This window comes from Amphiprion ocellaris, chromosome 21, assembly GCF_022539595.1.
Source record: "Amphiprion ocellaris isolate individual 3 ecotype Okinawa chromosome 21, ASM2253959v1, whole genome shotgun sequence".
Lineage (NCBI taxonomy): Eukaryota > Metazoa > Chordata > Actinopteri > Pomacentridae > Amphiprion > Amphiprion ocellaris.
In genome coordinates, this window is record NC_072786.1 from 14763867 (window position 1) to 15052224 (window position 288358).

Here is a 288358-nt window from a genome sequence, read left to right on the forward strand (position 1 = left end):
GTAAAATAACTGGTGGCTCCATTTGGCAAAGTAATCTAGTGGAATAAATTCGCTCAGAAATGTGGTGGAATGGAAGTAGGATATAAAGTTGCCTAGAATGAAAACTTAATTATGTCCAAATTGGACTTGTAAGCAGAGTTATTGAGTTAACGTTCTTTCCATCACCAGATATAATCATTGACAGAAGCTAGAAGTTGGACTGTTGGCTTTTTAAAAACATTATGATGAGCTGCTGACTTGCTCAGAGAGTTTTTTTGTTTTTGTTTTTTTGCAAAAGTAATGGCAAAAAAAATGTGCAATTATTGAAACTGATACGCATAACATGGAACAGCTAGTGGTGACCTGAGCCAAGAAAATCATTCCTGTTCCAACAGCAGCCTCTGCTGACACTTTCTATGAAGCACAGTTAAATTGAATTGAACGAAACCGTCTTCAAGAAAACAGGCCTCTGGTGAAACAAAGTCTTCTAGTTTGATGTGAGAGATTTGTTTATTCGTCTGAGGTTGCTGGGTGGCATAAATGGGGCTGAAACTCCAGCAGCCTTCATAATTACCACAACTCGTGATAACAGGTCAGGTGTGGTTTTTGCCTCAGGCCTGAATAAAGTCCACCTACTTTGACGTCATTAAAATGTGAAACTGTGCCGCTGTGGAGAGCAGCAGAGTTGTGGTTATTGACAGTTAAGTTTCGATCCCTGTTGGCAGAGCCAGCTAATGAATTAAAAGTATTGTATGTGATGTAAACAATAAAGCATTTACTGCACTGGCAAATGTTGGTAGGCTGAGCTGTATACAGTAAACAAGTAATATAAAAGGATTTCCACATTGCAGTTACATGAAATTATCCTCTAACAGTGGATAAATGTGTCATGATTTGAGGTTTGGCAGTTAAAATAAATACTGCAACAATACAAATATCAATTATTTCCATGAGGTTTTACTGTTTCCTCTTTTCCTCCTAAATCTTCTCTGAAATTAACATTACTTCTAAGCAGTGGAGGGATAAATTACAGCTGCAAAATTACCTCATTTTATTTTTTTTAAGGGAAAGAGCTCACACAGATCTGTTATCCCCAGCACTAGTCTAGATAATAAAAGATTGGAAAAAGAATAAATACACATAGACTTTGATTTGGTTCTGACAGAAAAATTTATTTGTAAAGCATTTTTGTTTCAGGATTCAACAGAAATCTGCATTAATTGTTCATAAATTTTATCGTATTGTAAAGAAATGTGACAAAAGTCAATTCTGATACATTTAACACCCAGGACTACCTGCTAAGCAAACTGTTTTGATATAATTTGTAGCACATTGTTGTTTCAAAGTCGTTAAAAAAATTTTTTTCTTGATAATGGTAATTATCAGTTCTCTTAAAGTGCACACAGATTTGCCCAAATATATATGTATATAAAGGCCAGATACAGGAAAAAGTAAAAATGTAGTTGCATTTAAAATGATGATCCTGCACATGCCGAGTTCATTTGTAGTGAATCAGATATTCAGGATAGATTTGATTTGGATCAAAAATAACAAAAATGTTAGGATTATTGATATCATTCACACAACTGTCATGAGTGTTTATAAGAGATTCATGATCAGGTTTTAGGAAATTCGCTTGTCCAACAGTTGATTTTCCAACTATCACCCGAGCCAAAAACATGATTTTAGTGGGTCTGTTGTGTTTGTTCCCACCATCCACTGGCAAAGGATCCATGCTGCACATACTGTACTTGTCCGCGAATGAAGCATATTTGGCAAAATATATCCCTACAGAAAGAGAAATATGTATAAATTTAGTTGCAGAAACTCTGGTTAGCAGTGAGATCTAGATTGCAATTATTTAAATCAGTAAACTTACCCTTGCCATACACGCCACGTTCAGCTAACCGTAAATCAAAGTTGTATTTGCAAATGCTGTCAACATTTGTTATTTTGGTCCCATGGAAGAGACGCTTTTCTTGTATATCTTTGACTCCATGAATCCTCATTAACTGCTGTTCTTTCCTTTGATACACACAAAAGAAGAAAACAAAACAAACAATTTGTAATAAAATATTGTAGTGTAATATTTTTAGATATGATATGCTAAAACTAAAAGAAAATATAGTCATGGCAAATGCTATTAGACTGAAGAGTAGAGTTAAAACGTGTACGAAATGCATAATTTTGAATATTCTAGTAATCACTGATGTTTTGATGATTGTGTGTGTGTGGGGGGGGGCACAGTTGGAAAATCATAAAGTAAAGCATCTATTTTTGGTGTGAAGACAAATTAGATGCTTTTTAGAAAAATTAAATATGGACTATTCAAAACATAATGATGTAAACTTGAGGCAATACAACTTTTTTAAAAAGGTGTATCAGAAATATAACAACACATAATTGTGTAAAATGCATGAAGACTGTCATAAAAAAGTAGGTCTCTGAAGTGAGACCAGGGCAAAGTCTGAAAATGTCTGTAAAATATGATCTAATGGTGAAATACCTGATGTCATGATCTGACCGATAGATTTAGAAAAGTGTAATGGTGTCAGAACCGTCTGTCTAAAATACGTGCTATAGGCATGGAAAAAAAATGGCCAACTCTCGCAGCATAAAAGACAATACACAACTGAGCTCAGTATTTTGTTACTAAGAACTGCTCCTGGGTTTTTGTTGACAATAAATCCTGCTGCCTCGGAATACTGACTTCTCCTGGTGATTTTTTCTTAAGAGCATTTTTGAACTTTTGCAGACGGTCAAGTCTTAGAAGGGGAATGATGACGGGAAAAGAGAGAGAGTGTAACTTCCAGGCATTTTTACCTGCAAAATAATTCCCAGAGGTCCAAATTCTGTATCCTGAAAATTGATAGAATGGATCTGCCCAACAATCCATCATTCTTGACATAACTTGTCACAGTCTGATACTCCGGGGTGCGTTCATTCAGAGTGATTAACTATAAAATAGATGAGATTTACACAAATGAAACAAATAAGAAAGCATATCAAAACATTAATTCAGTAAATTAAAATGTAAAAACTGACAATACTTCCTGAACATATTATGGTGTATATTGTTTTGAAAAAAAAAAATTACTTTTAAATATGAGAGATGAATAATAGCAGACCAAATCCCTCATCCAAAAGTCGCTCTACTTAATAGTTTTCTGTGCTAATCACCTGATATGGACGGTTGAGGTCAACTGCATTCCAGAAAACCGGAGCAACGATGAAACAGGAACAGCTGTGGGAGGAGAGAAACCAGAGTGGACACTTTTACTTTCATTTTCCCAGAAACCAAACTAAAGACTGAGGTGTGTGTGTGTGTGTGTGATTTCTTATTTCTATACGAATTTTACGTCTGATTTTTACCTTCTTTCAGTTTTGGTGCTCCGCTGGATTCTTCTCTGTCTTCCTGTGTTGAGATCAGTCTGCAGCATTGCTGCACAGAGACACAAGTCATTTAATTTCAAGACCTTTACAGGTATATTAGAACCGGGAACAAGAACATGTAGTCATACACTGTACCAAAGAAATCAGTGTTGATGCGGCAGTTGGATGAATGAGTCACTACACTTGCAGTGTTGTTCTTTTGGTAATACCTTTCCACATCCTCACTGGTGAAACTGTTATGAGGATCATCCTGCAGCAAAGGAACCATAAATTAACATTTACTTCACAGCTGATCAGCTCTGTATTACTTTATGTAATGACTGCAATTTTAAAAATAAAACAAACAAAAAAGCAAACACCTCACCTCAATGCGATGCCACCTTCCACAGTCTGCCAGGTAATACCAAAACCACTGGGTGCCCGGTGGGATGACCCATGGGACCTCTGAAGTGTCCATATATTCCACTTCCTCATGGTACATCATTAAACAATTTATATCGCAAAAAAAAATTTAAATAAAAAAATTATAGTGATCTTCCTCCCTCAGGTATACTCAGGTAGATTTTGAAGTTGACAGTGGTGTGTCTGACTTATTTAAATCATTCAAAGCCACACCTTCTGAAGTGGGCTGGATTTTATCACTGCGGAACACAAGCGGATGATTATGTCAGTTTCACCTGAAAGTAAAAACAACAAAAAAAAAGATTGAATGTGCTTCTGGTAAAAGGTTTATTAGTTGTAACGTGCAAATTACAGACACACATATAGATTCACGTACTACTCACACACTCACAGCTGCAGTTATTTGACTGAAGAGATCAGGTTTCTTGCATTGTAACTAGAGTAAATCCATTTCTGCACTTTTTCTATGCCATCTTGTGAACTTTCAATAAAAATCCTTTTTATGAGTTCAACAAATGCACACAGCAAAGCAGTTTCATTACAGTACTACACATGTGCTGGCTACATTCTTTTTTTTGTTTGTTAAATCTACACCAGGTGCAAAGAAAACCTGCTTATTCCTTAAGACAAAGAAACTAGCAGTTCAGTGAAAATTTGATTTGGTTCCAAATTCCATTAATGGACTTTAAGCTCAGTCGTCCAGACTTTAACAATCAGAAAAGATACACAGAAACGAATATTACTCGGGGACAAGTGAACACGACATCACAACTTTATGTCATTATGACACAGTTACAAAACCTTTCATGGAAAGGGGGAAAAGTGCACTGATGCATGGTTAAAAAAGAGGTAGAAGCGTTTTTATGACAATAATAAATTAAAAAAAAAACAAAAAACAGAAAGACATGGCGATATAATACATTGTACACAGTTTTTGACAGATCACGGTGTATAATGAGAGAGCTGGAACGTGTTTTTGGTTTGTAAATAAGCGTGGCACTGTGGATGTGAAGGAATGGATGTGGCCAATGGCAGGATATCACCTATAATCTACAGGCTGCATGTGCCACTCTTATTTTGTTCACACGTATTGAACAAGCAAGAACAGATTGCGAATTTAATACAAAAACTGCCACAACGACTGCTCTTCAGTCGTCCTTTTTCGTCACAACCACAAGGTCCCGTCTAAGAATACACTGTACACTGCATATAAACGGTACATAATGTCTTTATTGTCGTCCTGCTTTTCCAATTCCTCCAAAGGCACTTTAGCTGACCCAGTTAGGACTTAATTTGACTGAAAAAACAAAAGCCCAATTGTCTCCTAAGCTGCTTCTTTTTTCATCTCATCCCGCTATCTGATTCGTCCCAACTTTTCCATGCTGGAGATTCAACCTTTATGGGGAAAAAAAGTAAATATCTTCTTGTGAGGCATCAATAGAACTCGATCAAATACTCTGGGTAGATCTGATTGCTGTCGAAAATGACGTAGATCTTTGGGTTGGCCATATCATCCACGCAGCTGTCATAAAAGTTGGTGAAGCTGGCGTCCTTGGAGGGTGGTCTGCAGTACATGGGATGACCGACTGTGTATTCTCCGACAAGCACTCTGGCCATGAACATCGTCTTATATGGCGGCTCGGTAGCGAATATCGGCGGTGCGAGTCCATGTCTCTGTAAGGTCGTGTTGTGTTTCCCTGTGGTGTGACAGAATTTACTGGAGTATTTGGCATCCCGGGCAAAGTAGCTCCCTGCAGGAAGGACAAATGAACAACAGCGTTAAAAATCAGACGATAAAAAAAACCCCAAAGTGCAGTGAATTGTTTCATGATGCTACGTCACAACAGAAAGAGATCTACCTTTGCCGTAGACATCGCCATGGCTCCCTGTCAGCCGCCAGTCAAAGTTAAATGTACATATAGCTTGTATATTGCTGTGTCCTGTGCCATGAAACAGCATTCGCTCCTCAATATCCAATGTTCGCTTGACTTTTCGCAACTGTGTTTTCTTCCTTAGGGGAGAACCAAGGAGTGACAACACAACACAGAGCACTGATCACCACTTTGATACTGGATGATTGGATTTTACAAGTCGAGCCGAGCAATGCTTTGTTTAACTCTAACAGGATAAAGGCTGTGTCTATGGTAGGAGCTTGGAAAAAGTATCACTGTTTGCTTTTCTCCTACAGTGTCTACAGCCAAGTCAAGTAAGCTAATTTAGTCAGTACATACAGAGAAATAATCAAATTAGTGTCCATTGCTCACACAAAGCAACGCTGTGGACACTGAGCAGTCCACTTATGTAGTAAATAATCGTCTACCTGCAGAAGAACTCCCACAAATCCAGATTCTGAATCCTCTGGATGGATTTGATTGGATGATCCATTGTCCTTTCGTACAGTCTGGCAACTTCTTTAAACTCATATGTGTCTCGGCCGAGCTGGATGAGCTGCAAAAACACAACCACACATGTGTAAACAGTAAAATGGAGGTTAAAAACTGTGTATAAAGAAAAACAATGAAGGATCAGCAAATGACAGCAGAGTGAGAGAGCGTTTGTTATGAAATTCAGATGCTACTTTAGGTTGGCTGTCATTGTAATATTTGGTCACATGGCACAACACCACCTGACCAAACCAGTAGAAATTCTTATTTCCTCAATATAGGATTAAGAGTTTGGTTTCTAAGTCATAGTTAGCTGTATAAAAATAACACAACAGAGGATTTATTTTAAGTGTAAGGACGCTAGATGTCAGATATGAGATGGTTTTATTTGGTATTTTTTAAGCTGATACTAAGTCAACTTATGATTAAATATCCTGCAGTTTTTGTCTCACTAGTAACTGCAGAGTCTAATCTTTTAAATTCTTATTCTTCCCTGTAGATAAATTTCTATGAACAATTCTACTGAGAGTCATAGTAAACCTTAAACTCCTAAAACACAACATCTCAAAATACCATCAGGATTCCTCCAGCATCCTTTCTAGAGCATGTATAAATGTCCTGTTGTAACATCTTCAGGAACTTTGTGATGCATCACACACTTAGAAACACAGTAAGTAAAGACAAAGATCCACGCAGAACATTTCCAGCACCTGTTCAATAAACGTTTTAAAAGAAGAAGAACCCTCCTGGAGAAAATGCTACCAATTTCAATACCAAAAAATCTGATTAATTGGAATTTCATTGTATGCCACAATAATACACAATAGTTACTGTCCTCACCTGATAGGGCTCATCTGTATTGATCCTCTCCCAGTGGCAGGGCACAGGCAAGGCAAGATTATCACAAATAAACCTGGCAGAATAAATGAAGGAGAAAGTAGTTATTATTGTATCAGAGACTGAACTAGTAAGTTGCAAAAGCTTGCAAAAAAAAAGAGTCTAAAATATGAATATTTAGAGCAGAAATCCTCTTCTGTTCTCGCTCCTGCATTTTGAAGATACTAAAATTCAGGGTCGGCAGCAGGGTACCTCCCAGAGGAACTGGTTTGGAATTCAGGTTTGAACTCAAGGCTTCTTGAGACCAGAAGATACATGAACCCTGACCGTTTATTTAAAGTATGGTCTTCTTTACTAGGGCTGCACAATATATACATCGTCAACATTGCGATCTGTTCATGTGCAACAGCCACACTGCAGGAATCGCCATCTGAAGAAAAGCCAATTAAGTCAAATCCATCACTGCTACAATGTTTTTTTCTGCTTGATGCAAAAAGAAAACTTGCATGGTTCTCATTTTCTATGACTAACACACAACAGGAGTCTGTCTGACCAAACACAGTCTATTCAAATTTATGGGCTCTTTTTTTACTTCAGAGTTTGTTGACATGCGTGTTCCACGTGTCCACAGCAAAATGGGTGAGCAACAGCAGAGAAACACTAAAAAGGAGAATTTGGCTGCAAAAAAGAAATGCCGTGTCAGTTGGATGGAAATGTTGTGGCTACAGATGGGATGCTGCTCACCAAAAACCAGTACTCGGTTGGCAGTGTTCTACCGTTTTTGCCACTACGTGAGGAAGCACAACTAATTTGTTTGACAATTTACATCAGCATCACAGAGCTCTGTTTGAGTGCAAAGCCAGATCTGAGAGGCATCCAAAAAAAAAAAAAAAAAAAAAAAAAAAAAATATATATATATATATATATATATATATATATATATATATATATATATATATATATATATATATATATAAATAAAAATTTTGGATGCATGTGACAGTGTCCTTCTGAGAGCTGAGTCACATGAGAAAGGTTCCATACAGCTTTTTCAAAGTTATTTTAAATCTTTTTATTATTATTGTCTATGCAGTTGCACTCCCTACAACATCATCCCAATTATTCTTGAATGATTAATTCTTTGTCAAATAGTTATTCAAGTCACTGGTTAAAAGTCCAGTAGTTCCTCATATCATGACTGATAACAAAGAAACTAAAAGTATTGCAATGCTTGTTTTTTCCAATATCACGGAACAATACTTTCTTAACCACAACTTGACACTGTCCCCTCTAACTTTCTCAATAACATCTTTTCTCTGTTTTCTAATAAAAAGTAATGAAACACTCGCGATGTTTACTTGAACCAAATCTTACCTGAAGCCAGTTGCAGAATGGAGGGAGCGTTTGATTGGCCGCTGCTTCCCTGTTGTTACATTTATCTGACGCATAACTGGTGAGGAATTCAATAAAGATACGGTCAACAAAAACTCTGATTCCTGTACAATTTCTGATACTGGATTTACTCGAATAAATACTGATCGTCACTGGAATTCATGGAACTATTTTCCTAAATTGTCTGTCTGATTAAGCACCTTTAGCATTAACTCATCATCGTACCTGAGAAGTCCAGTCTGTACGTGTACTTGGCTGTGTAGAACTCCATGACACCACGCTGGTTCCTGTTGTAGCACTGCTCAATCTGAGCACTCGTCACAGAACAGGCTGCACTGGGATCAATCTAAAAGACATTAAGAAAGACAAATTAATCAAATGGAGAGCCGAGGGATAGATAATTAATCAGCAGCTACTTTGTTTACAGACTAATCCTTTAAATCAAAACAGGTCTGTGGTCAAAAGTTGGATGGCATCAAATTAGTTTTCAAGTATGTTTGTCAACCAAAAACATTGATTTTCTTTTCTCAAGTGTTCTAAAGAGAGAATTTGCTGCTTTTCTTTGTGTTCTATCTTTCTAAACAGTTGCCTGCACACACAAGGCATCTGAAGATGACACTCTGAGCTGACAACAATAATTTTCTAGTATTTATAGACCAAACTACAAACCGATTAATCAAGAAAGTAACTGCCACTTGGAGTTGACGATAATTTGTTGCTTTTTTAACTGTTTTATAAGACAGAAATTGAGCAACTAGTACTTGAAGATGCCACCTTAAGAAATACTGCAGAATGTCTGACTTGCCTATTAGTTGTAGTCTGTTTCACATATGGGTGTTAATCAATAAATGGAACTGATCATTGATCTGTTCTGATTTTTGGTTTGCACACAATGGCCATTCCTTTGTGCCAATCAGAATGCTTCCCGAAAATTAACTGATTGTGAACTTCATCCAAAGACGGAAAGCTAGTCTGTAACATTGCACTGATTAGTTTCATCTGCAGACTCTGGTCGCTAAATATCCCCAAAGTATTACCAGAGGAGGAGTAATATGCTGGGAAAGCAGCATAAAAACTGTTAGAAAGTCTGTGTAAAGTTGTGGTGTCATGTGAACTACCTCAAACATGTGCCACACTCCACACTCAGCCAAGTAGAACCAGCACCAGTTGGGCTCGGAGGTGTCCATCTCCTCCATCTCAGTGGACTCCTCCTCTGACGATCTGATGGCTAACATAGCTAAATCTGAAATTAATAAGTGAGAACACGCGAACACACTTAGGCAAATCGCAGCTACAACACAGTACAGGGGGGTCAAGATGGTGTTTTATTCGTCAGACAAACCTAACGTCAAGGAGTTGTTTTTAAGCCACGGTCTTGAAGGCATTTCAAAACTGCCATATCGACCTAGCTAACCATTAACGGCTGCCGCACCCGACTCCTCTCAGCTCTACGGGTGTCTTACCGGCTCTCAGCCTGGCTCTAACTGGCTGCCTGGCCTTATCGGCAGAGAAAACCTTCATACATTATTAATAAAGCACCATAATGGTCACAGACTCGATCTGAATGTAAATAACTAACGCTAAATATCATTTTCTTCTTCCCCTGCCTTGTTTACTTTTATTTCCTGGTTCGCCACGCACCCACCCAACGTCACACGTCACTGTCATGTGACTCCTCCCTCCAATGGAGGACTAATTCCCAGAGTTTGTCCTGTCAGGAGCTGTATACAACCTTTGCAGAAAAAATATTGGCGATAGTTTAGAGCAAAAGACAAAAGTAATATCACTGTGTCTGAGTGACAGAAAGTTCAAACGGTACTTTTAATTAAATCAAACAAGTAGCGCAATGATGAAGTTAGCTTTCAAGATTCAAGAGATAAGATAAAGGTTAAGGAAAAATAAAGACTAGAATATAGGAGAGATGCCAAGACTGTAAAACACAGTGTCTGATTTGTGAAGAGGTTTTAGTCTTTCTTCAGCAGTCTAGTCCAGATTTTCCTCAATTATACATAGTGGCTTTTGTTCTAGTCCTGGTACAGTGTGGTGTAGATATGAGGGGAAAGAAACTGTGAAATCCCTGTTTTTTTGCATTATCATTCTACAATCTAGTCCACATTAAACCTGTCTATAGCTAATTGTTTTTGCTGGTCTAATGTGGCCTAAATCCAAAATAAAAAAAATAAATAAATAAAACCCACAGAAATCCATAAAAAAAATCACAAGTAGAAGTTTCTCATATCAGTGACTTTGCTTTAGCCCTTTGATACACTGTGTGTGTGTGTGAGTACATATACATATATATATATATATATATATATATATATATATATATATATATATATATATATATATATATATATATATATTAGTTTTTGATCTGGATTGGGCCTAATTTGGTCTCGACGTGGAAATCTCAATTTAGTTTTCTGCTTCTTTTTTGTGGAAGAGGAATGCTGGTAGAAAGCTGTTCATCATTGGCTAGTACAATTATCTAACAGATCAAGTGCATTTAGGTGTGACACTGTCCCATAATGACGAATATAGGCTTAGTTTGTGGATCAGTTTGAACATTCTCTGGGATAAATGCCATCAGACCAATCAGTTTTCTAATCTGTGTTCTATTAGCTGTGTGTAAAAAGGCCTCAGTAGCAAATCAGGACCGAGCTTTAAAAATAAATGCGAAAATAATAAAATCCCTCAGCTGAGAATGTCACCAGGTAAAAGAATTTGTGAAAAGATGGCACTTCTTACTGCTGATTCAAACTGTAAGAACCTCTTCTGGATGGAGCAGGCTAGCAGTTACCATGGTGATAAAAACAGGTTAAAAGAGAGCCACTTTAGTGACATTAAAAACGCAACTCACCTAACTAGTTTATTAATCTCACTTCAAAGTCCGTCTCTTTGTGCCAGTCCGACTCACCTGATGGAGGATGCAGGTATAATCTTGCCATCGGCCGCTCCTCAACGCTTGCACCGTTAAAGCTCCGCCCACGTCGACTGTGATTGGTTCAAAAAATGCAAACAAGCCGATTGATACTGAGGTGAGGTCAGTGCTGGGTGACAAATCAAAAAAAGCACTGTTTCATGTGGCGTATTTATTTATTTATTTTACATTTTTACAACTAAAATTCAGGATTCACAAATTTGAAATTGGGTTCCAGACAGCTTTAAGACTCTACCCCCAAATGTCTAACATGGTTTTACATCATTAAAATGAAAAAAGTTAACTGTCGAAACACAAACCGACTTCAGTGATGTACAATTGATTGAATAAATCTAATAATTCCAATAATTGTAATGGGTCATATGTTTTTTCTAAAATTATTTTTCTTTTGCTTGTTTCGGTTTGGGACGTTTTGTGTCACTTTAGACGTGATAAACTACTTGTCATGCATAAATGTCGAATTTATTAAAATAAACTAAAAACATGACACTGCAGAAGTGGGGGGCTTATTCTGCATCATTTCTGATTTTGCTTGTAATGTTTTTCTCCACATATATTTCACGTTTGACCACTATAATGAGATTTTCTTTTGATTTTTTTAGCGTTTAAACATTTCAGTACATCTCCCATCCGCCTTTCAGTTCTTCGTGAAACTCCACGGATCAGCCGGACTGAGTGTATGGCATCCTTGAGGACACACCCCTCCTTAGGATTAGGCTTTTCTTCAAACTTCGCTCGGAGAAGCAGGATTTTTACAGTCTGCTCCCACTACAAGCTCACTGGTGAGTTTTACATGCATTCACATCTTCATTAGAATCCTGTTTTTTTTTGCATTTCAATGCGTAAATTAGCAATCAGTGGAGTTATTTCAAGTTAAATAGTATTTAGAAGATGCTTTTACTTTCCTGTGCAACGATTTAATACAGATCTCTGTGAGTGATTTAACTGTAAAAGCCTCAGTTTCATATATGCATATATGCAAGAGAGCTGCAGAGAATATAACAGACATTACATTTCACTACACAACAGCCCTGGAGATCATGACTGAGGAAACAGCCAGAGGGACCCCGGCTGGAGACTCTGCTCCAGATAAACAGCCTCCAGAGGAAGGGGCTCAGCCGAGGGAGAAATGGGCCAACAAGATGGAATTCGTTTTCGCAATGGCTGGAGAGATAATTGGCCTTGGAAATATTTGGCGTTTTCCTTATCTGTGCTACAAGAATGGAGGAGGTGAGGGGTTTGTGGGAGCTGAGGTTAGAGGACTGTGGATGATTTGAAAATGTTGCATTTGCATGTATGATCAGGAAAGTGAGAGGAAAGTTGGAATGCTGGAAGATCACAAGAAATCAGAGAGGTGGAGAGGAGAGCAAACAGGCATTTTTCATTTATGAGCCTCGAATGCTGCCTGGATGCATTTTAAGATGAGTGAGTTTTATTTTCAATGTCAAAAGTCAGTTCATAGCATCAAATTGTAGCTTGATTCTTCTCCCAGGGATCCAATACTTCAAATGAAGCACTTTTTTTAACATGATTTTTGAAGTTCCCTTATCAGTTTTGCTATAAATCTTGCAACATGTGGGAATATGTGACTTTATCATGGGCGTCTGCCTGTAGGTGTCTTCCTCATCCCCTACTGTGTGTTCCTCTTCTTCTGTGGCATCCCTGTGTTTTTCCTGGAGACGGCTTTGGGCCAGTACACCAGCGAGGGCGGGGTCACTGCCTGGAGGAAGATATGTCCCATGTTTGAGGGTAAAAAAGTCACATTTTTGTAGTATTGCATAAGTAGTCAGTTGACCGTCAACAGATGCATGTTCTTTGCTGTGTTTTCTTCATTGCTATTGCAAAAACAACAACTGTTGCCAGTTTATATGCTTTTAAAGGTTTTTGTTTATCCATATGCAGTATATATATATATGTGTGTGTTTTTTTGCTGATATCAAATACTGATGTTGCACCAATTTCACATTATAAGAACACATGTGCATCTGGAAAACCAATCCAGTGCTGCAGACATGTAGCTGTTGCATAATACAGCACAGGAAAGCCGCCACAACTGTCCATTAACTGTGGGAACACTAACTTCTCCTGCAGGAGTGGGGATTGCATCCCAAGTGATTGTGATCTATCTCAACATTTACTACATTGTTGTCCTGGCCTGGGGTATCTTCTACCTAATTAACTCCTTCAAAAGCCCGCTGCCCTGGTCTACATGCGACAACTACTGGAACACTTGTAAGTGTTTCTCTGTGCTTACAAAACTCTGCTCGTATACACATCTGGGTTCTATTAGCAGAGGAAACATGAGAAAAGTTCTCTCAAAACTTCTTGTGTAACTCGTCTCACTTTCATCCCTCAACCTCTCAGATCTGTGTCACAGTCAAATTAGCGCCTTTGCCAACCCTGACCTATATCGTCCCGACTCCAACTGGTCGTTCCTCAACAACGTCACCTCACCCGACTACTACGAGAACGTCACTTACATGTAAGTTGTTATTTCTGAGCTGGATTGCAATTGAGGAGTGTGTGACACGTTTCAAAAGCTGATGTTGACACATGAAAAGGATGAAAAGAATTATGGGATTCGTCTCGGCTCCGTACATAAAGCATCTTTGGGACTCGCCCTGCTTTAATGTGTTGGGAGAAGGAAGAGCCTACATCTGTTGATGGTATAATAACTAAGTATTAATCACTGCTTTGGGACAGTTTGGATGTGAAAGTGCACACAGTAAATCTAGAGGAGTTGTCAAGCCTTTGTTTAATGGTGGTGGGAGAATAAGTAGAGGCTAAAATGGTAGAAAAATTAGTTATTAAATCAGTAGTTTCTCATGATAATAAACTTTATTTGCAGTGCAATGTTAAAGGCAAAGTTCCTATATCTTTGTCTGTTCCATCTACAAAAAAGCCCTCAAAAATAAAGATAATTACTAATAATCAAGCTGATAAGACATGCTGGCACTGAACATGTGTGCCAGTTTAACACATTTTTTCTTTTTAACACGCTCTTTTTTTCTTTTTTTTTTACATTTCCAGCAATAGCACATTCATGATGGGCAACTCACCAGAAGTGGAGTTCTGGAGGTGAGAAACACACTTATCTTCCCCAACCATGACAAAACCTTTGACAGCAATGTCATCCTCCCCATCGAACCCTTCCATGAGTGTAACGTTCCTCAGCAATCGCTCTTAATGCCTCCCAGATACCAAGAGGTCGTCTTTACTCTGAGCTAACATGAGGTTTATGGGGACCCAACAAAAGGTGAACTCAGGTCGTCTGAACACAGCGATGACAATTAGTCTCAGAAACCACAAATAGTGGCTGCTCTCTCCGTGTTATTTAACTTGCAGCTGTGATCAACAGTTGCTGCCTCTCTGTTATTTTAAATGTTGGGAAATCACCTTGCAATGATGAGAACAATATGTGCTCTTTCCCCTGCAGGTTTTATAATACAAACCCAAGTCCTGCAAAAAAAACTTGTAGCAATTTTACCATCAGTTTGATCAGTTGCTTGATAATTTGCGACATATATAAAGTTCTTTCCACTGTCATGGATGCATTGAAAGGAAATATGTGTTCCTTTCATAACACATTTTTTATCAAGTTGTTAATTTGCTATGCGGGAAAGCTTTCACAAAAAGAAACAACAGATGTTTCTTGGCATTACACATCTGTACGCCACTCATTCTTCATGTTATTTGCAGATGTGTGTGCTTACATGCGTCTCTTCTCCTCAGGCATCGAGTTTTAAGAATGTCGGATGATATGTCCTTGTCTAAAGTGCACTGGGATCTGGCTCTGTGTCTCCTGCTTGCCTGGGTTATATGTTACTTCTGCATCTGGAAGGGAATCAAATGTACTGGAAAGGCGAGTACTTCCTTCGCTCAGAGGATATTAGGTTGGAATCCCTTAATGCATGTGTTAGACTGCATTAGATTAGATCAGATTCAACTTTACTGACAGTACAGTGAGTAAGACTATGAAATGCAGTTTAGCATCTAAGCAAAAGTGCACAAGATATAGTGAAAGTGCAATAAAATGTCTAAGTGGAATGGCTTTAAAGACCGTGTGGATGTGCTAAAATATATAGAGCATTAAAAGTATAAACTGCATGTAAACATGTAAGAATATTAATACCTAAGATGTTTAAGTAATGTGTGCAGTAAATGCAGATAAATGTAAATATAATAACTGTCAGCTGTCTTTAGCTCATCTCCTTTCTCTCTTTCTCTTTATTCATTTCTTTGTCACTGACATAGATTTAATGAAGAGGAATTATTAAGTGATAATTTCAGGCACTGAAAGTTATAATCATTTTTTAAAATATAGCTTATTTATTTGGGATTAGCCATTCATTGAATTTACTGGGGTTCAAATTGCACAGCAACAGCTCAGAAATGCAATGAAATGACTCTGCATACAATTGATGTGATGTTGAAGTAAAAAGCCAGCACATTTTCTTACTTAATGATGAGCCTCTTTCAGACATTTACTCTGATGTTGTTTCAATGTGTCAGCTTCATGTCTAAATGAGCACTCTGGTCACTTTACTGTAAAAATCACAAAAGCAATCTGATGAAGTCGGATCTGATAATAGTTCCATGTTGCTATCAACACAAGTCTGAACAGAATGCCGTCACATTAACATACAGGCACTCACAAATGATTTAAAGTTCTGTGAAGTGACTTAGGGAACTGATACTGTTCCCAAAACATCAGACAACAAGAGGCAGAGTTCATGTCCCAAAATCTAAGAACACCTTTCTCTTTTTCTGTCATACAATTTCACATCTTATCTAATCTAATCTAACTTTTCTGAGATAAAAGACAGACTGTAACAGTTCAGATTAATGAAACTCACCAATGATGTAATCTAAGTCTTGAGAAAACATCAACAGGAAGTGAAGTTTAGTTTGTTGCGTCGAGCTGTTTGTAGGAGTCTTTCCTCTGAGTTTATTAAATACCTGCTGTATCAAACACTAGCAGGCAGCAGAATCCCTTTGAGAGTCTCCAAAGCTAGCCAATTTGTGAAAGAGAGTTGTGACATTTAAACCTATGGACCAACAGGATACCGTCATTCATTACTTGTAACTATAAATTATTCCAACATGTAGCTAGGACTTTTTTCTTAAAATCAATTTTCCACAACAGATCTAGATTCAGTCTTTGGTCAGAATCAATTATTTCTGTAACAGTGTTTGGTTGTGAAATGCAAAACTCCAAACACAATGCACAGCAAATCTACTTCAGTCTAAATTCAGAATATGACTGATGTAGAAAGTCCATTCTCTATTGGAGTTTCATTGGAACTCATAATCAACCAGAACATCATCTGTCTCTTTATTTCTAAACACATCTCTCTCTGTTAGATGCGTCTGTTTAAACAGGATGACTACAGTGTCCTGTTACTCTCAACCCATCCGTCATTCCTGTAAAAGTGACTTATGTGAATGACAGACTTCCACTGTTTCATTTGCATTTGAATCTACGCTGTGTTTGCTGCCCCCAGTGGTCAGTACAGGTACTGTTGTAAAGGAACTAAACCCACTTGACTTTAGATGTCAAATCAACCAGCATCTTCTTGAGGACTTTAACCGTAAAGCTGTTCAAAACAATATTTAAAAACAACAACAACACATTATTTTTTAAGCACATTGTAAAAGAAATTCCTCATAAAGACAAAACCTCAGACAGTTAACATGCAACTCTGCAGCTGACTTCCAAACTGCAACTTCAAGGTTTTGGCCTACTGCTCTCACGAACGACAATTTAAGCAGCACGCATCTGTTTTCTGTAAAAACAACATGTATAAACCCAGTGTATACTTGAGGACAAAACAGTGGTAAAACAAAGCAAATAATTAGCTGATTAGTATATTGAAGCATTTAGCAGCTTAAGAGTCCAATATTTTCCTCTGATGGTGATTAAAATAACTCAGGAGCATGAATCCTACTACTACTATTGCTTCATATCGTTCTATAATGCAGAGGCAGCTCTTTGAGAGCACTTTGGAATGTGCTTACAGCTTGTTTCACTCAAACAAATCAGCTTATGCAACTTTAAACAAAAGAGCCGGTATGTTTATATGCAACAAACACATGACTAATGGTGTAGGTTGCATATAAAACCTGCCTGTATTCATTTTGTGTGTTCGTAGGTTGTGTATTTCACCGCTTCCTTCCCCTATCTGATGCTGCTCATCCTCTTTATCCGCGGAGTGACGCTGCCAGGAGCCTCAGAGGGCCTGAGCTTTTACCTCACACCTGACTTCAGCAGGCTCTCTGATCCATACGTAAGAACTCACTCTCATAATCTACTGTTTATGTGACAATGTTTGGCTTAAGGGTGCAAAACTCCAAACCACAATGCAAAACGCTTCTTCTGCGATGCAGAAAACTTGCAGAAAGAGTCTTTCTGCACTGGAACTCCAACCAGAACATCGTCTGCCTTCAACACGTGTCTCTGTGTTACATTCCTCTCTGTGCTAATAGGATGAATACAGTGTCCTGTTATCCTAGGCCCCACCGCCTCCTCCTCCTTTTTCGTCTTGATTCTTGTTTCCGTTCCCAAGACAGAGACTTAACAAGAAAAGCAAACCAAGATTCTCCTCAGCAAGAAGTTTGTCAAAAAAATCTTCCCCCTTGAGTATACAGTAACATCATCACACAGGCGTAAAAACAGCGCTCTCCATGGGGAATTTCTAACTCATATTTAGGGTAGCTATATTTACCTTGCAGAAAAGTCAGTGTAACTTGCTTTGAGCTAAGTCAGTGTAGCTAATTTTTATTTGCATACAAAAAAACTGCAAGTCATAATACACTGTGAGAGTGGATGGATTCAGGGTAAAATGTGGATTTTATGGCGTGCTGGTGCACAAAAAAGGGGTTCTTTCTTCAGAGCATCAACCCTCCCCACCCTCCTTGTTTGTGTCTGTCTCTCTTCCCACCGTGACTCTCAGCTTCAAGGGGTCAAATGTTATCATCGGAGGGTTAATCGTCAGGACAGAGTGGAAGGGAGGCTGCTTCCTCTTCCAATGTGAGCATGTACTCGTGCTTATTTGTACATGTATGTATGAGCATTCCTGTGTGCTCTAAAAACCAAAAAAATCAAGAAATTATCAAGGTTGGAGTCCCTAGATATCCAATCTTTGTCTTGTTTCCTGTATTACCGTCTCATTATGCAACTCAACTGAAATATCCACCAGCTGCCTGTTTAAGTTAGGAAACAAAATGCAGAGAGACAGATGCTTGGACAGTTCATATCCATCGTGGGGATGTCGCACGTTTTGGGAAAAACTGTAAGGCTATCATTTAAAGCGAGCAGGTGAAAGCAGTTATGGGAGTTTTTTTAAATGCCAGATGCTCTTAAAAACAGATCTAGGATTTTTCTGGAGTCTTGCTTTAGGGTGCAAGTGTCTGCTTTTTGCTGCGGAGGAAATCATGGCGAAGTTCTGGCCTACATCTGGGGTCTGTTTACTGTGTAGATCCTTTTGTCTGAGTGTCAGCAGGCAGCAGCCAAGAGAACTCCAAAATAAAAAGCGTGTTTCTAAGGGCCACAACAGTTTGCTCTTTGTCCAGTGTGAAGATGTGAAGATCCTTTGCCTCCGATTCAGATTCCCATTTCTAACCCGGGGTGGGACTAAGTCAGGCCCACCATGGGGCCAGAGCAGGGGCTTGTATATCACTCTGGAGCCTTGCCAGCTCCATGGTTTAGTGGGCAAGACAGAGCCGTGGTGCCTCTAATGCTAACCAGATGCTGTCAGGACCAAGACCTGCAAACAGACACATTTGAACACACACAGGCCTGAATGCCTCCTTGCATAATTGTGAATTATGTCACAGAAACAACAAAATGCATAAATGTGCAGTTCACATGTCAACACTCATTCACAGAGATTATAGTTAGAGTAGTTCTGTGCAGTTTGAGTGAGATGTCTGGCTGACATTGATTTTTTTTCTTTGCTCTGTAAGGAATGTAATGGAAAACATACACTCACCGGCCACTTTATTAGGTACACCTGTTCAATTGCTTGTTAACACAAACAGCTTATCAGCCAATCACATGGCTGCAACTCAGTGCATTTAGGCATGTAGGCGTGGTCAAGACAACTTGCTGAAGTTCAAACCGAACAACAGAATGGGGAGAAAAAGGGGGATTTAATTGACTTTGAACGTGACATGGTTGTTGGTACCAGACAGGCTGGTCTGAGTATTTCAGAAACTGATGATCTACTGGGATTTTCATGGCCAACCTCCTCTAGGGTTTACAGAGAATGGTCTGAAAAAAAGAAAATATCCAGTGAGCAGCAGTTGTGTGGACCAAAATGCCTTGTTAATGTGAGAGGTCAGAGAAGAATGGGCAGACTGGTTGGAGATGATAGAAAGGCAACAGTAACTCAAATAACCACTGGTTCCAACCAAGGAATGCAGAATAACATCTCTGAATGCACAACACATCAAACCTTGAAGAAGACATGCCACCTCTGTCAGCTAAGAACAGGAAACTGAGGCTACAGTTTGCACAGGCTCACCAAAATTGGTCAGTTGAAGATTGGAACAACGTTGCCTGGACTGATGAGTCTTGATTTCAGCTGCGACATTCAGATGGTAGGATCAGAATTTGGTGTAAACAACATAAAAGCATGGATCCATCCTGCCTTGTATCAACAATTCAGCCTGGTGGTGGTGGTGTAATGGTGTGGGGGATATTTTCTTGACACACTTTGGGCTCCTTAGTACCTACTGAGCATTGTTTAAACGCCACAGCCTACCTGAGTCTTGTTGCTAACCATGTCCATCCCTTTATGACCACAGTGGACCATCTTCTGATGGCTACATCCAGCAGGATAACGCACCATGTCACAAAGCTCAGATCATCTCAAACTGGTTTCTTGAACATGACAATGAGTTCACTGTACTCCACTGGCCTCCACAGTCACCAGATCTCAATCCAATAGAGCACCTTTGGGATGTGGTGGAACGGGAGATTGGAATCATGCTATCATGTCAATGTGGACCAAAATCTCTGAGGAATGTTTCCAACACCTTGTTGAAAGTATGTAATGAAGAATGAAAGCAGGTCTGAGGGCAAAAGGGGGTCCAACTTTTTACTAGCAAGGGTTACCTAATAAAGTGGCCAGTGGGTGTATGTTTAGGTTTATTTTAACTATCATAGTTCCTCTCAAATTTTGCAAAAGTCATACTCCTCTCGTCTCCAGGTGTGGCGTGATGCAGGAACTCAGGTGTTCTTCTCCTACGCTGTATGTCAGGGAGTACTGACGGCTCTGGGGAGCTACAATAAATACAACAACAACTGCTACAGGTCAGTGTCCTCAAATGCAACACCATTTTTTTGTTACATTACTTTACTCTTTAGCAGCTTGCTGTCTTGTGCTCTTGCAGGGATTGTTTGACACTGTGTTGTCTGAACAGCGCCACCAGTATCTTTGCTGGCTTTGTTGTGTTCTCAGTGTTGGGATTCATGGCTTCAAATCTCGGCGTTTCCATACATGAAGTTGCAACTGCTGGTGAGTTAATGAAACACTTTTCTACCCTCTGCAATGTTTTCTTCTGCATTTACTGCCACCTTCATGAGATAGATGTCAGCATAAATATCCTGAAACAGTTGGACTGTTCAGGTTATTCCATTGGCAACAACCACCAGCGTCCACAAGATGGCATCTTATGTTTAGATACAGCTGAAGGGTTTCTCTGTCAGTGGTAATTCTAAGATATCAAAAATGATGCTGACCTTCTGCAACTCTATTTTTTCATATGATTTATTGCTGTTGTCTTTAATTTTTTATCTTTATCTGTGCTCTAATTCACTTCTCAACCTGTTATTCCTGTGCTAAAAAGCACTTTTGTATGCTGAAAAGAAGTGTGCATGAGCTTAAGTTTGATATTAATGGTTTTATTAAGGCAATGTTTTCCAACCTGAGGATCAGGGTCATCAAGTTTTCCACAAAATTATGTTTAAATTTTTTGTTTCCACCATTTTTGGGGCTTTGCTTGTCTCAACTCACATGCATCCAAAGGCTATTCAGAAGCTGCTTTTTGGAATCACAGTGTTACAAGTTACTTTGAATCCCTAATCTTGTGGATTTTAATTAACAGATGTATTCACATGTTTCCTACAGGTCCTGGTTTAGCCTTCATAGCCTATCCTCAGGCTCTGTCGATGCTTCCTGCCCCATCGTTCTGGGCTGTGCTCTTCTTCCTCATGATCATCTTCCTGGGCCTAGACACTCAGGTATTATATGGAATGCAACACACACTATACAGCATCTCAGTATTGTAGCCTAAATAAGCTCATCTTCAGCTCTGTTCTCACAGTTTGTGTGTGTGGAGAGCCTGGCCACAGCCATCACAGACATGTTCCCACGTCAGCTGAGGAGGCCGAGAGCCAGAGAGATACTGGTCCTCATCATCGCTATCGTTTGCTTCCTGCTAGGGCTCCTGTTCGTTACCGAAGTAAGCTGGATGCTGAGTATATTGAAAAGATACTTTATTTATTTGAAAAGGAGTGAATTCAACTGTCAAAACTGTTGGCAAACTATTATGTTAAAGGTCCCATATGGTGAAAATCCATTTTTGTTTTGTTTTGTGGTTCTTGTAAACTTTAAGGTGCAGAGTAAAAGCTGTCAGGATATTAAGATAATTACTGCTGCCGTTCTTCAAGTTCTGCACAATTAGATAGTGACCCAGTTTTATAAGCCAGTAAAAATTTTACTGAGCTGCAACTGAGGAAACAATAGTTATCTTAAACTTTGTATAATCCTGCCCTCTTGCTGCTTCCAGGTGAGCCATTCAGAAAGAGCAGCAGCCTCACAGTTTACCAGGTTTATTTACTTTCCAGAGCTGCTTCTGCTAACTTTAAAATGTCTCAGCGATGAGCAAAACATAACAAGTGTTCTGCTGGTGATTGCAAGAGTGAACACGAATCATTCATGCACTCCCAGCATCTGCGCAACCGGAGATCGATCATGGCAATATTAAAAGAATCCTCAGTGTTAGCGCGCTGTGTGGCTAATGTAGCTGACTTCGCCATTGGCTTTAATCATATGCTCACAGTTTTCATGTTGTCTGTTGTGCTTAAACCGGGTCAGTGTTTACATCTGTTTACTTCTCTCCCGCTCTCTGTGCTCACATATAGTGCATTTTAATACAGTCGAATTCAGAGAGAATACTCTTCTTATTTATATATTTCTTTGTTTCTGTTGCCACACAACGGGACAGTTGTGAAGTGGGGGCTAATATGCAGGCCTTTAAGACTATATGATAACCAACAGTCACTTCAGACCCATTTCCAAAACTGCTACTCTGCACTGCTAAAATACTGATTTTATAACTACAACGTTGACTGACAAAAACTCAACCCAAGTTAAAAGTAACGACTGTGCTGAGAATTCGGCAATATTTCCATATAAAATGACCATCTGGCAGAGAACGTTAGAAGCAATAGAAAATCCCTGTCTCACATTCAGTCACTTTTATCAGGTGTCGCACGGTCAACTGTTTTGCAGTCAATCACAGGTGCAGAGAGAGTCTTCTTCCTGAAGGAGGCATGGACAGCAGCAGCTCAACTGTATCTAAAGTTACAGATGCTTAAACAGACCATTTAGAACAGGGCTGAAAAAGAAATTGTACAGCCATTGTATAATTAAGCATCTTTGCAGTATTTTAAGGTGAAAAATTGAAAGAAACATTCTGGAGCCTCATTAATTTGTTGAAAAGGAGCACAACATGGACCTTTAATATAATGTGTGCACTAGTAATTAAAGGGCGGTTGATGTCATGAATCACAGTAACCCGCAGAAATACTGTTATGTTCCAAACAATACAGCAGAAAAACAATTTTTTTTCTGACAGTGGACATCTCTGTTTTTTTTTAATGTCTGTGTTTTTTCTGTTTGTGTGTCAGGGAGGGATCGTCCTCTTCCAGGTGGTTGACACTTACGGTCCAAGTGGAACCAGTCTCCTCATCATTGCTTGTGCAGAGTGCATTGTTGTTGCCTGGGTATATGGTAAGTCATTGCACTGCTGCACTACTTGTCCACACAAAAGTGATTAATTCCAATTATTTCTAAAAAGTTTCTGACAAATAGCTTCTCTTAAACTTCAGAAGGCATTTACATTAAAGTGGATTAATTTAGCTCCAAATTGGCACGACAGTCTTCTATGATAACTTTAAATGCATGGGATATGTCATTTATCTCCATAGAAGCTACAAAAAGGAATTTCATTATATTTCCTTAGCTCATACACCTCAAACAGCAACATTTTGTTTCATCAGTGTAATGAATTTATCTGTATCTCTGTGAGCTTATCTCTTAGACACCAACTTCTGATGAATAAAAATGAGTAGATCTGCAGCTTTGTATTTTCTCCTAAGTAAAATTAAAACAGCTCTATCAACAGCATTAAAAGGGATGTTTTGATTAGATTTGGGGGATAATGATATTCTGTTCTTGCCTGTGTTTTAGAACATTTAGAGAGAATTACTTAACATTACATCCGTGTGAAACTGTTTTCCATGTGCGCCCATAGATTGTATATAGAAGTTGTATGTAGCCTCTGGTTCTAAGAAGAGAAGGCAATGCAGAAAGCATTTTCCTAATGGGTTTGTGGCCTCTATTGCTATTTTTTAAACTCAATTATAATGATGTCTATTTTGTGAATTATGCTCCCATTTACAGTAAAATAGACACATAAAGCAAGTTATGTTTTAGGGCGTGGATACCTTGCAGTGCATTGGGCTCATTGTCGTGTTCTTCAAGCCATTTCCCAGCAGTTTTTGTGACTTGGCAGAGTGCATTGTCCTGCTGGTTTCATGATGTTTAGATGGCTGTAGTGTGACTTCAAAGTTAAGGTATAAACCTTCCACTAGCTGATGTGCCTTCTGCTATCTATGCTTTATGGTTTTCAAAATCTCCTTCATTATGAGAGACAGCACCAACATCCTCAGGGCTAGCTACCTACCACACTGAAGTTTTGCCCAAGCATTAGATCTTGCAGCAGTGTAGGTCTGATAGTGTTTTATTTCAGCGAACTAGCTTTTTTCTTGAGAGTTAGCCTCCCTATATAAGTGTTCTATCAAAACAATTGTGACATTGTCTCTATGCCCTAGCCTTAGATTTTTTTTCAAGACAAACACAACAAAGCTTTTAACCCCTATAGCAGAATGGTAGTGAAGTGCAGTCAGACCATTCTACACAGCAGGGAATGGCTGTATGAGACTTAGGAGATGTTAGATGTCAAAGTAGCATCTGTGACTGCCAGTACTTAAAGTTTCTTGACAGATCATTGTGTTGTAAAATAATGATTATGTCAAACACTTTAACTGTCAGTGGTTCTAATGTTGTGACAGTTGGTTAGCTTAGCTTAGCATGAGGAGTGGAAACAAGGAAACAATTAGCCTAGCTCCGTTTATAGTTTAAAAAGTCAGCCACACAACAAATCTATAATCTTAATTATTAATAAAATCATTTGTTAACATGTTAACAAGCTAAGCTAGAAGGCTTTCGGCTGTAGCTTTACATTTGTTGTACAGACATGAGTGGTATCTTCTCAAAACTTGCAAGTGACGTGATTGTAGCCTGTTGCACAGTTAATACAAAACTGTAAATGTATGTTAGATAGTATCTCTTCTTTCTTTTTAGTTGATTTCTGTTTACCTTTCTCAGTTGTCATTGAGATTTGCACTGCTATAGTGCAAGAGTTATAGCATTTTTAGTTTAGCTACCAGAATACTTGCTATTCTTTAAGCACTTATAGGATTTGGTCATGAAAACTGGAGCAGAAATGAGATGCTGCACCGCCTGTTTCACTTCAGTTGGGGGATGACAATCTGTCAGTTTTTCTGGCAGTTGAGAAGAGTTGAGGTTTGCAGTCTGCTCGGAGGGATCAGTGCTCCACCTACTGGTGTGAAACCAGCAGCAGTAGGTCCAGCTTTAAAGAAATCTTTGTCTGCCAGACAGAGGACATGTGATTTCCTGTTTTGTCCCACTTTTCTACCATTTCAGTTACTGTCTCTTGCAACTATTTTGCTCTGCCTCTTTTTCAAATATTTGTCTTTCACTTCTCTTCCACCTCCCAGTCTTTTTGTCATTACTTTGAATCAAGCTGCAGAGCTCCTTCCACTTCCTACACCTTCATTATGATCAGTATTACTGGCTAAATGAGATCATGTGGGTGGTGAGTTCCGCATATATTCCTCATCTCTCAGTTCTCACGGCGTATTGATCAAGCCATTTTCTTTAGTGAAACTGAAACTGTGTATCACATACAGATTATTACATTTCCCTCAGGTAAACCTCCTGACCATGTATATTTACTCAGTTTCTGTGACTCCAAGGTTTTTATTTCTATTTCCTGAACTGTGTGCTCTCTGGAACCATCCGACGATGCAGCTTGAGATATGGATCAGTTTCTGCAGCAGCTTCCTCTTCCCGCTGAGTTGTTTAGTCGTTTGTTTAGCCTCTCTGCCTCTTCACATTGAGTCTCTGTTGAGATATTTCCTCACCCAAATTTAGACGAGGCCTCTCACCTTCCTCCTCCATAAAGATGCTGATTGTTTCCAGGTTGATTACTGTATCATTTACAGAGCCGTGCCTGCTTTCCTAAATAGGCTTGTCAACTTTCAAAAATCAATCTGTGGATGTTGCTTCATCAAACAGGTCTCGCACTTTTCCAGTGTCATATCAGTTTCTTCCTGTTTTTTTTTTTTAAAAATTTTATGTCCCTCATTCTTTCTGTGGCAGCTGAAGGTCAGTAGTTTACTCTTCATGTCCCATTTACTTCTGCTCCTCATTAGCCCACAACTGCTGCCTCATCATTTCAACTGCCTGATTATTATTTTCTTCATCAAAATCGTTTATTTCCCTATTTATCTGCTGTTTGTTTAATAGGTGGCTGACCCTGAAATATGCAATCCAAAATTATCTTACTTTGTGTCACTGATGTTGCATCACTAAAGTCATAGCTACATTCATTGCTTAGTTCTTAACATTTGTTTGTGAGGAGTATTCTTAATTTTCACTTTATTGCTTCATATTTGCACCGTCTGTAGTTAATAAGGACAAACTCTATGATTGTTAGTATTTGTAGGAAGAATGCAGGCCAGCAGCACAGTAGTGCTTTGTGAGTACCGAGTAGTGAGAAAAAGATGGGAAATCTTCAGTGATGTATCACATCCTCTCTGGTGAGGAGAGGATGTGTTACCCTCAGGACAGAGGTACAGGGAGAGCTAATGAAGAGCTATGATGAATAAAAAATGTACTTCAGTATAAAGTGCCATTATTACAAATAATGTAAGAGAGGAATGCTGCAAAAAGCATTTATTTATTTTACCATTCTTCATATTTCAGATTTCTGGACATTAGAGCTCTAGAACTTTAAACTCTAAACAATTAACTACATTTAATACTCAAGAAGTGCATTTAAGACTGACACTGTCATATAATGAATGATAAGTGAATTTCTGAAAGGACAAGAAACGTAATGTAAATGTGACTAATTTAGTCTTAGAAAACATGTCTGTATACTGTACAGTGCGCACAGTGGTGATAATATCATATATACTGTATTTATATGATATATTTTACAAAGTTTCATGTCAAATTCTTCACTTTGAGATAAATTTCACGCTTCGTTGTCTTTCATATAGCAGAGCAGAAGATAGTTAAGTCTTTACTGAACAAAGAATGCTGCATTTTAAATGTTAGAAATTGTACTTTAAGTGCCAAAAATTTAAAAAAGTAAAAATATTCATTCTGCAGAGCTACATCATTTTTATAGATCGATATATTATAAGCTTTAGTTGTGTATTTAAGGTGGTGTTTTTTAACGACTGTGCTGCATAGTTTATTCTATAATAATGTAACTGACTTGAATCTAATGCAGTGGAATCTAAGTGTTCTGCAGCATGAACAAGCAAAAACACTAAAGTAAGCTGTAAGTACGGTGCTTGAATAGACATATTTAGTTACTTCTCACCACTGTCTTCATTTAGGGCCAAACACAAATCCTATTATTATTGTAGAAATGAAAAGAACTACACAATAAAACCTAGATTTCAGCACCGTTGCATCACGACATTCAGGCCTCAGCTTCTCATTCTGTTTCTGGTAAGATGCCACATGTGTTTGAGAGTAGTCCCTGTAAAACCCAAGCAGTTTTCTTCCTTTTGATTGACTGAACATCTCCTCTCTTTTCCACTTTGCAGGCGCGGACCGTTTCTACCACAACATTGAGGACATGATCGGGTACCTTCCATTCCCGGTGCTGAAGTACTGCTGGATGTTCGTCACGCCGCTCATCTGCGGGGTGAGACTTCACACCTGGCTCGCATCTCTGTTACCTCCTTATTTCTTTCACACTCACTCTCTGCTTTAATGCCAATTTCCTCTCATGTTTTCATCTATTTTCTTCCTTAAATTATTTCTGAGCACAAATATTCTGCGGCCGCTACTTCTTGTTTCCTTCTCTCTCGGCCTTTGATCTTTGCTGCATATTTCACACTTGGTCTTTCATTTTGCCACATCAGTAATTATGCTGGAGCATACACATGGGAGAGAGGAGGAGAGACTTCTGCCCTTATCTGAAAATGTGGACTCATCTGTTTTAAAACACACTTCACTGCACACGTGATCGGTACAAGAGTGGCAAACACAGCAGGCGTAGTACTTCAGAAATGAAGTCAGTATTTTTGTATTAGAAAAGTATGAAATGAACATGTAAAAAACAAGCTGACTGTGCAAAATGTGCTGCTCATAGTGATGGATTAGCTGTGGGCGGCTTTATTATGAGTTTCGTGGCTAGCTCACATTTTGGTTCGCTGTCACCACTTTCAAAGTATTGATTTCTGTTGCATTAGGCAGCTCGTTTAATGAAAAACGTCCTGGTCACTACCTGCTCGGCACCAAACAGCATTCAGCATCCAGACAGACACATTTCGAAACCAACTGGTAAACAAAATAAAGGGTTTAGCGTGGTGGAGGCCAAAAACAGAGGAAAAAGAAAGTGAATTTTGGATTTACATTCATAAGGCCACCAGAAATATGACTCCAAATGAATTCTCCATAGCTGATGCACCACAAAGCACATCATCACACCTGTTTGTCTATCTAACTTGTCCATGTTCCTTCCCCTAGCTTACAGTACTGTTTAACCTGACAGAAGAGCGTCCATTCATGGTGGATGATTATATTCCCGGGGCCTGGGTCTCCATTTTGGGCTTCCTACTTGTTGCCACACCACTGATTTGCATCCCAGCGTATGTTCTGGTCTTACTGTACAGGGTGAGTAAACTCAAAGTCACGGTTTTCAAATGTTATTTAATATTGTTCATGACACAACATTTAATATGCGTTTCTCCTCTAACAATTAGGATGGCAACAACATGATGACGCCATCCAGAGACCTGCGGCAAGCTAAACCACACAAGCCGTTGCTCACGCTGTATCACTGTGTCGTCTTCGAGGCTCGGGTGCCGCCGAACCGGAATGTCGCGGACAGAAACGAGAAGATGATGATGGAGGAACCCAGTATGGCTTGATGTTTGCTGATAGCATCTTTAAATCTGTGAATATCTGTAAGAAAAATGCCTTTTTTCATATTCAACGTTTTATAAATGTTTACATGAGTCTTCAGGGAGATTCGTTCATTGCTAGCACATTAATCTTTACCTTACAGTTTTTTTTTTACTCATGAATAATAATGTAAAGGTCCTGTTATTCTACATTTACTTGTGTACCTTTAATCCTACATACAGTAACTGGCATAAAATAGCACTCCATTATTTTCAAGTAGGGGTGCAGAGTAGAAGGGGATCAATCAAGGTGGGCGTAGTGCAACAGTGGTTAAGGGTTCACAGTTGTGGAACGCCCACTGGTTGGGGAACACTTATTGTGTTCTGCAGAGACTCCTTACGCAATAATCCAGCACTGCACTCTCGAAACATTTATGAACACTGAATATATCTCAAATTTGATGTAGGAAAGATATTATCTTTTTTTACGTGTTCATTGTCCTGCATTAGCCACAGTCTAAGGTCACCATTATTGGCAGCTTTTCAGACTTACAGTAGGTCTAGTCCCAGTTATTCTCCATTGGTTCTACTACTATCACTTCCTCCCACCCCAGGGGCAACTGAAGAGCTGCCAGTCAGTTCCCATAAGAAACAATACACCAGAGTAGCCACAGAAAGCATTTTTTTAAATCACATGAGCAACAGTACTCTCAAACACCTGTAAGTAAAATCAGGGCTGTTTCCCTTTTAAGCAACATGAATCATGCGTTTTGCATTTGACATGTTTGTTTCGCCGTTCTTAAAGACCTCTACTGGTGAAAATCTATTTTTTAAAATGTTAACATGTCCATCTGGTGTTTTTTTTAAATGCTAGAGAACACATTATGTGTACTGATGACAGTCTCAGAAACATGGATTCAGACTTTTGAGGTTTCGTATGTAAGAAACCTAAAGAATCAATCATGTCAACTTGCAGATTCAGGCTTTCTGAGTTATTTTGCTCCAGACTCAATTTCTTTTTCTGTGTCGCTAAACTACTCCAATATTGCAACTTGCCTTTGTGTCAGATAGAGAAGTTTGAGCAGAATCATAGGTGAGCTGGTGTGCTCGAGCTGCATCAAGTCTGGAGAATGATTAGAGAGCGAGGCGGAGACTTCATAGACCTGCATATTTTAGAGGAAGCAATGATATCGCGTTACATCTCAGCCATTTTGTAAAGGCAGGAAGGTATTACTTTTATGGGGAAAAAAACTCTTAATATTCAACTTTAATAAACAGATTAGTTGTTAAAGGTTTTGTTTGGAGAAGCCACTTTTCATCAAATACAAACAAAGCTGTTACATCCAGTAATGGTAATGTCACTTAATGCCAAATTTGAATAAGAGCTGACAAATTTTGTTGTTTTACTGAGAGAATGCTAACATTAAAGGTTTGGAAAGTGCACAACTGACTTGTTTTGCCACAACATTCAAGTCAAGCAAGTTCGATGAATCTAATCAATTTAAACAGAACTGTATGTTCCCTTCATTTATTACGTATGCTTGTACCATGTGCAGACAAATGTGATATACATTTCAGTAAACGTATCGGTATGTTCAATATCCTGGTGCAGCATGTCTCTTTGATTTTGTCCACATTGATTTGTGATCAGAGACCAAAACATTCAGTGCAAGTGGTCAACTCATGAGTTTAACGAGTGGATCTCTGTCCTCTGTAGCCTGTTTTCTAGCAAGAAAACCAAAAAATGGCATCTCTGTATGTCTTCCGACCATTTTTCTATTAAAAGACAACAATGTCTGCATGGTTATTAAATGACTGAAAACCCATGTATGTGTGTGATGGCACTGGATGTGTGTGATTGTTGAACATGAACTTGCTCCAACGTAACGCCGAGCTCAGTCATCTGTGTGATCCAAACCGGCATTCAATTAACAGACAATTCCGCACAGCTGCCTCCCAGCTCTTCTCAACCCCTCTGCCCCCGATGGCACTCAGTGACCCTCAGTCCTGAACAGGTCTGGACCTAGAGGTGCTACAACCTGATGTTGGAACAGGTGGGTTAAAGGGTGACTTGAATTTGTCATCAGTGAGAGGATGAAAACCAACAAGAAGAAGCTGGAGAAGCGCCGACGGCCATTTAATGTTCCTCAAGTGTTGGAAAACAGCACTAGTAATGTGGAAGGTCACGCCCCCATTTTGTGTATTGATGGCTTTGTGCTCGTATTCGAAGCAGACAGTTGCCCGAGGCTTGATATAGAACCAGAGGTTTAAAAGTGTTGCAGTACTTCGAGTATTTATAATTAGCCTTTACATAACCAGCTGGTACCCCTCTGCAGCAGAGTCACAGTCACTGTAATGGAAAAGCCCAAACTTTGGCAATGGTACCAACAAGTGACCAAACCAAATACAAAACACAACAAGCTGAACAAAAAGGAGGCCAGTAGGACGCTAACAAATGTTACGGAAACTGCTATTAAATTTGATCAACTTAAGTAAAGCAAGCTCGAGTTTTATTTTGAAAATGTTGCAAATTTAGTCCAAATTCTACAAAATGATGTGCATACATTTAAAAAGAGCTCAAAGTTGATTCTGTAGCTTCATTGAATGTGTAATGCAGAAATGTAGTATTGCACTTCTGTACAATTTGCGCAAGGAGAAGATTTCTCCTAATGTGGGTTGATCAAAAAAAAAAAAAATCCTCTGGATCCTCTATTCCGTGTCTTTTGTTGTCCTGTTTCTGACTGGTAAACACCAATGATTCAAACTCCAGGTCTCCACACTTGGCAAAATATCCATCCATCCATTATCTATACACCGTTTAATCCTCATTCGGGTTGTGGGGTGCTGGAGTCTATCCCAGCTGACTTAGGTTGAAGGCAGGGGACACCTGGACAGGTCACCAGTCTATCACAGGACTACACAAAGACAATCACACTCACATTCACACCTACGGACAATTTAGAATCACCAATTAACCTCAGCATATTTTTGGACTGTGGGAGGAAGCTGGAGTACCCTGAGAAAACCCACACATGAAAAGGGAGAACATGCAAACTCCATGCAGGAAGATCCCAGCCCAGGCCGTGAATCGGGGATCGTCGCTGCAAGGTGAAAGTGCTAACCGCCAAGTCACTGTGCAGCCCTTGGTAAAATATGTTGGGCATAAATCCACAACTGACTGCTGTAGTAGTGGATTCTAAAAGGGTGTTCGTGTACATTTTCTAAAATATTCTCAGGAAACGTTGACAAAGACTTCTAGTTAACAATAGGAGACAGTTTTCTTGTATGATCATTGTGATCATTTGAGCATTTTCATGTATTGCAACAAAACTTAAGCTGCAACACACCTCCAGACAGGTGTCCTGAGTCTGTCCCTTCAGGAATCTGAACTCATTAGAGTGATTCATGTCACCTGGACTGATTGCTGCGTTTTCAATATAACCTGGTCCAGTTCACACTTCTCAGTTTGTTGGGTTTGGTAGCACTGAAACTACTCATATTTGAAGCTACAACTCATGTTTTGTCTCACATGCTTTGTCTAAGTCGTTTTTTTTGACAATACTTCAACAACCTTTACAACTAAAGAACACATGAAATTAAGTGAAACTGAAAGTTTTTTCTCTCTCTCTCCTTAATCTTCAAGAAATTTTATTTATAAAGCAGCCTGGTCTTGTTTGGTTTATTCAGCCTTTCACAATATCTTCCAGGTAACTGATTCTGTGTTATTTTTAGAGAAAATACAACAAAGCCCCTTTTGTCCTGGACTCCTTTGCAAAAAGCACCATAAGACAGAGATTGTGAATCTATTTTATGAAATATTACAGATTAACAGTTCTTGCCCTCTTACATCAGTTTACTTTTACATTCATTTACCTTTTTCCTGATGAGGTGCTTGAAATTTAACAGTTTAAGCTTTAAGCTATACACAAACCAACATCACATTTGCCTAATGTCAGTTAGATATCAACCAACAACTACATCAAAACAAATAAAAACGATCAATAAATGTTTCCCTCCAGTATCAAGTAAATCAAATGCCAAATGAAGAAATCAGCCAAATAAATTGACACATAAGATATCATTTTCCATATTTCGATGTTTTAAATCATGATTCAGCTTTGGCGTTTGCTATATTTGTTTTATAGGAGTCTTAGCAAAGCAGCCATCAGGGAAATGTAATCATACATTAATCTACAGAGTGTTTTCACAATTAATTTTATAGTTTTGGTTTATGCAAGATCAGTAACTACAAATAATCCAAGACCATAACCGATGGCTTAAGACTTTTTACAGAAAAGTTTGACTACTGAACTGATATTTAAGGTACATAAGGACCAATTTTTCACTTAGTTAACCTATCCATATTTACTTATTTTATATGCTGGATGACATATCATGAACAAAATAAGGAGTCAACCCCATGGCTGAATATTTTCGCCTTTAAACTACAACATACCGATGACTCAAACACAGATTCAGACTTCTTGGGTTTCATACTTGACAAACCGAAAGAACCAATCTATTTGTGCAGTGTGGGGTTTTCTGCATCATTATTTTTCTTCAGAAGTGAATGGTCATATGGCCATTGCATGTAATAGTTTTACACTGTTTGAACAGAGTCCTAGGTGAGCTGATGTGCTTGAGCTGCAGGGGTGAGTGAAGAAATGTGATAATAAAATAGATCAATTGTGTAGAGTTACATCTAAATCATTTTGAGGCAAGAAATTTTCATTTTTATGTAGGAAAGCATATAAATATGTTACTTTGATGCACAGAGGTGGGTTTTAGGGTTAAATCAAAGATAGCAGAGGGACATTAAACCACAAAAGGGCATCTTGAGAATCTGTTTCTTTGTCTGGAGCATTTCTTACTCTATACATATCTGCAAATGACATTTTTGCAGCTGGAATGCATCACTGTGCAGCACTTCGAGCTGCCACTACCTGCCTGTATGTCTTCATCAATGCTTAATGATGCTGGTGATTGTTTGCTGCGCTCAGCAACATTTCCCACTGGAAGGAGGAAAAAAAAAATGAAAAAAGTGCCTGACCTTGTTGTTTCTTAAGATGAAAGCAACACTGAATGCATCATAGTAACAGATTTCCAAAAAGTTCCCCATAAAAGATAGTATTTCTGCCTGATTGCTTCTTTAGGGCTTTTATGGCGACGGTGCCTTGATGTAATTTACTTTGGGGCACATAAAGGACAATGACTTTGCATTTAACAAGGTCACGAGGATTTGCGGTGATAAAACATGACTCGGGTAATGGAAGGAGAGCAGAGTGAAAGTTAGAATGAGGCTGCTGATAGATCTCCAGGGGAAACCACCCACTCTGAATCTGTACCAGATTCATGCATCAAGCGAACTGTAAACGGCGACATTTCAGTGCCCTGTCACTTCTTTTATCTGATGTTCTCTCTCTTCCTGATTTCTATTTCTAGCTCCAGCTATGGAGCAGCCTTCCTCTGTGTCTTACAGTCATTTTCCTGTTTCTATGTATCTTTCTATCTCATTCTGCTCTTATCTGTCCGGGCCCGGCTCCTACATATCAACTTTCCCCATTTTTATCTCACTATCTTTTCATTCTGCCTCATATCTCTACCTTTCCCCGCTCTTCATTCTTTTGCAGAGATATCTGTGGCCCCCAGCTCCCTCATCTTTCATCTTTTCACTCTTTTCCTCTCATTAACACAATCATGCTCCCTCTGATGTGCACCTCGCCCCGCGATTGTCCTTAACCTGTGGAAATTTATGCGCCGCGCATCGTCCTGCTGCATTACTGGATGAAAATGTTGAGAGTATTACCCTCCCATCCACGCATGCCAATCGCCTCTGGGTGTTCCTCGCTTTATAATAACCCCCGCATTGATTCACAGACCACAACACGTGCGGTGAATTAAAGGAGGCTGCAAGGAGGCCTCAAAGAAACCCCTCCTCTAAAAAAACACATTTTTGCTGCTGAGGTTATAGAGGGATGTTTTTACCTTTAATGAACTGAATTAAAACATGCAAATCTACTGCTTTCATGATACATTGACTCCGCATTGAAGTTTCTATGCACTTTGAAAACACAGAAAACATTGAAATGGGACCTTTTAGTGTGTATTGATTATCTACGCACTTTGCGTCTCGATCATTTCATGTAGAAGAGCCCATGCAAGTGTAGCAGAATAGGCCTTCCTGCCAGGTGTAAGTGTATTTTTCCATCATAACTATGCAGCCAATCACAGGGGGTTGGCATCCTGTACAGATGGGTAGTTGCACGCCGCACTTCCTATTCACCTTGATTCCTGTTGACCTGGTTTCTGCCTTGTCTATTCTTGTTGGATGTGTAGTGAATGCACACTTTGTTTCAGGTGGCTGCTAAAGCGCTCTTCTACTCGGGTGTGCAAAACGTGGCCAGACTGGTATGTAGTTTAAAGTTGTTATTGTTGCTATTAACTTAAATTTCTTCAACATTTGATAAACTGTAGATTGTATTAACTGATCTGTTCTGTTTAAACTGTATTGGGTTCAACTCTCTGTAGCCTAATTTAAGAATAAAGTTACTAATTACTATGCGTGAAGCGATTTTAGTTCATTTTCTTTTCCTTGACCTGATTATTTATTTCCCGTGTGATTAATTTAGTTTCAGTTGTATTTAACTGCATATTTTTTCAGCGACTAACATTTCTTTGTGTTGTTTTGATTGAAGTGGCAGTTACTTGTTTTTTCTTGGATAAAGAAAACCTTTTTAAGCTTAATAATAGGTGATGGCCAGCCACCTATAATTAAGGTATTTCTATCAGCTGTTTTGCTTTGAATGTAACCCCACTAACTGGGTGTGTTCCCTTCCTGTCCTTTCAGAAGCTCAGAACCTGAGGTGGTGGAATCTCCTTCCTGTGTGTTGTGCCCTTTACTAGTGTGTATGTGTGAGTGTGTGTTCATGTGTGATTTAGGATGATTTAAGGGTACAACTCCTTCCTGATTGATCCACCTTTCTGATCCACCTTTCAAACCTGGTCTCAGCCACCTTGTGGAGAAAATGCAAGAGTCAGCATGCTAACACGTTCAGAGTGATGATGGTAGAATGAGGTCCATTACCTTAGCTTAGCATGTTAGCATGCTTGCATTTGCTAATGGGCCCAAAACTCAAAGCACAGCTGAGACGTAAAGCTTTGTTTGCATTAAGTCTGGGTCCAGCTAATATGGTTTACAATTTTTTTTTGAAATTTTCTGCTTCAGACATAAAAAATATTAAATTTTATATACCTTAAGATGGAAACAAATGATAAAATTGATGGTTAGCTAATGTTTATGAGGTATTTAACCATAGTTTTATTACAATTATACTTATGCATTATGTACACTACCGTTCAAAAGTTTGGGGTCACCCTGGTAACATTAAATTAACCAGAAATACAGCGTAGACATTGTTAATGTGGTAAATGATTATTTTAGCTGGAAACGGCTGATTTTAATGGAATATCTACATAGGGGAACAGAGGAGCATTTCCAACAACCGTCACTCCTGTGTTCTAATGCTACATTGTGTTAGCTAATGGTGTTGAAAGGCTAATTGATGATTAGAAAACCCTTGTGCAGTTATGTTAGCACATGAATAAAAGTGTGAGTTTTCATGGAAAACATGAAATTGTCTGAGTGACCCCAAACTGGTAGTTTAGGGACAAATATTTTCTTTTGGTTATTACCTGTTCTCTCAACAATTTGCATAGAATTTCAAATTTTGACCTAGTACACTATATTGAAAACCACAGTCAATTAGCACTTTTGACTTTGTTTTTCCTTACTGATGACCCAAATCAGTTGAAGTTTTACTACTTTTATTCTGAAAGTATCTTGATTGTAGACTTACTAACAAAGGGGAAAGTCAGCCGACAGCATGGTCAATGCTTATGCTAAATGTCATGTTGATCCATCTGGTAGTTATAGACACATCTCACTCAAAATCAGAAATTTCCGTATGATGCTGATGTATTTCACTAAAAACCTGTAAATCTATTGGACAAAAAGTCACTGATCTCCAGTCATTATGATTCATTACATACGCCAAGGCAATCCAAAACCTTCAAAACTAAAATTTAAAAGGTTTACCGATGATATATTCCTCATGTAATGTGTGTGTCGTTACTCAGCTCTTTCTCGGATATGTTTGTTTCTTGCCAAAAAATAATGTTCCGCACCACCACAAGGACAAACATTAAAATAAGAATAACTCACCTCATCCATCAACCACAATAAACGTACAGCAACATGCTCTTCTTGGAGACATTGCTCCAAAGGAATATTTAGCATTTGCAGAATTTAACTTTAAAAAAAAAAAATAAAATAAGGGCACACATGATTTATTTTGAATCTGTGAGCCATTAGTCTGCTTTTGAGAAATAGTTTGTCGCTACAGGCGCTGATTACGCAGCGACAGGCCCGGTGCTCATGCATACAAATGACTGTTTGGTGGAAGTTTATTTCTGAGTGTGCAGACTCAGCAAATCACAAACATCCCTGTCAAGTGAAGCTGCAGTTATAAAGATTACAAAGGTTTCTATAGTCTAAATGACATGTCCAAATATGCAGAAATATACAATATGAATGACTTCACGGTGTGTCAGTGAGTTGTGTAATGAAACATCACAGGTTTGTTTCTGCCGCTGCATCTTTTCTATTTCACACCACGCTACATTTGTGTTTTGTCTGGAGCTCCTTCTGTACTGAGAAACTAAACTGACTTTTGGGCTACAATGCTGCAAAATGTTCACATCCAAGTCTCTCCTCTGTCTTCTAACCTTCTGTGACCTTTTCCCTATCAATTCATTCAATAAAAGTCAGCACGAAGAGCTTCTTCTACAGACGAAGTATAACCAGATTTGTCAGATTTTGACAAAGTCTTCATAACTCCAGCAAGACATCATTTGATTTTCTGACATTGTATCTCTGTCACCTACATAATTGCTCCCTATTTTTCTTTACGGTGGACACTCTGGAATCATAATCAGGCTGCATTGATTGAGGGACGCTGTAAACAGATTGATGAAAACCAGCTTTGACAACTCTAATTCAGCCAGTTATTATCATTTGGGCTCCATGTGGACAATAAACCTCACCAGAGATTACGCTGAATCTTCTCTGGGTCTAATTAGGCTTTTTAATATGATTTAATCTCTCACTTTTGAAAACCCCGTGTCTAGCAGCGACTCTCGTCCATCAGGAAACCAGTGGGCATTGTGGGAATGTTCATTAGTCTTTCTAATTGTCTGGTGATAGAATATCTGGAGCTGATATTAAAGCCTGGAGGTTACCTGCCAAGAGAACCAAAAAATTCACATCTCATATCTAAATCCATTAATATTAATGAAGACATTGTTTTTACAAGAGTAATTAAAATGACAACGAAGATAACATCATTGTATCGATATAATTTTATGGAAGTGAGCATATTGTATTGCCTATTTTATTCTAAATGGGAGCAAAATTGACTAAATAAGCACCGTGTTATATCGAAGAAAAATTAAACCTAGTGATTGATACCATAAACTTATGAGGGAAAAGTTTATCGAGACAAAGAATTATGTGAGAAATAGGGTCATTTTCTCATAGACCTCTATGCAATCTGACATCTTTTTGCCGTCAGAAGAGTCTCCCCCTGCTGGTCGTGAGAAGAATTGCAGGTTTATGCACTTCTGTATTGGTTTCACTTTTTCAGAGGCTGTGGGCATCTTTTATATACAGTCTGAGGTTGTAAAGAAGCAAACACATATAGTTTCTCCTAGCAGAGAAGATTGTTGTTTCCTTCTCATTGTACCAACCACATTGTCTCATCAGATTGCCTAACAAAGATTCCTGGACTTTATTTTCACTCCTATCTAAAATGAAAGCAGAATTTCTTTGGTTAGTTGTTTTACAAAAATGTAAATAATAATAATGATAATAGATAAATAAATAAATGGAATCAACATTTACATTATTATTATTATTATTATTGTTATAATTATTATAGTATTTTGTAGTATTATAGTATTTTACAAACATGTATGTTCATAAAAAAACTACTAGGGAAAAAAAAAGAGTAGACCAATAACCAAGAACTGTGCCCTTCCAACTAACAGATGGCAATTCTAGTCCTCCAGACATATTTTACATAAACTCTGCAGGGTACATACAAAGTCATTCCTCACTATGATCCAGGTCTCCCACATACCTCACAAAGGGTCCCTAATTTTCCCCTGTTTTTGTTTGTTTATTTTTCAATATATAACTTATTTTTCCTAGGGACAGATTTGTCATCTTCTATATAATTTTCGATTGCTCATCTATTACCTCTTCAGCATTTAGAATGCTGAGGTCCATCAATATTTGTTTGTTTTTGTGGTAATTATGTCCATTTGGACGAAAACCAAATAGAAGCAGTTTTGGATTCAGTGAGATTCTTTTTTAAATAATCTTTTTACACAAGGCTCTGACCTCAACTCATACTTAAGTTTTCAGTTGTTTTCAAATTCATCTTCTTTCTGCTCTGTGTAAACACACAGCCTGCAGTTCAGCCGAGAACTTTACCCTGTCGACCAAATATTCTGAAAACTAAAAGAAACAAAAAGGCATACTAGCTGAGCAGCCTCATACAACCTATACAGACATGAGAGTGCTATTAGACATAATGGAAATTTGTTTAAAGGTTTCACTGTGGTTTCGTAAGCTATGTTGTTCCTCTATATAAAAAAAAAGAATGGAAATGAAGGCAAATCTAACGTGCTGTGGTCCTGTTTATGGAACTTGTGGCCATAGTGGCAGCTGTTTAGTAAAAGGTACAAAGTCTTGAATTGATGTACTCCTGAGCAGCAACTGGGACTCATTACAAAACAGAGTTTATGGATCTTTTGAAAGTGTTTCAGAAGGAATAGCATTACTGATAATTTCCTAATTATAAGCCTGCCACTGTGCACTACTCACTATCTGAACTTTCTTCTGTCTGAGTCTGAGAATGTGTCTCTTGGTAAATATTAAATGCTGGGTGTAATGTACCAGCAGGCCAATATGGTGTGCTTGCTAACAGCGAGCATATGGTGTGGCTATATCTACTTCAGATCCCAAAAATAGTGCTAATTTTTAAAGGTTGACAGAGAATTGAAATGATTTTATATCCTCTGCATATATTTTCTTCCTGCCATTCCAGGGGGCCCGCTGCAGATGAATATTAGGTCACTTCATGTGTTGATTTTGTCAGAGTCGGAGGCTTTCGTGACCACATTTGTGGTCATACATTTCCAGTTTCTCTGCCAGCAGCCGTCGCTAGTTTCATTTTTCAAAACTCCACGAGCTCTTTCACTGATCCGGCCCTTCTCTGTTGGGAAATACCATGGTAACGGTGCTGGCAAGAGCTGACCCCGGCTATCACAACAAACACATAAGCACACAACGCACAAACAACACACACTGCTGCTGCTGCTTGCTAGAGTTCCCCACCAGTGCCGCTTGATTGACATACTGTATCCCCCATGGCTGCGGGGCCTCACCAGTCAGAACCGAGCAGTAATCAAAGCAGACGCGCAGGTCGAACCTTATTATCAACCACTCGATACCAGCTGCAGGAACAAGCCGCCAGCCCGCCAAAATACAGCGCACAGGACACAGCAAGTTGCAAAATCAAAAAACGGGGGGAACCAGATCCATCGCGGCTTCCCCTGGGCCTGGAGGACCGGACTGAAGCTTTTCAAGTTTTTCTTTTGGATGTTAAGTTGAAATTTCAGGACTTTTTTGTGCTGGAGAACTGAAGCTGATGACCTGATAGAGGACTTTTTCTGTCAGGTAGGATGGACCTCACTCCCCTTCTGTCATCTCTAATTGACATATAATTCTTTTGTTAATAGCTGCTGTTGTAATTGTTGGAAAAACTTAACTTTTCCGCTCACCAAAGCCAAAATAAAAACTGGCATCCCAAAAAAAAAAAAAGTGTCAAAAACTGCCTGATTTACTTTGAATCAAAATGCATGATATCCTCAAAGGGAATCTATGATGTGTTTCATATTATTGGTTCGCTTTTGAAGCACACTCACCTAGACAACAGTTTGAAAGTACATTTCTGATCATTTCATGGTATTATGCCCAACTAGGAGCTGATTACTTTTTACGCAGCTTCGAACATGACTCATTTCACAGCAGGAATTTGTGTGACAATTTGTTTGATCAGCCTTGATTACACAAAAAATATGCTGTTTTTAAACTTTTTGAAAAAACTTTTTCCATTACGCTGCACTGCTCTTTATGTAATTTCAATATAGATCGTGTGTGTTCATATATGGTGCGGTTGCCAATGCTTCTTTTCATGGACATCATCAAAGGCCAGTGGGCATAAATGAGGCGTCTATGAAATGGTACAAAGGCTTTTTCAGAGAGATACTGCAAGTGAACATGAATATTCCTTTGACGAAGCATAAAGAATCAGACACAAGACATGAATTCAGTGCAGCAGTTGATGTCGCATTGTTGATGATGTGGTACATTTAAAAAGCTGCTTTGTGTGTTAATGAATCTGAAAAAAAAAATCAGCCTTCAGCAGAGAATGTCTTGTTCTCTCCGGAAATATATCACCAAGCGGTCTGTAATTAACCCTGAGCAATGGCATGAAACAATTTGTACCAGTTCTGGGTCAATCAATATTTGCAAACATGTGCAACTTCCTCCCAGTGCACAGACTTCCTGATCATATGATGCTGTCCAGGCATTAGATTATTCCACAGGCGACGAATGGCTAAATCATTATTACCGCAAATTCCAAAACTAAAGGCCCAATCTTGCCCAGAAGCTGATTATCCTCCTCAGAGTGGCTGCGACGTGCGAGCAGGACAGGCAGTAGGAGGTTTTCTGAAAGCTGTGTGCCATTTTTTCGGTCTTTTGGTTTTTTTGGTGACTCACCATTTACTTGACTGTGGAGGACAGGAAAAAAAGATGCAGCAGGAGGTGTGTTAGTCTTGTGTTCTCAAGGATGACCTTGAATGCACCACCTGCCTTCTCGGATCAAGCCGGTGATGCATGTTCTGGGCTATTTTTGTGGCTGGAATTGTGACAGAGAGTATTCAAATCCAATGATACTCTTTGAACCTATGGGACAGAAGGAAAAAAGCACCAATTGCACCTACAATGACTAGTAAGTTAAAGCCACGCTGTCCACTTATGGATTTAACCCTAAAAAAACTCATCTCTTGGCATAAAAATTGCCATAAAAAATGATCACTTCATGGCTTAACATGGCTCAGATGTAACTCTAGACAGTTGATTCCTTTACACTGATTTTTAACTTTCTGCAACCATCCCACCACCAGACGCTGCAGCTTAAACACTGTAAACTACTCTGCACAATGGCAAGCTATAATGTAGGAGTCATTCAACCACACATGATCAAACCAGAAACCAATTCTGAAGAAACCTCCACCCAGCAAATTAACAGCATTGGTTGTTCTGGTTTGTTACAAATGAAACTCTGAGGGTCTGAATCTGTGTTTTAGAGAGTTTCCTAGCTACACTGCAGTGTTAATGTGGAAATGCTCAGTCATGGTGTTCATTGCTTATTTTACTCATTCTAGGGTACAAAAACTGTTTTATCTGCTTTGCAACTTTCGAAAACATGCAGATCACCAACATGCAAGAAGATAAAGGATAAAATAGTTAAGTCAAGACAACTATTTTCACACAGAACATCTAAAACAACTGCACCAAAGCGACTTCCAGAAAAATGGATCATGATCAGCACAAAAAAATAACCCAACAAGATAAAATATTGCATTTAAGACTCTGTATTGTCATTTAAAGAGTACATATTAGTGATTAAACCTCATAGAAATTACACAGCGGTGCTTTAAATTCTGGAAATTAACCCAACAAATATAAATATTGTGGCTAAAACCATGCAGTCTTATTAATTATGCAGATTAAACTGACTAATTTAGAGCTTTTTCTTCTAATATTTTACTGCTATATTGTGATACTTGCAGCAGTGGAGGGGACTGATTCCCTTGTAGCAGGAAGAGACCTCCAGCAGAGCCAGGTCCAGGGAGGGTGGCCAGATTTTCAACTGGTTACTTTCAGGTAGCTAATCAATTAGCTATCTTGAAATCTGTTTAGTGGTCTTAATATATTTTTTTTTTTTAGGTACAAATGGCTAAAATTTGCCAAATAATTTCTGGTTCCAGCTATTCAAAAGAAATAGAGAATTTATTGCTTTTTTTGCTGTATAACTGAATATAAACCCCAGATCAATGGGTTCTGGACTTGTGGTTGAATCAAAGACGACACTTGAAGGCATCGCTTTGGCTTTGAGAAGAGTGTGATAGACTTTATTCCATTTTTCTGAACACATCACAGCATAAACAACTAAGCAGCCAATCAATTTTTCCATTGATTTGATAACGAAAGTATGAGTTTCTTGCCTAAAACCCAACACTGCTTGGACAAGAACCAGTCAGGTTTGGACTCTTTTTAACCATTTTTCCAGTGCTGTATTTCACAGTAAACTCAATTTTTGAGTTCTAACACCCCTCCTAGTCATTAACCATCAGGTTTTATACCTGGACATCACATGATAATGTAAAATTGTTTTATCAAAGATTTGTTTTTCTGCATGTGTGAAACTAAAATTAGACATGCATTGGTTCTGCTGTGTAGTTACAGTTAATATTTAGAATTTTGTAAATTGAGTGATAAACTGCTTTAAAACCAGCACAAAAAGTTTCAAAGTTCTCCCTAATGGGTACTTGAGTTGGTAACCAATCAACAGTAGCTGGCTGGAAGGTGTTGCTGAGTTAAAGACAAAGAAAAGAACGCCTTTAGTCTCTCAATGTGAGACATGACCCTTCTGATATCACATTTAAACGTGTCCAATTTGCTCTTTTACCCTCCTTCCTTCTTTCTCTTACATTTTTTCCTGGGAAGGAGCTCCAGATTTTTATGTTTTCTCTGAGATTTATGGTAGCAATTAGCTCTAGTTTGGGGAGCCAGTTGCTCCAGTTCATAAAAGGGTTATAAAAGGCCGTAAAAATGCCTCAACATCAGTAAATCCTAATTTGAGTAGAATCTCCCTCTACTAAAACACACACCAAAGACCTTTAAATATTAACCATAGTTAACATCTTCATTTACAGCCTTTCTGCGCATCCAGTGTCACCACATCATCCTAAATCTGTCTAAACTCAGAGTGAGACTCTCAGCCGGACAGAACCAGAGAAGCTACAGGCTGTGAGGACGAGGTGGATTTCTGAGCCCACTGGTCTGTAGTGGTCCCACCATGGGGAAGACTGGGCAGAGCACAGTGGACTTGAACTCCCCGTCAGAGGTCAAACAAGCAATTCCTTTCGAAGAACAGGATCCTGTGGCGCCCCCTACAGATGAAAAGAAGAAGGAGGAGCCGCCTGACAGGGGAAGCTGGAAGGGCAAGTTTGATTTCCTGCTGTCCTGTGTGGGATACGCCATCGGGTTGGGAAACGTCTGGAGGTTTCCTTATTTGTGTGGCAAGAATGGTGGAGGTAAGCACTGAATGCTGAGGATTCACTGTACTGATGTCTGATGATGTTGTTTGTATTTATTAGTGCATCTCAGATGAATTGGATTTCAGTTTTGGTGATGATTTGCTTACTGGTCAAGCAGAGACATTTTATTTCTGCACACCTTTCTTCAAAGCCAAAGTGCTGCCAATTTTCACAGACTTTGTTTCATGGAATATTCGTTTGAAATTGTTCGGGACCAAAACGATGAAAGTTTGGCATTAAAAAAGAAAAAGAATTTGGCCCTGGTATTGAAATATTTGTATTTTAAAAGTTATGTTCGCAATTAAAAATATTTGGCATTGAAAAAAGCTCCACTGAAACAGAGCATGGATATTAAAAATTCATTTTAATTTGAAATGTTTTTTTTATGTGCTGTTCAATTATAATCTCTTTTTTTTTCTTCATTTGAGGAGAGGTACAAGTTATTCATATATCATTCGCGTAGGAATAAGTGTCCTTTTAATATACAAATCATCTAAAAAATAGAATTTAGTTCCAGTGTGTCATTATTCAGTGCAGGTTTTGTTTTTGATGTCTATAGCATCACTGTTCTGGTCCCATAGAACTGCCCTTTAAGAACACATTTCATAGATATATTGCAACTATTAAACACATTGACATTTTTTGATGGAAACTTTTGTCCATTAGTAGCAAAAGCATTCCACTGGGAATGTGAAAGATGTGTCTCCTGCATATGAAATGTTGAATATTTGAAACAAAAATGTCCTATAGTGTTTCATAAAAATGGTAATAACAACAGAACTTTAGGTAGAGGCAGAGGTTTGACAAACTGAAGAATTTAAGATAAGAGAAGACAACATTTTTTAATTTTCTTTGGTCAAAAATAGAGAAAAACTTTGCTTTCAGAGAGTCTTTGTCACAGAGTAATGAAGCAAAGCTGTCAAAGTCACATTAGTATGACTGCGACTCTGTCATTTTATGAAAAATAATTTCCTCACAGCAAATGTACTCAACTTTTAATTTATTACAACCCTAAAATCTTCCATCTCACCAAACATTTTCTGCTCATCTGCTTTGTGATGATGTTTTTAGGGGCCTTCCTGATCCCATATTTTCTGACTCTGGTGTTTGCTGGGATTCCTCTGTTCTTCCTGGAGACGGCGCTGGGACAGTTCACCTCAGTGGGAGGACTCGGGGTGTGGAAACTCATCCCTATGATGAAAGGTAACATGAAAAATAATCGATAATCGACATTCGGGTTACGTTATTTGTACCTGTAGGTAGGTCTGGCATGATTTAGGAGAGCTGACCATCCTGACAAACATTTTACAGCCCAACACAACATAGTACAAAGCAGTTAAAGCTACAACAATGCCCCAAAAACCCTAAAAATAAAAATAAAATCAACAAAAGACACATATATAAAAGCTGCCGCTACATAATTAAGACAATCTGAGTGATGGCTGCTGGATCAAAACTACTTCTTTTGTATAGAAGGAAGAGGATGAAACTCACCATGCAAATGCTATTAACTGTCCTATGAAGTCAAACCAGCAGCTGCTTTAATAATCACATCCCCTTTGAGAGCAAGATGGGGATCCTAAAACCTCTATTTTCACCACTTTTTAGAATTTAAACTCAGTGAATCAGCACTAATTTACTTCACGCCATGACATTCAGTGTTACTTCAAAATATTCCTTTATTCCTGCTTCAACCATCTCCAGTGTTCACACCATTTTATTTTCTGCTTAACATTCCTACTTGACATAAAGCTTCATGTCGTCACACTTGTTGCCGTCTCTTTAAACAAAAACGTCAAACACACACAAAAAAGTACAGTGGGTTTCTTCAACTTCTCCTTTTAAAAATCTTTTTTTCTGCTTGGCTTGCTCAGTGGTAGCAATTATACCACTGCCTCGGAGCACATAGAGCTCGAGTGAAGTACATTTTATCTGCAGCCAGCACAGACAGCAACAGCGATAGTGAGCGTGGTGCTGCGCCAACTCATACTCAAAGCCAAAGGCAAGTAAACATCAGAAATAGCAGAATAACAAAGATGAGACCAAAGATGATCCCGAGTGACACCGTGTTTCTTCTCTGTGTCGGACAAAATTGGAGCTTTTATTATCGCCAGTGTGGGGAGTCCACATTTATCCCTTAAATATTAGATTACAAGCAGCTTTGCGTGTCAGCTGACCTCTGAAAGATGGCACTGATGTTTTTACTTCTTCCTCCTCCAGGTGTTGGTCTGGCTGCAGTGGTTCTGTCATTCTGGCTCAACATCTACTACATCATCATCATTGCCTGGGCTCTCTACTACTTATTCAACTCCTTTGGTTCGGTATGTTAAACAATCAGCAATGATAAGGAACAAACTTGGGTATTTGGGAACAAGCTTTGCTGAACACAACATTGACATATCACATTTAAAGTTAACATTGTGGATATAGCAAACGGTATCTACTTCTGGACCTATATTTCTGGCAAATTCTGGTGCATGTCACTGTCTTTTTGCTCCGCTTTTGGTCTCCACCACCTCCAGAGGGAGTTATTTAGCTTTGTGCTCACCAGCTTAGAGATTTTTCCTTGAAAACTGAAGCCTTCTGCAGCTGAAAATAACATTAGGGTATGAAAATTACTATGGTGGCTGGATATCTACCAAAGTGGTCGTGTAACAGGAAGTTTAAGCACAAACTGGACAGTATTTATTAACTTTGTCATTTAAAATGGCCAGACAAGAGTTGTTCTTCACTTTAGATGACAAAAATAATTTCAGAAAAGTAATATTTATGGCTGTATAATGGTAACTGTACAAACAATGCTCACCTTATGTCTTAAATATCATGGAAAATGAAGAATAAAACCAACTATTGCCTCTAGTGTAAAATTTGCAGAGGCAACAACAGAAGATTAAAGCTAATTCACTGGAATCTCTTATGTCCTAACAACCTTCCCCTGGATTAGTTGGCGTGATGACTTACCAATAAACTGAACTGTATATAAAAGATGGACATAGCCACCATGATACCACTCACTGGTTTGTAAACTCATGTTTTAATGCTCACTTTTGCATTTGGTTGCCACCATCTTGGTCTTTTAAAACTGGAAATAACAAGAAGCCCCCCATACAGAAGCAGTTGGTTATTTACAAGGTAGCTCAGCTCAGAAGCACACCCTGCTTTATTGTCTATTTTACTCTCAGTGGGATCATAATTTATAAAATGAACATCATGCTTTATGAGAGGAGACCGGAAACATGTGAGTGAGACCATAAAACTAAAAGAAAAATGTTTCCTGAGATAGCAAATCAAAGGAGAAGCAAGGCCCTTTTCTCAGGAACTTCTATACCGTTGGACCAATTTTTGCAAATGGATGAGTGGCCCCCTACTGGCCATTAGAAAGAATGCTGATTTAAGTTGCTTTTGCATTGGCTTCACTTTTCAGACCCCGAGGTGACTTAGAATCCTTTTACCTGTCGTACCAACCACATAACTGTTTTTTGACACAGTAGGACTCGACCTGCTACTACGGCTTTAGTTTACCTTTAATGTTTTCACCAGCTTTGTTTCCTGCAACAGCAACACTAAACACCAAACACCATACATGGTTAGCAACCAGCTAGCAAATACACAGAGGATTATACCCACTGTAAAAATATTTTTTATTTGTGTAGAGTTATATGTAGGCATTTGATTGAAAGAATTCTGACAAAAAATGATAAGTTTTCTGTCCTCTTCTATTGAGGAGCATGTAGCTGCAGGCAAGAACCCTTTTCACCAGCAGCTGGTGGAGACCAAAACAGAGCTTTAAAGAGAATGAATATGACTGAAAATTGGCCTTACATTTGTCAGGCGGGTAGAAATGAAACTCCAAATGAATGATAGTGTTGCTAAGGGTTTGTTGGATATCCAGTAGGCTGTCTTTGGTAATGTCAACTTTTTAAGTCCATAATTTGTCCATGTTGTGTTCACAGCTTGTTCTATTATCCAGCATTGTTTGCAGCAGCACCTTGCAATTTTCACTGAGAATTTTATTGAAGATGAAGAGGTACATTTTTCCCTAATGAGCTAGTGAGAAAACAACAAAAAGCTGGATATAAACACAAATGAATGGTAGTCATATATAAATAATGAGATTTCATTCATTTTGCAGCTTGTTTTTGCTGTTCCCAAGTAGGTAAAAAAACCCGCTGCTGCCGGTTCAATGTCAATTAAGTTTCAGAATAATAGACTGGAGGCATATCTCATTTCTGTTTTATACGTGATCGCAACCAACTTCACCACATTATTGATAAATTAAAATATTCATGACATGTTTCCCACCTCTCTCAGTCTGCACGGCTCACCCTGCTTTGGTGTTCTCTTCGTGACCGACTGACTCATAGAAGGCAGATGAAAAGTTTTCTGTGGCTTTTTTATGGGAAGATGCAGAGCAGGAAAACACTTTTTTCATGTTTCGTTCAGTGGTTGAAAACACAGTGGGTTCATTAAATGTTATTTTCACTGCTGGATAGTTTGCCTCTCTGTCTCAGTTCCCTTTGTTCTGAATTGTGATTGAGGTTGCTGAGTCAAACTTAAGAGGCAACTGTGAAGAGTCAAGGAGATGCTTTTTTTTTTTTTTTTTTACTGTGACGACTTGTGTTCATCTTCTTTAGAAAAATGATACAGCTGATACATCCTACACTGATTTTGCCAAAATACATGATGCGAAACAGAGATGTTTTACCGTGCTGTAGCGTATTTTGTTGACGCATCTTGTATTGTGTGTGCAGGAGCTGCCGTGGCAAAGCTGTGATAACCCCTGGAACACAGAGAGATGTTTTTCCAACTACAGTCTGACAGACACCACCAACCTGACCAGCGCTGTCACTGAGTTCTGGGAGTAAGTCAGTGGAGTTTAGCCTTGTTCCTGCCACCTATGTGTGTACATAATGTTCTATACAAGGATGTGTAACAAAGTGTTGAAGCTATTTCTGGAAGCAATTTATGCCTTTCTTTATCTGAATGTGTTTCCGCAGGCGTAACATGCACCAGATGTCCGGTGGTCTGGAGGAACCAGGAGAGCTCCGTTGGCCCTTAGTGGGAACTCTGGCTCTGGCCTGGGTTCTCGTCTACTTCTCAATCTGGAAAGGAGTGGAGTGGACGGGGAAGGTCAGACTCTCTGCTAAAGTTTCTCCCTCCTTCTATGTTCTTTCGGCTTCTCTTCATCTGCTTGGGCTACATTATACAGTCTTCTTTATCTGAGCCGCTTTCTGCCAGTCTTGCATCCTGAAGCTTTAATCAGGCAAACATGACTCGACAGAGAGCTGAGCAGGAGGCAGACCTCCCACTGCTGTAGCCTGAGTCAGTGGATGGAGCCAATAAACTCATATATGGATTTAAACAAATCTAAATGCATATTATATTATCATAATATCTTATTAGATAAATCTGCCGTTTTTAGCCAAATGTCTCTGGGGACAGTGAGAGCCAATTCATGCTTTCCGTGTTCACAGACAGCTGCAGACTTTGAAAGCAGATGTGCACATGATTTTATTCATTCTGTGACAGATACATGGACAGTCATCGCTCAGGATTTCTGGAGTATTTCGAACTTCCCCCTGTGTTTGAGCACCGTTGGTAGAAAGCATGTACAAATCAAAGCACCTCCAAAGTCTGACAGCAGCTACTTCAACTCCAGCTCTTGTGATGATGAAGTATAAAGGTGCAGATGATGGAGAATCTCCTCCTACAGTGTCTCATCATAACAAACACGTGCTTTAAGTACCATTTGTTTTCCCGGCGACGGTGCAGTCAGCACATTTGGAGTATGGATAGTCTGTGTGGTTGCAAATATTTTTGCTGCAGGAGGATGTCTGAAGGGTGGATGATGAAATTTACGTCACGTATACACTCGCAGTTCCACACATGGAAAGTGTGAATTGGCCCTAAGGTCCATAATGGTCCAGAGTGAGATTCAAAAGTCTGCAAGAATGTAAATACAACTTCTGCAGCAAGCAGACATTAAAAAATAAATTATTCCTTTTTTAATGAGCTTTAAAATAAAAAAAGGATTAATTGTGATGTGTAGAAATTTGACGACAAGACTAAATCAGGTTGTGTTTAAAATTCTCCTCTGGTGTTTGATGTAACACATTTACACATTTTGTTACACATTTGAAAGGTTTTTCAGGAAAATAGTTCCTTTACGCCATTAAAATACCTATGATTCTACATCGTTGCTTCCTTTCCAATACACAGATGTATGAAGTCTTTGCCTAATGCAGCTCTTTCAGGCTTGTTTTGTCATTTAATTCTTCTTCTTGATGAGATATGTGCGACAACTTTATTGATCGTCTGAACGCTTTCTTCTTGCAATATATTTTTTAAATACAACTCAAAGGTGATTCAGCTTAGTTGGATAATTTTCATTTTTGTTTCTAAGACAATTGATTTGGTCCAAAATTTGAAAAAGGGTGCTTCGAAATAAGTGAATTTCATTGATCATTCATTGATCCCAAAGTGAAACTGACGATAAGGATGTACCTACTTTACTTCATATTGTAGGCTGACACAAGATCAGATTTTTACTGCATGACTATAATGGCCAAAAGGATTCACAATGATATTATTATCACAACATTCAGTCAAATTCACCTCTGACTTTACTTATTGTTTTTTTATAGGATATTTTCTGTCAAATGAATCAATAGTGTAGGGAAGTCGAAAAAGTCTTTCATTATTAACATGGTATCAATATTTCATTTTGTAAAATAAAATGATAATTGTCAATACTGGTATATCAAAACACCTCTAATAATAATGTATTGTAAATTTTACATTTTAAAATCAATGTATTTGCTATTTCATCTGTATTTATTGATGGGGAAGTCTTTTTACTCATGTATTTAACCCCTCTATGATTTCCTGATTGCATGATTTTCTTACACTGATGTTATTTAAACCTTCATGTCAGATTCACCGTGTTCAAAGTGTCACATTATGAATTCTCATTAGAACAGAGCAGGCTACGTGCTAATTGGCTCCACAGAATCAAACAACAACCCAAAGTTTGTTTTCTTTAATGTGATGGAGATACTACTTTTATTTATTCTCCTCAGATGTTCATATTGTTGCTGTTTACAGTCTCTCTTTCAACATTGCGCTCAGGTGGGAATAAACATGGCTTCAGAATGTATTATTATATCTCAAACAGCTGGAGGAGTTAGAGTTGATTGGAAAAAAGTTACAGAGTAAAAAAAACAAACATCCTTCTGCCTGCTGCCTGGGATTTTTAAATTATAGCAAGTCGAGGCAAAGTATATGAGAAGAAACACATTTACACATTCCCTGCCAGGGATAATTGGATTTTAATGTGTGGCATCTGAGAGCAGTGAGAAAAATGAATTCCCCCGAGGCCCTGGCCTTGACGGACATTACCAATTAAGCATAATCATTATGCTACAGAACTGCGGGACACATTATACAGATCGGCTGGCAAAGAGAGGCCATGGAAATATTTTAGTAGCTGTCTCTTTGTGTACACAGTGGTGACAGGGAATTTGCATCTCTTTTGGACTTAACTATTGAACCCTCTGAACTCAAAGCAGTTTATGGGCATTTGTTTTGCTCCTGTCACATTTTTATTCACTGTGGGCTCATTTTTCACTGGAATATTAAGTCCTGCTCCTCTATGGAAACAGAACAACCACAGCTGGAACTAGAGATAACTCAAAACTGTTATCAACAAGCACATTTTTCAAAATGCAGTGTTACCAATAGTGGAAAAAAATAACTCTACATGCTATAGATGTTTTACTTGTTTCCTATTTGCTCTGTGGAAACACAGCCTGCAGTTCAGCCAAATAGTCTTTTCAGGGTATCTCAGCAATTTAGACTCTCTATTTAGAAATTTGGGTTCTGGATTCACTCATTCAGGCTCTAGATTTCTTCATTCCTGTTCTTGAATTAGTAATTCAAGGCCTTAATTCAATGATTCCTGCTCTTGGTTTTGCCATTTGTGCTCTCAATTTATGGATTCCTACTCTCTATTTAGTAGTTTATGGTTGTAATTTAGCTGATAATTGATGTCATTTCGGCAATTTTTAAAATACATAATGCCTTTCAAAATTGCTGGCTGGTTTTGGGGTTTAAAAATGAAGGCAACTGTATTTAGCTTGAAAGGAAAAATTCCATCCCCATGTTAAAACTCATAGACAATATGTACAGATACAGACATATATCGGTGCCAACTTTGTAACTGAAATACAAGCTCCATTTTGAATAAAAATAAGCTGTTCTCTCTCTTTCTCTCTCAGGTGGTATATTTCTCAGCCACCTATCCCTACTTCATGCTTTTCATCCTGTTCTTTCGAGGGGTCACACTTCCTGGAGCCATCGATGGGATCCTCTTCTACATAACGCCCGACTTCAATAAGCTCATCCGATCAGAGGTACACAGTTTCCAACCATCTGCATCTAATCACACAAACCTGTTGTTGAAAAACCATGTGCACATGTAAGTATGTTTTGTCTCACAGGTGTGGCTGGATGCAGCTACTCAGATTTTCTTCTCCTATGGACTGGGTCTGGGCTCACTCATTGCACTGGGCAGCTACAATACATACAACAACGATGTCTACAAGTACAAATCAGAAATCAAAGCTTTATAAATAATTTTTCATCTTATTTTCTCCCAAGCGTTCATTCTGATCTTTTCTCTTCAGGGACTCCATCATAGTTTGCTGCATCAACTCCTGCACCAGCATGTTTGCTGGATTTGTCATCTTCTCCATTGTTGGCTTCATGTCTTACATCACTAAGAAACCTGTGCAGGAACTGGCAGCATCAGGTATATAGTCTAAAGACTGACAAAACGCAAAGAAATTGTTTGTAATTTTCACAGTAGACATTGTGATTTGTAAGTAAGTAAGCAACATCCCAGCATAAACAGCCTGCAGTTCAACCCAGTTCAGCTGAAACGTGAATTTGTGTCACTTAATGAACGTAGCTGAGACACTAATGGCTTCATTATTGCACTGATTGTTTTTATATCCTGATTAGAGAATTTTCAAATGACGTTTTCAGAAAAAAGTGATTTTGATTAGATATAATTTTGGATTTAATTTAAGCTCAGGTTTGGTTAAGTTTTCTTGATGGATGGTTTGTCAGATTAGTAGTTTAAGGACTGTGGAAAAATGGGAAATACAATGATTCTATCTGTTTTTACAGTTTTTATTGCACTAATAAATAGTGTAAATTTGGTAATTGTTTTTTAAAGATAACATGTTTTCAAAGATAAAATAAGCCATTCCAGTCCAGTGCAGATTTTGTCACATTTAGTGAATATTTCCCCACTAACTGTTTGTTTTGTGCGTTGAACAAAAGGACTGGTTGTTATCCACAGTCCTAACAACAGATCTCCAGAATCCCATCCCCCTTTGCTGTGTCAACGTTTCCATAAGCGACAGTACAATGTCATAAAATTAAGTGTTTGTAATTTGTTCTTGTTTCTGACTTTTAGGTCCAGGTCTGGCGTTTTTAGCTTATCCTCAGGCAGTCACTCAGCTCCCCATGTCCTCTCTATGGGCCATCCTCTTCTTCTCCATGCTCATGATGCTGGGCCTGGACAGTCAGGTACAAACAATGCTCACACACTGCTCAAGACTGAGAATAACATGCAGATGTGGCATTAATTGTGTGAAGAGAAAGTGTTCGTAGGCGTTGGGTGGTACATGCAATTGCGTGCAGGTATAAAGTTTTCTGTGGTTTGACAGTGAGCTGTGCATAAATTATATGAAGTTATGTCACTTCAGTCAGCAGCATGAGAGTACACATCTGAAAATGGTAAAAGATAGAAATTAGAAGGAAGTTTGTACCTGCATCTTTTACCTCAGACCTTGTTTGAGGCTACTAGCCCGATGCTACATTAGTCACCACACCTCCAAAATGTCCACCAAATCAACCCATTGTTATTTCATGGCTGTCAGATACTGCCACATATATATATATGACAGATACGCACAAGGTGTCCTTTTGCATCGAGGCAATTCTTGCCAATATTCAACAATGACAGACATGTAGGACTTTTTCCAGTATAAAAGAGCCTCATGATGAGGCTGAAATGCTATAAAAAATGTAGGTCATTGATGTTTCAATCAGGAGACAGAGGATCGTGATCCGTGTTGGACAAATATTTTGTCAGTTATTTCCTTTTATTTTGCCACTTAAGTTTCTTTTCACTCGATGTTTGGTTTATCTAATGGAAAACTACTTGATTAAGAGCAAGAATTGAATTGGACTGGAATACACCCTTTGACATTATTAGTCACATTATGAGCAAATTTCTTGTTACCTGAAAAGGAGTGACAGCAGAGAACATTTGACTATGGACTCAAGGTATCTATTTCTGATTGTTCTAGGTATATCAGAATAACAGCATAGTATTTACAGTTATTGCATTGAAAAATGGCACTAAATTACACCCAGTGTGTGATCCCAAGGAGTCCTGACAAAGCAGCACTATGTGACAAGTGAGAGTGAGACCAGGCTCACCAAAGTGTTGACGGGTCAAGGTTGGATTGTGGGTAATGCAGGCAGCAGGCGTGACAAAGAATGCATGGAATAAAAAAGGTAGTTTATCTTCTTTTAAACTGTCCACAATGTTAGGCTGAAGTGGTGGGCTTCTCTTTGAATGAAAACTTCCAGTATATTCTGACCCATGTCTCTTCATGTTGTGTATTAGTTCTGCACAGTAGAAGGCTTCATCACAGCTCTGATGGATGAATATCCGCTGACGTTGAGGAAGAGGAAGAAGGTCTTCATCCTCATCGTCTGCTTCATTTCCTTCCTCATCGGCTTCTCCAACATCACACAGGTATTGAAGGATTGTCGGTACATTAAATACTCTTTGATTAGTTTTTCTAGAAAATCAAAAATATATAGAGGGCATAAACTGTCTTAAGTATGTGTGAACCTGAACAGTCACTCCTGCAGTGCGATAATAACAAAATTCACCATGCATATTTTAATTTATAATGACTGGGATGTAAATATTCAGAGTTTAAAGTAGGTATTTGTGTGTGTGTGTGTGTGTGTGTTTTGTGGAAACCTCTCAGGGTGGTCTGTACGTGTTCAAGCTGTTTGATTACTACTCCGCCAGTGGGATGTGTCTCCTCTTCCTCGTCTTCTTTGAAACCATTTCAATATCCTGGTTTTACGGTAGGCAAATCTGTTTTTTACTGTCTACACTTATAAGCCAAGTATTGTGGAGTGAAATTAAACGTAGCCATGGCCGAAATAATTTGAGATGGAAAGGACTAATAAATCAGGCATGTAGATTTCCCACATAGCTGTCCAACAGGAAATTACATCTATCTGCACCCCATGCTGTGATAAGGCTCTCCCTTCTCTTTCAGCCTCTCAAGCTTTGTTCTTGCAGTTATCTCCACAGTAACTCTCCCTCTTTGTCCTCTTTTCTTTATGCCGCAGGAGCTGAAAATTTTTATAAGAACATTGAGGACATGATCGGCTATCGGCCGTGTCGCTGGTGGAAGCTTTGTTGGATGTTCTTTACACCTCTGATCTGCCTGGTAGGAGAAGAATGACTGTTGATTTGACCTCGGTGACCCTTCACCTGCTGTATTTTTTAAATGTGCTATTCTCAGTCAAGGTTCCCCTCTGCCCCAAGGAGATCTATGCACCCATCAAGCTGCAGGAGGTGCCAATAGGTAGAGGACTGATGTCTGCTGAAGTAGTTTCCTCTGCCTTGAGGTGATTTGTACTTTATCCCATGGGCTGTCAGGCCCTCAGGGAAATCTTGCTGAAGTCTTTATCTCTTCTTAAAAGAAAGCCTGCTGTGAAGGGGGTGTTTGGTGTATTCTGAGAAAAAGTCAAAGTGAGCAACGGAGATCTAAAGACGTCAAGGAGTAGCAGCTAAAAGTAAAGCTGAATTTGATTGAAAAGTTATTTTAGCAAGTCAGCTGGGCAGTTCATCGCTTTGAATCAGGCTGAAATATCTCAAGAGCTTTTGGATGTACAAATATTTGCTTCCCACATGTATTTTACTGACTTTGGTAAACCCCTAGACAGTGACTGAAAAGCTTGATGGGATCGACTGCCATGATTTGTCCAGACTGGTTTCAGAGCAAATATCTGAAGAGCTAAAGTCAGTTAACCTCAAATAATCAGCTAATAACACACTAAATTAAGCAGACAGGTTGTGTCTAAGATCCTAAGGCCGTATAAATTCATTTATCTATTGCTTTAACTGGATGTCATGCATCATATGTCATTGTCTCAATGGTACCTCCCTCAGTCCTCCACCAATGGAGTCACCTGCTTTATCTTAATGCAGCACTGTGTCCTAAAAATGATGCTCCTATACACCTAAACTGCTCCTCAATTACATTTTGAGGGAAATGGATTATGTTCCTTTGTGACATATCACTCCTACATTTCTAATTCACATCTTCTGTTGCGTTATAGGGATGCACAGTGGCTTGGTGGTTAGCACTTTCGCCTTGCAGCTAAAAGATCCCCGGTTCACGTAGTGGCCTTCCTGGGATCTTTCTGTATGGAGTTTGCATGTTCTCCCTGTGCATGCGTGGGTTTTCTCTAGGTACTCCAGCTTCCTCCCACAGTCCAAAAATATGCTGAGGTTAATTGGTAATTCTAAAATTGCCCGTAGGTGTGAATGCGAGTGTGATTGTTTGTCTGTATATGTAGACCTGCGACAGACTGGAAACCTGTCCAGGGTTTCTTTCAAAACATATTGGAGAATGCAGTTTAGTTGTAGAGGAACCCATTTTTTGTGGACAGTTTTCCATCTGAATCCCTACCTAGCACAGGCTTACTATTACCCATTAACTGCCAGACACTACTGGCATACTGACAACCAAAGATGTGAAATAACCATTTTTTAAAACAGTGTTTCAGTAACTGCATTTGATACACCACTCAGACCGGGACAGTGAGGTGCAGAAACAAAAGTTCACTTTTATGATTTCACCGGCAGAACTAGCAAAACAAACAAGTTCTCGGTACATTACCGAGAACACACCTCTTTTCACCCCATGCTCCGTCGAACTGCGCAACAATCCCCCCCAAAAAAACACACAAAGAAGAACAGGACTTCTACCTGATAGTAGACACACCTCTTTGCGCTGCCCCCTAGTGGAGGGTGTACATATTGTTTGTACCAAATAACTCGAAGTTTCAGCTTACTAACTGCATAAAGTGTGAATACATTTAAAAGGGTTGTACGAAATATTTATACACCAAAAGAATATCTTTTTTTCATTGGATTGTTAAGTAGGTCCTGAATACATGCCTGCCTTGCTAAAACAAAAAATTGGATGTCTAAGAATTTCCTGCAACTGAATTGCTCCAAATCTGAAGTGATCATTATTACACCCCCCTGGCCTAAGCATGAGCAGAATCTACAGACTGTTTTCCAGTCTGGGTCCTTCATGTAATGTTCGTAAAGACACACACAAGCTTGACATTATTGTTGACTCTGAGTTGTTTTTTGATGCTCAGGTAGCCAAAGTGGTGCAGTGTTGCTTTGTCCAATTGAGGCATCTAACCAAAATCAGGTCATTCCTTTCTACTGCAGACTTATACTACCATTCAAAAGTTTTGGGTCACTTAGAAATGTCCCTGTTCATGAAAGCAAATCATTTTTTCAATGAAGATAACATTAAATGAATCAGAAATACAGTCCAGACATTGTTAATGTGGTAAATGACTATTCTAGCTGGAAACAGCTGATTTTTAATGGAATATCCCCATAGAGGTACAGAGGAACATTTCCAGCAACCATCACTCCTGTGTTCTAATGCTACATTGTGTTAGCTAATGGTGTTGAAAGGCTAATTGATGACTAGAAAACCCTTGTGCAGTTATGTTAGCACATGAATAAAAGTGTGAGTTTTCATGAGAAATGTGATATTGTCTGGGTGACCCCAAACTGTTGAACTGTAGTGTAACTGCAGGTCATTCAGGCACATTTCTTCCTCCAGACTTGACTATTATAATGCACTTTATTCAGGTATTATCAAGGGAAAGACTACGATTTGTTCAAAGTGCTGCTACCAGGCTTTTACCACACACCAAGAAAAACAATTATACTGTATTACCCCAATGTTATGTGCCTTTCACTGGTTACTGGTGAGTTGTAAAATTGATTTTGAGATCCTGCTGTTTGTGTTTAAAGCCTTGAGTGATCAGACTCCTGCTTATGTCTGCGATCTGCTAACTCCTTGTGAGCCTCATCGCTGCCTGAGATCATCCAGCAGAGTCTTACTGATGGTTCCAAAGCCTTAACTTGTCACTAAAGGTGATTGGGCCTTTGTCTGCAGATCTCAGACAGGCAAACTCAGTATCCTCTTTGAATCTCCTTTTAAGGCTTGGACTTACCTTATGGCTTTTGTTGTACCGTTGGTATTTGTTGTAGCTATTGCCATTTGTTTATCTTGTGATATTTTATGTTTTTGATCTTATGTACTTGCAATGTCTGCTTTTACACGTTGTTTTTGAGAGGTGCCGTATAAATGAAGTTATTCTTAGTCAGGTAAAAGCTGTTCCAAACAATGGTTTTACGTTGTCTTTCAACCAGCCGTACACACTAATGAATCCATTATTTCTGGTCTCATTTTGTGGAATTTTTGGCTAACTGGCCACAGATTAAACAGGCTAAAACATCTATATCTATTTTGTAGGGGGTGTTCACCTTCAGCGCCATTGAGATGACCCCTCTGACCCTGGGAAAGTACGTCTACCCGCTGTGGGGCCAAGTGATCGGCTGGTTCATGGCTTTGTCTTCCATGATCCTCATCCCAGGCTACGTCATCTACATGTTCTGCTTCACCAAAGGCAGCGTCAAACAGGTACGGACTCATCTCTGATTTTAAAGCCTACTCATACTGCACTGCAGAACTGGAGACAGAAGGGTAAAAGAGAAAGTAAACAAAACAAACAGCACAGAGAGAGTGCACGGGGAGGCTGGATTCTCTCTCCTTGTTATTAAGACTGCAGCCATTCGGGAGTGAAACAGAAAAGATGGGTTTGGCTGAAGGCCAGCATCATTATCAGGTTTTGAAGGTGAGCACAGTTTATTAGAGTTAATATTTTGTCAATGCCCGAGCCTGAGAAAATCTGATTTTTCCCCCCAGCGAGGAACGTGTAAATTACAGCTAAAAAACACACTATTTGTGCTATTCATTTCATTGTTTTGGTCCATTTTGTATTCTACATGTGGACTCACTTGCATATAGAACTGTTGAGCTTTTATTCTGAGGCTGATGCAACTCTCTTTACATGACCAGCGTTGGCGGATGATGACAACTGCCCAGGAGGATAAAAAGCCATCGGGGCATGAAGAATTCACACACACAGGGAGCGTGGGCGAAGCTCCTGTCTAGCCAGGATAGTTCAGCTTGAAATGATCTGACGGCCAACACTCAATGAGTCTCTAGAGTACAATGTTTTACTACTGTTTACTGAAATTCAGCTAAAAAAAGTCAAATTATGAAGAAGATGACTGAGAAATTTAGAGGATCGAGTATTTCATTCTGCAGTAAAAGCTATAAATCAACAATAAACTTGTGTAAAAAACCCACATATGCAATAAACCACTATGACTGTAAATGCCCTCCTTGTAAATCTCGACTACTGGACACAGTCTTTGTTTATAAGCCTACCACAAATGTAATGAATGTACAGAGAAGTGAAACAATCTGGTAAAACTTGATTGTAAACATAAAACTGTAATGCATCAAAGATTATTAGTTTTTCTTGCAGCTTAAAGAACCAGGAAACCTTCTACAGTGGAATATTTGTTGATAGCAATAAAGTAAATGTCACTGTGGACCATAATGTGTTCATTGTTGGTGTCTTTGCTGATCCTGAAAATCAGTGTATAATGTTTTTGTGATAAAAGCTGCTTGTGCTATTTACCATACACGTTTCTCACTTAACACAGCTTTGGGATACTCGTTTATAGGCTTTAATTATGTATATTACGATAATAGAGAATTGTAAATAGAATTGTGTCACTATATTCAGCATGTTTTTAAAAAATTCTGTTTTTTTTCATACTATGGGTGATAAAAAGGTGTTAAAACTGCTGTGATAGTCCTGTGAAAACAATGCATCTCCTGAACATGCTTTTAATGAGCTTGTCATTTTTTATTAGATTTTTTTTAAAGGTTTTAGGTTTAGCTTAACAAGTAGAATTGCGTTTGATTTTTTTCTGTAAAATTCAACACAAAAAATTGGAGATGAATGGTTTTCTTAGGACTGCAAATTGATGTATTAAAAGATCTGGCTTGATGTTTTTTTCTTCATTTTTTCATGTCAATAAAAATATACTCAAATCTCCATCAACATCTTGCATTACCTGCTAGTAGATAATAGATAAATTCATGTTTCTACTGAAAAAACTTCTCAAAAAAGCCACATCCTCTTTATGTAGTGTAAACTCAAAACAATTAGCCATCAGCCCTATTCCTGACTTCTGCATGTATTCATGTTCTGAAAGCCTTTTTGAGGCAATGAGCCAAGATAGATCAACTCTTTTGGATAAACGTTGACAGGTTTAATGTGTAGGAGCATTAAAATAAGATAAAATAGTGCTTTACAGTGCAGCAATTATGGGAAAACTGATCTGATGCTGTAGTTTGGCCCACTGATTGTATATAAAAATGGATGTCACCTATAGATTTCCTGATGAGCAGTTTTGAAGCTCAGTGTAGCGACTACGGTCATCACTACCTTCGCAACACCTGATTCTTCCAAACTCTCAGAAAATCCAAAAGTGAGCAAACAGGTGTGAGGTAAGCTGAGGCCGACCACACTCTTAACTATGCATCACTTTAAGCCTTAATACACTTGAAATGGGTGAGTTACATAAAAGTTTACCCAGTTATCCTGAACTGAGAAAACAGCTGTAGAGACCAAAACCATTTCTCGTACCAGGCTGCAGACGCATTTAGTGAAACATCTATATATGTGTGAAGCTCTATATTTTAGTAAGCAATGAAATGCTATTAAAGCTAATAAAGCTATTTTTGGCTGCTTGGGGGCAACAAAATTTAAACAACTGTGTCAAATTCGAGCTCTTTTAAAGGATAGCACCTCCTGAAAATCTAGTTTTGCTGACCTCTAGTGGTTCAGCTTCTCACCTTGCTGCAGTGATCTACAGGTGAACTCCATTATTCATCGGCCATCACTGCCAGGTGTGTTTTCAGGTGCACTTCTGAGAAGACTTAAACCTTAATTAACTCTTGAATGTTGCCTATTTCCAGTAGACATAGTGTAACATGAGCACCAATTTAGAGGCCAAGTCCAACCTTTTGACTTTCTATTTGCTCCCCAACTGTTTCTGAGTGATATATTTTCTGTTACAGCTGTAACTACCTTTGCCATTTGGAGCTGGGCAGGCAGTGCACAGTGGGATTTTTGGAGCTTTTTTTAAAAACTGAAAACAACCCCCTGCCCAAAGAAATGAGCTCTTTGGTCCCCGAACTGAATGGAACTGCAGATTCAGGTGACAATTTTCTGAGCGTTTGTTATTACAAGCAACTCATCCACATGGAAGTACTCTTTTGATCCATTGTTACTTCTATTGTTGATCCATTTTGATGAAACCGTCTGGTGTAAAATGAAAATGTCAACTGATGGGAGCTCATAGAGTGGTGCAAATTTGCAATGTTGCTATTAGACCCAATAACTGAAGCAAACCACTGTGTTGAATAGACTTAAATCATCTTTAATTGCATGTTGATATACTGCAAAGACAGGTAGAGAGAGATTCAAAGCCAACTGAGGGAGAGGATGGTTCATATCTGTTTGCACTCAGTTTCCCGCCTGTCTGTTCATAAATATGTCCACTCTCTGAATTTCTTTTATACTAGTATGAGCAAACACAGTGTTGAAGAGCCACACGAGATCCACACGTCATTCATGAAGCAGTGCACTGGTATGGCAGAGCCCTTTTTGTGAGTTTCTTCATGAAAGGTAGCCTCCGTTGCGCTTCCACATCATCCGCTACACTCCTAAAAATGCTACATTGGTTTTCCTCGCAAAAGCCACGATTTTCCGGTGTGCCTCGTGTTTATTGCACACGCATCTGTCCCCAAATACGCAAAGTAAAAGACATAAAAACAAACAAAAAAATGGCCATGAAAGAGGCGTCTAATTTGCCGCGAGGCACAGAAACTCCCAAATATATATTTTGTGTTTGAACGAGTGTTTGCCATCATAAAGAATTCATTTCTAAGAGATATTTTTTACTTCCAACACAAACCTTCTTTTCCCACTAGTGTGCTCACAGCGAGGTCAGTCATGCACAATATATTCAAGACTTCTGGGTTCAAATAGGCCTTCAAACTGATGTCATGCATGAGAAAAATCAATCACATTATATCGGATTTTAAACAAATAAATGAGCAATCGTACAATCATCATCAATCACTGTAAAAATCCATAATAATAGATGCAATCTGCTAAAAGTTAACCTTCAAAAAGTTTGCTTGCAGCCAGTAAAAGTGTTAAAACTGATCATCATCGCAGCAGCTCGTCAATTTGAAAGCGCTAATTCTTCTCTTTTGTGTTGTGAAATAATAACAAAAGCCATTACGGAGGAAAAGTCTCGATGCTGCTGTGATCAGGTCACACATACAGCACTCATCATCTCTGCCACACAACAACAGACGGTTTTTCTTTTTATTTTATTATATCGGCAACCTCTGTCTTTTCTCGGGGTGAAATCCTAAGTGGAAAAAGGACAGAAAGACGAGATAGAGACCTCCAGAGCAGAGGCTCTGTGATTATAAATCAACAAATCAGACAGATGGAGGTCAGATGGGGAGCAGAGTTAACCTGAACATCCATTCCACAGTACCTGGTGGGGGCTTATGTTTAAAAGATGTACGCATTCTGGGGCCGGGGCAGTCGCTGACCTATTTCAGATTGAAGGACGGGGCGATAGCGATTTGAAGGGGGCTAAAGGTGGCTTGCTTGTCCTTTCTGACACTGCTCCAATGTGGTATTTACAATCTAGGCTGAGGTGAAATAGAAAGAGATCAGATAATGCATTCTTTTTGTTCCATTCTTATTTAAAAGCAGGATAGCCAACAGCACAAACAATACCATTAATGCCAGCATTTGCAATAGAAGCCGTGTAGTTTTAGCCTTTTTGAAAATGTCAGACTGAAAGGTTAACAGAGAGGAGAAAACAGTCGCAAGGATCTGAAACCAAACCTGGGACATAAAGGGACAGTATCTGGATGTTTCTGTGGGCGGATTCAGTCCTGCAGTTATCCACCGACGGAGACACACACACATACACACACACACACACACACACACACACACACACACACACACACACAATGGTGGCACAGTGGCAAATTAAAGTCTCGACATTTAACATTTTTTGTAGCAGAAGCGTCTTCATGGAAGTTCACGGTGCGATTTTTCCTGAAAAGCGAAGAAGCATTTTGAGAAACAACAGATGACTGCACAGTGTGTTGTTACATACATTACATGTGAACACTGGAGTTTTAGAAAAGTTCAAGAGATGCCCAAGATATAAGAAAAACTCTCCCTTCATCTTCAGATAAAAGTGGCCACGATTTCCTGGGAAGCCTTAGCGATATTAAACATGAAGGGTAAGAGACAAGCAACAATCATCTGAACCATCCTGGACTGACTTTTTTTGTTTTTGTTTTTGGTATGGCAGCAATCCGTGTGATTGGTTGCCTTTGGTTCCTGTCATTCTTCTCTGTGGTTTGATGTATGGAGAGTGACAATTGAGTGCGAGTGTTTTCTGATGATAGAGAGCCACAACGGAACAGAGGAGCAGATGACAAATACAGCTTATCGGAGGTTGTCATTTTGCTTTTCTTTTTTTTTAAATCCCGGGGAGCAGACAAGAAGAGAGAAGGCCCTCCATCACATAAATAAATCAGCAACAGCGCAAATGGGTAGATAGGTTTTTATGAAATATCCGTTTTTTTACTCATTTTTTTTTGTGCTCCTTGAGGGAGAAGCCTGAAAGGACTATTTTCTCAAAGCAAAGGAGGAGTTTTTTTTCTTTTTTCTTCTAGCCCTAGCATTTAGTCAAGTGCAAAGGAGTCATTGTTTAGTGGAGGCATATGTATTTTGGCACACGTTTTCAGTTAAGTGTCAACTATGCACGTATGTGCACGTACAGCACAGTAGGCATGAGGTTTGGGATGATAAAAGCGAACAGAAGCAGAAGGTCCTTGGAGTGCGTCCATCCATTACTGGGACAACAGTTTGAGGGATTCATGTATTTCTCTTGTTGTTGTTCTTGTTGGTGGTGAATACTGGAACTACAAGGAATCCAACCACAAACTGAATATCTGTGAGTTTTTCTCTAGCAAGAGTTAAAACTGACAAAAAGTTATAGAAATTTGTTAAAACTACATAATATTTCAAAATACATGTGGAATCAAGTAAAACTTTATATATGCACTTTATTTCTCCTTATCTCTTTTAAAACCTTGATTTTTTTTTTGTTTTATCTTTTTCCTTAAATATATGCATATAAGTGGGATTTTATTTTTTCATTATAGCTCTTTCATCTGTATGTATATATGTACATTATGTACTGACAAATAGGTAGAGAAGGGGTTAATGTGGAAGTGTGTCGGTGTTTCAGGGGAAGGATACTAATTATTTATTTACACCATGCTCCGAGAGCCACTTGGGGTCCGGTGTAGACCGAGACGAGGGTCTGGGGGTATGTACTGATGAGGGTGGTTGTAAGGGGGAGGCGGGGGAGGCAGCGGGGGCTGGTGGCCGTCGCTGCCGTGGGAGCCGTCCGGGGATCGGACGGGGGTGGACATGGCGGACTGGCTAAGCTGGTGGTGGCTGTGGTGGTGGTGCTGGTAGTGGTGGTGTTCGGGCGTTTGGCTGAGGAAGGCCTCCATGCGTCCATGGCTGCTGTTGTCCAGCATGATGACCTTGACGATCTGCTGACACTGGATGAGTGTCTCGGGCCGCAGGTCGGCCATGCTGACAGTGGGCTGGTGGTGCTGCTGGAGGGGGAGATGGTGGGCGGGGGTGCTCGCCGCCGACTGCAGCTGCGGGTGCTGAGGTGGAGGCGCCGGCCCCTGGGTCAACCCCGGGGGTCCCTGCCGGAAAAGCAGCTCTCCCCGGTGGTTAAGAAGGGCCACGCTCTCGGGACTCCGAGCCGTGCTGCTGCTGCTGCTGCTGAGCTGGTACGTCTGAAGCCTGTTGTGAATTGACACCTAGTTTAGAAAACAGCCAAGAGAACAGCATCAAATGTTATAAAACTGTTTCCTCCTCTACAATCCGTCAAGCCCTCTTTTTCTTTTTTTTGGGGGGGGGGGGGTGGTGGTGGTGGTGGTTGGTGAAAGCACAGCATACGCACACGCACACACACACACGCACACACACGGGGCATGCGTGGGGCTCGGGTGTTATCAGGGAGGTGTCAAATCATTGTGAGTACTGTACGCTCCCCTCCCTCCACCCCCACAGGTTGTGTAGATTGAGATGCTGGGAACACCAGTGTGTGACTGGGGTCAGGAGAACAGTGGTGGAGGAGGGATGTGGATCAGAACGATGCTACAAAAGGGGCCCGGTGGTTCCAAAGGGGACACTGAGGGCCCCTGTGTCTCCCTTCCAAACCACTGTGTGGCACTATGGGGACAGCGGACACGAGGAGACTTGGGGAGGGGGAGTCGAGGCAGCCAGAACATAGACGGAGGTTATACGAAGAAGAGGGAGAGGTGGAAGAAGAGGAGGAGAGGAAGTGAGCACACTGACAACCACAGACGTCCACAGGCAACAGTCATTTTAGGATGCAAAGCTCCAGATGTCACATTTGTTTCAACTCTCTGTTTCCTGCAGACAGCTTCCTTCCCTCAGTGTTCTTCCTGTTATCTCTGCTCCTTTACTGTATCTCTCCTCGGATTCTTTTTTCAAAAAATGTATTCTATTTCAGGAATCACGTCACATCCACTAAGTTACACTGCGCTTCTCAAAACAAAAGTATCGTCAAAATTCATCGAATGAGCACAAACTGAAATGCATATTGTGTTTGGTGGAAGAAGCTCATGTTAAAGTTGTGAAAAATCTGCAACAATATGCAATAAGTGTTTGTACCTTTAATCAAGATCAAGTTACAGTAATTTCAAAGTAGAAAAGTCTTTTTGGTTAATGTCTGACATTATCTGCATTCTACAACTTTGTGCTCAATTCTGAATTTTGTGAAAGCAATCTACATATTGCAATAAATTAACCGTATCAGTTGATTCAATCCTTGAAAACTCAAGTCTATATCAAGAATGTAATATTTTTTCCATTTGTTTTCTTACACACTGTCAGTCTGTACTATAATGTTGCTAACTTGCCAACTCTGCACCTTACAGTGGTCAAGGTTGTTCCTTAGACTGCTGCACCTAAAATCTTTGCTTTAAATCAATTTTATGTCTACTAAACAGTGGGTGTGTCAGTCAGAACATAATTTCCCACCAAAACTCTCCAGAATGGGGACTGCGTGAATAAGGTCAATGGTAATTCTATTGCAATATAGTAGACCTTCAATGTGAGGTATCTGAGGTAGGAAAGGGCTTACAGTAGTGTTCTCCCATTCACTTGCAGCAGCTCTGTGAAAGAACTCCATTAACATTTGGTCCTTTTCAATCCGCCAGCCGCTATTTCTCCTTGACGACTTTGCGCCTACATCTAAAGTACAGTATCGCTGCGCTCTGAAGCGCTCTACACACAAGGAGGAGGGTTTCACTGACTTTCTGGTGCCTTTCAAAAGTTAGACTTCTAAAGCGCTTTTTCAGATTTGCAATCCTTTCCACTAATCTGCAGCATCTGAACATGTCAGCTTCATGTCTCAATCAGTAGAGTGGACACTGCAACAGCAACAGCAATCTTATGAAATCAGACCTTGTATTATTCAAGTTTCCCTTTTAACATGTCTGAATTTTATGTAGTCGCACTAACAGATAGAAACGCAGATTCAGTAATAAGCAAGATGGTCCCAGAGGAACAAGAAGGAAGTCACCTTGGTGAGCTCTGTTGTTTTGGTTGTTGCCTTATTTCTATCACTATAATCAATGTTGTAGAGTTGTGGTTGAGTAGTAAAGTTGCTAATATTGATTTTGAGCTATTCTCCAGCGCCGTGGAGGCAAGTCTGTCCATGCAAGACTAATTTCAAGCTATCGACAGTTATCTGGACAGCTTGACAGGCTTACTGTTAGCTCAAGTGTACAGTTCTACTTATTAGTAACTCCTTGAATGTTGATGTACTGTCCAATGTTGGGCATGGGGCAAATATCACACACATACTGAGGCTCTGAAATAGGAATATCTAAATGAATCTGTGAGGAACATTAAAGATTCTATGGTGAAAATCCATTTTTATTGTGTTTTGAGGTTGTATAAAGTAAACGCTGTTAAGATATAAAGATTCTTACTTTGGCCGTTACTCGTGCTCCCCCACAACTAGCCAGCCTCCCAGCTTTACAAGCCAGTAAGACTTTTATTGAACTGCTATATTCCAACTGAAACACCAATAGCTGTCTAGCTGAAGATGTATAATCCTACCCCACCACTGCCCACTACTTCTAGATGAACCATTCAGAAAGAGCAGCTGCCTCTTGCAGTTGTACACTCAGCTTGGCCAGTGTTTACAACAGTTTGTTTTTCCCAAAATCCCAAAATAACTGTTCGGAATTGCACGGATGCAGTATAAAATAGTGACTGAAAAGAAGTCCATTAAGACTATATGCTAACCAGGAGTCGCATCAGAGTCATTTTCAAGCTGCAGCTCTGCATTGCTAAGCTACTCGTTTTATATCCGCAACATTGTCAGACAAACTCACCAAACTGACGAGTTAATAACAACGGCTGTTCTGTGAAGCTGGTGATATTTCCATGTAAGATTATCACTCAGAAAGTCAGAAGCAATAGAAAGTCCTGGTCTCACAAACTAGTTCACATCTATGTCAACTGCTGCGCTGTGCTATCAAGGGTTTTTGCTTCATGCAATCAGTCATATACACAGAGAGAGTCTTCTTCCTGAAGGGACATGAGGAGCTCAGCTGCATTTAAAGCTACAGACACTGAAACAGCCAGTTTGAAAAAGGAATGAAACCAGGTTTATTTAACAGATTGATGAGCCCAGTAATGTTATGTTTCTCAGGTCAAAAAAGGACTTATATTGAAAGAATAAGTTCATTTTACCAATTGCAGAAATTTGAATTTCATTAATAGATTTTTCTAGAGCCCAATGTGACATCACCAATTGTATTGTTGAAAATGACTATATAAAACTAACTAAATATCTTTGTGTTTTGCAAAACAAGCAAGGGTAACCAACACCATATTGGGAAATTGTCATCTTTTCATTATTTTTGACATTTCCAGAGAAAACAAATCATTAATTATTCAGAAGAAAATGGCAAATTAATTTAAAATCAAAACAGCTGTTAGTTGTGGTTGCATTTGTGATTTGAACTGAGATGATCCCAGCTGACATGACTCTGCTCTGACGATCTCATCCACTTGCCTTGTGAAGCTGGTGGACACAGTGGGTGGATCATTAGCCTGACTGGATGCACTTGGAAAGCAGCTGGCAGGCCTTTAAAAGCTGGTTAGTTGGAGCAACCACTGTTTGCCAGCCTTTCTTACCAGTGACAATGACCTGATTTATTTTTTGGCTTTCAAAACACAGAACCCATGTGCTGCTTTCTGTTCTCTAAACACGTGCTCGTACTTGCTTTTTTGCAAAGCACTCTCCTCTGTCTGTCATTATTTATTTGTTGAGGCTAAAAGATTTTTTTACTTCTGCCACAAAAACATGCAAACTTCACCAATCAGTGGGTAGCATGTTGACTCTTTGTAGCCTGAGAAGCCAAACCCAGGACAAATTCCCTTCTGTTAATGACTGTCTGTTCCCTACAAATATTAATTGCTGTCAGCTCACGGTAAATCAGACTGAAAATTTAAAACTGCTGGGGACAAATCCAGCATTTAAGAAAGGATGGGGATCATGTAGATTACCTCAACAGTCTTCAATTTCCGAAACCCCAGCACAGACAGACAGGCTTATTGTCACCGCTCTGAGGCAGACGGTAACATTAGAATCTCAACACCTTACTTATCAAATCTCTGAAGCTCGTCTCGAGATTTAGTACCCTTAGATTCTTGCCTCTGGTATGAGCAAATATTTCTCCCACCTGGTTTCTGAGATTAATGTGTTTCGACAGCTAGCAGCTCCCCACCAGCCCCTGACATTTACTGTAGGCTGCATGGCAGAGGGGAAGATGACTGGTGAAGGTAGCTCAGACAAGCATGAAGACTGGCCTGAGGTGCAAACACTGGCAGAAAAATCTGGAGAAGGAAGTGCCCTCGAGTCAACCCATAAGAAAATTATCAAAATTCCTCTTTGGATTTGAATTAAAAAGCAATATTGCATGCGAAAATCGAACTTTTTTAATTAGATTTTTAATCTGGAGAAGTGATTGCATGGTGTAAAAGGCTGTCAAGCTCTTGGAAATTGAAGACCCAAAGGCTGCTGAGGGAGTCCCTGAATGAAGCACATAAAAAAGTCCTTAGTGAAGCAATGAGTGCATGTCTGCTCTGCTCTAATTAATCATTCGACAGCCATTTACGGATATGAAAATGATGCCTTTCGGTGTGACATATATGTAATTACTTCTCCTCAAAGCAGCACCTGAGAGTAGATTTACAACCTCGCGTATCACCAATGGGCCGTGTGGAATTCAAACAGCCACCGAATGTCAAATTGACCCTGTGTGTTTGGCGTTTCGCTCCCGCCCTAAACTCCACAGCCACAAAAAAGCAACTGGAAAAGGTCATGGGAAGCCTCTGGGCTGGTAATTGCAAGGTCCCGAGGCCCCGACGGTACTGTAGTTCAGCTTGCTCTCTTGCTCGCACGAAATGTACGCACGAGAAGTTTCCCCCCGGAGGTCTGGCGAGGAGTGGGGAGGTGACGACTCCGGGTCAAATGAGCGTTAAATTCATCTGCCTGCATGTTGCAGTGTTAATTAAGGTCTTTGTGCTGAATGTGGGCACACACACACACACACACACACACATTCACTCACACACGCAGTAGATGTATTCCACACATGTCCCCAGCTACTTTTAGAAATGGCCGCCTTCTCTTTTTTCCTCTAAAGCCCCCAAAGGAGTCACAATTTCTGCCCGAGCTTGTGAAACTAATTACAACCTATTTCTTTTAAGGCTCGCAGATAATATTTAAGCCTCTGAGTCTGATGCATTTTCAGCGTGAGGAGAACCTGTTCTTGTGTTCAGTTCCCCAAACCTCCATCTTTAATTTTGGGATGACAAAGGAGTCCTTTTATCTAATATTTTAGTTTGATTGGGTTTCCTCACATGCCCACAGCTCTGTACCCAGAAGCACTCGTTCGCTCATGCACTCTTCACCCACGCTTGCTTGACGCCCCTCAGTCCTAAAGCAATGACTAATCCTGAGCCTCTGTCCTGTCTCATCCTACCTGACACACTGCGCTGACTCTTACTGCTCTGACTTACCTGCTGTTTGGTACACGGACGTATCGCTAAGCACTTACCTCTACCGTGTTGTGTCCACTTCTGTCATCTACCTCCTGGTTTCCTGAAGGTGGGACAAATAGAAGGAAAAAGGGGGAAAAGAAGGTGGCAGCAAAATGTCTGGGTTAAACACTAATGTTCTCTTAAGGCGTCTTTGAATCGTTCGGGGCATGAAGCAGCTTTTAAATCATGAAGAATGGAAGATTAAACTTTTTGTATCTGGAAGAAAATGCAACTTTAAATGCATTATGTCTAGTCTACAAAGCATCACGTGCTTCTACTGTCTGTGGGCCTTTCCGAAACCAACAGAAAAATGAAGGAATCACATAAACAGTGTATTTTTGTAACAAAAAGTCCAAATGTTAGCTAATGTGGATTTAGTTCCACATACATACCATTAACTTCACGTGATTTTGTGAGGTTGCAGACTCCAGTCCTCGATGCTGCTCATGTTAGTGGCCTCTTTTTTTTTTTTTCGGGATTTGGGGAAGTTACCCTCCAGCAAATGGTCAAACCCACACAGCTTTAGCCAGCGTGTGTGGTTAAGCTTTATTTTTTTGCTGCAACTTTAATTGAAGCAAATGTCTGCTGTTGCTCAGATCTACGTTGAACAAGATCACAGTGATGAAAATGAACTCTGAAAATCTTTTTTTTTTTTTTTTTTTAATCTTCTCAACAAATCTATATTGTATCTCTCAAAACAAGCAGTCAGCACCATGGCTGAGCTCTTATGACTTGTGATTGTGTTGCCCAAAATAGATTTGAGGCGACATTATGCATCTGCACATTCTAGGAAAAACACCTCTAAATATGTGCTGAATAAATACGTTTATACATATGGATGAGTTTTGAGAGGTTTAGTCACTTACTTCAATCAGATTTAATAGTCAGGTGCAGAGTACTGGAAACCAGTCTTCCCCAGTTCAGAGCTGGCATGAGGAACTTTCAGGCTAACCTCTCCTGTCCTCTGGTGTTGTAGTTATTAGCTCAGCTACCAACATTACATAGCCTGTATGCGTGCAAATGCCCTCTAGATGCCACATCTAGACCCTCCAACCTTTCATATATGAATCACAATGAGTTATAGCTGTCTATGTAATGGATCAAAATGTACAGTGGCAGGCAGCATGTAGTGGCTTTATGATAGTAACATGAGACCATGATCCATAATCCAGTATGATGGATTGTGTAAATTTTTTTTGTTGTTGTTTTCAAAGGAGAAATGAACTCAGAAAATCCCACTTGAATTTTTAACTTGGACCACGTAGTTATCAACTGCATATTTAAGACCCTTTACATGTTCCTCCTTTTAAAAACTGGGTCAGTCTGAGACAGTTCCTAGCAAAATAGTAGTTACCTAAAGTAAAAATAAAATCTGCTAGTTAAGCTGAAATGTGAAGCCGGCTTTTATTCACCTCTGTATGAAATCAGGAGCACATTGTTTAAAAAAAAACTGAGGATGCATTTCAAATCTGTCTTTACAAACTGAACATGTGCTGCAACAGAAAGCTTTGCAGGCCTATTAAGGGGGCGACGCTTAGCGAAAAGAGAACCGCACAAATCCTAAATAATCCAATGCTTTAGCTCATAAAATTCTGCAGGCAGCACCTTCTCCTTACAAATATGAATGTTGTCCTTTTTCAGTGGATCGATTCATAAAAACAGCAGCAGGATGGGGTCTCTGCACTGGGTTTTAAGAAGCAGCAGAGCTCACACACCTGATGGGGAGCCCTGTTTGCCGCGAAGCTCGAGCTGTGTGCCGTTGTTCTTCACCGAGTGCGTCTTGGCTCCCTGCTGCTTCTCCAGCTCCCCTGCGGAGAACAGAAAACAAAAATGATCATCCTCATAATCACCGTGACAGCGAGCAAAGGGAAGCAGATAAACCGGTGGATGGTGGCGGGTAAGAGCTTGTTTCTCTCCGTCAGAAGGGTGTGTATGAACCCACACATGCACTCGCTGCCTCCCACTCGCTCCTCGAAGCTCAAAACATGACGCTCCATCTCTCTAATTAAACTTCACACTTGATGGTAATTGCATGTCATTCCAATCATGATGACTAAATGTTGTTTTGTCTCCAACACCACACTGCATTCTAATTCTGATGCTGAAATACTGAACTGCCAGGTGAGACTTTCAGGGCGCAGAACAGCGTGTCCTTCAAATCTGCATCCTGCAAATCTGAGAGGAACTGAAAGGAAAACGTCCTGTTTTGTAGTTTGTTCCTCAGAAATGAAAGCTGAAACTGAAGGTGAAACCGTACTGTAAATGTTTCAGGATAACTTTATTTTGCAGGTCTTGATTTCCTTCATATTTTCATAATAAACTACTGCAAAGTTTCCTGGAAGTAAATCAATATTTCTTATTAAAAATGGCAACTGTTAGTCTTATAGAAGATCAGCAGCCTACAATTCAACATATATGAAAAATGAAGTAGCAATCAACTGATAACGATATTTGCTTGGGTTTGAAATGTAGCTGTTTTAGATAAGAAATTTCCATTGTTAATCTATGATTTAAGCCAAATTACATGGTTCTTTCAAGGAAGTTTTCTTGAATAGTAGTAGTTTTTTTTTTTTACTCCTATCACATTATTACTCACAGAAATGTATTTTGTGCACCAACAAGATTCTAATACAATCAAAAAAATTTCATTTGAATTTGTTTGTTTATATTACTAAGTTTGTGAAACAACAAACAACAGATATACACTCTTGTTCAAAAGTTTGGGCTCACTTAGAAATGTCCTTATTATTGAAAGAAAATCCTTTTTTTTTCAAAGAAGATAACATTAGATTAATCAGAAATACAGTCTAGACATTGTTAATGTGGTAAATGACTATTCTAGCTGGAAATGACTGATTTTTAATGGAATATCTCCATAGGGGTACAGAGGAACATTTCCAGCAACCATCACTCCTGTGTTCTAATGCTACATTGTGTTAGTTAATGGTGTTGAAAGGTTAATTGATGATTAGAAAACCCTTGTGCAGTTATGTTAGCACATGAATAAAAGTGTGAGTTTTCATGGAAAACATGAAATTGTCTGGGTGAACGGTAGTGTATGTAGAACATGTACTACATTTTAGTGCTCATACCTGTGGGGTTTAGTACATGTTGAGTTAGGGAAAAACTGACTATAAATTTGATATGTATTTTACTAATTCTATTTTGAATCCATTTTCATACTTGTTTCCTATCTGCTTTGTGCTTACACAACCTGCAGTTCAGCCCAGTTCCGACAAAAATGGATGGGAGATTTTATTTATTTTACAGAATCTTGGCAATGTAGATGCTTTATTTTTGTTGGCTTTATTTGATAGGCACAGTTAAGAGGCAGACAGGAAAGCAGGGAGAAGAATGGGGGGAACACATGCAGTAAAGGGACATAAGCTGGAATCGAACCCAGGCCGCTGTGCACATGGGTCACTTGCTCAACCAGCTGAGCTATCCGGGAACCCATGTTTGTTGAATTTCAAAATTTAATTTTTAAATTTTTTTATTAATCCCCAGAGGGAAATTCTGTTTTTTTGCATATCCCAATTCGAGTCAGGGCGCAGGGTCAGCCATGGTACCGTCGTACCCCTGGAGCAGGAACGATTAAGGGCCTTGCTCAAGGGCCTGACAGCGGCCACATCGGGGGTTTGAACTGCTGACCTTCAGATCAGTAGTTCAGACCTTACCTGTTGTGCCACCACTGCCCCAAATTTGACATTTGGTTACATTTTCCAACAAAACACCACTTCACTGATGAAGGACTGTCAGAGAGGTGAAAATTTGAGGATTCTCTTGTGACTCTTTGAAAGATTGCACGCCTTTCAAACATGCTGGGGGGTTTGTGATTGAGAGGCTTAATATATGCTATTATATGCTTAGCAGTAAAATTGTGCAATTAAAATTAGGCCCACAGACTACAGTAATCACTGACATATTGACTGTAGAGAGGAAAACAAACACTAAACTCTGAATTGTTACTTCCTGTGCCGGTAAAGAGAGAGTTGGGAAGTGAATGAGGATAATCAATTCTATCATAAATCTTTCTTATTAAATAAAGCCATGTGCTGGAAAAAAATCCATCTCCACATAAATGAACTCCTTCCTCTTTCAAAGAGGGGAAGCCCAAACATAAGTGAGTTTGCCGCAGGCCTGTTTACTAATGTTCAAAACGAAGCCCTCCGAGGAGGAAAGATGTGATGTTTGCCGGCGCAGGTGCCAGCTCTTTCTTGTTCCACATTTTAAAGATGCTCATCTAGCGAATCAGAAAATGCTTGCTGTCTCTGCAAATATAATAAATGAATCCTGACTTTCATTCGTATCTGTGCATTGGCTTGTGTGTTTTCATATGAGGTGAATGTCCATTCTTTGCACAGTTCTACAGAGAGAAATATCTTCCTTTAGTCAACTCCTGCCTGTCTCCACATGTTGTTGCCTCCCTCCCTGTGAAGGGTGAGACAGTTGCATCAAATCCCAGCAGGGATGCTCTCTTTGATGCCCACTGGCAGGAGTCAGGCTCCAGATACTGAGGTATTCCATGTGTGTCTAAGTACATGCGAGCGTAAGGTGAGAATCACCGACAGAATTTCACATGCACACGAGTCCAAACAAGCCAGACGCCTGGCCGCTTTGAGGAACGCTGGTCTATTTTCACCTCCAGTTTACTGCCCTCCTGCAGTCAGCTGGAGCTGCAGTGCACCAAAAGACACAAAAGAGGAAGTCAGTCTGCACCATACATGGATGGAACGCTGGCTGTATGTCTGCACATAATACACAACAGAAGATGATTTCTGACTTGTGTCTGTCAGCTGAGGGCTGATTCTCACTCAAAGTACCAAAGAATCCACAGAACTCTCCAAGATATGAGATTATTGATTTGGTTCCCAATGGAATAGGACGGTGACACTTCTTTTGTTGCATGGGAGGAAATGAATCAATTGGAAACTTCAGAACTTGGATTGCACTATCTAGCAATGTGTTTGTGTTTGTGGTGCAACTTGTCGTACCTGCTCAATCAGTTACAGAAGGGAAACAAAAATAACTTTTGTTGCTTTTATCACCAAGTGTTTCATGTTTCCTCAATATTTTCTGTCTTGTTTTGTCATATCATGATATACAACGACATATGGTTCAGAAAATATAGCTATTTGACTTCTGCATTGTTAATTCTCTTGGTAAAGTGTGCTCAAAGATGGGACTTTTCATGACTATTTCAACTTTTTTATATTTCAACCTACCCATAAATAGGGACTATTTGATCTGCTTGTCTAATATTTCAGATTCTAAATCAACTGCATGATGAGAAATAAGAAAATTAAGTTATTTTTTTCTTTAATAGTTCCTGAGAGATATTCATTGAAACGTAGTCTGAAATTTCAATGTGCAAAAAAATGTGCTGAGGTAACAAAAAATAAATAAATAAAAAATTGGAAAGTACTCAATATAAGAATCTAAAATATCATACAGATATCTTTCAAAATGTTCATATTTTACGCTCTTTGATTTCTCTGCATAAAAAAATGCAGGGAAATCAAAGATTGTTAAGCAGAAATTGTTCAAAAAATGTTATGGTTTGAGACGGAATTACCCACAATGAAGAGCCTGACATCATTTCAAGGAATAACAACAACTAAATCAGAAGTATATGCAGATTCTTTTGGCTTCCTTTAGGTCATAAATAGTCTGAGCACACCAGACTATATAATCTGACACCCCATAGTTTTCCCACTATAGTATTTAGCAGCACCCGGTTTACACTCCTTGTCTGCTTTATCAAAGAAGGCTACATGATCGGAGACGTCATAGAAGATATTGCTAATGAAGGGGAAATAAATAGGGACAAGTAACACATGTAGAAATTCTTTCAATGTTTTTAAAAAAGGGGTAAAAACACCACTTCCCCACAACACAGACACTCACACTCGATACGTATCTGCTCCATCTCCGACACCTCTGCGATTGACTCTTTCAGGTCTTCTACAAACTTGAGCAGCTCTTCAGCACTTTGGGCGCAGAAGTTGAGAACCTGCTTCTTGTCTGAGCCAAACGGGGAGAGGATGGTGATTCCATGAGGGTAGTCTGCGGAGCACAGAGGAGATTAAAGCCGATGAGCCGCATGTGAAAAGAAAATAGAAGCTGCATTAGCAATAACCGAGTGTTCAGGTATGACGAGTATAAAAAAAAAGATCCTAGAGGTCAATTTGAACTGTGAACTTGTATTTTGCAGATTTTCTTGTAAGATCTTGCGACTTAGAAAGGTTTGTGCAATTCATTTGAAAAATGTGACTGAAGGAAATGCTTTATCTACAGCATGGGTCTGTACTTTTTAACTTAAAATGTACTTCTGTACTTTTAAGTTGTACTTTTTAAGTTCATTTATGTTTTTTTGTACCAGTAGTTTACAGGGAATGCATTGTGACTTACATTCATTCTCAAAAAGGTGGAACTGCATGCCAAGTAGGCCCATAGCTTTGCAGAAAGTGTAGGCTGCAGTACTCTTCTTCTTTGGACAAAGCTTCAGGATCTGCAGAAATAAAACAGCAACGAAACCAGAGATACAGTGGCAAATGTGTTAAATTCTTTTGTTCTATGTTCTCGATGCTTTACAAATCCTGTTGATTGTCGTGAGATTTCCATATCACAGAAGAACCTCGAAGAAAGCTCAAAGGGTACAAACTATTTGACAAATTAAAATACATTCCAAGAGTGGATAGTCAATATTAATGTACACTACGACCTTCAAAGTTATTCGGATTGTGCGTCAGCATTCTAATATGTATGAAAAACAACACCTTGGCTAGCTTATATCAGGATGTATCAGAGATGTTATGGAGCTTTTTCACTGAATGACCTTCCAGATAGAGAAAGATGAGGCAAATCTGTTTGCAGAGCGACTGTGGGGGCATAATTTACCAGGCAAGGCGTATTAAACTAATACATCACATTGGGGCTTTAAATACTTCTTCATGCGTTCAAGCTGATAGAACAGAGGCCAAATTCAAAGAAAAGTCCCCATCGCTTTCATTCCATAGTGAAAAAATTTCAAAGACAATTTCTGCCCCACTTTCAAAGCTGTCATGAGAGCTGCGTCTCTCTGGAATATGTCGCACCGCTAACTTTTAGTGCCAAATGAACGGAATTTCACTGTGATGTTGGAAGATAACTTATCTCCAAATCGGCCCTTTAAACTCTTTTCCTGTAGCGACCAATTACTGTTAAAGCTTTGGTAAAAAAAAATTAAAAAGCAGCTGCTCTGTTTTTCTCTTTTGTTTGTTGCAAGACTGAGATCAACATTTGACATCTGACAAAAATCTGAAAGGAGTTAAATTTTTCCAGATAACCCCTGTGTGGCTCCGAATGAGCACTTTAAATATGTCTAACATTAAACTTTTCGTAATTCCCAAAACTACACAACTCTGTATCTTATCTTTACCGTGGCTTAAGGGAAACACAGCTTTAACACCGAACTTTAAAGCTCCCAGTTGGGAGCAGATCTATGTTTACAGATACGCTGCAATGCTGCATTCGCGACTATCTCCTATTCAAAAAAAAAAAAAAAAAAAAAGAAGTTGGCTGGAGAGGCCTGAGTTATGAAACAACATAAAAGAAGAGGAGCCTTGAGAAATGGCTCACAGTCGAAGTAGGTGATGGTGCATTGCAGCTGTCACAACAAAATAAGCAGCTTTAAAGCTTGACAGTGTGCAGCACAAACAACCATTTGAGGGTGGTTTAAAAGACACTGTAAACATGAAAACAACAAAGACGAGTATGAATTGTTATACAGAATGTCTCGATATGATAGTCAATTTAATGACAGTATAAAGCTTACCACAATGAGATCATTGAAGAGGAAGACTTCTCTCTGGTGTGCTGCCTGTTTTTGGGCCTTGTTGACATCTGTCACCTCAAACAGTCGACTACAGCACACTAGTCTTCTATGAGGGACGGAAAGAACCTGGAGACGAAGGAACGGGCATCCAGGAAAAATTAGGTGTTGAGTCAGTCAGATTAAATTACTCATGAGAGGCTCCAGAATGATGCTGAAGACCAGATGAAGAAATTCTAGAGAAAACATGCAAACTGGGTGACCTTTAAGTCCCCATAGTCTGCTTCTTCTCTGCAAATTAAAGAAAGTCTCACATGTTCCCAGAATATGACCTAATTTTTCAGCTCAAAACATAGTAAAAATGGTTCATGCTACTATGGCTTTCTAACCTCTAATTTTATCCCTGTTCTAAACGAGCTGTTTCAGTGTCTATAGCTTTAAATGCAGCTGAACTGCTGCTGTTCACACCTCCTTCAGGAAGAAAACTGTCTCTGTCTGTGATTGATACATCAGCTTACAACATAGTGGCCGACACGGGAAAATAAGGAATTAAGGATGTTCTGTTGCTTCTAACTTTCTCTCTGAGTGATGATTTTATATGGAAATATCACAAACTTCACAGCACAGCCGTTGTTTTTAACTCACATGTACGGTGAGTTTGTCAGATGATGTTGCAGTTATTAAATCAATATTTTAGCAGTGCAAAGCTGCAGCTTGGAAATGGCTCTGAAATGACTGCTGGTTTAATCTTAATAGGCTTCGCTGCAGCCACTATTTCATACCCATTCTGCTGGATGACAACAGAAACAGAAAAATGTGTAAATGAGAACAGCCTTATAGGAAATTGGGCTCTATTAAAAGACAGAACTGGTGAACACAGAGAGTAGGACAGAGGCAAACAAGGTTTGATTTGACATGAAAACACCCACCCAGTCCTTGTTTATTCGGTTCAATCCCTCTTAAAGTTTCTATCATCTCTGATTTTCCTCCAGTGTGACAGTCTCTAGGAACCTCTGACATGTGGGCATGTGGTCAGAGCTAATAGTAGCAAAAGACTTGTGTTCACTCTTGCAGCCAACAGCAGAACATTTGGTGTATTTTGCTGATTGCTGAGACATTTTACAGTTAACAGAAGCATCTTTAGAAAGCAAACAAACCCAGTACACTGTGAGGCAGCTGCTGATTCTGAATGGCTCATCTGGAAGCAGTGGACAGTGAGGGAACAGGACTATGCAAAGTTCAACGACTATTGGTTCCCCAGTTACAACCTTGCAGTTCAGTAAAAATTTTCACTGGCTTATAAAGCTGGGAGGCTGTCTAGTGGCTTGAGGAATGGCAATGCCTTTATATCTTAACAGCTTTTACTTTACACCACCTAGTTTACAACAACCACAAAATACAATAGACATGGATATTCATGATATGGGACCTTTTAAGAGATGAATTTCTTCCAACTGGGGTTAAAATGTAACAGATGAAGAATTGCAGCTTTAAAAAAGAAGTTATTCAACCCAGCAAGCAGAGACAAATTAGTGACAATAACAATAACTTAAGGAGTGTTTAAAATGTTAATTAGAGCAACAGCTGCTGCTTAGCTTGTCCGGGGTTTTGATAAACATTGAGGAGAATGTGGCCATAAATACAGGTTTTACATTTTCGAGAAGTGTCTGTGTAAGGATTGGGGTTCTCCTTTACAGTTCATTTCATAAAATGTCAACTTGACTTGATATGGCAAAGAAAATCTCAGTTTAATACCGGAATAAAGTCACATTTTGTGATTCCTGCCTACTGTAAGTTTGACTCAGTTACATGTTTTTGCATTGTACTGTATGTGTGAGGGCAAGTTGCCATCTCGGTACCAAAAGACCTTTCACTGTAGTTGCAGATAAAATAAATTGGGCTTTTTTAAAGAAGAGTGAGACAGAAGGAAGAATTTAGTATTGCACATTCCATGTTTTGAGCACATGATTTTGATTCTAAGCCTGACTGTGACTAGTGCAGCTCCAGCTTCTGGTAACGGTAGTAGTCCTCTAAAAGGGATGTTCTGGCACAGGTCACTCATACAAAACTTCTATGAGTTGTTGCCAAATCGTGTTATTTTTCACCACATACATCTTGTTGTTTAGTCACAGGCTTCTGCACAAGGCCAAACTGGATTAGCAAAGGTGATGGTGGCAGCAATGCACTGCGCTTGGAGGGCTAATGTAAAGATATATATACATATATATATAGTTTTTTTTAACAAAATGCTGCAGAGGCCTGGCTTCTCCTCTTGGACTTAAATGCTTTTCCGAGTTTAAGCAGATTACACTGCAAAAATGGCTCATGCCTTCGGAGAGTGATCTAATCGTGTTGTCAACCCTTCACACTCTTGTCTCGTCCAGCTTTCCGTGTTCGATCACTGCAGAAATCCTAACAGCAGTGGGATGGCAGTTGGTAGATGTGGAATTGATCTCTCTTTGGGGTAAAATACAAATGGACGTAGCCTCCTTTCAGTTCTCTGTGTGTGCATTATCCAGTTTTTCGTGCGAACGATTTGCAATGCACACAGCCGCTGTCTGTTTCTCTCCTGCTTGCTCTTCCCTCATCACTGCAGGCTATAGACACTCCAGCCCAGCCTGCTTCCTCATTACACTAATGTCAGAAACATGTAAAGGCATCATTAGCCTGAAATACGAAAATCAGAAACAAGCCAAAAACAGCACTGACAGGATTTTTTGACAGGAGTTTACCCAATACATAAAACATACTTCACAAATGTTATTAGCAAATATTTTTGGAAATTTAAACAGTGATGAAATAGGGAAACATTTGGATGACAGGCACAAAGAGTTTATGTCAGTTATATGGGAAATAAAATCTCATGTGTGCTACTTCTTCTTAGGTAATAAAATACGTTTATAATCCACAATAGAGGTACTCTGCTGGGATATCATTTCTAAGAAAGAAACTTTATCTAAGTCTCTTTCTTTTTATGGCAGACAGCTCCCATTGGCAGGAATAGTCACTTCCCGTCACAACAATCCATCATTGTTTTGGCGATGACAGCACTCCTTCTGTCATCCTGTGGCTACTCATCTATCACTGAGAGACACTTAAAGGCACAAGCCAAAGAAAATGATGGGAGAAGTCCTTCCAGTGTCACAGATTCAATGTCATTTGGAAAGTCAACAGGATGTAACTGATAATAAATTCAAAATTAATTAAAATGTGAATTCATCCATTTTTGTTGATATGTCTGGACAGGTAGAGTCAACGGTTACAGTTACATAAAGATAATGATTATGTTTAGCAGGCTGAATGTTGACAGTTTTCATCCTATGACAGGAACAGTAATACTCAATACCCTGTTTAGTTCTGTTCATATCTGTTGCCCCTTGGCCATGTTATCTGCCATTACCCCTGTGTCCTACCACTGTTACGCCGATGACTCTCAGCTGTTTGTCTCATTTATTCCTGAAAATCAAAACAATCTAGATTCTCTGCATTGCTGCCCTAGTGCAATTAAGGACTGGAGGTCTTCTCATTTCCTACAACTTAATGTAGGTCAGACTGAAGTCTTGGTTATTGGTTCTGATCATATGTTAGCAGTATCACTCCCCAGATTGGATCACTAACATTGAATACAAGGGTGGAAACATGATAGAGATAAAGGCCATTGTTAGTACTACTATAGCACAGCTGAAGCGAATGGTAATGTCAAGGTTTTTTTTAAGATATTTAGTCAAAAAGCACATTGTTACTTTACAACGTTTCCATTTGCTTTCTTTTTTTTCTAGTTTACGAGCATCTTGGAAGCAATCTACAGTGTTGTCCTTCGTCCCCATTTTTACTGATGGCTCCTTATCTAAGATTAACTTGCTAACATGCTTACATTTTATAAGAGGAACTAATACGAAGAGATTGCTCTGCGAGTTTTTTGTTACACTGCTAACAACTTTCAGTTGACAGTAGCTAAAGCCAAAGTGTTTGAAGCTGATTTGTATAAAACTTGTGGCCAATTTGCCCAAAAATGTTGTTGCAAGTTAGTCAGTGATGGTCAGCAGGGGCAAACAGTAGTGCAAAACCCCTAGTAACCTTCTGGTAAAGAGTCACTCCAATGGTTTCTGATTTGCAGTAATGGACTTACTAAACTGACCACCATTGCGGTCCATAGACCCACTAGCATGACTGGAAATCTCAAACAACTATTGACTGATTTCTACAATCCTGTATCAGTGGCTTAGTCTGGACCTGAATACAATTTTTGTTGGAATGTTTCAAATTGGCTCTTGTATTTGGATGCAATATGTTTTGCAACGTTGAATAGCTAAGAGTCTGTGAGGGGAAAAGTGCTGCATATTTTATCTATATTTCATAAATAAAGGATTGGGAAGCCTGTTGCACTGAAAAAATTCAAACTAAATTCCCTGAACTGTCGAATCATTTCAAAAAGCCTTTCAGTGTTTTGAGTGGGAACACGCAGTACATTCCCACATGAATCAGTCTAATCAGTCAATTATAAAGCTAAATATTTTTGCCTCTATGTCTGTCTCAGACTTGTCCACTGTGAAACACATCAAGCTTTGCACAGAAACGTTCCCACCATTGTAAGAAATCAGCATGTGAATGTTTTCATCTCTGAAGTTGAGTCTTAAAGGTCCCATATGGTGAAAATCCATTTTTATTGTGTTTTGTTTGACTTAAGAAGATAGAGGTGTAAAACAAACGTTGCAAGAATATGAAAAAGTCTACCAGACTTACAAACCAGCCAGAATTTAATTAATTTTCTAAGTAGAAATTGAGGAACCAATAGCTGAAAATTTGCATAATCCTTCCCACTCACTGTCTAAAAGTTAGAAACCACAGCTGTGATGTGAATTCAGTGGTATATCCATGTGAAATGATCACTCAGAGAGAACGTTAGAAGCAGTAAAACGTCCTGGGTCCTGGTCGCATACACTCATTCATGTCTGTGTTGGCTGCAGTACTGTCAGCTGGTTTGTTTTTAGTGTCAATCACATACGCAGGGAGAGTCTTCTTCCTGAAGGGGCCGTAGACAGCAGCAGCTCAGCTGTATGTAAAGCCTGTTAACTATGACATGACTACAACCAAGAATAATATAGTCATGGTGAAATGACCCATCTTCACAACACTTCGAGCTGATAAATTGAAAGACACATTCTAGTGGATGTGAGACTTACAAATTTGCTGAAAATTGCACAATATGGGACCTTTGGCTAGAGAAGTTCCACTGTTGAACCCAGCCACATTTTGCTCCTCATGTGAATCAATTCTGCATTGAAGTCTTTTAACCTTAAACTGCTGAAAAGAAAAAGTAGTCTAATGATGGCAGTAGTTAATGACGTATCTAGCTGGAGTAATGATCTGAGATAATGATTGAGCTGCTGATGAGACATTTAATGGCTAATAAATGTGCTCCGCTAACGCTACCAAGGCCAGGTGATACTGATAAGGGCTTGAATAATGAGTGGGTGACTTGGAATTGAGTGAACAAAAAGTGTACCTGTCTGTGTGAACACATTCATCTTTTGTGTGTGTGCTACAGTTGAAGCTAAGTATGTTACTTTTGGCTGACAAAAGAAAGAAAACAATCTGCAGTATCTTTGAGAGGATATTTTATCAGGTTTTCTTACTGTTTTCATGCCTACGATGGACTGCTCAACCTTGGAGACGTAGGTGACGTGGTCTTCGTTGGAGCGCAACTCTCTCTGTTGTATTCTTTCGTAGATTCCCACCACCATGTCTCTGGGGATGTCTGCTCCATCGTCCACACCTAAGACAGGAATAGGCTGATTACTCACACATCACAGGGTGGTTGCTTTAAATTTCACCAGACAGCTCTGTCCATCTGAACGAATATGGAGTGACAGCTGTTTTAACAGTGGTAGAGGGACCAAAGTGTGTCTGCTCTGGCCTAAATACAGCAGGAGGATGTGTCTGTGCAACAGGAGGAGACACACACAAACAGGCAAATACAAACAAAAATTCAAATGCACCTCTGCATGGACCTGTGTGTGTGTACAGTGCTAAATACATTTGTCTTGCTTTATTTCATATACAAATAGTAAAGAGTAGAAAAAAAATCCATATTCAGAGCAAAAGAGAGCTTCTTCTCTGTCTCCTCATGCGTCTTTCTTTGACTTTCTGTCTTTCACTGTCTCCATTAAATAATGACTGAAGGAAATGTGAGAGGAGGTTAATTGGCAAAAGAAAGGTTAAGATCCCGCCTCGCTCGTAGAAGATTTTCTGTCTGGAACGCAGTGCAGTTCAAGGCCGTGGCATTCTGACGCAGGTAAAGCCACATGTCATTAGGCTGAAAGCTTACCCTCGAGATGCACCCCATTATATCGGCACAGCTGTACGACGCTGTGTGCTACATTGAGTTTTCAATGGGGCAGGATGTGTTTGGAGAAAATGAAGCCACGTCAAGTGATGGCGGTGTCAGTGAGGCACCGTGGGACACCGCCGAGACATCACTGCACATTATGGAGTCAGAGGGAGAGCAGGAGATGACCAGAGGGAAATGTGTGTAAAGTGTCAGATTAATAAGTAACATTTTTGTTGCTGACTGTCTCTTTTTTTCTCTTTTCCTGCCAGCTCTTCCACTTTTCTTGGACTCCTCAGACTTCAGTGCCTTTTTTTTTTAGCCATGCTAGCAGCACGGCTCCATGCATAGCAATGTCAACTGGTCCACCAGTTTGGCCCAATGTGAAATATCTGAAGAACTATTATTATTCATGGTCCACAGAAGATAAATCTTATTGACTTTTGTTTTTAAGAAAACCAACCAGATAAAGATCAACCGGATAAAAACTAATGAATGGATTGCTATGGCATTTTGTTACAAACGTTCCTCACATAAGAAATCCTCGTTACTCTTCTTTTGGTGCCCTCACAAGGTTTATATTGGTCGTTTGGAATGAGTGGAGTCTTGGACATTATTTTTCCTTCACAAAGAATTGTCTTAAGTGTGGTGTTCAGTATTTATTTACATAGCACCACCATCAAGACGGCCTGTAAAATCTAATAACATTAGCATCAGTGGTAGCTGGGCTTTGCGTTTCGTACTAATTGTCTATCTGTAGTTCTACATCATGGTTCCACAAGGGGAAAAAATTTGGTAGAGGACCTGACAAATCTGATAGTGAGACTTCAAAAAAATGGAAGGCCACCAACTAAAAATCAGTCAAAACTCAGTAGCTGCAGTAATCAGGAAGTATAGAATGAACCATAGTACCAATAATCACAGATACAGTGGTGGTCCTCTCAAAATGGCACTACAAATTGTGCGATCGCTCTGAAAAATGCATGAACAAGCACTTCAGACTTGGCGTTATCAGTGGAAATCTGAGTTTTGGGGACAAGTCAGGCAGTGTGAAGAACATTGTGAACATCAACCTCTATGAATGACATCCAAGAACAAAACTCTTGCAAAACTGACAGATTGAATTTTGCTTAAGAACATGACATGAACCCTTATTAATATTGGGATGACCTTCTTTGGTCAGATGAGACCAAGATAAATGTCTTTGTGTCAAATATGGACCAGCATGTCTGGTGTAAACCTGATCAGAACTACCACAGTGAATGCATCGTCCTGACAGTGAAACACAAGGGTGGCAGAGTGATGACATCGGGCTGCAAGAGCGAGATGACCTATTTTATTAAATGCCTGTGGATAAACCAAAATACTGGCTGACAAGATGAGTCTGCAGAAGCTTGACAGAAGAGGAATAATCCAACATGATAATGATCCAAAGCACACGGCCAAATCGTAGTATTGATGTGTGATTTTGGCAAAGTATGTTATCTGACTTGAATCCAATAGAGCACCTTCGGGGTATTTTAAGGAGAAAGACAGAGCAACAAAAACCCCTTCAGCAAAGAGCATAGTGACAAAAATCTCGGAAGAATAGCAGGACATTTTTTCAGAAATGTGTGGTATTTTCTGTGTTGAAGTTGGACTGAGTTTATCAAGTAAAGATTTACACATAAAGCATTGAAAAAAGATTGGAATCTCAAGAGGAGTATCGACTTCTGCTGCATTTAGTTTCAAATGTGGGGGCCTGCATTCTAAACAGTTTTTAATTTTACATAGGAGCAAATACTCTACTATTCAAATTAGAAGGAATGAAATTACTGGAAAATGATAAACTTTTAAATCATTTCCCATTGAAGCAATATTGCACACTCCCTTCTGTTGTATACTGCATGTAAAGTACTTTCAACTGAATAGTGAAATGCACTATACGAATAAACTTGCCTTTTACCCATTTTTTCCCTTGTAGCTTGAACTATGCATCAATTCTGTCTCCTCTTGTTCTCATCATCTCCAAGTTTAAAGCTGGCTGCTCACAAGCTTTATTGATGAGCGCCGGCCCACTGTAAGAGTTTAAAAAGAGAAGTGAAATTGCTCTGCGTATCTGAAACCCTCCTCTCTAAATTACAAATAAAGGATCCAATAACTAAGACAGTACAGTTCTTCAGTGAGCTGGCATTCTGGATTAATTTATGGCAAGAAGTGGGTTTATATTATGTTGCTCCACTCGGGGATAGCTTTGACACTGACAGTCTGTTTTAATTGAGATAATGAATGTTCTTTGGTTCTTCATTACTATTGGTTTCTGGTGCATAATTGCATTTCACCTTAGCCAATTAGTAGAGTGAACCATTCTTCTGTCAGAGCGTGAGACGAGGGAGAAAAGAGGGGAGAGAAAACAGAATATAAAGCGGGCGAATAAACAGACAGCAAAACATTCTGACTGAAACAAAACAAGATAAGAGAATGGACAAAGGAGGAAAAAAACTGAGCAGAAGACAAATAGAGAGGCCAAGAGAGAGTGGCATATTTTAATTTGCATAAGATGCCGAAATTGATTTTCCAACTTAATTTAATTGTGAGGAGCAGTCTAGATGAATCTATTAAAGTTGTTCTGCATCGACCTCAGCGGTCCCAGATTGATTGCACAGAGGGAGAACGAAACTACGATGCTCTTGTCTCTTCCTGAACGCTCAGCGAGTGAGCATCTGTCTGCATATTGGAGACAAGATTTACAGGTGCTTTCTGTCTGTGTCGCTGTGAGTGAATGCATAAAGCAAGGCGGGCGAGGGGAGAGAAACAGAACCTTATCTTTATCTCCGAAATTTATGCAGCGAGGTTTGATTGATTGCGGATCCAAAAACGGTTGGATACTGACTTCCACTGATTCATCTAGGGAGCTGCTGCCTTGTTCCTCAACAGAAGGTATTAAAGAGGGAAAGGAATTTAGGGAGGATTTACAAGTACATCTGATCCCCTCAGTCACAAAACATTTCTTGCACTCAAATTCCACCTTTTGACAGTCAAACATAATATATTAGCAGCTGGTGAGTGTTTAGTGGCATCTTGTATCATGCAGTAAAATGAGATTGGAAGCTATAAACTAAAGTCCAATTAAGGGATGTTTCTTATGTCTTTCAATGTTCTTCCCCGCTGTAGCATTGTATTTTATTTCTTTCTGAAAGATTAATACATTCAGTTGGCAAAGTGTGGAACTTCTGCTGCAAAACATGGATTTTTTTTAATATGTGATTGGTATTGAAAATATTTTTACACAGCATTACCAATCCCAAACCCAAGGAGCTGATTTGGACATCAGTCATTGATTTGTCTAGACAGGGAGTATTTAGGGTAACATAGTACTGTACATTTTCTTGTTAACAAAACAAACCTTTGCACCTCCAGTTATTGATTTCTCTCATCCATCCTGATCTAAATTCTTTCTCATTGTCATTGAGGTAAACATCTCAGGTTCAGACACCTTTAGAGCTGAAAGGATTTTTGCTTTGAAGACACAGTGTGAACAATGATTCGACTCTGGAAACATCTTGACCTTTATTGGATGATGCTCGTATGCATCTGCAACACTCGTTTACACGCTTGAGTCGATCAATTATGTCATTTTACACCCTAAAAACCAGCAAGGATGGACTTAAAGGCATGTTGTCATCTAAAAACATCACCAAGATTACACCATTTATCAAAGCCAGAAACTGCGATGAAGGAATTGTCTGGATTTGTAGCTTTCCGATGGTCCTTGAGCTACTCATCTGTTGGCAAAATGATCTAAATCTAAGCTTAAAATGACTTTATTCTACTTGTCTTATTTGTAAACTCACCAAAAATAACCTCTACACTTACCAGATCCTGAAAAATACAAAATATGTCAGCAATCCTTGGTGCAATGTGACAAAAATTCAAGCACATTTTGACTGAACTGGGTTGAAATGCAGGTTGTGTTTACAGAGAGCAGATATGAGACAAGTATGCAAACAAATTAAAAATGTAGTAAAAATGTGGTAAAATATCTCTGGTATATGGAGCCACTATTTCCCCCAGTTTTAGTAGCACCTAGAAAAATGTACATGTTGTTTCTATGCTTTTTCAATTTTTGTAGCATATACACTCAAAGAAATTCCATTCTCATCTTTTCTTTTCTTTCATCCTTGAGCTCTCTCCACTTCTAGCCATGGTTGCGTTGTTTCTCAAGAGGTGCCAACCTCAAATTACAGTTACGTTAAGCCCACAATGAGTACAGGAGCAAAAAATACCCATAAACTGCCTGGGGTTCAGGGAGTTAATGTGCCATTTCGCATGCAAGCGACCATAAACCTGTTCTCTTTACCTCGTAGGTTCCGTATGAAGTCCTCCAACAACATCTTGCGGTCGGGCTTGATGTTGGGGCTGTACATGTCCGTGTTGAGCAGAATGATGGCAAAGGCCAGGATGAAGATGGTGTCCGGATTGTGAAACTGCTGCACCACATCAGGGTTACACATGCAGTAGCGCTGGCTGTGGGTTTAAATAAGAAGAGGCAGAGAACAGGAAAAATTAGAGGTGGCAGAAGGAAGAGAACAATATATTTTTTTATGTAAGAGCTGGTGTAGGAGGCAAGAGATTAAAGGTGGACAGGAAAGATGATGGAAAGGAGAGGGATGAATGCATGTGGTAGTAGATATGGGTTATGACAAAGCATACATACATGTAGGAATGACTGAGAGGGAGGAGAAGGAAATCAAATGTTTAAAAAAAGATGAAGGCGGCTATAGGGGATGAAAAGTAAACAAAGAGATGAATTTAAAATATATATGGGATAGGAAAGGATAACGTATGAAACGACAGAATGTGTTTTCCTCAGGAGCTGAACTCATCTTTCAGGGTGCTACATGCTCATAAACATTGTGGCACAAGCTGAGCATGAGACTGTCACACTGGAATAAGAGTTATGGCTTTAATTTTGCTCAGGGCTTCATCTGAAGCTGTTAGTTGCCCTTTAGCAGCTATGAACTACACAGCAGGTAAGGTTACTCTGCTGAAACACTGTGTCCCAGAGCATCACATGCTTACATGGATCATGTATTACACGGGAAACTGAGGGAACACATAAGAAAAATGATTGAAAGAAGGTCATCTCAGAAAATCCATCCTCTTTATTGTTTATTTGCACACCATGACCCAAATGCTGAAAAAGTCCACCCAGTCCTTAGCCATTTATGTGCTCGGCTGCTGGATTTATGCAGGTTGTCATTGTGCTGGCGAGAAGAAATATGAATTTTAAAATATGAAACCCCTTACCTAGGCACCTTTTCTGCAAACAAATGCCACAGAGGACTGTCTAAGTTTGATGTAGCTTCCAAAAAAATCCCAGAGATAAACGTACATAACGAAAATGCAGCAGCTTTGTGTGGTTATGGAAGCCATGAAAGTAGCAGATTTTTAGATGCCTACTTTATGTGTTGGCATGCATACATATATATCTTTATATGTATGTGTGTGTGTGTGTGTGTGTGTGTGTGTGTGTGTGTTTTAAGAAAGAAGAGTCTAGAATGCAGAGAAAAAGTTTTTCTGGTTGTGAGGTGCATGGATATTTGAAGGTTAAGGAATGAATAATAGAACATAACATCTCTTTATGAGCAACCAAAGAAGCCTCATACAGACTAAAAAAGGTGTGTGTGGACCTTATGGGCTTTGTGTTGGAGCGACTGTATACTGTAATCATTACTGTAATCAGTCATCATTACCACATTAAAGCTGTAGCAGTGTTTTGCTGACCCACTGAGCCGCATGATTAGAATCTAATGTCTGTGTGGAATTGAGCAAAGATATTGGTATGCATATGTGGGTGAGAACCTTCTCAAACTGTTTAAATGTGTTTTTAATGTTAAAAAGCACATACAAAGTTTGCATGAGTGAACATGTGTGTATACAGATCTGTACATGCATAAACACATACACCAATTAGCCACAATGTTAAAACCACTTGTCTAACATTTTGTAGATCCCACTTATGTAACCAAAATGTCTGGACATAAAACGTCTGGGGGAGCAATGGTAAGAAGATGTTGGCAGTGGATCCTTTGGGTCCTGCAGGTTACAGGGTGGGCTCTTCAGGGATTGGGTTTTGTTCGACTGTATCCAACAGATTGGGATCTGGGTTGGGTAAACACCTGGGGCTCTTGGTCATGTTTCTTGAGCCATCCTTGTAGAGTTTTTGCAGTGTCTTGGGGCACATTATGGCCCTTTAAGACAGATTACGACAACAGACAATGGTACCGCTGCGCTCTGAACCTCATTATTTCCAACTGTTTGCACGATGGAATGATGTCTTGGTGCTACATTGAACAAAGTGCAGCAAGATCGGAGTTTGTGCGGCATTTAACGCTCAAATTAGGTGAACTTTGATTGCTGTAAGCTTTAAAAAATGGGTTTGAATTCCCTGAATTATATGACACAAGTGCACAGTTGTAATGTGACAGGTTTTTTTAGGTGTGTTTTAACCTTTTTATGTACAGGCAACAGTTTTAATGTTGTAATATGTATAAACAGAACCTTGGTTTAAGTGTTTACTCCTCAATCGGTCCACAGACCTATGAAAGTTTAAGAGAGTTAGCATTTTGATCCAAACTATATTATCATTGTATTGTATTGTATGAAAGGTCCATTATCCTGCTGGAGGACTCGGCTGGCATTTGGGAGTGCTGCTGCCATAAGGGGCTGTGCTTGGTCTGGAATAATGTTTAGGTGGGCGTTAAATGTCAAAGTACCATCCACATGAATGTCCGGGCTTAAGGTTTCCCAGCAGCACAATGCATTGTAACTACTTATCAATATTACCCACTTAACCTCTTAGTGATTTTAAGGTCATGGCCGATTGATGTGTGTGTATGTATACATTTGCGTGTTCAATGAAATGTTTTTGTGTGGTTGTGGCATCCCTCACGCTGTATTTGTTTAACATGATAATCACAGAGCACACAGATGCTCATTCGCATCTCAGTGTCTGCAAACCGTGACTCGACAGCAACCAATAATTACATCCTTGTCTGTGAATCCTAATGTAGCACCATGTGGCGAAAAACCTCAATTTACGCCGCTTTCTGAGGATGCTCTTACTCGGCACACTGACAAACCGCAAACAAAAATGAAAGGGTAAAAATGACACATGATGCGTCACGGCGAATGATTTTATCAGGCATTTGATGCCGTTTCCAATGTTGCTTTTCTTACAGATTGTTAAAAAAATGGTGTAATCCATCAGTCATTATGCTGTCACATGCTGCTATCCCTAGAGGGATTTTAGTGCAAAATTATACAAGCTGCATGATCTTTATCTATAATATCTGTAATATATGGGGCAGAAAATGCAGTGATTGTAGAATGAGTAAATAGAGATACTACACTGGAATGCAGAATATAAACTGAATATATCTGCAGCACAGGGAGCTGGTTCATATTTGCTCATTCATTAGTACACTGACGCAGCAGATACCGAGGCTGCTGGCTGCTTTTCACTTTACCCCCTCGCTTCTTTCTTCTTTTTTTTTTTTTCCACTGCTGCTTCAAATCCCCTTCACTTACTTTGGAGATTTCTCTCTTTCTTTGTGTGTGTGTGTGTGTGTGCGTGTGTGTGTGTGTGTGTGTGTGTGTGTGTGTTTGGAGGCATTTCAAAGCCCAAGAGGAGGGGAGGCAGGCACAGAGAGGCAGTGACGGTTACGCAACGGTGGTTATTTATAAACCATCCTCCCTCTTTCCCCTCGTTTCCTTCCTTTCCTAGTTCGTGCCCCTTCCTCCCCCCTTCTTCTTCGCCTATCCTGCTTCTGATAACACACAGCGCCGGCCTGATGTCCAAACATTAGCTGTGCCAAGAGCTCCCTGCCCACCGACGATGACAATGTGGCCGTTTTTCCCCTCATTGGGCACCTTGACAACTGTGACAGGTGGTTGTTACTCGAGAGGGGCGACGGCAAACAGTTAGCATTAACACACAGTGCCACAGCTGCAGCGCAAATTGTCACCCTGATGCAAATTGTGGCGAGAAAAGTGGGGTATTCATACGGGGAATGGCTCGTCAACATTTGTAGTGCATCCATGCAGAAAGAAAAAAGCGTACTGGAAAGGGATTCATGTGTGCATACGTGAGTGCAAGAACGTTTTCATGTTCCCTCTGTGCTACACAGCAGTGCTCCTGGAAAAAAAAGCAACCCAGTAGCTTGAACTGACATCACAGAAAAGACAAATCACAAATTCACATCTGTGCTTTTCAGCATGATACTTGATGTTGGCATATTTCATGATCAAAAAACTTGTGAATTGAATCTTAAAGCGTTGCAAGAGAAGTCTGGCCCAGAGGTAGTCCGTAAATGACGTTTTTTCATTTTCTTTTCTATTTTTTTTTACACCCACTCCAATAACAACACACCTGGAGTTGCATGATGGTAGAAAACAGATGATACTAAATAAGGGATATTTTAAATATCCTTCAAGATATATGTATATATTAGTCGTACATGGTCAAATCTCTTTGGTTCTTACATGTCTGTTCACTTGGAGTTTCCCGTTCATTAAGCCCCAAGTGACTTCTGTTGCTACAGTTTTAAATTCTCAACTGGCAAATGCCCAATGTACAGTGGCAAATGTGGCAAATATTCTAAATTTATCTGCATTTAAACAGGATCATTTCTAGATGGCGACCCTTCATTTTGTCAACCGTTACTGTCCTCATTTGACACACTTACTGCCATGTATGGCAGGAATGTTGTGGCAGTAAATGGAGGATTAAGTTTAGACTACACTTAATAATTGTAGACGCTAGGTGGCAGCACAGTGATTTAATCCTGTTGATAATCCATGTTGATTGCCACGACAAAGAAATGATGTCCATTTTTCCGTTCACTGACTTCACAGAGAGCAAATCAACTGCATAAAGTTTAGCAGCTTTGCTGAAAACTTTAACAAAACTATAAATTATTCATGTTTACTTGTTTGTACTGAATGAAATGCAAGACTTTTCTTTTGAGCTGATACACATCTGCTGGCCTTCAGTTACTCCATTCAGCTGTTTCTCCACTTGTGGAACCAGATAAGCAATAAGAAGACAAGCTAACCCTGTTTGTAGGCTACCTAACATGTAGCTAATAATGTTTTTCCTTAGTTGTGAGCGTTATCTTAAAGGTTTCACAACTATTTACAAAATAGGTGATGGCTAATGAGCCCAGTAGTTATTTGGCAAGCTATTGTGCAAAACTCTGGTGGCAGCAACTTGACATAATATCTAGTAGCTAGCTATGAGCTACCATTAGCTTCATTGTTTTGTGAGAAAATGCCGTATCTGGCTAACTTTTTAATATTCCAAACAAGAATACTTTAAACAGGGTATTTCTTATCAAGTGTTGGCTACATACATGATTTTGTACTCAAAGACTAAGTTGAACATGTAGGTTCAACATTTTAGGCAACAAGTCATCACCAGCTAATTATCCATGTAGGGGGAAATTCATTCCAAGGATTACCCTGTGCCCTGTTTGGTTTATAGAGCAGAACAATGTTGTGATGTAATAAACCAGCATGGGCTTCCAGACTGGGGAAATACTGCACAAAACGTCAAGTTTTAGATAATCTACTTTATTTCGTGTGCTAATTTTTGCAGCTAGCCTTAGAGTAGATGAACAAAACTATTTTCTCATTGATCATATATCACTCACAGTTGGAGTGTTTCTACATCTTGGATCAGCATGAAATTGTAAATATAAAAACTGCAATAAAAATATCTTGGAGAATGGTGTAGCTAAAGTAAGAAGAGCTTTATAAGTACAGACCATTTATCGTTTACCATTTGATAAATTTTCAAGCATATGTGCTAAAAACTTTCTGGTTAGCTTCAACCACCTACATGCATTTCTGCATAAAACATCCACCCAAGCTTAAAATCGTGTGTTTCTGCTGATGGTGGATGGAAGCAAAAGCTGATACTGTTAAAAAATGCAATATGCAATTGACTTATATTCAGGTTCAGCTGCAGGTGAATCGTGCACTAAGTCATCCAGCTTTGTTCTCTAATTTGTGTCTCTTCTTGATGCCAGTGGCAGTGAAGAAATGTAGGTGCTACAATATTTAGTCCCATCTGTCACGCCAAAATGGCACACAATGTGAACCAAAGCTGTGGAATTCTGTGCAATCTGCAGCTGATCAATCCAGAAACTACTGCTTGCATGAGTACCTGAAGGCCTCGATAAGACGTTCCACCTTCTGGGCTTCTCCCTGGACGCGAATATGGGCCTGGAACTTCCTCAGTGCTTCGTCCAGCTCCATGCCTGAGAAGTCCATCTCATCCACTACACAGCTGTGGAGCACAGAAAGGGAGGGATTAGATAAGGAATGAGCAGTAGAGAGGAAGACACAAGACGGAGAAAAATATAATCCAATTCAGTGAAATTCATAGCAATAAGTCAATATGACGGTAGCGGTTGCCCCTTCACTGGTGGGCTGGATGAACCCAAGATAAAAGAAGCAGAAGGCTCCCTCATCTGCTTCCCAGTCACAGCAGCACTCTGCTTGCTGCAGGTATTAGCCACGCACGGACACCAGGGATAAGACCGGGCCCGGCTATCTTCGCTGTGCCACAGCTGCCAAAGCATGCACATACACACAATGCCTCGGAGCAGAAAATCCTCCAATTACCTGGCAACCCCGGCTTAATGACTTTAATTAAAAAAAGCAAAATATCCCGTCCATCGAGTTCAGGGGGGATGAATACGACGTGAGCAATTTGGAGGTGAGATGAGGTTTGAAGTGAAAGGTGACTTTGGAAAAGGGATGGGGAGGTTTTAAAGTTCCCCTTGCTTTGATGTGAGGTGTTCTGTCGAGGTACAAAGTGGAATGATAATCAAACTATGAAATTAAAGTCTCATTCCGATTGACTTTCATGTGGTTTACTTCAATACTACCCATACTGGTTCAAGACGAATTTTTTTATTTTTTATTTTTTTAGTTATGGGCATCATGTTCAAAGGAAAGATGATGGAGTTGATCTCCAAATCCTCAATAACTACAGCAGCGGTGTCAAGACATCGCCTTCTGCTTCTGATCTTGTCTGTTTGTTGTACTGCAGGAAACACTGGGATACACACACACACACACTCACTACATTAAGATGGATTACTGTGAACAAAGCAAGTTAATGAGGTGAGTACTTGACTGTGACACATGCTGCTCTAGCAGAAAAGAGTCAGATAGCTGAGTCTACAGTACTGCTTTACACACTGAATACTACGACATGAGAGCAAAATCTGTTCACAGTAGAATTACACTGAAATGTTACTTATTTTACAACTATACCTTTCATTACCATCACAAAGAGAACAGTAACTTTTACTGCTACGACTAGTCTTGTGTTTATTACTACTAAACTCACCGCTGTCCTAGGAGTAACAGTTTAATGTCCACAGCTATATTACTACAGACACTACTACTACCACAGTCAGTTCTGCAATTACTATTACTGCCACTACTACTAGGCCTACTACCTCTACTTCACTAGACATGCCAGTACTGCTATGCCTATTATGGCAACAACTAGCCCTATGTGTATTATGCTTGTCAGTGATACTACTACTTTTTAGAAGGGTAGTGTCTTCTATACTGCTACTATTACTAATTTCTGTATAATATCATTTATTCCAACCACTGTAACTAGTTCAGTTACTACTGCTACAATTTGTGAGTGTGTTGCTACTATTCCTACACTGTAAAATAATACTAATTTTTTGTAAGAATTTCTCATTTTACAGATTTTCTCAGTTTTGTTAAAGTACAGATAACGTAGTAAAATCTGACAAAAAATATAAAAAGGACAAAATTTTTTAAAATGTCCACAGCTAAAATCGGCATTTTCATAAATGGTAACTTGCTCCGTAAAATGCCATTATTTTTTACTGTATTTGATGTTTTACAGAGATTTGCTGTTATTTGAAAGAAAAATAAAGTATGATAATATCAGTAAAATTAAAAAAAATATTTTACACTGTTATTTTACAGATTTTCCTTGTTTTATTAAATTACAATTACTATGTGGCAAAATCACAAGAAACAAGAGTTAATTTTCATGTTGACTGTAAAAAAAAGGCCAAAACTGTACAAAATGTCCACATCAAAAATCTGTATGTTTACAAATGTATTCCTTTTACAATGTGTGACAGTAAAATTACACTATTTTAATGTATTCTTTTAGTTTTGCTATATTTTGGCCTTCACGATAATTAGCAGTGCTAACTGAAATATATCTCTATTACTAACAGCAGCAATACTGTTACTACATGAGCTACCCTTAATACAGCTGTTCCTATTATTATTTGTCCCATGTGTATCATGAATTCAGCTTCCCTATCACTATATAATCGCAGTATATTCAAACTATTTCATTACTACTACACAATTTCTACATCAAGTATTGCAGTTACTATTACCTGTCTTGTGTCTACTAATAATCCTCGTCATTTTGTTGTGTCTGCTGCTACTTTTAGTCGAGCCGTTGCTGGTACACTAGTAGGATGAAACCAATGTAGCAGTGGTAGTAGTAGCAGTATGAAACCAGTCTGTCTTGTCTGATGTCTACTACAATAGATACTTATATTGCAACTAAATAAGATCCAAAACATAAAACATCACAAGATAAACTAAGTTACAACAAATACCGAAAGTTAGGAACAAGCCGTATGATAAAAGTGAGTTGTAAGAAGAGATATAAAAGTTGATACTGAGTTTGTCTGCCTGAGATCTGCAGACAAGCAGTGCCACAGCTGGGGGGATCGAACAGCAAAGACTTAGCTTTAGTGACAAGTTGAGGCCTTGGAACCATCAGTAGGATCTCATGCAGCGATAAGGCTCATAGGGAGTTAACAGATCACAGATATAAGCAGGAGTCTGATCATTCAAGGCTTTAAACACAAGCAGTAAGATCTTAACGTCAGTTCTAAAACTCACTAGTAACCAGCAAAGGGCAAATAAGGTTGAAGTAATATGGTTGCTTCTTTTGTTGAGTGTCAAAAGCCTGGCAGCAGCATTTTGAATAGACTGCAGTCCTTGGATGTTTTGCCTTCTGATAGCAGAATAAAGTGCATTACAATAGTCAAATCTAGAGATGAAAGCATGAATGACCTTTTCTAAGTCTGCAGAGGAGAGGAATGACCTGATCTGAAGCAAGATTGCATTACCTTGGTCACCTGAGCATCCAAAAAACAACACAGAATAAAAAATAGCATCTATGTTGTGGGCGCCTATAGGAACATTCCTTGATGATGGACCCAGACTAGTGGAGAGGCTGTTAATGCTGCTCGACCTGCTCCTGGGGGGGTCAATTATGATCACTTCAGATTTAGGGTCATTTAGCTGCAGGAAATTCTTAGACATCCAGTTTTAAATTTCAGCAAGGCAGGACATAATAAGAGAGATCAGTAGTAGCAGGCTTTAATGGGAAATATAACTGGGTGTCATCAGTATAACAGCGGATATCAGCATCATGCCTATGCATAATATGCCCCAGGGCAGAATGTTTAGAATGAACACTAGTGGTCCCAAAATAGACTTCCGAAAGGCCAAGAGCCAACACTGATAGTTTCTCTCCACTAATACACTATTGCTATTTCTGCAAAGATTTTTACTTCTGTCGTTTTCTTAAAATAGGCACTGTAGTACATTTGATGTTTCTAAATATCTCTATATCCACTGAAGACATGGGCTTTTTTTCTACTAGCACCTTGATAATTTACTATATGGTAATTTTCTCCCATTTCTTTTTTACAGTATTTAAATCAGCAAACACTTTCTGTATATTAATAATTACAAAAACTGTATTTTTTAATAGATTTTTCCTGTTTTGTTCAATTACAGATAATATGTACCAAAATCACAGACACAAGTGTTCATTTTCAAGTTCACTAATATAAACAGGCCAAACCTGTCCATAATGTCAATCTCAAAAATCTGTATTTTTACAGATTTATATATTCAGATTTTTACAGTGTGTGACCATAAAAGGAGCTAATACTTCTGTGGTTCTACTGCACTATACTATTGCTACTATTGCAATGTTGTTGTTTTTTTTTTACTTATGATCCATCTTTTAAATAATGCAGGCACTGTAATACACTTGATGCTTGCTAAATATCTCTACATCCACTGAGGACATCGGTCTTCTTCTAGCACCCTGCATGTTTTTGGCCAGCTGGCAATACAAATAACCCCTGACCTTCTTGCTGTGATGTGACAGCACTGCTTAATACAGCTAATGCAATTAATAACCAGCATATTGTGGCACTTTGATAACATCTTAGAGGTTTAAACTGTGTGCTGCTGCATTTTTAAAAAGCATTTTAACACAGTGCTTATGAAGCTTATAAAGGTTAAGCGTGTAGTACAGTGAGCCTGGCTTGATCGTCTTCTTGATCAACTCCCCTGACTCTCTGATCGCCCTCCTCATGACTCACTTTCTCGCTCCACCACCTCCCTCAGCCTCCTTCCCCGGCTGTCACTCCTTGTTTATGTAATGTCAGACGAGATGCTCTCTAGCCTAAGTACATCAGCTCTCTCCTCCCCCCTTCCATCGCTTTCCCGTGCACACTCCAACGTGATAAAACATGGGAGACCACACACCAACGCTGTTGAATTTTACACAGTCCCTGGTAGGAAAATAGAAAACATCTGTCTGCATTGCACGGCTTCAATCGCAAAGCTACGATGGAGCCATATTTTGAGCAGCCAATATGCACATGACAGGTCAAACTGATCTCATTTTTCATGCTGAAGAGGAAAACTACATTATCAGTAAATGAGTCCTTGGGGTGCCACATTTCTCGGAACCCGAATCTATAAGCACAATTTGCCTTAATTGACCTAAGACATTTTAACTATTGTTGTTTATGCTTGACGAAATGCAAAGAGAATGAGGCCCCATTTGCTTTATAGGCAAGTAAGTAATACAAAGAACTCACTACTAGATATGAAAAATACAAATATGGACACACATGCATTCACAACCTCCCCCGTCACACATATTCACACTGAGTAAATCACCATGAGTGATTTTCACATTAGACTGCTATCCCTCACTCGCTCTCCTGTGACTACACTTTATCGAAAGTGCTCTCTCGCACACTTTGCACTCTCCTATGATGTTCCTCCTCAACATCACTTCCATTACAGGTGCTGCTGTTTGACTGCTGCCGGGAAAATAGGAAAAAATATACGTCTATATATCCCAATGTCACCTGCGCTGAGAGTATATCTGCACTGCGAATTGGAGTTTGAAGCCTTAAGAGCATAATCCTGTTATAAAACGTCTCTGGAACCATGACGGTGCCTGTTTAAGAAAATATAGATATTAGATAAGGGTGAAGAACAACTTAGTAGAGTGCTATGTCATGTCTGTGTGACCTTGCGAAGACTAAAAGTGTCTTCTTGGTTTGGCCACTTATACAAAAAGGTGGATGAAAGAAAGATCTGCAGAAGCTCCTTGAATTGATATGCAAATTTAGAGGTAATTGGTGAATGGGGGGACGTAATAGAATAAAAAAGGCAATTACTGACATCAAGGAAGGTGGATATCGAAAGATGGGAACAACTGTGGGGAAGAGAAGCTGCGGGGGGGGAGGATTTCAAAGCAAATAACAGCAATCAGGTTAATGACCTGGAATGAAACTCACAGAGTGAAGTGAGTCATGCGTGCATGCATGTGTGCTGCAATGTCTTCATATTTATTCAAGACATACATGCTTGCTCGCCAAGCCCTCCGGTTCATCTGTGTTTTATGGGATTTTTTTCAGAAAAGGTTAAGAAACACTCAATAATGCTTGTTTGAAAACAGCTTTGAATAGCTTTTAAATATGGGAACACTGATAATAAATGTGTTATTTAATGAACACGTACTGATTGCCCCCTGACCTGGCATCTCGCAGCAGCACAGAAACATTTAATACACACTTTATACTGTAGCCAGAAGCAGATCTTAACTATATATGAACATATTCTGTTTATCTATTTATCTCTTGTGAATTGCTGCTTGTAAATGCTTAAAATAAAGTAGGACTTTGCAGACAATTGTCATGACTGAAATGTTAAGTTGTGCAGGTTCTAATTTATAAAGATGTTGTGGAATATGGACCTTTAAAGCCCCTTAAAGTTCTGCATGGTGGCTTCATATAAAAGGGTTATATGATGTCTTCTGTGATTCAGGAGAAGTTTTGTCAAATCTCAGAGTAAACCTGATGTTATCAAAGTTATCTGGGCTTGTAGAAGGTGCTGGTGCCATATAGCAGTTGTATTATCCAGCAGTTCTGAAGCTTAGCCTATAGTCGGGGCTCAGATATCTAAAAGGCCACATCTGAGTCCAATGGTCTACTAAAGCGCATCAAAGGAAGCAAAGATTCAGCATCTTTGGAGCTTTTTCCATATGAGTGATTTAAAAGTCTTGTCCTCTGCTGCTTCTACTTCAACCATCCTTTTCTAGCAGAGTTCACATTAACAGTCTTTCATTTTAATAAAACACAATAAAAGAGGTCCTTGGGGAAATATGAGAGGAGCTTCTTTCTGCCTCCGCCGTGGGCTGTGTTGTGTCTGTGTTTGACTGACAGCAGCTGGCAGCCTGCCATAGCGCCGGTACACCGTAGGGAACAAGAGACAAAGTAAACAAACTTGTAGCGTACATGTCATGGGAAGACAGCATGCTGTTAGCAGTGATTTTGAAGAGTGGCGACTGCACCAGAATCTAAGTGGACCGAAGTGACACTTGCAAATACATTTACATGCTGTTTAATGTGCTGCAGCTGAACAGCTGATTAGCGATGGAGGCTGCACACTGATGTCGGCGCTGTCCCTTTTCTCGGCTAATGTTTTTTTTTTAGTGGCTCGTTCAAGAAGCTGAGGTGCAGGAAAAGACATATGTATGTTTGTGAGATGGATAAGAAGGGACAAAAGGTATGGTGCAGCAAGCTTAGTGTCACCATCTGCTCTGCCTATGATAGAATCCTGATGTTACTGCTTTATGTAAGATTTGATCGGCTCTTTTCTTTTATGGAGACAAAGCAAGTGAATGAACGCAAAACCTTCATGTAACCATAAATATTAAATAGAAACTTATCTCTTTTAGTTTTTGACTTTGTCAGGTGATTTACAGAGAAGATAGCACAAAAATGGGCAATTTATTTTTAGTTGTACCATCTAAACCCTAAAACATACCAGTGGGTTTAAAAGGCATGTTAATCTACCCCATTTATCAGAGCCAGAAACAATAACAACAGAAAGAATCATTGAATTGCTAACTTTCTAACAGTTCTTGAACTACTCATCCATGATATGCAGTTCTACATGGAAAATTAACTAAACTGAAATGTAAAAATATGACATTGCATCAAAATTACTTTATTCTACATGTCTCATTTACATTTAAAAAAAACAAAAATAAGCTGTTTACACAAAAATGATGATGTAAAAACAAATGATTCTCACTGCACTCACTGAACAGTCACGTGACAAAATTCGAGGGTGTTCGGTTGAACTGCAGGCTGTGCTTACATCGAGTAGATAGCAACAGTAGTAGAGAAGTATGGAGACAAATTAAAAATCTCATAGTCGTAAAGTATGTAGAGTCATTGTTTTTCCAGTATTGGGAAAAAAATATATTTAAAATGTAACAGATGAAGAAAACGCCCTGGATCTGCTTGGGGTTCAAAGCACTAAAGAGGCACAACACCAAATCAAGAAACAGTCCCTTCAAAGGCACATACCTTGATTCAGGTACAGAACCAAGGATGAATATTTGCATAAATCTGCATATATATGACATGGAATCAGCCAAGGTGTTACTGTCCACTGACAGTCTTGGGGTGGCATCCGAAAACCAGAAGCCATAACTGACTTACAGGATGTTGTTGTATAGTAAGTAACTGAAAACAAACCCAATGTGAGGGTTGAGGGATCACCCACTTTCTGAACTTTTTGAGAAAAATGGGTCCAAATGTTTGTGTTTTCAAGAACATTCAAAGTGCCACTGTAACGCTATATCTGGGTTGTGTGTGAGACCACTTTGCCACTAAAATCTAGACCATAAAACATTACAGAAATTAAATGAAACTCATGTGGGTTAGACCACTTCATTTCTAATTCCATCACAGATTGATACACCATGTTTTGGTAATACAGGTCCAGTTAAAATTCTGTTCATGTGTGATGATAATTGATCTAAATAGCCAATTAAGGGACAAAAAATGTGTTTTCATTGTTACTGAGCTACATGTTGCAATCTCTGGGTTAATGATAGGTGATGTTCTGTAACGTATCCATGCACGCAACAGTGTAAGTGATCAGGAATCAGTTCGAATGATTTATCTCCAGCTGATAAACTGTAACTCTATTTGTGACAGTTCACCTCTCTGAGGTGTAGGAAAGTACAGTGTCATATATCGCTAGATCCTGATCAATGCTGTCTCCTTGTCAGGGATAATTATATGTAATTAATGATGGTACTTCAACATCCTGGGAGCTAAACACACACAACACACAGTATGACTTTATTCAGTACATCTCTCTGTGCTCTAAGTGGTGATTGTAGGTTATGAAATCTCCGAGCCAATCTTTACATTATCAGATGACAGTTAAATTGCTCCCCGTGTCTCACTTCACGTCTGATATAATAATGCCCACATACCAGCAACTGTGGTTTCAATATTAATGTGACAAAACAAGAAGGAAGTATTCAAAGGACAGGGAATTCTTTTATTTTGTTTTTGTCTTATCAGCTCTTTCCTTTCTCTTCTACAATTCTCACACTCCAAGTCAACCTACATTTACAAGAATCAGATAAAAACTTATTTGTCAGATCATGACACTTCAGTTCCGGCTCGTTTCCAGTGTGTTTACCACAGTGAGAAATATAATGAGAGTCTCTGTCTGGAAAAATAACACCTTTGACGTAAGTGGATACTGAAGTTATAATTTAGGTTTCACATTTGGATTTCAGGGAATCATTAGACCCCAAGTGAGAGCAGAAAAATGTATAAACTATAAAACCTGTGCAAAGCTTGTAACTAATAGGTCTGAGGATTTTCCATGTGTTAAATCCCCTATCGAATCAGAAGCTGTAGCTGACCCCGACCCCGATCTCCAGGAAAAAAAGAGGGATTACTGAGGAGAATCACCTAAAACGATTTCAGGAAATAATGTACGAAATCCTACTCACTCCAGGACGTCTCTGTTGAAGGGCTTCTTGCTGTTGCCCAGGAACTCTCCGATCATCTGTCGGCTCAGGCCCTTCCTCTGTAACAGGAAGTGGGCTACACCGATGGGCGTGTCTGGGATGAAGCCTCGCGAGATCAGGAACTGAAGGCCCTTGTCGGGATTTCTAAGAAGAATAAATGGAAAAAAAGAATAAATGAATGAAAGAAAAGCAGTAGATTGAAACCATAGAGCTGTGATATTGGTGATAATAGACTTTGACAGATGAAGATTCCTCCGTAACATATTTAACCACAATTAGCAGCAGCAGTGCGTCAGTTTGTTGGCAGGTGAAAGTGTGACACAGATGCAAACCACATCAATGCAAAGTGGAGCTTCATCTTCTATGTGTTTATTTCTCATTTATTTATTGTAATATCTTCTGAGAGAACAAAAGATGTAAAAAATGATGCTTCCTGTGCCGACCTGCATGATGTGGGTGGAGACCGATAAGGTGCAAAGACAAACAGGGCAGAATCTCATCTGTATTCACTTCTTCGCTGAATTACAATGTTCATTAACAACCACTAAATGGCTCGACGCTCTAAATTTAGAGGGTATTTCCAAGATTATAATGGCTGATTTGGGATGCAGCTTTGAATCCCTGTTTGTGTGCACAGACTTGATGTTCTTCCCAAGTAGAATTCGACACACTGGGACTGGTTCAAGATTAGTCAAAGTTTGTTTTTTGTTTGCATCTGTTATTAATTCAGTGACATTTTGCTCACTGTGAGGGATTATCTATGTCAACTCTGATTAATAAAAACCACAGGCGGATTGGAAAGTTGTAAATCAGTCCAAGAAAATGTGCTACAGTTTTGAAGCTGGTAAATAGTAATATGTGCACTTTGAAGTCAAAGTGAAACTTCAGCCATGTTCAGAATTACTCCCATGCTCAATCAAACACTATGCCCTTATTAAGTACAACTCTGTTATTTACCCAATAGTGACCACCACCCAAAGGCAACAGAACTCAAGAGAATTTGCTGATATTGTGTAGCCTGATGTGATGAAGGCTAATGTTTGCTATTGCTGTAATTATTGTAACAATGGTATCAATGAGTCAGCCACTTACTGCATTCAAGTGGTGACAGAAGAATCAAAAAAATTCATTCCTGACTGGCAAAATTCACATGAATGCCACCTCAACTCAGAATACTAACTAGGAAAGTTGGCAAGTTAATCGTTTTAATACTGCAGATGTATTGTTATGTACTGCATATCATTTCCTTTACTAATTTTTAAATTGTAATATGATATTAAGTTGTAACCGTAGCATGATCGAGATTAGCTATAAAAGGTATTTATTAGAAGTAACTTCAATAACAAGGAAGTGAAGCAATACTTTATTGCTAAGCTATCAATGTATTAGTTTAATGCTCTGATCCCAAAAAGACGGTTAGCAGGTTTGAAAAGCATGTTTTGTTTCAAAATTGCCAAATTTTTATTATTTAGCAGAGCCAGAATCTGCTAAAACTAAGATTTGCAATTTGGCCTTTTATCTAATCTCGTGAGACATATGATTCCGTTGGGAAAATTGACAAAATCTAAGCATAAAATCACAATATTTAATCAAAATCATTTTATTCTACACATCTCCAATAAAAAATAAATAATATTTTTTTAAAAATCCAACAATCACGTGACTAAAATTCAAGGACTTTTTTTGCTGAACTGGGTTGAACTGCAGGCTGTGTTTATACAGAGCAGATAGGAGATTGATGTAGAAACACACTAAAAGTCTGAGTAGTACAATTTCTGAAGTATGTACGTCCACAAAAAACTTCAATTAAACAATTAAAAAATGTTCAGTTTAATACATTCAGAGGTTCTCCTGCGAACACAATGCAAATATTAGCTTTGCCACTGTAAGCTGCTATTCATAATAAACAAAGTTTGAGCCGACTATTAGTTTAGCTGAGTTAGTTTGCTGCCTTTAGACTCTAAATGCTACGATTCCAATACATTTTAGCATTAGCTTTATCTCTTCATTTTTGCTATAGGTTTATTGATTTTTTTTTCCCAACAACAGTTTGTTTCAGTTTAGCATTATGTTGCTAACATGTAGCATCCATCACTAACCAACCAAGCACTCAAGCACTTTTTTTTACTAACTCCTCAATGCTGTTGTTGAAACATTGTGCAACTTCTCAACATTACCTGCAACGTGATTGTCAATTTACATATAAATTCTATTTTCTGCTGCAAGAAAATTATTAGCAATGTTGCTCATACAACATCTTTAGGTACTGCTGGCTTTTGCTTTTACTCTTGTTACCTCAATGTGCATGTTTAATAGAAAACTCACTGCACTGTACTGCTTATGCAGCTCTAATGCTTTTCACAAGTGATACTTGTCTCTTTGTGGCATGTAAAACTAATCTGACAGCCTAACCTAGTCTGCATTTTGTGATTTTCCATGTTAATGTACAAACTCATTTTTACGAACTCATCCTTCACTTCAGCACTGGTCTCACTCTTTTATGGTTTTTAACGCGTCTCATCTTTTTTTGATTTGCAGTCACACCATTGAATTCGCTGTCAGTACAGTTTTCACCGTTTCACCGCTGCCTCAAGTGAAAACTTCAAAGGTCTGCACTGCTGTCCGCAACCTTCCCTGCAAGTGTGTTTATCTCACAGCATAGATGTTCACATTTAGTGCTATATGCATTGTAAGGGCAGAGTAATTCAGCAAACTAAAACATGCAAAACCCACTGACAGGATCCCTTAGATTCACAGTTACAATCTCCCCTGCGACTGTATGAGTTTCATGCGTGAGTAGTCGATGTGAACATCTATTTTGCTGAGCAATGAGGTGTAGTTTCATGCTTGTGCCTTCAGAAAATTGTCTAAACATCTCATTGGTTTCCATGAGTCATTGTTTTCAAACTATACCTCCCTTCCTGTGATCCTTTCAGATGATAGTTTTCAGCTCACTGCATAGCAGAAGTTACTTATGTATGAACAAGGGAGTAATATCTTAACCATTTATAACTCTATTAAATGCCCAGGACAGTTGCTGTAGAGAAGCTGCTGCATTATTGTCACTGTTCCCTCCACAGTGTTTAAACGACACTTTACATAAGAGTGTGTGTGGCCCACAGCTAATGGGTTTAGTAAGGCGAGGGCAGGACAGAGGGGAGAGGAGAGGAGAGGAGAGGGGAGGATAATGGGCAGAATAGAAGGAAGAGGCTGGAAAAGGACCAAACAGAGCAGATGTGAGGGAATGGGAGGTTGAGGACAACGAACGCAGGGTGGACTGCCTGGAAGCATCTGCTGCGACAGCCTCAGCTTCTAACTCAACCTCTCAGCTGAAGGTGATGTCTCGCCAAATGAATTTGGCAGATACCACTCATTTGATGTTTGCCCAACAACAGATGGATCCCACTTGGTGATTATTATTTGCAATCAGACACGGATAGCGAGGTGAAAAATGGGAAATTATGTGGGAGAGACGGACGGATTCAGTTGAGTGGTGCGGAATGAGGCTGTCCTTCTCGGATAATCACTTGCATTGAGTGCTTTTCTAAATGCTGAAAATAATCCCTTTGTCATGAGAGAAGGTGAGAAAAGCAGCAAAACTTTCAATGTCAGCAGTTTAGGAGAACATGATTTGCATCCCATCTCTAGTCTACCTCCCACAGCAAACCTGTCCTGTAGTGTAACCTTTGATTTTGAAGGAAAATGTCATTGTTGCCTGGATTATTTTCACAGGAAACATGCTTCTGGGTGAGGGATGTGGACAGATATCAAGGGCAATTTGTACGGATGAAGGGATGAATCACAGACATTGAAAGTGTGGGACTTTGGGCATTCAGAGTTAAAAACACTGAATGCCAAATCCGAGGGTTTGAAAGGCACATTGTCTTTTATCAAAACTGTCAAAATTACATCATTAATCAGAGTCAGAAACTTGAAAAACTCAAAAACAGACCAGCCTTGAACTATTCCTCTGTGGCGGGCTCTTTGGACGGGAAACTTAAACAAATCCAAGCTTAAAATCCTTATATTTAATCAAAATCATTTTATTCTACACATCTCCAATAAAAAAAATAATAATAATTTTTTAAAAATCCAACAATCACGTGACTAAACTTCAGGGACTTTTTTGCTGAACTGGGTTGAACTGCAGGCTGTGTTTATACAGAGCAGATACGAGATTGATGTAGAAACACACTAAAAGTCTGAGTAGTCCAGTTTCTGAAGTATGTACATCCACACACACACACACACACACACACACACACACACACACACACACACACACATATATATATATTCTGTGCTCCTCAGTGCAACCAGGAAGGCATGAGTGAGTCAGCTTAACCCAACAGTCACAAAAATTTGGGGTCTTTTCAGCTGAACTGTGGGAAGTGCTTACACAGAGCAGATATGAGACAACAGAAAAAATGTAAATAGTAAAATATCTAAAGAAAGTTGAGTGACTATTTTGTTTTACAGAATCGGTAACACATTCGGGCACTTAAAATGTTGCATATGTTGATTCCATAAGGAATAAGGAATCAAATAAATTAAACTTTTTTGCCTTTTTTGTGATTTATGGCATTGCGACTCTGTTATTCTGCACGAAATACATTTTAAGACTTCTATCCATGCTTGTGCTGTTCCCATAGAGGTGCAGGACTTTATATTTCATTAAAAAATGACTCCACAGTGACTGAAAATCTGTAAAAATGTGACAGGAGCAGCAAACCCAGAAACTGCTTGGGGCTAAGAGGGTAACAAAAGCACTGTGGTGTTTCGTGATTCATCATCCGTTAATCACCCTTTATTTGCCATGAGCTGCTACCGTGAGGAGCATTAAAAATCGGTATCATTTGTGCATTGCATTTCCAGATTGTTCCCTGACTAAGCAGTTAGTTTCCTCACCTTAACCACTGATGTGGTTAAGGTGGTGCTCAGAAAACACGAGTGAATGATTCTTATGAGATAAAATTTTGGAATCCAAAAACTTCTTTTTTTGAGGATTTGTGCAGGATTGAACTTGTGATTCACAGCAACAGACAGAAAACTGAGTTCTTACCGACAGATTTGAAGTGTGAAGGGGGAATAGGAGGAGACAGTGCCAGGCAGGACCCAGATGTCACGCTAAAATGGAAACTTCCAAATACCCAGGCAGATTTCTCCTTCACATGCTTCTCTTGCCTCCTTGTTGCATGCACACATTTCTTTTTCTCCATTTTGAATCATCTGGTTGAATTGTCATAAATACATCCCTCCCCCACCACCTTGATATCAACTTTTATTGGCTCTCTATTTTATTGCTAATGGACAGATGTGCAGCGGCCGCACCTTCGAACTGTGTTTTATGACCCTTGCAAGTGCTTTACTGTCGGTGCTGCATGTTGCCTATTTCTCCAGGTGCACACATTGCTGTTCCATTACTAACCAGTGATAGATTGATGGCCGGTTAGTGCCCCTGTGCACATCTATGAGTGGAAATCGTGATTGCGTGTTGTACCTGTAAATGCTTCAGCACCCAGAATCATTACGCTAATGTGGATTCGCTGTTGCACAGAACTGCTCGTGTCAATCAAGTGTGCTTTTGCTGAGAAGGCAATTGAGGGTAGAATAGAGGTGATATGGCAGCTTTTTGCCTCCTTAGGTTGACATTTTTTTCATTGTTGTTTTATAAAACTGTGGTTTACAACCCTTTAGTAGCAGATGCACTCCTGAAGCTCAATTTGATGACGCATAACATTACAAATGTGGTCATCTATGGCACAGAAGCTATATTAACTTAATGTTTGAAGTGTCAGTTCATTCTGTGCTCTTGTGGAACCGTTTCACACTTTGAAAATCTCAGTATGGTGTGCCTTATTCTTTAAATATCCAGAGCAAATACGGGTTAAAGGTGTTGGGTTCCATGAGAAATTAGAAATGCTTCCTGTGTTCGCCATCTGGATTTCAGCATTTGTAATTATGCGTTGGGTCATCAGCACTGAGGGCAGAATGTTAATACAGGAAAGGTTTGTGTCTGGCCAAACGAGCTCCCACGAATATTGAAATATACACACAAACACAGCTTTCTGTGGCGCAGGATCCTCTCCAGTAATTTGGCTTTGCTACATTAGTTAGCCTGCATTATCTGATATATGCATCACTCTCTCACATTTATATCACCCATACATCTCCTATGGCCAGGGTTTCAGTCTGCGAACAAATTGGCTGCATATGCGATCATTTTTTGAAGGTGTGTGTGTTAGAATTTCATAATTTGTATGAGTGAATGATGATCATCATGATTTGGAGACACTCCAACCACCACATGCAGCTACAGCATTAACTATTGTGACTAAAACTAGTTTTTTTCTTATTCTTGGCTCAGTCAGTCTCTCCTTGCCTGATACGTGAAGCTACACATATCTATCTATAGCAGATTAGTTTAAAAAACAAAATATATATAGAGAGAAGTCTGACTTTGACACACGTGATGATCTTGGCTGAGTCAGACAGAAAAGCAAAGTAGGTCATCAAAATCAATCATGATGACTGACATGGTGCTAAGTGTCACAATTTTGGCCTAGGGTTAGGGTTAGTACAATCACTCCATGTCAGACAAACCTGCAAGTACTTACTTCAGTCTTTTCCAACTAATTTTGGGCTTCACAGCTGTCTGAGTGAACTGCATCTGCCTGGCTAATGTTTACTTTAGCTTGCATGCGAGGCATTTGAATAAAACTGACGGTTTTTACCTCAGTGCAAAACTAGATTTTGCAAAGACAACTATTCAACCAGCATGCAAGTTGGATTATTAGTTGTAGGGGGTGGAGAAGGGAGATCAAATTGTTCAAATTGGTTAGTCTGGATCCCTGCGCATGCCACCATTTCTTTAATTCATAGAGGTGTGATTGTGCTCCGTTTTCGTGCACAGTAAGGAGTCGATCCGAGTCCACCGTGAGCCGCTCCGATGTATAATCAATGCTTTCACTAAGCTGGAACATGTGAAGGAGAAACGTGAAGTAAGGACATGTCTAACTGAGCTGAATTAAATGGAAAAGTCATGCATACCAAAAGCGAAAATCTGCTCAGGAGTCTGTCATTAATGTCACCCATCGTCCCCTCTCTGTTCGCCTGTTCGAGGTTTTGGTAGCATCTCTCTTGTGTGACGGCGGCGTCCTTGACACACACTCCTCTCACATAATGGAGTCGTTGTCATTCAGGCCACGCTCGAGGTGGAAACTTTATCAAGTGGTCTTTCTCTCAGCCTTTTCCCCAGTCTGCCTTTTTGCGTCTCTTTCTGTTGTTCTGTCTTGCTTTGGCACTCCATTTCCATCACTCGCTTGTCTGTCTTTTTTTGTGCAGGCTGGCGCACTAACACACACACATATACACACACACGCACACACATATATACATATACATGCATACACCTGGAAATTCTGCTCCCTCTAATTTACTTTCCACTGTAACCCCTTCTCCACCCTGCAAAGATGGTGCACCTACTGCCAGCTGCAAAACAAACACAGACTCGCAGTTAACACTACCTCATCTGTGTGCATATGCGTGAGGTTTATTTTCTCTTGTCTGCATGATCAAGCAATATCCAAGTTTTAGCCCAAAGCAAACAGCCCTGTTTAAGATGCAAAGGATACAACAGTGCAGGTATTAGAGGGAGGAGATGAACTGGTGGAACTAATAAGCCTCAAGCCCGATTGCCCTCTCTCTCTCTCTCTCTCTCTCTCTCTCTCTCTCTCTCTCACTCCCTCTCTTGACTTCTTTATTTATTTTTTGCTCTTATTTCCTCACTCTCTCTCTCTTCCCTCTTAGCCAATTTATTAAAAGTGGGCTTATCTTTCAAGGTGCTGATCAGAGGAATGAGAAGTGAGTTTGCAAACAGACAGAGAGGCTGTGAAACCTGTCATTTAAAAAGAAATGCCCCCGAAAAAGTCAGAGCTTTCATTTACCAGTCATTTACAAGTGTGTACAGTCGCAACATCCCCTTGATGATACAAGAGATCGTCTGATACATGCTTCATTTCCAATCATTTTCTGCCACTCAGACTGAAACTACCAACATGTTTGAGAAACTATTTAAATGTACACTTAATATCCTTTACAGAGTCTGACCAGGTTTGCTTTTTTAGTGTAACCAGTTCGGATTTTGCAGCTAATTTTCTGCATCTTAATGATATCCTGGTTTCCTAAAGTTTCATATTAGTTTCTCATGGAATTCCATCCATATTGGATGAATCTGCACTACATAATTCAGTTTCCACTGCAGTAAGTGTATATGTAGCAATATGGAGATGGAAATGTGTGGACATCTGGATAGCACATGGGCATATACCACATATTTCATACCGGAGACCAAATCTTGCATCCTCTCACCTTTTGTAAAATTGATCGAAGCCATAATCTGTACCAAACTGTACCCAAGTGTTTAAGTTAGCAAACTCAAAAGTGACATGTGCTGTTAGAAAGCTAGATTTTTTCAGCAAATGGCAGTGGATTTAAAAAAAAAATGTTTTGCATGCAAAATTCTGCATGACATAATAGATTTCAGCTTTCAGTAATTTTATTGTATTAATCCAATTAAACACTCAATATTGTTCCAAAAATAATGCTAATATATTAATGTGCCATAGGTAACATATATGATCCTTTAATAGTGAAGGTGCTGTGCATCTCGCCATGCTTCTAGTATCTTCTACCCTGTGTTCCTACTTGTCTCCCCTCTCTCTGTGTGGGTGTGTCTGTGTTTGGGTGGGGTTAGTCCTGCAGCTGCTACACCTGTTCACCATCACCCATCAACTCCTGCAGGATATCAACCCAGCTTCTGTGGCCTTCACCAGACTATTCCTTCACCTTCTGCGCTAGTACATGCTCTCTTTGTGTTCAGACTCTCCCTCGCATGCCAGTGAGATTGCTCTCCAAATGACTAATCAACCTGATCTTCAGCTTCTTCCACTCAAAGCAACCTGCCTGCTTGCTTTCCTCCACCACCTCAGCTGCCCATCTCCACCTGTTCAGCCAACCTCCAGCACTTCTGTCTACCTCCACTACTACCCGACTCTCCTGAAGGCTACATACTTAGCAATGAATCTTTCGGAGTCAGTGTCATGAATTTGGGGCTGCACTTTGCACCAAAAATTTACAGAATGAGCAGTTTTTCAACATACATTTGCAGGTCAGGGATTTTTCAGAAACATCTATGAATCTGTGTTAACTGGTCTGAGCTTGGCAAAGACTACATATGATAAAATGACTCTGAAATCCTGCCGCAATATACTAAAGTAAAATTTAACATAAAGTCATGGATAAAATTTTACTTTTCTTTTTTAAAATATATTTTTGTTGCAAATGAACAAGGTTCCTGACAAATATTACAATAGCTGGCAGTGTTAACACCCATTTTCTGTTCTAATTTCTGTATTTTATGCATAATCTACTCTTCACTAAGTACACAGCTCATTCCTTCTCTTGTTTTCCAGCACTAAGTCAAAGTAAATCGGCTTTATTGAGCATTTTTATGGTGAATCTGTGTTTAATAGGCTGAGCTTGACAAAGACTATATTCAGTAAAATGACTCTAAAATCCTGTCACAACATGAAGTAGCTGCATACTAAAGTAAAATTTAACCCAGAGTCGGGTATAAAGTTTTAGTTTTCTTTTCTAAAATTTACTTACGTTGCAAATGACCCAGATTCTTGACAAATATTACAATAGCTGACAGTGGTGACACCCATTTTCTCTTCTACTTTCTGTATTTTGTGCATTACCCAAAAAAACAGCTCATTCCTTCTCTTGTTTTGCAGAATTGAGTCAAACTTAATCAGCCTTATTGAGCCCTTTTACGGTGCTGCGGAGCTTGGCAGTATAAGCAAAAAGACAATGTGTGTTTATGAGCCCCAATCTTCTAAATCAGTGTGAGATGGCTTAACTGGGGCAATATCTTAACAAAATCTTGTAGCGTTTGTTTTGTACTTAAGGGAATAGCGTATTTCCCTTCACAGTGAGAGCCTCTATAGAAATGGCAGAGGTAGCAGGAGAGTAAAAAAAAAAAATCCAATCCTTCTCAGACTGAAATATTAAGAAATTTTTCATCCCAGTTCCCAAGGTGCTGGTTCACACAGCACTGAAAGAACTTTTAATTACATTCACGACTCATAGCAGAATGACTAATGAGAATTTTAGGCTTTGTGGATCGTTGCCATTATTTTTTAGATTCATCCGTCACGCATTGGAACTAATTGTTACCCAGCTACTTGATCAGCACTTGAGCTCAGCTTGTTATATATGCGAGGGAGTCCAGTTCAGTTATTAGCATATGGGGTGTTTGGGTGCTTTAGGGTGTGCTGTGGGTGAGAAGCCAGTAGAGCATATGGTAAATCTCCCTATTTAATAAGTGTGGCTGGTGGCTGCTGAGTACTTTTTCAAGAGTGGGACGATTACAAATGTTTTAAATGGGAAGTGCTGAACAAATAAATCAGAGCTGTCGTAAATGTACACATTAAATTTTCACTGCACTTGGTTGCTTGAAATTTTAGCATAAATTCATCATATGCATTATGTAATGTATGTGATGAAAAGAATTTGTTACTTCAGCGATTAACTAACTGGAATTTCTCCAAACTGCTCCAAAAGTGGGCACGCAGCTCTGGGATTCAGTGTTTTTCCTCAACACAACAGATTTAGTCAGTTCTGGCCTCGTGCACTGTTGTCACTGTGGCTATGTTTTTTTCATTTCCTATCTCTCGCTGCCATGTAACCAGCTTGCACCTGTCTGAAGCGCGTCTTGGGAAGTTCTTATCTGGTTTTGACTTTGTCACTCTTCGCCAGACAGCAAGGTGGGACGCTGCATTCAGAATGACTGAAAAGCTGCAATAAACAAGCTTCTCAAGACAGAGAGCAGCTTTTTCTTCTGCAGACTTTTTGTGAAGCCACAGAGGAAAATGACGGGAGTTAGGTAGTGGGAGGAAAAAAGAAGGAACATACACCAAAAAAAGCTGGAGATTTAAGTGTAAACATGCACTTGGAACAGTCACCTGACACAGATGTCAAAAAAACAGTATTATTTTATGAGTATCTGCTGCTCTCCCTCTCTTCTATTATCATAATGACCTGTATTGTGTACAGCTGTGTACCTCTGTGCCTGCACCCTGATTGGCTCATTCATCCTCCTGGCCTTTGTTGTCATGCCTACCCTCCCTGGATCTGAAACATGATTGGACCAGACCTGACTACAGCCTCCAACGAAGCAACACTCCAGACTTTAAAAGACCTTTCAACCTGGCATTCAGTGACAGCTTTTGTGATGAGTTGAACTTGTCCATGCACGTCTCGAATTTGTGTATCTTGTACAGGATCTTGACTGAGTCACTTGTTTTAATAAAGGGTTAAGGGTGTAGTCGTTTTTGTGGAAGAATCGATCCCTTAGCGAGGGTTTGGTTAGGGTAGTAAGATTATTTGGTTTTGTAGTTATTTTTGTTGTTAGATTGTTTAAAAGTAATTCAGCTTCAAGAAGAAGTCCTATTTTGGTTCCATTTATGTATTTTATTTAAGTAGCACCCTTTACCCTTAGTTCCTCATTTTTGCCTTGTGTTAAAATATCCACCTTTAATAAATCACCCTTGTTCACTCTGGTAACCCATGTCCATCTCCTATCTTGCCCTAGACAACTGGGTTGTAACATAAACTCATTCTCATTAGTTTACTCAGTAGTATCTTAAAAGCTGTAAATTGAGGTTTTGGACACTTGTGGTCATACTGTTAGCAGTGCAGTCGCATAAAATGGATTGGATTGCATTATGGGACTTAGATACAGCAGATACATTTACAAGCTCAGATTTCAGACCCTGAAACAAAATAGCAGACATATGATGAAGAAAAAATAGTAGGGAAAGGCCAAATGTTGAGGCTGATATCTCGTGTTTATCAGTTGTCAGTATCAGTACTTTCATGAATCAACTATCAATAAGTTTAACGCGCTTCTTTGTTTCTGATGTAGCCGCCTGTTGTCATGCTGTCTGAACAATGTCTCGCTAGCAGAGATATAACCTGAAAAAAATTAACAAGAAACACAAGCCGTTGCCACAAACCAGGAAACTAGCTACTTTCACAGTGGCTAAGGCTATGCTAATAGGTAGCTGCTAAACTAGAAGGCCCTGAAACACAGTCTGAAGAATAATAACAAACCATGCTTTGAGACTTGGATCTAAGTCAGCAATAAAAGTGATAGAACAGTAAAAAAAATATGAAACACAGAAAAAACAGCGGACTTAGCTGCAGGAAACAAACTAATCAATCTCAGTCGATCTCACAAATAGAGACGAGCATGCTAGCATCTTGTGATTCTCCGACATCGTCACTCCTTTAGCTTGCGTACATATTCAGCTATAGTAATTGCTGAAAAGCTATAATAGCTTATTAATGTAAAAGCCTGGTGATGAATGACAGAATCTCTGCTATCACATGCCAATAAAATACAGCATTTAATGTGTATTGGATCCAAATATCGGATACTGGTCTTGTTTGCCAATTACTACCGATATTCGGAGTCCATCCTGAAAACTCACATCGGTCAATCCCTAACAAGGAATCTACTTTCTATATTTCTTTGGTCAGCATGAGACATTCTGAAAACAAATTTCCAGAGTTGGCAATGCTGTGGTTGTGTTCTCCAGCAGGATGCAATTTTGACGTGCACCAAGTCCCAAATATCACTCAAGCATGCAGCTCTTTCAGTAATGTGCTGTCATGTCTGAATGAAGCCATAAGGAACATTAATGTAAAAGTTACCCATGCTTGAATGACACAAAGCCGTCACTTCATCAGCTTGGCAACATATCCCATGTCTGAAAGGGACTTCTGTCTGAACTCAGGGATCCACTGTCTGCCACTGGTATCCATGTAAATTGCACCCAGTATGTGCTGAGCGAGAATAAAAGGCTTGACAAGCATAGCAGCAGTAACTGAGGGGCATGGGGCTTAGCCAACTGTCATTACCGCCCTGTCTGGGTAAAGGCTATCTGCTCCCAAGTTAAGTTACCACTGACTATTTCATCCACATTTGTTTCATTTCCTCTTACAAATCAATCTTCTCACACTTCTCTGTCTCAATGAATCACCTTCTCTCTCTTAGTCCCCTGTGCTGATCTGTCTCACTGAGAAGAAAGAAGACGCCTCAAATCTAGCTTAGTACTTGGGTTTCGTCATGTTTGTTCTTTCAGCACAATGGGGATCTGTGAAGTGCTTTTCTTTGCTCTTTTGGGTCCAGAGGGTTCCATGAAACTTCATGTATACCTTGAGGAGGGGTGGAGGGTACAGACTGTTTGATAAATCTCACTGTACACACACTTTTCTATCCTTTACAATAAATCTACTGTCATCTTTTCCTTTGACCTTCTCCAGATTTGAAACCACCAAATTTCAATGAATTTATGACCTTTAACCAACAACTCCAGCACCTGAAGGTAATGCTAAAACTACCAAATAATCATCCCAATAACTCCAAAATGTCATGAAATTTCCTGATTGGATTTTATATAATCCTGTGTGTGCAAATCTTCAGTGTATTTTGGAATAAAGGAAGGAGGAAGAAACTCATTTTGTTTCATCACTGTTGTAAAACATAATTCAAAGACTCTTCTGTCATACCCACATCTCTTTGATATCAATAATTGCAGTACAGTTAATCGTGGTTAACGAGGTAGCAATGATTTGTAACTGATAGCACAAAAACTCAGCCTGATTTACATTTTAATTACAATCATCTCAACGTGAATGAATGAACAATGGCTACTCACACATTGAAGAGGTTGAGGCCGATGCGGTAGAGGCGCTTTCTCATGACGTCCGTGGACAGCGTGGGTGATTTACAGCTGGCGGGGTTCTCACAGTGGTAGCGTGGCAGGCTGAGGATCATGGCCTGCAGTGCCTCCTTGGACGAGGCTTCGGATGTTGAGCGCGCCTCCGTCGATGTGCTGCTGCTGCTCATCTGCTCGGAGCTGTTGTCCGCCGTCTCAGAGCCGCATCTCTTGACATCCAGAGGCTCCACCACAGGAGAACTCCCCAGCAGCACAGCCTCCTGTGGTGGAGGGATGTGAGGAGGTTCTCCTGGCGGAGGTGCCACCATGCCAACCTCCTCTAGGCTTTGAGGGGCCGCCATCTTATCCAGAGGGGTCAGGGGAGGTTGTTCATCCTCTCCCAGCTCTTCTTCACTAGGAGGCGGCGCAGGAAATTCAATATCCTGATCGCCTCCTTCTATGTCAGGCTCCGGGGGTGGTGGGGGTTCTTGGGGTGGTGGTGGCGGATCTACGTGTTGAGCTGGGATCTCTGCAGGTGGAGGAGGGGGTTCTTGTGAGGGGGCAGGGGGGACAACGGAGGCTGGTGTGGAGTTTGTTGTTGTGGTTGTGACAGTGGTGGAGGTTCCGTCCTGTTGGGCGCCGCTGCCGAGCGTGACGGAAGTGGATGATTCCATGACTGAGGACGAAACACGGAAGTTCTGGCTGTCGATCTGCACTGTCACATCTCGAAACGCCATCATCAGCTTACTCGCGCTTCTCGACAGATCACTGGGGTCCACAGGGCCTTGATGAATTGCTGACTCTCCCAAACTGCCTCCTTCCCCACCCCCTCCAACACCTGCAGCCGCCGCTGCTGCCGCCGCTGCACTGAAGGAGTCGGCGGTGAACTGATAGGTGCCGCCTTCTTGCAGGGAACACATGGTCTTCAAGCTCCAGTTGCTGAGTGCATCATCGATGGACTTTGCCAGTGACTGAACCTGTTCGGTGAATGAGTCTTCCAGGTCGGTCAGGGTGCCACCGACTGTGGCAGGCAGAGATGGTGAGCGCACCAGTGGGATCCCTGCCAAATTACAGCCTTCTGCCAGGGCCCGTTCAGCGGAGAAACCCTCCGTATTCTGGACACGGACCTTGCGCAGGGAGATGCGTCGAGGCAGACGACTCTCCAAGAGCGAATTGCGGATCTTCTCAAAGTTTTTGCTGAGCTGGTACTGGCGGAAGGCAGTCTGGATCTTGCAGGCAGCACGGCGGGAGATGAGGTGGCCACCGTATTTGTGCTCTAACATTTCGATCTAAAGAAATAGAAGAAAGAGGGATACAGAAAGAAAGTAATGAAGTGGTGTTTTTGATTTTACAAGAATTATACAAGAACTATATATAATAAATTTATTTTATTTATAAAGCGCTTTTCCAAAAACTCAAAGACGCTGAAATATATGGCAGTCACCGCTTCATATACAAATTGAGAACAAACACAAGATGCACGCAGATAGATAAGAGAAAAACATTGCTAAGATCACAAAGGGCTCTGAATCTGGAACTCCAATAATCTTTCCCTCAGGGATGGTTATATTTGTGAGAGGACAGCATGCATGTGCCAGTGTTGGAACATTTTTAATATTCTTTTGTTCGCCTATGGTGCATGAAAGATTAACATCACATAGGAGCTGAATAGCAGCATGAAAAACAGCTGAAGTGTGGGCGGAAAATGAATGAGCTGTACATGTAAAGTGAAAATGGTTAATTATGGTGGGAAAAGAAGAACAAAATGAGGTGAGAAGGGCTGTAAAATCCATTTTTGAAAGGCAAAATCCAGATATTAAATACTATGAATTCAAATAATAGTATTCTCAGATGACTCAGTAATTTTATTTTCCACGCTGGTGTTGTGATGTATATATACGGAAATTATTGCATTCTTTTTAAAGCCACGGTTTGAAAGTGAGAAACACAAAAACAGCTGACTTGTGGCATTTGGACAAACTGCTCATTTCCTCAATAAATAGAACTTATAATCTGTGCGAATTCCTTAGAGAAAGTAGTCCACATGACTTTGAATTGTCTGAAACTGAACAAGCCATTAATCTTGCCTGTGGAAAAAAAAATTGCTCAAATGCTGTGGGAAATAGACAGAGATGTAATATAGCCATCCTCATCTGGCAGCAGCTCAAACACTAGATGAAACCTCTTTGAGTTTCCCAGAACAATCAGGGTGTGGGTATCTTTGGAAGTGCCCAGAAAGAGCGCTTATCTTCCCAAGTCACTCTGAAATCCTTTTCATTCAAACTAAATCAATGAATATAATTCTGTTTCTGTTCTAACTTTATCAAGGGCACGAGTGTGGCGCTTTGAAAGATAACACAGTGTAAATTTACAAACATGAAACAATATACAAAACGTAAAATACCCTGCATAGATGTAGCATTTAACTCCACAAAATAGAAATCCTGAATCTTCCCTGCCTCAGTCCTCTTAAGGATTTGAGCTGGGTTGTCATATCAGTGCGATGTGTACATAGAGATTAATTTGGTCCAAGTAAAACACCCTTCCTGTCAATTCAAATGCAATTGAGTGAATGGTTACTGCGGCCTAGACGGATCAAAATGTGACTTTTAGCCGCTAATCTCCTTTCGCTTCAGTCCTGGACAAAGTCACCACGCCACCTCATCCGGACTTCTGCACTGAAAAGCACTGATAGGCTGTAATGGCTGGAGGGGGTTTGCAATTTCTGATAAGTGGTTAGTTCAACAAGATGCAGCCACTGTCATGTCATTGGAGGAACGAAATCACACACAAAGCTCTTTAGAAAAGTGGAATGACACTGAAAATCCATCTTATCTACTCCATTTACATTTCACTGCAGAGCCTCTGCAAGAAAAGTGAAACGTACGGAGAATATTAAGGTGCTTTCTGAATAGGACGCTGGTTTACAGCTCGACTCTGACTCTATCTGCCGATGGTGACTCCTCAGTAGCTGTCAGCTCCTGCAGACTATAGCCAAACTCAGCCTGAATATTCATCACTTTTTAATCTGGATTGTTCTCCGCTGTGTGCACTCCTGAAATGACAAGGCCTTATCATCAAGACTGTGCTCCAAAATAGAGCTTGCGTAGTCTTGTTTTTTTTAAAATTCTAAGACAAGCACCGAGGTAATATGATTGACCTCATTACTCAGAGAGGTGATCCTCAACAAAACAAATTCGCCAAAGAGTTCCACTGCAGAGGTGCCCTTGAATGGGGGGAAAGGCCCGTCAGCGGGCCTGCGTTTGATTAAATGTAGCAGTCGAGCTTGTTTGTTTTGCCTTCTGCGTAAGCCGGGGTCGGGGATGATGAATAAAGCATTTGGGTCACGTTGCTTTCTTTATTAGTGTGTGTATCTGATACACTTTGCCATTCGGACGGAATTAGAGGCACCAGGATGAGCAGGGACATGATGGATGGAGCAAGAAAGCAAGAGGAAAGTGAGGAAAGTGGACAGGATTTGATGCCAGGCGAAAAAGGACTGTGATAGTAATGCAGATGTGATTTTATATCACTTTGAATATACACTGTAGTGATGGTAACAGTACTGCTGGCAACTTCTATTTCTGTAATTACTGCTGCTTTCAGATGACACCATAAACAGCAGTGTCGTCTTTATTACCAGTTCTATTTCGCTACAAACAAAGACAACACTGCAACAGCAACACAACAGGCCCGGGTTCCCTGTCTTTCTATCTTTAGCCACTCTGTCCTTGAGTTGCGACGCAAACATTAGTCAACCTCCTGAAGTGCACAAAGTTGATCAGAATTCGAAGTTTTATTGTTATTGTACTGCAGTACAGGACAGTAGTACAACAAAATTTCAAATTTTATGGCTTCACATGTTCCACTCTTCCTTATAGGTTAGTTTCACTTTCCCCAGAATGGGCATTTGTTTGTAGTAATGTGGTGATTGATAGGTGGTGCTACTGTCTTGTCAAGGCCAATTTATGGCTCCATATTGGTGCGTTTGCATAGTTTTCCGCTTACGTAGAGTGAAGAAATATCGGAATTCAATATAGCGATGCACTTACAGTTGTTCAACAAGCCAAAATCCCTTGGCGATGACACTACATATAGGTTGAATGCTGGGGTCCTTTCAGTAAGATGAACAATACATGCGTTTATAAGCACAAGTCCTGATGCAACTGGCCTACCAGTAAATACTCCATTATTCATAATCCATTACTTTTATCACTCGCTTTCACTCTGCTACACTTTAGTATGATGTCTATCTTTCTACATCAGGGGAAAAAGCACCAAGAACAGCACACACAAGAACCAGAGTAGCCTACACTTTTGACTGTTCCACATATTTGCCAGCTAAGTGACAGCAAACAGCAACAACAAGAAGTTCTGCATAGCACCAGCACAATACCAAAGTAGTGGAGAGTTTAGGCCTTTAAAGTTCAGTACAAGTGTGCTATGGTCCATCACTATTATGTTGTAATGTTCTGCCTTTCAACTCTTAACACCAAACTAATTTAAAGTTCTGTTTTGGCCACAAAGTGAATGCAAGTTCAACAGTAAATCTGTTTTAGCTTTGTTTTTTGTCTCCACCAACTTTTTGGTTGTCTTTTTGTACCTAAAACCTCCATAACAGTCAACAGCTGCTACATAACTTTGCATTTGGTGCAGATTATAGTCTATGGTGGGTTTTAAGAGCTTTTTCACGGACCACAGCTTGCCTGCTGTGGCCATAAATGTTACTTTGAGACCCGTGAGACTGAAACAAAACAGAAAAGTTCTGGGCTGGACAAGTAAACAATGAGCAAAAGCTCCCTTTAAGGCTCTGTTTGAGTCCAACAAATCTCAGTTCCCTTTTTTAGTCACTAATAGCGCCACACTAATAACAGTTTTTCATGAAACCGATGATCAATAATGTGTTTATTTACCCTTCGCTGGCATTTATGGCTACAATGATCAGGTTTTATACCAACACATACTGTCGCCTGAAATGCATTTAAAAAAAGAAAGAAGCAACCAAAAGATGGATGAAAAGAACAAGGAAGAAACAAGAAAACAAGTGGCTCAGGGTGGTTAGGGGAAGGTGAGATATAGAAAGAGGTGGTGAGACTGATGACTGCGTCAAGAGCGACACTGCTGAAAATCTCCCCCATTAGCCCACTGTCAGTTCTACCTCTGATCACTTCACTAAGCGCTGATGGAGAGAGAGATTATTCCGGAGGCACAGTGGTTTGAGAGAATGGTGATGGCACTGCTCTGTTCCACCACCGTCTCGAAATCGATTTTGACGGGTAGATCAGCGCCATGCTGACCTGATGTTCCCCTTTTGAATAAGGGAGACAAAAGGTGGAAAACAATCCAGCGCAACGTGCTACTGCATCTGCTGAATGTGTAGAAAGAAACTAGGGTACGCAGCGACAGAGTTTGAGGGTTGAAAGTGAATATACACAGACGCTGCAAGGTATGATGAAGAGGGACAGGATAGATAAGGGAGGATAAAAGAGACATGTAAATATTTAAAGTCAAGGGCATTAGTCTCTAAGCCTCTTGAAGTCAAACAGGCTTCCCATGCCAAAAAGGGGGCTTAATGCGAGCATATCAATTTGAGATAATGATCTCATTTAAATAGAAACATGATCTCAAATGCAAATTTCAAATATTTTTGATCTGCAGGTAGATTTTGGGTTTCAGACACTGCAGGAAGGGTGGTGATCTTGGCTTGAAATACGAGACTGTCTCCGTCTATATATGAAATATTAATACCCGAGGGCTTTGAAACAGGAATGTGTTTTAGTCTGAAATTGTTTGCGCCTCAAATGGAAATTTACCTCAAAGGTAAAGGCCAACCAAAAGTGCAATGCACAGCATGGTTTCTTCTTTTTAATCTGATTTCGAGTGGCAGATTTTCTGTTTTGACTCATTTGCCATGATTACTCTCGCCCTCCTTCTATGGCATCATTATAACAAAATAGCTCCAGTCTAAATGTCTCCTTTATAACCTTCTGCTTTGCGATGTAAAAAGCTGCATAAAAGACAGAATATTTTACCTGTGATAAGGCCTGTGGTTTATTGAAACCCTATTAACTCTGAAAAAATTGTCTAAATTCACTTTTGTTTTGCTGTTTTTTAGTGTTTAAGTGTGTTCATGAGCTACAATAGAAGCACTGCATTGTAAACAACTTTTTGGATGGATACTTTTGATTCTTGTCACTAAGTCACTAAAACCACTTATTTACATTCTTGCTGAGGATAAGTTTGCCTGAGATGATCAAAAGCACCCTACCAGTATCTCTAAAGCTTAGTAATTTATACACAATACACATCATAGACATAATATCAGTGCCATAAGGAATTTAATGTGGCTATACAGGGACTCTCTATTCATTTTCGTGTTTACATTTCACCTTTAAATTTACAAGAGGAGCTTGATGTGTGGAAACAACACTGCAGATGATCTTATCTTGTGTGTTGCAGAAATAAGGGGCAAAATGCAAAGCCACGACTATTAGCTTTCATGCTCATGCACACTGTCTTACAGCACAGAAACATCTGCATGATTAATGAGACGATTATATAACTGCAAAACTGGGACACCACTAATGCTGACTGTATTACAAAATGAGGATGACAATGGAAAAGGCTTGATGTCGTCAGAGGGTGGAGACCGTTTAGCTGACGCATCCTTGACCAAAGTCATTTGTAGAAAAACCTCAGTGGTTTCTGGAAGACAAAATGTGATGCAGACAAAAAACTGGGATCATATTTACTGGTCTGTGTTAAAAAAACCCCCAAAAACTACAGTCTCATCAGAGTGGCCAAAAACCATGATACAATACATTTTCACAGTTCTCAGCAGTAATCTATTGAACAGTGTCATCACATTGGCTGTTACTGTTCTTTATGTTGTCACATCAGCAGTTTTAGACAGCTTACTAAACACTTCAAACGTTTTGATGTATCATGGAAAACACATTCTGAACCCTAACCTAAACAGTGTGTCCTTCAATGGAGGCAAATGTCTTTGGACTCAAGAGAACCTCAACCGCTCAAGAAGAGAACAGCAGCAATTATTGAGCAGGAGAAGACATTTAAAGTCAGGCTATCGCTTCATCATCCCAAACACACAGAAAAAAGCTTTGTATTTGGCAAGGATTACTTACTTCTAAAAGACCTCTAAGTTTGAGGAGCAGTTTTTTTGTAAATGTGTTGGTGTTATATAAACAGCAAAAACCATACAACTCTTCCGGTTTTGGCTGACAGAGATGCAGTGAGTAACTGAGAGAGGAACTTTGGTTGACATAACACAATTTACACACAAGCTCACTTCAGTAACATGGCTATTGTGATATTAAAGTGCTCATAGTCAAGTCTCACCACTCAACAGCCATTTTGATAACGCCATGTTATTTTGGGCGATAATCTGATATCAGAAATGGGGAGGAAACCAAAGTCATAATGCCATATACTATACAAAGGGAAAAACAAAAGTTGAATTTGAAAAGAAAAGAAATCTTGACTCAACATGCGTAACATTTTTGCCAAGTTCCCACAGATTTTACCAATATTGGCTCTATATATTATAGTATTTTATGACTTACATTTTCATTCGATTCTATATTTGTCTCCTCTCTGCTTGGTGTAAAACACAACCTGCAGTTCAACCCAGTTAATCCAAAACATTCCTGAATTTTTTTCATTAAGGACTTCATGGCTGTGCCAAAGAGCAATTTTTTCCCCCCCAAATCTAATTAGGATCTATTTTTGGCATATTTTACAATGAGACATGTACAATAAAGTAAATATAAATAAATTTCACATTTTTAGGCTTAGATTTAGCTAATCTTGGCATGTCACAGTTGAGTAGTTCAAGAACCATCAGAGAGATTATAATCCATTGATTTATTTTATTTCAAGAAAAAAGAATTGTGTTACTGCTTAAAATTATGCATAATTAAGGGCGTAGCTGCTTGGAAAGACATGTAAGTGCTGTGACATGACAGTCTGTGGCCCAGAAATGTTGCATGGCCCACCTCAGCTCCACTGACACACCACTTCCTCTTTGCTCACAATTTGGCACTGCTAAGATGGCAACGGCTCAAGTCAAAACACTGAGCTTTAAAACTGCCGTTTGGGAAACCTATTGGTGACATCACAGAGGGTTCATCTATCTTTATATACAGCCTACAGCACATTGCCACAACGGTATTGAAAAATGTAGTTAAACTAGTAACAGTACCACTACCCAACACAGGTGATAATACTGTAGTTGATGCAGCTTTCCTGTCATATATTACAGCTCACGAATTAGAGCAAAGCCATTTTTTCTCTAAACTGCAGCCTGACTACAGTGTGATTAATAGTTCATTTGTCTAAACTATGACACATTCCACTGTCCACCAATGTATTTCTTCCAATTACAAGGCAAGAAATCCTGGGGTGCAACTGATTTATCATAAGTTGGGAAATAATTCCTGCCTCATTACTTGAGAGCACTTTTACATGCTGTGATTGGACAGAAGAGTTAAGTTTCACATTCTATATGCAAATTTTATCTTTTTGGAGGGGGTACTGCTGATCACGATCAATCCAGATGTCTTTGATTTTACAGTTTAAATGAATTCAGTTCACCTCTGTCGCCACTCTAAGCTTTACAAGTAGAATATATTCGCCAGAACTCAAATTAAACACTTTACTTTAAATTTAATGACAATTTAGGTTTAAGAAGGAAAAACAGAGGTTTCCGGAGGTTGAATGCTTAAGTTGAAGTGAGTCAATGCTCAAATACTTCATCATGAGGTTCTTCCTCAGCAATCAAGGTATCGCCCAGCAGATCCAATTACCCTGACATTGATCTGGAGATCCATCAAGCCCCTGCACCCCCAGCTGTACAGACAGAAGATCAATCTAGCTGATCGCGTCTCTCCGGCCCCGTTGACAGTGAGATAGTGTGAAAGGCGGACTTTGAGATGCGAGATTAAAGGAAAGAAAATGGAGGTGAAAAGGAGACACAGGTCAGAAACCGAGGTTAAGAGAACCTTGGGAATTGATTAGGGAAGTGATAAGGGAGAAAATTAAGTCAAAATTGAGTGAAAATGGAGCTGACAGGGAGTACAATATATGTAACCATCCCAGTCAAATGCATTGGTTTCAGCAGCAAGTCACTTGGAAGATGGACTTTAGAGTCCTTTCAGAGCCTGTGGTTGGATCCCTGAGGCCGAGAAACACTTAACACCAGAGCGACTATGTTTACTGATTGTTCTGGGTTATTGATTCGGTGGGTCCAAGTTTGCCACAACACACTGACGGTGATGGAAGTCACAACTTAAGGGACGTAGGTCGACAACCTTTGTACCTTATAAGGAAAATAATTGATCAAAGAGCACTGAGATATTTGAGGAAAAGAATACCTGCATGGCATCTGTTGTCAACTAATCTGACAGAGTTTCCTTGATAGTTTGGTATAATGTCAGTGGCAGTCCAAACTTATGGAATAATCAATTACTAGTACTACAGATCCATACAATCAAGAAGTTGGAACCAACAAAACTTTGGTATTTCTGCTTGAAAAATGTCTTCAAGAGGTACTAAAGAGATTTAAAATTGAAGCTGCATAAAGCATAAGAGCTCAAATTTGGAAAACAAATGGTTAAAGCTCAAGCAGGTGGTGCCTCTATGATCTTTCCTACCAGAAACACGTGACCCCATTAGGCGCCTTAACCGTCTCCACATTGTAAATGGTTTCCACCTCAAGCCAAGACAAACCCAATGAAGTAACCATGGCATCACCAGGATTAACTTTTGGAAAGGGCCCTCCAGGGCCACAAAGATAATGTTTTATGGGCTGTATCCTACTCAGAAACCATACATACACAAAATAAAGTCATTACTAGCATCACACGTGGGACCCAAACGCTGCATCTTACCTGGTCGAAGATCCCTGGACTGGAGAATGTTTAGATGGATGATGATGGAAATGGATGATGAATGTTTGATAGTTCTTGAAATGGAGATGATTATGTAATGCAGATGATTTCTGAATCCCTGATGAAGAGCACGATAAGAACACAGACATGAGAAACATGGAAATGCATGAACAAATCCAGTCACTTTCCCACAAACACATCAGCTTAGACAAATAATCAGTTTAAGTTGCTATAATAAGATGAGAACAGATAACAGTCACATGCTTTTATTCTCACAGAAATGAGGGTTTTTCATCATCCAGTGAGTATTATAAAGCAGATAAAAGGCTGATTCATGCAGATACAAATGCACTTTTCGTCATACATTGATTTTATGTTACCCTGACGTGTGTGTGTGTGTGTGTGTGTGTGTGTGTGTGTGTGTGTGTGTGTGTGTGTAAGTAACTATGCATCCGTGCCAAAGTAATACAGTTCCCTGAACCAATAAAGTCATGTACATGAGTTGCTGTAGTGTAAATTACAACATCATGAAAATACCTGGGGATATAGTGCTTTCAGAAAACATCCTTTCACAATCCAGTTTTGGTGAAAGACACAACCAAGTGAGGATGAAGTGATGATATGAAAATGATAATGATGGTTAATGATAATGAAGAAAATGAATACAGTTTTCCACAAGCGCCAGTAGGGATCAATACGACAAAACGAACAATAAAAAAATAAAAATATCATCAGATGCCGGCTTTGCCCACAGAACCAAATGTGCCTCCTCCTTCCTCGTCCTCGGACAGAAAAAAAAACTAAACACCACAAACATGTCAGACCACAAGACGTACAATACACACAAGGCCGAGTTACAGTAAACCTGCCGCCCTCCCCCTCCCCTCCCCCCTGCCAAAAAATAAAACAACACACCAACCCCTCACCCCCCCAACGACCCCCAACAAAACCCTACCTGCTTATTTTTGAGGTCAAGCGAGAGCTCATAGTCGGAGGTGGCGGAGTGCGAGCCGGCCCCGTTGCGCTGCACCCTCAAGGGGGAGGCCGTGTGGTGCAGGCTGGCCCTCCTCCCTGCGCCACCTCCTTTAGCTCCCCCACCATCCTCGTCCTCCTCTTCCTCCTGTGCTGCCTCGCCCTCATGCCGCTTGGCCTCCTCCACCTCCTCCTTCTCCTCCTCTCCCTCCTGCTCTCTCTTAGCCTCCACAACTCCTTCTTCTGACTTGTCCTTCTCTTCCTCCTTCCTCCCAGCCTGTTGCTCCTCTCTGCAAGGCGAAGGGGCTTCTTTGGGGGCGTCCTGCAGCGCCGCCTCGCTCGGAGCCTCCGTTTGGGGCTCGGGCTCGGGCTCCGGTGCAGCCTGGGGTTTCGGTTCTGGTTCTGGCTGAGGTTTGACTTCGGGCTGGGGTTGAATCTGTGGTTGGGGCTCAGACTGGGGCTGTGGTGGCTGAGTCTGTGGCTGAGTCTCTTGCTGCTGTTGTTGGGGCTGTGGTTGTGGCTGTGGTTCTGGCTGTGACTGGGCCTCACTCTGCAGCTCCCCCTCTCCTCCCTTCCCTTCCTCCCCCATAGACGAGTCTGGAGAAAGGTCATCGCTGCAGAAAGGAGGAGAAAACGCAGAGTGAGGTAGCTGCAGCATCCGTGGTGAGCTCTGACCTCTTCTCCAGGCTGCCTGGGTTAGTGGTAAGAAGTTGACCCTTTCCTTTTCTTTTCTTTTCTTTTTTTTGTGTGTATGATCACTCACTCTGCTACCAATTGTGTCCAGTTCATCTGTCTACCTGCTCTGCTCTCTTTCTTGTCTGTCTAGACACTGACAGACAGTGAAAACCAGGGAAATATACAGCACAGAACAGCTAAACAAAACCAGTGTACAAATGTGGATGAAAAAAAAGATCAAGTGATTATTTATTGCAGCAAATATCTTCAGAAGGGAAAATGTGGAATAAAAACAAGATAGTTGACAGCCAATAGTGACACACGCCTACACACAGAGAGACATGGGGGACAGTCATGCAGCTAATACAAGTGTCTCTACGCCTTTAACACTATATGTGAGCTTGTATAGGTGTGAATACATATGTAAGTGTCAGTGTGGGAGGTGTAATAACAAGTGGTGCAACCTGAAACATAAGAGTGAAGGTGGAGAACCTGTGGAAATCCTTTCTCTCCAATTTTTCATTAAGATTTGAAGGGTATATGACATGATTTCAGCCTCATGGTGTGTTTACAGTACCAGAGAACTGGTGTAAGTCTGAGAAAATCAAATCTTTTTATTCAAAATCTTCAAAGACAGTAAATGTCAGCTGTCTCTGAAATGATCTGATCTCTTCAGGAGCATCTTGATCTAACTGACAGCATCTTTTGAGCATTTTTTTTTATTTTGGCAAGTTGATGGCTAGAAGAACATGACTAAGAGTCAGCAGTCATGTTGGCAGATCTGTGAGGCGTCACTTTAGCTGCCAGTATGCTACATGAGAAGTGTTTGTCAGATGGTTAAAAGGCATCCAAAACAGACACACACACACACACACACACACACACACACACACACACACACACCTAAAACTGGGACGTGAGGAAGTCCAACATTTTCTCTGACTTTCCATTAATGATGCACTCACACACAGCTTAGTATGGCAACTAATCAGCTGTGAGGAGGTTAAAAAGTAAACTGATGTCCCAGTCTGTTTATTTCATTCAGTTCAACTATTTCTGTCACTTTTGTATGTACGAATGTGATGAAATGCCTCCCAGGAAAAATTGTCTGAAAATGGCTGTCAATCTTCAAATCCCACCTTGAGTGCAGCTTTCAATATATTTACACAAATCTGCTATATGACACATTGCACCAACTACTTCTTGTTGAGTGTAACTCATGACTCCTTTGGGCTACGCAGCACTGCGTTTAATGCTAATGCTAGCTTGTAGATATGGTAATGCTAATAGGGTAAAACTGCGTTCTCTATCCTATTTTAGTGCGTTTACATGCTAACATTTGCTAATTGCAACGACAGAATTGCAAGAATGTGACTGAACACCAGTTTTGGTGTTCAAGTACTGAACAAAAACAGTTTGTCAGACTTCATCATTGCATGAAATGAAAAGTTAAGGGATCAACAGCATGACTGCGATTACTTCGAAGTGCAAAACAAACATCTGTCCAGTAACTGGGACATTTCAATCAGAACCACAATTATTAACCTCATGGGGATTTAGAGTAAAAGTCAGAAAGACACATGAGAAAATTTCAAAAAATTTAATGACAATGTACCTAATATTCCTTAAGATATTTCATTTAAGATTTTCAATCTGAATCAGAGTGGCGGACCCACTAAAAACAGACCACTATTGCCAAATTAAAAAGAGTTATGTAAACTAAACACACAAATCAATATGTTCCTACTAAGTCAATCCCTGTTTGTATACACTGTTTAAGTCCTGCTGATGTTTCGGCCTCAGAATCGTCACGGTTGTTCAGTTTTGCACTGTAAGGGCATCGTGTTAAGTATCTGCAGGTTCTTCCTCAAAGATCATTTTGAATTCATTCCAGGTTCACACACCAGTTGACAGTGGTTGTGATAACAGCTGGGCATGTTATTACCAAGATTAAGATGAGAGGGTTTTTTTTTTCCCACTTATTGGATATGGTGATAAGACCGAAGTCACGGAGCAGAAAATCAGGACATTCAAGCTCCCATATGCACGGAGCTTCAGAAGAAAATTGGTAAGATTTTCCCCAGAGGAAGAGGAGGTCTCACAGCAACAACAAACTTTTTAGTCTGAAAAGTGAAATTCTGTGTATTTGCAGAAGTTGCAGAAACAAATGAAAGCAGGGTAGGATGCAACCTCTACATACCTGGATAATGCATGTTTGCAATCTTGGCTAAAGGTTACCACTGAATATAGAGGCTTGTATTAATAAAGGTGTGTATATCTATATGTATACATCAGTGCTTAAAGGTTTAGGAACCTTTCTGTCCAATGTTACACATCTGCAAGTGGTGAACCTACATGAACTTGTAGGTTTAGCAGATAATCTGAAGGTTAAATAACAGTCGTGTGTTCTGCCAATGGGAAGAATATCTGGTGTAAGTGGACACAGTTTTATTTAAAGAACAGAGATCTATCAAAGTCTGATCTTCCCACCACACGCTTGTTAATGTATCATGGCATGATGAAAAGATATGTCCAAGAAGTTCAGAAAAAGACTGACAAGGTTACAAAACCATCTTCAAAAGCGTTTGGATTCCACTAATTCACAATCAGACAAATTTCGTACAAAAGGAGGAATTTCAGGAACATTATTATTCCTCCCAGGAGGCAGAGCCTTTGCGGAGTCATGTGACGATCGGCGTTAGTTTGTCTGTCTGTTAGCAACATTATTTAAAAACGGACAAATAGATTTGGATGAATTTTTCAGGGAAGGTCAGAAATGTCACAAGGACCAATTGATTAGATTTTGGCAGTGATACGACTTATAGTTTATAATTTTTTTTAAAGATTTCAGCTGTCGGAAATGATACAACGACTAAGTACTGCGCTCTCTGAGTGCTTTTCTAGTTATACTACGGAGGAGTGATCGACCAACAAATATCACTCCAAGTGCAAAGCATGTAATAGTTTGCAAGGTCACAAAGGAACTCCGGGCAGCTTCTAGCAACTAAATTCCACTGGATATCTTCATGAATCCATCAAGAGAACAACGCTATACGTGGCAGGGTTGCCAGGAGAATGCACTGCTCTCCAAAACAGACAAGACAGAAGTGAACGGATAGCACCAAAATAGAAATTTTGGTTTGAATTACAAGTCTCATGTTTAGAGAAAGGAAAGCAAAATAACACTAACCCATCTGTGAAACATGGTGGTGGCAGTATCATGGTTTGGGCCTGCTTAGCTGCATTAGGGCCCTGATGGATCACCATCATTGGTGGAGCAATGAATTCTGAATTATACCAGCAAAATTCTAAAGGAAATGCCAAGACATCTGTCTATTAACTGAACCACAACGGAAAGTGTGTCCTGCACCAAAACAATGATTGAAATCAACCAAGTCGTTCTAACAAAGAATGCTTAAAAACAAACAATATGATTGTTTTGGGGTGACCAAAGTCTTGCTCTTCATCATAATGTGAAAAAACCCACCAACGCCACGGAGTTGAAGCTGTTCCATACAATGACTAGAATAAAGCCTCTCCAAGCTGACATGCAGAACTGAGCGACAGTTACTGGAAACCATTAGTTACCGTTATTGCCGCACAGCAAGGTCGAACCACATATCGAAAGTAAAGATTCCTATGCTTTTACGCTCACAAATATATGATACTGGATTATTTTCCCTAATAAATAAATGACAAAGTTTAATATTTTTGTCTTATTTGTTTATTTACATTCTTTTTTGAGTGACTTTTAGGACATCTGTGAAAATCTGATGAAGCTTTCTGTCTTATTTACGTAGAAACTGACAAAATTTTACAGGGTTCACAAACTTTCAAGCACCATTCTATCTGTTTATTTTTTCCTCTAGTCCAGAGTGTATTTGTGTGTCCACAGCTTAAAATATGAAAAAAAAGAAGATTCAAACAGATTTGTGTGCAGAAAAATCCCGTCTTCCTCCTCTTCCTGCACAGGAGGCTCGCTTCTTATTTTCATCACATATGGCAGCACATAAGCTCGAGAAGAACGTCTCCTTAGCAGGGATAGAGCTGGGTCTGCTACTTCAAAAATGGAGCTTGTATGAGTAATGAATAATGAATAGAGAAATAAAGTCTGCTGCTTCCACACTCAGCTGCAGGTGAGCTTTTTCTTGTGCGAAAAATAGACCTGCCTGAAAAAACAGAAGACTTCTTTTAGGAAGAGTGGTTCTGTAGCCTGCGCTTACAATGTTTCCCCCTCACTGTTATGAATCTAAATGCAGTCTTTCCTATTTGCATTTTGCAGGAGCACCTGTTATGGTAAGAGACAATACGACAACCAAGTCAGATTCTTACAACAGTGCTAAAAAAATGGTCTTCAAAGGGGATTATTTGTGATGAGATGCAAGTAAAATGAACACAGTTGCTGATATAATATACTGTAGACGCAAGTGTGTATTACTGCGCAGCATATGTGTGCAGGAGTTATTCTAAACAGCTTTGACGACGGTTTCACTTTCCTTCAACTTCTAACTCTGTCACTCACATTCTCTCTGCATATCACCGTTCCTCATCCTCATCCTGTTCATCCATTTTGTCAAGCTTTCCGTCATCCTCTCTTTCCAACCAGCCTCCTCCTCCTTCTCTCTCTTTTTCTCTCTCTCTCACACACACACACACACACACACACACACACACACGTATATATATATGTACAGCCTTCCTGCCACTCTGTCCTCCACCAGGTAAGGAGATTGAGCGGTTCCAGGTGTCAACGTGACTGACGAGGCGGAGACGAGCCCTGGATGCTGCGTGCTCATTTTTCCATACGTCAGTACTGAAGACGGATGACAGTGGCCTCCATGGTTTCCATGCAGAATATAATTACCGTCTCCTGGTCTCTCTCTCTCTCTGTCATGACTGTTAACAGGCTGCTACGGTAGCATGATGCAAGGTCATGTCTGTCTGTTGACCCTACGAGGAGTCTCTGTTGTCTATCATCTGATCAACAACAGAACGGCGAAGCAAGTGTCCACTTGAGTGTACACAAACCGGACGACCCTTTTGTAACGTTCATCAACGTTTCTTGTCTAAAATAAAGCATAAATACCAAATTGAATGAGGATGTGCATGAGAGAATAGTCTTCATTTTTCTTACAGCTGCAGCCTTTGCATTTGTTACAATCATGAGTCACTTTGCAGTATTGCACGGTTCAGAAACATTTTTATATATGTATACAATATAGGTCATGATCTGATCTCTCACTATGTCTTTCTGTGCAGGAAGGATTCATACAAAAAAAAAAAACACTAACATTACGTGAAAATACAACAGTATCATCAGCAAATTGCACTTATATATGAAAATGTGCTCCGCTAAAAAACATGCATCTACCTGTGAATCTGAAAGGAATGTTATCGATAAAAATTGCAAAAATTACACAATTTTTCAGAGCCAGAAACTGTAATATCAGAAAGAATCATCAGATTCTCAAATTCCTGATGGTCATTGAAATACTCATCTGTCATGTGGTGTTCTTTTGTAAAAAATTGACCAAATGTAAGCTTAAAATCCCTTTATTCTACATGTTTTGACTAAAAAAAGACAATAACAATAGCATTTGTTTCCACCAGATTCTGTAAAAACAAAAAAGCTGCATTCCTCAGCAAAACCTGAAAGTCATCAGTGACTAAGCTGTGACAAAAATTCAGTGATTTTCCAGCTGTACTGGGCTGAACTGCAGGCTGCTGAAGCTAATGAACGATGTATGGCGTAAAATATCTATAGCATGTAGAGTTATTATTTTTTTCCAGTGCTGGTAACACCTGTTGTACACAATGATGTCAGGTTAATTTAAATTTTTGTAAAATAAGTAAATTCAACTTCTTTTTTGTGTGTGTGAGATTTATGGCATCATAACTTTGCCATACTGCACAAAACGATATGTTTGAGTTCTCTCTACTTCTAGCCATTGTTGTGCTGTTTCCACAAAGGTGCAAGACTTTAAATTGAAGCAAAAATTGTTTGGGATGCAGGCAGTTAACGGAAACCATCTGAGTTGTTTGAAAATTAAGTCTCCTTCTTTGCTTGAACTGCTAATAACCGCAAATAGGTCCCCACTACTTTCTTTTATGAGTCACAAGCTGAAAAAGGTTGGAATCTACTAGTTTAATGTTTAAAAAGGTGTCATATTTTATCAGCTTGTCATATATTTCTTAATGAAAAACTTCAGTCTGATAACTAGTAATTGAAGCTATCATATAAATGTCAAGGAATGAGAAATATCGTGCACTGTGAACAATGTCTGAAAATGGAAACAGCTCCTTCACTGATTACTTTCTCCTACTGGTGCTAATGTTAAGCTTTAAAATACTGTTCTGCTGCCAACCGGGAAATAATGAGACACAAAAGGTGATATCAGTAAGTCATCACCGGTATCTCTCTGTAAATCATGAAAGCTCTTTTGGCCTTGTGCCTATCTTAGTTTCTCTGTAAAAAGCCTCCTGAGTGGCTCCAAAGCAGCTCTCTTTTACAGCCCCAGCAGAGGAACATCAAGGTGATGCATTTTGGAGATGCCACCTTCTCTCCACTGATATCCATTACTTCTGCTGTTGAGTGAAAGGGAAAAAATAGCAGCAGCAAAGATATCCAACAAACGCATCTTTCAGTTCTTCTGGAAGAAGCACCATCAAATCCTGAAAGCATGGATGTATAGAAGCTCAGGTTTTTAGGTCTGGGATATTATTTAACCATATATATTGACTGTCAGAAGCAAAAAACTGAGAAGAAAAGAGAATACTGTGAAGCACAAAGCCACTAAATAAAGTTTTTTTTTTTTTTTTTTTAGCGAAAGTTGGTTAAATAAATGGAAATTACTATCAGAGAGTGTGATTCTTCTTTTAAGTAGCACAGTAGGTTTAGTGCTAATGGGCAGCGTGAGATGTAGAGGATTTTAGGAAGGTTTTCAGAAACATGTATGCAGTTGTGAACCGACCAGCAACAAGTTAGGTGTAGCAGCCGAGAAACAGTCCAGCACTTAACCCCCAATAACACTGAATTTTACTGTTTTTGGGGAACCAATTGCCAAATAGTTACACTATTGTCCTGAAAATCTAGTCTCTGGTTTGACTCTCAGCTTACTGGACTATATTTTCTTTCATTCTTTTTTTCTTTCAATAAAGGCACAAAAATGCCCCCACAACAGCAATTAATTAAAATAATATTATTGCTTTTACAAATTAGATGTATCAAATGAGGTGTTATTTTGAGCTTTAGACATGCTGGAATCTGGTGTATTTGGTTGTCTTGCTCTACTTACCAGCTTCTTGCTGTAGTTTAAGACAGAACTGATGGATATTAGTGAAGTATTAATCTCTCTTTCAACTCTTACTGGCAAGAAAGCAAATAGGCTCAAATCCAAAAAGGTCAAACTATTAGAAGGTTAGGAAAAGTGGAATTAATAATAACTTTAATTTAGAAGGACATATACCTCAGCAACCAATAGAGTAGCTGCCTTCAGCACCCCAGTATGAAGGTTGGCGGTTGGAGGGCATGAAGACCTAACAGATGTGAATGCTTTGGTTGTTTTACTTCACAAGATTTATTCAAGTAGAAAAGCGCACAACAAGCACATTTTCACGACAACAAGCCGGCGAGGACGAGGCTCACACAAAGAGCTCATCCAGCCACAGGTGATGACACCGAACAGGAAGTCCACCATCTTTATACAGGAGGCGCCCTGATTATGTTTCAGTCGCTGCGTTCTACTTCGACTTTCATTAACCTTCATCGCAGAGCTTTTTGCTGCGTCATCGCCTCCGTGGAGGTGTTCAGCAGCAAGCAGCAGAGATGAGATATCGGCCTGTGCGACCGTTGGGGTTCAAAGGGTCTATCCTCTGGTGGACCGCAGCCAAAGAGTTGCTGAAGAGGGCATTATGTGAGGAAAAGCACATCAGCAGAAGTCATCGCAAATGAGATCCCCAAAGAAGCTCCTCGCTGCTTTCAGTTCTTGCTCGAGAAAGTAGCTCTCCTTCAATCTGACAAGGATTTTATGTTTTTCCCATATATTTGAATGATTTATATGGAAAATACTTGTACCCAGCAAGCATTTATGTCAAGCTTTTTTCCCCAAATCATCCCTCTTTAAGCAGGAATCAGTTGCCTTGTCACTTGCACTGAATTCCTCTTCACTTCTCTGACTCCCCAATGTGTTCCTCACACTGTTCATAGAGAATTAATCAGTTCATCAGGCAGAACGCAAGGGCAGACTGAAGAGCAGAAGCCCCTGCATAAATAAGCATATTTCTTTCTTCTGATGCATTGAGAATGTAATGTATGGGGTAAATTTGTTGAGTGCATCACCCGGGTGTATTTGAAATTCATTCACTGTCGCTGCAAGCAGGAAAAAACATGACTTAGTGCCATGTGCACAACAGGGAATTCAGGCTGTGAGGGGGACCATAGAGGGAAAGATGTCGGAAAGTAAGTTAATTACGTTGCATAGTTAAAGCCAAAAGAAAGATTCTGCATTACAGCCGAGTCTCAAGAAAAACACCACAAAGATAACTCTGCCTTGACAATGGGACAAACTGTTCCTATACTCCCAAACTATCACCTCAGTTTTGCATTCCTCCCCTGCAGACTGCAAATCATTTTTATTCCGCTTCATTTAAGAAGCTCTCGCCCCCGATAAAGAAACACTGGCTATTAAAATGCACAATGTCAGCTTTGAGCAAATTAGCATCAAAAAGACCCCGGACCTCTCTAATCACCAGGTCATTTTTCTTCACTCTTACTGAAAGGCTACATAACATAATTCCCTCCCTCTCAGCATTAATCTATGACCTAACCCCTTCGCTAACCGCCCTGTGAGCGTGTTTTTACAGCGTTCAGGAGTCGACTCTTCACTGGGATTTTTGCTTATTTTATGTCACTTTTTAAGCACCGTATGCTTGTGCGACTGGTCAGGGCCGTGAGTAAGAGACCTTGAGTGTGAGTAAGGAGAATGATCTGTCTGTGTGGAGATGTGCTATGACAGTGTGACAGAGATGTGTGTCACACTGGAAGTAAGAGAATAAGGCATACTTTGAGGGTGACACAGCTCAAATTTATTTGAAATCCTAATAACAACAACCCACAGCAGATAATATGGATGTGCCAAAGTTAAAGAGAAACGCCACCTGTTTTCCAGATGAATGTCAGCACACTGTACATGGGTGTAGTCGTATAAGCCTTACAGCTCATGAGAAACTTAAGAAAATAATCTACGGTGATGTCATCAGGGCTACTTTGGTTTATAGATGGAGATTTCAATTTTGCAGAGCTTTCCCTTAGCAAAAACATGACAATTGTGTGCTTCACTCATGAAACCATGTCCTTTATAGACATTATTTACTTAATCTTTTGCTCACAAGCGCCCAAGAAGTACAATATTATATATCCGAGGTACCTCTAACTCAAAGAAAACCACACAAAATATGACAACAAATAAATATATGAAATCCTAATCCTCCGACAGCTTCAGAAAATGTGAAATCCACGTGTATATACAACTCTCATTGTTTCAAATAACATTGTTGGCTCTGTGATGCCTTGTTTCGACATAGTGTAGGGTTTGTATACAAATTAACCAGATATCTATTCACTACATTAGAAAATGAGACCTTTTATGGTGGATTTCGGAGACACTAGACTATGTCTCACAGTTGACTACGCTGACAGTCAAATATTGTAAATATCTAATAAAAAAGAAAGCAGTTTTGCTAATTTACTGCAAGCTACTAGCTGTGTAACGCACAGAGTACATTCATAGTTTTTCACACGACTTTTACACAAAATATTTCACAAAACTGGTTCCACACCTGGCAGGCCAACCTCCTCATTCATTTTTTTCCATGCATTATTGATCCTGTTTTTGTTGCGCTAATGCTCAATGTGCATATTCCACAAAACAGCACAAAATCAGCTTCTCCGTTTGCTGCACCGATGATTCCATCCATCTGAAGAAATGCAGGGGCGTCGGCCGTAAATTATACAGTTATAAGCATCAAGCAAAGCTGTGTGGAAACGTGGCATGAGGCTGCACACAGCAGTGCCATGGGGTAAATGCTAATACGAAGCTACCATATTTATAATCAAAACACTAGCATGCTCATGTTAAGCAGGTATAATGTTTATCAAGTGCATTGTTGGGAGTTGGCTTTATTAACCCAGTTTTACGTAACAATCTGATAAGAAATCTGAGCCTTGGACTGACCTGAAATTTGGCCCAGATTATTTGGTCATGCGAGGGGTTTACTGTTCATTTACTGAGGGGTTAAAAACTGGGTACGATAATCACAAAAGCGGCTTGTAATGCTACCAGAATGGATTGCACAGCTGTTTATATATACAATGAATAGAAAGTGTAAAAATAATGAATTTGGTGTGCGAATACCAGTAAGATTTTAATGAAGGGGACACCAATGTCTGTACAAAATTTCATAGCAATCAAACAGTTGAGATATTTCAGACTGGAGTGAAGTGGACCAATAAACCGGCCGCTACCATCCCTGGAGCCATGCTGCTAGCCGACTAAAATAGGACAGCTCAGTTCTGTGTATTCTATGAAACATTTTTTATGTAGAAGTCGCTGTCAAATGCTTGATCTCTTTTATTTCAATAATGGCAGCCCCATGGCAATTGTACTCTTAAAACCACACAATCTCTGTGTTTTATGTGGGCTAGTGTACAATGTGCAAGCACGGAGAGCTGTAATGATGCAAATAAATTACCCACAGATGAGAAATAAAAGGCCTGAAATATAAATTAAACAGTGTACTGTCTCTCTGGAATCAAACACATCCGTCAGACCTCCCTTCATCAGCAGATGAAAAGCCACATATCTTGTCTGCGAGTCTCTGTTTTCAATGATCAAGGTCAAACAGAGACATACATCAGCTACCCACATGCACTTCTGCAGCAGCATCGCTCCCATAAGAGCCGCCCTCTTGTTTCAAAGCAGACAATAAAGTCCAGAAAAGGGACTGAGGAACCATTTCACATGCTTGTGTAATCTCCGGAGAGCCGGCAGCACATTCTTGGCCACGCTGACAGAAGCTTTAGTGTAGGATGGGTAACAAATATAGCCATGACATGTTTAAATCATGAGATAGGCACCAGATGAGTCACATGGCTAACAGTATCTACGCTTTTTTTTCCTTCCCTGAGGAAAAGAAGCCCCCATTACACTTGAATCATGCGGTTTTGAAAAAATGTTCAATTACAATATTATTACAAAATGTTCTAAAATGTAGATTTCTTTTGTCCAAAAACTGGAGGAAAAATGAAGGGAGTCACTGTATGTTACTCAGCAAGGCCAGATCCACCCTATGAAATTCACCTTGAGAAGACATGCAGTGATGCATGGTAGGGGGCCTCCACTTTGTGCTTTCTGCTCGCCTCATGTGATCAATCATGAAGTGATAGATTGATTATGGAGATGCCAATCAATACAGTTCTCATTTGGGTGGGAGGCCATAGCTCATAAATAGCACTGTTTAACAAGAAAGAGGCAAAGAGAAGAGATGAAACCTGCAATAAAGGCGAAGCTGTCTGTAGTTCTGTATTTTTATATGTAATCCATACATTCTGAGCACTGGGAGTTGAGTGAAGAGGACCGAGATCAATGTCGACCAGTTTATTTCTCTGAAAAGCAGAGAAGCAGCCTTTGGCTCTTGTTAAAATCCCACGCAGGCGCTTGGTTCTTTTATGGAGGGCCAGCGATCGGTATCACAGGGTAAGCAGGTTGAGGTGAGAATGCAAAGCGAGGTGCAGCAGACACAGTTTGTTTCTTCCGCTGCAAAAACGGTCGGCTTTTATTTATCAAGTCCAATCTTAAAACCAGGATATTCCCCTCCAAAAGGGTTTAGGAACAAAATACCTGCACATACAGTTTGGAAGTATATACACACATGGAGACCAGCGTAACCACAGGCGTTCCCATGCAATGTCAATGAAACATCTTTCCAGCAACAACGCAGCACAAAACAGGTTGGGCTCGTGAAATATGCAAGACAGGATTTTCAAATTGAATCTCTTCAAAAGCCGTTGCCCCGGGTTGTGGGTAAAATGGAGAGAGACAGCAAGAGATGCAAAGAGAAAGACAGAGAGAGAGAGAGAGAGAGAGAGAGGCAGCAGCAGGGGAAATAGCATTGTAGATGTACAGCTGACACACTGCAGGAGTACACAGGAAGACTCTATACACAGCTCAGGACTCACAGGCAGAACTTCAAGGATGGAAAATGACAGACACACCTTCACTCAATGTCACAGAATGTCATCTTAAATCTGCTGCTGTTAGGTGTCAACCCTTCATTGCGAAAAATAAGAATATGCCCCTATAGTACCAGTGTGGTTTGACAATATGGGGCAAATGCTGCTTGAATTGTGATTTCTTTTTTCTTTTTAGATAAGGAAATGTGATGTTTGTAAGTCATCATGTACTTCCTTTTTGAAGATTTAAGAGACAAACAGTACATTAATATTATTATTATTAGTAGTAGTAGTAGTAGTATAGAATAGAAATAGAATAGAATAGAATTAGAAATATTTTATTGATCCCCAACTTTATTGTTACAGCACCAAGCAGAAAGAGAGTAAAATGATCTCCACCACAATAGAAAAATTTAAAACATAACAGAAATATAACAGACAAACACACTAAGATACAAAATGCACAGTAACGTGTAAATTATACCACGAATTAAAAAAAAATTACTAAATTAAAAAGTAGTGGTAACAGTATTGTGAAATTCCTACTTTAAGATAAACTGTGTAAGATTTAATCAACCCACTACACATTAGAGCTCTATAACACATCTTAGTTTAGCACATTAGCATGCTAACATTTGCTAAGTAGCACTGCATGTGAACTGCAAATGAGGATGTTGGGAATGTGAATTGTTTTGCATGTATTTGAACTAGAAAACACAGCAGTCAGCCACTGACAGATGACATGAATAACAAATGCAATGTCCTGCAGGGTCCTAGCATTGTGGATGCTACTTTGACATGTAGCACCAATTTAAATATTGTCGCAGACCAAGCACACCCACTCACGTACTCATCCTGCTGCAAAAACTGCTCCTGAATAACTCAAAGAACATGAGAAATAGCGCAAAGCATTGACCCGGCCTCTAAACTCCCCAGATCCTGATTCCAGCAAGCATCCCTGGGATGTGTTGAAACAAATCTGGTCCATAGAGACCCCACCCTGCAACCCAGAGGACCCAAAGGATCTGCTGCCAACATCCCTGTGCCAGACACGACAAGACAGAGGTCCTATGTTCATGGCCACAAGGGATACCTACACTATATTCAAGGGTCACCAGAGCTGTTACAATGGATCCTAATGGAAAATGTGGTTTTGTGTGTCAGATTTCATGGCTTTCTAGTAGTTGCAGGACAGTTGCAAGAATCAACTAGAAATAATGAACATCAAATTTGATTTATTCCATCCAGAAGTTGACAGACGGACAGATATTCCACCAGAGCCATGCTGCATGAATAGCTGAAAACAACATCAGCTTTGTATGTTGCAATTACAATCATTATTCCTAAGGTGTAGCTGCAATCATTCTAATGTGATAATCTGTTGTCTATCTGCCGCGGCCAAATGCACCTTTCACTACCAATGTTGGAATGACTCCTTTTCCCAACAACAGATCTGCAGCCAAACGTTTTCCAAGTCCAAGGACTGAAGTCACAACTCGCTGCTGTCAAAGTCCATCTTCAAGTCATGTTTGATGTTGTCATCTGACAATAAATCAAGTCTGATGCAAGACCAAGTCATATTGCCTTGAAGATTTTGAGTTCTGAATCCTAAATTAAGTATTGACTACTAACCCACTAACCTTGTCCAAGTACTTTAACCTGAACTGACACAACCTTAAACAGGTTGGTCCACCTTGAACATTTTTTTAAGCAGTTTTCTCACAATGACACAAAATGCAGCACATTTCCCACAAATGCATTTGCGCATGTAAACTACATAAAGTCCATTCCACACAAATCCTGGCACTGAAAATGTTGAAAAGCACATACAATGTTTCCAGTATTACATAAAGCTGGCTTTAGACTATCATTGTTTTCTCTGATGCTTATTTTACTGCTTCTTATTCGCATCTTGTCATACATAAGAATCGCATTGCTATTTTTATACTTTGTGGAAGAAGCAGCTTTTTATGGAAGCCTGACAGAGAGGCAGAAAGAAAAAGGGGAGTGTTCAAGAACAACAATGCCTAGAGAAAAGATTCAGCTGCTGCTTCGCCTTGTTCGGAGTGGAACAAACAACTGAGCCATCCCCCCACCCTGATGATTTCACAAACTAATTGCCTATTATGTGGCCCGTCAGGGGGAAATAACTGTGTTTCTTCCTTATTTGGCTCGCTTCCTTTTGCACAAATTTGAAAATATCCTAAGGCAGTTTCCCGAATGCACAAATTTGTGTTTGAATTTGGCTGCTTTGAGCAACACAGATCATTTTTCAAGTTCAATACTTCAAGGATCGCCTGACAACAGCTCTATAGGGGCTTGGAAAATGCTGGAGGTTTCTAAGAGACAGACTAACAAGTGGTCAAAAATATAAAAGATGTTAAACAAAACTCTACCGCTCGGCAAGACTTTGAAATCACAAAGGCCACTGATTCAACTCCTCAATTTTGAAATTATTCTCAAAGACAAGAAAGAAACCGTTATTACCAAAGAACTTTGGCATTGATATATCTGTGCTTAATAAGCCACAAGTTTTGAGGTGGATGGAATAATTGCCTGTTGTCTCATTGAGTGACAAATATATATTTTTTGTTGCAATATTTCATGTTATTTAATGTAAATGTTCAAGAAAAAACCTGCTAAAAAAAACCCAATTCTGTTTTATTTTCTAAATTGAACTGATTAGAAATGTTACGGTTCTATGACTGTGTGAATCTACTGCGACTAAAGAGGCAATACTATATTGTAAGTGTCAGATGATTCAGCTCGTGCAGTATTTCACTCATTGTAATTCACTGCACGGCGGTTATGATCAAAGTGCAGGTTGTCAGCCCCGTTTTGACAAACCCAGTTACATGTTGTCTGCATGCTGATGTGAAAGTGGAACAAAAAGGGCTGAAAAAAAGTTGCTGGCGTGAAATGATGAGAGACAAATTAACTGTAAATTTCAGCTCGAAGTTAGAAGTGTGATGAAGCAGTGCTGAGGCAGTTTAAAGATTGATGTATGGTGGCAAACACAAAACTGTGAGTAGAAAAGTGACTGCAAGTATGAGCGAGTAGAGCACTGGTTCTCAAACTTTTTCTGCCAGGCCCCCCTTTGGAGGACAAAAAGCCCCCCACACAATAACTTTGCATGTATATATATATATATATATATATATATATATATATATATATATATATATATATATATATATATATATATATATATAGATGGACCAGTACAATCAGATCAATAACAACCTATAAATAACCACAACTCCAACTTTTTCCCTTTGTTTTAGTTCAAAAAACTACATTCTGAAAATGTTCACCTTTAATGAACTATCTTTTTACAAAACCTTATGAACACCCTGAAATTTCTTTAGAAAAGCAAGTTCAGTTTCAACAATATTATGCCTCAGTTGATCATTTCACAGTTTATCTACAAAGGAACACAACATTTAGTCACAGGTATCTGGAACTGAACAATGTAGTATTTTACTTTATGATCAAAACAACTTGTCAAGGTCTAGAAATTATTTAAAATTTACAGTTTTACAATTTACAGTTATTGTCTTCTCTGTAATTTTTACCCTTTGTAAAGTCGTCTCGCGGGCCAAAATGGACCATCTGGTCGGCCAATTTTGGACCACGGGCCACATGTTTGCCACCCAAAGCACCCTCCGTGACCTTAAATCTCCTGAGAGCTACTTTATGTCATGTGGGTGAATCTGAACAGATATTACAGGCTGGTGGCACAACCGGAAGGCACAGCAACCCTATTAGACATTTCCTGGCCATAACTCTGTATATCCACATCCTCTTATTTGTATAATTTGTATCAATGAAAAAGCTCTTAACCAATTAACCATTAATCAATGATATCTATAGAACTGACTAAACTTCATGTATTTCTGCTCCAGCATAAGCTGCAAATGTGTGTCTGTCTGGTTATGTCAATGTAAGTTAAGTCATTTTGCTTATATACCACATTTAAACACATTGGAACTTTGACCAAAGTGCTGTACAGCATCAGACAAAATAAAACCACTGAAGCAACTTGGAATAAATTAAAAACACATACATCAATGAAAAACAGCAAAACCAATACAACAAAAATAATCCAAATCAATGTCTGTTGAATTGCAATGGTCTTCAGGTCTGTGCATTGACATAGAAATTGAAAATATGCCTAAACCCTAAACGCCAGAGAGAAAAGATATGTTTTAATGGAGACTTGAACACCAATGGTGAAGTTACTGACTTAATATGGGGAGGAGGCAATTCCAAAGTGGTGGAACTGCAACTGGGAAGCTTTAAGCACCAGTTAAGACCTAAGAACTACTAAAGACTTCTGGTCCGATGACCTAAGCGATGGACGTGGTTCCAATATAGAACAGATTACAACAGTCCAACGTCAAAGTATAAAAGCACAAGTGAGGAAAAAATGGAAGGGTTCAACTTTGGCAAAGTTGAAAGGCTGGATTTCACCACTAGTTCAAAAGAAAGATCAAATATAACACGAGGTTTCCAATATTGTGCTATAGAAGTAAGATCCAACGAAATGAACTTTTGGTTTTATTTGCGTTGAGGTAGACAATTTTTTGAGAGAGCCATGTTTCGGTATCTACAGAACAGGCAGTGTCAGATCACAGCAGTTGATATATATATATAGCTGAGTGTTGTCTACATAAAAATGAATGGCAATATTAAGTTTTTTTCAATATAGACAGCAATTGCAGCATATATACCAAAAACAGAATAGGACCTAATATAATATTTTTAGTAAAATCTTACATCACAAAAGAAAAATACCTCAAACATTCACCCTGAAGAACAAGAACAAACATTTTTGAAGAACAAAATCTCAGGAAACTGTACTTGATGACCCATAAATCTTGAAAAATTGGCACAGCCTCAGTCTTTAAGCAAAGTTGGGACCTTTTTACATGACCTTCAAGTTACCCAACTCTGCACTTTATATTGGCTTATGGTGTAGCCTTGGTTAATGTTGACGCTGCCATCAGCAAAAAGAGGAACAAGAATAAAACTGCTCATCTTGAGTCGGAAATGGTGGATGAAAAGATGCAAAGACAGTTGGACAAGGAGATGAACTGGGTACAACAAGCTGTGGTTGACAGAAAACAAATATCCAAAGACTGACTCAAATGGCAGCGGGGGTTGTCAGGCCATCCAGAAGAAACTGGCATGCTGATAAATCCAGACTTTCATTACTTCCAGGAGGAGAGATGGGATGAGTGGCCAAATTTATGGTGGGAGCTGAGACTTGCTTAAATCACAGCAAGGAGAAGAATCCTTCTCAGAAACAGAAAAGACAGATTCACAAATGGCACCGAACAGCTCGCAGACGTGTTGTGGAAAATAAAAATGAAAATGCTCAGTGTGGTGGAGGCGACAGCCGAAATATTACCATACGACAATATGCTGCGAGTTAGAAGTTTCCCAGCTGTTGGGGAATGACTTTGTTGTGTGGAGGATAAAGAGGAAATCTGAGAGGATTATCGATACAGAACTGAAACTGATTGTCTAAGAGATTATAACCAAACAATCACACAAATATGGGGAATGGAAATGCACCAATATCCACAATGGTTTAGACAAGAGGTGCTGCTGTACGACAAAGAACACAGTAAAACACACACAATTAAGAACTGAGTGCCTTTACTTAATTCAAACCTACATTCATCTCAATCGCTATGAGGACTTTGCCTGCAAAAACCTGAGTGTAACTCTTCAACCTGCACTGACTGATGCTTTTAAATACATTTTCTAATATTGCCAGTTCCATTCATTCACTGATTAACCCACCACTCCCACCTGCCCTCCTTTCTCACCTCTTCATTACCTGATCCTCCTCACACCACCTGCAGCCACTTCCCTCATTAGACCTTCAGTACATATGTAGGCAGCTCACTCTCATCACAGATGTCTTTGTGGGGCTGCCAGTCCAATTCACAGTTTCCCTGCCTGCTTTTCTGTCCTTTAACAATCAGCTGCTGATCTCATTATAAGCCTTTTGTTCTGTTTGCCTGCCCCATTTGTACTTTGCGTTGCCTCTTCACCAGTGCATGTGAAGTTTGTCTGTTGTTTCTGATCTGTGAAAACCAACCTTATGCAGTCATGTCTTTTAGTAATAAATCACACATCTAACAGACACAGAGCAGCACCATCATGTATTCTAGTCATGCTGTGTCCACATGGCTAATGTGAGATCACCATTCACTCTCATTTTAGCTCTGGTTTCGTCTCCTCCACCTCTTGCTGCTGAAAGTGCCAGTATATTCATAAGCTAGCCGCTAATTTTGCTGGTTTGTTGTTTAGTGCTGGACAGGTAGCAGCTGGAAACAAGGCTGATGAGAGAATTAGAACAGCATAAAAGCAAAACAACCATTTTTACTTTATATACCATTCTAACAATATGAATTGGTGCAAATTTTAAGCCATTTTTCTGCTCTTTTCTCTGCTATGTAAGCAGGTTTGTGTTAGTAGCATAACTAAATGTAATTTTCAAGTGAATATGAAGCAATTTACTGGAGGTTGCCAAAAAAAAGAGGAACAATAAAGTATATTTCCTCTATTAACTGGGTTGAAATGAATAAACGAGGGTTAATAATGGAGTCACAATATGGCAGAAAAGGGCAGAATAAACGGAGCAGATATAGAAGAGGTGTAAACCTGAAACTAAATCTCAAAGAAGAAACAAACCAAACCAATCGTCTTGGTCATCTACAGGGGGAATTTTAGAAATTTTGTTCAGTTGTGAAAGTTCTAATTATTCTTTGATGTCAGCTAGCATTGCTCATTTTTCATGCTGTACAGTGACAAAATAAAGAAATTCAATGAGTTTTTTTTTTTTTTAGTTACAGTATCTCACAAAAGTGAGTCCACCCCTTGCATTTCTCCAAATATTTAATGATATCTATTCATGGGACAACACTGACGAAATGAAACTTTCATACAATGTAAAGTAGTCACCGCACAGCTTGGATAACAGTGTACATTTTATCTTCCCATCAAAATAACTAAAACACAGCCATTAATGTCTAAACTGCTGGCAACAAAAGTGAGTACACCCCTAACAGAAAATGTCCAAATTGGGCCCAAGTGTCAATATTTTGTGTGGCCACCATTATTTTCCAGCACTGCCTTCACCCTCCTGGGCATGGAGTTCACCAGAGCTTCACAGGTTGCCACTGGAATCATCTCCCACTCCTCCATGATGACATCACGGAGCTGGTGGATGTTAGAGACCTTACGCTCCTCCACCTTCCGTTTAAGGATGCCCCACAGATGCTCAATTGGGTTTAGGTCTGGAGACATGCTTGGCCAGTCCATCACCTTTACTCTCAGCTTCTCTAGCAAGGCAGTGGTCATCTTGGAGGTGTGTTTGGGGTCATTATCATGTTGGAATAATGCCCTGCGCCCAGCTTCTTAAGGGAGGGGATCATGCTCTGCTTCAGTATGTCACAGTACATTTTGGCATTCATGCTTCCCTCAATAAACTGTAATTTTCCAGTGCCGGCAGCACTCATACAGCCCCAGACCATGACACTCCCACCACCATGCTTGACTGTAGGCAAGACACACTTGTCTTTGTACTCCTCACCTGGCTGCCGCCACACACGCTTGACACCATCTGAACCAAATAAGTTTATCTTGGTCTCATCAGACCACAGGACATGGTTCCAGTAATCCATGTCCTTAGTCTGCTTGTCTTCAGCAAACTGTTTGCGGGCTTCCTTGTGCATCATCTTTAGAAGAGGCTTTCTTCTGGGACGACAGCCATAGAGGCCAATTTGATGCAGTGTGTGGCGTATGGTCTGAGCACTGACAGGCTGACCCCCCACCCCTCCAACCTCTGCAGCAATGCTGGCAGCACTCCTACGCCTATTTCCCAAAGACAACCTGTGGATTCGACGCTGAGCACGTGCACTCAACTTCTTTGGTCGACCATGGCGAGGCCTGTTCTGAGTGGAACCGGTCCTCTTAAACCGCTGGATGCTCTTGGCCACCGTGCTGCAGCTCAATTTCAGGGTGATGGCAATCTTCTTATAGCCTAGGCCATCGTTATGTAGAGCAACAATCCTTTTTCTCAGATCCTCAGAGAGTTCTTTGCCATGAGGTGCCATGTTGAACTTCCAGTGACCAATGTGAGATGTGTGAGAGTGATATTACCAAATTAAACACACCTGCTCACCTTTCACACCTGAGACCTTTTAACGCTAACAAGTCACATGAAACTGGGGATGGAAAATGTGCACTTGGGCCCAATTTGGACATTTTCAGTTCAGGGTGTACTCACTTTTGTTGCCAGCAGTTTAGACATTAATGGCTGTGTCTTAGTTATTTTGATGGGAAGATAAAATGTACACTGTTATCCAAGCTGTACGGTGACTACTTTACATTGTATGAAAGTTTCATTTCGTCAGTGTTGTCCCATGAATAGATATCATTAAATATTTGGAGAAATGCAAGGGGTGGACTCACTTTTGTGAGATACTGTATATCATGTAAACGCTGTGTGCTGCATCAGAAGCTATTTAGAATATCTGTTTAAACTCCCATCTTAGGAAAGCCTTAAAACAGCTTCATGAAATTGAGCATATATTTTTTTTAGAATTTTTCCATCAACCTTTTCCGATATGATACTTTAAAATACGCATACGAGCACATGGATTAAAACACTGCTATTGTGTATTTTTTATCATTCTGCACAAAGTCAACTGACACAGGATCAAATCTGTTAGATGTAAGGCTTTTATTCTGGTAGTGGCTGGCAGTGACAATACATTTCTGATTCAGTAATTTGATTGAATCGTCTTGTTTTCTTGCTATGTATACAGATAAGGCAAATACAGAGTGATAAAATGTGTGTGTGATCTCTCTAAAAAATATTCATTTGTGAAACAATTGATATGCTGCGATATTCTGTTAAAATCAGATAGCGTTTAAGGCATTTATACTGCATACTGCAGGGCTTGGACATGATGTTACAATAGTGTCAGCGTAGCATCAAATATAAAGATTAATCCACCACCTTACACTGATAGTCACCTTCAGTAACCTCAAAAACCTGCTGATGATCACTCAAACACACGCACACACTCTGTTGTAACACTGCCGGGTGGAATCTATCTCGTTCATGCGGGATGATCGTGTTTGGAAAAGGGATAAAGGAACAAGACAGCACATTTGGCATCTGATAAAACACACTGTAAGTGTGTTACACCAGAGTGGGCTTGCTGCTTGTAAACACACACACACACACACACACACACACACACACACACACACACACACACACACACACACACACACACACACACACACACACACACACACACACACACACACACGCAGACTCAATACAGCACAGCCGGATACTTAATGCGGCCACTCACAGTTGGGGCTCAGGACTTGTCAAACCATAATACAGGGGGACCATGAGACAAACACATGCACATTAAAAGGCTTGTTCACTGTATTAAAACAAACACACACAGACTTTATGTAGATTCCATAGAGTCAAACACAGGAATATAACAGCAGTCTGGAGTTTATACACATTGGGATAACCAAAAAAAAAAAAAAAACCCTCTCCAAGAGTCTGTTTAATTATTTTTTTTTCTCCATCAAAGTTAAAAGATACCAATTAATCTCCTCTTAAATATCTGTTGCTCATTTTTTGTACCTAAAACTTGTGGCTACATCAGTGTCTGCTTTCAATTCAACTCCCTCCTCCTCTTTAGACCCACTATGTACAAATTGTGCATCGTTGGCTTTGTCAAGGGTCTTTCAGCTCGGAGGTTTATTTGATGAAGATTTGATACAGAGCATAACAGAAGCAGAGCCACACTGACAAACTAAAGTGCATGTTAATATTTTAGTAAAGGTAGACGTAGTAATCGTGTTTAACTTATGTGTCAGATGACATTGAGGCTGTAAAATCAGGATTCCAGCATTGCAGAGCAGCAGGTTGGTTAACCTATAGTCCTAATGAGCTGTGTTTTAATCACTATTTCATATTTGTTCTAATGTCTAGCAAAGAAAACAGAAAAATGTGTAAATGTGAATAGCTTTATTGGGAATTCAGCTGTATTAAAGCACATTATATGTGAGCACAGAGAGCGGGAGAGAAGTAAAAAGATGGAAAGTGCCTCGGCACACGATAGAGGTGAAGGTTTCCATGTGTTACTACTGCTGTGATGTGTAATTGAAATTCTACACCTTTTTGTTCTGTGATAATTGGAAAAACTCCCACCATCACTGTCTAAAACTGTAACGCTTTTATAGCAGCTAATTAATGTTTGGTGCCAAATCAACTAGTATGATGAGTCATGATGCAAGAATTATGCAGTGGCACATAAGAAAAAATGGTTTTATCATAAACTGACTAAAAAATATGTCATTTTAAAATATATTTTTAAAAAACATGCGTTGGTTATATTTCTATTATACTAATTGCCCTACTGCTAATCATTCCATTTTTCAACTTAATAATTGCAATTCATCAATAGTTTTTCATGTTTTTCTTAAAATGAACAGATTTTGACAGTTGAGTCATCTTGTTTACAGCCTTTTTAGCTAAGCTAATTTGAGCAGCTACTGATTCTAGTCCCCACATTAGCTCATTACTGTTAGAGTGGTCTTAACTTTTATAAAACTTCAATCTATTCCTTTTAAAGTTAACAAAAGTAAAACTGATAACCTCAGTCTCCACTTGAACAATAGAAAATACTGCATGGCCACCACTACTCCAACTTCCCTTTAGTTTTCACATGCTATAAGCAGCCACATGATGTGCCTTGGCACCGAATGCAAACAAAAGTCATTTTGAACCATTTGAGCAAACAACTAGCCCTGTCCATTTTTCTGGAGAAGACAGTCTCCGGATTATGTGCGCAGACTTGCTGTGTGAAGTTATTTATTTACCTTCCTACAGGGTTTATTTGTCACCAGCACTTGGTGCTACAGAAGTAAAAAATGGAGGAGGAGGAGGCTGTTTATTCTAACAATGGAGCGACGGCAGGAGAGGCCTGGTCTGGCATCAGGCGCTCTGCTCTCTGTGTGCCACGTTCTCCATTATCTGTCACTGTTCCCTCGCACACTCATATACTCCAAATCAATCTCCCCTCATCGGTGAAATTGCTTTCAAGGGAACGGTGGAGGGGAAGAAAATGGTTCACTCTGGTTATTCTATGGCAAAAAAAAAGAAGTAAACCCCAGCCGTGACCAGCGTTGCGTTTCCATTGACTTCACAGAAAGTGGCGAGATGCTATCCTGTCAGCAGGCCGATAAGAAGAGGAGAAAATTCAATTACATCTCAGTGAAATGTGAAAGGTTTTTCTTCCAGAGTGAGAGTCCGTCGATGCCTTGTGTGGACCTTCATGTTTAATCTTTTCTCCGACAACTGTCCTCTTCGGTGGCAACTGTTAGAATGATTAGATCAGCTGGTAATGTCAAAGTAGGCGTGTGCTAAAATGGCCTTAGTGGGCTCCAATAAGCAAACTAATGGTGTAATTACAGGTTACCAAGCAGCTGGAGGGGAAAGAAAATGAAACGGCTGGTCTGACTTCACATATCTTTTACACTGAAAGGCCAAAATGAAGCCACAATAATATTAACTGACACCATTCTCATCGTTTTTTTAAGGCATCTTCATCTCAAATGTCTTCATTAGCTGAAAACAAAAGTGGAAATCTCTGCTTTGGACCATCCCTGTTTGACCACACCCATCACCTGTTCAAAAAGCCAGGCTGGAGCTGACAGGGTATGACACAGCCTGACATGCACACTGCAAAAGATGACTCAACGCCCCCTCTTCTTCTTCCATCTCCTTCCCACCAACACAAAAAAAAAATCAAATAAATAAAAACACAGCTGAAGTCATGGTAACGGCTGCACAAAGGCTGCCATCTGCTTCTTTCATTACTTTCGCATCAGCATTCATTGGTCTGAAGGTGGGTCATTCTTTATAATGTAATGAGGAAAGACGAAAGCCAATCTTCGGTACATATATCTTCCTCATTTAGGTCTTATCTTAACTGCTCGGATGTATGTTCTGACCATAGATGATTAGCAGAGAAGATCTCTCACCAGCATCATTAAATCTCACTTTCTCCTCCGCCTCTCTTCTAAACGAAACCTCTCCTCCCCCACTCCCCCCTCGCTTCCCTTCCTCCTCGTCATCCTCGTCTCTCATTACAGCAGCGGGGCGACAGGCAAAGCAGGTAGCCTTGTCAGCAGTTTTCCACGTCCTCTCCTCCTCTCCGCTCATTTCCTTGTTGATCTGCCGTCACGAGGCTGTCGGCGAGCTGTCGAGGACAAGGACTCTGCGCCGGTTGATGTGCGCCGAACCTGACAGAGTCACCCACACATGGGACACCTAATGTCCCTTCACATGGAACACGAGGGAACAACCTGTACACCGTCAGATCGCTACCTCGTTGGGGATGAGAGGAAAAGCAGAATAAATGCAACACCCTATTAGTCTCTTTTTTTTTGCTCTTGCAGAAGCAAATCCAGATATGACACCTTGCTGAGAGCAGGCAATACACAATGCGTAAAGGCAATGAGAGAAGCTTTGAGATTTATGCATCAAAGGCTTGACGTAACAGCTGGAAAACTGTTATGAGCTGTCTATATTTTTAAGTATATAACCCTTGGGTTTTACTTTGTTTTTTTTTATAGGGGAGGCACTCTGTCTTGCCTGAAATTAGATCAGAGGAAGCATTTTTCTGAAATATAATATTAGGCTTATTAAACCTCGGAGATAACAAGCGGTGGTGCTACATCACAGCAGATGCTATGCATTTAATGAGCGAGCTGATTGTTTAAAGGAGGAGTTAGCCAGCAGCGTGTTAGCTAGGCTCAGAAGGAAGGCCAGAAACAGAGAGAGGGAGCTAGCTGAGCTATGTCCATCTGAAACAAAATCCAACCACTTAGGCATGTCTAGCTTTTGTCAGTAATATGCTAAAACCAAAGCTTTGAAAATATCATGGTAGGTGCAGCTACATGTTTAACAGACCGGCATAAGAGCACGATCAGTTTTAGATTTTAAAGCAGTGGTCTGATATGGTGAAAATCCACCTTCATTGTGTTCTGTAGTTGTTAACTTGGAGTAAAAGCTGTTGATGTATAAAAATTCATGGTGGAAGGTGATTAAAAAAGGTATCTAATTAATTACAGGATTTGTTATTAATTAGTCACAATTAATCACATTTTTGTCAAATAGCAATATTTGACACAATAAGCAAACTTTCAATTCAAATAAATTTTGGTTGAAGACTGAATCGATGAATAGACATATATGTGAACTTAAACAACAAAAATGTTTATGTTTCATTTATATGTATCTGCATTTTTTATCTGTGTACTACATTCAGACATTACTGCAAACAAAGTCCAATGATAACGATTACATTCAACATTTTGAGACTTTTTGTAAACTCAAGAACTTCCAGTGTCTTGAAAAGTGGTCTGTTTTGGGATGGCTACACTGTTTGCCAGTCCCATGACTGTCATAGCTAACGTTAACATTGAGGTGATACCATCAGCTTGAAGGGCTGCAGTGATAAGTAAACTCGTAGTTGTTCCATTTACACACAACCACGCTTTTATCAAAGCTGCCATCAGGAAGATTTAAAAAAAAACTTTCCGCCCAACAAGTTCAATGCAGTCTTGTCTTCCATCGCTGTTCACCAAACTTTATTTGTGCGCTGACATCACTTAGTGTGACTGTATATTTTCTTTGAGGGTGCCAAACAGACTTTAGGCTCATTCCATTAATTTGCTGAAAAGGGATCCAATATGGGACCTATTTAACTCTCAGCAAGACTGAAAATAAGTGTATTTCCCAAAATAGAGTGGCTACTTGAAACTATTTTCCAGCAAACTGAATTTGTAAGATAATTTGACGTCTAAGGATCTGCTTGATTGAGCTCAGCAGGTGCTTGATCAATCACATCAAGCATTCACTTCTAATTGCAGCATGATAATGTCAGGGACCAGTAGGGGCCAAAAACCAGAAATAAGTCAGTCAAAAATTAAGCTGCTTTGATTACACAACTAGGTCCAAACCAATTCCACATGAAATTTAGAAAGAAACAATGCAGTTGTCAAAAAACAGTCTTTCCAAATATCTATTTCTGCTTACATAAAGGGCAAAATGTGTCCTGAAAGAAAAGTGCAGGTAACATCAGCAGTTCATGCTGCTTCCAACTGTCTCAAAACTCACATTTAAAATACAAAATTCATAAAGAGCCCCTAAGTGGCACATCAGCATGAAGCACTAACTGATTTATACACGATAAAGATAATAACTTGTACTTAAAAGGTCAGCTCAAGTCTCATATTCTTCTCCTTTTGATGGCTGACATGCAGTGCAGAATGAAGCAGATTGTTAATTCCTTCCCTCCATCTGAACCCACGGGAGATTTACAGCTCACTCTGCCCTCTCTGCTACCTCTGGACTTAATGCGAAGTGCAGCTGAGGGCACCAGATGCCTGCTTTTGGGGAATTTGGCTCCATTTCCTTGAACAGGAGGGCAAGGTGATGATACATGCTCCAAAGTGATGGGCGTTGGACTGAAATTTTTAAAGCTGCTATCAACCGACGTCTTTACAGTTTAACAAGGAGAGCAAAAAAGTGACTAACTGGAGGGACGGAGAGTGGAAATGTGGGCAGATGGCCAGCAGCAAAAAGGTCAGGACAAAATGTGCAGCCAGCATGTGGACAGATGTCTCCGACTGGCAGAACTTGTGCTCCTTGTTAGCACCCTCTGCTGTCCGGATGGAAGATATTTTGTCCATTTGTGGAGCTGCATGCAATTTAGATCGAGGGGAAGCTACATACAGAGAGCAGATACTCATCTCTGGACATTAATGCTCACACTCTCTCCTGCATACACAAACACTCGGCTACACACAGGGGACATTTTATCGCTGCACGGTCTGGCAGGAGCTGAGCTATTGACCAGCCTGCAGAATGGGACTATGGGTATTCTAAGACCCATGAGATGATGGAGACTAATAAGATGGCAGGTCATTAAAGCCAGCCAGAGAGAGGAACAATAGAGGGGAAAGGGATAGCATTAATACCACAGAGGTGCATTGTGTGCATCTGTATGCTTGTAGGTGCATGTGAGGGATCAGAAATAGTGAGAAAGAGAAGGGTGCTCAGGGGCGCGAAGCCCATATATCATAAAGCACTGCCACAGCACTCAAAATCTTTATTATCTGAAATCATACGAGCTGGTTGTAGCCACAATATGACATTCATCTGAGCTGCCGGGGAATCAAAAGATCCGTATTCAGGCTGAGAACAAAGTGCGCCATAATCGGAATCGAAATTCAGCCGGTAATGATCGGCTCATTTTTCTCGGAAAAATGGAAAACATTAAGGAAAAAATGTACATTCATTGTTTTATTCCTCGCAGTGACTCTGCCAGCAGAGAATGGTTATTACTGCATAATAAGCCATCCAGCAGCACATTTCAGTAGATATTATGGAAGTAGCTGTGGCCTCAAGGAACAAGTGAGTCACTTTCTAGAAATGGCCAAAACCATTGCTTTACATATTTTATAGGGTAAAAAAAAACAAAACACGAACCACGAGTCAGAAAATTATACACATTAAGGTTTTTTTCATAGACGACCTCTGCTGAAGATCAAAACCATTTCTGTATTTATGAGTTTGTGCTAAAGTACCATCAACAAAATGTAAAAGAAAGCAATACTGAAGCTGCCGTTTAACATGGTAGCTACTAAACTTTAACTACACTGAACAAAAATAAGAACACTGCGTGCAAGTCGTCTTCTGTTTTTGACATAGAGAAAAAGGCAAAAACCTATTTCTATAGTTCTTGTTAGAGAAAATGGTTTAATTTAGCCAACTGTTCACCAAAAGCTTGACGTGACAAATTCTCAACCTTTAAGTCAATCCGCACTTAAATCTGGTGTGGCTTTAAAGAACAATGATTGGATAGTGACCAGCTCACAGACACACCTTTGACCAGTAAATATTAGAATTCCACCTTAAAATGCAGCTTTATTCAAACAGCATGATGCCACAGATGATGAGAAAGATAAGAATGTGCTTCAGCATGCTGGATGTTGGTGTATCGATTGCCAAGAACTTGACTGTTAGTAACTCCACCAGCTGTCGTCTTAGAAATAGTTTCAGACACTACGGAATGCCAATCTGCCACATGGCAACAGACTACCTGTCACCACTTGGGCAAAAGATCACCAGATCCGGCTTGTAAATTTCTGTAAAATCATTTGCAGGCAGCTACAGAGACTCTCGATGAAGCTGTTGGGGTGCACAACCAGACAACATCTTCTCAAACTGCAATGATTCACCTCAGAGTGGGGCCTATACCGAGGCCTTGATTTAACGACAAAATGTGGTCATAATCAGCCCCAGTGGGCAACCATTTACATTTCTTGGACACTAGCAAAACGGAGGAAGGTCCTTTAACTGATGGATCTAGTTTTAAGCTGTACAGAGCAGATGGTAAAAGTCACATCTGGCGTCCAACAGGGCAACACTATCTGGATGCCAACATCACGCTGAAAGTGGCCCATGGGAATGGATGTAATGGCAGGGATACACCATGGACCAAGAAAATGTCTCTATTTCATCAATGGCAATCTCAATACCCAATGATGTCGAGATGAAATCCTGAATGTCATGATCATCCAATTCATTCAATGCCATCACTTTACTTCTCAACGAGACAACACACACACATCCTCATATCGGCAGAATATGCGTTTCCCTTCCAGCAGCTGAAACTGTTTCACTCCTAACGTGGCTTACAGACTCTCCAGACACGTCATCCATCAAACATCTGGATGCTCTGGCATCCAACAACGTGACCCTGTTTCCCAAAATGTCACCGAGCCCTTCAACAAGCAGCATCGACAACCTCATTAACACTATGCATTGCAGATGTGTGAAACTACGCAATGTAAATGCTTGAGACACTCATTAGTGAACTGTGATTTTTGATCGATGACTCCACTCTCCATCTGCTCATTATCATTCTCAATATAGTTGGTTGTTTCATGACATCCAATCTGTTGTAGAGATGCTGATGTTTACAAGAATATATACAATTTCATAAAATACTACATGTACTGCTTAGACGATTGTTCAGTACAGTTTGAGTCTGTGGATTCCAGCATTGGGGTTGTTTTGTGCACCAACAATATCTCTTACTCGGCCACTTTGCAAACTTTGTACCTCAAAGTAGTGAAAATGAACTAAAGACTGGAAATTGCTACACTGTACTATATTTAATATGCTGATCTTATGTTTTATCATCATTTGAAACATTAAATCAAATCAGATAAAAAGTTAAGTTTCTTTCTACGTGGTAAAGACACAAATCTTCAACCCTGGTGGCATCCTATGGCATCATTAGGGGTCATTTTCTTGACTTGACAAAGCTCCTCCAGCAACACATTTGATGTTACACAACAGTTTTGACAGGCTGCACTCCTCACAACTGACTTTAATACATACAATATTTAGAGTGCCCCCTTTTAAAACTACTAATCTATTACATTACTATCAGCATTCTGCCTTTCCCAGCGGTTTGTGTGTGTGTGTGTGTGTGTGTGTGTGTGTGTGTGTGTGTGTGTGTGTGTGTGTGTGTGTGTGTGTGTGTGTGTGTGTGTGTGTGTGTGTGTGTGTGTGTGTGTGTGTGTGTGTGTGTGTGTGTGTGTGTGTGTGTGTGTGTGTGTGTGTGTGTGTGTGTGTGTGTCAAAGAAGATCTAAGGAGCAGGCCCTGACATTTATATAGCGACTGAAATTTAAAAGACTGCTGACACACACAGAGACTCACTCTCGAAAAACTTTTTTTAAGAAAAACACACACACACACAACAGATGCTGCACACGCGAGCGACGCAGCAGCAACTTCATCAAAACGTTGCGCTTTTATTAAATCTCCTCTGCAATAAAACCCTCCGCTCGCCTCACAATGCCGAGATAAGCTGCAGAACGGAGAGCGAAGAGGAGGAGAGAACTCTCAGATCACGGCGTTTCACGCTCGCCACTCTTCTTATGAGGCGAGCTGGGCGGGCTGATATGGAACACAGGGGAGTGTCATGTATGCAAACCTTGTCTCGTCTTGTGCGCTGAAAGAAACAAACCAGCGAGTGACGTCTGTGATCATGCGGCTTGCATGAGCAGATCTGGTGTCAGTGCTCAGTGTTGGCTGTCTTGCATAAAGCAGGCCTTGGGGTGAAGCTAAATTAGTGAGAGCATCACTTTAATTAGAAATTACTCCAAGCACTCACAGCCTTTAAAGCTCCTTTCATTCATTCACAATGCTGCGTTTCAATTTGCGTGCGAATTTAGGCTACTTGAGTCCCAGAGGAGGTGTTTAAAGAGGAAGAACAAAAACCAACAGCTGGGTGGACCCCTGAGGATGATGACACTGATGGAGCTCCTCTGATTGGCTGAGAGGCAAAGTCTTCCTAGCCAATAGGAAGATGACAACAGAAAAAAAACGGAAAAATACGGCTCAGTGATGCGTCTTCAGCTCTTACAGTGAGGGAGATCAAAAAGAAATCCATACATGTGAGCGCTCAGACGGTCTTAATTCTGGATGCTGCGCCATATTGCTTCTGCTGTGCCCTCTGTTCCCATGACAACAGAACAGCAAGCCGACAAGGTCACTTTCTCCAGCTGAGGCAGCGTGATGGCCCAGCCACAGCATGCAACACACAGAGAAGAGACAGAGGGAGACGAGGACAAATATTAAATTACAGCGCCAGGAGGGTGAAGGAAATTTGGCGAAGTGTGATTGAAGATGCGAAATTTAATTTGCAGCCGCGCAGGTGAGACGAATGCTGGCATGAGGACAAAAAGCGGTGGTGATCTTGAACGTGTTCGCTGCATGCGTGAGGGTGTTTCTGCACACCTCAAAGGCAAGTCCTCCAAAAGAAGCTCCAGGCTCACTTTTCTAACGTGCCCCTGAACGACCTCCAACAAAAAAACGGATCAATCATTCCATCAGTTCCTCCGTCTGCCACAATGCATCATGGTCCCCGTGGTCCTGCCAGTGTCCCCCACAGACAGGACCTCTATTTATCTACCCAAAGTGACAAAGTATTTCCAGCTGTGTCCTCATTCATCCCACATCACCTTTCCATTTGGCAGGGGGCATGACACCGCTAATTAGGGCTTTTTTTTTTTTTAATAACTCCAGCGATTAATTACATAAAAAGGCATCTTGGCGAGATGACACAGCTGTCTACTTGTGCCACAATCAGAGGTGAATTAATTTCCTGCCGAAACGCCACAATTCTCCCCAACAAGATCTCTCCTCAAGGTGTCGTCGTAACCGCTCGTGGCATTTTTCAAAGCTTTCTACTCATTACCAAGGGTGTTTTGGTGCTGATGAAAACCGTGATACAAGCCTCTTAAATCTTCAATCCAAATGTGATGTGGTGTCCTTCTGTGTTTTATATTTCTATAAAGTCATATGCTCCAACAGGTTCAGTGTGTCCAGTCCACCTCTTCTACTCTCTTTATAGCCTATCATAAAAAATTCGGTCGTAAATCGTGACTACACATTAAAAAGAGCAGATCGGCTCTAATATACGCTGATTAGACAGGTCTAATTTTGCCTCTTAACTTTCAGACGGAGGGTTATATAGTGCCCGGCAACAAATCCGTGACCCGCCAAAATAAATCCATTCCGATTGTCAAGATGTAACTTCATGCAGTTGCTAACGAATTTCCTCCCCGACGAGGTGAATGGCAGACTGAAGCGAGCTAATTAGCATAGCATAGCTCATTAAGGCGCCGGTGTGCGTGCATGTGCAAGTCATTTGTCAGAAGCGCTGCAGGAGAACTAATTTAAAGGGGCTTTAGATGGTGAGCAATATGTCAGTCTTTCTGTACCAGTGGGTGTGTGGAGGGGGCGGGAAAGCAGCCGGTTTTGGCAGCCGAATCGCCGACAGGATGGGGTGTCGGGCCAAAAAAGGGAAAAAAAGTGTGTCGTCACCTGCCAAAATCCTGACTGGTCGGTTTATATTTAACTCTGAGAACAGCAGAGCGAGCGTTTACTATCCTATCAGCGCCATCATCGTGGCTCCACTATGACTCATCCATCGTGAGCTGTGCCATTATTTTTTCTTTTTTTTTTCAATGAAGACATACTGTAAAAGCAAGCAAGCACAATATATTGTGCCAGACCTTTTTTTTAGTGTTTGCTCTAAAAAAGTTTAGCGAAGCTTATTCAAACTGCAACTCTGGCAACTCTGTGTTTTTATGTAAATTGTGATGCATTGCAAGGCATATCGCTGTTCACTTGAGGCAGGAATGTTTCTGATTAAAGGCATTCTGTCTCCAGAAATGTGCTCCTATTTATAGACTGCTTATTGTTGTTGCTTTTCTTTGTTTTTTTTTTTTAGTATGTAAAGCATCTCACTGAAGTAGCTCATAAATATACTCCTTTACATTTTGTAGGCAGGAGATTGTCTGTAAGGGAAGCTGATTAGTCAAGGCCCGAGTAGTTTTACATTGCAGCTGTTATGCTTTTTTCCCTGCAGTGGCGTACATTTTAAAACCACATCTGCAGGTTTAAACAGCTACTGCTGCTAATTTCTTGTCCAAATCTCCTCTGTTTTTGGATTCTTCAGCTAACCATCCCATCAAAAGCCCAACATTTTCAAAAAAACACTGTGTGAATTTGTAAAATCTCACCAAAGTTGAACTTAATGTGATAAATTAATGTGGATTTAACCCTCTGCAGTCTTTGCTAATGTATTATACTGACAGTGTGTGAGGATGAAATGTAAATAGAATTTGTAACTCACATGGAAAACACCAAATTGATCTAGTTCATACCTCAAAGTCTGCATGACCTTTTGTTGGAAAGATGGTGTAATATTGCAATCAATAATTTTCCTGGTTTGCATTAATTTACTGCGAGCTTAATGTCAAAACAACCACAATATTGAGCCTCTTTTTACTTCCCTAACTGATCTGTGGAAAAACAAATCATGTTTCTATCTGGATTCACCTCATCAGTGTACTTCTCTAGGAATTAGCATCACTAATAGTGAAAATATTCTGTCTGTTATTGTGTATTCAGTCTCCACGGCGGCTACAATAAGCCCTTTGTCGATCCCAATTCTGCTGCATCGCGCTCCACCAGTGCCAGATATTGCACCAGTGACTTTACAACTTCAAAGTGACAACTCTAATCAGCCCTCGCCAACAATGTATTGGCTATTTATTTAGCTGAGAAAGTAGCTGCGCTCTCGCTGATCTGCTGGTAACAACACCCCCGAATGTACGAGCTGACAATATGTCTCCTAAATACACTGTACACGTCAGTTTTTCACTGATAAAACACAGCAGCTACTGCCATCTGAAAAAAAATACACACACACACATATATATATATATATATATATATATATATATATATATATATATATATATATATATATATATACACACTTCTGAAGCAGGGAGCCCACAGTGCAGTTGAGTAAACTTCACACATTTGAGTGTGAACATAAATTTGTGAGGTGGAAGTGTGATCAGGTACTGGCTCCTGCAATGTTTTCGTCCCGCTACCATTAAGATAAAGCCACTGGATTGCTCATGAATTAGTGCACATTTGAATCTTATAGACTTCAATAGACTATAATAAAGGCTGGAGAGGCTGTATTTTGTCCTATAAGTGCACAGCAGCGATTTAAGGGCTAATACTTCTACCTGCAACTCGTTTGAGCATCATTATTTATAGTTCCTTTGCTGTGGCTTTTTCTGAGCCGGAATATTCTACTAATAACGTTTTCCTTCCATTTATTAGGTTTCTGGGGCCCTGTGTGTTGACCGCAGCACTTCTCGGTTTTGCTGCAGAGCAGAAAGTTAAAGCCGAGGTCCCCTATGGAACGGTAAAAGTAACAACAGACCTCCCGAGCTTAGCACACTGCAGCAGAAGAAGGCTCACGCTTCTAACTGAAAGGCCGTGGCCGTCCCCAGCAATCAGCCTCTTACACCAGTGATTATAGATCTGACTTTGTGACCCCTGAATAGAAATTCCCCACAGTCTGGAAAGCCTCCGGTGCCTCCTTAATGCCTGGCAAGACTGACCACGCTGTCACGATGAGATTCCAGCCTCCTTAGGGCCCTCATTACAGCCGACAGTGAAATCCTTCTTTTTTTGTTTTTCTCAGCTCACGACTTCCTACTTTCTGCTCATTTAAATGATCCCACACACGCAAATATTATTTATAGCTGCTTGTTTTGTGCTTCCTTACTCATCAGAAATCACTCCTCAGGTGCAGATGAATGCAGGAACTTGAAATCGGTACACTGAGTTCTTGCTGAAAGTCACGCCGGTGCCCTTTTCTGAGCTGACCTCTCTGACACAGAGGCTTGAATTACTCTCAGCAGAAGGAGTGCTGCAAATGACATATCAATGATTGCACTTAGTCAGGCAAGAGAGAGAGAGAGAGAGGGCTCCATAGTGAAGTGGATTCAGTGCACAAAAAGGCACCGAGTTGTCTTTTTTTTTACGTGCTAATGAGGCCTTGTTTGGTTTGCAGCCCCTTCAATCATGCAAGACAACAGAATCTACTCAGTTCTGTTTTAGCAGAGTTCTGCAGAGTTTGCAGTAATTTCTTATAACTCAGTCAAATGTGAACAGACAGATGCGACAGATGTTTTTATATTAAGGGCGATTTACAGTTTCTGAGTACATCACTAACGCTGATGGCATTCATGAATAAACATCCCTAAATCCACTTTAAAATCACACAAAACTTCAGAAAACCTGAGAATCATCAAGTTTCCTTCACCATGGCAACCTCAGCTAATTTGCAAATAAAGTCCAGGTTGCAATCTGTCTATCTACGCTTATAAGGTCACAAATTTACCAAAATGCAAACAAAATAAACTAAATTTACTTCCGGCAATCGTGGCAACACTGTGCATCCTGCCTATATCCACTAAAGCATTTGGGAAAATGCACAAAATAAGACAATTTGCTTTTATAAAGTGACAAAATCCGTTAATATAAAGTGCGTTTCAACCATTTTCTGATGTTTTTTGGACATTTCTGAGGTTTAAAATTTCCCATCGATGCAATTCTTATACTTCTGCAACACTCACTCTCTCCTCTTATCCACTCATATGCGGGTTTTTGCCCTTTAGGAATAACATTATGCGGCTTAAAACCCTGTAAATAAGGAAAGAAAAACAAGCTCTAAATCCTCGGCTTTAGTAAAGGTGATGTGACTCGCTCATCTCTATGGTCGGTCTATCATTATGGATTTTCTTGCTGATCTGGTGCACAGTGTTGTGTGTTTTTATCCTGCAGTATGTCAATTGTCTACTGTGTGCCATGTGTACTGTAGTGACACACTGGCACATGTACATTAACACACACTCACACACACACACAGATAAGACAGGGAGCTGTGTTCTGATCACTGCCAAGCCAAAACATGCAACATGATAAGAACTTTTTTTTTTTCACATGAACACAGATGCATTACATGTGTCAACAAGAAAAGGCTCACCAGTTTCCAGCACTCTACAGTACACACACATCAATGCATTATGGTAGCAATTTACAGACACACTTAAACTTTAGGTACATGGTTATATTCATACATGACTCTTTTGGAACTTAACGTGACCACAGTGGAGAGACAAGCCCGAATGAAGTGAGCGATGAGTGATGATGGATGCAATGAGGTGTGGGGGTGCCATGTGGAGTTATGTCGCCGCGATGTGGTGATGCCACATGAGTAGATGACCAACGAATCACTGACAACAATGCGGAAGTACAGAAATCAACAACAACAGAATACAGCTTTTCGAAAAGAGATAAGACGCAACGAGAACAAAAGAGAAAAAAAAGAAAAAGGACAAAAAAACCACAAGCTGCTTTCTGTCTCGGCCCCAGAGAGTCCTGCTTTGAAGTGGTTCGCTTGTTTCAGAGATTCGGCAGCGGGGGGAGGGGGGAGTTGTTTTTTTTAAGGAGCCGGAGGGGTTGACAAGTTAGCGAGGACCTTCAGTTGTGCACTTTGTTTGTGCCTTTAGCTAATGGTCCATAAGCACAGAGCAATCACAAGAGCCCCAAACAGCTTCTATCAAGAAAAGTTCAAGCTGCTGAACTCCGATCGATTCTTGTCTTTTTTTTCTTCTTTCTTGTCTACCTTTCCAATTTCCCCTCCAGCTTTGATCTTATGAGAGTCACTCCTGTGTAATTTTGACCACAGCCTAAAGAATCTTGTGTCTAATAAAGAAAAAGGATTTGAGTCAGTCACTAGGCCATCTGATAAATTCCTAAATAAGCTTTTAAAAAGATTTTTCTGCTCTTCAAAATAGCAAACAAAGCTGGTAATGAGAGTTTACTGCTTTCCTTTCCTCGACGTCTCGGCTCTTCGGTCTGTCCGCGGGGCTGATTTCATACCACAGAGATGTTTAAACTGCGATTGTGTCTGTGCTTGTTGCTCTGCAGCCTCCTGCCACTTATTGTGTCCAGCACCGCGGGGGCTATGATTTGCTATCAATACGCGTTTGCTTATCAGCTATTTTCTGCCAAGCTCAGACAATGCAGCAGAGCGATCCTGTGGAACGTGCCGTCCACAGCAAACAAACCATTTTGGGGCCGATGGCTTAATTGCTATTGATGCGCCTCGGCTAGATGAGTGCCATAATTTTTAGTGAAACTCTGTTTGCACTTGGGTAAATAAAGGCAGGAAGCAAACAGAATGTTGTTGCTGTCAGTTCTGCTTGGATCAGGCAAGGTATTTCCTTGTCAAAGCCATTTATTATTTCTTTTTTAGCAAATGCTATATTTTGTAGATTGCTCATTGAACACTAAATAATAATTATACTCTTTGAAAGCCATCTCGCCAGCGTCATAAAAATCCAGTCATTAGAGCAACTTATTATTAGTTTAGTTAATTTTTCACCTTTCCCAGGATGGTAGGTGCAAATTACAACATCAACATCAGAGTTTTTAACCATCTAAACCCAAAACAGCGCCAGTGAGTTTGAAAGGCATGCTGTCTTTAAAACCAACAGCTACACAATTTATCACAGAAACAGAAAGAATGAATTCTAAAACTCACTGAACGAATCAAGTGCGGAAAATTAACCAAATCTAAGCTTCAAATAGTGATATTTAATTTTTAAAAAATCACTATATTAGCACTAACCACAATAACAAACAAAGAAAATTTTAAATTGTGCAATCCTGATTGCAACTGGAAAGGTATAAGTGATTCAGCTGCAATCAACAGTCTTGTGACAAAAATTTAGGGACTATTCGGATGAACTGCAGGCTGTGTTTATGGTTTATAAATAGTCAAGAATGGAAACAAATTCAGGAGACTAAGAGCGAAATAAAACCCACTTTATCAGTAAAATAAATGTGGATCAAAAACAGTCAGCATGTAGTTGGATACATGCTGCATGGTGAAATATCTTTCTATTGTTGATGTGAGTAGCATGAAACACATTTAGTTTGTACAAGTTGCAAAAAGCAGTATCTGGAGATAAAAAAAAAAATTTCTAGTACTGGATACACCTGAGGGCAAAACTGGAAAAATGTTGTACATGTTGAGTCAAAGAGTTTTCCAAGTTTGACAAATAAATAAAGAAATTGGACTATTGTTTTTGCTTTCAGGATTTATGTCATCACTTTGTTACAGTGCAGGAGAGACATGTTTGAGCTTTCTCTATTTCTAGCTGTGATTGTTCTGTTTCCATAGAGGTGCAGGACTTTATCTTGCTGGAAAAAATTAAGGCACAGTGAATAAAAATATAACAGTATTAGCTGAGTTGAAATGATTTTATTGAAATAAGAGTCACTGTTTTGCAGTCCATGTAGCAGTATTAACTGGTAGCATTAGATCACTTATATCTGCTAATCTGAAACAAACAGATAATGACATCATCATCCTGCTTTGCCCAATAAACTAATGTAATATTGTCCCACTTGTTCAATTTTCATACAGATGGCTCCACAAGCGCTTGACCACTGTCCAAGAAATGGGATCTTGATGCTACTGATTTGGATGTTATTACTGTGTTCCAGTGTATTTATCACTGTAGTGCGACCAACACAGCACTAATACTGTGCAAAAATAATGAATCAGTGTGTCTCGGTTTCAGGAAACAATCTTGGCCTCAACAAGACTCAAAACTCCGAAGACGTTTAAACTGTGAGGAGTGACTCCCTCTATGTGGCGATGTAAGAGTTTCCCTCCTTTTGGTTTATTATTGTCATGGAGGGGAATAAAATCTGATTGTCCCCTGCATGGAAGAACCTGAAGCATTTACAACCACTTCAACTTAGATACCACTGCTGGGGTAGTTGTGTTGACTAGGGTAGCTACTGCAGCACCGCTATTAACAGGATGCATGATAAGTGGCTGCAATTAAAATTTACAGAAAAGAAAAATAACTTCTTTTTTTCAAAGTAAATAAAATAAATCAAACATTTGTGCGGATGTTACAAGGATGCAGTCGTCTTACCTGGGGACACAGGCGGTAGAGGTCTCCCCCTCAGGGGCCTCCGGGGCTGGGCAGCAGAACTGGTGGAGCACTGTTTGGTTGCTGTGTGAAGAAGGAAGAAACAGAATTAATACAAAAGATCAGAAGGATGTACTTGATAGTAAAAGCTGAGTCATAGTTGAGCTCACTAAGCCCCTCAACCTTGCAGCATTTGTCCAATCATGGTTTAGCAGCTGTAACTAGGAGCTAAACGGTTTTTAAAGCATTTGACCCCTTAAATATTAAAGTGGCATGCATGGGAATGTTTGACTGAAATACTTTTATAAACCCTCTCCCCTTCATAACAGTAAATCCACAATGTTTTATGTGAAAGCTAGTCCTGGATGCTACTATAGTGGCTATATTAGCAGCTCTGCCTTCCTCAGAGAGAACTTTTAATAAGACTTGCATTTCATTTTGCAACAAGCCACCAAGAAGCAATAAAAAGTCAGCCACAGAAAGCATTTACAACCAACAAATGAAGCTAGCTTAGCCTCACATAGCCAGAACTATTTCCCTAGTGTTGTATCAGCCCTGTAGAATGGTCTGACTGCACCTCAGGAGGAAAATGATCGGTTTGTATTTCTTTAAACCAATCAAATGCATCTTGTGTGGTGCTAAGCCCAGGATGTAGTGATGATACCCCAGCAAAAAAAAGAAAAATATTTTTTTAAGTGAAAAGGGAGTTGTTTTGCTGAAACATTTCCATGCAGGAATGTGAGCGCTGACATAAAAAAAAGTGTTAATGCACCACAAAAACAAAGCAGGACTGCCTCATTGCATAATCAAAGTCTTAGGTAAAACTTTAAATTTTTTAGCATGTAGGTTGCTAGCTTGGGTGTCATTGTTGTTTACCGTAGCAAAGAAGATTTTGAAAACACAGAAGTATTGAAAAATATATTGTAAATACTGGAATACTGTGTGAAATGTGTGGTGGAAATGGCAGACTAATACCTGAAGTCCACATCCAGTGAGTCAGACTAACATCAGCTTCATTAGCAAGCTAGATATGTTACGTACAGTGGACAAAATTGATGGTCCCCTGCTATATATGAGGAATCTGTTTTTGTCTACCCATGTCTAAAATCAAGGACTAACTGTTTTTAAAAATAATTTTGAGTGGTCTGCCACAGTTATAATGGTAATGCACATGTGTGGACCAGTTATGGCTGTATGGATCAATTACACCAATGACTCTGTCGAGGGCCAATGTTCAATATCAGTGTAATAAGAAGTGTGTCCTATAGCTGGTAAGGCAGAGGGTGGAGCTTGGGGCGGTGGATGGACACATACCAAGTCTCACTATCATGCGGAACCCCAGTTTGCTTCCTGTCTCCTGTACAACTAAACTGCATTTTCAATTAGGTTTTGAGGGAAATGTATTGTCTGCTCGATTACCTTTGTGATGTATCACAAATACACTTCAAATTAACATGTCTTTGACATTTATTTCATTACTTTACTGTCGCCTAAATCTAATGAAACAATGAGGGCAAATAAGTTTAAGAATAATGGTCTCACATGTGATGTGAATTCTGGTCTGCTGGGTAAAAGACCTCTTGCCTCCAGCCTCCCCTCCTAGGTTATTATGTAGATTTTGTGGCTCTTTAGAATCAAAAACATTTCATTCTACCTCACTGTTGTATCTTTGGATAAGAAAAGACACTGGTTTCCCTAATTTGAACCATATTTCATTTGCTGTATCCCAAACCTGAACCAGATAGTATATGCTAGGAGCAGATATTATAGCAGTAAGGATGCATGATGATCTCAAAATCATCACTGATATGCTGATAAAGGCTTCTAAAATTGCCATTGGCCTAAATAAAAATTAACAGGTGGATGATCGGGTTTGTTGTAAAAATGTTACAGAATAATAATAATAAACAGTGCATTTTGGTTGAATGCTAGTTGAAGTAGTTTTCTTATTTTACCCAGTAAGTTTCTGCATTTTCTATCTGTACTTGCCAGAGAGTCACGATCAGAGAAGACATAATTAATCTTAAAAATTCCACTACAGGAGAGACGTGATGTTCTCCGCAATTAGGTGGATAAATTATGTGCACATATCTGTATCTGCATCTGCAATCTGCAAAAAAAGATGGAAAATATCTTAAAATTTGGCAAAAATCCAATGTTGTGCATCCCTAGAAAGCCTGAATTAAAAAAAAAAAAACTGTTGGCATTGAAAATTAAAGAAAAAAAGGCAAGTAATCATCCAGTGCTGATGATCTTGCAGCGCCAGGATCTCTAAAGCTCACAAAAATGTTGACACCAGCTTGATATCACGGCATCCAAATCCTCAATCACTCAGCTACCACAATCTAGACACGGTTATATAATGAACATGCAGCTGATTTATTTGGTTTGTTTTTGGCTAACCTTCTGGGTGAAGCTACTTAATGATCTGCCTCAGCGTCAGGGTCCTGCTCTGCACCTCCACTCACCCTCCCACTGGTTGTCCTCTGTGAAGCCAATTTCTCTTTTTTACTTCCTCCCTGCTCACCTGTTTCCCCTTTACCACCTCAATCTGAACCGTCTGCTTTGTCTGAGCTCATGTTTAAGAGTAACTCTCGTGTCCTCGCTTGACCCGAACACGCTGTTGTTTATTTACAGGGAGACTTTCACGACCACCCTAGTGTGAAATCACTGTGCCACTCGGTTAGGATGGGGATCGAAAGAATGTGGTGGCCTGAATTTGAGCCGCTGACAACTTTCTTGCATGATTTACAGCCGTCCTGCACCTGGGTACAAACATATGTCTTCAGCTAGCTGAGTTATCAACTGAACTTTACATTTTCTGAAGCAGTCGCAACGCTAATTATTGTGGGATCTTATTTGTTTTGATGTGTAATACTGATACAAATCAAGGTGCAAATAAACCGATTTTACTCCTTTTTATTGAAGGAATGCCAATATTATTATTTATATGATGATAAATATCATATAATGTTCTTTATCTATAGAGCATTTATCAAAATCCAAGTTGCAAAGTGCTTCGAAAAGCAGCACAATAATTCAACGGAACTTTCGGAAACGGAATGATTTAAAATCAGGAAAGGCTCTCTGTTTTAAGAAGTGACTTTAAAGACTCCACTGACCCAGCTAAATTCATTTCCTCAGGCAGATTGTTTCAAAGGCCTGGAACAAACAAAAGATCTCTGTCCAAAGATCTCAAAGTAGTGCATAAGACACTAAAAGGTTAGGTATAAAATCAGGACAGGGGTGTTAATGGGACTTTAAAGTTGTGAGTAAAATCCTAAAATCTATTCTAAATCATACTGGAAGCCAGTGTAAAAAAAAAATCTATAACAAGAGAGATGTTATCTTGTTTCTTGGTTCCGGTTAAAAGCCTGGCAGCTGAGTTCTGAACTATCTGGAGTTTTCGCTAATGAACCCCGCCCACAAATGGAGCCAAACAGGTGGTTTTATGTCAAAATGATAGGGGCGTCAATTATGCTAATAATCTGAAGAGGTTAATCAGGCTGCAACAAGCAATTTATGTGAGGACTGTGAAGCTGAAAGAGTTTTTTGAACAATGAAACTGAAAGTTTTGATGATAAGCAGTGAATGTGTAAGTAATGTGAAGAATAATGTCTGTCTTTGTAGTCTCAAAAGTGTGTTCTACATGATGGAAATATGGTAGAGAATGAATAAAAGATGCAGGTGGAGTGAAAGGTTGCTCTTTTAATGTGCTTTAAAAGAGAAATATAAGCAAACAGACAATGTTTCATCGTCATGGAGATCCTCACAAAGGGACACAACTGCTCAGTATTTCAGCACCACGGACAGAGACAAAGAGACAGTTTGCTTATGGAAAGTTTCTTCCCTCCAATCTACAGACCGGCAGACTAACGGAGTCTGAGTAATCATTCCTGCTCTAATGCAATGCCAGTAATGGACTCCCGCGCACTCTCATTTTTCTGTTCTTAGGCGAAAGCAGTGAAATACTTGTTTAAACCTGCAAAACTAATAGCAATTTATCAAAATGCCGTATCGTCGCAGGAGAGAAATAACTGCAGTTTCGAAGACAGGGGGAGAATGGCTGCAGCCAGCCCGCTAATAACACTTTGAACCATTTTCCGGGAGGTCCTGTGGATATACAGTCACAGGTGAAGGTGATACTGAAAGGTAGCACAGAAAAGGGTATCAAATTTTAATGCGCGATGTGAGAAAGTGCATTTTTGCTTCCCCTCGTCTCCCTCGGTTTGCCTTCTCCTTCCAACCGGGTTGCTTCATCCATTTCTTCCTTCCATGTCGCCCCCCCTCCGCTCCCCCCATGGCTCTCTTCTCCTTCTGCCCCCTTTTACACTGATTTTCCATCACCTTCTACGACTCCCCATCCCCCTGTTCTACAAGCACAGCGTGTTGTGCTAAAGAGGAATTTGCTCAATTACTCTTGCTGTCACAAGATGTAGCCAGTAAGAAGAGCAGCAGCAGCAGCAGCTCTCCGTATGTTGCATCCCTGAACTCAGGACATGAGGAAGGACAAAAAGAGGAGGAAGCAAGGCCGGCATTCCCAGCAGCACCAACCCCTCCATCGTTTATTTTTTTTTTAAAGTCTTTTGATCATTGACACAAGCAGCCCTGCATCTTTTTAAACCTCCTTCAAGAGCAACAGCGGGTTCAACCGAGGAGAGAGCGATAGTTTACCACACAACGCACAGCGTCCTTGAAATAAAAACGACATTTTTAGGTTCTCAATCCCGTTGTTTAGTGTCCTTTTTTGTGTTGCTCCTCTGTGAAGTCAGAAAAAAGAAAAAGAAGAGGAGAAAAGAGCTTGAAAGGGTTTGGAGGGGAAGAAGGGGGGTTATTTGACAGCAACAATAGCAGACAGTACAGGGAGGGTATGACAGCCAATTAATTCTCATTGTTAATGGCTCCTCTAATTGTGTTCGCCTTAACGACCATGACACCGCTGTGGCCGCGTCTTTTTTTTTTTTCAATAGGTCCAGAGCACAAGCGCTCTCTGAGGGGACACAGATTAGCGTGGAGAGTGTTGGAACAGCAGAGCCACTTGTTCCCACAGATAAAGGGTGTATTCTGCAGGTCAGTGAGCAAACATTCAGGTTGAAAGACACGCATCGTCTACGTTATATAAAGCGTTTCATTTACTGGATGGCAATTTAGAGCAAAACGTACAGAAATCTCATTGGAATCTGTGCATCACATTCACAGTGTTGGCATCTGGACAGAGGATGTTTGCTCCTCCTGTTGTTAGAAATCTAGATGCCACTTTACATGCATGCTTGCTTTGTAAGTTAAAACCAGCAAGTTAGCTTAGCATAAAATCTTTAAGTTACACAGACATTAAAATTGCATCCTTAAAGCCAATTTAGTTGAAGAGGTAAATGCAATCGTACCAACACCATCCACATGTGACCTGTGATCCCACTGTTGTTAACACAATGACCCTACAAAATAAAAGTATTAACAAATGCACATATGCAAAATATTAATACTACAAAAATCTCATTCGGCAAAATCATGATCCCGGTTAAGCAACAGAAAATAATAGGTAGCATTATTCTTAATAACATACTTCTTTAGCCTCACACATTTAGAAATGTGTTGGTGGGTTGGAAAATTATGTTATTTTTTTAAAAAATTGCCAAAATTTTATTATTTTTCAGAGCCAGAAACTACAAAAGCAAAAAAATCCCTTTATTTTCGACTTTCTGACCACCATTGAACTAATCCTGTGTGGCATGAACTTCCGTTGGGAATCAAATCCGAACTTAAAATTGTGATATTTCATCAAAACAAATTTAAATGTGACTTGGATTTGTTATTTTTTTTCTGGCTTTATAATTGTGCTGTACTGCACAGAAGACATCCCTGAGTTCACTCTACTTCTAGTCACGGTTGTTCTGTTTCCATAGGGGTGCAGTAATTTATATTGCAGTAAAAAATTAGCCCACCGTGAGTAAAAATGTGGCAGGAGCAGAAAACAAAGAAACTTCTTGGTGTTCAGAGGGTTAAAATGCATTACTCTTAATCATCTGCTTGCTTGCAGAAGTTGGTTCTCTCTGTTTAAGATGTGTGTGAGAGAGAAGAGATACTATTAGCGACTCTATTAGCAAGTCTGAGCATGTTTAGCAGGTAACTTGGCAGCATCTGGATCCTCTCAGTTCTTTTTCGATGTGCAAGAGGCGCTATCAATGTGCGCAGACCAGAATGCCTCTGGATGTAGTTGGACAGGCCTGCGATCAATCAGAGCGATGGAGAGCACGCTGCAATAACACTCCTCTGTACAGTCATCGAATCAAACCCACCTCATATTAGATTGGCCTGGTATGGGTGAGGCCAGGTGGAAAGGGGAGAAACCAGAAGAAAGGAAGCTCAGATTCTAAAGCTACCTGTAAAGTTCACTAAATAACCATTTTACCTAATTTAGTTTTGCCATAATTGCAGCTTACTCAATAAAACCCTCATTTTGTGACCATCATGTCATTCATTTTGCATCACTCCTTCGTCAATGTTTATTTCCCAGTAGTGTCAGAGCTTCTTCATGCGCTGACTGATTCCTGTATGAATAAAGACGGTATAATCTCCCAAACCTGCTGAGGCAGCAGCAGCATCAGCATCTAATCGATGGGTATTGTGGTGTGCAGTGGGGTTAGTTGCCTGTGATGATGCCACACATGTAATCAAAGCCCAGACACAGTCAGACTGGGCAAATATCCTCACAGAGTCAAACGTTGTCGATACCATGAAGACATCGGAGTCATTGATTTCACCAAATTTGCAGACAAACACCTCACAAGACACTCTTTTATCTTTCAAAACACCTTTGATTCATCCCAGCCGTCCATCTCTTTCTGCTTTGATCTCCGGCTTCTCACTCTGCATTACTTCAGCCATCTCTCAGTTTTACTATCACCTTCATCTTTCCACTTAAAAACAGCTTTTTTACAACCATTTTTGTTTTACGACGCGGCCTTTAAAGACACAACTGTGCAGGCGAGATAGAAAATGCCCAAATATAGCTCAATAAAAGTCAACCATCATGTCATATATCATGAATCTGCTCATGCCTGCTGGTTGGTGGGACTGAAAAGGCACATTTGGTTCATTGAGTGTTTGACTGTTAAACTGGTTTAGAGATCAAAGGTCAAACAGGTGCAAACATGTTTAATGTCTTTTAATGTTTCATGTTTTTATTTGTTTGGATTTTTTTTATTCAAAGGTCTGAAAATAACCAGTTTAACTCCAGTTTAATTCCAGTTCAACTTGTTTAGCTTGAGGTCAACTCCAGTTCAACTTTGGTTTAACTGCAGTTAAACTCTAGTTTAGGTTGAGTTTAATTCCAGCTTAAATGCAGTTTTACTGTGGTTCAGCTCTGTTTCAATCCCAGTTTAACTTCAGTTACCTACAGTTCAAGTCCAGTTGAACTCCAGTTTGTAATCAGTTCAACTGCATTTTAACTGTGATTTCACTCAGGTTTAATTTTTAACTTGAATCACTGTGTCTTCATAGGTTTCGGTCATGTCGGATTTATGTTAAACAGTTTGAAGTTATTCAGTTCAGGTTAAACTGGTTGAACTGGTTTGTAGAAACACTAAAACTTCCTGTTAGTTTGTGTTTATTGACTGAAATTTTTAGTGTAATTGTTTCTGTTCCGATCATATTTCCAGCTCATCGATCAGACTTATTAAATGTACAATCCTACCACACGCTTCAACTCAACTTCCACTTGATGTAAAAACACTAGAAGCTACGACTTCTCAATCGATCTCCATCTTCCTTCTCGTTGTGACAACTATCCACTGATTCCCGTGTTCAGGCTTTACGCGAACATTTCCTCTACATGACATGAATTCTTCTCATTTGAATTGGAAAAATTTGCAAGACTACAAATCCTAGCCTCCGGTTTCACACACACACTCCACCTTTGTGCACTGTTTGATCAGTGTGGCTACTGGAGATTAAGCTGAACTCACATGATCTACTTTCTGATCTTCCACACCACTGACTCAGTTCCCCTCATGGCCTAAGCTCACTAACACCACCTATAAAAAATCTATAAGCTTTCATAAGCTTTTCCACACACTGGCTCCGTGTGAGGGGAGAGTGTAATTTGCGCTGCGGCGGTTTCATTGTATTTTGTTTTAACTTCTGGTGTCTAATGTGTTTGTCGATGCGCTCCTCCCAGTGTTGAATTCAGCTTTGCTGTGTCAATAGCTCTCCGGCTGATTCAACTCGGCTCAAGGCGGAAAAAGATCTGTGCGAGCCGAGATGATACACTTGGAAGCTCGGGACAGAGAGAGCGAGGGAGAAAGCGAGGGAGGGATCAAAGCCTGCAATAATTGACAGATTAGTTTTCACAGACAATTTCCTGGCAGACAGGAAGAAAAAAAAAACAGCTGTGAACATGTTCACTTATTGAAATAACATAATATGCAGCATTAGAGTGTGTCCCTGAAGGCCACACACAAATAGAAGTGACCTTGGAGAAAGAAAACATTAACAATAGTAGATGCATTTTGGCTTAATGTATGTCTGTTTGCTTAAAAAGAGATTTTATTCATTCATTTACATGCTTAGTTTTGACTTCACGGAATAAATGCATTTTCAAGTCAAGGTCAAATCAGAAAGAGAGAGGAAAACCTCTGCATACAAACACCAGCCAAACGGGCTAGAAATGAAGAAATCCTTAAAAGCAAACAGCTCAGTGTGAAGCCAGGTGCTTTACACAGAGAAAAAGCAAAAAGATGCTCTACATCAGCATCATCGCAGTCCTTCAGATTAACTTATATTTTACACAATCCACAAGTCAGCTCATCTCACGATTAGCATGATCCTTTTTTGATCATGCTAAATCAAAAAAAGAGACTCAAACTGTTTTTGCAATACTTCACTTCCATGTGGCAAATTGGCAGCATCTGTAAGTGCCAGTTTATCACTATGTTTTACGGGGGAAAGTGTATGAGCTTTCTGAGAGGCGTAAATTTAACTCACATGCTTCCTGGCAGGTGTGTCTTTGCAAGGTGAGCTGACAAATGTCCCTAAGCTAAATCACACATCTCCTATATAAGCAATGGAGCAATCTTCCCCACACAAACTTCATTTTTCCATCCTAAAAGCTTCCTATATCAATTCAATATGTTTAAAAAAAAAAAAAAAAGCTGCACTGAAAGGTTTACGTCAGCACGGGGCTCTTGGGTTGTCCCAAGCGGCTTAGCTCGGCCTCTGTAAGCGAAACTGAGAGAGAGCTGGAGCCGGACGAGAGAGCAAGACCCATTTTCCCGAAAGAAAATGAACAAAGGAGGAGGAAAAAAAAAATTCGTCCTTGTATTCAATCCCTTTAAAAAAAAAAAAAAAAAAAAAAAATCCTGACTGTGCCAGTGTCAGGAAAGCTGTGGCTTTATACTCTCTCAATGTGGCCTACTTGATTCCACTCCGGTATTTGGAAGTAAATATGAAACCGGTTCAGTGTGAAGCTCTGCATTTATGCTGCATCATGAACAAGACAAACCTCCACCTTGAAATTACAGACAGCTGGTCGCAATTTAAGATTAAAAATGCTTTTAAGAGACCAGTTTCAACAACAGTTTAGGGATATTTTTGCATGAGGTCTGTTGGAGAAATTAAACACTATCTAAAATATCAACAATAAATGTCAAGTTTTGATGTCATCCCCCAAAAATCAAAGAGGTTTTCTAGGCTCTCAGCATTTTTACGCTCCTTTTCAACTTAACTCCCAACTGTTGGTCCCCCTTCAATAAAACTTAAAAGGGAAACCTTTTTGATGGAGGAGGCAAAAAATCAGCAGAGAATGAGAGATCTGAGCCCAGAGGGGGAAGAAACAGGAGCTGAACCACTTTCTAGGAGAGAGTGAGAGAGTTCCATCAGCTGAGAAGGTTCAACACTGACACTGAGCTGGATTTATTTCAGCTGGGCAAGTTTGTGTGAGAAATATGTTGTTCTTCAGCCAAATTTGAGGCAACACTGGGACAGATCTGTGGGCTTTCAGTGGCAGAGATCACACAGGCCCATCGAGGGAATGGAAGTTATTTCTGTCACAAAAAAAAAAGAAAATGGAATTAGCTTGAAGACATTGCTGACTGTGGCCTCATAGCTAGAACGTTTCTAGGGTTTCTCCGGGTGCACCGGCTTCCTCCCACAATCTGAAGACAAAACTTGCGATGAGTGATTCTAAACTGGCTACAGGTGATGGACCACTCTGCCCTTCACCTCATATAAATATTGTAAAAATGTAAATGTTGATTCCAAATTTTTGTGAGAAAAATAACCATGGAAATTCCACTTTCATCCATTCCTTTGATGGCATCACAAGGGGAATGGAGAGAAAGACTCCTGCCATAACGTTCAGCATCACCAGCAAAAACACAACACAGTTAGCGCATTCCCATGTTTTCCCATGAAAGCAGTAGCTCTTCCTACTGTTTTCATCTGATCTCCAGCTGGCGCCGCCACTATCGAGCAGTTTTCGCCACTCGTATCGAGCATCAAGCTACACTGCGTTTGCTGCAGGGCCGTCTGCTGAGGACTTGGCAGTGGGTCAGATTTCACAGACATCCTCTATGCTTCATGCTTGACAGCTATCAAACTGTCATGGCTGTCATATATCAACCAGGGTTTGGGCTGATGAGGAAAATCCCATCTACCGGATCAGCAACACTTGCCATACATTTTGCGGTGGAGTGAATTACTTTTTAAAGGGAGGTGCTGCAGGATGTCTGTGAATGATGAGTAGAACAAGTAAAAGAACCAGAAAGAGATAAGAAAAAAGAGCCACTTTTACATGCAGTACAGTCTTTCCTGCAGTTTCCACACATATGGCTCATTCACATTTCATGTCGTGATTAACTTGTTTGTTTGTTCTAGGATTTACTCCTCCAGTGACATCACTGAGAGAGTCACCAGCTCCTCCCCGTGGCACTGCCTACCTGATGATGTAATCCGGGCAACAAGAGGTTGACAAACAGGATCTGATGATGTAACCACAGTGCAGCGGAAGGATGAGGTGCTTTTAGGGTCATGTGAATGTGAAGACATCTGTTATGTGGCCAACCCGAACGCATTTAAAGCATCACAGATAAAATAGGCACAAAAATGCCAGACACATGCAGGTGACCTCTAGGAAAAGATGAAACTGTAACATGGTAACAAACCCCCTATGCAGCAAAGACCACACATAAAATAATACAATTCTACATGTGGCATATGCAGAAAATGAGGAAAAATGAATTGGATGAACAAATGTTGCCACCACAGGTGTGAATAATGCAAATGAATGACTGAGAAAGTGTGTAAATTAATAGTTGAATGGAAGAATCCCCTGTTGTTTTTTTTATTGCTATTGCACACTACAATAAATTGCGATGGAGGGTCTGCGTGATCTGTTGAGGCGATTGGACGTGCGGTGCCTGTTCCGATCAGCTCTGCAGTGCCTCGCAGCATTAGGTGGATGGCTTTGAACAAAACTCTGGGTCACAAAGGTAACCATACCTGGCATTTCCTGAGGCAAGTGTGTGTCTACGCTCAAGTGCCTGTGCTTGAGCGTGCATGCAAATCACACACGGAGACAAAAATTAAAATGACTAAATATTGCACAAATGCACCCCACATTGCATAAAAGAATTCTTTTTATCATTGCAATTAATCTCTTTTATATCAAATCTGAAATGGTGCCATTTTTAAATCTCAATCAAACGTCTCACAAGAAAAGTGTTTTAACAGGCTCTAATGAGTGAAAGCAACTGTTGGTTTCTCCTGCAATGACAACTGCTAACAAAAAATCCCTCAGCTCTGTCTAAATAGTTAATGTTTGTTTTGAGAGATGGTGATATAACAAAAATAAGAAAAGCCCTCGGAGAGTGCAGTACTCCACCAAGGCTGCTCAGTCATTGTGTCATTTCCGACAGATGAAATCTTCAATAAAAAATGACCTTGCGGTGAGCACAGGCGTGTATTATGCATGTGTACGTTATGTACGGATACCGAACTGCGTGACCTAAATATGTAGCGGGCGGCGGGAATTGATGGGACTCGGAAACACGCCCACAATTTAATCAATTGTTCCTTGTATGATTTCCGATGGTTAAGTCCAGATAAGTTCGCAACGGCCGATTTGTAGTATGATCGGGATCATGTGATCATCAGCAGGCAGCTGACGTAGAGTTCACTTGTTGTCATAGTTGCAGTGACGCCGTGCCGCTATCTCACAATGATACAGAAATCTTTAACAAATCCATGGATCCAGACTATAAGCCGCATCACTGCCAAAATCTAATCACTTGGTCCTTGAGTCATTTCTGACCTTCCCTGAAAACTTCATGCTAATCTGTTAGTCTGCTTTTGAGTAATGTTGCGAACAGACAGACAAACAGACAAACATACGCTGATTGTCACCCCTAAAAAGAGATTAAGAAAAGCAAGCAGGGAAGACGAGGACAAGAATCAGCATCTGAGAATGAAAGAAAACAGTGACTAAAAATACAACAAAGTTGAAAAATGATACAAATAGAGAATAGTTCTACAGAGCACTTATGCTCCAGTGTCATGGGTCAAAATCCTCTTGATAATGCCACCTCCATGCCCCAGACCTACTAATGCCGACTTTGCTGCTCTTTTTATGTGCAAGTGAAAAGAGTCGTGTGACATGAATGCAGATCAATAGAAGAGAATGGAGGCATCTCACAATTTGACAGTTTCTTTTTGTGAGACCAACATGTTTTACACTTTGGACCAGAGTAACGATTGCACATTTTGACTGCATCGACTCAATCTGTTCAGCCCATAATTTAACTGCTCGTCTAACCCTCTTTGGACACACACACAGATGCATGCTGGTACACATGGTGGAAAACAATTACAATTGCCTGCTGAGGGATTTTCAGTGTTAAGCTCTCAAGAGGTGAAATCTTAGTGACAGATGGGTGGACATTTCCCCATAACTGCACTACACTCCTCTCAAAGAACCTCCAGTTCAGAAGCCCACTGACCACTGAGAGTTACACCAAAGCACAGCCGAGGAGTCGCTGAGGAATTCCTCTTAGCGCAGCAGTCGAGGGGCAAACTCTCGAGTAAATGAACCACGATTCTCCAGACATGTGTAAGTGCTATCCTACGGTCAACACATCTGCTTCCTTGCAACGCTGCATATGTTAGTAGCTGCTAATTGCCAGCTAATAGCACACTTTGTGCTAAAGGATAAAACAGACAGTAATGCATTACAGAGCTATTAAAAGCCAAATACGAGGGGTGTATTAAGGTTTCTCTAATTACATTTGACCATCTCTTTTTCTTATTTCTACATGAAAAAGTGTGCAGCTACAGTACTGAATTTTGTTGGCTGTAAGTAGCTCTTTTAATGATTATGCAATGGATTTTCACCGAGGCTTAAAAGAGTTGTTTTTAGGCCAAATTGAGGTATTTCAACATTAACATAATACATATATTTTTAATATTTCTGTCAGAGAAATGTGGACAAAAAACTGCAAGAATATGTCGAGTTGAAAAGGAGGAAAGCTTTGATTATTTCATGACAATATTTGTTTACAATATGCGATCAGATTGAGTGACACCAGATGACAACACTGATGCCATTTTCATTTGCAACCACAACTCAAAAATATGGAGATTGCACACTAATGACACACACACTCTGCTGATTGCTCATTAAGCCTGCTGTTCATTTGCATGGGGAAGAAATGAAATGCATCCATCAGACGTGTGAATAATTTACCTCCAACCACGAAGGAGGCGACTCACTGTGCAGCTAGTGTAACATGACTAACAATAAAAACAATCTCCGCAGAGCCCCACTGTGGCTGTGCAATGTTTAACTGGTAAAAGATGATGTCATGCGAAGCATCTGGATGTGTCAAGGACGAGGATGACTCGTTTGTCTTTCGGTGCGTCGGCATGTTGCCCGTGTGACAGTCGGGAGCCGCGGTTCAAGAAAAATCCTGGTTGAGCCAAACTTTGTCATTTTGATTGATCGGGAACCAGAGAAGAAGAGGACACTGGAAAGAAAGTGTTTGCAGTTTAGCCATGAGGAAAGTAGGACAACATTTGGACTCCTCATCCCTGTGGGGCTTCGCATTCTCCAGTTATTTGGCTTGTCTGTCATTCTGCTTTTCTATGTGCTGCTCTGATACACTGTACATTATTACCCCCTGACAGTAGTTTCAAACGTGTTTCTAACACCTGAAAAATGCAGGAAGACAGCCAAAAATACCATCAAGCAAAACAAGTCTTCGTATATTTACATTGATATTTTGAAGGAGACACAATCTCTAAGGTTTTCATTAAGATGTAGGGATGGAATTTGCTTAAAAATCCGGAAGGTTGCCAATTTTTGATTTAGAAATGAAAGGTCTTCAGTTGATTTTGCGAGCACAATAGATTTATGTTTCAACTGTGGGTTTCCTTGAACTGTGAACACAATCCAACTGGAGAGCAAATAAAACATAACTATAGATGGAAAATGAGATAAATCAGATCGTAATTGATTTAGTAGCAGATGGTTCCAAAAATCCAGCCACACCACAGCTTTGTTAGGACCAAAACTCTACACTCACTGGAGCAAGTCATACAAGCCTAGCAGCCAAAGTTCTGGGATGCTACAGTATCATTACATCTGGTTTCTGATTTAAAGGTGCTTTATTCATAATCCAAAAAGATGGTAGAATCACACCATTGGCTCCTCAGCCAAGCACATACACCACATGTCTGAACCCGTGTTTCCTCTCGTACTGTTAGAACAACACTTTATCAGTCGGGTAAAACAAAGCTGCAACTTCTGAGGCCGGTCATTGAAGTTGACGTGGAAGTGAGAAAAACTGTAGTTCCTCAAATGGCCACTTGAGGCCGGGTCCAAAAGCAAGTAAATCCCCATAGAGTCCCATGTTAAAATGTCCGACTTTAAAGCAGAAATGAACACGTTTACAGCCTGGTGAAATAAACACTTTTAGCCTCTATTGTTAATTCCCTGGTTCGTGATAACTATAAGTGGACTGAATTTTAATATAACACTCCCGCTTAAATTGTACCAAGACTGAAAATTATGCATAATTAAGGTTGGGGCTGTCTTGAGTAACAGCTCGGTCCCATCACAGGTGGACCGTGGTCCTGAGATGTTTGCAAGGTCTACCTCAGGTCCACTCACGCTCCACCTCTTAGCAAAATTTTGGATTAGCTGGGAGCTCACAGGAGTCAACACATACAGCTGCTGTTCAGAAAACCAACGAGTGATGTTATGAACACATTTTACGTTCGCCGTTACTGGCTGAATGGTTGGTGAACATCTGACCTTTAGTACTCTGTTGTAGGATGATGGATGGATTTCCTTTGCACTTGAGTAACTATAGCACAAGACACAGCAAGAGCTTCACTGTGAAATGGAACACAGCACAATAATCTTGATTATCTTGTTTTCATAATAGTTGGAAGCCAAAATGTTCTAATTGAAAATAAAATTCAATTGATTGTCCTCCACTACAGTGCACCTCTATTCATTTGCATTCAGGACAATATACTTAATTCAGTAATGGTTACAACTAAATTGGATCCAACCAACACCACTGGGTTCACTGAGCCAAAACGTGAGAAAGTAACACAATGGATAACCAGACACACATAAGTGTAAAAGCTCTCCAATTATGCTATATATCTCCCTGCAACAGCAGTTTTTATGTCCTTTTAACACTGCCACACGAAAACAATCACACCCCGAGTGCATATACACACCTGGACACACACGGTTGGAATGCAGACAACCGGGGCTGTCTTTGCTCGACTTGTGCATGAAAGCAGCTAATATTGTACTGGGGAGTCAGGAATCACCCAGCAGCTAAGAGAAATGAAGCAATTTAAAAGCACTACGCACCAAATGCGATATCCATGATTTGGATTCCTGCAGCAGCAGCGGCAGCCATCCTGTCATAACTGAGCAGACGTGATTCCCATTCAGGCTGAGGGGAGGAGGAGCAGAATAAAGCACACAGGCCACCTCTCAAATTATGGTAGGAAGGGGATATATAGAGAGAAAAGGGGCCAGAGAAAGAAGAATAAAAAGGTGCACTATTGAACTCCTTGAATCCATCATCCACCTCTCTCCGAATCCCTCCCACTCTTGTCTTTAGAGAGACAAACATGCAGAGAAACAGCGGGATGACTTTTCTTTCAGGCTCCAGAGACAGGAAAAAGCCACAAAGCAATGTATATTTTCTCACTTATCACTCGGGACAATGAACCATGCAAACTGTTTCAGTTTTTTGTGCCAAGGTTTTAAGACTGAAATCTGTTCCATTATAGCTGCCATGGTGCCATCATAAGTGCTGGCAAATCCATTTGTGCCACTCAAAGTAGCGCAAAAATGACATTCAAAGAAAGTTGTTTTTTAATGAGGAAAGTTCTTAAATGGACTGTTTCTCACAAAAAGTCACTCTGATGAAACCTGTTCGCGATCATACACACAATTTGAGTGGAACCCTTTAAGTGGAAAGCAATCTTATACTCACCAACACTAGGTTCACAGGAGCTGATGAACCAAAACAGAGCAAAAACAGACTGAATATTGGTTTTACTTTCATCAGGTGCACTCAGACACAATTTCAACTGAATGCTAATGTCGCTCTATATCTGCTGGATGTGGAAATTACTATGCTCATCATGCTGGTGCTCGACCAAAAATTTAGTAAACACAGTTTGCTTTAATCAACTTCTCAACGGAGGACAAGGAATAACTGTGTTCCTGGTTAAAAGAAGAACTAATTGTTTGAGGTAAGTGAAAGCTTGGCCATGGTTCAGAGAAACCAACACTGACTGTCACGACTAAGATTTGGATGAATGTTTGGGAAAAAACATCTGACATTTCTCGTCCTATTAAGAGAACGTTTGCTGCAGTATAACAATGCAATGTATTAGCTATCAAGGAATTTTCCATTTAACTGTCCATTTCAAGCAAAAGTTTGAAACACTGAAAAAGATTTCTTTAAAAATTTCCATCGCCTGCTTTGCAACCAACAACCTAGGCTACTTAGTGTCATCAGTTGGTGGCGGTATAGACTACATTACTCATGTTAAGATCATGACCCAGAAGCAGAACCAGTTGTTTGCACACTACTCAATAACCCTGAAGACGAACAGAGTCAAACAAAACCAGTCGCTTTGGTGAATCTACAAGAGGAAAATGGATGGAAGTCTTGATGATCTCTATTTAATTAAGTTTTAATAATTATTTCATGTGAGCTGGTGTTGGACATATTTCATGCTGTATAGAGACAAAGACAAAGAAAGAAGGTAAATATTTGCTATGTCAGAACCTATTTGGAAAAAGTTCTTCTATGTCTTGTGAAGCGTATTAACTCCTACAGAAACTCTTGTTGTGAAAAAACTCTTGCAAAATCAGGGATTTGTTTAGAATTTTGCCTATTCAGTCAAACTGTGCTAATTTGATACTTTATCCCTCTGTACCACACACTCCACTGGATATTTGAAAGGCATGTTTTCTTTTAAAAAGATTGCAAAGTTACACCGCTTAACGCCACAATGTGTAAAAACAGAAAGAACTGTCAAATTTTCAACTTTTTGACAGTCCTTGAACTAATCATCTGTGACGTGCACTTCCACAGGAAAACAGATCTAATCTTAAAATCATCCTATTTTAGCAAAATCACTTTTTTCTGCATGTCATATTTTTAAAAATTTGCTAAAAACTAACAGTTTCCACGAACCAGATTCCGTAAAAAAAAAAAAAAAAAAAAAAGTTCTACAATTCTCAGCACAATCTAGAAGCCATTAGTGACTTAAGTCAAAATTCTAGGGACTCTTCAGTTGAACTGCAGACAGTGTTTACACAACAGATAAGAGATTATTATGGAAATCAATTCAATTGTAAGTAGTGAAATATCTATGGTATTTAGAGCCTGAGTTATTTTTTCAGTGTTGCTACCACCCATAGACACTTGGAAAATGATTGCACATGTTGACTCCAGGTTTTGTCCAATTTTCGTAAAAAAACATTGAATAAATTTTACTTTCTTGTTCAATTTATGACACAACTGTGTTACACGGCACAAAAGCCTTTTTTATTTTGAGTTCTCTCAACCTTTAGTCATCATTGTGCTGTTTCTATAGAGATACGGTACTTTTTATTGCAGTGAAAAATTAGCCCAAAGTGAATGAAATGGTGATGGGAGCATAAAAAGGCCAGAAAGTACTTGGGTTTCAGACAGTTCCTCATGGAAACACAACTATTAATTTATTATTGCACAAGCAAAAGAGGATGCTTATTGTATTAGAGAGAACAGAAGCACTCATCATTCTAAACATTTAATCAGATGACTGATATTATCTTACTGCCATAATTCTGCTCATAACAGTGTGACCCAGCTTGCAACAGGCTTTTCATAGTGTAATTTTTCAATAGCATTCTCTGTGGCTCTAAATTTTCACCTTCTACTGGTTGCATACGGCTGCTGTAAAGCCACATCGATGATGGATTTCGATAAAGGCAATAGTGCAGCTTCGGAATAAGGATATAGTGCTTCGAGATCAAAGCTAACGTGGCTCTAAAGGGTTAGCTTAGCCAGTGGAGTCTGTGCTGGCAAAGTTCCAGGCTCATTGATCTGAGAGCATCAGAACAAGGAGACACTGCAGCATCCAGCAGGCACTCAGCAGGGCTACTCTGTAATGTATGCCACAATCTATGTGTGAGCGCATGTGGGTGCGCTGGACTCCCCATCTCAAAGTGCAATCTGCAAACCCCACTTTATTCCTGCATTAGACGGTCGCAGGCAGGAAATAGCATATGAATGCATATGAGATGGTGTAGGCCAGTAGGAGGGAACTGAGGGCACGGTGGGCGGGGAGGGAGTCGCAACCAATGTGGAAAAACATGCCGACTGCCAGGTGGCATGTTAGGGTTCGTGCGCATTAGCGAGCGTCTTGTGTGTAAGAGCAGAGATTAATATATCTGTGAGAGTGTGTGGGAGGCGAGGAAGCAGCAGAGAAGCACCTGGAGCTACACGAGAACCCTGGGATTTCCACCTCAGGCAACTGGATTGCTGCCGATCAGACGCCCGTGCGCCTCAACACTAACACACAAGCACACGGATTGTCACCCTCCTTCGTGAACACACAGTCCGGCTTTGACGCTCTCATTTTAACACTTGGCAGCCTCGAAGCGCATTCAGAGAAGCAAAGGACAGGGTGGACAGAAGGCTCCAGCCCAGTCAGGAGATGGGTTAAGTGGTGGAGAGCCTGATGGTTGGAGGATGGAACTGAATACTGATTCAGACTGCAGAGGTGGCTCCTGTGGCATAAGCTGCTGATTACAGGAGAAAAGAGAGGTGGGGAGGGGGATGGAGATAGGATGGAGGAGAGGAAATGTGAGACACAGTGAGTTTGGATGGTTGAAGGAGGACAGTCAAGAAAGGAGATGGAGTAATGAGCTAGTTGGACAACGGTAGGCGAAGAACTAGGAGTCAACGACTGGAAGGAAATGAGAATGGGAGGCTGAGAAAGTAAGAGGCACAGTTGACAGAGAAGTGAGGAAGAAAGAGGCGTCGACAGGATTGCTGAAGGCTTCCTTCAGATCACACAGGCCCCTTAAGAATCTTGCGCAGACTGAGTAACACAATTGCAACACTTCAGACTCCGTCAGAGAAGTTTTTGAGTTCGTACCAGAAACAACTTTCCAGCCACATTCAGTGTTCGGAGCTGAAGGCGGCCTTGATTTGCATTCTTCAAATTATGTCGCTGACAGAGATGAGGAATGCGTGATGGGAGTGAGTGAGCATTTAATTTTTCATTGGGAGCTTCGCAAATGGATTTTCTGCTCCCTTTTAATCAAATAAAAACACATAGTCGAGCTGGGAAAATGGTGGTTAAGCTGGAAATCTCTCTCATCCCAACATTCAGGAATTATTCGTTTTCCTCCATGCTTCCTTGTTTCATTACTTAAACACCCGCTTCGGTAAAAATTATGTTGTTGGTTTTTTTTTACCACATCCAGGTGATGTTTTTTATGAGCTAAAAGACATGTTTTGATTGAAATCAGCAGTCAAAGCCATGGCTGAGTGTTTCCACCTTCAAACTGCAGCGTACCAATGACAGTCTCAAAAACACAGCTTTCCGTATCATTACTCTTCCTCAAACTTGTAAAGCTGCGTTACTCCAATATTACAAATTGCCAGCGTGTAATACAGATTAATTCAGACAGAATCATAGGTGAGCTGGTGTGCTTGTGGTGCAGCGAGAGGGGAGGAGTGAATGGAAAGATGCGTAAACTTCATAGATCCACACATTTAAAGGAAGCCATGGTGTAGAATTGCATCTGAAAAAGGATTATTTTCACAGAAAAAACTTCTACATATGATACTTTGATGCAAAGATATGAGTCTCTAAAGGTTTAATCAATGGTCAAAGAGGTACTTTTAAGCAAAAACCCACTGACTCATCATTTTGGTTGTTTTCACTCTCTTTCTATGCATTCATTGTTGTATTTGCAGAGCATTTGTCTTCTTTTTCAATTATGGAATTATTTGCAGATGGACCACCAGAACATTAATCTGAAGGAGTGACTATAACACAAAAAAATCATAATGACTGGTGAAAAAAAAATATTGACTTAGCTTTCTATTGTGATTTTTGAATGGGAGTCTAAGGGAGCCAGAGGTTTTTGGAGGTAGCACCTAGTGGCACTCAGTGGTATTACACTTTATGGCACTTCTGTATTGGTTTCACTTTTCAGAGCCAGTTGCTACGTCCATCATTTTTATACAGAATATGAGTTAGATGAGAAGATTCTCAAAGTCCGTTCATGAAATACAAATCGACCACCAACAGCTAGCTCAACTTAGCAACAAAAGAAATGTTACCCAAATTGCCAAATTTTAGGTTTCACAGACTTCCCAGATTTTTCCTCAAAGAAGGTCCCTTTTTGCACAGTATACTCAGTAACCAGAACAACCACAAGTCAAGGGGTTACGAATATCTTGAACGCAGACATACACACACACACACACACACACCTTATTAGCAAGCTTGTGTCTGTCATCCTTCCATGAACAGAAATGTATCTCGTCTCCTGCAGCACTGACAGCACAGCGACACACCATCATGTCTGACCAGAATCAATGCTCTAAGAGGAAATTACAATGCCGCTTCACGTCTTCTGCATTTCATGTATCGTTGCTTTTACATTATGAGACAGTGTACAGTATGCTGTCTTGAGGGTTTTTTTTCCTCTCTTCATCTCTCTGTCTCATTGTTCATCATTCTGCTGAACTGTCAGGGGCCATGCTTGGTAAATCACAAATTAATGTACTTATTGAATCCTCCTCTGACATTTATTTTGTACAGCTCATATCATGGGGGTTTTGTATGCGCTCGTCAATGCATTCGAAAGCAGCTTTGTGGGGGTTTTTCTAGTATCCATGCTAATGTATACTATTCCTGACCCGTACTCTTTAGGAATTATGACTTAATGGCACGATAAATCAATCTGGATTAACAGAAACAATGCAAATGCAGCCGAGTGGAACAGATGGGGCTCAGCGCGGTGTGTTGTGATTGTAACTGTGTGTGTGTGTGTGTGTGTGTGTGTGTGTGTGTGTGTGTGTGTGTGTGTGTGTGTGTGTGTGTGTGTGTGTGTGTGTGTGTGTGTGTGTGTGTGTGTCTCTCTGGCAGAAGCAATTCCTGTGACCTTGATGACGGCAAGCAAAGAACATCCAGCACCATGGACAGCTCTGAAGCACGTACAGAGCGGAAGTTATCCTGTTTTATTGTTTTAGCACACTAAATTGATGTGTATTTAATGTGACTTTTCTGACACACAACAAAAATGCTGTGCGTCTGTGCAGAGAGTCATGGAGGGATAGTGAGAGTAGGAGGTTCTAGAGAAAAACCTAATGCAATCACCGGCAGCGCTGTGGAAGATTTGTTTTCTACCCAGACAGTAAGAGCTGCACAGAAGTGACTTAGAATCCAGATATTAGTCTGATCTCGCGTTTGTGGTTGCACTTGTTGGAGTTTTACAATGCAAACAGTAAATTAGTTCATTTTGATCACGCTGTCCTAGAGCAAAAAATCCATGTTCAAGCCTCTACACAAATGTACAAGACTCATCAGACTCCGATCACTGCAGAAGCTCCAGCTTTTAACGAATGCCAAGTAAGCTGCATAAAGCTGATTACTAAGGAAGTTTCTGGAAAAGTAAAGTATATAAGCATGTGTATTGACATATAATACACTATATAAATTCTAATTTATAGAATGACACTAGAAAACCAAAAAGAAGTTGACGGTAGATACTTAATTCCTGATATTTGAGAGACAATATATAGATTTTACTGCTTTATCTGCCTGTATCTACCCACTGTTCCTGTATGGCTGTAACTCAGTAGTGTTTATTTAAATTTTTGATTATCTGCTCAGGTAGCCCATTAATCATTTGGTCTATATGCGGTCAGAAAACTGAAAAAAAAGTACTACAAAACCTCAAATCAAATTGAATCAAGTTTCATTATATAGCATGCTTAAAACCAAGCAGAGTTGGTAAGAAGTGCTGCAGATGTGCACGGTCACGCAGCAACAAAATAAGTGCAAAAAGCAGTCAATTTGTAAAAGAAAGCCAAAACAAGATAGTAAGATATAAGATCAAGATAAAATAAATAAAAGCCAAAAAAAAAAGAATGGTTTTTTTTGGATTTGTATGTCTTCATTTAGCTTTTTTTGTCTTATCGACAGTCTTTAATGTCAAATTTAGCATTTTACTATCAAATAAGCATATGATAATCAGTGAATACAACTGATGAGCTGGAACATGTCTTGACTGATCAATCAATTATCAAAATATAAGGGGACGATTTTTTATATTTAATACACATATTGATTTGTCAATTTAAGTTCTGAATTCAATTTTGAAACCCTAAACTGGGAGTAATCGCAACACACCTACGGAACAGTTAGATTGAAGGCGTGTCAGGGGCTCTGAGGTGGCTGTAAGGTGATTTAAAAGCAACCTGTCTTCCTGTCTCCGCTCTCATCCCTCCCAGACATGTTCCTACAGTGTAACATCCTTCAGCTTGTGTCTTAATGAGCAATAAGCTGCTGTAGTCTCTTCGCCTGCAAGCCTGTACGATCAGACTTCCATGTGGGTGTTTCAAACAAAAAGCGCTGACACTCGTCTCAAAGTCAAGTGCTTTGCCTTCAGGAGTTTGCTTGTTTCCAGGCGTGTGTTTACAATGTCGCCACGCTCTCCTGATACCTGTGAAACATGCATTTTAAAGAACAGTCTCCTTATTCGGTATTCAAAGTGTGGAAACACACCGGAAAATCTCTAAAGGAACAAAACCTAGACTTCAGTTCTAAAAAAATATCACTTTATCTCCAGGTTTAAGCCCAACCGCACAGTTTTCAGTGCAGAATTAACACACCACTACTGCTAAAAGTGCCAGCCTAGGGCCTTCAAAAATCAATATCCATTAAGTATTCAATTGATTGAGCGAGGCGAGTGAATATTGTGGAAAATGCAGTAGGAGCTTGAATCACCTGTCAGAAAATTAAGCTTCAGCTTGTCAGGGAAAGGAGGGGGGAGGATGTGAAGCTAATTAAAGTCATATCATGTGCAATCCAGACTCATATGGAGTCTGTGGGAAATGTTGAATGTAGTTTCACAATAATGTTTATATGGTGCAACATGTTTACCGCATTGATAATAGACTGTGACATTACATGTCCCTCCAGGATGCCACATAAATAGTTGCTATATTTAGATTAGAAAACGTGCAATCTGGGTCACTGATTATATTAATCCTTGTAATTGTATTTCATGTGACAGGCAGTGGTTACATGGTGGATTAATGTCACTTGACTGGCAAATTCAGGCTTGCATCAGACTGCTGATTTGCATTAAGCACCTATTATTGCAACTACTGTAAAGATGTGAGAGCTCCTAGTGATTTCTGGCTGTATTTCTGCAGTGCACACAGCACGAAAGCTACTTACTCCGCTTTCCTGGCCAGTCCAACTGAGCGGCAGAGCGTGGTGGGAGTCTGCGGAACCAGGGACTTGCAGCAGGGGCTCCTCTTGTCCTCCTCGGCTGAGTCGGGGCTGGCTTGGCTCGCTTTGGGCGACTGTGGCGAGGTGGGGACGAGCTGCAGCTGCTGGGGGTGGTGGGAAGACGGCACGGGAGGAGCGTGGTGCTGCTGAGGCTGGGCCGAGAGACCGGTGATCTGCTGCTGCTGCGGCGGCGGCGGCTGCTGCTGCTGCTGCGCCTGCTGGCCGAGGTGAGCCGCAGCTTTGTTGCTCCCCGGGTGCGGATGGAGGTGGGCCGGCGCCTGGGGACTGGCGCTGCGGTGAGTCGGGGGGTGGTGGTGGTGATGATGGTGGTGCTGAGGCTGGGGGGGCTGCTGGACGTAGTGGTGGGGGTCCCGCAACTGTCGGTTCTCTCCGATCAGGTCCTCCACCTTCCGCTCGAGTTCGTCGATGCGTTGGCGCTGCGTCTGGATCAGGCTCTGCTGGTTCTGCACGATGGTGGTGAGCTCCTTCAGGTAGAGAACGGCTTTCATTGGATTATCCAGCAGGCTCTCCATCACTGACTGCAGCTGTGGCTGTGTGCGCGGCGATGTTGACTTCCTTCTTCAGCTGTTTGTGGCGCTGCGATCCGACGATGGGGCCTCTGAGCGGTGCGTAACCGGGATGCTGTGGCGGCGGTCTGACGCCTCTACGCTCCGGTGAGGGTGGGTAGTCTCTCTCTCTCTCTCTCTCTCTCTCTCTCTCTCTCTCTCTCTCTCTCTCTCTCTCTCTCTCTCTCTCTCTCTCTCTCTCTTCTCTCTCTCTCTCTCTCTCTCTCTCTCTTTCTGGTGCTGATGCAAGGGGGGTGTCAGCATCAGCGTAGAGAGGAGGCGGAGTAGTAGTGGACCAGTGATGTCAACACGTACAGCAAATAGTCAAGCAGTTTGCACATGATTTTTTTTGCCAGTCTGAAAAATAAGAGACACCCCTTTAGATTTTTACTTGCTTTTAAAAGCGTTTTAATGGAGCAGAACTAGTCAGCATGCAGTTGTACTCCACAGTAAATAAACATCCACATAATTAAAAGCTCCTTGCTATTGATCTAATGTAAATGTCTGAATTTGGCTAATGTCAGATTTTATAAACATGACCTCATCAGAATGGCTCACATTGAATTTATTGCTAAAAAAATAACTTAATCCCATCTCAAAACCCACCTGTTCAAACACGCATACTAACTTTGACTTCCATTCCTCTTTTTTCCTCTGTTTTATTTTAAATTGCTACATTTCCTTCTTTCAAATCTTTTGCACCTTTAAGTTTGATATTGTAAATGTGAATGTGTTTTAACTTTGTTTACTTTGCAAGGTGTCCTTGGGTATTTTGAAAGGCAGCTATATATAAAAGGTATTATTATTATTATTATTATTATTATTATTATTATTATTATTATTATTATTATTATTATTTATTATTATTATTATTATTATTATTATTATTATTATTATTATTATTATTATTATTATTATTATTATTATTATTATTATTATTAAAGAGCTGGGAAATTCCAAACCTGTATTCATTTACCTTAATATCTATCCTTTGTTTGAATGAAGTCATGTCCCCAGAAAATGTCTTTCAGTTTACAATTGTAACAGTTTTCAATACTGATGATTCATTTCACCATGACTGCAACTAATGGTAGCTGAGCTGCTGCTGTCCACACTGCCTTCAGGAAGAAGACTCTCTCTGCCTCTGTAACTGACATTAGGGGGCAAAATAGTTTGCCACATGGCAGCTGATAAAGACATGAATGTGTATGACACTAGTACATTGTGTCTCTTCTAATTTTGCATCTTTTTTCCCCTCAGAATATCCCCAAATTCCCGGCACAGTCCTTATTTTTTTAACTGTGACAAATTTTCCATGTGATTGTAAAAGCAGTAGCTTAAAATTAGTTCTGAAGTGGCTGCTGTTAATATATATTCCTAATGGGCTACATTTCAGTCACTATTTCATACTTATTCCATTATCTGACAACAGCAACTGAAAATGGGAACAACTTTATTGGAAATTCGACTGTTTTTAAAAAAAATATATGTGCACAGAGAGCAGGAATGAAGCAAACAGATGTAAACACAGTCTGAAGCTGAAAGGCAACATGGGACATGGAAACAGAGTAGCCCATCCAGTTCTTTTCATTGGTTTCAAATTGGTCCTAAAGTTCCTGAATGTTTCTCAGATTGTAAGTTTTCACACAACTCTGACTTGTGGGCATATGATCACAGCTAATGGTACTGTTAGCCACATTAGGTAACACTAATGACTTTCCTGTTGCTATGGGGACATTGCGAACAATAAGAAAATGATCTGACTGGATCTGCAGTACCTCAGATGCTGGGATTACCTGAAGACTCTTGTGTTCACTCTTACAGGAAACAGCAGAACATTTGGTGAGCTTTGCTTGTAGTGAAGACATTTTAGAGTTAGCAGAAGCAGCCCAAAAACCCAAATAGGAGGAGAAGCCCCCCCAAAAATTGATGGACTGTAATTCAGCTGCTCATTCTGAATGGCTCAACTGGAAGCACCAATGAGTGAGGAGGGAGTTTTATACAAAGTTTTAGCAAGATGACTGTTGGTTCATTAGCCAATATTTAGCAGCTCAGTAAAATTCTTACCGGCTTGTAAAGCAGAAGTACACATCTTCATATCTTAACAGCCTTTACTTTACATTTCAAGTGTCTAACAACCACAAAACACAATTTGAAACAGATTTTCGCCATATACGGCATTTAAATTTGCTGGAATTACAATTAGCGATAAATCTGTAGTTATACTCTGGTCCTGTCCACACTATGTTTGCCATCATGGTTTCATACAGTCTTCATCCTTTGTATTCTTTATGCATGTTAAAAAAAAAAAAAACTCCAGTATGATTTTTATCACAGTCAAAGCAGAGAGATGTATTCCATTTTTGACTGCAGCATGTGAATTAGACGAGTTAAAGCTCAGAAAGTCCCATCTCTCCGTGGGAATGTGTGATGCGATTAGTATCGCTCGTGGTGATCTTTTTGTTGCACAGCAGTCTTTGTGTGTTAGGTGGTGGCTCGTTTTTTAGGGGGTATGTTCCCCTGCAGGGCTGGAAAATAGTGGCATGGTGGAGAATGTAATAGCTCCCTTCAATTTCTCTTCACTTAGCAGCACAGTATGAAAATGATTTGAAGAAATATGAATGGGAGGCTGGGAGGTTTCTATGCAAACAAATCATTAAGTTTGAAGGGAAAATACTATAGTCTCCTCCTGCTGCGTGGAGATAGCAGTATGACTTTTCTTGCAAATTGAATCTGGCAGGGCGGGTGCTGTTCAGTTTGTTCCTTGGATTCTTTGACTTTACCAAAAGGGAAATAAAAACAAGTCAACCAGACAGTTGGCATGCAGGAGAGAAGAAGAAGGGAAAGGGGTTTTAGGCTTGCAGAGTTGATCCCTGCTGATATACACTAAAGTGATACTTCACTGAGGGAAACCTCAGCTGTTATTCAGTTGTTGCACTGAAAATGTGCAACTAAACAATGGTTTTGTATGCAATAGGCCTGATAAATTGAGCTTTTGTTTGACAAAGCTGCCCGAATCTTAATGATATGCTCTGATTATACTATTTTTATGAGATCACAAAAAGGTGAAATATATATCGCTATTTTTTTATCTCTTGTTCACAGTCATTACACTTTCTTAAAATGGGTCAGAGGAAATATAAATATCATATGACCTTGAGGCAGTGAAATATTAGGCCCAGATCAGTGAGCCAGTGGGGGAGCAGCCAGGTCCTTCCTTCCATATGGCTGCTTTACAAGCTGCATGAAGTGAAAAATGACTCCCGTGCCCGATCAGCAACACACGGCTGGATAGAGCCAAAAATGAGTTTTGCGGTGGGATTGTAAAAATGGAAATGGTGCCAGCAGTGACTTTGGTCGGCGGGCGGACATCTGCCAGGTCCGGCTTCACTTATTAGGGACTCTCTGCTGGGAGAGGTGCCCACCTTTAACACCAATTATCTTACAGCCGAGTCCGATTTTATCACATTAAAAACCTTTAGCACCTTAGAGAGGGCACTGATATTGAAATTCCAATTTCAAAACTCTTCTTTTCTGAAAGAGAAAAGTTTAAAATTTAGCTGTCAGTGTTAGAGTTTTGCCCCCTCTTCGGATCCTCCTCCAGAATTTTTGATTTCAAAGCTGTGTTATATCAATATAGGCTTACTCCCCAGAGTGCTGTTTTATCGCGGGTTTGTTGCTAAGTTGAAAGTAGACCAGCTGTATTCTCTCTCATTATTCAGTGGCATTTGATGCAGAGCCTTACAGACAAAGACTGAGTGCACTGTTGTGAACCCAAAGCAAGACTCAGAGAAAAAGAAAGTTGTCTGTCGCACAAAAAAGGAAATAAAAAAGTGTCTGGAACAAACAAGGTATCCTGTCTTTGTTTTTGAGTAGCCATGACACTCAGCACCTACATACATATTTGAAAAGTTTCCCTTTTAAACGATGTCTTTCTTTTCTCATCACTAAAGCACTTAAAATGATTTCTCACTTTGTTTCAATCTTCAGACTCCACAGTAAAAGAAAACGGCTCTGTTCTACAGCTCTTTCTGGGGCAGCGTTTCTCATTAATGCTGATAAATGGCTTGTTGCATGCCCTCGACTTGAGTCAGAATATGAGACACTTATGCCATAAGATGACTCATTGGTTATGGCTGTTACGTGTCATCGTTGTGACTTCAGTGTTTCTGACAAAAAAAAAATGACATTAAAGCAGGAATGACTAGTCCAGAAGAATCCGTCATTGTCTCCTTATGCTCGTAAATGGCACCAAAGACGCAATTTCACACAGTAAATACCTGCTAAAGAGGAGAAAGTTACATCCTGATGAAGTGCGGAGAAGAAATAAAAAAATTTTTCAAGGACTTTAGCGCATTAATGACATTAAGAGACGCGATAAGAGCAAACGGCACGATAAAGCAATTAGCGTCAGGTAGAGATTAATTACTTGCAACGACACACTTCATTAGTGACACTTCACTGTGGAGTCAGTTGAGATGAGCAAGTCAGCAATCATTGACACCATGAGCATCTGGCATGAACAGCACTCTGAATGATTTAGGCAAGTGGCAACAATTATTGTTTAGTGTTCACACAGCATGGAAACGTCTCAATACAACATCTGAAAGGTGTTTTGATTCCTGCTTGAATATTAACACAGGAAAAACTTTGATTTTAAAGGAAATCTTTAATATAAACCAAGGCGAGAGTCTGCAGACAGGTAACCTGCTGTGAAGTTGCACTTGGGTACAACAACATGTCAATATAAATGTTTTGCAAGTATAATGTTTAGCATGTACACAATCTCGGGTTGCAGTCGAATTGTCAGAAAAATTAGGTCCAATGACTTTAACTAGACCCTTTTCCTTGACCTCAGTGGAAGATGATATGGAGGAGAATTCAAAAGGACTTGTTGATGTGGGTCCGTAGTGTAGTGGTGTGTCGCCTTGAAGGAACTGTGCGACCACATTACTGAATTTCCTTTTACAGAGGATGTAGTATCTTATGCTGAATAAGATGAAACAGAACACACTGTAGCACCTTTCCATAGTATTAACAGAATGCAACTGGTTTCAGTAGTGGCACTTCAAGACTTCCAGATCAATTGATTCGGTTAGAAACCTTCCTAAGCAAAAAGTACCATTCAACTGTAACCACAGTTTGGCATGTTAGTGTCCCTCAAATTGTAGTCCTTGCTAATTTGGCCTAAACATAAAGTACAACTGAAGCTGACAGAATTTGTAATTTATTTGGCACATATTTGATGATACCCCAAAGTGGCAAACAATGAAAAATTTGGATCAGACTGGTGTCCCACAAAACAAGTTTGACATAGTCTGACTTTCTTAGTGTTAGCTGGTTTAACAAAACCTAAAAGCCCAATTACAGATAATGGGTACTGCAACCATGTTTATCTTCTTTCTTCCATATGTACTACAATGAAAGGGGGCGTTTGATGCATTATTTGTCTCTTTCTGCACAAAATTAACCAGTGGCATGCTGCCTTCTTCAGTCATGACAAACAGGTTGTTAGGCTGATAAAACTGCCATATGGTAGAAAGCACTGTTTCTGCAAATGTTGTAAGAGGGTTAACTAGAAGAGAATAGTTAATGGTCTAGGTTAAAATATTGCATTGAGCTGCATTGAGAGTGCACTGAGCACTGCTTATTTCTAATGTGACAGCTGCACATTAAAGTTCAGAAACTTCTGGCCAAATTAAAGTGAAATAATGTGATTCATTGCGTGTTCTTTGGAATAAATACAAATAGACTAATAAAATGTCTAGTTTGTATTGCAATAGCTTCAGTATCAACACTGCAAAACAGACTTGGCAGCAAATCAAGACCAAACATAAAAGCACATTTCTGCACATTTCTGTAAGAGGTCTATTGTTTGTTGTCATATGTGAAGAAAATCAGACAGTTACACTGTACAATGAAATTCTTACATTGCTGCTCCTCCTTAACCAATACATATAGGTTCCAGTGGCAATCCAACACATACAGTTTGCCTGTGTTTACATGTCTTTATTCAGTGGGTTTGCTTACGTAGTAGCTCAACAGGTTTGCAGATATAACACTTTCCCTCAGCTCAGAATCTGTATCAATCACGGAGAATATCAAAAGGAGAAGACTTGGTGAAAGTATGGCTGATTTAAATCCCAAACTCTAAACATAACCTCCTCAAACAAGCTAGCTATACAACATCGGTTACCATGGTGATCTAGCAGGTTAAAAGAGAGCCACCTTTGTGACATTGATGAGACTCAACACACTTCACTAACTCATGAATTTCATTTCTTAGTACAGCCCTCTGGTTATGGTGCCAGAAAAGCAAGGAGATCATGAAAGGAATTTCAGTTCACCCTAAGGGGAAAATTAATGTTTGTACCCAATTTCATGGTTGTCCATTTAATAGCAGAGACATTTAAGTCAAAAATATCAGCGCTGGTTGTATTGGATGTAAAGTTTGGATCCTCAAAGTCACTGAGATACAACTTCTGATGCCCTGTACCAAACACTTGAGGTGTAAATGTAGAGTGTAGATGAAAACTAAAGGGAAGTTAGTACAATTCATCCTGAGGGCCTAAAGATTCAGAAATCTCAGCTTCATCAAGAGTCAGGTATAGTATTTGGAGAGTTTAATCATCAACATTAGATTTTGTTGTTCCGGTGTATATGTGTATATCTAAATCAAGCCAGAGAATCACGGAAGTCATCAAGATTCATCCTCTGGGACCATAAATATTTGTCATTGCTATTCATCCAAAGGAACAGTCTTTTAGTCTGGACCAGACAGATGCAACATTTCCCTTCTCTTTTTCACTCTGCTGGGGTGAACAGACTGAAGGCAGAAAACACTGCAGACTCTTTCCATAAAGTGCACTGCTGAGGTGAGTCTCGGTAAAATCCATTATTCTTTATTGATTCTTCTTAGTATCTCTACACCGAGGAGGAGATGGAGATGAAGGAGAAGCATATAAGTAAGTAACAGAGGGAGTTTTAGGTTTTGATACAAGTAAGATGTGGGTTATAAAAAAAGAGGTTGCGATTTAATGTCTTCTATATTTTGTAAATTCAATTTAGTCGGCGGTTTTATTTAGTGCCAGCAGTGTCAGAGGTTACTTCTTCAAGTTTTGGGCAACAACAGCTTACACAATGTTGACGCTGCTGCCAAAAAGTGGTTGCACTTTTTCAGCATCAACATCGCTATTAATAATCTGAGATAGGCTGTTCACACAGTTGCTCCAGGGACACCCGAGGCAACGCAGGATCAGCCCAACCAGTTTCTTTCTGTTTGCCGTGTCGAGGGTTTTGATTCCAGTAGCAATATGTCAGCACCTAGATTTAGCTTCTCCAGAAATTACCAGTTGCTTTACAGTGTGTGTCAAATGAAATACGCATTTTTAAAACATAACGAAAAAAAACAGCCAACAACAGAAATGTATCCTTCTTAAGTTGCTTCATTTGTTTTTGCAGCTCTTTTGAAAGCTTCCACCTGATTAGGGCAAAGAGAATCTTTAATGACTGCATCTTGTTGACCCCTGGCCAACTTTGGTGTCCAAAACCAATACCCATCAGCCCCCTCTCCCTCCCCGTTGGCTCAGAGGCGATCAATAACGAGAAGGGAGCGAGGCCACAGGCACCTTTTGTAGATTAACTTCAACCATTAGAGGTGAGAGGAGGAAGGATGCAGGGCTGGACTCACACTGGCGGTGTATATTTAGCAAAGAACGTTTTTGAGGATTTTGATTGAGAAACTCTTTAACACATTGTGTAGTACAATACATCATGACGAGAATATATTCTCACTGGAAACGGAATGCTTCTTTTTTCTTTAAAGGTCCCACGTTTTGTCTCTTTTCAGAAAATTAATGAATGTCTTTTAGTTTGTCAGCTTAAAACACTACAAAGATGGTTCATTTCACTTTGTCCGTATGACTCCTGGTTTTAGTGGTGTTCTAAACGGACTGTTTGAGTGTCTGTAGCTTTAAATGGAGCTGAGCTGCTGCTGACCACGCCCCCTTCAGGAAGAAGACTCTCTCTGCATCAGTGAGTTGCCCACACAGTAGCTGACAGAGACGTGAATAAGTTTGTGAGACAAGGGCTTTCTATCACTTCTACATGTTCACAGCAAAGCTATTATTTTTAACTTGTGCATGGTGAGTTTGTCAGACAACGTTGTGGTTCTAAAATTGTCATTTAACAGTACAAAGCAGCAGTTTGGAAATGATTGTAAAGTGACTGCTAGTCCTAATCCTAGTCCTAGTGATGTGTTTTGGTCAGTTTTTCTTATTCGTTCTATTGTCTTACAATAGAAACATAGAACTCTAAACGAGAACAGCTTTGTCTGAAATGTGGCTGTACTAAAATGCAGTATATGTGAGGTCAGAGAGCAAGAGATAAGCAAACACATAAACACTGGCTTAGGTCACACTGAAACACAACAAATGACATGAAAACACCCATCTTTGTTTATAGAATTGAAATTAAAGTCTGCAATAGCTCCCTCAGTATCACAATTTTTCAACACAGCTCTGACCTGTGAGCACATGGTCAGAGCTAATGTTAGCATTAGCCACACTAGCATGCTAACACCAAGGGTTTTCTTATTGTTATGGTGACATTGCCATCAACAATGAAAGTAATCCACTGGATCGCTCAGTTACTCAGAAGACCTGGATGTAGTGTGCAGTCAGAGGAGTAGGATTATGCAAAGTTTATTCTTGGTGGTTTGTGCAGCTGGAGGGCCATCTAGTTGGGGGTGTCTAGAGGAATGACAATATTAAACATTTTCCTATTTTCACAGCTCTTTTTTTTTACAGTGCAAAGTTTCTAAGATATACAAAACACAAAAAAGTTCACCTGTGAACAGGTCTCAAAGCAGCAAAGCTTCGCTATTCAAACAGTCCGTTAAAAAGTATATCAATACTGCATGTCACTGCTGAGAAAAGTTCTGCAGCTCGTTCCCACACTGACTAACTTTGGTGTGTGATTTATTATTGTGAATACACAGTACACCAGCAACAAAGCCAGACCAAAGCCTGTCGCAGGTGGGCAGGACGAGGCCTAACCTGCTGTGAACCACCATTGAAGGTGATGAAACAGCCCTGAAACAGCTTTGTGGGTAGAGGCACACGCAAACACAGAAAATGCTCAGATGTGGAAAGAACCTCTCACTCTTGTCTGCTTAATGTGTCCCCTCTGACACCTTAAAAAACATTTTTAGAAAACACAATGCGGAGTGAATTTAAAGTAGTCCAACACAGTGGCAAACCCATTTAGATGTATTAGCAGATTCTACAGCTCCCCTCAGGTCTGCGGAGCGTTTTAGCATCTTCCCTTTACAGCTCAATGACTTAAATTATTTCCGTTCACTCTCACTGCTCTCATCAACTTCTTTGGCTACTGTTGTTTATCAGAGGTATAGCAATAAATATGCTTCCTGCCCAGCACCAGACAGATGCAATTAACTGCTGGCTGTTGAACACAAAGACATAAAGGTGAGACTCGCCACTTAAAGATTCCTGAGTAGGAATCTGTGGGAGGATTTCATAATACCAAAGAAGGGGGTTGAATGACATACATCCCATCCCTCCCTCCCAAAAGGCCAACCTTCTGCTTTGTAAAGGGCCTTTCGCACAAGATGGTGATGGAATGCACTGTACTCACAGTGTGATTCAGTGCACTGCTTGTGAGAAGTTGTGGATAAGTGAGAAAAACTGTTTTCAAAATGTCCAGCAGTGCGACGTCACCATTGTCTCAAGCTTTCAGTTTGTTAAAAACACTTCAGTAGCAAAGATGCATTTTTCCCATGCTAGGAAGTAAGCATTAGCACTGGCCTTGTTAGTACAGAGGAAGGGTTAGCATTAGCCTTGCTAGCCTGAAAGCTTTCCTCCCTTAGTCTTGATACAACCGCAAAGTTGTGTCATCTAATTCAGGGATTTCAGACACGCACAGTACCAGCTTTTCTTCTCTCCATGGCAGGTAAGATGCCTCATTTTTATTGACCATGTAATAGCACGCAGGGGTCACTGGTCAATATATTTAAACTTTGACGACAGCGAACCTGGCCTCTTCGATCTGTGTGCAGCATACCATTCTTGCGTTATGCACACCACTGAAATGAATGAGTTTCAGAGCACAACGTGTGTGAAAGGCCCTTCACTGCTAAACCAGTGCATAATTGTGTTTTTGCACTGACTCAAGTGCGCTGCCACGACACCGTGTATATGCACCAATGAAGCATAACATTACGACCATCTGCCTGTTATTGTGTTGGTCCCCTTTATGTTGCTAAAACTCCTCTGACCCAGTGGGGTGTGGACACAGGACCTCTGGGAATGTCCTGTGGCACCGGGATGGTGGCAGTGAATTCTGTGGATCCTGTGGGTTGCAGGATGGAACCTACCTAGATCAGCATTATCCTGGCACATCCCATGGATGCTCAGTAAGATTTGGATCTGGGGAATGTAGGACCCGGGTGAACAGCTTAGCTCTGCCATGTTCCCCAGGTCACTCCTGAGCAGTTTTTGCAGTGTGTCAGGATGCATTGACCTGCTGAGGGTGGCAACTGGCATCAAGGACTACTATGGGGTTGCTTGACCTGCAATGCTTAGGTGGGTGGTAAATGCCAAACATCCAAACAAATGTCAGGACTCAAGGTGTCCCAGCAGAACATTGCATTATAACAAGATGATCAATGTTTTTTTGTCAGTCGTCATAATGTTGTGGCTGATCGTTGTATGTATAAATGTACCCTGTGGGAAAAATGCTTTTTAAACTTTATTATAGCCCAAAGACACCAATTTTTTAAAGTCATTATCAACAGATTTGCAGTTTTGGTGGCCATTAAAGCTGCATTAATGTCTCTCTTTCTTACCATTTCTTTAGGTCTTTTTAGTCTGAAATAACTACCAAGATGGCTGCAGAATAGTGACACTTGTCCATGAGGACTTTATTGTAGTGAGGCATTTTGGAGATGGTGGAGCCCAAAATCAGAGTTATAAGGGGAGTGAAAATTGGATTGACATGAATGAAATAGTCAGAAACACAACTTTAAATGAATGCTAATGTTACTCAGTTTCTCATGGATAGGTTAAGAAGTGACTGCTTGTTTGCAATAATGACTTTGTGTTTGTTTCAATGCCCCTAAGTGGCCACAAAATCTATTAATGCTGTTGAAGAAGAGTCTCAAATAGGACAAAATTGAGGTAACCTTCTATTAAATTCAGCCCCTATTCAAAACTTGCATTATCCAGGCTGAGCCAACAGTCCAGCAAAATATTATTTCCTAATGCATGTGCCAAATATTATTCTGACTCGCATGTATATATTTTTGGAAACCATTATAATATGGATATTTAAATGTGGGGAGTGCTGGTTCATTACAGATTCAGTGAAAGCTCAACTAGAATACAAAAAAACTGAAATGAGTGCAGCTCATTAGGCGACTTGTAGTTTTAGTTCGAATGAGGCAAATTTAACCCCCGAACCTCATCGCTGCTTCAAATGGATTAGCAGTGAATAACAAATGCACATCTTCATTATTTTGTTTCCAGTCATTTCTATCTGCTGCCTCTGAGGTTGAAAAGAGATTCAACCCTCAGTCCAAATCCAATTAACACTTTTTGACTGAGGGGAGCATACTGCATTTTGTGTGTGTGTGTGCATGTGTGTGTGTGTGTGTGTGTGTGTGTGTGTGTGTGTGTGTGTGTGTGTGTGTGTGTGTGTGTGTGTGTGTGTGTGTGTATGTGCATGAGTGTGTGTTTTTCTGCCTGTTTAAACCCTTGAATCCACCAGTCTAATGCTATTTTAAAGCTCCTTTTCAGTGTCATTACCTCCAAATATAGTCTGTGGTTTAGAAAAGAAACAGGATTTGCCTCAAGCTGCTTATTTGTCACCTCTCCGCAGAAAGCTATTAGCACATACAGTTTGTAGCTGGTGCAGCTGGAGCCCAGAGGTCACAGAAACAGGCTTGACATGAAAGGAAGGTCACTGTTTTTTAGCCCCAAATCAACAAGGGAAAGTGGAAGTGAAGTAAAAGAACAAATCACTCTCTTCTCAGGAAACAAAAGTAGCACTGTTCCCTGCACTTTGAGGCGAGTACAGGCTGTATCTAATAACCACAACTCCTCTAAAAAGGGTATATTATTTTGCTCTCAGTGAATTTCACACCATAAATCAATTTCAGTTCATTCAGCTTAGAAATGTTCTTGAGATGAAAAGTTTTGAAAACAAACTGAAAATGAAAAGTTTCCTTGCTGCCTGAAAAGTGAGTCAACTGCACTGACGCTGACTAATTATTCAAAGCCATCTTATGAGTTTAGAAAATGTAAAACCTCCTGAGTTAAATTAATTGGACTTGAGAAAACAAGTCCATTAAACTTAAGACAATAAGTTGGATCAACTAGTCACATAAACAGTGGTTACAGACAGACCTGTTTTCTTTGTACATTTTTTAAGTTTAGAGTCAGTTGATTTGGCTGTTGCTGCTTAATATGAGACACATGATAAATATACAGGTGTAGGGACTGAATTCATTACTAGCATGTTATGAAAAGAAACAATTATAATTTAAAAGACACATATCAAGTTTCCAAGATGTTGCTTTCTACAAACTATAAAAGAAAAGTTTCTAGGGACTTTTAACTCTGTAACAGCGTATCACGCAAAATCTGCTTTTATGCTGTTTTGTTTTTATAAACGTAATTTAACGAGTTGAGTGAATGCATCATTTAAGTCAAAATGTCTCAAATTGTACAAAATCCCAGAAATAAAAATCACACATTTTAATTTCAATCAATAAGAAATTAGCAAATCTCATATTTTTTATGTTAATGTAGAAAAGATGAGTTGATTTGACTCAGTTCCTTTCTGATGTTTTACAGTGCATTTATATCTTTTTATGGCAACACTGCAAACTGTTTGCAACGTGCCTGGAAGGAAGTTTACCCCTGCAGAGTTCTCCACCTTTTGAAAGCAGGTTCAAGAGAATATTAAGGGAGGCCTTCACTGAGCTTCTACTGCAGCTCGGTATCATCTGCAGCAGCTCCTTCTATAGTCTGTCCAGTTAAAGAACACATTTCAAATGTGGATCACCTCTTTTACAGAGAAATGCAAAAGAAAACTAAAATTAATTGAAAAACAAATAGGTAAATAACTAACAGAGAAAACTGAAACTGTTTAATGGATAGTTAAAGGGACACATTGGAAGTCACAAAATTATGAGATAGGTAAAATCATCCACAGCAAAATAAAAGCAGAATGTGTATCAAAACTTAAAACGTGGATTCATTGTTAATGTCGTGTTGAGAGCTGCAACCTCAGACTCCTTCGGGGCGGCTTGGCTCAGTGGGTAGAGTGGCCGTCTTGTAACTGGAGGGTTACTGGTTCAGTCTATGGCCTGATGAGCTCATGTCAAGGTGTCCCTGAGCAAGACACCAAACCTCTAACTGCTCCTGATGGGTCATGGTTAGCATCTTGCATGGCAGCTTCCGCCATCAGCGTGTGAATGTGATGTATAATGTAAAGCGCTTTGGGTATCATTTGAGGTATAGTAAAGCACTATATAAATACAGAACATTTATCATATTCTTCATGGAACTTTTTGGATCGTTGTCTTTCCCAGTCAGATAATTGAGTTCCTGACTATCCACCTGTGTTCACACCTGGTCCTTATTAAACACTCATTAAGCCCAGGTATATAAACCAGCCACTTTCTTGCTTCTTGTTCCCAGACCTTCTATATTGTTGGTTCCATCCCTGTACCTTTTACCTCTCTCAAAAACTGTTGACTATTAGTCACTTGAATCTTAAAACCTGCTGCTGTCTGACTGTCCTGCCCTCGTCTTCGAATTGTTTGTCTGATTTTGTGTCTCATTTCAGTCCGTTCATTAATCACAATCCTTTAATCCAACCAGTACTGCCTGCTGGTGTCTGCATTTTGTTCCTCTTTCCCTGAATGGCAACAAGGGAAGAAGATTCGAATAACTTGACAAATGCCTCTGCTTTATGAGAGTTTTGTTGAAAAGCCTGGCTCTGTCAATCCTGCTTCATAGTACACCTGTTGGATGTGTTCCTTTGTTTCTGACTTGGTGCTGGGGTGTGTTTTGTCACTCAGATTCTGACAACCTTTGAGTTTATTTTCCAATAGATTTGAAACCCTGTTCAACCAATTATCCAAAGAGAATTGTACACCTGGTTTAAGGTTACTATCAAGTCTTTGCAGTGAACTAATCTGAGCACTCCATTCCCCTCTTTGTCCTATTAAAGTTTGCCATCTACAAGCTGGGAAGCTTTTTATTCAGCTGCATTTTGCTGAAAAGTGCACAAAGATGCCTGCTTTTACCTGATTCACAATACAACTGTCAAACTGATGGAGTGCCGCAGCCATAAAGATGTAAAAATATACTTCTGTGATTCACTGTTTCACTTGTCTAAATGTCATATAGCTGAGAAGCAGAGCTAGAACAGAACATGTGATACTGTTGGGCTGGAATACGATTATTTTTCCAGCTATAATGCACCAGAAAGGGGAGGGGGGCAGGAGGTGCAGTGCATCACATTACAGAAGCAATATGCTCTCAAAATGCCATTTCACTGTGAGCGAAACCAGAACAGGCAGGCTGGATGTATGAATGTACACTATCTCGCAGATAACACACATGACTGCTCGCATACACAACACAAAGAGGACAGTCTGTCTCGTCACCAGACCACCTTCTGTTAACGTTGACCCGCCTCCCTGCAGCAGTAAATACACTGTTCGTGCTGCAAGATGAATGACATCAATCACACATCCTGATCGGGCCACACAAGCTGCAAACACATTGTAATCCGCTTGCTCTTTCGCAGACTAATTCTCATTTTTCTTTTCCTTTGGGTTGTTTCATGAGTGAAATGAACTGGCACTGCTGAGAGCCAAAACAGTAATTATTTATTGTCAGGCTCCGGTACTTCCATCCTACAACTTGTAGGAATGTGTTTTTCTTCCTCTGAAAGAAGAGTCACTTGGCACACAGGAGGCAATAAAGGGAAGAACTTTGTTGTGAGTTTTTCTAAGTTTAGTGAAGGCATTTTTATGAATTAATTATTAAACAAATTAATTTCTAGGTACTGCCAAAACACGAGTCACAAATCTCTTCTCTCTACAATATAGACCTCAAAGGTTAAACATTGTAAGTTTAGTTTTCTGCTCAAACAGGCAGTATATGATTTAAATTTCTATGCACAAAAATAACATTTTTACGCTGAGGATTTAAAATAAAAAATGTGACTTCCTTTTTTTTCCACCTGTTGTTGAAAAATCCATATTAGAATTTTCTGCCATTCTTCTATTAAAAATTACCAGATAAAATGTGTTCATGTTGAAAGTCAGACAACTTTAATGAGGATTTCCAATCTCAAGACTAATTATCTGACAGTTTCTAGAGAATTTTCAAAGCTGAATACATGCTGTTGCTACAATTATTGCAACTGTGTGCTGCCACCAAGTGACACCAACAAAGAAGTGCAGTGTGGCTGGTGTGTTTGCTTCTCCTGAGCAACACCTAATACTGACCCCGATGTAGGTTTTGGCACATCAAAGCCACAACTGAACATGTTTGTCATCTCACTGAGGTTCAAGACTTCAGCGCCATGACCTTTTTGCATTTAACAATCCCCATCATGCAGCGTTGACATGAATGCACTCTGGATATCTCCTCATATCTGGAGCATTTGCTCTATACGAAGGTCACTCTCATCAGGGCCTATTTATAGGTGCAGGGTCCATATCAAGACCTGGGTTGCTTTTCATTATCAGCTTGCAGAGGCTTAGTCCAAGGGCACAAGAGGTTATATAAGAGCTTTTAAACAAGGGCCCAAATCTCAGCATGACACACGTATTTCATGCTGCAGGAGCAGACTGACGACAGGACAAACTAAGAAGGACGCTTGACATTTCATAATCCATATTTCGCACAATCACTGGGCATTGTTTCCCTACATATTGCATACTGTCAGGTACATATGACATGCTGGTGAGATGTGCATCAGCTGTTTAAACACACAGATTCTTCCATAAGTGTCCAATAAACCCGCTGAAGTCCACTTTCAGAGATCTTGAAGCTATTGTTGGTGTTACTGTCATACTTCAAATAACAATAGCTGGGCATAAACCCAGTAACACACACACACACACGCACACGCACACGCACACGCACACACACACACACACACACACAGATGGAGCAGAGGAATGTGTACAATGTGTTGTCAGTGGTTTGTGCAGTGCAGCTCAAGTTTTGCTTTCCAAGGCTGGGAGTTATGGAGGACGACGTCACGGCTAAAAATACCCAGTCCAGGTGTTCCGAAATCTAACATCAGCTAAGCAGTGATGCTTCATGTGGTTTTATTTCTACCATCAAGCTGCTTTTCAAGCTGTTTTAGCTGCAACTTACCAAATCCCTAACAAACTCCAAAGTTGATTTCTGAACAGCTTAAAAGCAGTCTTTGTTTGAATGTACTCACCTTGTTAATTTATTATCCAAAATCTTTACTGAAATTCTTCCGGTTTGAGGTAAAAGCATTTTTTTAAAAAACAGCATCATTTGTTTTTTTCCGGATGAATATGGTGATTCATTCATAGTGATATTTCTACGAGATCTATTTCAACCTTATGAAGTTGAGTGCATGTAGGTAACAGCTGTTGCCCCCCCCACCCCACCCTCCCCTGACTTTTCATCCTTCTTTTTTAATCCATCATCAGCTAAGCTGCTTCCCGTACGTGCCGCACATAAACCAACGGGTGCCAATAAAATGAAACACGATAAAGCCAAGTACAGATATGGAACATCAAAGACTGAAGCAGCAGCAGGTTTATTCATATCCACTTTAATTGTCATAAGGTGTCATAGCAAAACAAAATATTCCATGGCAATAAAAAAAAAACAACAGGTATCTACTCATCCTTCACTTTAAGTGCTCTGAGTCATTGCACTGAAAATGGCCATCAAGCAAATGGCAGTACAGCTGACGGGGGGTTTATACGTGCTTTTGCTTTGTGCCAAATTCCAACAGTTTTCAAGCCGATTAGGCTTCAGATTTCATTTTTCTTTCTAGACAACTTCCTTCCTTTTTCCTGCTCTCAGGTGATCAGCTTTATTGCTTGTAGAGTCTCACTGAGCTCCACCGCCGGTATCGAACATCTTCTTGCGGCCTTCCATGCCGGACATGGCCTCCACGTTCTTACGCCAGTCGCCCACTTCAGTAGTGAGAACCTGAGAATGATGAAAAAATGTAAATACAGAGCAATATCAATATTAACATGTATCTTTCTGCAATCCTAGACATCATGGGAAAACAGAGGATTTAGAGAGCTGTGACTGAAGATACCTTGTCCTGTTTGACGTCCTCCTTCTTCACAGACTTGAGGTTGGCTCTCAGGTCCATGGAGCCCTTGTGTTTGGAGCCCAGCAGAGCTCTCATCATCTCATCTGCTGACACCCTCACCTTTCTCAGGGCAGGCTTTTTGAACTTGCCCCCAAGGTCCTGTACCTTCAGTTTCAGCTCATGGATCTAAAACAATAACACACAAAATATATAAAACTGCAAATAAAAAATAGCTCTTTGCACTCACACCTCTGGGAAAATCTGCCCATTAATGCACTTTTAAACATCTTTGGAGGTATAAATATGCTAATACAGCAGCAATAATACTTCAGGAAGATTTTTTTCTGACACAGTATGTTCTGTTTTGAACTAAAATTGTTGTGTTTAACAAAGTGAATAAGGGATTTCAGCTCTGGTGTTGAGACTTAAACTCTTTTTTCAATTTTAGAGGTACAATATGTGCTTTATGCAGGAGGAGCGTAAGAGACACTTACATCTTTGTTGTGTTTGCCCACTTTGCTCTCACAGTCATATCTCTCCTCGTCCACAATGTCAATCTTTCCATGAAGCTCCTTGCATAAGTTCTAAAACACATAATATAACATATTTCAAGCACATTAGTTAAATATGCTCACCCATTTTCTGCACAAAAGCTGATCTGCTGTGGTTTGTAACTCTTACTTGTAGCTCTTCCAGTGACATTCCAGACAGCTGCAATGGGGGAAGCTTCTCTCCTAGATATCGCACTTTCTCCTCCTCCCTGTCCTGCCTCTCCTTCTCCAGATCCTCACAGGCTCTTGTGAGGAGAAGCATCTGATTGGACATAATGGAGTTAAATACACAACAAACTGGCCACGGAAAACTATTCTACAGACTCCCAACATGAATTAATGTCAATACACAGGGTGGTAGAATGACGTCTTTTTCATATACAGCACATTTTTTACTACAGATAAGTAGCTTCACAGTATACACAATCTACATGACTGCGATTTGCCAGAAAAGGTGTAAACCAAAGGGTACTAATATTGAAAGCTTGTCTGTAGAAAGACTACAGTGTCTTTTAACTAATATGTAAAGATATAAATTGTGTTTTGATGAGAAAAAAATCTGATCTAAATAGTCACATTGAGCTGTAAACCCGGGTAGCCACCAAATCAACCTAAACGCTGCAGTTCCCTTATCTGAATCCAATTGAAAATAATTTGAAATGAGCACTTCTCAACATGACATGTTTTCAGTGGGTACCTAAGTACATCTGACAGGGCCGTGGGAGTATGTCAAACTAAAAGTACATAATAACCACTTACTTTGAGGGAGAGCTTGCGAGAAGCCGAAATCTTCGACTTCGGCTGTGGAGAAAGGTATTTGTTAATACATTTTCACAACAGATATTACAATTTAGAATCCTGACACTGTGGAAAAAAGTTGTACAGCTTGCACTAAACAAAACATGTGTTGCACCTTCCAACAATAGTCAAGCATATTAAAAGCTTCTTTTAGGGTCTTTAAAACTCTCATGTGTCCATCTTTAGCTGCCCAGCAGCGGGTCCATATACAGTAAACTTGCATGGAAAGAGACCAGTGTCACACTCTACACCGCTTACTGCAGCTGCATGTGCAAAGATAATGCTTTATTATTAGGATGGAGTCAAGGGGAAAGCTCTCACGGATGCTGATAACAATTCTGAGAGATAACCACTGTCAGATCTTTGCCATGTGCATAAGGACAATGTGTCCCCACTCCATGCATGCAGGATTAACACAGTGGAATATAGCTGGCTCACCTTATCCCCTTTGGGATTCATCGCTGTGAGTATGTAGAGCTCCTGAAACAGGGACAAATGAGGGTGATGATGCTGTAGGCAATCACAGGTCCGGTTATATTAGAATATTATTTTTATATATAAATGAATACAACTTTCAACTTTGAATTCAGCAGTTAGACAAATTTGAAACAGCAATCAGGGATAGAGGAGAACAGGAGTTTTCTTACCTCACTACAGCTGTAATCGCGCAAAAACAAACACATGAAGGGGAGACAGACGTGTGTATTAGTAAAGTTTTGGGATAAAATGTCATACCATTGAGCTACAATGTAATCCGAGCCATCAAGGCTTCACATAGCACACAGTCGTCAACATCCTTTGACAAGAGGATTAAGCAAGGACAGGACAAGAGCAATTTTGCTCCATTGTATTCAGCATCATCAGTTGTTTTGCAGTATAACTAAAGACATCTCAGCTGATTTCTTAATAGATTATACCAAGTACAGTAGAAATCACAAGCAAACCTAGCTGATCAGATCATCAAAATAGCTTGAAGGTAATGTACAAACATTTAGCAATTAAAAAACTGATGAATAAAATAGTTTCACTACAGTAGCCCTGGTGAAATATTATCCTGTTGTCTATATTATCTTAAATTTTTCATCATTAGTTCCTGAACATTGCAAGAAAATCTTAAAATTATATTGAAGTAGCTTTAAACATTAATTATTCACCTAAAGTAGAAGAAAAAAAAAAACACATTTAGAAACTACATTAAAATTAGAAAATGTACTTAAAGCCAACATCTAGTAAACCAGTTGTCGTTTTACCTGTGAATGTGTGTCTGCAGAGGTGTCGGGAGTCAAACAGTGGCTGCCGAAGACAATGGGGAGCTTTTTATGTGAGGTGGGTGGCGAGTGGGCAGCAGATATAACGTCTGGTCCCAAGAATGTGCTGGCAGGAGACCAAGCATGAAATATCACCTCCCCTGACACTGTGACAACACTAGGAAGTGTAATAATACATCATGACCATTGCCTTAATGGTATTGTCCAAATATTGCCACTTGGTGAGTAAAATTATCTTATTTTGTCCCTAATGAACTTGTAATGGCACCATTGTATCTTCTCATGAGGGAAATGTTTGAATTGTTGAGGAGTTTTTATGTTTAGCTGGAGTCAGCAGCAGCTTAGCTTAGCTTAGCATAATGACTGTAAACAAGGACAAACAGCTAACATGGTTGTGTATAAACATAATGGAATTGGCTAACCAGCACCTTTAAAGTCGGTAATAAACTTGTTTTTGTGTGTTTGTTTAAACATTACACATACCTAAATATACAAACACACTTACTGAAAATGTATGATTTACACTCTACACTTCAGTTGTCTGAGATATATGGTAAATTATTGAATTAGGAATTATGTTTATATAAAACAGTATTGGAAACTGGGTGTGATGAAAAACCGAAAAGGTGAAGTCATGTTTGAATTAATTATTAGCGTCAGTTGCAGAGACAGAGGGTGACATCCAGATTCCCACTTAAGGTTAGGTGTATACAACAAAAGCTGTTAAACCATTGCAAACCCAACCACCTTTCAACAGCATGTAGTCTTAAAATTGCCAAAACTGCTGATGTATCAGTCAAACTGTAAAAACAGAAACAATCACTGCAGCTGCAACATTTGTCTTTTTTAAAAAAAATGTTTTTATGGTAATTCAGCTGTCACAAAAGACAAATTTCACTTCTTTCTACTTCTTGCCATGGTTGTGTTGTTTCCTCAAAGGTACAGGACTTATATTGCAATGAAAAATAAGCCCACAGTGGGTAAAAATGTGACAGGAGAAAACAATGTCCCGGATCTGTTTGGGGTTCAGAGGGTTAAGAATAGACTAATGCTGTGGTTTTGGTTAGATAGTAATGAACACATACTGTCTCAAGTCCCTGGACTTTGTATTAAAGACTAGGTCTCTTTTTAACTCCTGTAATCTAAACATATAATCACAGTAATGACATTCATGGGTTCAAGATAAAGAGTCCATTATTTTAGTAACAATGATGCAGTTGATGAGCATCCAAAGCCCTCATGTATGGCAAAGCACACAATCATATTCTAAGAATAGGTCATGGCCCTTTCCCATTATAGGCTGCTTTTAACTGTGGTAACACTATCAACACATCAGACAAGATCCAAGGAAATTACTGACTTCAATTAGGCTACTTAGCATTTATTTTCTGACCATTTCCCTGGTACCGAGTCAGAAATGTAAGTAAGTGGCAGCAAAGGTCAGTCAAATGTAGGGCGTTTATCTGTATGGGAACCATGCTGTGCTGATGGTGCTCTTTTTATTATAAAGTGTAAAGTGCTATAATCTAGGTTGAATAACAGGAATTGGCTTGTATGACACCAAAGCTATTCTAATCACATTTGCTATGATAAAAAATACTGGTTGGTGTGATTATATATAATAGAAGAATAATAAGTTGTTGTTCTGCTTTGCCAGTTTGGCTCTGAGTTCAATGGAGGATAATGAGGAGGAGTAATAACAGGGTTAAATAGTTGATATTGTGAAGATCTGTAATTTAAGTTAGACTGCATATGAACTGGGAAGGGGGAAAAGGGTAAGGAAAGGAAAAAGACCACTTAAAAGTGTTGGGACAATATCACCCACTGAGAGACATATGAAAATTATAAGAAAATATGTCATCACATTCACATGTCATAACCATGAAAGTCTATGTGCTTCTGCTGGGATAAAACAAGCTTAAGAATACAAAAGTCCCCTTTCCAAGAAATGACTGAATGTTTGTAGGAAGATAGTTTTTTTTTTTTTTTTTTTTTTTAAATATTAGAACATCAAATACAAAGAACTTGAGGTGTTTGTTTCTTATATTATCATCTACATAAAGTCAGATAATGTAAATCACATCCTTGGGGAGTTATAGTTTCAGTCCTCAATGCTGCAAAGATAAATATTAATTTGTTTACATCCAAATATGAAACTTTACGTGTACTGGTAATTAGAGTTTCCCTGCTTTAAGCCCTTGACCCTCTGAGGTCTGTTTGAAACTTCAGGTGTTAAAAAATATAGCTTGGCGCCCGGTTAGCTCAATGGGTTAAGTGGGCGGCCCATGACCCTGGTCCCCGATGCAGCAGCCTGGGTTTGATTCTTGCTCACGGCCCTTTACTGCATGTCTTCCCCCCACTCTTCTCTCTCCTTTCCTGTCTGTCTCCACTGTGCCTATCTAATAAAGGCAAAAAAAGGACATATATACATCCATCCATTATCTATACACCGCTTAATCCTCACTAGGGTCGCGGGGGGGGCTGGAGCCTATCCCAGCTGACTCGGGCGAAGGCAGGGGACACCCTAGACAGGTCGCCAGTCTGTCGCAGGGCCACATACAAAGACAAACAAGCACTCACACATTCACACCTACGGGCAATTTAGAATAATCAATTAACCTCAGCATATTTTTGGACTGTGGGAGGAAGCCGGAGTACCCGGAGAAAACCCACGCATGCACAGGGAGAACATGCAAACTCCATGCAGAAAGATCCCGGGAAAGCCGGGACGCGAACCAGGGACCTTCTTGCTGCAAGGCGAAAGTGCTAACCACTACGCCACTGTGCAGCCCCCGCCATATATATATATATATATATATATATATATATATATATATATATATATATATATATATATATATATATATATATATATATATATATATATATATATATATATATATGTATATATATATGTATATATATGTATATATATATATATATATATATATATATATATATATATATATATATATATATATATATAGCTTGGACTACTGTTTTATCTTAAAGACTTTAAACAAACCATCTTTGATGTCATTCATAGGTTATCTGAAAAGTGGATTTAATGCACAATGTGGTGGCTCCAGCCTTTGCCATTTTGACATTACACTTGACTCCTATCTCCTACCTAATCCTAAAATGAACAAAGAAGTGGAGCAGGAGTGGACCCAAGATGGACCATGCAACTGTCTCTGGGCCATGAACTGTCCTATGATACCTGTCACTCAAAGCAGTCTTGTCAAATTTTGAGCCTTAGTCCAATTTAAATAGGAGAGCTGTATAAATATTCATCCTCTCTACTGTAGTCATTAACAGGGAAATTAACTATAGAGACTAAAACTTTTTCTGTACTGAAGCTGTGAACATGTTTATTTCTGCTGTAAAGCTGGACATTTTAACACAGGGGTCTATGGGTATTGACTGGTTTCTGGAACCAGCCTCAAGTGGCCATCAAAGGAACTGCACTTGAGAATTTTCTTCATTTTTCAGCTCTGGAGGTTGTCACTTGAATAAAACAGTCAGCTAGATATAAAAATCCCACTGGAGCAGAGCGACTTCATATAATATAGCCTGTATTGAAAAAAAAAGTAGACCCACAACACTGCCTTGTGGAACTCCACTCCATTTTTGTCCAATGAAAATCTATAAACCAATAAAAGAGATTCAAATAATAATTACCATGATTAAAGGCAACTTAAAGCTGGAATAAAATAATATACTCTTTTATTTATATTATGTGTACTACTGCATTGATGTGCAATGAAACACACAATGCACCATAGGGAACTGTCAGAAGCTTTGCTGCTGCAGTCTTGATTGACTTGTTATGAACTGTAGCTTACTGCAGTTAATTTTAGAAAATGTCCGCAAACCTTTTGTTAAATTGCTATGATTCTGACATTGCTGAGCCACTTTCGTGACATTGTGATTCTTTGTTTGTTGTGCTGCTGTTACAGAACTTTCCAGCAATCACATCATTTCATCACTGTTGCTCTCTCAGACCTCCTCTGACCTCCTTCGCTTATGTTTACATCTGTGTTTTTGTATTCACATGTGCTGTCAACAATTCCTTGGCATGACCTGATGAAGCGTTCCAAGCATGAGTGCTAATCTTGACCTGAGTGCTGACGCTTCTTGCAAATCACTTAACCCCAAAGCATCAAGTTTCTAATCTTTCCAGTGGCTTACACTGGAATAAAGCTGATGCAAGCGCTAAGATGTTTTTGGTAAACTGAGCATTAGCTGCAAGGACATCATTACTAGAGCCACATGAAATCTGGAAGGGTCTATGCTAAACCTTTGCTCTCCTGAGTTGTTGAGGCTTCTCAGAGATCAGAAAGAAGAGTGGTAAGAATGAGAAGATTTGTCTGCAGCAAGACCACCACCTTAAGTGATTTCTTGAGTCTGTCTTTGGGTTAACTGTGATTTTCACTTCAAATACCTTGACCTTATGACAAGAAAACTATCCAATGAAACAAATATTAGGGCGTGTATGAAAATGAATTGGCATACAGAACAGGTTAAAGTGGGAGGGTGACCTTCTTTTTGCCAACAGGAGGGGGTCTAATCATTTGTTTTCTCACCACAGATTGATATATTCCCAGTCCTGCACAGTCAGCTGGTAGCTAATAGGGCCAGTACATCAGGGTGAACGAAAGCGAAGCGAGGGTAAATGATCATACGTTGTCTCTTCTAATACTCAGAGGATGTCATATAAAGTTGATCCATAAGGATTCAAGTTCAGCATATCATGTTGGTTAAACTTACACTATTTTATTGTTAAACTGTGCATTCAATTTAAGAATAGTGACTAGAAGAGTGACTGAATTTTTCCACAGAGAATCTTAAATTGTACATTTTTTTGTACTAGTTATGAATAAAGACAATATTAGTTAAATGATTTCACTGTTGTTGCATGATTTTTACATTTAGATAGGGTTTTGCCATTTGTTTCTAAGTCAAAAGGCAACATATCAGCCTTTACTACATGAAATTATTGCACCACATGCCTCGAAGTAAAACTTTTGGGTGCAAATTAATTGAATTTCCCAGGTTTTGTCAAGGAGCAGAGCCAGATGAATATTCCTTTGACAGACATCCTCAGAGTCCCTGTTATATTAGCGCTACAGGATAAAATACCATCCAGTGTTGTTTTCAGCTGCTGTGCAACAAAAAGAGAGCAGAGCTAAAGAGACAATACCTCGATGAGCAATGAGAGGCAATAAAAGGAGGAAGACGCGGGGGACAACAAATGTTCTGTCATCATTTCTTTTTTTTTTCAGTGATCCTCAGCAGGTGGGAGCGCTATTTCTGATGCAACCCAACTCCCTTCTGTTTCCACACAGACACATACACATTAAAAAAAAAGGCCTCAGTATTGCTTGTAATGCACTTTCTACTGTTGCTGCTTTCAGAAATAGGTAGCGTTTGGGATGGAGAGAAAGAAAATAGAACAACACAGCTACAGCTGCAATATTCTGTAAAGGAGGCTGGTTCTGGTGTGTGATCTTCAAAGCTTTGCATTTATTCTCACCTGCTATTTAAAGTGTTTTGTCAGTTGTCTGCTATATAATCCACCTGAACCCGTTGTCATGACTGAACCAGAGCAGCTATGAGGCGAGTAGATGTTGACTTTGGGGTCTGTGTTATTACTTGAAACCAGTTTGTATTGTTAGAGTGACCCAAACAAAGTTCAAGCCTATTTATATAGCGCAATAGATAAGAGGAGTACTATATGTCAAATGAATAATGCAGTACAGTGGCAACAAGACGGAGTGGTAAAAGTAAACAAGTGCAATCTCATATTCACAATTCAATTTTCAATAACTTGATCACTGTAGCATTTGTTTAAATTTAATTTACACCTGTTCCCTCATAAAATATAATTCATTATAACAGATTAAACTACCAACATATAGTATGTGTAATGGTGGATAAAGCATTTAAAATCATCTCCACTTAGACTGCCTACAACATTAAAATACTGCGTGCACATCAGGACATCAGTAATAGTAATAAAAATAATATTAATATAATACTTATTACAATATCTAAAATATTAGACCACCATTGATGGGGTCTTCATCACAATGAAAGCTCAAAATAATTATCTCTAAATTTAATACTTCACTGGGGAAAAGAATTATATTTTTTTTCCATTTCATTTTAACATATTTTATTTTGAAATACACAAATATGAATACAATTACAATTATGTCTAATGTAACGTTATATGAAAAACTTCGAACTATGAATAAAAACTTTTTTCAAGAAAATTCTTATTTTTCACATACATTTGAAAATGTGGTGTAATTTAATAAATATTGCCTTTAATTTCTAAATTTATACACAATTAGCAACATTTAACAGTAAGAGAAGTATTGTTCTGTAATTTTACATGATTTGATTGTTAAATAAGAAATCTTGCACTACAGAAAATTTTTTAAATGTGTTCATAAGTATATAATATATATATATAAATATTGGCAATCGGTCAAATTACATTTTGTAAAGGTATCTAAGGTAATTGTATTATTTTGACACATTTCAAGCTGATTTTACACATGCAAACATAATTTATTACACAATAAAAAGCCCAATAAATACACATTATCTCATATATCTTACATCACCATATTATTATAAAATGGTTATTTTCCATTATTTTATAACATTATTTTCTATTTTTTGGCAACCCCAGCTGCCAGAAAAATACAATTTTGGATAGTTTATTTTTACAGTGTATTCTTATTTCATCAAATATGTTCAATAAATCATTTTTAAAAAATTATGAATCATTAAAATGATCTCCATCTCAACCAGCTACAATGAAAAAATACATACATAGATATTAACATATAAAATATAAACTATTGTAACTTAACAGTAGAGCATATATGCTGGTACTAGAAGCTGTTTTGTTAATTATTCTAATAATAATAATCAAGTGACATTTTTAAAGCAGGGGTATTACTAGACTGCTGCATCATTTATTATTTAAACAATTTGAGTACTTCATACACTATCTTTATTTGCCCTTTTTAAAAAAATTCATTTTACCTTTTTATTCCCAGAATATTGCAGTGTCAATATCTGCCATGATAAAGGTATTTTTCCATATACCTCAGCAGTGCTGCCTGACCGCCTCCTCACACTTTTTGGATGCTGTACAAACCTCCATACTGGCACCTTTGTTTGGACATCAGACACAGAGAACAGCTGACACATGACTTCAGCCAAGTGGCCTGCCATGGCATCCCTCTGCCCGCTGCTCCAACCTTGACTCTGCCCTCCAAGATTCCCAATAGGGGGCAGCCTACATTTCCCAGCTACGCTCACTTCTATCGGCCTGCTTTGTATATCCAGAGAAAAGCTTTAAGGCTGCTTTTTCCTTCCCTTCTGTTTTATTTTGTTATGGCCTCTTTGCCCTTTACAGTTTTAATTAAATGCATATGTTTGTCCTACCTTGTAGGCCCTCATAAGCAGGTACAAGACATACAGAGAAAAGCACAGATGGCCAAGTTAAAAAGTTCAAGTTACTAAAAATGCCCTCCACTCAGCGGATTAATCTGCTGCTGTCGTGAGTATTTGTGGCAGCAGGCGGGTGTGTGTTTGTGTGATCTAAATAAACTAAAGTGTGTGTTCATGGTAAAGAAGGAACATGTCAGTCAGAGACTCACTGATGTGTTTTCACAGTTTTTTGGCAATAGTAAGGATGTAAACAATTACCCCTACAGAAAAATCACATGAATTTCGCACGGGAAGCGTGATTTTGCAACACTTTTAATGGGATATATGTGTGAAACCCATGTGTATCCCCATGTGAGTGGATTACATATGGAAAAAAATAATTTATCATCACTGCACCAAGTAGCTATATAGTCTTTTTGCACAAGTCAATGGTCAAAGCTCAAGGTCACACTCCAGGGCTCCTGGGGCAGATAGAGGTTAAGCTTGGCAGTGCTGTGGCTTGAACCCTGAACTTGTGATTAGTAACCCAGATTCTCCACTGAGCCAACGCTACCCATAACCTATTTAGAGGGAAAGACAACAATCGCTACAGGACATAGTGATGCTACTACAGATAAATGTCACAGCAACTGTATGTCACCAATTTCACTATAAACTATGGGAAAGTCCCTCAGGAAAGTCTGCAGACATGCAGATTCACAGTAAGAGCACACAATAGTATCAAAAAGTCCACATCAGAGCCCTCATGGAGTTGAACACTGGAGGGTCTGACAGTCAAAAGTCCTCACTTACTGAGCTGGAATGCAAGTCTGTGAGTCTATGAGTATAAACATTTGAACTGGGCTAGAAACAGATTCAGACTGTGTTCGAAATCACTCACTACACACCATGTAATGCATTTTGTATACAGGATACTCAAAATATCCTTCATGCAATGCACAGCCAATGGTCATTTACCAAGCCACATGTACCATCATGCATTTACACAACTTCTGACAGCTATTTTCCATCCATTCAATACACTGCTTTGTCCTCTGTTAACACTTAAATTCTACAGAATATATCTTTTCTAAATGTGTAGCATCCCGCGACCCTAACGAGGATTAAACGGTGTATAGATAATGGATGGATGGATAAATGTGTAGCTTGTCAAGAGGAAAACAGGCATGAGACAAATCCATGAGTTATCGCGCGAAAATACTGAAATTAAAAATAATTCGTATTACTATATTTAATGGAAGCAGAGCGATGTATCACAACACAAATAAAGGGGAAAAAAAAGCTATTTTCATATGTTAATTATGGAAAATACACTGAGTATAATATGTATTTATCAGAAAAATGCCAGTCAGTTCAGTACCCTGGCCAGCATCAAGGTAATGTTTGTCTGTTATGAGTAGTGTCTGAAAGTGATTCTTTTACGGAAATCCCTTCATAGTTCACCAGATAGTGGTCCCTATATAAGGTTTAATATTAGCAACCTGCTTTTGAGGATGACGTGGTTCTGTTAACTTTATTAGATAATGACCTTAAACACACAGTTGAGTGTGAAGCAGCAATGTGCACCCTTATTATCTAAATTAGTCGGGTAAATATACACCATTAATAGTATTGTAGGTTCTTAACCTTAATATATAGTTCCTTGAGATGACACATGTTGTTAAAAATGGCACTATATAAATAAATTTGAATCAAATGAATGTTTGAATTGATCAGGAAAATTTATATAGGCAATACTGGAGGGCCTCAACCTTAATATTTAAATTAATTTGGTAAATTTATATAATAAACAATGGTGTGGGTTCCATTTTTGACATTGTGATTTGATTTGCAATGTAATTTTTGCTTCAGTTCAATATTTACTGCAAAGGATTTAAAACAGGTGTTGAATTGTTATGTGAAAGTCTAAGTGCTGGGTCAGAAATGCTGTATTGTAAATCCTATGTTGCAGCATTTGTGATTTGATTGTTTTAACTCAGATCAACTAATTGTTCAGTCCTGATTTAATTTTTTTTCCCTTTAAAGGCTTAGTAATTACTTTAAACAAGAAAAAAAAGTGTTTTTTGGGGGGACTATTAATAGGATCTATTTTGAAAAAAGAAAATTTCAGCAATGACTTTGTCCACAAGAGGTCAGCAGAGCTTTATTTTACACAGAAGAATCCTGCATGTACACAAAATCTTCATAAGAAAAGAACATAGAGCATCATTTACTATTGCAGGGTAAAGTGTAAGCTTTCTTTGATAGAAGAGAGTCACGAGTAGTCTAAAGAATAGGCCTGGTAGAATATGTCTGGATTAAAATGAGATTATAAAGTGGCTCTGGTGTGGAGTTAGGGTGTGGTAATCCAGTTGACAGCTTCAGCAGCATCTCAATCATTTTAAATCCTTTATTCGTGTTGCAGACTGAGTCCAGCAGGGGGAGGAAGCAGCTCACAACACCGGAGTCAGCATGAGGCCAGGAGACGCTGCTATTCTGCAGCAGCCAGAGTCAAGTTAGCGGAAATCAAAGCAGGAGTTACTAAATAATAGCATCAAAAACAATGGTCCTTGTGGAGGAATTGTGAATGAAAACATTGTGAGGGAGCCTTGCACAAAGAGAGCCATGCACACTGACTGATTTGCATGCCTTTAATTGTGGAAACAAACATTTTATTATGAAAGTGGCACTTTTTGCAGTGGGTTTTATGAGACAACAGACACCCTGAGTGCATATAATAATATATGAACGTTCTCCTCAAGTACTCCTCAAAAGAGGATTAAATCAGCACCAGGGACAAACAAAACAACTTTTTTAGGACTAAAATGTATTTATTTTGAGCTGCTCAACATTTTTCAGTTCAATTCAACTTTATTAGCACCAATGCACAACCTAAGTCATCTCAAGGGAATTTACATAATACCTTGAAGACGTTTAAATATCATATGAAAGAAAGAAACTCAACAAATCCAAAGATTCTCTTTGAACAGGCTTTTAGTGATCGCAGGGAGAAGAATTGCCCTTTAACAGGAAGAAACCCCCAGTCAAATCCCAGCTCAGGGAGTGTAGTCGCAGGAGGACAAAGAGGAAATTATAAAGGATAACAGATTAAAATCAAACAACCAACCTGTAACAGGTCAGCAAACACTGGGGAGGTTGGTGAGGATAGTAACTGCACATCCGTGTGTTCTGATAAGAAAATATAGTCGGAAACGTGTAGATGATATCCAAAATATTTCAGCTGATACGCTGGTGCAGCTTTTGTTTTACAGTCCTGGCTCTATCCTTCGCTTCATTTGGTTTGAAATAATTTGAATGCTATGCAAACTGGTTCTGTTATATTTGTAAATCTTTTCAGTTTTACAAGACAATATGAACCTGAAAGCATAAGTCTTATTATTATGCAGCATGTTTAACAAATAACACTTCAGGTATATTTTTATTTACAAAACTGTACTGTGATGCTAGCACTGCTAAGTAATACTGCTGTTTCTTCATTTTTAGCAGTATCAAGTCATATCAAGTCAGAAGAGTTTTAACTGTGCTATTAGCTTAGGTTAGCTGGACAAGAACTAGCTACAGCTAAACAATAGTGTACTTTTTAGGCTACAGTGTTTACTTTTGCCTGCAATTAAATATCTCATGGTTTACTGTGAATTTAAAGAGATATTTCCGTCTTCTGTTTGTCAAAATTTCAACTGCTTTAAAAAAAAAATCATACACTGTGATAGCATATGGCTAATTAGCACTGCTATGCAATTCTCAAACTTCGACTCCTTTGTTTTTTTTTAGCATAAATGTCCGATACTGTATTTGTAGCCATCACCTGAAAATGTAAAGGACTTTTATTGGGCTCTTATTTTAAAATAAATGAGGTGGAAACAACAAAAATCTTTTTTTTAATGAAGGACTTTTAGCTGTAGCACTACTTAGGTGCTACTAGGTTAGCTGGAGGTCATCTAGCTACAGCTAGTATAATATGCTAGCTGCAACTGAAAAGTCATTAATGCACTTTTTTCTTACAAATCTGCTTTATCTATCTATCTACTAAATATTTTAATGGTTTGCTGTGAGGGCTGCACAGTGGTGTAGTGGTTAGCACTTTCGCCTTGCAGCGAGAAGATCCCTGGTTCGCGTCCCGGCTTTCCCGGGATCCTTCTGCATGGAGTTTGCATGTTCTCCCTGTGCATGCGTGGGTTTTCTCCGGGTACTCCGGCTTCCTCCCACAGTCCAAAAATATGCTGAGGTTAGATGTAGTTTACCACCACCGAGTGAGAATGTGTGAGTGAATGAATAATGGATTCAAGGTGAAGTGCTTTGAGTGCCTTGAAAAGCGCTATATAAATCTAATCCATTATTATTAATTGATCATTCTAAATTGCCCGTAGGTGTGAATGTGAGAGTGATCCAGCCCCCCCCGCGACTCTAGTGAGGATTAAGCGGTGTATAGATAATGGATGGATGGATGGTTTGCTGTGAATTTAAAGCAATTAATCTGTCTCACGTTGGACAAATAACATTTAAATTAAATTTTTATTTGCAATATTGCACTGCGACACTATATAGCTATCTAGCAATACTTTGCAATACACAGACAGCTGCTCCTTGATTTTCTTTGCATTATTTTTCATGCCATGTAGGTAATGTATTTATGAACCTTTTAATGTGTTCTCATTTTGAAATATATAATTTTGAAATATTTAAAAGTCCTGTTTTTTTTTGTTTTTTGTTTTTTTACAGAGAAATCTTAGCTATAGCATTAGGTTAGCTGGAAGACAACTAGCTACAGCTAATATAACATGCTAGCTACATTAGGAAAATAAAGTATTATTTCTTAGAAGTCTGCTTTCTCCTTTATTAAGATATTTCGTGGTTTGTTGTGAATTTAAAGAGATTCATCTGTCTTATGTTGGACAAGTAACATTTCAATTACATTTTTATTTACAATTTTGCTCTGTGACACTACATAGCTAACTAGCAATATTATGCAGTACGCAGACAGCTGCTCCTTATTTTTTATTGGGGAGCTGACTGACTTTGCGTATGCTTTTACATTGAAAGCGACGTTGCATCCTCCCCTGTGCAAATTTAGCGACGTTGACGCACCTCCAGCAGCACAAGAAGCACTTTGTCTCGGCGGAGGGGGGTGTTGACAGGAGAAAGAAGGGGGAGGTGGAGGGAGAGTGAATTGGACTGGCCCGGCTCATTTGCACCCCAGACCCTGCTGCAGGACAGCGGAGGCCCGGAGGAGGTTACCGAGGAGGGCTGCGGAGAAAAGGGGGATCTCCAGGTGCACAGGACACGAGGGGCACCCTCGGGGGATTCGGGATGCAGCGGGACGCCGGGCTCGGAAGCAGCCCGCTCGATTCCTCACATTCCGCAGGGCTGTAATGATGGTGGTGATGCACCGAGAGCAGAGATTCAGCCCGACACACTGCAGCACAGCCCCGCAACCCGGCAGGGACAGATGCAAAACTGGATTTCCATGCCGATGCTTGAGCCAAACAAGCGGGTAAAGCTAGACCACCTTGCGGCTCCATTCATGCTCGTCGGCGGGGATGCGACGGAGGTTTGCCGCGGACGGAGAGACCAGCTCTGAGGGGAGCCTGCTGCGTTTTACTCCACCGCTGTGGATGAGCATGCACGGGTTGTTTTGAGCGGACAAGAAGCGGGGGAAAGATGTTGGTGCGATGCTACCGGGCCAGACTGTCGGTGTGGGCCGTACTGTGCGTGCTGGTGCTCTGCTGGTTCTACGTGTACCCCGTTTACAGACTCCCCCGTGATAAGGACATAGTGGAAGAGGTGCTGAGGCAGGGGGAGGCATGGCAGAAGAACCAGACGGGCATCGATTTGTACAGGTCAGACTTGGGGCTCAGATTTCACTGTTTAGTGCGGCCCTTTGCTGCCAAGACTCCCTCAGTGGGTCAAAAAAGCATCAATAACACCTAAAGATGAGATTTTGTGAATGATGGCTGGCTTAAAATATGTTTGTCACCTTTGAGCATTATAAAGTGCTTTTATTGATTGATTTTTAGAAAGGGATCTTAGGAGAAATTGTTATCATTGTGGGCCTTATTTGTGTGGGCATAATGTTAAAAATGAAATTAGAAGCTTTTAATAAGTACACATTGCATTAATAGTAACTGTGATGCTTGTAGAAGGCCTTCTTAAAGCTTTCAAACTGTCACATCAGTGTGCAGGATTATCACAGACACACAAACACATCATTAAGAGGCTTTATTAGGTGCCACAACCCTGTGTGGGTCATTCATTTGGACACTGTTTTTCCAAATGGATCAACAGAGTATGTTCCTTACACTGTGGCAGTCTTGTTTAAATCTTATTCAGCTGGGAATGTGACAGTCCTCGGAGGCAAAGCCGATTAGGATAAACAGAGAAAGTGACACCTGCAGAGCAGAGGGACGGGCCTACTGGAGGATGTGGTGCTCACTTTTCCTTTCAATAGAACTATTAAAGACCCAACTGCCTCCTAATGTTTTCATAGGAGAGAGTAAAAAAGCTGAAGATAGTCCCAGTTAGCAATCAGCCTCGTTTTGAACTTTCTGATCTGTGCAACTCCAGTGTAATATTTAATTTATTTTACTTTTTAACCTGATATCCTCTCCCTCTTTGTACAATAACTGATTTCAGCGGTTCTTTTTCTTCTCGTAATAATATACACTACCGTTCAAAAGTTTGAGGTCACTTAGAAATGTCCTTATTTTTGAAAGAAAAGCATTTTTTGTCAATGAAGATAACATTAAATTAATCAGAAATACAGTCTAGACACTGTGAATGGGATAAATGACTATTCTAGCTGGAAACGGCTGATTTTTAATGGAATATCTACATAGAGGTACAGAGGAACATTTCCAGCAACCATCACTCCTGTGTTCTAATGCTACATTGTGTTAGCTAATGGTGTTGAAAGGCTAATTGATGATTAGAAAACCCTTGTGCAATTATGTTAGCACATGAATAAAAGTGTAAATTTTCATGTAAAACATGAAATTGCCTGGGTGACCCCAAACTTTTGAACAGTAGTGTATGTAACTTGTTAGTCTGAGGTCATTGTTTTCTGCCAGAAACCGCTGGATCGCTCTGTCTGGGCTGGTGGCACGTTGCTACCTCAAGTGAAAAGAGTTGGCATGTCTTTAGATCTCTGTTTATGAACAGACAGGACATAACTAAACTATCGTGATGAAGGTGGAGCAGAGCCAGAAGGCAAATTTGCCAGTTGATCTACATTCCAACCCTCATAGAAAGAATCAAGTCGCGACCAGAATGAATCTGTTTGCATTTAATGGAAAGACAAAAATCAATTCTCATATATGACTGATTTCAAATAATACCAGACAGAAAGTGTCTGTGTGAAGCTGCTTTACCCTCTGCCTTAAAGTGAGTTATGACAAAGTTTGTCTCGTCAAAAGCATCATTTTGAAATGCACTGACTGGATTCAAACTGAATAAACTGATGCACATACACAGAAATATGATTTACATCTATTTTAGAAAACCTTCACTTCCATTTTGTTGATCATTTTGTTCAGTGCACATCGTTCAGTTAAGGTGAAACACTTGCAGACGTCCAAAAAAAATGTGAAAGTGAAGAAAACTGAAAGAAAATTTCAAGTCGGGGGAGTGTTTTCTTGAAATTGTCTGGGTGACAACACAATTTTGAAAGATGGTGTACATCTTACTCAGGCCAATTACTTTCAGCAATAATTAAGGCCCATCACTTGCCAGCATCCCAGCTGTCCTGTTGAATCTGATTTACACTGTCTAGAGATAAGACTCATTTTATTATCCTCCCTGTGCAGGAAGTTGCTGACGGAATGCTGCGATCCGAAGCGGATGTTTGCAGTAACAAAAGAGAACTCGCCGATGGGGAAGGTCCTGTGGTACGATGGCGAGTTTTACCACTCACACACAGTCAACAACGAGACCTACTCGCTCTTTGTGCAGGTATGTGAACATAAAAAAGCTGGAATACAAGAGGCTGCTCTCATAATTATAACATAATAGGTGCTGACTACATTGGAGTGACAGTCTGTTTAGGCATAAGGGTGTGAATCTTTTACTCTGTGTTGGGCATTTGAGGTTTTCCCCTCAGAGCCACAGATTTCAGTGGAATCCTCAACATGACTTTTAGAGCAGGCAGCTGTGTTGTCAAGGAGTAACTAAGACCAGATGATGGAGAACGATTTCTCTCCCACTCAGCGCAATACGACACTCGTTCTAGAGACTGTGGGTTTTAACAGGGATCCTTGTTGATCCATAACAGTGGAGGGGAGGAGGCAGGGGGGGAAGACAGACATCCTCCAAAGAGACGAGGGGAGAGGATTACCAGTACAGTTGACATTAAGATGTGGAGATGTGAGATGAGGAGCAGGTTGGAGCAATGACACTACTTAAAGCACGTGAAGTACAAGAATGAAAGCGACAACATTCACAGTCCTCTTTTATTTTCATTCATTCATCTGCATGCTTTCGATCGCCGTGCCACCAAAACAACGCTGTGTTTTTGTAGAGAAAGGATGTGGAGGTGCAGATAAGGACAGATTTGAAGTGTTTGCAGATCATTTGTATATATTTATTTTACATGTAAAACAAGCCTCCTTTGCTGTGTTTACCTTTCAAAAGGACGTCTCCTGTGTTTTTTTCCACTTCAGCCTAAGATATGTGTGTTTAAATCATGCAGATGGGAGGATGTGTTCCCAAGTTATTTCCCCTTTCCTATGTTGAAAAAGCACTGCGGCATAGCTCAAAAATCTACCCAGTGTGTATATCTGCCTCCGTGCATGTGTATCTGCACCCAGATAAGGACTGCTAGGTCTATTTTTAAAGAGATCTGTGTGTGTGTGTGTGTGTGTGTGTGTGTGTGTGTGTGTGTGTGTGTGTGTGTGTGTGTGTGTGTGTTTATGTGTTTGTGCCCGGAAACGGGACAAAATGAGAAACTCGGGGGTGAGTGCTGTTGCCATGGTTTTTGTGTCCAGGGTCAGTAGATCTCAATAATAATCAAGACTGAATCCCGCTACTGAGGCCCCGCACATCTGCAGTGTAATATCCTGGATGGTAAAACGTGATGAATATCTGACCCTAATTTGCAGGCGAGAGCTATGCATGTTCATTCAGGATGGAGGGGGGGAGGTGAGGGTGAATAATTAAAGAGGTGAGAATATGAAGAGAGAGCGGCCAAGCTAGACCATAGCATGGGTGTGTGCACATTAATGTACAGCAGTGGGTTTAAACCCAGACTTCTGTTTAGCTGGGCTTTTATTTGCGTGGTAGAATTTCATGTTGTTTTATTGCTCAGCATAAAAGTGTCACTGCACTAATATCAGAATAATGCAATAAGAAAATTTCATTATTAATCTTCAGTTATATTCAGGTTGATAATTCAAGTCATTTTTAAAAGCAACAGTGCCAACGAGTGTTTCGTTGCAGCTCTTCAAGTGTTGCTCTTTTTCATTGTTTTATAGGATACTTAACTAAATACGTATGGATTTTGACTTCAAATGGAGCGAGGGATAATGTTCGATGAGGTGTCCATAATCAGGAATTAAATCCTGATTATGGACACCTCTAATCGCTTTATCCTGCTCACACCATAATCTCTTGTCAAAGAAAAAAAAACAGCACAACTAGTATATATTTTGATGCATTTTGCAGAAATCAGAATTTTTTTACAAGCCAGAGTTCACTCCCTGGTACCACGTGAGGGTTTGACTGATATCTGGAACAATCAATATGATCCCTTAAGCTTCTAATGCAGTGGAAATGTTGTGTACTTATGAGCTATATATATGACTTGGCAGTGGGAAACTTTTCTATTCCACACAGGGAGGAAGCTTAACCTATGCAGCTTACATTCTGCTTGCAAGATTCAGTATAACGCTATGTATGTGTTGTACCCCCTGAATGAACAGCCAAAAACACCTTTTTTTCATTTTTGCAACATTTAATGAATGAAAGCTCACAATCCAGTACATGCTATTTTCTTTCAGTTTAAACACTGTATATGCTCAGCTATTTCTCTTAAAGGCATAGTGCATTTCTTTACAAAGAGGGTCAGTCCACTCAATTTACTGTAATAAAAAGTAGATACATATGCAAATAACATTTTTTAACCTTGTTTCAGCAGAGTTATGACTCAGCAATGGACTGACACATTAAACTGATTAAGAAATGTCGTTGTCCCCAAACCAATACCAGGATATGCACAAACAGTTGATAGGGCAGGTGAACTGCCGGCTGCAGCCTTAAGCAGGGAACTGAATAACAAATGGGATGTCATACGAAGAATCAATAGGCTCTGACTGCATCCCTGTTGTTATGGTTACCCTAAAGACACACAGCTGGGCTGAGCTCGCCCATTAATTTAGAATTGGCAGGAATGACTCCGTAAATGCCCTTTAACAGGAATTGATGGTCGTCCTGTGGCAGATCAGAATCAAGTATTCACCCAGACTGTAGGATAAGCAGTTTGAAGACATTGTGAAGTCAGTTTTGAATTTGAATTGAATCCCAGATGAAACTAATGAGGAATTAAAGTTATAGTTATTGCAACCCTGATCCAAATCACACACACACAAAAAAATATATTTTTACAAGGAGTTTTCACATACTTTATCCACCACTGAGGTTCATGACAAAACCCTGTTGTTGATTAAGTTTCTGTATTTGAAAAACTCACTAAACTCTCACTGTGGCCTTATTTTTGATTGCAATATAAAGTCCTGCAACCCCTACAGAAACAGCACAACGTCTAAAAGCAGAGTGAACCCCAAAACATCTTCTGTGTAAAATTAGGATGCTATAAATCATAAAAAAGAAAAATGAAAGTCCAATTTTTCTCAGTGTTCACAAGTATTAACAACACTGGAATGGAAAAATGGCAACCACATGTTTTCTTAATTTCTTTCTATACTTATATCCCATCTTCTCTGTATAAACACAGCCTGCAGTCCAGCCGAAAAGCCCCTGAATTTTTGTCACATGACTGTTCAGTCACAACTGCGTCACTAATGGCCTCATAAATGTGACAAGGAGAGTGGAATTCTTTGTTTTTATTCACAGAATCTAGTTGATGCCAATGGTTCATGTTTGGCAAAATTTGTAGAATGAAGAGATTTTTTTATTTTTTTTTAGAAGTATCACTATTTTCAGCTTAGATTTGGTTAATTTTCCAACAGAAAGTTTCTGTCTCTTAAAGATGGTGTTATTTGGGTGATTCTTTTAACCCTTTTAAAACCACAGGGATCATCGGTGACACCGCTGCACATGTGCATTTCAAATTACTGTAACTCCTTGCTACTTCGTCCAATTTTAATAATTCAAACTGCCCCTGAAAGCTGTGAAACGGGGCTTTCTGGTGCTATTACATGCATTACGGTAATGACTGAGTGCTGTGTGGGGAGAGGGAGGAAATAAGTATTATAGTGCTAAAAGGGTTAAAGATAACATGCCTTTTTAACACGCCAGCGGGTTCAGCGGGTTGTTGTTTTTTATATTTTGGTAAAGTATAAAAGTTACTAATTTTCTCAGCATTTCTTTTACTCTCTGTTCTAACATCACTGAAACCTGTCACTAGCGTAATCATTAAACCGTCTGTCTCTTCTCTGCTCCATGCCTGTGGGATGTAGCTCGTAGTTATTTCTCTCCGTCTCTGACTCCAGTGTGTTACTTTGCCCAAGGTTATGCCAACACTGTGCTGCACTGTACAACTCTGTGCTTGTGCGTGTCTCTAGCTACCATCTAACGCTTGCGTGGACTATTTTTAGTAGCGCTGTTGCACTACCCTTAGGAGCCCGTACTGCAGCCAGTTATGTGTTTCCCAGAAAGAAGGTAACTGGTAGTTAGGTGGGATGGACGACGTTCAGACTCACATACATAAGTGCTCTTTCTTCTCAACTACCACTGCTGTGATTGCAGGTCTTAACACAGACAACCAGTAATGCTACACCAGGCTGGCAGCAGCGACAGTATCTGGGCATCTGCCAGGGAATGTGCCAATTAGGGCTTTGACAGTTAATTACTGGTTAGTTCAATGGCTCTATTGGGGCATATATACATCCGGCTCACTGGGCTGAACTGGAGAGTCCCCTTGTCTCATCTTTTCTGATGTTCTGATGCCTTCTGTAACCCTTTTGGCAGTGCAGATAGCGGAAATGACATAAGAAAATAGTGATTTCACACATAATTCTGAATATTACAACGGAATATTGCTGATTTCCAGGTTATGACGACACTTTCACACCCACACTGAGGGTCTGCTTTCTGCTATTTAGGAAAACAACGTAGAAAAAATGAGAAATTTGCTGCTTTTCTCTGTTTCATATCAACCTAAATTGAATATATTTTCTTAAACAAGTAATTTGAAAGCTTTAGTTCCGTGAAATTGAAATTACAGTAGTTGCAGACTTACGTTACAATTACCAAACTGAACCAAAATATGTAAGACTTTTTTCTATGTGTGTGTGTGTGTGTTAGGTTTGGATTAATAGCTTTTCACAAGTAGTAGGACCTTGTGCTACAGTAATAAGTGTCTCCCTCTCAAGTTTTAGCCCCACTTTCTTTCCCCCTCCCCTATTTGATGCGCTGTTAGCAGGGTATTGTCCTCTGACTCAACCCCCTGTCACGGTCCAAAAGAGACCCCAAGGCAAAGAGGGTTGTGTGTGTTGTGTGTCTATTTTCAAGTGAGTGCACTCCAAGAGGAATAGTGAACGCAATTGTTTCCGCCGTCTCACTTAATCCAAGCCTCCGACTTAAATGCAGGCAAGACGAAGAGAAAGGGGCATTTTTGGCCTTTGCCTCTTGAAGTGTGGTGGTTTCTGTGTCCTCAGACACACTTTTAGTACTGTCCTAAACAAGGCTTTACTTTAGATGATGACAAGGCAGTGATTCATGACTGCAGGCAGTGGTAGTGAGTCAGTAGTTACTGTCAAGTGTCTTCCCACTTTCAATGACCAGCGATTTTCATTGACCAATTGAGAATTATTGTGCAGTTTCCCCTCTTGAAAAAGGATGATTTCATCTACCCGAGGTTGAGCTGGACTCCACTCATTCATCAAACAGTTGCTTTTTCTTTTGTTCTTTTATTTTGCAGTTAGCCGTTTTAGTTCAGCAAGTGGCAGCAAAGAAACAGATTTACAAGATGATGTCTTCAGAAGTTGATAAGTCAATAAGGTGAAAAACCTTTAAACAGAAACTCAGAGGAACAGTGTTCACATTATTGCAACTCAATGTAAATAGTAACAAACATTTCCTTCTATGCAACAATTTCACCTCTGACAAATGTTGTACTCAATTTATGCTTGTCAATTTTCACATAAAATAACACTGAAGCAAACAAATGGCATGACTAATGTTTAACCCAGCCATGTACCACATGGATTTTCCTGCATTTTAAAAGAGGCAATAATAAATATAACAAGTGCCAATAACAAAGCGTTTGCAATAACCTTCAATAAACCATTTTAAATTGTCCACCTTACAAATCAGAATGAATGAACTGGTATAGCTAGAAAACTCTAATTAGCACCATCATCTGCCTGCAATCTTATTTGCAATTGACCCATTGCAAAACAGATGACAGCTTTTCACACAGACATGAAAAAATGAACTGCAAATCGCTCGTGAATGGCGCCAGTCTCCGTGGCTAAAGCTAATGCTAACACAAACTGCAGTAGCAAACATCGGCAGGTTAAACAGTCGCTCAGCTCGTTCAGAGCTCTGCTCTCACCGGCTGCTATCCGGATCTTGTAGACGAATCAGTCCTGCACAGTTGGCTGCGGAGCTTAACGCGTTTTTAAACCGAAGCTCACGGCAACTTTGTTTAAGCGTGGTCTCGCCCCCTTCGGCTTAAATCCAAGGGTGACCGGGCTTTCTCCATCAGGGCTCCTCGGCTTTGGAACGACCTGCCTGAGAAGATAAGGCTCGCCCAGTCAGTAGATTCTTTTAAATCACTTCTTAAAACCCACTTTTATAGACTCGCCTTCCTGTAAAGTTCTCTTTTATTTCGCTTTTATCACTATGTTCTACCTGTCAAAGCACTTTGTGAATGTTCTTCTGAAAGGTGCTATACAAATAAAGTTATTATTATTATTATTATTTACTAGTTCCTCCTCAGGTGCTGTGTGCATCCCTTTTTATGCCCCGGGTAGCAACCCTGCTACCCCTAAGATTTCATTTTCTTCAAAAAACTTCCAGTTTGACTTGACAGTTACTGTGGAACATGCACAAAGATGGTGGAATAATTTTGAAAAAAATTTGATTTGAGTAAAAAGCATATAACCAGAAATCCAGTCAGCTGTAGCACAACGCGTTGTGATTAAATCAGTTAGCATGGAAGCAGAGAAGTTGAAACAGCTGAACAAATGATTGGGGAAAAAGAGGGCAAAACTTCTTGGAAAAGTGGTTAAAGTAGTTAAATGAAGGGTTGGATTGGTAGTAGTTGCTCAGCTCTAGAGAATGTTGAGTCCATCTGACAAGACTGTGTGGAACCACCATGGGAATGAGACACAAACACAGTCCAGAGATGAGAGTAAAGACATTAGCCAGGGCACAGATTTAATTATATTGAAAGAGCAGGAGAAGAGATAAAGTTTTTATGAAATATGCCTGTTTATTATCATAGATTGTTATCATAATGGACATTGATTTTATGTGACAAATAATGTGGGTGTGTTTGAATAATTTGTGTCCAGAGGAAATCGGAGGTAGAGTTTTTACTCTTACTACAGGCATGGAGACAAGTGTTAACAGATCATCCTTTTTCATTCGCTGCTTCTGCTTGGTATTTTCGATTAGATCATTTTCACCACACATGATATTGTATTTTCCAGCAGTGTAATACGACAGAAACAGAGTCTGTGTCATAAATTGTATGACCTCAGCTTGCTTTAGTGAACGTTCTTGCTTTCTGTCTCCTTGCTGGTTTCAGCACATCCCAGGCTGTGAAGGCGAATCAACACTAGGCCGAGGGTGAAACAGTGTGACTCATGCACCGGCCTCAAATTTAGAATCTAAGTCAAGAGATAATATTTGTTTCGGCGCTTCTGTGTGTAACTGGCTGCACATGTTTGTGTCTGCGTTCTCTGAACTACATGTTGTTTCTTCTGCCCAGGACAACCCTCTGCAGCTGCCCCTGAAGAAGTGTGCGGTGGTGGGCAACGGTGGCATCCTCAGGCACAGCAAGTGTGGACGGGACATCGACCAAGCCGACTTCATCATGCGGTGAGAAACAGGAGCTCTGGGGCTCCGTTAGTGCGAGCAACTGCTTCTTTAAATTTGCCTCAGACACGCCCAAGAGAGCAGCCAAACACCATCAGCCATCAGTGATAATGAGAGCTGGTGTCGACTGTAGCAAAGAGAAAGAGATAAAAAATGGGTCACAGTGAGGTCAGGAGGGAAAAGAGGTTACAGTAGGCATGAGTAAGCAAAACGAGTAGAGGAATGAGATGAGACAAAAAGGAAAAAAGCAGAATTAAAATATCTGGGGAAGCTGGATCCTGGATATTAATAAAGGAGTGACAATATCAGGTTTAGGTGGAAACATTAATGAAGCATTATTATTTATAGACAGTATTAGGAAGAAGATTGTTACATCCCGACTGTCTAGGGTAGTCAGGAGGTAACCAAAAGCGAGAGAGAGAAGAAAAAAAAAAGAAAAGGAAAGAATCAACAGGAACGGGCTTATAGGGTGACGGGCTGTGATTTATTTTGAACAACAAAAGGTGTACATGAAGGTAACAAATGATGGGGGAGTTAAATGCAAAAGCGAAAAAAAAAACGGGTGCTACAGAACTAAAAGAACCAAACATAACCAAAAGCGAACTGTCCTGACAGTTGTTGAACCCAATAAAAAGGAAAAAGTATAACGGGGAAATAATGTACACAACTGACGAAACTCAAACATACAAAGGCTGCAGCACCCCTACCTAAACTAACAAGGAGCATATGACTGAACCTGCTAATTGCTAGCGTTTATCTCCCCCACAGACACTAGGTTCACCAGAATTCCTCAAGCCAACACAACACCGGACAGCTCAGCGTCACCTACGAGCTGCCACCGACATACTGCGGGACTGAATCTTTTGACAGCTCTCCCGTCATCATGGTAGGAGGAGCCCTCTGGTCCTGGACCTATCCGGCAGCTCCTCGGACAGCAGGCGGGCCCAACCCCAGAGCCACGGAGGAAGGATGCCTCTGATGGCAGACTGCTTACAGCTGTTCCTGATGGAAAAATTAAGAGAGGAGGAGGAGCGCAACGGCCCAAGGCCGTAACACTCCCCCCCATAAAACACAAACCCAGGGTTTGAAACTCAAATATCACACACATAAAACAAGCACACTCACATCCTGGACAGGGCATCCGCAAAGGTGTTCTCCGAGCCCTTCTTGTGGCAGATCTTTAAATTATAGTCTTGCATCAATAGAGCCCAGCGCATCAGCCTCTGATTGTGGTTATACATACGAGACAGGAACACGATTGGATTATGGTCAGTGTAAACAACAGTAGGCAACGGGCTAGATCCAACATAGACCTCGAAGTGTTGAAGTGCCAGTAACAGTGCCAGTGTCTCCTTCTCAATAGTCGAATATTTTACCTGATGACTGTCAAATTTACGTGAAAAATAACACACTGGATGATCCAACCCTTGGGCATCCTCCTGCAAAAGCACAGCACCAGCGCCCACGGCGCTGGCATCAACCTCCAACTTAAAGGAACGGGCCATATCAGGTGCAGCCAGCACAGGAGCATGACAAAGAAGGGACTTGGCACACTCAAAAGCATGCTGACACTCAGAAGTCCACAGAAAGTCAACCTTCGGACTAAGTAAGCTGGTAAGGGGATGTACAACAGAAGAGAAATTACGACAAAATCCTCTATAGTATCCCACCATTCCCAAGAACCGGCGCAACTCACGCCTAGTGGAAGGGGCAGGGTATGCGAGAATGGAAGCTATCTTCGCCCTCACAGGTCGCACCTGACCCTGTCCCACCTGCCGCCCTAAGTATGTGATGGTGGCTCTACCAAAGTCACATTTAGCCAAGTTCAGTGTGAGGGAAGCCCTATCCAAACGACTGAACACCTGACGTAATATCCCTATATGGTCTTCCCATGTGCTAGTGTACACCACAATATCATCCAGATATGCGCTGCAATTGGGGAGTCCACGCAGAACTTCATTCACCAGCCTCTGAAATGTAGCAGGTGCGTTGCACATACCAAAAGCCATAACTGTGTACTGTAAAAAACGGTCAGGCGTCACAAAAGCAGAAATGCTGGAGGCGCGCTCGGTGAGGGGGACTTGCCAGTAGCCCTTCAGGAGGTCAAGTTTACTCACATATCTGGCATTTCCTACGCTGTCAATGCAATCCTCCATCCGTGGTAGAGGATAGGAATCAGGAACGGTGACAGAGTTCACTCTACGGAAATCAGTAATAAAACGAGGGGAGCCATCTGGCTTCGCCTCCAGCAAACAAGGGGAGCTCCACGGACTGGAACTGGGCTTGGCCATACCATGCTCTAACAAATAATCAGTTTCTGCAGTCATTAGGGCCCTCTTCATGGCATTCACCCGATATGGGTGCTGCTTAATAGGTGTAGCATTCCCTACATCAATGTCATGCTCAACCACGGTTGTTTGTGTGGGAATATCATTAAATAAACACCGAAAGTCACTTACTAATGCCAAGACATCCTCCTTCTGATCACCAGGTAAGTGATTCAGTTGCTCAGGGAGAGCCTGCAGCATCTCCGAATTCGGTAGTCGAGTGCTTGGTGCAGGAACATGGGGCATGCGCAAACCATCATCACCATCAGGAGCCACTGCCTCCGCAGATATCGCAGCAACTTGAGCAGGTTTCAGGGCACCTACACTGGGTGTCTGACCACCATGATATAGCTTCAACATATTAACATGGCAAACCCGTGTCTTGCGCCTCCTATCGGGAGTGCATAAAACATAATTGGTCTCCCCATGCTTCTTGAGGACCTCATAAGGACCAGAGTACTTGGCGGCAAGTGCAGAACCAAGGACAGGGAGCAGGACCAGGACTTTATCACCAACCTGAAATTCCCTTTTAACGGCTGACTGATCAAACCGACGCTTCATAACGACCTGGGAGGCCTTTAGAGACTCCTGGGCCATGAGATTTGCACGGCGCAAACGCTCACGAAACTGACTCACATACCTCGCAAGTGATCTATCGCCAGCCTCCACTGGAGACAGAAACTTCTCCTTTAACGCCCTCAGCGGTCCTCGAGGTGTATGGCCAAACACCAGCTCAGCAGGACTGAAGCCAAGCGATTCTTGCACAGCTTCACGTGCAGCAAACAATAAAAATGGGATCCCCTCATCCCACCCTCTCTCAGTCTGCAGACAATATTTACGCAGCATCGACTTTAAAGTCTGATGCCATCGCTCTAACGCACCTTGCGATTCCGGATGATACGCACTGGAGACAACATGCTGCACGTCCAAGGACTTAACCACCTGCTTAAATAAACGAGACTGGAAGTTCGTGCCCTGATCCGTTTGGATTATTTTCGGGAGCCCAAATGTAGAAAAAAACTTAGTTAGAGCCTTAACAATCGCACTGGCTGTAATTTTCCGCAGCGGAAATGCCTCAGGAAAACGCGTCACAGCACACATTATAGTCAACAAGTACTGGTTGCCACTTTTCGTCCTGGGCAGCGGACCAACACAGTCGACTATGACCCGGTCAAATGGCTGTCCAGAAGCAGGAATCGGCTGCAGAGGGGCTACAGGTATAACCTGATTCGCTTTCCCTGCAACCTGACACACATGACAACTACGGCAATATTGAGCCACATCACGTTTCAACCCGGGCCAAAAGAAATGTCTAAGCAAAAGTTGGTATGTCTTGTTAATCCCCAGATGTCCCGACCACTGACTTTCATGAGCCAAGGACAGAATAGCTGTGCGATAGCAAGCAGGAACCACAATCTGCTTTACAACATTCCAGTCAAAAACAGCAGCACCATAGGGTGACCATTTACGCATCAAAATGTCACCATCAATAAAATAAGCCGCACCGGCACTGTTAGGTTCCTCAGCACTTACCACACTGGAGAAACATTTGAGCAATGTTGGGTCAGCCCTCTGAGCCGCGCATAACTGATCGCATGTCACTGGGAGAGACCCATCGTCAGGGAGAGGCTCCGAAGCACATAGCTTCACCGGGTCAGCCCGCTCGGACGAAGACGCGGGAGTGTCCCCCGCCGACGGCTCCGCGGGTGCTTCACCTGAAAGAGCTGACATTAATACAGTATCCGACAACGAAACATCGGATCGATTGCGCAACTGAGCACGAGTAACCACGCACGCCGGATACAACGGAGACGGCGTGGATGCCGGCAGATCCGTGACTGCAGGATTGTCCAAAATTTCTAAACTGTGCAACACTCTGCCGCCAGCCACATCGTTCCCCATTAACATTACAACACCTTCAATCGGCAGCGCCGAACACACCGCAACAGGGAAAAACCCACTGACAAGTTTGGAGTCAATATGAACTCTGTGTACAGGCCGCGGAATATTTCCCATCTCTATACCACGCAAACAAATATTGTAACCGCAAGCTGACTGTTCGGAGAACGGCAATGCACTGGACAAAATTACGGAGTACGAAGCGCCGGTGTCTCGCAAAATACGCACAGACTGCTGATCAAACGATTCACCAGTTAAGGACACACGACCCTCGAAAACAAACGGCTCAAAACAAGAGTCAAATTTCCCATTGCCATGTACATTTGTGGGCTGGATGCGGGGCTCTGCTCGGACGAGCCCAACGCCTTTTGGTTGCGGAGGATCTCCCTGAGTTTTTCGCCGTAGTACACCACAATCTGCGATGACATGTCCAGGATCGTGACAATAATAACATCCACGACTCCCCCTCTTTGGACTCCCAGCCTTAACAGAAGGAGGACGTTGCCGCAGACGATAATCATCGGCACTATCATCAGCTACACCAAAGGATGCTCTGTGTGTCAGCACATATTCATCAGCGAAAGTGGCAGCAGTGGTGAGTGACATGACCTTCTGCTCATTCAAATACATAACAATGCGATCTGGCAGACACCTTTTAAATTCTTCTAGCAATAATAACTCTCGCAAGGAAGCAAAAGTATCAGCTTTGGAAGCTACACACCACCTATCGAAAAGAACTGCTTTTTCCCTAGCAAACTCAACATAACTCTGATCAGACGCTCTTTTCTGGTTCCTAAACCTCTGTCGATAAGCCTCGGGTACCAATTCATAGGCCTGCAGTATGGCAGCTTTCACAGAGTCATAATCCAAACTAGCCTCAAGAGGGAGCGAAGCTACAACCTCTTGGGCTTTGCCATGTATTTTACTTTGAATCAGTAGCGGCCAAACGTCCCGCGGCCACCGTAGGGCGCCAGCAATGCGCTCAAAGGCTGCAAAATATGAGTCAACCTCTGACTCTCTAAAATTCGGAACAATCGGAATGTACTTACAAACGTCAAACGTGGCGGCCGGCAAACCGGTGGAAGCGGACCCAGCAGCTCCATCAGAGGCAGGCAGCGACCGAGCAGCCTGAGCGTCTAGCTCCAGCTTACGCAGCCTCACAGCCGTGTCGGCTTCAATCTGCAGTCTTTTTACCTCCAGCTCAAACTGTCTTGCCTGCTCCTTCTCCTGGGCGTCTAAGCGGAGACGAGCAAGGCGAACTTTCAGCCGCGCCTCATCCCGCGACCCAGCACTTACAGGTGAAAGTGGATCAAAACGGGGAAGTGTGAGCGGAGTTTTCACCCGCTCACCTCCACCCACATCCACACCAGCACCTGAGGAAGCGTGAGGCACCTCCCCATCTTTAGAGCTTCCCCCATCCAGGGAGCCATGTTCCATCACAGCAGGGACAGCAGACGCAGACACCTTAATCACACCCATTTCCACCAGCCTACCCGCAACGATAGCCTTCAGCTCACGTTTGACTGTTTGCTTCGGAATATCAATGCCAAAATGCTCGGCAATTTGCTGCAAATCACATTTGCGGCAGCACTCAAGCAGCTCGAGAGACGGGCCGGCCACAAACTGATCCCACCTGAATACAGCTGCCATACTCGCCTCACAATAACCCCCCCTCCAAAAGAAACCACAGCCTGGCCAACTCCAGAAGGGACGAGCCCCCACTTGTTACATCCCGACTGTCTAGGGTAGTCAGGAGGTAACCAAAAGCGAGAGAGAGAAGAAAAAAAAAAGAAAAGGAAAGAATCAACAGGAACGGGCTTATAGGGTGACGGGCTGTGATTTATTTTGAACAACAAAAGGTGTACATGAAGGTAACAAATGATGGGGGAGTTAAATGCAAAAGCGAAAAAAAAAACGGGTGCTACAGAACTAAAAGAACCAAACATAACCAAAAGCGAACTGTCCTGACAGTTGTTGAACCCAATAAAAAGGAAAAAGTATAACGGGGAAATAATGTACACAACTGACGAAACTCAAACATACAAAGGCTGCAGCACCCCTACCTAAACTAACAAGGAGCATATGACTGAACCTGCTAATTGCTAGCGTTTATCTCCCCCACAGACACTAGGTTCACCAGAATTCCTCAAGCCAACACAACACCGGACAGCTCAGCGTCACCTACGAGCTGCCACCGACATACTGCGGGACTGAATCTTTTGACAGCTCTCCCGTCATCATGGTAGGAGGAGCCCTCTGGTCCTGGACCTATCCGGCAGCTCCTCGGACAGCAGGCGGGCCCAACCCCAGAGCCACGGAGGAAGGATGCCTCTGATGGCAGACTGCTTACAGCTGTTCCTGATGGAAAAATTAAGAGAGGAGGAGGAGCGCAACGGCCCAAGGCCGTAACAAAGATAATAATCTTTTCATTGTGGAAAAGCAGCCAAATAGATTTATTTGTATGGGTTTAGATAGAAGGAGGCCAGTTCTGAAAAAGAAAGTGATAATTTCACCCATGCTGAAGCAGAACTTATGTAAAAGATACAGTTCAGATCAGATGTTGTGCATCTTGAAAAATGCATGACATATGAACTCAAACTGAACTGGTGAGAGGAGCAGCAAATAACTGTGAAAGATACATAGTCACATGAGTTTCCACAGAAAAGAATAAGTTGGACAAATATGCATGCAGCGAGCACAAACAAAAACATGGCTGTAGTGCATTAGGCACAGGGCTACAGACTAACTTTTTCACTGGTAGCACTGATGCGACCAATTTTGTTCCCTATATTTATATATAGAAGTATATGTGTATATATTTATACATAAAAAATATACATTTTCAAAAATTGGCTTATTTTTGGTAACCTTTCACTATTTTACGCTCAGATTTGGTTAAGTATCTCTTAGTTTAAGAATTCCTTCAGCTTTTATAGTTTCTGACTCGGACAAATTATGTCTTTTTGGTGAATTTTTTTTTTTTTAGGGTTCACAGGGTAAAACTCAGATTTTAGGTGAGCTCAGAGAAACCTTCTGGCTTCAGAAGGTGAACTGAGTGGGAAACTGTCCACGTGTCATTCTATGACGTTTCATTGTGGGAGTAGGGGAACCTTTAAATCCTACTCTGCCTGAGGTAGAGCTTCATAAATGTTGCAATCCAAAATATCTGCATCTCAAACCCTTTCATGTTTTCTTCAGGCCAGAGAGTGCCTGTTTTTGAAAAATCACATTAAATTCTCTAATTCTGTCCTTTTTTGTGAGTATGGCTGACCTGTTTATTGGCTGCAGCCCCTGCAACAGGGTAACACATGGAGGGATGAGGGCATTTTGGGTGACTTTACCTCCAAAGTTCAGTGCATTTCATTGCATCATGGTGGTGTCAATTTTGGGGCCAGTGGGGTAGAAAATGCTCGGTAAAGTGGAATCTGAAGCTGTTTAAACAAGATAATTTTAGCAGGCGACATTGCCTGACAGATAAGAAAGTGTCTTGTAATCATTTATCCTGATTTCTGCCAAACTATGACATAGCACTTTTAGGCCCCACTACCAAGAGCAGAGTTTTAATTATCAGGGATGAACAGACAAATGAAACGGTAACCCAGCAGCATCGGAAAATAGAGCAATCGAACCTGAACCAAAGTAGAAACTCATCAAAAGTTTAGAAGCAGAGCAGGTCTGATGCACCCTGAGGGAAGAAACCTTTGAAGGACATGATGCTTTCTCAGAAAAACAAAGAATCCTGACTAGATTTGCTTCATTTCCTCAATCTCCAGGACTTAAAGAACTCTAACGTGATGGATGTGATTATTTCATAATGATAATTTGCTCAACACTAAGCGCATTATCTTGTCAATTGAAACTGTAAAACTGAAATGTTATATAATTTAATCATCATTTGTGCTGTCAGTGAAGCCGAGTCACTGTGGTTCTATGTGTGACAGAGGGAAAAAAAATGAAAGAGAACATTGTGTTATGTAAAATATGTAATATGTTTAACTATTCATCACTGAAATGTGGGTTGAAATGCCACACAGGCGTTGTCGCTCCAGTTTTTACTGATTTAAAACATGGCAACTACTCTGCCAGCTTTGACAAACCAAAAGTTGTGTAATCACTTCCCCATGCATTCCACTTTCTAATATCTGTTCTGCTGCTGCTGCCTGAGTTATAATCATTAGCTATGATTTCTTAGCCTCTTCACAAGCAGAGCAATATCTCTGACATGCTGCTTTTAATAAAAATGCATGATTAAATACACATTCGTCTGCTTCCCTGCTTGCTGGCATCATCAAATCTAATCAGTAGGAAAAACATGCCATAAACGATTTAATTAGCTTAGATAAGTCAATTTGTGTCTCATTTTTACTACAGTGTGTGGTTGTGAGAGAGAGTGTGCGAGTATGTGGAAAAAAACACCCAAATATATCATGTGTGTTTGGTTCATGTAGGTGTAACCTTCCACCGCTCTCAAAGGAATATGTGGAGGATGTGGGAACCAGAACACATCTGGTCACAGCCAACCCCAGCATCATAGAGAAAAGGTAACCGGATATAAAAGCAACACAGGGCAATGTGACAAAGATAAAATAAAGTATGAATTAAAAGAGAGCAAGGGAAAGCCTTTATTTACCTTAAAGTCAGTATAATTGCCAGCACTACTATTTACTGATATCTTCTGACCTTATTTAAACTCACTGAGTTTATCTCAATACTGTGTCATACTTGCGTATTATTGCTTTTCTACTTATACATTTCTTGTGTGATGTCATTTTGATTTTTTTTTTCAGCAGTATCTGGTAAAAGAGTTCTGTTCAGGAAGTTTTTTCTTGTCTTAACCTTTTTCCTTGTCTTACCTTCCTGTTTAAACTGTAAATGGCGCATTTTAGCAAATAATTTGCCCTCTATTTGCCCATCCTGCACCAACCCATTATGCCTTCAGGCTGTTTTTGTAACCACACCGGATACTCACTTCCCTAATAGGCAGTAAAGTGGAAGAGGGAGCAGATGACTGTACAGCTGACCACTCATGACACTATGATTGACTCTAAAATGTAATCTGAATATTTTAAAATAACCACTACACTTCCTCTGTTGAATTTTGTCTTTGTTATTTAGATTTCAGAACCTCCTGTGGTCAAGAAAAGCTTTTGTGGACAGTATGAAGGTGTACGGCTCCAGCTACATCTACATGCCGGCGTTTTCCATGAAGCCTGGCACCGACCCGTCGCTGCGGGCGTATTATGCGCTGGCCGACACCTCCTCCAACCTCACCATGCTCTTCGCTAACCCCGAATTCCTGCGCACCGTGGGCAAATTTTGGAAAGCCCGCGGTGTGCATGCCAAACGCCTCTCCACGGGGCTCTTCCTGGTCAGCTTGGCCCTGGGGCTGTGCGAGGAAGTGACGGCCTACGGCTTCTGGCCATTTTCCGTCGGCCTGGACGAGCAGCCGGTCAGCCACCATTACTACGACAACATCCTGCCCTATAAGTGGTTCCACGCCATGCCGGAGGAGTTTGTGCAGCTTTGGCACCTGCACAAAAGCGGCACGCTGCGCATGAGGGTGGGACACTGCCCCGCTCAGGAAGGAGGGACTTAGACCGCCTTGAGGAGGGAAGAGATAGTGGTCGGCTGATGCTTAGAGGAGGAAAATGAAGACATTTGGTTTGTCAGGAAGGTGTCATGGTGAAATAAATGAGTGCACATAGTTCCTCTGAGAATCCTTGGTGTCTATAAACACTCCCGCTGTACCCCCAGCTAATCCCTAATTATCATGAGAATGTCCTCCACCCAAACCAGCCACATCAGGGCCAGAATACACAGAGACACATGCAGGCACACACAGTGTAAAATATTCATACATTCCCAAAACCTGCCATATAGCTACCCTCATGTGTGTGCATGGATGTGTGCTTTTATGGAAGGCATCAGCTGGGACTAATAATTGTGAAAGTGTGTGGGGGATGGATTTTGTGTGCTGACTACTGTATCTGACTGACATATGGGGCAGCTGGACCAAACCGCCCTCGGGGTCTTTGTTAAACAGAGACAGAAGGAGTGGAGGACCGGGGGGAATAATAAAACGCACTGAAAGACTTGCAAGATGCAAGAAACGGGGGAGAGATAATGGCGTCCTGGTACCTAGTAGCTTGAATAGATGTGAAATTTAATGCACGGAGAAAGAAAAGAATGGCAGGGGGGAGAAGGGACTGAAAGCTGACTGGTATGTGTATGAAAGGATTTTTTTTTTCTCTGCTTTTCTTCAACCAAGCGCTTGATTGGCATTCTGTAGTGCCAAATAGAGCTTTAGTTCAGAGAAGGAGCCATTAGAAATGGAGTCTTAAGTACTATACCCGCTAGAATGTTTAGCCAAGTTGCATTTTTAACACGAGTACACCCTGAGTGTATTGTTTTTGTTTGCCAAATGTGATTTTTTTTTTCAGGAATAATGTGAATTTTGTTTTAGGTACATCATCAAGGGAGAAAACATTATCAACATACATAATCAGAAAAGGACATTTGCTGCGAAAACACATAGGTACCTCACCTTTCATGTTGCTGTCAGTGAGTGACTCTTTGGTACAATTCAATCACTGGCAGGTTCCTTAGATAAGAAACAGCCTAACCCACTTCTTTCGAGGTTCTGCTGGAAGTCATCTCTTGGTAACTGTACTATACTCGTCAAGTGCCAAGCCAAGGGAACAGTGGTCTCTTTCATACGCAGTCTTGCGCTGCTCTTGTGCTCTGAGATGACAAGACACTGATCTAAACTGAGACAGTGACAGAAAAAGACAGAGGACTCCATGTCACAAAGTGGCATTTTAATCTTTTGTTTTTAGATGCAGAACACCTTGTAGGGTAAATTGTGATTTGTTCATGTAATTATTATCACTTTGCGTCGGAGCACAGGAGTAACTGAGCCTGTCTTATGCTCCAGTTAAAGGTTTTTTTTGTTTGTTTTGCATTTTTATTTGCACAAGGGAAAAATAACTTGCTCGTGTAGAAGCCAAGGCAACAGATAGATGGTTTTTTTTTATACTTGCAGGCCTTGCAGCGGGAAAACAATGTACTTGATTTGATTTCTTTAAAATGTTATCTAAGAGTGATAAATGTGACCGTGCCATAATGTCGATAACAAAGGACGACTCTGCATGGAAAGTGCATGGAGTGTACCACAATCCTTAAAAATACTCCTCAAACTCAAGGTACAGAACATGTTTATAGGTTAGTGCTTTATGGTCTTATCTACTCTGTCTGTTAAACTGAACAAGGTCCAGTGCCTTTATGATGCATTAAGGCAAAAAGAATCATTGAAACGAGGGATATTTCTAATGATCTTCTGTGTTTGATTTCCTTGGCTCGTCTTCGGGTCACTCGTCAATGATATCAATAATCCCTGACGTAAAATTAACTTACAGCGAACACACAGCTGGGCCAAGCTATAAAGTGAAACAAAATCAAGTTTTGTCCAGTCCAAATGCACATGAGGCTCTTCAAGACTGGGAACTGAACTTTATGAACACTTTGACCAATTCATTTTACTACTTCTACTTTCTCTTGTGATGTTTCTTATTTGCACCTTGATTTTTTCCTGTTTTGTCTCCTGCCCAGTATTGTGAATGAGTGAGATGTGACATAGTGTGAATTTTCAGTAAGCATGATGGTTTTTAAATGTGTATGTGCTTTTGGTACACAGATTTTTTATATATTTTCATTATGTTCTGATCCGTGCCCCTCATTCCATGCTATCTGAGTGCTCAGCTGAGATCTCTCGTGGAAAGGGAAGTGAATCTGTAATGTAAATATTGGTCCATTAGCAAAAATGACCAGTTAGTTTTAGATCCCCATTTAAAAGTTTTTCAGAAGCTACTTTACTGAGCTCAAGTTCAAGCTCAAGCTCACATATCATCTGCAACCTGCGAGTCAGCATTTAAAACTCTTGACGTCATTGATTCTGTTATTGATACAGCGCAGAAGAACATATAAGAGCAACGTTGTTACCATCAGCAACGAGGGCAGCATATTGTTAACAATTATTTCTCATTAGCATTCCACTCACAGGTTTCATATCAAGTCAGGAAATATGCAGATTTATTTTCTTTCTCTTGTGTTTGTGGATTAAATTTGAAGCTACAGCAAGCGGACTAACTGCGCAGTTTAGCGTCCAGCGACAACCCTCCCCTCAAAAACCACATCTTGCCAATTTTACACTCCATACACAATAAACAAAAAAGATATTTTTTTCGACCGACCACACTAGCAGCCCTGGAGGGTCAGGTTAGCTGTTTTCAGTCTTTATGCTAAGCTAAGCTAACTTACTGCCAGCTGTAGCTTCACATTTAGGATACGAGAGTGGTAGTACTATTTACTGTTTATTTAAAGATGCCAGCGAAAAGCAAGAAAGAGAAATGGAACAGACCAAAATAGAGCATGGCATACACACAATGGCAGCATTGTCGTCTACTGTCTTTCCTGTCTCTGGCCAACTTCTCATATTCATCGGTGTACAGTATGTGCAACCAATTAGTTAGGTTCTGGTCATGGAAAGGTCACATGTTCCATCACCACAGCGACCACATGATCAGCCTGCTAGTGTCCTGAAAGCAGACGTTCCACTGCTGTGTGATTACAAAATGAAACCTGCCACTGTGTGTGTGTCAAACTATTAGTTGTGTAACCTCCTGATGATCATGTCTTATACTTTCCAGTCCTGGTAGCAGGAAAACAACCAGTTGCTCATGTTTATGTCAGACTGCAGAGTCCCAAATGTAGATGTAATTGCTTCAAACCAAGCTGTTCCGATTGTGTGTCTTCACCTAAAATGTGAGGGCAAACTGTGTCTGAAATGATATGATCAACTTAATATATGGTGGGTCAAATACCATGAGAAATGATTTTGTTTTAATCTGATGAAACTTTTTAATGTTTTGACAGAAAGTATTATCAAGTTAATGCCACTATGTGTTGGATCCTTTGTGATTTTAGCATCTTTCAGATTCTTCTAATCACATTTGTGTGTTGCTTTCAGCATATTATTAGAAGGATAGTGGCATAAATTTTGCTTTTTTGATGTGAATTTTCAAATTCACAATGCATAGTGGCTTTAAATCCCAAACAAATAGTGAAGGATCAAGTATATTTTATGTTAAACTATTCATTGGTTAAACACATCTTTAGTCGTAAATCATGTTAAAACGAATAATCAAATGTAAATACAGTTTGACCCAAGTTGGATGAATATGGGTCCAGAGGGCTCAACTTTCCTACATGTTTGAATATTTAATGTTATGCCAAGCTTTTTGTTTTAAACATGTAAATGTGCTTTATTTGCTTTGACTGACTGAATTTGATACAAAAAGATGAAGGAAAAAAAAAACTTTTTGAAAGTATTGCGCTTTGCGCCACTCCGGCTTCCACCTCCTTTGCTCATTCAAATCATCAGATGTGAACAACCCTGCCTGAGCATGTTAAAACTAAATCAGAACTGCTGTTAAAAATAAACCAGTAGTATTTGCCACCTGGATCAAACTGTGAAGGGTAAATAAGAAAAAAATGAATGAAAACAACTCTATCCATATACAAGGTGAACACTGGAATCCAATAAAAAAAAAAAAGGAAAATAATAAAACATCCTCACCCGTGTGGTTTTCTTTGAGATTGTTTTGATGGTAAAGTGATGCCAGATGTTGCTTTTTTTCTTCTGTGGTCATTTGTAGGTGATAAGTCTTGTTTTATAGCTACATATGAATGTGAAACAGACAGCAAATGCAGAGCAGATGTGCTTCAAACTAAGTGTTTCATCTTTGAAATTCTCATGAATCTGTGCACAAGCAGTTTCTTGTGAATTGATATTTTCCCAGACTTTTCGTGCTTTCTGTTTATGTGGCTGCAGAGGAATTTGGCTGTCCATATTGTTTGCTCGGTGGTTATGAATATTCCTGCTCCTGGGTAATGGCATCAGTGAAACCTTCTGCTTGCCACAGCGTCTGTCTGCATGGCTTGTTCTTGTGGGCCATGAATTTTTAAAGACGTGTCAGCAGAAGCTGTACAGCTGACTCTCAGGCTCCTGTTCCCTGCTGGACCACTGAGCTCCACATGCTCTGTATTTATGATCAAGGCCCTAATTTGTCTATCTGGTGTGGGGAGATAGCTAAGAGGAGAGGGCATATTAGGGATGATGGAGATTTAATTATGGAGGTTTCAAGAAAATTGGACGCCATTGATCTTCTGTGTGCATGTATTTGCGTTTACACACACGTAAGGTCTTGTATTACTTGAAAAGAAACTGGCATCTATAGAGAATTATAGTATTTTTAGCGGCACTAGTGTTGCGGCTCTAGAGACGGCACAACACTGAAATATCTCAACTATGACAAGATAAATTCAGTGGCATTTTGGACATTCATAGTCCCAAGAGTATGAATGGAACAACTTTGGTAATTTCATAGACATTTCATTTACTATCACCAGCAGGTCAAATTTTCACTTATCCTACAAAGTATTATAAAGTCTGTTTGAATTGCCATGAAATGTACAGACATTAATAAGTCTTCCGAAGACAAATCTTCCGGACTTTGGGGATCCTCATTGAGGTTTGCGTTTTGCCTCATCCATTTTTCCATCTTTTTCAGCTTATTGTTGGGTCATGGTCGCAGCAAGCTACGCAGATCATTCTGGTCATCCTTAGCAATGTTTTCAGCTCCTACTGAGGCTTTCCAAGGGCAACTGAGCTGTGTAGTCCCTCCAGCAAGTACTGGGTCTACCCTGGGATTTCTTCCCTGCTGGACATGCCCAGAAAACGTCCTCTTGTTTATCTGAAGTCAGCTTGCGGGTCATTCTGGTTATCCTTCTCAGCAACATTTTCTCCAGTAAGTTCTGGGTCTATCCTGGGGTTTCCTTGAAGTTGGAATGCTCAGGAAACATCCAAAGGAAAGCACCCAGGAGGCTTTTAATCAGACATCTACACCACCTCAGTCATCTCATTTTCACACCACGGAGCAATGACTACTCTGAGCTTCCTTCAGGTGTCCAAGCTTCTCTACCCAGTCTCTAAGGCTGAGCCCAGCCATTCTGCGGAGGAAACTAATTTCAACTGCTTGTATCCACAACCTCAATCTTTCGGGCACTACCCAGAACTCATGACTGTAGTTGAGGATTGGAGCATAAACTGACTTGTAAATCGATAGCTTTGGCTTCCCTGCTCAGCTCCTTCTTTACTACAGTGGTTCAGTGCAACATCTATGTTACTGCTGTTACAATCTGTCTGGACAAGATCTCAAGATACCTACATTTCCTCACAAAAAGGGAGCAACTTACCAACAATCCAAAGGGAGCAATCCACTGGTTTCTAGCAGAGAACCATGACCTCAGACCTAAAGGTGCTGATTCTAATCCCAGCTGCTTCACACTCAGACGCACACTACACACGCTGAAGGTCATGGCTTGATGAAACAAACAGAACTACATCATTTGCAAAAAGCAGACAGCAAATGCCAAGGTTCCCAAACCGAAGTACCCAGTCTTCTTGGAGTCTTGTAGGCATCCTTTAAAACCACTATCATGGTAAATTTGAATTTGAATACTTTAGTTCATGACCAGAGACAGCATTTAGAAGCATATAGATGGTGAACTACAGGGAACCTACATTCTTTCTAATGACAAACTTTAGTTGCTAAAACAAGTCAGACTGTATGTAAATGTGTATGAAAATCACCCTATGTCTTCCTTGATCTGCTACCTCAGTAACCATTTTCCTATTGGGGTTATGGTTCAATCACTACTTTCAAGTCTCCTTAAAAACAGCATGATGTCAGTTTTGTAAATTATGCTCCCATTTTAAGGAAAACAGACAAAAAAGCAGGGATTGCTTTGGGGCGGGGCCACCTTGTAATTGACAGGTCACTACCATGCATAGCATGCTCAGGTTCTCAGTCAGATCAAACCTTCACTTGTTATGCGCAGTTTCAAAAGAAAAGGGGAACTTTAACAGGTAATTTGCTAGCATTAAATACTACAATGTTTGTAAGTGAGATTACCTCAATTATTACTTTGATGTCTGTTTGGTATTATGCAATTTTTCTTCCCACAAGCACAGATTTTTAAAATCATTTTCTCTACACCTAATTCTCAGTTATTTTTAAGCAGTGTAGCAGTCTGACAACACACTTCCCTGGCTTCTCCTCCACTGTATTTCATATTTCTATTTCTGGCATTTGAAAAACCTGCCCATAGAAAGTAGCAAAAACTTGAGTGGGATTAAGAAACTCCATCTCATCCACAGTGTCTGTGACTATTTAAGCTTATAATAGCAACACTTAGACATGGATGAAGTACTTTCCAAAGTATGCACCTAGGACTCACTCAACATTCAGTTCAAGAATATAAAAACACGCAACAGAAACCTGAATTCCAGTTTCTGTGTGCCACTCGAAACAGCTTTTTCTAGGTGTCAGTTAATAAAGCTGCATTTTCCTTGCCTTTTTTTTTTTTTTTTTTTTTTTACTGATGTGCTTCAAAACAGACCTGTATTCATAGAGCTTAAGTGTAGCAGAGACTCATGCTCTGCTGTACGTAGGGCCTGGACAGAGAAGCAACTGTAAACACTATTTTGGACCAACAAATCACCTCCTTTAAGTCTATAATGAAAGACTGAACGATACTGAGTGCCTGTCTAGCTACATCCTGTTTTTATTTGCTCTTAGCAAGTGACTGTCTTTAGCTTCGTCTTGCAGCTTAATAAACAGATTCATTTATTCGAATACAATCAGGTAAATCTTCTATTTAATGCTCTCAACTTTCTCCAAATTAGTGCGCATAACAAGATGGATCGTACTGTTTAGTGCTCTGGTAAGATGTGTGGTTCTACTAAGTATCAGTATTTCATAGCTCTTTATGGTAACTGATGTGGTGCAGGATGACACTGTGCTGCAGACACCAGCCCACACTCACTCACACACACATCGTCACTCCATTTCTTCATCCAATAGAGATGTGACCACTAAAACGCTGGAGTTTGTAAATGAGCCTTTGGTTTTCCCCTAGATTCCATTCCTCCATTTCCTTCCATTCCACTCCTGACCTCAGAAAATATCATCTTACTGTCTAGCACTTCAGCCGTCTCTGCTGGTCTTTAACATCCATCCACCCATCGCTTAATCCTCATTAGGGGCATGGGGGGTCTGGAGCCTATCCCAGCTGAATTAGAGTGAAGGCACAAAATTCCACTCAACATTTTAGAGTTACCAATTAAACTCAGCATGTTTTTGGACTGTGGGAGGAAGCCGGAGTACCCGGAGAAAACCCATGCATGCACAGGGAGAACATGCAAACTCCATGCAGAAAGATCCTGGGAAGGCTGGGACAAGAACTGGGGATCTTCTAGCTCCAAGGCGAAAGTGCTAACCACCAAGCCACTGTGGAGCCTGAGCTTGCTTACTTTAAAAATCTTCAAATAGCAGAGGACTTCGGTTGAAGGAAAGGAGGCCGGAGTTAGATCAATAAACACTCAAGCCGCTCCTTTTCTTACAAAGGCACCACCCTTAGCATGTGTACAGACTGCAGCTGATTTACACTGAAATCTAAATGTTTATTACAATTCAGACTGAATTTTTTTCCACAGCTGTTACATTCCAATCCCTTGTTTTATTCCAAATAGTATGTTACAAAGTGCATTGTTATGTAATATGTGCAAGTTGAATTTTGAACCTACTGCTAAGGGTGTTACTTGGGTGTTTATCAAGGCCATTAGCCAATATGTTAGTGCAGCCATTTTACTTTTAGCCAAAGGAGCATCTGTGCATTTCAGTTTTGCACAGTTTGTCTGCAATCATCTCATCCGCGCCATTTAGCTTCGTGTCCTAGTCGATCAGGTCCAAATGGTCCGAGCTCACAGCTGCAGATGTACTGCTGTATACATGCACACACTGTCACATTCATGCCATTTAACTGACAATGCTTCCTCCTCTCCTCTTGGATGCGAGTGATATTTTTAGGCGATGACAAGGTTGGCGTCGGGAAAACAAATTAAAGCAGTGCTTCTGCTGCGCCACCTCTATTTTCTCGGCTTATGTAAATTCACCCCTCAGTGCAAACCAATCTCGCAAGCAGAGCCTTTGTCGACATCTGTTCTGGTATGCCACAGAAACATCATGTGCTTTCAAAAATGTAGATTTCTCCAAACACTGACAACTAAGCTGCACACCAGCCTGTGAGATGAACTGGTGTCAGATAACTGTGAGTGTCAGGATTTGGTTGTGAACACAGATCATTGCCACTTCATGATATACAGTCATAATCAACATCTCATGCGTTGGGCTCTCTTGGTGCAGGACTACAACTGGATTTGTGAGGAAGCTACAGTATACTTGTGTGTGTGTGTGTGTGTGTGTGTGTGTGTGTGTGTGGTGTGTGTAAACCAAACTGCACTCCTTCTCCTCTACTGCCATAATGACCTGTATTGTGTACAGCTGCGTACCTATGTTCCTGCACCGCGACTGGCCCCTTCGTCTACCCAGCCTTTGTTGTCCCGCCTGCCCTCTCAGGAGCTGAATCCTGATTGGACCAGACCTGACTACAGCTTCCAATCAAGCTGCACACCTGACTTTAAAAGTCTCATTCACCCGTCACTCTGAGGCAGCTTTTTGTGAGAAGATGTGCTGGATCAGGGTGAGTTCTTTGTTTCATTTGTGGGTTAAGGGCCTAGATAGCGACAATATGACTTTTTAAACATTTTGAGTTTGTGTACCATTGTTTGTTTTAGTTACAGGTGCTTCTTTAGAGTACTTAGGGTTTTTTTATTGTCAGGTAGTTTAAATCCAGTGCAACTTCAAGCAGAAGTCCTCTTTTTTTAATTGTTTCAATCCTTTTGCCCTTAATTCCTCGCTTTTGTGTTGTGTTAAAAATATCTTCCTTTCAACAAATCACTGCAGCTCACTCTGGTAGACAACATCCATCTGCTGCTTCTGTTACACCTAGTTCACCCTAGACAGCTGGGTTCTAACAGATGGTTATTTCACAATATATTTAACAAGATTATTCAATTTTGCAATTAGTATCAATGTCTGAAGTTGTTCTTTCAAGATCACCTCTCTTCTTACAGATGCCTCCTCGCTTTAGCACCTTATCTTTGAATCCAAAAACGTGCAGCTGTGGCTACGTACATGATATGGCATTAAACACAACATCAGAGCATTTGCATGAGCACATTTGGACAAATGGACATATTGTAATCAAATGTGTCTTATTTATTTAGTCTCTTTCTTTGTTGGTGCAATCCATCTTCATTACTTCCTCTTTCTGCTCCTTCGTACTACTTCATGTATGTTCAATATCCTCTCATGCCCTTCATATGTGCACATTCATGCACCGTGGCCTTGTCTGAGCTCTTTGGCTGCCAGTAAATACACATGGGAGCAAGAGGTGGGGGACACAAACCCAAAGAGAGGCCTTTAGGGACACTCAAACGCAAACATGTTTCCTCACTGGCGCCTGATGTCAGCTCTCGTTACATCCAACAGCAGGGCCCCTGGGCCAATTAGAGCACGGCCCTGCACTCCTCCAAGATATAGGATTGGCCTGTCACCAGTAACGCCCTCCCTAGAGGAAGCGTTATGGACGAATAACAAGAGAGGCTGGTGGAAGGTGAGCAGTGCACAGGAATGTTTCAATTAGCGAGAGACGAGGCAGTGAAACACATTTGCAGAGCTGCTCTGGGAGATTCTTTAAATGCTTTTTCAGTATCAGTCAACAGAAAAATGAGGAAAACTTTTCACATTGCACATAATGAAACACATTTTTATTTCCCACAACAAATGCTAAGAAATAAATACACAAATGTAGCAGTTTATTGATGCTGGAACTGTGCAGATATGAGCCACACAATGAGAGATTGCTTGGTTTTTCCAGTGTTTGTCTAATTAACATTGGCGAGTCTCTTCTGAGTCTCTGCAAGAAAAATTGAAGGGTTCTTCGGTAAAATAAAATGTCTCTCCCCACAAAAGCAAGAAATACAAATCGAATGAAAGAAAAGCGCTATCATGTGTCGCTCTCCAAGCTCTCTCCCTGGTGGTCTGCCATTTCTTTCCTCCATCCAATCCATAATGTATCACATATCCAAGCCAGCAGAGTGGGGGGAAAGCAGAAAGCCTCTGGGATGCTTTCCAAAGAACGGAGGCTAATTTGGAGATGGCCCATGTGGTCCATCTGAACTGACTAGAAGGAGATGAGATTTAGGGGCTGCAGTATAACTTGAACCACTTTAGAACTGAGCAGATTTATCTGATTGAAGTTATGGAGCCATTATTCAAACCTAATAAGGGAACTAGTGCACAGACTAAATGCACAAATAAATCAGTTAGAGCTTCTGTAATCAATATTTTATATTGTGGGTTAAACCACACGGCTCTTTGTGATGTGAAGGTTGCTGTGTGACAAACCCACAGATAATGACCACTTAAATCAACAGTTCACCGGAGCTTTGCTTTGTTTTCGTTCTGTCCCACTAATTCTCGTCGACATTGTTTCCAGATGGAGCTGCAAGCAGCAACGTTTCAAAAAGCCGCTGTAAGCTAACTGAGCAGCACCAAACACCAGGCAGATGGTAGAAGTTAGCAGGTAAACATAGCAGCGCATTTAGCAGTGAAACATTTGTGGAGTTGGTAGAGAGCAAAATGAAGCTAAATGATGGGGAATGCCGGATCTACTTTTATTAAACAGACAGTCAGCTTGTTCCGGTTGCCTCCATGTGGGCAAAAAACTAAGTTAAGGTAAAGTAGGCCATCATTTTTCTCTTCCTGCCTCGGTTGTTTTTGTCAGAAAGTTGTTTGTCATTGTGAAATCCAGATTTCATTCACGGCCTTTTAAAGAAACCACAATCACAACTGGACAAAGTAAAATTTTAGCAGTTTTCTGTTGTTCAATGTGTTCAGTGACAATGAAAATAGTAAAATCCTGATTTCTTTCTGTCCATTCTTCTTGTCTTGTTTGGATCCATCTTGTAGAAAGTCCCAAGTACACCTTTGGTAATTGTGAAGATCAAACTGTTCTTGCTTTTATCGCTGGTTCAGCAAGAGACTGGGCCAAAGATGGAATGTGAAAGTTGGACAGAAGGAAGAGAAAGTGGCAGCAGTGAGATGCCATCTAGACCAATCAAGCTGCTCTTATCTTTCTAGACCAATGAGAGGAAGCAGGACTGACTGTATCTGAGTAAACTTCCTGGCTTGGTGCCCCTTGTGGGCAGACACAAGCCAGAGTAAATGGAAATTGCTAATTTGATTGGGCTGTGGTATGGCCCTCCCAAGCGCAAACTGAAATATATCAATGTGGGGAAAAACATTGGCATTTGGAAGAAAGATGAAAAAATTATAGGCACTGACGTACAAGTCCAGCCAGTCTCTACTGGCTAATCAATGAGCAGCACTCTAAATCTGAAAGAGGGTTCAGGAAATTAACTGGCAGGTCAGGACTGTGCCAAACATAAATTTTCAGCAGTGTCACATTACTGTAAAAGGCTATTTGCAGTGAGGAAGTCTAAAGAAACCACTCACAAAGTTACTCCTCTGCTTGTGAAGCGTTTCCATCTGTATGTGACATAATGAGATATATATATATATATATATATATATATATATATATATATATATATATATATATATATATATATATATATATATATATATATATATATATATATATATATAGTCATAATGATACAGGTTTGTGACCGTACTAGTACAGCCATTTTTGAAACAGTAGGTCTCGAATGTCACTTTGAAGTAAACAAATAAATTAATTATTGACTTTCCTCTGATGTTCACTGATTTTGTAGACTGGCACAACCATTTTGTCGGTTTTATGAGTTTAGCCAGAGGTGACTTTCCAGTCTTTTCACAGCAATGGCTTACGTAAGAACAAGCGATATGTCTATGATAGAATACTAAATGAAAGAGGCTAAAGTTGCAAATATAAGGCAACAAGTCAACGTCCACATAGGAATAAAGGAACAGAGTTCATCAATATCTCCATATAAAATGATTCCTCAGAGAGAAAGTGCAGTCAACTGTTTTGCTCTGTGCCATAAACCACAGACACAGAGAGAGTCTTCTTCCTGAAGGGGGTGTGAACAGCAGCAGCTCAGCAACAGATACTGAAAAATCTAGTTTAGAAAAGGGCTAAAACCAGAAGTTATGCAGTCATGGTGAAATGAGCCATACTTGCAGCATCATGAAGAACAAATTTATCACTAGCTGATGACTGTGGATTTTGTCAGCTGGTGTGACGACTGTCTGGCTGTCAGTTTTATCAGTCTAGCAAGAGTTAATGTTCTGGCTTTTTAACCAAAAGCCTGTAAATGGGGTTTATTTTAACAATGGCTTATGGATATGATATAATGCTAAATGAAAGCGGCTCAAGTTGCAAATCTAGGACAAGAAGTCAGTATTAACATAGGAGTAAAGGAACTGAATTTGTCAATATTTCCACATAAAAAAAATTACTTTCAAAGTGCAGTCAGCTGGTTTGCTCCATGCTGTCAACCACAGACACAGAGAGAGTCTTCTTCCTGAAGGGGTTGTGAACAGCAGTAGCTCAGCTACAGATACTGAAACAACCCCATTAGATTAGAAAAGGCTAAAACCAGAAGTTATACAGTCATAGTGAAATGAGCAATATTTCCGTATTTCCAACAACAATAAATTTATCATAAACTGATGACCATGGATTTTGTCAGCTGGCATGACGACTGTCTGGTTGTCAGTTTTGTCAGTCTAGCAAGAGGTAACTTTCTTGCCTTTTCTTTGTAAACCAAAAGCCTGTTAAAGAGTCTCATATTAGCAATGGCTTATGTACGAACAAATGATGTGATGGCTATGATACAATGCTCAATAAAAGATGCTGAAGCTACAAATTAAGGCAACAAGTCAGCTCCCATATAGGGAACAACCATAAAGGAACAGAATGCATCGATATTTCCACATTAAATGATCGCTCAGAGAGTAAATGAAGTCAACTGTTTTACTCTACACTGTCAATCGCAGACACGGAGAGAATCTTCTTCCTGAAGCTACAGATATTGAAGCATTCTGTTTAGAAAAGGGCTAAACCAGGAGTTATGCATTGATAGTGCAATTAACCATTTTTGTAGTACTTTGAGCTGAAAGACGTATTCTAGGGATGGGTGAGACTTTCATTAATTTGCTGAAAAGAGGCATAACATTGGATCGGTGTAGGAACTAGTAGTGTTCCTTGTACAGCTCTTGTTTGACTGATAATAGACCCTTGTGTTCTTGTCTGATTGATGATTTAAACGTGTAAATGAACCTGCCTTCTTCAGCCTATTTGCACGCTGCCCTGAAGAAGGCATTAGCTTCTACACGTGGTCACCCAGTACTGATGGTATTCTTTAGCCAATATCGTTGCTCAGTAAAATTGGCTGATCAATATCGCAGCTATGCTTTTCACTTTGTTTTGTTTGTTTTTTAACAGAACATAATGTTGTGAAAGATAAATGGGATAATATTGTGTTGTGGTGATTGTCTATTAAGCCTGCCTGGTCCTGTCGTTCTTCGTCACATGTTGTCTCATTCGTCTGGCTCTAACTCCAGTGTTTACAGAACTCTCAGCATTATCTGCAGCACATGTAGCAGAGCAGATGGTGGTGCAGAGTCAAGAGGTGTCCCCACAACAAGCCACTATCTAGTTTGTGAAATACAGTGCTGGAAAGTTAAAAAGAAATACATTTTAAATGAATCTAATTTGGTTTGGAGAGAAACTTTTAATATAGAGCACAAGAAAATACATTAGAATAACATAAAAACCCCACATAATAATAGTAGTTAGTAGCTGTAGTAGTTGGCTGTTATCATACACCTAATTTCCTTTAATGTCAGGTTACTGCTAATGTTAGCATGCCTGGCTATCTAGTATGTGTATGCTAGAGAATGCTAAAATGTGTGGTTCTATCTTTTACAGCTAAGAGTTGAAGTTTAATCCCCTCATCAAACCCTTTGTTCATGAATTTTTAGGTTTTGGATTGGTAATTTTAAAAAGAAACCCCTGAAACTCTCCCCCCCCCCCAAGTATTAGTATTATTACAACCCAAAACACATCTCATGAGGAAAAATCCTGCTGTGCTGAGTTGATTGTTAAGCGATGATTGGACAATCATAGCTTAACAATCATGGATGGAATTTAGAGTTTGTGGCAAAGAGAGGGTCTACTTCAGGAAAATTATAGTGAATTTAAAATGAAGAAAGGGCTTCAAAAGCATAGGAAAAACATGAACAGTGAGTTTTTGTTGGCAGCTGTACAAAAACACATGGCAATCTTGATCAAATGGGTCATTTGGTGTTGTAGTTTCTGGGATAAAAACAACCTGGAAACATTTTTGATAACATCATAAAATTACTCCAAGCTAAAGTATCATCAAGTCTTTGTTTTAATTGGAAGTCTTCTCTGCCTGCTTCGCATGTGTTTGCAGAAAAGTTCAAAAAGTTTCACTCTGCTAAAACCAAATCCTCTTCTTCAACATATGTGACATGCAGAGACAATACTCTATTCAAGTAATCCAGTTCCTGTGTTGGTATCGTAACTGGGTCACAGGGGCGCTCCTCTCAGCTGGGGAACACATGAACCGTGAAACCATCATGTAACTGCAAATTCTGCAAAATTGCATATTTCATGGCCGTGGGAGTCCATCCTTTACTGCAATGTTAAATGAAACATTGGGGCTGCAGTCTCTAAGAGTACAGTACAAACTCAAATCATATTTATATGCTAAGTTATGACTTGGAAGTGTGACATTTCTGCCTCATTTTTATGCACAAGTTTCTATGTAGTGACATTTAAATTATTTTTGACCTTTTCAGCGCGGCCATTTGTATACATGCAAACTGATGTGTTAGCCAGTGAACTCCTTATTTACCTGAATTACATCCAGTTACTTTCCATTGTACGTTCCTTTTATTCTGCTTGCTCAGGTTTTAGGGGACACAAACCTAAATTGGTGGACAAATTATTCTCTTTCTAAAGTAAAACTATGACAATCTCAGTCTATCCCATGAGCCAACCAGAGCCAATCTAAAGATCCCTCGAAATCAAAACTGTCTCTTTGATTTTCAACATCTTGCCAAACGAGAGAAATAGTTACATTTCCACAAGCAATTTCTAATTCTGACTTTAAATGTTGATCATTTCTTTGATCAAACAGTCAGATAACATACCTGAATATAAATAATCAAAACAAGCTCTCTCAAAGCCCATTCAGGCTTTATGTGAACTGTATGATTTAGAGATTTTTCAGGTGTGGCTAGGTAGGAAAGTTATTAACTTTAAGAATCTTTTTCAGGGTGAGGATGTACCTGCAGATATCAGAAATGCTAAAGAAACAATTCATATACACTACTGTTCAAAAATTTGGGGCCACTTAGGAATGTCCTTATTTTCGAAAGAAAAGCATTTTTTCAGTGAAGACGGCATTAACTTAATCAGAAACACAGTCTAGTCACTGTTAATGTGGTAAATGACTATTCTAGGTGGAAACGGCTGATTTTTAATGGAATATCTCCATAGGGGTACAGAAGAACATTTCCAGCAACCATCACTCCTGTGTTCTAATGCTACATTGTGTTAGCTAATGGTGTTGAAAGGCTCATTGATGATTAGAAAAAACCCTGTGCAATTATGGTAGCACATAAATAAAAGTGTGAGTTTTCATGGAAAACATGAAATTGTCTGGGTGACCCCAAACTTTTGAACGGTAGTGTACATACTTAAATATTATGCAAACATGTATTTCATGCATTTTCTGAGGTGCCAGCATCAGTTTCTGCATCTCCAGGAACAAACACAAGGGTCAACTCCCATAGCTAACAATTTAAACTGTTTTTCATACTTTTAGGTATCTATTTCAGCCATCTGTTAAACACTGTCAAATGTACTTATTTATTTATGCATTTCTTTATCTATTTCTATTGCTTGGTTAACTGTTAACTTTTCTGCTCAAACTTGCTCACGTTAACTCATTTCTTGCTGACTTAGGGTGAAAGCAGAGACCTTGGAAAGGTCACCAGTCTATCATAGGGCTACATACAGAGACAAACATTTTCATATTCACACCTCCAGACAAATTGAGAGAAATGGTTTTTATAGCATGGTGACAGACAAAGATTGAGCTTTAGTGTGGTGAAAGTGAGGCTCAGTGAGGACAGAAGCTTCTCAAATGTCACAGCCAGCTTCCCTGCTGCTTGTTAGTTACCCCAGAAGTCAAAAAGCAAACGGCAAAACCCCTTAATTCTAATTACAGTGATCCTATTTACAATTCCACTTATGTGTACATGTGCACATGCTATAAATGACCATTCCTGAGCACTGCAAATTTTCCTTCTCCTCTGCCCACCCAGCCATCCTCCCCCTCTTTAAATTACTGCTGTTGATAACACAATCATAGTTATTGATAGAGAACGTCTGACTCCCACACAAGCTGCCGTGACTCATGTTGCTGGAGCTGGAAGGCTTGCAGGCAGAGTTTTTTGGAGAAGAAATGGCAAGTGGGTGGAAAGACGAGTAGGTGGGAGAACAGGCAGGGGGTCTGCATCTGAGTGCCGGGGAGCTTTGTTCATAATTTATTGGTTTTCTCTCCCACCCTCCCTCTTCCTCGGCTCTTCTCTTGTCATCTTCTGTGGGCATGCATGGCTTTGTGCGTGTGTGCGTGTGTGCGTGTGTGCGTGTGTGTGCGTGTGTGTGCGTGTGTGTGCGTGTGTGTGCGTGTGTGTGCGTGTGTGTGCGTGTGTGTGCGTGTGTGTGCGTGTGTGTGCGTGTGTGTGTGTGTGTGGAGGTTATGGTCTTGTGAGCGCCAGCCAGGTCTGTTCCAGGATATTTATAGCTCTCATTAGCCACATCCCGCTAGAGCCTGGGTCACAGCACAGTGAGGTGAACGCTAAGAGAGACTGCATTTGTCTCACACCAGCACACATACACACTGTGATGCACTGCACACACACAGTGGCACCTGACACAGGAACACAACGTACTACAACAACAAGCTGTAACCGTCCACTTCACACAACAGAAAATCTTTGCCTGGAAATCTTATTCACAGAAATGTGCTTCTCCCAAATCGACATTTTAAGCCCATTCGGCGTGTCGACAGATGCACACATGAATGTGCTGTCTGGGCCGATCATCTGCTCAATCTGTCTGGCTGAGAGGTCCCAGCATGCATCGCTGCAGCAGGTGGTCAGTGGGCGCACAGGGGCTGGGGAAGTTTACTATGGCCAACACAGACATGGTGAAATGAATGGAACAAAATTGAATCTCACACACAAGAGGCATTTTGGTAAACCCTCACAAAGGCTGCTGATGATATCCCCTCTGTTTCCAGATTGAAGGATGGACAAGGAGCCTGCGCTGCTCGGTCTGTTGGCATGGCAACAAGTATCAGATCTGATGGAGCTAGTCTTTTTTACTGGGTACATGTTGGTTCTGGCACAGTAAAGCGTTAAAAAAAAAAAAAAAACACTAAATCATGTGCTGATTTAGCGGTGAAACCAAAGGAGCGCTGAAGTCTGTTTGGGTTTAATCTTAAAAATGTCATTGTAATCCATTTGAAATGTATCAAGAAATTTCACTCAAAAATGGGGAACTGGCCAATATAGTAGCCAAACTAGAAGCAAAACCCACAAATAACACTCATTGTTACTGTTCAGTGTGTGTTGCATCACCATTTCCTTGGTTGCTCCAAATGTTTATCCACTGAGGAAGCTCAGCTGACTCCCTTGTAAGTCAGGTCATTTTCAGGTTGTTTTTTTTTTTTTTTTTCAACTCCAAAAACCTCTTTAAAATGCAGTTTATGAATGCCGAAATGTTGCAGATTGATTCAGTTATTGTGATATTATTGCACTGATTGGCCGCATTTGGTCAAAACAAAGAAGCCATTTCAATGCATTCAGCATTTCATATAAAGTATTACAAATGTGGAAGTCTATAGCCTGTGTGCTGCAAGCAAGAAGCTTCCACACCATTGTAATGGGAGCACTTGTATACATTATTGTAAAATTAGCAGTTGTGCTTACTGCTGCACTGTGCATGCATAAGTAATTAGTGCTTGCAGCTTGGATACTCCATAGGTAAAAAGAAGTGCCCTCTGCCCTTTCAATTAGTAATCTCAGCTTGTGGTGTTGATTTTTTTTCACGCAAAAGCTGTTAAGTTCATTAGTTTAGAATGTAGTTAATAATAACGTGAATGCAGGTATTATCGCTGCTTATGTAACTGTTTATGTTATTAGTCCCACTTGCTATATATATATATTTTGTGTTAGGTTTTTTTTGTCATAATATAGGCTTAAAAATGACAATAAGCCATTTTTATTTGCAAATCACAGGATGAAAATTTCCCCTTTTGCAAATTCTGGGTAAATAGGATCTAATTGTGGACCTTTAATGAACGTCTTCACAGTCTGTGAAAAAAACTCTTTCACTTTTGAACCTGTTCACTCATGACTGTGGTATTTGTTTTTTGTTGTTGTTATGTTTTGGGTATTTTTTTTTATCATATGAAGGACATGGAGTTCTTTATCTTCATTCCAGCACAAGTATTTACATGAGATGGCACGAAATTAAAAAATAATAGAATGGGGAGACGAAAAGGGAAATCACAAAGCACTATTGTCTTGTTTGTCTTGATTTCTAATCCCTGATTCTCTCTGATGAGGAGGATACTCCCATGACCACATGAATGCCTCCTGCTCCACCAGGTGTTGGAAATGTGGACTGTACCATGTGGGTTTTGGGTTGGGGGAGGAAGTAGTGGGGGGGTTGTATTTGTCTTTTACCAACTTGAATAAAAGTAACTCCAGTCTGAATAGTTTGTTGCAAAGTTATTGTGTATCTTAATGCAACAATAGGAAGACATACAGTCATGGAAAGATTACTGGACCGCTGTTGTTTTCTTCAATTTCTTGTTCATTTTAATGCCTGGTTCAACTAAAGATACCTTCTTTGAACAAACATAATGATAACAACAAAAATAGCTCATAAGAGTTTAATTTAAGAGCTGATATCTAGACATTTTCTATGGTTTTCTTGATAACGACCAAAATCATTTAAGTTCTTCCATTAATAGCTATGACATTGTACTGCCAAAAACAGTGATTTTTAGGAATTCCATGTTTTCTTTTCTGTCTGTTTTAGTTACATGATACACAGGAGTTGGTAGTGATTCATAACCATTGTTTCTGATGACTGCAGCCATGCATCTTGGCATGCTCTCCACCAGCTTCTGACATTGTTCTGCTGTCACAGCAGTCCATTCCTGTTGCATTAATTCTAACTAATTTGCTCTGTTTTGGGGCTTGTGGTTCTCCATTTTGCATTTGATGATTTTCCACAGGTTTTTAATTGGATTTAGATCTGGTGATTGAGCAGGCCAAAGCATGGTTCCAGTGTCCTGGTTCTCCTTCCAGGCTTTACCTGACCTTGCTGTGTGGCAAGGAGGATTGTCTTGTTGGAAAATCCAGCCATTGGAGGCAGGAAAGCGTTTTCCAGCTGATGGAAGAAGACTGTTTTCAAGAGTAGCCCTGTACATGACCTCGTTCATTCACCCTTCACATAACTGCGTTTGCCCTGTTCCACCCATCCTGAAACAGAACCTCACTGATCCACCCTCATGTTCTACTGTAGGGGCAGACAGTCTGGTTTGTAGCTTCTCCAGGCTTCCTCCTAACCAGTAAGTTGGCTAGAGTGGGCATCAACTGAAAACTGGATTCATCACTGAAGAGAACCTTAGCCCAATCATTAACAGTCCAATCCTTGTGATCCCAGCAAAGAATAACCAGACTTTCCTCTGCCTTTTGTTGATGAAGGGCTTCTTCCTGCCCTGTGTAACTTCAGACCAACTTCAAGAAGTCGGTTTCCAACTGTACTTGCCAAACAAGTCACATTTCTCCAGTGCCCACTCCTTTTTAAGGTCCCTAGAGGTCTGAGGACGATTCCCGACAGCAATGGATGAGTACACGGTCATCTCATGGGGTAAAAAGACATTGCCTGCTGCGACCAGCTAGCAATTTGGTAGAACCAAGTTCTGCTTGTTTTTTCTTGATTTAATGAATGGCTGTCTTGGAGATCTTCAGTTTTTTTGCTACCTGTCTCTTACTCATGCCAATTTCCAGCAGTGCCAAGATGGCTGCCTTTGTGGCATCACATAATTCTTTTGTTTTAGTCATTATGTGAGAGCCGACAACTTCTGAGTTGTGCTACGGCTTGAATGTAAGCAGGAAACCACTCTAGTATTATGTAATCGGCTGCATTTTTTTGTAGTGTTCATTGTATTCTTCAGGTAATATACCTTTAGTGGTACCAGGCATTAAAATGATGATTGAACAAGAAATTGAAGAAAACAGTGGTCTAATTGTTTCCATGACTGTATATATTAAAAACATTCTTATTAGCTTTATTTGTGTTTTTAATTACCTCTTTGCCATTAGTAATGTAATTTGACCAGGAAATATTTAAAGGAAATATCTGATTTTTTGGCTTCTTTGCCTACCCCTGATCTCCACCCAGAGACAAAAGATCTACAACATCACAGACTTAACTGATTTCACAGGTGTTGTTGCTCAAGTGTGTGTTAGTGAGAACTTGAAATGGTATCATAAGGAGGAATGAGACACACGATATGTTGCTTGGAAACAACATATTTCTTTTAAAAATAATGAATTTTGACTTTTGATGCATTCACTGGTTGACTTGCTGCTCAGTTCATCTAGTTACAGTGTTATGGAATTTTAGTAAACTACCAAAAAATGAGAAAAGCCACAAACATCTGCAAATCTTATGTGAAGGCTGGGCTGAGAATACAAAGAGCTCCACAAAGCGTGCAATAAATAACCACAACAGCGAGCAGACAGATGCTGTCACTTTGAGATAAACGTCCTGGTGGATTCCTTCTCTTAACGGTGTTCATGCTTGTTTGTGTTTAGTCTGTGGGGAGGACAGGATGACCGTACGTCATCAATCTCACTTTGAACTATGGAAAAGTCTCTCAGGAAAGTCTGCAGCTGTGTGGGTTGACAGGCAAATCTACATCAGGGACCTCTCAGTGAGACAGTGGGACACACACTGAACAGAAAAACATGGCTCAGAGTTTGTGCAGTGGGAATTGGGATGGGGCCAATCATTTGTTTTTTGTCCTTTCTGCTGGGAAGCCCATTCTTTTAGGACTGTTGACACGCCCTAATCAACAGGATCTGAAATCTTAACCACAAAAGCCAGGAAGACAAAAAGCTCCTTTAATTCGTCTCTAATGTTGAACTGCCTTTAGCTTTGAGTATGGCACGCATTCACTCGAGCTTCGTTTTTATAAGCTTCTGCAATGTTACAGCATTTATTTCTGTCCAGAGATGCGTTCATTTTCAACCAAGATCTTATACTGATGATAGGAGAGTCGGACGCCTGCACAAAGTCTTCTCCTGCACATCCCAAAGATTCTCAACGGGGCTGAGGTCTGGACTCTGTAGAGGCCAATTCATGTGTGAAAATGATGTCTCATGCTCCCTGATTCACTCATTCACAATGTGAGCCCCATGAATCCTGGCATCTTCATCTTGGAACATGCTCATGCCATCAGGGAAGAAAAACTCCACTGATGGAAAGACCTGGTCATTCAGTATATTCAGGTATCAGCTGACCTCATTCTTTGGGAACATAATGTTGCTGAACCTGACCAACCCCAGAACATAACTCTAACCCCTACAAACTTGTAGGTACTAGCCATGATGAGTGCATCACTTCATCTGCCTCTCTCCTTACCCTGAAGCACCCAACACTTTAGAACAGGGTAAATCTGGACTCATCAGACCACATGACCTCGTTTGTTCTTCGAAGATGATGGTTCATCACTATCTTTCCAGGTTTTAATAATGCGTTGGATGGTTCTTAACTTGATTTTAGTAGTTTCAGAAATCTTTTCTTTGCATGATGCAAGTCAACAATTTGACCCTTCTGAGACAGATTAATATTCTTTCTATGATCACAGGATATGTCTTCCAACATGGTTGTTTAAGAAATGAGAAGCTCCTCAATGCATCAGCTAGGGTTAAATAAGTTGTTGCAGGTGAAACACATTCATCACTTTAGTAATTATGCAATGGAAGACTCTTACTTATGTGCTTAGTTAAATCCAGGTGGTGACATTTTTTTTTTTGGCCAGGAAGTGTATAATATAGTACATCAAACCACGCCATCACTGTCTGTCGGTGTGTAATTCCATCAGATTTGGATGCTGGTCTGGAAAACCAACCACCAATCATTCAGCCAGTTGCCATGACTAGAGATGAAAAATGATGGTTCAGACTTCCAGGCAAAGCTATAAATTTTTCATTTTGATATTCAGATGACCTTTGTTGCCTTTAGATAAACGGGGCAGCTGTGTGGCTACTTGAGACCGGCGTGGATGGACATCCATCCTCTAAATGAGAAGGTGAGATTTGACAATCAGCGAAACGAACTTGCATGCAAATGGCATGAAAATTGAGCATGTATTTCATGGCATGTTGCTCATACATAAGTTGCTCACTGAAGGTCACCAAGTTGCAAAGCGTCGACTCAAATGCAGGGTGTCAACAGTCAGCGGGCACATCTCGCGCACACACATGCAGAGTCACATCAGATGATACAAATGTGTGCTTGATAAAGCTGCTGGTGGCTTTGCGCGAACATGCAGTGAATGATGTGTTTTTAGGGTGTGCGGTCGGGTGGTTCTTTCTCGGTTCGTCTGTCCTCCATTCCTCTCTTCCCTCGTCTCTCTCTAGAGAGCTGCTGCACTGCGGAGGAAACTTGAACTGTGCCCAGCTCCTGTAAATATCACGCACACACAGCTCTGCACAGACCTAACGCACGCAAACACACACCTACATGCAACTTATAAACACAGTGGATAAAAACAGCACCATGTCTATCTAAGGTCTTTTGTTTTCCCTTCTTGTTCTTCCTTGGAACTGTTGTTCAGAAATAGTTCCTGGAAAGATGAAAAAAAATCACCTCAATACATGTCATCACAAGTTCTTTTCACAAGCATTTTTACATTCTGCTTTTTGCATCTAAAGCAGCTGTGTTTTCTCAGCTTGCTGTCATTGGAGCTTTTAAAAAGGCATCTTGGGAAATTCTGAGGATTAATTCCCTTCCGCCATTCTCCATCATAATCTTTTGCCATATCCTGATCTGCCCATTCATCTGCAGAAGTGAATAATAGATGTTTTTCTCCAAGGCTGTGCTTTCATTTCAGTGGTGAACACAATTTAAAAAGTTTCATTGAGACTAAAAGTGATAATAATAAAAATCTTGTCATCGGAAGGGCGCAAAATTTTGCTGAGGGCAAACGTCTCTAAAAGTGTTATTAAGTGAAGGGTGTGGTCATAATCTCATGTAACTCTGTTCGCTTTACAGTGAAATCGGCAGCTTCAAAGACAGACAAAAAGTCCAGGGTTGAAAAAAAAATCACCAGGAAGAGATGGTTTTGCAAGCATACAAGTCTTTCACAAGAAAAGCACTCACAGAGTACTCCGCCAAGGCTGTTCATTCCCCATATGGCATTGTCAGAAATGAAGCATCTTTTTTTTAATAAATGAGGCATTTGTTTATTAGTTGTTGATGATCAGAAATCACGGCAACATAGAATGTGTCCATTTAATATACAGGGTTATTCAAAAAGAATGAACCGATTTCATTACGCAGTATCTTAATAGGGAAAAGCAATAGAAAATTCCAATGAAGTCACAAGTATTCTACTCACAATCCATTTTTATATGATGTTTAAGGTCATCAAATGACATCGAATAACAACAGTGATTAACTCGTTGGATCGTGATATGCTGATACGCGTCTGGGAGGAATTCCCTTATCGCATTGATGTTGTCTGTGCTGCAGGTGGTGGCCACATTGAACATTTGTAAAACAGGAAATAAAAGTTGATTGTGAGTAGAATACTTGTGACTTGGTTGGAGTTTTCTATTGCTTTTCCTTATTAAAACACTGCGTAATGAAATCGATTCATTCTTTTTGAATGACCCTGTAGATTTATCCTCAAACAAAATGGCCTTGCGTTGAGCACAGGCTTGTGTTACACATGTGTACATTATGTACGGATGCTGAATTGCGTGACCTAAATTTGTAGCGAAGGGAATTGATGTGACTCGGAAACACCCCCACTATTTAATCAGTTGTTCCTTGTATCATTTCCAACGGACAAGTCCGGATGGATCTGCAGCAATCGATTTGTAGTAGGATCGCAACCATGTGATCGTCAGCAGGCAGCTGACGTAGTGTTCACTTATAGTCATAGTTACAATGACGCTGTGCCGCTATCTCACAATGATACAGAAATCTTTTAAAAATCCACGGATCCAGACTATAAGTCACATCACTGCTAAAATCTAATCATTTGGTCCTTTTTGACCTTCCCTGAAAATTTCTTCCAAATCCGTTGATCCGTTTTTGAGTAATGTTGCGGACAGACAAACCAGCGCTGATCGTAACATAACTCCACCGCTTTCCTTGGCGGGGTAATAAACTTCTCAAAGTACATTTGGCAAAAGCAGCTGAAGTGCATTTTGAGGCTCCCTTTCTGCTCTCCAGAGTGAATGTTGAAGTGCGATGCCATGCAAACATCAAGTAATCCAAGCCCAAACTAGAAATGGGAAATGAGAGTGAACATCGAGGAGTGAGTATATGTTTTGTTGTGGATTGTCGGAGAAATACATTCTGTAGTTCCCCAAGAGAGATATTCATGTTTTGGCTATTTGCCCTCCACTGAGTGTGGGGCCAAACCCCACAAAAATGCTTCATTAATGTTTCAACATCTTCCTCAAAACTCCATCAGCTTCGTGAGAATTCAGTTAAACCCTTCCCAAAATTGCAATTGTCCTCATTCTCAATCAGCTTTGCACAATGCATAAACATGTGGAAACAGTGATTCATAGTGGAAAGAGTTGGGGTAAGGACTTTTCATGAACAAACACATAAAAGAAAAGTGTATAGAGTCAATTAGTATATTTGTCATAAGCTGCTAATAGTAGCATGCTTACTTACCAAAAGCAATTATTTTGAAAGGCATGCAGACCAATTCTTCCCCCTCTAGTAGTAGGAGTAGTAGTTGTTCTTCTTCTTCATTCCTCTTTAGTTGGTGTAGTTCTTTTTGTAGTTCTTCTCCTTCTTGTACTTCTCTTTATGGTTATTCTTATTATTCTATTTCTTTTTGTTGTTCCTTTTTTTGTTCTTATTTTTGTTCTTGTTGCAGTTCCTCTTCTTCTTTTTTTTGGTTCTTCTAATAGTTCTTCTTCTTCTGGTGCTTCTTGTAGTTCTTCTTTTTGTGGTTATTCTACCTGTACTACTTATTTTTGTAGTTTGTTCCTCTAGTAGTAGTTCTTTCTTTTGTAGTTCTTCTTATTGTTATTCCTATTCATTTATTTATCCTTGTAGTTCATTTTCTTCTGTAGTTCTTCTTGTACTTCTTCTTTTAGTTCTTCTCATTCTTTTTTCTTTTTGTAGTTATTTTTCTTCTGTTTGTCGTTGTAGTCCCTCTAATTCTTTTTTCTTGTTGTAGTTCTTTTTCTTCTTCTGTCTGCTTTTTCTTGTAGTTATTGTGGTTGTTATTGCAGCTGTTTTCATTTGTGTAGTTCTATTTAGGGTTCTTATTTTTTTGTCATTGTAGTTCCTCTTCTCCTTACAGTTATTTTTCTTCTTTTTGTAGTTCTTCTTCTTCTTGTAGTTCTTCCTATTCTTGTTTTTCTTTTTTTCAAGCTCTTCTCATTCTTTTTTGTTGTTGTTCTTTTACTTGTAGTTCTTGAAGTTCTTGCTGTAGTTGTTCTCCTTGTAGTTCTACTTATGGCTATTCTTACTATTCCTTTGTCAAGTAGTGGATCCTCTTCTTCTATTTCTTCTTCTTCTTGTACTTCTTCTACTTGTAATTCATCTTGTAGCTCTCCTTTTTCTTTCCCTTCAGCTTGTGGCCCTTCTTCTAGTGATTCTTCATTTTGTTCTTTTCCTTCTTGTAAAATCTCCTTCTTCATCTCTATCAATACCCCAGGTTATGGGTTAGATTTCACAAATACCTATTTACTACAAATAGATTCCATGTACACTCCAGCAACTCCAGTCAGACTTAGAATAGACAGTGTTACATTTTTAGGCTCTCTGGTTGTTATTTATCCTCCAAACTGGAGCATAATGTTGACAAATTTGAAAAATAATGAAGCATAAATCTGCGATTTTCTATAGTGAGCTCTCAAACCTCCAATAAGTAAATAACATTTAAACAATGCCTGGGTGATTGGCAACTAGTGCTACCTGCTGCCTAGCTATAGCATCCATCTTCTGCTAATTGCAGCTCGAATTGCGGCAGCATATGATTTAGAATGCAGGATCTATCTGTCGCTACCTGATGTGAGTCAGGCACGCACAAGCTAAGGCAGTTTAAAGCACGTCCACTATCTGTAATGGATTAAATAAAAGCATGGGCCACTTTCCCGCAGGGTTGAATGCAAACTCACTGCTGATCTCAGCGATTAAAAACTGGAAGAACACTAGATGAACTAAAACTCAAGGCCTCTGTTTTATTCATAACATAATAAAGTTATATTGTAGGGTTGTAGCAGCAATTTACATAAATCACAAAAACGCATATTACAAAAGTGCACGACCAGCTAGGCATAGTAGAGAATACAAGCAATGTAATGTAGTTGTTTTGGCTGTACTTTCAAGAGTTCTCCTTGATGTGAGTCATGCATGCGGAATTTTAAATTGTTTTACCATTTATGCTTGTGCAACTCACATCTGTGGTGATATCAAGTCATGCTGTGTAACTTTCATATGCATATTTAAGACCCTTCTCATTCTAAAACAAATCATCTGGAATTACTCATAGTCATCTAAAGAAAGATGCTTAATTCTCACGGTGTTAATAATAGCTCACATTGGGAAGCAACAGCTGGTAAAATCTGTGAGCAATCGTGATGATTTTAGCTCTAAAAATCCACAGTCGTGGTTGGAAATGAGAGGTTTTCTTTTTGTTTTACAGGAGACCCATTGCTTGAAGTTTCCTGTGAAATGAAAATGCTCATGGCTTCATGAAAATGTAAAACGTGAGGCATGGCTATATTAAGAGAGCTGGATGCAGCCCTTCTGTAAATGTGAAAAACTGCTGCAGCCCAGACGAATTTTCTCCAATAAACTGCCTTATAAAAGAGACGTCTGTAAAACTGGACTCCTCCAACTGCAAATATTTTTACCCTTGCTTCTATTTTAAAAAAAAGAAAGAAAGAAAGATGTATCACAGCTGTAAAAGTTTCCCAAAGCCAAAGTGAAGTGGGTTTTAGTCATTCAAGACTTCATCCCATTGTAAGGTCTATGGGCCAAGCGGAAACGCACAGGCAGGGGCCGGCAGGGGAAAACACTAATGTGTACTCTATGTGCAGTGACCTGCACAGCATAGAAGCAAACCCAGAAGCTCGGGAATGTATTTGGCTCTTGCACCAGGAGAGAAATTGTCATTCGCCATCTTTGAGTCCAGCATCTAGTTGCTATAATACATCCATGAACTACAGAATTCAGACCTTCTGCAAGTACTGATGTTCCAAACAGAACAATCATGAAATGAAGCTGTTTAAAAAGGGACAGTAACATAAAAATCAATGCATGTCTTCTTTTACAATCCACACACAGCAGATGATTGAGGATATCACTGGTTCAAGACACACCTAAAGATCCATAAAAGATCACAAGACAAACCGGTATCCTCAGGAGAGCGTATGCAATTATAACACATCTCTCATCTATATGCTGCCCTCTGGTGTGACTCAAGATGCATTTCATGTTGGAGTCTGCCATCTAGTGGTGCACAATTATGCAATACCTCCAAACGGTCTGTCAACTATTGAAGACTGTCACTTTAATGTTTCTCTTTTGCGTCTTTTACATCAGACTGCAGTCTAAAGGCTGATCAAATGGGTGTTTCCGCAACCTGACCCAAAATTACTAAAAGGTGCAAAGATTTTGTTGTTGTGCTTACTGATTTGTTTACTGATACCATTATTTGGAATTTCATTGCAGTATTAGAATTGCCTATTATGATTCCGCAACGTGATTGGTACAGAAGGATTGTGAGCTCAGAATGACACTGTTTTTATTAGAGCTCAAGATTATATTAAATGTGAAATAGCACAACAGTTTTGTGTTTAATCAAATTGTTCACTTGGTGCTACTGCAAAAACAAATCAGACACGATAAAGACAATAATGAAATAAAGGACAGTGCTAAAAATGTATTAAATAAACAGAAACAAGTTTAATTTTTACAAGTAGCCACTGGGATTTGGAATATGTGACAATGAATGTGTGCTGAAGACTAATAATAACTGTCAGATTTAACATTTTTAGAAAAAGGAAAATAAAATGGTGGACCTCCCATATCAGCTATAAACTATAGTAACTCTTCTAAACTGTGAAAATGACAGAATCACATTTTATAGCTTAATTTAATAATGTAATGGTTCTCGTAGCATCTATTTAAGAGCACTGCAGCTAAAATAATAATAATAATAATAATATATTTTAGATTTCAAGAAATATTGATCAATTTGTTTTGTCCATGAATAAAACAATCCAGCTGCACATTATTATTAAGTTGATTACTTATTGATGAATTCACTGGCTAGTTTCTACATTTACTCATGCATGTCCTTATGTCATTATGTAGAAACTAGCTGGTGAAATCATCAATAAGTAATCCATTTAATAACAAAGTGCAGCTAGATTGTGTTATTCATGGACAAAACAAATTGGTCAATATTTGTTTTGTCCATGAATAAAACAATCTTGCTGCACTTTATTATTAAGTTGATAACTTATTGATGAATTCACTGGTTAGTTTCTACATTTACTCTTGCAAGTATTTTTGTCATAATGTTCTATTTATTTGATATTTGACACTGACTGTACACAGCAGTGAAAACACTCTCTAGATGCACAGAAAACCAAAGTATTAAAAAAAAGTGCAATAAAAATGCAAACATTGTTCTATACATCCATTCAATTGGGAAACCATTCATTTTCCCCCATCTCAGCTCATTATTAAAATTATTTTTACTATTATTTTTGCTTCTTTCAAGAATAGCAGTTTTGAGAAGGCTGTTATTATTTGTGAGCTTATTTATTTGTTTATTTAAAACATCACTTTTCTTATTTAAAATAATCTACCTAATCAATAAGGTCATTTTGATGACAAATTATGTGAGGACGGTGTATTATTTATTTTTATTAAATTTATCTATGTTTTGAATTCCAGTAATTTTCAATATTTTTGTCTGTATTTACTGTAATTTTAATTTACTTGTAAGAGTTAGAGTATGTACATGTCATTCCACACCAGTAGCTGGCAGCACCGTCGCTCAGCCGCACTGTTATTGTCAGAGCGCAAAGGATTGTGGGTGGGGGGGTTTCATAAAAAGCTACGTGAGCATTACGTTTTAACGGACTTTGCAGGAAGATAAGTGTGGGTAGGATGTGTAGTCAGAGCTCCGATACTTTAGGGACTATTAGTTGTTTTTTGCAGTTTTATTCATTGTTAGAAGTATAGTTTGTTAGAGAAGGTTACTCCTGACTTTTTTGTTAAAACTTTTTAGAGTTTAGAAGATTTTTTTTAACGTAAAAAGACTGAAACCGCCAACTCACTAATCGAGAGTCGACATTTTCCCCCAGTTTTTGGTCAGAAATGTGCAGGGAAACGATGGCTGCCAAGTCGAAACACATTAACAGCCACTATCTGAGGAGAACCACCATGAAACCCGGCTGTAAGTTGAGATGGAGACTCCTCCGTGTGTCCGGTGACGAGGACGAGGCCCTGAGGCAGAGTCGAGCCACCGCCAGAAGAAACCTCCGCCTGGAGCAGAGGCGGCTACAGCTAGCTAACCTAGCTAAAATGTTGGGAGACGTGGGCAGACAGGAGGAGATTGAGGCAGCGGAGGAGGAAAACCACGGTGAGGCCTGTGTGTACCGTCATCCAGCGGGCTCAATGGCGCCGCGGAACACCACGCAGTACCTCATGAGTAACGTGTACGAAGACATGAAGGCAGATGTTGAATCACCTTCACATGAAACATCCGCACATTTATATGACGAGTCTCTTTCGCCCAGCAGTGTTTCTGCAGCTCTGGACGCAGACTGTGAGAACTGCCTGGATTTCCAGCTGAGGGACTTTGAGGAAGTGTTCGCACTGACTTGCTGACTGGAATAAACTGGTCTACGTGGCCTACGTGACAAACTGGTGCGGCTCCTTCCCCAGCTGTGACTTTTCAATAAGGGCGAAGGAAAAGGTGTGAAGGGTTCCATTGTAAATATGTTGCATGAGTGTCGTGTTATGCATCTGACATTTTGGTTGTGTAGCCCTGCACATGTCATGTAATCTGATGTGCCGCATGATTCATGGTTGGGCTTTATTTATCCCACAGCGGTGCCTCGATGCGCTGCCCGCCCAGTAGGGGGCGCTCCTGAGCCCGGAGGAACCGCCTCAGCTCCGGCCTGCACACGGATTGTGAAATCCAGGTAAAACCCGGGCAGGTATCTTGTTGCTCTGCGTTGTCATTGATGGCACTAGTCGATTGTGATGAATAAAAGTGCTTTCCACAGTCACTGTTGTCTCAGCGTTTTCCAGGTGACCCTGCCAGGACACACAGCTCGGCTGAGGGAGCAGCAGAGCAAAGGTGGTCGGTCTTCACCTGGCTGATACAAGGTGACATTTAATGCCACATTAGTGATTCTGACTGTTTTCATGAGGTTAAATAAGTATCTGTTTATTCCTGGTAAAAATGTTTTTGTAATTTAATGCTGGAACAAGTGAAATTGTATTTGATTGAGAAGATGACTGATGCAGATTTGAATTTAAAGAATGTCTTTGTTCAATAAATGCACTTGGTTATATTGGAAATTGAAACGTTTTGTGTGTGACTTTTGAAGTGTTGCATTTAATGGTGTTGGACCCCGAGCCAAACAGTCTTCCAATACAGGAATAAGATGGGGATTTTTAGTAAGTTTTAGATTTAAGACACTGCAGTATTGTGTGAATTTGCCTGAGTAACTTGGTGACATTAAGCTATAAAATCTGAATTGACATTACTAGTTTAATTGCAAGGTTGAGACCCCATGTACAATACAAATTTATACATAGGTCTATTTTCATATTAAATGTATTCCTACACCACCTTTTTTGATAGTGAAATTTCAAAGGTGAACCCTTGTGTCGGTAAGGGACAACTTGTTTCAGAGCTTTTGGGCTAAAACAGTTAAGTTTAAAGCCTGGGAAAATATATGATGGAAATTGGCCTGACCAATACAAAAGTTAAAATTATGACTATTACAAATTACCTATTTAATTTAAAAAATATGATTAGTAGCCCCATAAAGTTACAGATGGAAAAATCCCCAAAATTAGGACTCTCCTTTTGAGAGAGCATATTAGTGGTGGGGGAGAGGAAAAGTCCCTCTCAGATCTCCAGCAGACTTGACTCACCCTCTCTCTCTCTGTGTCTATATATATATATGTGTGTGTGTGTGTGTGTGTATATATATATACACACACACACACACACACACACACAAACCTGAAGCTTAAAGCATCACCCTGTGTGTGTGATGCTACATGGGTGGATTGAGTTAAATATCTCTCCGTTTCTGCAACTGAAACCTTACTGCATGTGTCATTTATTTTTGTTTACTTTTACAAGGATGTCGCACAATTACAAATAATTGCACCAGAGTTAGCTTGTAGCTAATTTACGTTTAGATAAACATCCACCAAACAACAATTACACGACATGGAACAACACAATGCATACAAATGAATCAAAATAAGATAAATTGAATCTAATTAATACAAATTATTTCCTACTTCTACTAGGTTATGAAGAATTTTTAATAGCCATGCTTTAGAATAAAAGAAGGGGCAGCAAATTATTGAGAAATATTGCAGTGATGGTGCACGTGCAGTAGTTAGAAATACTGTAATATGTTGCTATTTAACAGTTTAGTCCAATTTACTCCCCTTTACATGGACCCCAAAGTTGTTTCAGGTGTGTGCATAGAACATTAGATTCCCCTCATTTAGTAATGTGCCTACACATTTAGTCAATTTTTAACTTTCACACTTTACATTTACGGTGTCATTAATAACACATGAAACGTGGACTTCATAACTCCCAGCGTAGATCATTAAAAATGTAAGTGGAGGCCTTTTCTACTGTATTATGTAAAAAGATCTGCGGTTTATCTTTGTAGGAGACTTTATTGAGCAGACTATAAATGTATTACCAATTAAAAAAACGTCTTTACAAAACATCTGTGTAACTAACAAACAGCGGATGGTCATTTCTTCCACACTAAAATGTCCCTTTACTTATTCATCAGTAGCAGAATTGCTCTGACACACTTTGAACAAGTCATTGTGAGTCCCCAGAGTGTTGCAATTAAACCCATGAAACTATGCTGACCAGAAAAACCGTCACCGCACTCCACCCTTAGTGACGCTCTGCTCTCATGTGGCGTTTGAGTAAACCAGAACATTCATGTTTGCGGCTACCACATGGTGGCGCTGGTGGACAACAGATTTAGAGACAACAGAGGGGAGAACTTTTGCAGGTCACTGAGTCGCTGCCAGAGGAAGAGGTGTTGATTATTGGATGGTCCACATTTAGATCATGTCGCATGGCATTTGTTTCAGAGGGGAACACTGCGACACATGCTTCAGATGGAGTCTTATGGCGGCACGCCGGCAGGGACAAATGACTCGGGTTACTTGTGCTGCAACTGACTCAGATTGAAATCTTTCCCCTCTTTTGTCTTAGCTGTAGTTTACTGTATGTCAAGTTAATCTAAATCTGATACAAATGGGGTTTTAATGGTAAAACTTTTATGGTGTCTTTAAAGAGCAGCACACTCAATGTTCCATGTCTTTTTAAGGGAGAAAACTCATGTGGAAAAGGGTTTGTGTGCAGTTATCTTGATTCTGTCTGATGCAGGTGCAGATAGCTGTGAGAAAAGGCCACAGTTGTTGCTGTGCAGTGACGCATCGGCTGCAGCCTCTTATTGCTGCTGGGCCGAGGTCCGGGGTTCAGAAGCTGTCAGGCTGAGAGGCTCACTCTGTGGTCCGACTGCCAAGTGTGATGGTCAGCAATTACACCTATGGGTGCGCCGTGTGTGTGTGAGTGTGTTTCACATTGTTTGTGTGGGCAGAGACTTGGACAGGACTGCTGCTGGCTGATTAATGGAGGCCTCTGTGGGCTGTCACAGCATCGATCCACCTGTGATTGGTGCAGGCCTCAGTACAGCTCCAGCTGTAGGCTCGTCTCACTCCTGTGTCCATCTGGGCATTTGACACAATAGTCTATTGTTCTTCAGCTTCACTGTGTCTTCTACATCGACTGCATATTTCACTAGCACTGCTTTATTTAACAGACCTTGTTGTTTGTTATCCTCCCCGACCTCAACTCCGCCTTCAATGTGTCAAATCACATCTTGATCAGCCGTTTTAAGAAGGTTGTTGGCATCAGTGATATGGCTTTGAATTAGTTTATATGTCAAACAAGTCCTTTTCATAATGCCTTAAGTTTCCTGTCTTCATTGTAGTCTCCCAAGGTTCTACTTAGGATCCCATTTTTTTCACTCTATGCACGAAAAAAATTCTGTAAAAAAACCCTGAAAATCTGACAGTAAGGATGACAGGAGAAAAACATTTTTTAAAAATGGTGGAATATTGTAAAACTTTACCAACAGTGAAAATAACAGAAATTATTTGTAAAATAATGCTAATTTTTAGCTGATTTAAAAGGAGTAAAATTGTATAAGTACAGTCATGGAAAAAATATTAGACCACCCTTGTTTTCTTCAATTTCTTGTAAAGTTTAATACCTTTAATGCCTAAAGGTATATTACCTGAAGAATACAATGAACACAAGAAAAAATGCAGCTGATTACATAATACTTTATGTCCTATTTGACGGGCTTAAGCTTAATTGCATTCCCAGGGTATATAAGAGGCCATTTCATGTCATAAGCAGCACTGCACATGTAAAGGCCTAGAGTGGTTTCCTGCTTACATTCAAGCCGTAGCACAACTCAGAAGTTGTCAGCTCTCACACAATGCCTAAAACAAAAGAACTGTGTGAGGCCCCAAAGGCAGCCATCTTGGCACTGCTGGAAACTGGCATGAGTGAGAGACAGGTAGCAAAAAAACTGAAGATCTCCAAGACAGCTGTTCATTACACCAAAAAAAAAAAAAAACAAGCCCAACATGGTACTACCAAATCGCTAGCTGGTCGTGGCAGGAAACGTCTTTCTACCCCACCAGATGACCGTGCACTCATCTGTTGCTGTGTCAGAAATCCTCTTCAGACCTCCAGGGACCTTAAAAAGGAGTGGACACTGTGGAGAAATGTGACTTGTTCAGCAAGGACAGTTGGAAACCGACTTCTTGAAGTTGGTCTGAAGTCACACAGGGCAGGAAGAAGCCCTTCATCAACGAAAGGCAGAGGAAAGCCTGGTTACTCTTTGCTGGGATCACAAGTATTGGACTGTTGATGATTGGGCTAAGGTTCTCTTCAGTGATGAATCCAGTTTTCAGTTGATGCCCACTCCAGCCAACTTACTGGTTAGGAGGAAGCCTGGAGAAGCTACAAACCAGACTGTCTGCCTCTACAGTAGAACATGAGGGTGGATCAGTGAGGTTCTGTTTCAGGATGGGTGGAACAGGGCAAATTGTGTGAAGGGCCAATGAACCAGGTCATGTATAGGGCTACTCTTGAAAACAGTCTTCTTCCATCAGCTGGAAAACTCTTTCCTGCCTCCAATGACTGGATTTTCCAACAAGACAATGCTCCTTGCCACACAGCAAGTTCAGTCAAAGCCTGAATGGAGAACCAGAACATTGGAACTATGCCTTGGCCTGCTCAATCACCAGATCTAAATCCAATTAAAAACCTGTGGAAAATCATCAACCACACACAAACACAAGCCCCAAAACAAAGCTAATTTGTTTGAATTTGTGCAACAGGAATGGACTGCTGTGACAACAGAACAATGTCAGAAGCTGGTGGAGAGCATGCCAAGATGCATGGCTGTAGTCATCAAAAACAATGGTTATGAATCAGTACTAACTCCTGTGTATCATGTGACTAAAACAGACAGAAAAGAAAACATAGAATGCCTAAAAGCACTGTTTTTGTCAGTACAATGTCATAGCTATTGATGGAAGAACTTAAATGATTTTGGTTGTTATCAAGAAAACCATAGAAAATGTCTAGATATCAGCTCTTAAATTAAACTCTTATGAGCTATTTTTGTTGTTATCATTATATTTGTCCAAACAAATGTACATTTAGTTATACCAGGCATTAAAATGAACAAGAAATTGAAGAAAACAATGGTGCTCTCACATGGTCACACATTGTAAAAGCACAAATGACTATCTGTATGTAGTCACATATTTATACAGATTTGGTTTACAGTCAACATTTAAATAGATTATTTATGCCATTTTACTAGATAATATCTGTTAACAGAACAGTGAAAAACTTCCATTCTTAATATGCATATTTTTTCTTTAAAATAATAGTAAATATCTGTATAATGTCCATGTTCTTGCTCATTTCAGTACAGTTTTTAAAAAGCGTTTAAAAAAAAAAAAAAGATGGTTAAATGCTGTAAAAGAATAACATTTGTAAAAATATTATGTACCGTTTTAGCCATTTTTTTAAAGTTTACAATTAACATTTAATTTAATACCTTAATACTTTCATACTATTTTTTGAAATTTTAGTAGTTATTATCTGTAATTTTTTTTTTTAAAGAAGAAGAATACAAGAAGTTGCACCCAAGTTGACAAGATTGATTCCTTTGGTTTGTTACACATGAAAACCACAAGTCTGCATCTTTATTCCCGAGACTCATCTTTCTTGTTATGTCCTCCAATTTATGTTAAAAAAACAGACATCATACAGACATGTAACCAAGGTAGAAGACATGATTTCCACTCTTCAGCTATCTAACCCAGAATAATAGTTTCAGAGCATTGTCTCAATTATATATGCAATTATTTTTTTCATTTTTTGCAAATTTCTCAGACAATTTAGAAGTTGTGGTGTCACAAAACAAACTGTTACCCTACAGTATGTAATTTCTGCTGCTACCAGTCTTATTCAACAATACCAAAAGTCATACGTTGCATCAATGAGTGACCTCTGACCTTTCTCCAAAGCCTTATTCATGCGTCTTATTATTTTGTTTCCAGTAAGAGCCATTTTCAGCCGTCATCCGTCCCCACCGCGGCCCTCCAGGGAGGTAGTTTGGCCACTTGGAATGAATTAAAAGGGCAACAGGCCAAGAGTTGGGATTTGTCCCTGACAGGTCTTTGGACACAGCCTGCTTTTAATTGAAGGTGTTAAAAGAATCTGGTGTGCGTCTGTGAGTTTGAGCCCTCCTTAAAGTGTGAAAACGCATCATGGGTAAATGTCAGGCTGCAGTACGTGTGGAGGGAATTCAGAGGTAATCTCCATCCTTCAAGCCCTTCTCTGGACTCAAATTATTGAGTCGACGACCACTGATGACTGTCTGTGCTTTTTCGGTGTGAACTTCAGAACTCACCCCGGAGAAATCAGATTAGAAAAGTTCTTCACATGAATCAAAACAAAGGAAGCGACTGTAATTTAAGCTCCCATGAGAAGAAGGAATTCTGGCTTAGATCCTTTGTTGAGAGAAGTGACTAACTAAAGTGTAAATATTTCAGTGGGGGTTTTTTTCCACTCAGGGGTGGAACTTCAAAGTGATTTCTAACTGGAATCTGGGAAGTGGTGGGGGGTGGATGTAGGTGAGTAATCAGGACGATGAATGATCTGCATTAAGAGCATATCCGGGGCTTGTAAACACTGGTGAAAATGGGCTTCAGTAGGCTTAGCACCTTGATTTGAAAATCTTTTGGCTTGGAAAACATGCTGTCCACAATATCCAGGGACATATAAAACAAAGGTGAATCTGGATACTATTAACCTGCCATTTCAATTTAAATCAGGAAACCACTTTAAATATGACTGAAAGCTCCCTGACACTGTGCAGTAGGTGGCAGCAGAAAGACTGACACATGGCAGCCATGTTGTGGTTTAAAGACAAACAAGATCATTTTATAGTCTGATATGTGTTTGGGTTTTGATTTTTGAACATCAGACTTTCAGATCTAAACAACAATATCAACATTATTTGCATTTTGCTTCTCAATAGTTTGTGCAATATCAGATAGTGTAACATTTTATTTCATGTGCAGTATATCATATTCCCATTTGGGAGGTGTAATATCTCAGCTTAATGTGCAATATTTTATTTTCATTCGCAACATGTTCATTACATATGCAATATTTAAATTTTTATGCACAACACTGTTGATGTAAAGTGCAATATTTCGTTTTAACCTCATTTTTCAGGTACAACATTTTATTATTTCATTGTCATGTGTGATATTACTTCTGCCAACATTACTTTTTACTTTTCTATTCTAGTCTTCACTTATTTTATTTCTGCAAAGTATCATACTTGTATTTATTGTTTTGTACCTTAAGGAATTGCAGTAACTGGCACAAGAATTTCCTTCAGGATTAGTAAAGTTTTATTTTATCTTAGCTTAGCTTAACTTAGCTTAATTTAACTTTTTACTTTTCTATTCTAGTCTTATTTTAGCTTTACTTATTTTATTTCTGTAATGTAGTATACTCATGATTATTGCTTTCTACTTTAAGGAATTGCAGTATCTGGCACAAAGCTTTCCCTCAGGATTAATAAAGTTTTATTTTATCTTAGCTTAGCTTTATGTAGCTTAGCTTAACTTAGCTTTGTTTAGCTTAACTTATCTCGGCTTAGCTTAGCTTATCTTGTCTTAACTGAGCTAACTTTAACTTAACTTAGCTTTGTTTAGCTTAATTTAACTTAGCTTAGCTTATCTTTGTTGGTTTTCCATTCATGTCATCTGTGTCTAATAAATCTGATTTAAAATCACTAAACTTAAAAGACTTTGCTTCTGCACCAAGTATAAAGAAAATGAAACAACAGTCACTTTTATATTGCAAAATTCAGTCTGTTCTGCAAAGGTTGTCACATTATTTTCTTTTTTTTACTTTCCTTTAAGATGTTTTGGGGTTAATTGCGTCGATGCTGATCATTTTTACTGCACAGTTTTGTCGGGACTATTTAACCTCTTGTGGATAAAAATGAAAACGTGTTTTTGTATGACAATCACAATCGTTAATATATCGATTTTCTGTTTGGAAACAAAATGAATTCATACGATGGGCCACAAAGGTCTGTGTTGCATTTTAAAGCTCTGAACAAACATGAGCGATCTCAAATTCAAGAGCGCACTCAGGAATCTCACTGGAACTATAGGTGGGAGAGAAAAGTGGGGACGGAGGGTGAGGAGGAGGAGGTGGTGGCGTCTTGTTTGCTGTGACCTTCACCATGAAATGACAGAGGGAAAAGCGCCAGGGGACGTTCAGGTGGTCGTGTTAACCCGCCGACATTCAGGGTGACCACACAATCGCACACAAACACTCCTGTTGAAACACCCTCATGGTAAAGCCGGCTGTGACCTGCAGTATGGGAACACGTAGAGACTCGCACAGACACACAATCATTTCTTATAAGTGGTGTGACATAGTGTCCTTCTTTTATAAAAGCCCTCAGGACACTGTAGCCTGTTTATCATTACTGTTTCTTTTCCTTTATTTGTCCAGAAGAGCTGTTTTCAGACTTAAATTTACACTTTGCTGAGATTTTTACTGCACCTTTGGATTGGGCTATTATATGTCGCTTTTCTTTTTGCTACAACTCTGTTCTATCTAATTTGTTCTGACCTTCCAAGGGACAACAGATACAATTTAGTTGGAAGTTATAAATCTAGATTCTAGAATAATCTAGATTCTAGATTATTTATTTGAATCTAGTTTATATCCCAGTGGTTGCTAGCCATTTTTAAACTGGACTTGAGAAAAATGTGCTGAGAATGTATTTGAAGGAATGCGGCAAAGAATGGCAATATAAAAAAAGTACTGCTTTTTTTTATAAACACAAGTAAACCTTAGTGAAGCTTAATTTCAACAGTGAACCAGAACAAACTGGCATCTAGATAATGAATCTCATGTGTGGCATGTGCAACAGTGTCCTTGCGACTGGACATTTTGTTTTTTGACCTTTATTCGTCAACGATAAGTGTTTGCTTGGCATGAATGTTCTATTCCAGGAACCTTCGACATCGCAGTCACACAGCAACAGTTTGGGGTTAAAGATCAGCTCAAAGGCACCTCAGCGCTGGTAACCAGGAGAGGAAACGTGCTACTTAAGAACCTCCCAGATTTATTCTCTCTGTCTGGAGATCAAATGTAGTCATTTTCCTTGAAGCTTTTAAGCCAACAGTTTGACTTTGTGCTGATGTTTCCAGTTTCTGGTTTCCATCTCGCTGTGATTTTCAGGGTTGTTAATATGCGACAGCGAGCTGGTCCACTTTCTGCCGACAGTTAGGGGTTTGAATTATGACCCGGAAAAGAGACCAGCCAGCGCAGGGTGAACATTTCATGTCAGCCATTAAAATACAGTCAGACGAGCACACACGAGAAATAGGGCAAGGAGAAGGGGGCACTGACGTTACCCTGCGCATCCTTTGGGAATTAACCCCTCTGCAATACTGGCTCATTAGTCAAAACGGTCTGAGGCGAGGAACTGAGGGATGTTGTGCCACATCTATTTCCATCCTCTGCTCTTTTTTTGCCTCGCTTCTCTGCAGAGACCGAGCAGAGGACGTTATCGGCCGTTGACCCAGCAGTTTGGGGGGAAACGGGCAGGTAGAAAGTGTCTGTGTGACACTGACATTGTATCCAGAGCTGGAATCTGCCGCATGCAGTGACGTCTTTCTAACTGTGTCAAGGACATAAGCAGACAAACCTGGTGGAGCCAGAGAAGAGACAATCAAAGCACCCACTTCAGAGTGAAAACTAAATCATCTTTTGCTGTCTGATCTTTCATAATTTGCTCATCTTTCAGTGTTTTTGCGTGGATATTTTGGTAAATACTGAGCTGCTTTGTAAGCAGGAAGCAGGATTCACACAACTTACTTATTTAGTGTCCTTGTGATTGCACAGAAAATACACAAAGCTGCCATCTTTCCAATTGACCAATCCTGAGTAGTGTGACTCATCATGGGCTGACAGTCTTGTTCAGTACTTCTACAACTGCTCTGTACCCTGGTTTGTGGACTGTCAGACCTCATTTCGCAACTGCCCACGAGGTCAAAGGTGTGGACTGTCAGTCACGTCTTCTGCTGGCCTGTGATTGGTGGATGCAGGTGTGGAGGAGGGGCCACATATTATATCTGGATTGGAGATTGGAGTTCAGCCGAGCTGTTGTTCATGTCAGCTGTCATTTTCTGCCTGGCCGAGTTGCACACTCTGGCAGGAATTTACACCGTCCTTCACTGAGATATGTTGCTATGCACCAGACTACATATCAGGATTTACTGAGTCTGTTTTGTGCCAAATGTCTAAAGAATCATTACCCCAAAGATCAATAAGTTATAACTTATCTTTATCATTCATTACATTGCTTTTGTTACTCTGCAGAGCTCAGAATCTTCCACATTTATGTCTTCTGTGTTTAATAAAATTGGAAGCAGGAAATCTACAAAAAAAAGACAATTCAACCACCAAATCGTCAAACAAAGCTTTACTTGGATGAGTAAACATTGAATGAAATTGCAGATTTTTTTTAGCTGCAATTCCTTTCAACACTCATTGTTTGAAAAAAAAGAAAGGTGAATGCATCATGATAGCAGTTCACTAAAGCTGCTTTGTAAAAAATATACATAAGTAGAAGTAGTTTCACAGAATTTTTTTTTTACATTTTTCTTTTCTTTATTTTTGAAATACACAAAAATATCAATTAAAGTACAAAATTAGACTGTGATTTTTCATGTCTAATGTAAGACAGCAATGATAAATAACTTTTAAAAAATAATAGATGAAACTAACTGCTGAATCCAAGTTTAATACTGTAAATAAAAATTTCTAAAATTAACAGAAAAATAGACATTTGGTCAGCAATTTTACATATATTATGTGTGCTATACAACTATCTATATAATATTAATAAATCATTTTAATGAATAAAATAAACTAGTGTTACATAATATAGGTAATTTCATCGTTTTTACACGCTAATAATTTTAATTATATTCTTTAATTATACTCTGTACTATTTTTTATGAAGTAACGTAAAAAGTCACCTTTTTGACCCGTTTAATCATCTTTTACGAACAAGGATTGTTCTGCCAACACTGTAACGATTAACTGAAATCAGTTTTGTCCAATAGAAAATACAATAAAATTTATTCAAAGAAGACGATCATGTTGACGACAGAAAGACAGAAAAGCACAATTACTTTGTGCAAAACTATAGAAAAATAAGATAAAACAAAAAACAAAACAAATAAAAAAATATTGAAAGATACACTACCAGTCAAAATTTAGACACACCTTTTCATTCAGTGGTTTTTATTTAATTATTTTCTACATTGTAGATTAATACTGAAAGCATCAAAACTATGAAAGAATACATCTAAAATTATGTTGTAAATAAAAAAGTGTTAATCTTCAGTATTAATCTACAATGCAGAAAATAATACAAATAAATAAAAAGCATTGAAAAAGAAGGTGTGTCCAAACTTTTGACTGGTAATGTATCACACCAGTCTTGGTCAAAATCTTCAGCCACAACATGTAAAACGCCACTTCAGTACTGTTAAAGTTCACAATTAAAGCTCCTTCTGAGATTCATTCTTTGACAGGCTCTTGGAGACAAATTGGACCTCAGATCAGCTTAAACTGCAGGACAGGAAACTCGGTATTTCTGCTCTGCCACTGCTTAATCAGGTATCGTGACCCTCCTCAAATTACATGTCAAACGACCACCGATGTGGCAGAAAATCAGCCCGATTCTAAGATTAGTAGATGGTGTCTATTTGAGGCTGAAATTGGGTTCAATGAAATGCTGTCAGCCTGAGTAAAGTGATGTGTTACTGCACATGTCTGGCCACGAGAAAAATATTAAAACAGACATTCCTACTCAGAAGATCTTTTCTGACATTATTTATCCTGAGGAATTTCTATATTTGAACCGATAAATCACATTTATATCAATTGAGTCTATATATGTGATATTTCATTTCTTTTGATCTCTTTAAAAGAAATATGAATGTAAGATGAGGTTAACTATTAGTGCTGTTAATCTTTGTCAGCACACAATAAAATGCAACAACCACAACAGGTGTCTGCTGTAAAAATAACCAAGTTTTCACAAGACGGACAAGTAAATTAGTC

General features: G+C 40.0%; 7 protein-coding genes across 14 annotated transcripts; 3 read left to right on the forward strand and 4 right to left on the reverse strand.

The window, feature by feature from the left end:
* Positions 1-1139: 1139 nt before the first annotated feature.
* LOC111571519 (protein mono-ADP-ribosyltransferase PARP11) lies at positions 1140-4044 on the reverse strand. 2 transcript variants are annotated; one of them, XM_035950217.2, is made up of 7 exons: positions 3737-4044; positions 3582-3622; positions 3352-3421; positions 3160-3223; positions 2803-2936; positions 1859-2004; positions 1140-1767 (listed from the first exon to the last, which is right to left on the reverse strand). In XM_035950217.2, exons 1-7 carry the CDS (start codon positions 3844-3846, stop codon positions 1478-1480), a joined length of 855 nt encoding a protein of 284 aa, XP_035806110.2. In that variant the 5' UTR covers positions 3847-4044; the 3' UTR covers positions 1140-1477. The 2 variants fall into 2 exon arrangements, with proteins under 2 accessions (XP_035806110.2, XP_023130487.2); XM_023274719.3 differs by having other exon boundaries at positions 3508-3622; positions 3737-4042.
* A 479-nt stretch (positions 4045-4523) lies between these two features.
* On the reverse strand, positions 4524-11369 carry LOC111571515 (protein mono-ADP-ribosyltransferase PARP11). 2 transcript variants are annotated; one of them, XM_023274715.3, is made up of 8 exons: positions 11308-11369; positions 9506-9630; positions 8613-8733; positions 8370-8445; positions 6999-7071; positions 6095-6222; positions 5634-5785; positions 4524-5525 (listed from the first exon to the last, which is right to left on the reverse strand). In XM_023274715.3, the coding sequence occupies exons 1-8, from the start codon at positions 11336-11338 to the stop codon at positions 5209-5211; spliced, it is 1023 nt and encodes a 340-aa protein (XP_023130483.1). In that variant the 5' UTR covers positions 11339-11369; the 3' UTR covers positions 4524-5208. The 2 variants fall into 2 exon arrangements, with proteins under 2 accessions (XP_023130483.1, XP_023130482.1); XM_023274714.3 differs by lacking the exon at positions 11308-11369 and adding an exon at positions 9730-10032.
* A 617-nt stretch (positions 11370-11986) lies between these two features.
* On the forward strand, positions 11987-30454 carry LOC111571504 (sodium- and chloride-dependent GABA transporter 2-like). Its single transcript, XM_023274694.3, has 16 exons — positions 11987-12113; positions 12361-12561; positions 12946-13080; positions 13423-13563; positions 13696-13813; positions 14362-14409; positions 15064-15193; positions 17484-17618; positions 20544-20647; positions 20728-20852; positions 21465-21577; positions 21661-21798; positions 23249-23351; positions 27551-27651; positions 28479-28625; positions 28715-30454. Exons 1-16 carry the CDS (start codon positions 12011-12013, stop codon positions 28880-28882), a joined length of 2010 nt encoding a protein of 669 aa, XP_023130462.3. The 5' UTR covers positions 11987-12010; the 3' UTR covers positions 28883-30454.
* A 9939-nt stretch (positions 30455-40393) lies between these two features.
* On the forward strand, positions 40394-60706 carry slc6a1l (solute carrier family 6 member 1, like). 3 transcript variants are annotated; one of them, XM_035950218.2, is made up of 16 exons: positions 40394-40655; positions 42839-42932; positions 43985-44365; positions 45440-45571; positions 46589-46689; positions 49120-49229; positions 49366-49498; positions 52645-52779; positions 52867-52970; positions 53053-53177; positions 53850-53962; positions 55071-55202; positions 55444-55546; positions 55817-55917; positions 59047-59214; positions 59653-60706. In XM_035950218.2, exons 3-16 carry the CDS (start codon positions 44128-44130, stop codon positions 59746-59748), a joined length of 1791 nt encoding a protein of 596 aa, XP_035806111.2. In that variant the 5' UTR covers positions 40394-40655; positions 42839-42932; positions 43985-44127; the 3' UTR covers positions 59749-60706. The 3 variants fall into 3 exon arrangements, with proteins under 3 accessions (XP_035806111.2, XP_023130485.2, XP_035806113.2); XM_023274717.3 differs by lacking the exon at positions 42839-42932; XM_035950220.2 differs by lacking the exons at positions 40394-40655; positions 42839-42932 and adding an exon at positions 41615-41994.
* A 1369-nt stretch (positions 60707-62075) lies between these two features.
* Positions 62076-193147, reverse strand: iqsec3a (IQ motif and Sec7 domain ArfGEF 3a). 3 transcript variants are annotated; one of them, XM_023274706.3, is made up of 14 exons: positions 192425-193147; positions 168422-168502; positions 128968-129598; positions 118105-119393; positions 104300-104461; positions 95291-95413; positions 89420-89586; positions 84389-84528; positions 78756-78881; positions 77351-77450; positions 76847-77005; positions 72655-72747; positions 70957-71000; positions 62076-65607 (listed from the first exon to the last, which is right to left on the reverse strand). In XM_023274706.3, exons 1-14 carry the CDS (start codon positions 193009-193011, stop codon positions 65038-65040), a joined length of 4272 nt encoding a protein of 1423 aa, XP_023130474.2. In that variant the 5' UTR covers positions 193012-193147; the 3' UTR covers positions 62076-65037. The 3 variants fall into 3 exon arrangements, with proteins under 3 accessions (XP_023130474.2, XP_054862798.1, XP_023130475.2); XM_023274707.3 differs by having other exon boundaries at positions 65380-65590; XM_055006823.1 differs by lacking the exon at positions 128968-129598 and having other exon boundaries at positions 192425-192486.
* A 16723-nt stretch (positions 193148-209870) lies between these two features.
* On the reverse strand, positions 209871-212446 carry LOC111571513 (troponin I, slow skeletal muscle-like). Of its 2 annotated transcripts, none has more exons than XM_055006274.1 (7): positions 212396-212446; positions 212187-212228; positions 211710-211751; positions 211081-211212; positions 210894-210983; positions 210403-210585; positions 209871-210287 (listed from the first exon to the last, which is right to left on the reverse strand). In XM_055006274.1, the coding sequence occupies exons 1-7, from the start codon at positions 212429-212431 to the stop codon at positions 210186-210188; spliced, it is 627 nt and encodes a 208-aa protein (XP_054862249.1). In that variant the 5' UTR covers positions 212432-212446; the 3' UTR covers positions 209871-210185. The 2 variants fall into 2 exon arrangements, with proteins under 2 accessions (XP_054862249.1, XP_023130479.2); XM_023274711.3 differs by having other exon boundaries at positions 212187-212258.
* A 13692-nt stretch (positions 212447-226138) lies between these two features.
* On the forward strand, positions 226139-249283 carry st8sia1 (ST8 alpha-N-acetyl-neuraminide alpha-2,8-sialyltransferase 1). The gene is made up of 5 exons (XM_023274704.3): positions 226139-226326; positions 228289-228433; positions 235596-235705; positions 244377-244469; positions 245044-249283. Exons 1-5 carry the CDS (start codon positions 226148-226150, stop codon positions 245522-245524), a joined length of 1008 nt encoding a protein of 335 aa, XP_023130472.1. The 5' UTR covers positions 226139-226147; the 3' UTR covers positions 245525-249283.
* Positions 249284-288358: the final 39075 nt, after the last annotated feature.

Excerpts from the sequence above, each read along its gene's own strand:
- iqsec3a (XM_023274706.3), bottom strand. The coding sequence starts at position 193,011 with ATGGAGAGCCTGCTGGATAATCCAATGAAAGCCGTTCTCTACCTGAAG. Across the intron at positions 129,599-168,421 it reads TCTACCGCCTGTGTCCCCAG|CGATGACCTTTCTCCAGACT; the intron begins GTAAGACGACTG and ends TCCTTTCTGCAG. Across the intron at positions 78,882-84,388 it reads CCATCGTAGGCATGAAAACA|GTTCTTTCCGTCCCTCATAG; the intron begins GTAAGAAAACCT and ends CTTCGTCTCCAG.
- slc6a1l (XM_035950218.2), top strand. The coding sequence starts at position 44,128 with ATGGGGAAGACTGGGCAGAGCACAGTGGACTTGAACTCCCCGTCAGAG. Across the intron at positions 53,178-53,849 it reads GCAGGAACTGGCAGCATCAG|GTCCAGGTCTGGCGTTTTTA; the intron begins GTATATAGTCTA and ends TCTGACTTTTAG. Across the intron at positions 55,918-59,046 it reads TTACACCTCTGATCTGCCTG|GGGGTGTTCACCTTCAGCGC; the intron begins GTAGGAGAAGAA and ends TCTATTTTGTAG.
- LOC111571519 (XM_023274719.3), bottom strand. The coding sequence starts at position 3,856 with ATGATGTACCATGAGGAAGTGGAATATATGGACACTTCAGAGGTCCCA. Across the intron at positions 3,422-3,507 it reads CATCAACACTGATTTCTTTG|CAATGCTGCAGACTGATCTC; the intron begins GTACAGTGTATG and ends GTCTCTGTGCAG. Across the intron at positions 1,768-1,858 it reads ACGTGGCGTGTATGGCAAGG|GGATATATTTTGCCAAATAT; the intron begins GTAAGTTTACTG and ends CTCTTTCTGTAG.
- st8sia1 (XM_023274704.3), top strand. The coding sequence starts at position 226,148 with ATGTTGGTGCGATGCTACCGGGCCAGACTGTCGGTGTGGGCCGTACTG. Across the intron at positions 226,327-228,288 it reads ACGGGCATCGATTTGTACAG|GAAGTTGCTGACGGAATGCT; the intron begins GTCAGACTTGGG and ends CTCCCTGTGCAG. Across the intron at positions 228,434-235,595 it reads CCTACTCGCTCTTTGTGCAG|GACAACCCTCTGCAGCTGCC; the intron begins GTATGTGAACAT and ends TCTTCTGCCCAG.
- LOC111571504 (XM_023274694.3), top strand. The coding sequence starts at position 12,011 with ATGGCATCCTTGAGGACACACCCCTCCTTAGGATTAGGCTTTTCTTCA. Across the intron at positions 13,081-13,422 it reads GATATGTCCCATGTTTGAGG|GAGTGGGGATTGCATCCCAA; the intron begins GTAAAAAAGTCA and ends CTTCTCCTGCAG. Across the intron at positions 27,652-28,478 it reads TCACGCCGCTCATCTGCGGG|CTTACAGTACTGTTTAACCT; the intron begins GTGAGACTTCAC and ends TCCTTCCCCTAG.
- LOC111571515 (XM_023274714.3), bottom strand. The coding sequence starts at position 9,772 with ATGCCTTCAAGACCGTGGCTTAAAAACAACTCCTTGACGTTAG. Across the intron at positions 8,446-8,612 it reads GTACAGACTGGACTTCTCAG|TTATGCGTCAGATAAATGTA; the intron begins GTACGATGATGA and ends ATTCCTCACCAG. Across the intron at positions 5,526-5,633 it reads TGGCGATGTCTACGGCAAAG|GGAGCTACTTTGCCCGGGAT; the intron begins GTAGATCTCTTT and ends TCCTTCCTGCAG.
- LOC111571513 (XM_023274711.3), bottom strand. The coding sequence starts at position 212,431 with ATGTGTTTGTTTTTGCGCGATTACAGCTGTAGTGAG. Across the intron at positions 211,752-212,186 it reads TGAATCCCAAAGGGGATAAG|CCGAAGTCGAAGATTTCGGC; the intron begins GTGAGCCAGCTA and ends CTTTCTCCACAG. Across the intron at positions 211,213-211,709 it reads CTCGCAAGCTCTCCCTCAAA|ATGCTTCTCCTCACAAGAGC; the intron begins GTAAGTGGTTAT and ends ATGTCCAATCAG.